This window comes from Ixodes scapularis, unplaced genomic scaffold (genome assembly GCF_016920785.2).
Source record: "Ixodes scapularis isolate PalLabHiFi unplaced genomic scaffold, ASM1692078v2 PGA_scaffold3__209_contigs__length_174095766, whole genome shotgun sequence".
Lineage (NCBI taxonomy): Eukaryota > Metazoa > Arthropoda > Arachnida > Ixodida > Ixodidae > Ixodes > Ixodes scapularis.
Genome location: NW_024609868.1, coordinates 7,813,456 through 8,101,813, shown reverse-complemented (window position 1 = coordinate 8,101,813; position 288,358 = coordinate 7,813,456). Strand labels below are relative to the sequence as shown.

General features: G+C 45.6%; 2 protein-coding genes and 1 pseudogene across 5 annotated transcripts; 1 reads left to right on the top strand and 2 right to left on the bottom strand.

Moving 5' to 3' along the window:
- Nucleotides 1-62,857: 62,857 nt before the first annotated feature.
- On the top strand, nucleotides 62,858-234,535 carry LOC8039276 (discoidin domain-containing receptor 2). Of its 4 annotated transcripts, none has more exons than XM_040500141.2 (15): nucleotides 62,858-63,285; nucleotides 125,568-125,758; nucleotides 185,708-185,813; nucleotides 197,068-197,299; nucleotides 207,223-207,370; nucleotides 213,323-213,502; nucleotides 215,364-215,705; nucleotides 219,991-220,044; nucleotides 221,317-221,507; nucleotides 222,206-222,293; nucleotides 222,926-223,089; nucleotides 224,889-225,041; nucleotides 226,875-227,185; nucleotides 229,031-229,265; nucleotides 231,638-234,535. In XM_040500141.2, the coding sequence occupies exons 2-15, from the start codon at nucleotides 125,668-125,670 to the stop codon at nucleotides 231,935-231,937; spliced, it is 2,595 nt and encodes an 864-aa protein (XP_040356075.1). In that variant the 5' UTR covers nucleotides 62,858-63,285; nucleotides 125,568-125,667; the 3' UTR covers nucleotides 231,938-234,535. The 4 variants fall into 4 exon arrangements, with proteins under 4 accessions (XP_040356075.1, XP_029838422.2, XP_040064212.1 ...); XM_029982562.4 differs by having other exon boundaries at nucleotides 62,917-63,285; nucleotides 222,140-222,293; nucleotides 222,923-223,089; XM_040208278.3 differs by having other exon boundaries at nucleotides 62,930-63,285; nucleotides 222,140-222,293.
- Nucleotides 119,354-120,056, bottom strand: LOC115322211 (annotated as a pseudogene).
- Nucleotides 234,536-245,160: 10,625 nt separating the features above from the next.
- Nucleotides 245,161-280,738, bottom strand: LOC8039275 (arylsulfatase B). The gene is given in 10 exon segments (XM_042292538.1): nucleotides 245,161-245,298; nucleotides 246,926-247,368; nucleotides 250,018-250,314; nucleotides 252,486-252,609; nucleotides 257,883-257,999; nucleotides 258,001-258,022; nucleotides 260,073-260,182; nucleotides 264,610-264,722; nucleotides 271,661-271,820; nucleotides 280,631-280,738. Coding segments are annotated over 10 exon segments (1,632 nt in total).
- Between the last annotated feature and the right edge of the window lie 7,620 nt (nucleotides 280,739-288,358).

Sequence of the window (288,358 nt, the reverse complement as noted above, 5' to 3'; positions counted from 1 at the left end):
ACCTCGCCTTGGTCTGGCATCTTGCTTGGCTCGCTTTCGCGAGCGAACCGAGGTTTCGCACTTTGGATCGCAGGTGCGTTTCTTTCAGAGGCCGGAATACCGGAGCGTCTGGGATTTCTTCTTTTTCTTTTTTCGGGTGTTTTCTTTTTTTTTTTTTTTGGATGCCAGGACTCAGCGGAGCGTACACCATTGGACACTCCCTACCTGGATTAGAGCATTTGTGGGCCGAGAGAGTACCTCTTCAAACCGTCCGTCGTCTTGTAATAACTCACCTAACCAAAAGGAGCGAGTCCAAACCACGAAAAATATATTTTCTCAAGTACTATAAGAGACGCCTATGTTACCTTCCATCAGATGTATCGTGTTTTCGGCAAGAGTTTGCATTGCAGCTGTGTCTGTTGCTTCTGCCATTCTTATTCTGTAAGTTCAGGGTCACTCGGTAGATTGCATGTAGGCTGAGTATAGTAGGACTGAATATAGATCACAGATACTGTTTTGTTATAGCATTTATGGCACCTCGACGCTATGGTAGTCATATTTAGAATGATCATAGATATATTTTTATACGATCAATTAAAAAAAATAACAAATTTAGCTCAATGTAAATGAACTATAGTAATATCAGCAACTTTGTGCATAGTAATGACTTGGGTTTTATGTTTGTTTTTATGCGGAATCTTATATCACCTTCAGTTTTATTGGCGAAACAAATGCGTTTTTAACATCGTCATTTTATCACGATTTATCTTTCAATACCTCCTGAAGATGTAGTATCATACATAGTCGTATTTTAATATACATCCGCCGTGCTTACAGTGGGTCTCACAATTTTTTTTTTCCAATTGTCTTTCCAACATGATGAGGGTTAAAACGTGAAGTACTCTAACGCCAACTTCCAAGCATACGATTGATTGGTGAACAGATGTCTAGGGTATTGCCGACTATGCGAAAGTGACTGTTATTCAAGCATTGTTATCCTAGAGCTTCCATAAGGCGTTGATGTGGGAGTGCTTCAAAGTGCAGGTACAAGACGCATCCTGTTCGCTTTTCCGAATTAGTACGCACACATGATATGCCAAAACATGAAAGTGAATATGTTCCATACTTAGTTTTTCACTTCATGAACATTCAAATGGAAATTTTGTAAAACAGAATTTTCGCTTTACAGCGGTTATTAAAATCGTCCGTGCGCCAAAGTGACAGCAAAATTTGCCAAGTGAGCTGTATATCATTTTTTTTTGTTTTCTATTGAATTGACATCTCCCCTTTTCACGCGTATCTAAACCGAAATAGGTCCCTTCGACTCACCATTTGCCAGTTTCTAGCCGAATAATCACAAATATCGTATTAGGTGTTATTAGCTGTCACAGATCGACGCCTAAAACCCAACCTCGTCATACCGTAAAGTTTACGGCATGACAAAGTTAGTCGTAACAATTCATCGCTAAACTGCGAAAAAAAACTAATAATATTTTTAAGCTTTGAGCAAACGCCAAGTAGTTTTTTCTTTCAGTTGATGCTATCAATTCACAAATTCCTGCGTAGCCATATGATAATGACCCACCCTCATTGATTTTGATAGAATACAACTTAAAAAAAAGCCCCCGAACATTTCAAAATCACGTTATTATTTGCCGTCGTCGGCGTAAATTATTTCAGAATGACGTCTATTATAAACGTTTATCGTATTTTCTCAGGCTTCCGAGGTCAATAACTTTTTGTTTTGTCCGTAAATGCAGTTTGCAAAAATTTTCTGCAGAATCAAAGACAATGGAATGCCGGAAAGTTTTATTTTATTCGGTTGGTTCCTACATTCCTGAGATAGAATTTTAGGCCTATACGTGCATGTTTCATGGGCATTTCAAAGGCACCTATAGCGAAGGACCTTATAAAATCGGCGAAAAAGAGCGTGACGTGGGTCATATGCAGAGTCTGGATTGCGAGCTCATTCGCCTAACTTATAAACACCCTTGCTCTAAATGCCTCACAGGCAGACAGCATTAATAAATGAAATGACCGCGAAACACATGTATTTATTTCTCGCGTACGAATTAAAGTCTCGTTTTATATTACTTAGTTATCTTTTGGAAAAGTATATTTATTACTCGAACATATAAGTACACGTATTTATGGCTACCGTAAGCGTTTGGCCGTTACCAGTTGTAACAAATACAATTTTAAAATCTTCCGTTGTACGAATTGAGTGAGACATCGCACGGAGTCTTTCGCACGTGCAGCTACCACTGTCTGTTCCCGAGCTAAATATGGCGTCCACTCCTCTGGGAACTCTAAACCCGGACCAGACAGCCACGGGCACGCATTGTAACGCGAGGCTTCCCGACCGCCGTGCTTGCGGCACCTTCTTCAAAATCCAAAAATTCAAAAAGCGACCACGTCGCCCCTACATGCGGCAGAAGCAGCAGCAGCAGCAGCAGGCAGCGCTCGTCAGAAACGGAACCGCACACAGCGCCGCGGCTGTCTGACTCTAATTGGTCACAGTCTATGACGATGGCTGTGCCTCGTAATTGCTCGCTTCATCCCGCGGCACAAAACTACCAAAACACAAAGTGGCCGCCGCCGGGGAAGACGCTCACTGCGCGGTCCCCAAAAATGAAACTGGCGAGCAGCTTCGTCTTCGCCCGCAAATGAAGCAATATAAACACCGCCGTGCGCTCTGCTCCGTGCAGCTCCGTCCTCTTTCATCGTCGGGAGTTCTGAAGACGACTGCCTCAAGAAGGGAGGGTGTGGGGGCGCAACTCCGTTTCGACGATTGGAGAAACGCAGTGCTGCACACACACTCGGAACTGACGGAAGGGAGATTTTAGAAACCGTGAACTTTTGAAGATTACTGCCTTGCGAAGACGGTGCCGTAAAAACAAACATAAAAAAGACTAAAAGAAATTACGAACGCAGCCATGGGAGCTTTTGCTCGAGCATCTGGGAAGCATTCGTTAGTCTTCAACCCGGCGCTTCCCGTCCTCAACCGTCGGTTTCACTCGCGGCTCGAGGCGCCGTCAGTTGTTTCTTTATATCAGGGGGGAGGCCTTTCGTAGCGCGAATTTGGCGGCCCGCGTTTATAAATACGCGGGGGCAACCGACGCACTCGGCTCTTCTGGGCGGGTTTGTTTATGCCGCTGCGGCGTCGGCGGTGTCGGCGGAGGCATCGGTGGGGGGGGGGGGGGGGGGGGGGGGGGGGGGGGCGGTGTTGGGGAAGGCGGGAGTGGGGGGCCAACAGGAGGTGATCCGGTCGCACGTGATATGATATGACGGTTGGGATTCGGGCTCGGGTATTTTTAGAGGGGGCAAATCCCGATCAGTTCCTTCTGCGGCTGTCACTTGTCTGGCGTGTGTTTGTTTGCGCCCGCGGTGAGATTTCAGGTATCTATGGCCGGCCCCTCCATCACGCTGACAAGGAAGGCAGGAATGATTGGTTTATCGTTGCGGCGCGAGACGGCGTGGAATTCGAACAGGGAGTCGTGCCGCTCCAAAGATACCTTTTTTAGTTTGTTTGTTTGTTTGTTTGTGAGCGTGTGTGCCTGGTAAATTGAAATGTCGGTTTGATACGTGGAGTGTTGAACGTATTATTCTCACTTAAAATCTCTCTTCTTTTTCTTCTTTGTTTTTTTTACTTTTTAAGTACATTTCGCAAAGTGTTGCTTACTAAATCCTTCCGATAGCGCTGAAAAGAAAAATTGAGAAAGGAAATAAGCGATGCGACTCAACATTTACGAATGTGAATTCAACTTTAAAAGAGTTTTTTCACTTAAAAAATTCAAAAGGAAGTCTGTAATGTTACTCTGGGAATGTCGAGAGAGTGTGAAACCTCGCGCCTACTGTATCACATAAGAGGCTTCGTTTTTATACGAGAGTGCATTTTCATGTCTTCTCATTTGCTCAGCTTACTCCCTTGATCGCAACAATTACATTAAACTTTTCCCAAAAGCTGACCTCGAAATGAAGTACGATGAGCTTTTATTGAACAATGTGCATGCTTAAAATATGTACTGTTAATTCAGAAACTTTATATATTTGATACCGTACGGCTCTTTATGTGCGTGTGATCACACTAACTTGCCCACTTAATAAAGTCCTTTTTTATGCTAAGTAAACCTTTTCAAGAAACCCTTATTCACATCATATGTTTTCAGCTTACCTCGATAGTTTTTTTTTTTATCTAAGAACTTGCCAGTAACACACATGATTTTCTTGAAGTTGTTAAGGTAAATTATTAAATGAACGCATTTTAATGACAGCCATCAAAACAGCATCGGCCAAGCAAGTAATTTTATTATGATTTATATTTACTTGCGGGTCTAATTCTTTATTGTTTTTAGGTCAGTTGATTTAATCTTGGTAAATTATCATCTAGGTATCATCAAAGCGATTGCCATTTGATATTGGGCATATTATGTAAACGTTCCATCTCTCTATACGTCGCACGTGCTTAAGAACTGTCTTTAAAATGACACAATGTTCACGCGTAGCGCTTTACCAAAAAAAAAAAAAATGTGACAACACTACAAATCGAAGTTAGCTCAACGACATGATTGAGTCTATTAATAAGCCTACTGCGATGAGGCAAGAATAGTGTCGCACAGAACACGAGGAAACCAAAACAGGTTTGGTAAATGTTTTGAAGAAATAGAGCGTATGAGAGAAAACAAACGCGGATAATATCATTTTTCTGTGTGGGCGTGTGCGTATGTCTCTGCGTGTATGCATGTGCTTGTGCCTGCGTTTGCGCACGTGTGTATACTATATGTGTGTATGTGTATGTATGTGTGTGTGAGAAAGAGGGAGAAGAATTTAAAGCAATAGTGCATTTATGATCGCGTTGGCTACAGATAACAAAAACAAAATTGTCTGCCCTTTTTCTTAGTCAACACAGATCCCCCAGAGGGATTGCATGCGCTGATGTCGATAGCTTCCCGCAAACATCCTGCTCCACTCCGTCGACGCTTCCCCGAACTGATAATGGCACGACCGGACTGGAAACCTAATGAAAACCCGGTAGAGTTCGGCGAAGCTCTGGGCACGACGTGCTTGTTTTCAATCCCTGGAACAAACCGTGCGTGCACAATGCGTTCATTAGAGAGAATTAGCGAGGCGGGACACGGAAAGCGTACTACAGGAACGCCAGTAAGAAGCAAAACAACGATTAAATATAAATTGGAAACCAGAATGCCAATGGAAGAGGCGATACTCCGTTTTTCAGGCTATCAATGAGACTCCGACTTTCTCTTTTCAAGGCCCCGTGGGTAGCAAGGAAGTGAACAAAATTGAGTTTACTAACTTGATGGTTTTTGTTCCCCCATTAAAGAAAAGTTATGTATTAGTTGCGATAATATGCAATTTAAAGGTAATTCGCCATTGCTGCCGTAAATTCAATCCTCGTTTAATGGGAAATTTTAAGGTGTAGAAGAAGTCATTGTGCTTACATTTTAACCGCTGGATGCCTCAGTTGCACAATGTGTCGCCCGAATATCATGAGCAACAAGGTGTCACTTATTTTTTTAAACATGCCTCAGATGTAAGTATATCGGTGCTGCATATGATAATATGCCCATGTTATTCTGCTGAGTAGTTTATCAATAAGTTTTTTTTTTTTTCAGCACAACAAAAATTTGAAACGAACGTAGTTCAAAGAACGTTCATACTAAAAAAGAAACAATGCTGAGAAAAAAAAAATTATGGTATAAACAGGCGTGTGAAATATAAACCGAAAATCGCTCTAGAATGTTTGAACATAAAACAAGTCTCAAACATTTTTTTTAATTAACCACGCGCGGACTTTAACATTGTACAACAATTACGAATATGCATTTAAGAAAACGATATTTCCGATGTAATGCGTGCAATAAATGCCTTCGGTGTTTGAGAAAAACGTGGAATACCTTTCTTTTTTTGTGTGTGTGTCTTTTGTGATTTCTGGCCAATTTTTATTTGGTTTTCTACACATGTGTTCTTTGTACCCAATTTCGGTACGTTTTTGTTGGTATTGTTCTGTAGCGGTCGTTAATGCGCTACGCGCGCTGTATTAGATTTGACATCTTGTCTCGGCCCCTCGAAACCAAATCTTCTGCGCGTCGTGCCGCGCCCTTGGTTCCGCGAACATTCCATTCCCCGACTGCAGGCCCCGTATCCAGGGTGCCCATTCAAGCGAAATGCACCTCAGTGCACGAGAGACGCCAGGTTAGCGAGAAAAGAAAACAACGTTATCGAGAGCAAACATCGTTCGATACATACGCGCTCACCTTTCTCTTCGGGCGGAGTCGCTCGCCGACGCGGATGCAAGCTTCGGCTCCTCGCTCTGCTGCGAACTTTGCGTTCAGGGGTCACGGATCGACGGCTGCATCGATCACGTGGTCTGACATCCAATTGGCCGACGTAGCGAAAGACTCCGGCCCACGGCCTCTCCGGGTCCCCGATGTCCAGGTTTCGTTTCGTGCGCCACGCCGGATCGAGCTGATGTCGATCGCGAGATGCCGATGGTCTTCTGGACCTTGAAGAGGAACCTTCTGGAAGCATCAGAGTGGTGTACGACCTCGACTTCCCGAAACGTCGGCTACCACCTAGAAGGTCTCGGAACATTTCTTTTCAAGTTCGTTCTATCAGCTTAGATTGTCGGCATTCTTCATGAGCTAGATCAGTAAATCAGGACGTTTGCAAGTACGACACCTGGGAACGCCGCTGTCTTGGTTCTGGCGTGCTTTTACTTAGCCCGTTCCAGTATTTAAACGACGTGTCGCGTCGTTCTAATGTGGTAGTGACCAATTAATATTAACTTAAGTCTTGTTTAAGGTTTCCACTGGTTAAACCACTGGATAAACCATCGGCCAGCCGGGGGGAAAGGGGAGGGGGGGGGGGGAGTGACACGCAAATTTTTGGCGTCTTCCTCATCCCACTGTGCAAACCCGGAATGGGTAAAAGCAGTTCCGTATATGTAGAGAGTTAGGCCATTCGTTGGGAAGTGTAGGAGACAAATGAGGAGGCGCTGTTGGCCGAAAGCGGGCTGGGCGTGTTCCAGGGCGTCTTCAGAAATTCGGATGTGGCCAACCAGACGGCGGAAACAATACCCTGGCGGTGGTCGCGAGAAACAATCCTGATAAGTGCATCGAAGTATTTCTCGGTAACTGAAAATATGGTACACGTGATGCTTCAATCACGCTCATCCAAAATGATGGTGGAAGAGTGCGACTAGCGGAACGATCGACATAATCCTTACGCCAAGCGCCGAGGGCCGGGAATCTGCCGTCCGAGCGGTCACACTCTGTCCGAGCAAAACAGAGTTGAGCGGCCGCATTCGCTTCTTATATCTTTCTGCATGATCATGATCGAAACATCACGTGCACCCGATTTTCAACCACAAAGAGCTACTACGCTTTACTCTTACGCGCTTATTAAAACCATATGCGAACATATACCTTCGATCAGAACTGTTTTTCGCCACCACCGCTAGGGGATTCTTTTCGGCTTCTGGTTGGTCAAGAGAGCATGCCAAGCCCTCTTTCCGAGTCAGCCGCACGCCCTGGCTCTGCCCCCGCCTCCCATTGACCAAACTGTCTCTATACACGGCTCCTGATAAAAGCAGTGGCAGTTTTAATTTTTCTGATTCTCTTTTCAAGTTCTCGGTTCCATCAATTGTACGGCAGGTCAGCAACAACGCCCGACATTTGGATGCAAGTAAAATACCCATCGAAAGTGTATCGAAAGTGCATTCGCTTACTCAGCCCCTCCGCGTCTTCGTAGAGTTGAAACGACCCTCGATATGCGGGTTCGGCCCTGGTACAAACACAAACATCGGGCAGCGAGCGGGCCAACAGATGGGAGTGTCGCGTGTGCTATGTCAATACCACGAAGCCTGTTACCCCAGAAAAGGAAAGAAAGAAAAGCAACCACGGACCGAAGAAGAAAGCCACGATAGCGGCATGGCGTTGCAACCGAAGGACAGACGACACGCCGCCAACTCGGCCGTGTAATATATTCGGGGCTTATATTCTTACGGGACTCGGCGGCAACTTAGAAAACCTGGGCCGCTGGAATCCATCTTCTTCGAACGGACAGGTCGGGTCGATTACGCCGTGGGGACAGGGTACGTGGCCCGCGTCTGGCGATGAGGCCCACGCTGCGCATGCGCGTGCAAGCCCCTGTAATACACCCGCCTTCTTCTTGCGTGCGTCTGTTCGTGATATGAGCTCGTGAAGTAACGAGAAGCTGCATCTCGTGAGTTCGTATCGCGGGGGTTCCCCAGCAGCAATTCTTCTCGCCGGCCGCCTCCCCGTACGAGCGCTCTGTCGGGTCGAATTAGCGCCGACTTCGGAGGCCCGGAGCCACCGCTTCCTGAAAGTCAGCGATCGGAAGACTTTCCGCGCCGTCGTTTTGGATGAGATCGTTGGCGCCGGTTTCCTTGTATAGTTCTTTTGCTTGCCCATCTTCAACAGAAAGACACGTCAGAGTCGTCATCTAATGCCGATGCCGAGAACTTCGCGATTAGTGTATGTTGAATAGATATACTGTTACAAAATAGGAAAAAAAAAATTTTGCTCACGAAAAAAAAACATAAACAAGAAAAATCACTTTTTTCATTGTTTGGAGGCGTGTTGGACACTATGGATTTTTGTTTTTGTAGGTGCTAATCGTGAAGAAATGGTGCTGGCGGGTGTTCGTTTCTTTAGGTGGTGTTAGGAAAACGATACGTTAGCACTAAGTGGCCTTGGATAAGTTACTTTCAAAGAATAATTCCTTTCAGTTACACAAAAAGTAATTTCTTGCAATTACTGTAACCCTTACCGTTAGAGTAACCGCAACGACAATGTAATTTTTTTTACAGTTACAGCTACTTTTAGAAAGTAACGCAGTTACTTCTAAGTTACATTTTTATAAAGAAAAAGGTAAAAAATCCCCCTCTCCCCACCCTCTTTCTTGACTTTAATACAAAAAACGCGGGTAAAGTTGGCGCACGGTCACACATGGTGAGCGTGACGCTCTAAGTATCGGAAAATATTATTTGAGATGTGCACTCGTTCACTGGTGTCTAAACTCTTAAAAAGGTAGGAAAAGCAACGCCACAAATAGCGTCGTTGCTCTCGTCCTTACATCAGAAAAAAAAAATAATAGAACTACAGTTACAAGTTACGTTTCGATAAGGTAGCGCGTTGCAGTTAAAAGTTACCGACAAGAGTAACGCGGTACCAGTTAAAATTGGGATTGGTGAGGTGACGTTCTTTCTAGGTAGAAAATAAAGGACGGAGCCTCACCTGGATGCGATTTTAACACTACAACGAACTCTTAATATTCTAATTTAAAAATCATCCTGTTTCGTGATTTTGTAGAGAAATCCGAGAAAGTTCTGAACGATCAGAAATCTCTAAGAAATAGTGGTGTATTGTGTTTTTAATCTCCGTTTCTCTGAAATGAGTGCAACAGTGAATTTCCCACATTCTGCGATACTAAACAGTATCTACTTAGAAACTCAGCACATATAGGTTAAAGCCCACGCGTGTCATTTATCCTGACCGAGCGCAGCAAACGCGACAGCACTCGCAAAATATTAAAGACACGGTTTTCCTGGAACCGCTCGGAGCTCCGTTAAGAGAAACTTATATTAGGTATACCTTTACTTCGCTCTCTACCCTTACTCACACTCAAGCGAAGCCGAAGCTAGGGTTCCGATTCAAAAAAACAAAAATCCCAACAAGTTTCGTGTCCGACGTGTAATTGGTTTTAGAAAGCATCCACCGCCCGTGTCCTCAGTATAACTACGCGTGAAATTACCGGTCCCCCGATATTTCTTCCCCGCAGCACCTCGTATAACCCTCCCTAATCCAGCATCTCCGAGGTACACATTCATTTCCCGACTAACACGCGCCTTTCCCTCGAAAACTTGAGAGTAGCTTCTTCCTCTCAAAATTAATCTCAAGTTTCGTTACTTTCCTGGGCACCTCAGGAACGGGACACACGGCTTTGGTGGACTTTGGTTCGGCCCATATTGAAAAGAAGCAGTCCCTCGATCAACTCGAACGACAGGAACCACCATCGTGCTTTGCACATAAATATAAAAAGATCTCATTCGTCGCAAACTTCAAACTTTTCTATCAAACTGCCGCACCGCCTCCCACTTCTTCTCTCTCTCTCTCTCTCTCTAAATCCTACACAACTTCTATTATATAAGGTCCTCCGCTATTCTACAAGTCTTAGTTTACTCCGTCTCACTTTAAGATGGACCGCATGGGACGCTACGGGCCCTCGCAACCAATCCACCGCCGGGAATGTATCACGTGACCGGGCATCCCGCGCGTCGCGGCGCTCCTCCCGAAGGGCACATGACATTCACGCACGCACTGGATTGACTCGTAGCGTCCGCTGCGTTTCATCGTAAGGGGAAAGAAGGATAATCCTGGATTCCCTTTCTCTTCCCCTTTTCGCTCTGAGGAAAGATGGAGAAAAAAAAATTGACAAGAAAAAGGGACTTTTCCCCCGAGACCCGGGGGCGTCTGAGGGAAGCCAGAGTCCCCACGTCTTCATTTTGTCCCCCCCCCCCCCTTCTCCATACAGTGACTCAGCAAGTTTGCTCGCTAGCCATCCCTCGTCGCGCGTTCTGTGTGCACGAAATGGGAGTAAAAACAAGAAGGTAAGAAAATTGGGGGAAGAACCAACCTTCTTTCCGCAATCACGGAGGAAAACTGCCAACCGCTGCGACAGGCTCCTTGCCTCCCTGGTCCTATGGACCTTCAGGGTTTTGGGGAAAAGGGGGGAGGGGGGGGAAGAGGGTTCCGGGGGAAGCCTGACTTTTCGGACCATGCTTCATAGGCGCGCGGCGAGGTACACAAACAACCTCCTCGCGTTCATTTTGCGCACCAGACCCCGCGGCCTGGAACAAATGAAATCTCTCCCCGGTTTGCTCTTGGCTTCCTGTGCTCCAAGAGCAGTCAAGATGGAGTCGGGGGAAAGTCGCCTGACATAAGGGAGGGGGATTTAATGAAGAAAATGGCAGGCGAACGCATGTTCGACCATCTATAGACCTTTTCCACAAGGGCGCCGCCATCTTGAATTTACGTCACTTCCAGTATGGGCGAAAACGTAACTTTGCCGTTGCCACGCCAATAGAAGACATTTAGGATATAAGCCTAACCGTCACACATTCTCGTTTTGGCTCCACTCTATTTTTTGACTGGTTACAGGTTGAAACGTTTTACTTTTTTTTCGTCGCCCATACTGGAAGTGACGACAATTCAAGATGGCGGCGCCCTTGTGGAAATGGTCTATAGGCATGGAAATCCTCGGGAAAGCTTGGCGATTCAAGAGGCTTCGTTTCATCCGAAGTCCGAATGTAGTCAAGGGCTAGGACAAACACAAACGCGAAAACGCACGCACTAAAAGCGCTAAGTTGTGCATTGTGTATGCGTGTTTGTACGCTTGATTCGTTTATCTGATGAGAGCACATCACATGTACGGAAATGTTACGAACGCCGGGATGTTGCGCTTTTGGAGCTACATAATTGGTTGTCTCAGTTCATAGAGTAGGCTGCGCTTGGGCCCAAGGTGATACTAGATATAAATTGGAAACATGGCGTAGGTCTGGTACTATATATGGTTTCTGGGGGTAGTCGAAAACAGAGACTAGAAGTTATAAAGCCAATATCGTGTTACCGGTTGGGTTTCGCAATATTAGCCCTGACGTGCGCCCTAATTTGTTTCGGGTCTCGATTTCTGGGGAGGTTATCCGTCAATGAAGTGCTATGTCGCCGGTTTTCTGTGAAAACTATATAGGCTTGCTTTGTTTTTAATTTTTTTGCGGGCTGTGTTTCGGAGTGGTACGGAAAGCTCCCGAGATGTTATAACGGTATAGCGGAGCCTAGGACTTAATTTTTTGTTGTTTGTGGCTACAATAATATCGATTCATGATCAATATGTTTAGTACTGGCTTTATGTGTTTTGTTCCGAATAAGATATATACAGCATTGCCAGGAAGGGGAGGGGTAAGCGCTTAGTGCGGGTTGTATACAAAACTAAAACATAAATCAAAGTAATATGTCGGTCAGAATTACCAGTTAGGAACACTGTTCACTGGAAGATTCAATCCAATAAAGTTATAACGTTACCCTGTAGCGTAGAGGAGCGAAACTTGTTTAGATGCAAATGTGCTACATTTGCGGAGTATATTTACACTTAAAGTAAGCAAAATCTGTGTTGTTTTTCTTTCAACGAGCTTCGAAATTACTTTTAGAATGAAAGAACGTGATATAAAAATTGATCGTATATTTCGGAAGTCGAGCTTGTAATCTAGTTTCTGTTCTGGTTCTAGCAAGGCATTTGACAACTCGGCATATTTATTTTTTCTGTCGGCTGAGGAAGTATAGATGGACGAAAAGGACTGCTGGTTTGTTAATCTTGCGGCAATCTCGATAAACCAAGATTCGCACGTCAGACGTGATTTAGAGTCCCTAACACTAAACTTATGCTGCTTTTTTCTGAGCGCTGAGGCTGCCAACTTTTATATAGCGATACATGCCACACGGATATTGACAAGTTCAACGACACGACGCTAACCATTCCGGTGAGCATCTTACAAAATTTTAATGTTGTAGATCTGCTCATCTTTGGAAGAAGACACTGAATAGCTTGAGGTTAATTTAATCCAAAATTTTAAACTTTAATTATTAGCAGTGAGTCACAATGTGTGTCGCGCGATGGGCTCATGTAAAACAGCAGCGCCATGTTCTGTAAGCACACTACACGACGATGGAAGAAGAGAAACCATACAAGAAGAGTAGTTAGGAAACATTATTTATAACCTAAACCCTGAGTGAGTTAATTTATTTTTCTTGTCTCGGGGTTTATAACACAGGTGAAGTTCACCGCTATTTATTTAATTTTACAACTGTTTCTGTTGTTTTATTTTAACAGCATTACCTCGTCAAGTCCCTTGAACACCATCAGCCGATACGTTGTATACGATATCGCCGGCAGATATCCATACGTTTGTCTGCAAGCTTTGCGGAAACAAAAACCTCGTTTATTTACCTGGCACCGGCTTACGCCGATGCATTAGGTTACATCATGCACTTCTCTTACATGTTGTAAGATAAGCTGCACCAGTTTTTAAGTATAATAAAACGGCGTCAATTCAGCTTTGACTGTTGCATGGGATATAACTATATTGAACCACCCTAAAATATGAGACGGATCTGCGAAACTGAATAGCGCACTAAACGTCACCGTGGTTCGCGGCAGATAAAACTCGCTAATTGAGAGCGGCTGGTGCCTACCCACAAATTCCAGGTGAGGCCTAAGTAGTGTTCCGGAGAGAATAAGCTTAGCAGGGTCGACTGTCACCGCAGTCGACTTTTCTCCTTCTGCTTTGACGCGGCGTCGGACTCCGCCCCAGTGGGCGGCTGTAATGCGGGAAAGCTAGTCTGCGAAGCGTCTGGTTTGAGCGATATTTGGGAGCGGAGCGGTACGATTTTCTTTTGGATACGTTCAAATCTTTACGTCTCGATAGTGTTCGTGACATTTAGTTGAGAAGTCTTTATATGAGATGTTGACTTTCATTCAACTATGGGTTCGATATAAACCCACCACATCAACGCTTCTATTTTACAGTTTTTGTTTTCGTGAAGCTGTAATTGAATTGGCGCAACTATTGGGATGTCATGTGGCGAAAACAAAGCCCGGCTTTTCCCTTTTATTTTGCAATCCCCGATTTTATTCGAGGCTATGATTAAAAACTCCAGTAGAGTAGAATGTGGGGCATCCACTAAAACCGTAACAGAAGAGTGGATGATGACAAGGCGAAAAAGCGCGAAAGTCGTGTTCGCGCTAAAGTCGTTTCCAATAAACTTCGACCTGAGCCTACACCCAACACCGGCGCGGCATGCAATTGTCTCCAATAGAAATCCAGAGTGCATGTAGGGGGCCATGGGCTTGTCAAGCTGTCTCGACACAGCTTTCTCCATGGTCTCCTCCATTGATGTATCGTCGATGGAAATAAAATGCCTTATTATTATTATTATGTTCAAAAGATGGCGGCATCGGCTAATAGGTGCCGCAGCTACTAGATATAAAGCGCGAAAGTTGTCTAATTTTCGTAACAGTCCTAACGATGTCGTAAACTGACCCTGGCGGACTTCTTGATTAGTAAAATATCCGCCAGGGTTGTGCCCTTTCGCAGCCCTTGAACATCAAAATGGTGGTAACGGTGACCCACGAGTATCGAAAAGAAATGCGGCTTCCTTCCCATACATGTTTTATCCTGCACCAAAAACTACCGCTGAGCCGTTCACATTCGAGCTCCGCGTTTTCTCCCCTTCTTTTAATAAGTAAGAGATGGGCGAAAAATGTTCGTCTTTCCTAGCAACTACGGTCTCGTCGAGGTTGGCCTTCCAGCACGCAGCACTTATTTCCAGGGCCCGTTTGAAATGCGCGTAGGGACTTTTAAGTACATACTCTAAATGCCCGCTCGTTGCCTTTGCAGCTGAGGGGGTCGTACGCGTAGGGGAGCTTGAATTTTAATGCCTCCTAAAATAAGAAACAAAAAATGAATAGGAAAATAAGAAACGTATTATGAAAGCTACGGACGGAACACTGCTGCGGTCCAATTAGGGAGGGATCAGTGAAAAAGCAGATCGTCATTTGCCCTTCGTCTTCGTGTCGGCGTTCCCCGAGTTGGTTTTCAAGCCACGTCGTAAGTGTGGTGTTCTTAAAGAAAATAAGAGTATTTTATTTATTTCTGAATCGTATCGTTTTGTTTTGTTTTCGAATACTATGATGATTGCAAATCAGATGCGACCAAGTTGGGGTTCTGAAAAAGACGAAACTCTGGAGGGAGTGAGGTCAACAGCACACACGTAATATTAGAATTACCGTAATGCATGCCCTATTTGACGCCTTATTCATTACAATGCCTATCGTAAAACACGTTTCTTTAGCGAGCATCATATATATCTGTTGTCTCACCTTTAAAACTGCGAAACGTACACCTCAAAGAAATAGTGTACGTGAAGGAGTTTGGGCTATGCTTTTGGAAACGCACTTAACCCCGATTCAGATGATGCAAATTGGCTTGCGAATTTGCGTTTGCGACGTCGGGCACCGTAGCTTCCCCCGGGATTTTTTTTTTTCTGCACGAGCGACGCCGCAATTGAGAAATGACAAATAAAACCGCACCATGTGATTCAGGCTTAACCGACAATATTAATGCGGAACCTGCATGCACCAACTAACATTGGAACTCCTTCAACGCTCGCTTTACGCCATCAATGTTAACATTCGCGTCCCATGTGGGATGTTCACAACTAACGTTATGATTTCCTAAATCTTGTTTATCAATTTGTCAGTTCCGCGTGAAGAAGCTCATCGTTCTTGAACAGAAATGCTAGTCGTATTTTATTGTGAGTAAAAGCACCAATACTAGCCTGGAGTCTTTAACGAGCATCACCCAGTAATGCTCAACGACGATACGATACTCATACTAATCGAAACTGGCCGAGGGGGAGATAAAGCCATGGATCCCCCGGATCTGCAAAGTTAGCCTCGGCTCCTCGTGCTCTAAGCTCCAATAACACTCGGCCACCGATCCCCCCCCCCCCCCCACCCACCCACCCACCCAAGACATATCGAGCTCTCTTTAGCCACTTCCGTACGTAGTACGTATATCCTCATCATAACATGTCATGGTTGTTGGAGCTGCTGCGTCTTGTGGGGCACAACATACACCACAACAATAACCAGAACTGAAAGGCGGCTTCGTTGAGAGCGTCTTTTGAGTGACGCCGGAATTTATGGCGACGTTTCGGGAACAGCGTTCACTCACGCGTCCACCACCTTCACCGCTAGCACATATTGTTTACAGTGCAGCGGCAACAGAAAAAAACAAAAACTGCTTTACACCGCCAGCTCGCGCAAACCTACACTTCAACAGCAACATCTCAACGGCAAACCGCCACCTTAAACTTGACAAAACACAACGCCACGAAAGTTTTTAAAAAAATGCTGCGCTTAGTGAAATCAAGTGTCGCGTGAGGAGCATTAATGCTCGAACGGTCGTACTTCAGAAAGCAAAGAAGACAAAATAAAAACGAGCGCGATTGAAACAATGTAATGACGACGAGCAGAGAAGTTCGTCTCTGCTGCTCGGCTTCGCCGGGGAGAGCCGACAACGGCGTCGACGGCGGACCGACGAAGAAACGTCGCCCTGCTGTCCGGACTCTGATAAGGCTAATGGATCCCTTCGCTCCCGCGGAAGAAGGGAGGAGGGAGAACGAAACGAACATATTCGCCGGCGCGATAAATGAGCCGCTTATGTCCGCTGCCCGTGCCCTGCGTCGCCGAAAAGCTGCTTCCGTAGTCGCGTCCTCGAAGCGCTTCTTCGTCCCACTCTTCGCGTCGAGGAGTAAAGGGAGACAAGCCGGACACGTCCCGAAATAGTGACATTTTGGTGTAGCTGCGGCGCGAAACGGTTCGAAAGCCCACGGATTTAGAGTGAAATAGATCGGTTGTGTCGTGGAGAGCGTCTTGCAGTTGGGAAACGTGGCAAAGTGGCAAGTGCAATCTCCCAGTATAGCTGCTTGTGTGCCTTTCATACAAAGGCAGGGGCCAAAAAAAAAAAAAAAAGCTGCGGCAACAACTTGACAGGCTCCCAGTAACTGACAAGAATAGCAGCGACGCGTAATTATAAAACCCACATTCCTTGAGCAAAAAAAAAAAAATGATACGTTATCCGGAAGAAAAACAGTAAATCCAAGGAGTAAATCATCAACTATAAGTAACTATCATTCAGTATACAAAAAATACAATCGCCTGTTTTGTTACGAATGTTGATATATCTATGTTCGATAAGTTGAAGCTTTCAGCTAACCTTAAAATAGTTATTTATACAATTTGAAAGTCGTATTTGGAACGAGAATTCAGTACTAACTAGGGTTCAGATTGACGGGTTGCATAAGACACCAAGAAAATAAAGCAGGCTTTTTTTAGTTCACATTCTATTTTGTATTTTAGGCAAGCGTGACTTGTGTTGGAGACTGGGCTGTACCTTCGACACAAAACGCCATTCAATAATTGCAGCAAGAAAAGGTTTATCCACTCCAGAATGAATTGTTTCGAGTGAATTTAGTCACCTCTGCCATTGGGTTTGATGTTTATTTACATTTTTATTTTTATTTCCCGAATGACGACATTTCTGGAATTTTAGAGCGCATCTGTAAGGCGGTTTCTAAATGGAGCTCCTGGCTAGAAACAAAAAGTTAAACGTATGGTGTACAATATGTGTAAAAATAACACGGGAGATACTATTCCTCAACAAAGCACGATATAACATGTAGGCTATTTGTGTAGGAGGAAGCGCAGGAAAGCTTCCCATCACTCGCGTTTCCCGCTTACATTCATCCGAAACGACGCCGAGATTTCCCGTTTCCCCAGAACAATAGCACCGACACGGCCCGACATTTATCCGAAATTCCCGGCCGGCGTAAAATTCGCTCCGGCTGCAAACATCTGCGCTGCAAGAAGACGCAGCCGAAGCTCCTAAAAGCGTTTCCGCATAATCCCGCGCAAACAGACGGCATCCTTTTTCGTTCCTCCAGCGTATCCGATTCGCACACTCGGTGCTCGAAACAGCATGCGGCGGCACCTTCGGGGGAAAACACAGTCGTTGCCGCCGAGCGCGCGCACCCCAAACTCCGAAACGCGCCAAAGCGTGGCGAATCTCGACAAAGCCGGGAGGCGACAGACGGAGCACACGCAAAAACGACGACGGCACAACACTCCCGAAACAGAAACAGCGTCGACCAGAAGCTCCTCGGCTCCCTCGGGGGTCAGGCAGGCAGACAGCCAGCCAGCCAACCAACCAGCCAAGCCAAGCCAGCGAGGCAGGCAGGCAGTCAGGCATCCTCTGATGAATGTCCTCGGCCGACGCTGACTCCACCTCAGACTCTCTTAATTGAGCTGGCTTCCCAAGAATGCTTTTTCTTCTTCTGCTCCCGGTCTTCTACGTGGTCCTCTGCCTCTTCCCACGGAGCCGTGCATCGCGAGAGAGCGGCTTCCTTCCTCGATCGTCCGAGGTCTCCGGCCCGATTTTTCTTCCGTCCTATACAACGGCTTCTCGACGCTCTCTTCGTCGCATCTTTCGATACCGAGAAGGCTATTTCCAGAGGAAGGGCGACTGACTTCTTGTGTTCTTTTGCGCACGATGGTCGTCCTTCTGTCGGCGGCGGCGGCGGCGGCGGACCGAAACATTTCTAAATTTGCGGTCATGCATCGAGCCTCTTAAAAGAAAAAGCGCAATCTACTTAGACCACTCCGTCAAAGGGTACACGCAAATGATTAACTTCAATGGTGATCTGTGCGTGCTATAATTAACTTGGGCACGCGTAGTTTGGACAGCACTCTGTCGTATAAGAGCCAACTATTAAAATGTTCGCTCGGTACAAGTTCCTGAGTAGTTAGCATACTAAATAATATAGAAACCCCATACGCCTAATATTTTAGCAAGAAGGCGAATTATATGCATTTTAGTAAATACTCTCAAGTGCATCACTATCTTAAGAAAACAACACAGGCAGCCTGTTTTTAGATGATTCGGGTACTCTCAGAACCCAAAGAAACTTGTGTATCGCAGAGAGTGCTAGCGCACCGAATCTCGGAGCAGGCGGGGCGAAAGCTCGAGCTGCAGAACCCAGGGATCATGGGTCCAATCCCTACCAACGCCCGTTCCGATCCGACTGAGAATCGTACCGGCGTGCGGTCGGAAGTGTATCACTACTGCATAATGCACGGTAAAAAGCCCAGACTAGCAGCGGTACTGCTCTGGCTAAATTTCTCATCTACAACGTAAACCAGTGCCGCCGTAAGGCACACCGATTTTACGCTTACCACGAACGCCATGCTTGATCTTCATATGCGCCAGGACGTGCAAAACATAAAACCTTCTAATATTTAAGACCGATGCCTCTGCATGGAATATCCGTGTTGGACTCCGTACCGTGGAAACGAGATTTTCTTGTTTTTTTTTTTTTTTAATCTATACTTTAATATAAAAGTTGCTATGCAAAGCTGTGCACTGCGTTACGTGCACACAGGCCTTGCCGTCTGGCTTCGCAGGATGCTTGTCCACCATCCTTGTTTAGCGAGGCACAAACAAGCACTACTCACGTACGCGAGCGCAGATGGCGTAGTTAAGGTTTCAAAAAAGAGGCTACGCGTCTGCGGTGCAAGCGGCAGCAGCAATAACAGGGCCCGAAATATTCGCGTTCTTACACCTTAAAAGTCTATGGCCAGGGCCCCTTCAGCTCCCTTTGGACCCCAGGAGAGCACTTGAGCGTTATTTAAGGAGTTCGCTAACGAGACAGTTCCCGGTAGCCATTTCCACGCTCGTCAGTAGGCCGAAGGGCAGCCACTGTCTGGAATAATAGGGTTTGCATCGCCACGCGGGGGCCCCATTCGACGGGAAAAAAATTTACGCATCCGGGGCACGTAGAAGCACTAAAACCGAAGCGCACCCACAGACGGCTATTTTCGAGTCTGCCCACTTGGATTCCCACCGTCGAGCGTTGGCAACGACTTTGTTTTCGAGCGGCGCCAAAGCCAGACACTCAAAGGGGGAAATTTGCGAAGCGTCAATCGAAGTGAGAAATTAATGTTTACAAAATTAATCTATCTAGGGAATGGCGTACCTCGTGAAGCCTGAGAGAGACCTTGCACAAGAAACGCTTCAAAGTCTAGTCATTCAGTAATTTGATCCTCGGGTTAAGAATATATTTGAGGAAGCACAGTCAGTAGCAAACAGTGGTGAAAAAAAAAGGAAAAGAAAAGACGTCAATAGTATAAAACCTTTTTCTTGTTCCATCCGAGATAGTGAGCGCGTTCCAAGAAATGTGATAAAGCACTTTCTACTCATAAAAGGTTGTGAATAACGTGCCTTTGTATGCCTATACCTTTCTGATTTGCTTTGTAAGTTGTGATTCATGTCAAGCAGAATTGCTTGAATATATATAGACATTGGTTATCTAACGCCAAAGCTTGAATACAATAACAGTGTTGTCATTCTCTTATCTTCGTTTTGACTGTAATACACAAAAAAAAACATTATCGACCTTCATATTCTACGGAATACTTTTGCCCACTTGGTAAATAGCAAGGTGACACGGTTTCTGCCGGTTGCTGAATTCTATTTGTAAACTTTGGCTCTACGACAGCTGGTCGTATCGATTTCATCAATGCTTTGTAGCTTAACTTGCAGAGTCAGATGATCTAAAAAACGTGTTTACTAAACTGTTCCACCACGACACAACTGAACAATTTACGGTATATGATACACAATGCAAAATATAGTAACTTCATTATTATTAATAAATTTAAAATAAAACAACGTATTTCGCACCCATCAATTTTACTTCCAAACTAATTTCCCCCCAGAGGTCAAGAAGGCTAAAAAAAAAAGCCCATGTTAAATTGCAAAATACCTTCAGGTGCCTATAGTATAAGGCACGCCTACGAGGCTGCATATTGTCGAAGTATATTTAGCTACTACAAAAACTCGGTATCCGGAGGATCGTAACTTTCATATTCAAGAAATTAATTCACTTTTTTTTTACAAACGAATTTTTTTTCATTTATTACGTACCCAGCGAGATACGCTTCCAAAAACGAAGTATGTCAGCCTCCGGTATTCTACGCCGGAGGCTTGTATGAAGTGTTCACTCCCACAAATCAAGAGGTGTCAAATGTGAAGCTTGGCCAAAGACTGCCCTGCAAGCCAAACATCGGTGGAGGGGAACTTCGCTTCTGAGAAGAGAAAGAAAAGAAGTAAACTTGACTAATCGAAGCGTAAGGGGCAGTGCTGTAGCCTAGCGAAGCCTACAGGATTCATCTAGTTTACTAGACCGAAGCGTGATGCTGGTGGCGATAATTTCGCCACCATTTTCCTTTCCTCCTCCGCGTTCACTCTCAACTGTTCAATCAAAACTCGCGAACCGCACCTAATCTTGACGTAGGCGATGTTATCAGTCTGGAAACTTCTTTTTCGTCTCGTAAAGAACTAAATCAAGCAACCTCCTCCGAAACGTCGCTCACGAAATTGGCGCTGATAAAAATAAAATAAGGAGCGCTCCAACACCACAACGGTCGAAAGGAGGGCAAGCACGATAACCTCCTAGTATTTTGTGGGAGACCCCAGTTGACCATGGTATAACGGAAGGCGGTTCATCAAGGAGCCATCAGTTGTCAGTCAAACGACCCTTCATGGAACTATTGGCAGCACCTGATGGCCTGCGCATTTAGAGTACGCCCCATCACGAATTGAGGAGCACATGGCCGACGTCTGAAATTGCCGCAGACCTTACGTAGACACCCGCCCCTAAAACTTAAGAGTCACGTCTGACAGGTATCCTTGAAAAAGGTCGGTCAAAGTCGATCCAAGGTCAACTAGGTGGTTCAGTAGGACGGGATCGCATCTAAGGGCGGGGGCATTTCAGTCTGGATGATGCTACGCATCGCTTTCAGTGTCGCCGTTACTTCGTGAAGTCGACAATTGTCTATTTGATGATTATTAAGCTGGTCCTAATGGATATGCTGGCGTTCGTGTCATGTCGAACTCAAAATATATAAAAGGCCTTCTTGAATCAGAGTAGGTCTCTGATGTTACTGGAAGAATTGGGCTGTGGCGAAAACTACACGGTCCGAGTTATACGAGAAGGTTGTTGACTATAAACATTCTTTTTAGAGGGAATTTGAAAAAAAAGTGGCACAGTTTAGCATCAATAATCAATACCAGTTTATCTTTCGAGTGAAACATTTCCCATAAGGAATGGATGAAGGCAAAAAAGTTAATTTCCTATCAACTTTCGTTCGCTCCTAAGCGTGGTAGGAGATGTGTAAAAAATTCTCCACTAAGGTACTGATAAGTAGCAGCACAAACTTCTACCACGAAGCTCCCCCTGCCCTCTTCTAGCCATAATGGACGGTTGCCTCCTCTCCACTGGCGCCTTCTCCCTTTGCTTCTCCAGTTTTCGATCTTGTAAAGTGGAAAGATCGGCGGACTTTATGGAAGGACCTTACCTTACTATTATTGGCCTGCAACAGACTATAGTAGATTACTATCAGTTCTACACATAAGCCCTTCTAAGACGTACACTGCAAGCAGTATGAAAGCTCACAATAATTATTTTTTTAAGATTACTACAGTTAAAAAAAAAAGGCCTTGTAAGTTGAAGGCGGGTCACGGCAGTTTAAGAGTAAACTACTAATGCACGTAGAAAAGCTAAGCAGATTCACGGAGAGTAAAGTGCTAGAAAAGACAAACAGGTAGTAGTTGTTTACGAGCGAACCAGACGAGTTCGTAAGATTGATTCATGTACACATCGCGACACTGTTAGCGCGAACACGACGTCCGCGCATTTTCGCCTTTTTCTTCTAAATAGTATTAGCCAGCACGAAATTTTATCGCTTACATTATAGAGCTAATTGAGCTCTTTCAGTAGCAATAATGACTTGGATGACATCCCTTAGTTTCAAAGAGAAAAACTGGAAAAACCGGCGATCGCTTGTTCGCGCTAACAGTGTCGCGCTCTGTACATTCTGTCAGACACAGACCAAACAGCAATCAGGTCTGTTTGTGTTCATCTAATTCCCTTGCAGTCTAGATGATACGATTGAGTAGAACACAAATATACAGAATAAAGCGTAAGCGCCACTTACCGTCTTCGACCGTGCTCCAAACAAGATTGGTCAAATAATTTGCCAGAAATAACTGGACCCTCCTAAAGAGAAGAGCGGTAAGAAAGCCGATCCTACGAGAGACAAGTTGTCATTAACGTCTTGGCGACGTCGCCATTTTTGTGCTATTTGAGAGACGCCGACAAAGCGTGCAATGAGAGCCGTCCCCACTTTGTGAACAGTGTCTTCTTTCTTCCATCTCTACACGTCACTTTGACCCTAGTAATCAGAGCATTAACTTGTTACTGGCTTCTACGAAGCGGTCACTTCCTGGAGCGAAAGTGGTCCGACCAAATGACTAACAAGCTTGACGATGACAGGAAACCGCGTGAGGTCATATTTCGAGACCTTCGTTTAGGATGCGTACGCCGGGGGGTGCACCGGTTTGTGCTCCAACCACATACAGCAGGATTCCTCGACGTACCTTCCAAACCTTCAGATACTTTCTATTTTGCTTTATTGTGTACGATTTCTTTTTTTACCTCCTATTTCTCCGCGAGAATCGCATATTCTTGCAAGGTCTGTCATTCTCCCCGGAACGTATACTCGAAAAGACGCAGCTGGTGATGCGAAATGAGTCATTCTCGTAAAGCGGCGCAACGCATTTTCATTTTCAAGGGAGGTGGGTCATTTGCGCGGCCTTCGCTACGCCGTTCAAATATTCAGGATCAAAATATGATCCCGAAGACGAAGCCGAGGATTCAAAAAGGGACAAGATGACAACCCACTGTTAAGTTTATTGCGTTTGTCTAAACAAACGGCTTCCCCACAACTCAAACAGGGAAAAAAAAAAAAAGTTGTTTCTGAATATGTAAGTCCTTCGGAAGCGGGCACGAATATCGAATCTACCAACCCCTCCCCGCAGCGTTGTGCAGTGTCGTGCCTCGAAATCCCCGAACGACCCAATAGGATTTACCCACCTATCTTACGAACATATACTATTTTTTCTTTATCCTTTCCGAGGTGTACGTTAAAGTTTTGAAGTACTGTAAGCGCAGTTATTCGTTTACCTAGTTTTTGTTTTCATTTTTTTAGTTTTTAAGTTTCTCTTTGCTTTGCTAACTTCACTCAAAAGTGGAAGCTTGTCTCTTTATTTTTTTTTTTTTTTTTGTTCCCAAGAGAATCTTGAACACAAATTGCGGCAAGGAGGGGGCGGCAAGAGAAGGATCACTTTAGACCGCTTCTTTTCGGTTCCTAATGAGATCACGCACCCACGAAGGATAAAATAATAAAAAGACTTGGGAGAGTTCGAGTGGACGAGACTTACCACGAAACGCGGCACGGCTAGAACACAAATTTTAGATTCCGGGCTTTTAAGATTTTTTTTTTGTTGTTATGTTTAGGTTTTAAGGTTCGCAAGAACTAACCGACTCACGTTCTCTCCTGATAAAATATTCACTGCGTCCACTTAGGTATACACATATAGTCATGGAGAGCAGATCAATGCACTCACGCCGTAGAAGAGCACCCACGTAGAATCCCGACAACACTCCACGTCCAACCGCGAAAGGTGCACCCTCCTTGAACGAATGTTGAGATAAAACAAATTCCACGCGCTACATCTCTTTTAATTCAAGACGTGTTTTTAGTGCGCATTTTTCTCACATCGTGCACATACTCGATGGCGGAAAAGGAAGAAACACCATTTGAGTAAAGGTATTTCTTATTCCACATTCCCACCAAAGCAGATTAACAAGATACAAATCGTATATTTTATCTCTCTCCCCCTTTCCTCAAACGCACACAATTATGGAGTGGCCTCTTCGTATAACCGTGAAGCCGAGTTCTATAGACCTTACCAGGAATCGCCCTCTGCGCGTCGCCATCTTTGTCTGCTGGGATGCGGAACGCCTTCTGAGCATGCGCTGTAGCTCTGTTGTGCGCTGTATATCAGACGCTGCGCGCGCGTGCAGGGCTCGGTGACTCAGCATTTTTTGCCCGGGTGATAAGCAATGCGGAGGTCTATAAATGTCGAGTCATATCTATGACGTCACGTCGAGGGGCGGCTCTACGTCATAACACCGAGCTCTGGTTGGGACGATTAGTGGGGAGAGGCAAAGCTAGCTGCCCTTGTCTCTACTTGCATCGCTTGCCACGTTTGGTGAACATTTGTACCGGTTACTTTGTCGTTGCTGGCGTGTCGGTTTCCTGCGAACGGAACCAACACAACTGTGTAAACTAGCCTTTACGATCTCATTGAAGATGATATTATTAATCCTATGTCCACACCATGTAGCATTAAAAAAAACACAACGATGACTTCTTTTTTTTTTTTTTTTTCTCCCCCGGTTAGTATATAGTACAAAAACTTCTGAAATGATGTATGCATAGTGTTGCAACTTGTTTGGGATGCTCACATCAGGGTCCGCTTAATACCGGCATACTGTTTCGAAAACAAAGAAATGTATCGATGTTCTTCTATAGTATAATATTTCAAAAGCATCAAATGAGATTCTGAGTTGTTTTCAAATAACCCTACAACGAGTCAACAGACAAGGTAAAATATAAACACCATACACTATCTGATTATTCCGTCTTTTAATTTACTGATGTGGTACCCACAACATTCTTTAAATGTACAGGAGAGCAGTGAGATGGAAACACATAAAATTGATCACTGAACATACATAATCGTCATTGGTTACATTTTCATAAATCATGGGGACAGGGGAGTCATTGCTCATAAACATATTATGCTCGATTAAGTCCTTATTCAACTGCCCACTTTGCGCTGAGTCCTTTCGGAGGCATAGGCTGAAGAGCTCCTAAAATATTCTTTAGGAAAGCACTCACGCAGGAAGAGCAGTCACCAAACCACGTGATCGTAAACGTGGCACTTGTGTATTTATTACCATGTACACCACTCTTGAGGCTGGCTATAGTAGCACTAGGCCGAACATTTTGTGTATCCTTCTACCTACCAAACACCAGTAGAGTTATTTGTTGGCAAATGGTAACAAGTTAAAGGCTACCTTGACCAACAACTTATATTATTACCGGTTGCTGACTGTGTAGCAAACTGGAGCTCGCCAATAGGGTGCTTGTGGGTGGGTGTGTTTGTGTGCGTGTGTGTGTGTGTGTATGTGTGCGTCAACAGGGTGGAGTTTTTGTCGGTTGCTCGAATCGAAAGGTTATATTGCTGGATGTGTTGCTCCGACCGCTCGATTCCATTAGAATTCTGGGAAGGAAGTAAGCATCCCAACCGCAAAACCCAGTATAACCGTTCAGTTTAGGGATTATAGAACTGGAAATCTAACTGAAATCGTGTGTGGAAACCCGAAATCCAGATTGCAGACAGAGGAATAATTTCTAAAATTCTGAAAGCCAGATTGAAGTCACATAGATTTCCACTTCAATAATACAGATAGCGAAAAGTTATGCTGGATTTTTCGGTAGGGATAGAGACGCGTATTTCTCAAAGAAATTAGATTCAACTTATGAAGTTTTGTTGACACATAAAAAACAAAAAGAACTAATACATTATTTCAATACATGAAACATAAAGAGGCAGCCGGTAACGCTCGTAACAGATCAGGGATAATACAACGAAACCAAGAAAAAAAAATTATGTGGCTGATAAATATTTTTTTTAATTTTTTTTTTCACTGGTTCTTAAGCCGCTTGCACTCCACGGAGTTTCTTTATATCATCTCCTGTAAACAATGCTAAAGAAATGCCCGTTCCTTTATATAGTTTGTTACTAAATTCCAATTGTATTTGTTGTTTTATTTGTCATGGACAAATAATGGACAGTGGGACAGTTGGGTCGGGAGAAATTTGCCCTGTTGTTAAGAACTGTATGCAGGATGAGGACGAAGAATTTGTTCAGAGTTTCGAATATACCCTTTTCGAAATTCAGTACCACATTGTGGCTCCAATACCAGTTTATCCTTTACCCTACAAATGGCGGTCATCGACCTCCAGTCTGGTATTTTGCCCGGCACCATCAATTTCGAAAATGTGCGTTTTTACCTTACAATTATTTCTGTATATCCCAGTTTGGATGGTGATAAACATACAACTGTAAAGGACGAAACACCGACCTACATTGACGCCGTGATAAACTTTTATACATCAGGGGGCTTTAGAGCCGATAATATCACGCCAACAGATTGGCTGGACCCGAGAGAGAAATGAACGCTTATACGCAGCTCTTGTATTCAATATCTTCGTCGCATTTTACTAACGTCTCAGATGTAAAGGCCTCGCATCATCCGCTTCGGAGCATCTTCAATTTCTTACAGCATCAGCAACCATAAGGCTACACAAGGCCGACATCCGTACGACGCATGTGCCATTTCTCATGAATGGATGGATGGATGGATGGCAATGGCTATACCCTTTGTAACGGGCGGCAGCTTGCGCCACCTAGCCTAACATTGCATCGTTCCTTTTTTTTTTAATTTGTATGAATTTTCGTTATAACAGACCCCCCCCCCCCTCTCTTTTAAATTGAATTTATTGCTTATTTTTATCTGTATTTTTTTTATCCTTCCCTAGGTCTCTTCCATCTTGATTACCGCAATTCTTTCCCTATCCATTCGTCCATCCATGTCCGGAAAACCCAGTGCCCCCTCAATGATGATATTGATCAAAGTGGCCAGACTGAATTTCGGAAAGGCTCCATTCGAAACTCTTCACAAATTCTTCGTCTTCATTCTAGTTCATAACAAAAGGGCAAATTCGCCCCGACCCAACTTGCGTACACACACACGGACATCCGAGCCCACACTCTCTGCGTTGAAAACAAATAACCCCCACCTCGTGCGCAAAAAAAAATTCCGAAAGTCTCCACTTCCAACGAGAGGAGAGTCACTCTTGGAGGAAGCGCTGAGTCGCTTGCTGCATCTTCCGCTGCAGTGTAAAGAGATTCCTTAAGCCGCTATTTTCTGCTTGACTTTTTTTTTGTTTTTGTTTCGAGCGCAGGAAATATTTTTTTTTTTGTTCGCCTCTTGCTGACCCCTTTCTTCCTTGAAGTGAGCGCGCTGCACAGAAGCGGACGCATCGATTTAATCTCGCTACTTAGATAATTAATTTCGTACGGGAAAGAAAAGGAAGGAACGCAGCTGAGGAGGGAGAAAGGCCACCGCGTTATCGAGTGAGCGGAGCTAGAGGGGAATTCGGGAAAATGGATTCCATTAGGGGCAGTTACCTTCTGCTAGCCTCGACCAGTATTTCCTTGCTTTTTATATTTTTTTATCTCTTTTGTCGTGGAAGAAAGGACATTTAGAGAGCTTGCCGCGTGTGGAACCTGGAGGCTTAACGTACCACTCGAGGGTCTTAGTGTCTCGGGAGATGCAGCCAGACGCTTATATAACTCCCTCTCTAATCAAGTTTCTTAATCGTCCTGCTCAAGGAACTTTTTGCAAGTTGATCTTACTTTCGTTGCGGCGATTTTTGAGACAAAAACGGCGCATATACTCGAGCTCGGAAGGGACTTACTATTATTCGTCTGGAATGCCAGTAGCATGCCAGATTTCTCCCATATCCGCGAAGAAGAGGATCTAATAATAATAATTGGCGTGTGCATATGTTTATACATCCTAGAACTTAGTTTGCCTCAACGGGTGACTGGTGTCTCAGCTGTAGATCAGAAATGTAGCCAGTGCAGTACAACTACTAGCCTGGGTTCTTTAACGTGCGCCACGCAGAAGAGGATCTGTTCTGTAGTATCCTGCGTGTGTGGTTCGGGCATGGTAATGTTCAGAAAAATTCGCTTCATGATTCAGCTGATGCTATACTAGCCACTGGTATCGCGTTAGAAAATAATCAATGAGTGGTTTCTATATTGTCTCAGTAGATCACGGTAAGTCGGTATTATTTTATGAATAGCAGTTGTATAGCTATACAAACAAATACAATTGTTGAAATAAGAAATTTTGACTAACGAAGCTTGAGATAAAGGTAGAGATATCATACTCTAAGAATTGGAGTAGAATGGAAGGATCCGCCAGGTACGCTAAGGGTGCCAGGCAGCGGGGCCATAAAAAATACGTGGGGTGCGCTATTAACAACTGAACGTTAATGCGACTCAAATTCAGTTGTACGTAACGCACTGTTCACCTTGTTTCCTGTCGTGTTTCTGAGTACTTTTAGCATCCTTATAGTATGAGACTTCACTTTCAAGATGCTGACACAACCTTGAAAAGGAACCTCACCGACCAACACGCATCCCCCAGAAAGAAACATTGCGAAACGAGATGCTCCACCCAACGGAGACAATCCCCGCAGATTACGAGCGCCACGCCAAACATCATCAAAAAGCTCGAGACTCCGAGCCGTCTCTCGGGGCACATGCGCCATGCGGACGTGAACGGTTCTCCCCTACTATCAACGTGGCGGAACTCTATAAATAGATAAGCGGGAACGATAAGGCGATCGATTTCACGGCCAATTAATGAGTCCAGCCGACTGCCAGCGAGCGCTGTTCCTCCTCTGGCAGGGCGGACGACGCCGGCGCGCGCGCTCTCCGACGTGAGGGCCTCTGCCGAGCCATTACGCCAAGAGATGGGTGGACCGCAATTACACCGCGCCGACCGAGAGACGCAACTACGTGTCACGATCTCGGCCAAATCTTCCGATGGGTCCCCCCCTCTCGCTCCCCTGGTTCCTCTCCGCTCGACTGTCTTCTGGTTGGCGCACACACGCACGCAACACGACCGTGTCTTGGCCAAAGAGGGACGCGACGACGGCCCAAGCGCCGTCGGAAGCTGCGTGCGGATGATGTCTGTTCCTTGCGGACGTGCGGGAGAAAAAAAGTGGTCCCCCGAAACGTGGCGCCGCCACTCCTCGCTTTTTTTCTTAAAGGTGGACCGAACGCGAGGCTAGAACCTGACCCTAGACCAGGCTGTGTCGTGAACGCTATGCTATACGCTTCGTGATTGGACCGGATGAAGTTAAAAGAGACGAAGACTTACCGTGACAGGACGACCTTCGAGACAACCGAACCAATTAGAAGTATAGCGAAGGAATTCGCAACGCTGCGTATTTGTAGTAAAAAAGGGGCGCGCGGGCGCTTGGTCCCGGTCCATCTTAGCGTGGGGCCGAGTTCAGCTCGCGATATAGCCTGTGATCTTCGAAGACGATGGAATGACAAAAAACAAGCTTGTTCGTTTACGAGCGCAGTGAACCTAGCTCCACGTTAATAGGGGCGGTCGGCGACACGGCGGATGCTGTGTATAAAAGAACCGCTTGATTTCGGCGGAAATCAGATCGCTGTAACCCTTTTGTTTTTCGGCTGGAAGATTTTGTAATTTTGGCTTTGGAAATGGCTGGCCTCTACCTGCTAACGACACTGTATTACAACGATCTAGAACGGACAATAAATTCGGAAAAACGCACTACGAAAGAAGGTCTAGAAACATTTCGGGATTTTGTATTTTGGTCCCGTTCGTCTACTCTAGACTGAGTTATCTTGGACTGCCACGCGCCTGCCTCGTAGAAGCTTAGTCTTATCAAGGTTAATCCGTGGAGCTGACCCCTTAAAACTCAAAGGTAAAAGATAATTTGATATCATCCAAACGTATCGCTCGTTTACTGCACCATTAGTAAACTCCGATGGATGTGTGGATTACCTGTTACCGTTTAATCCGGAGATATAGGGACTAGGACTTTAAAACGCCGATCAGGGTATACAGTCAGTGTGCCTTCAGTATGACAACCCACGGCACAACTTCCACCATAAAAAACCTCCCGGTACACTATAGTATACCCCATCGTCGCGCGATATGTTATAATCATTTGTACCCAGCCGGAGGATTATAAGCAAGAAGGGTGGTGTAACTAGACGGAACATCCTTAGGCATATTCACCAGTCGTGACTATAACTAGCGCTCTTTTAAAGTTAATATCACGTTTAAGTAGTCGCCAACAGCGAAAAATCGGCAGCTAAGGAGCGAGTTGTGCGGTATTCGCAAGCACGAAGCAAGCGGGTGACTTTCTAGTGGGAAGTAACGAGCGGAAGTGAGGTAAAGAGAGATGTCACGCCTTCGCGTACTTGGACGCCACTGCGTGAATGAGGAATTTATCACGTAAAAACTTATACTGTATTTAAATATCTATCAGCAAAAATTAAATGCTATATTGAGAGGCTAATTGACCACAACAAAGTTTCTAGAAGGGAATGAAAAAACAAATCAAGGGAGAAGACACTGTCTCCGCATTGCCAGCGACATTTGCAAATATGGAAGCGCCCCTAAATGCGGGCTCTCTCGTTGTCCAGTGCCCTGCTGAAATCGCTCTGTCACTACCTCTGACCTTTGGACATCTTTATTCCCGCAATATTTGCTGCTCGCATTCTTTCTGGATGTGTCTCCAAGGGTTCCAAGACAGTAAGTGCTTCGTTAGCACTGGCGGTCAGCGGTGACAGGAGTTGGCCATGGCGCCGAACCGAAAGCCACCCGCTAAACACCGGCTAGGCTAGCCGTACCCCCCGACTGAGATGTTTCAGTCGCCTTCTAAGTCGCTCGGGGCGACTAAGCCCTAAACATGGTTTGTGAATACCGAGTGTTTACTTAACTGTGATTACCGCCTGCCACGTGATCATGTTAATCGATGACATAGTCAGCGGATTAACAGGCACTAGTCACGCCTGGTGTATACGGCTACCTGTCTCTAAGTATGTGTCAGCTACTATGAAGAGATGCGCGTTATGGTCTACATTTTAAGGTTTATGTAGAACGCTGACGGGTTACATGATGTTGATATTGGGGACTTTTAGCAAACCGTTGCCGTGTTCTTCGTGCCGCACTACCGGGGCCTTTGAAGCATGCTTTTAAGCACGCTCCACGCGGTCACGGTATCACCTGGGCGGGCGCTTAAAAGCATGCTTCAAAGGTACGCGGAACACGCTAACGATTTGCTAAAAGTCCCTATTAACTTACTGCAGTTATCTAAGTTGATTTCTTTCTAAAACAGAGAGGTATGTAACTTTATAATCAATATTTAAATTATTACGCGCTTTTTTTTCTTGTTTTCTCTCTTTTAGCCAGAAAAGTGGGTTTGACAAACGAGTGTCAGAGCAACCTGTTGAAGAAGTCTAGAGAGTGGACCCGGTCATATTTGTTTTGTGCGGGCTTCTATAAAAACTGATAAACTAGTGAGTGCGCAGGCGAGCTGGTGGATGTTAACCGACTGTTGGATGTGGATGGTGGATGTTAACCTACTGTTCATTTTTCTTCTACTTTGAAACTCTCCTCTTTTCCTGCCTTAGTCTCGGGCTAAGAACAAAATGGTCTATAAAAACGTTTGATTTTTCCTGGGCCACATGTTAGCCGTAATTTCTCACTTGAGTAAGCGCATGTTAGATCGAGACGTTATCAAGAACTTGCCTTTCCTGGCTTCTTCAATAAAACGCGCTGATTGGCGCTCCTTTCGCGAAGGGCGTACACACGGAGAAATTGTCTCAAAAGTATTTACAATCTCTCGAAAAGCTCGCTTAACGACGTTACCTCATCTAGAATCCACCTACGTAAACACTTTTAAGAGAAACCTGGCGGAGATAATGAGTTTCCATTCGGAGTAGTACATTCCATCAAACCGTAACCGGGCCTCCCCTTTCAAAAAGGAAAAAAAAGAAAGAGAAAAGGTCACGTTTGATTGCCCCAAGCGAGTCACGCCGCGAGGCAGAGTGGCGATTTAATGGCCCTAATCCCGGGCTCTGTTTGGTTTTCCAAATTACTGCGTCGAGTCTGAGCTGCGGAGTCGGCGGCGCTGGAAATTGATATATCGAGGGCCGAGATTACAAGGGCGTCAAGACCCGCTTTTGTAGTCATAAAATCGCGTCGTGAGAGAGAAAGCGTTGCGCTTGCAGAAACTGCGTCTCGCTTAGAGGACGTCAGACACCTCATCGTTCATATTAGAAAACATATTAGTTTTTTTGCTGTTTTTTTTCGATCCGTTGATACACCCGCGTTATCCGGGCCGAAACTAAGCTGATTTATTATCGCGAGATTCGAGAGGCCGTAATGACCTCACGCTGTGGATATACGTGGTGCTGTGTAATGCTCGGGTGGGGCGGTCGGTACCTCGCAAGTTTTATCTGCGACTTCGCTTCTTTTCTTTGTATATATCGTCGAGGTATAAACGCAGGAAGCCATCTTTCGCATCATCAGTTTCATAACACATTGTGAAAGGCATACACATACGCGCGAGGATGGAGCTCGAAAAAAAAAAAAGATCTAAATGCACAACTGCGCGTGCAACAAAAGTGATTGTCACAGCTTGTCAAACAGTCGCGACAGCTCGTACGCTTGGAAAAAAAAGGTGAGTATGACACTGCAATCGTTCGACTGAAGCGGCATCAAAAGCCGCACGACAGCTTGACTTCGCATACTTAATAGAGCCTCTTCAAATGTTCATCGAGCAACATTGGTGATCGCCATTTCTTGGGCGTTCACCAATGTTTCTTGGGTAAAATTTATTCAAATTTTAAGAAAAAGAAGGGATGACGAAATGTTAGCCTAGGTGGCGCTAGCTGCCGCCCGTTACAAAGGGTTTAGCCATCACCATCCATCCATCCATGGGTACGAAGCGCGTGATTGGTTCCGAGTTCACGCCGAACGCTGACGTTACCTTTGCGTCCAATACTTGCTTTGAGCAGGTGATCAAGCAATGGCGGACTGGCGTTGGAGCAGGCTTTAGAAAAGGGTCTATTGTATCGCGCTCGTACTATATTAAGTTGTACTTGTAGTCTCTGAAGAGATGAGAATGGCAGGGAAGAGCTTCAGTTGTCCCGCCCCCAGCCCGAACTTTATGACTTCGATAACGCGTTGTACGTCTCGTATGCTCGAGTATGCGCGCGAGGCCGAAGCACGACTGAATTCAATGTGATCGTGCTGGAGGCCGGGCGTTCGAAAGGGTCGGCCTGCCGTTCTCACCTCATCAGCGACTACCTAACTGTATTATATTATTTTCTGTCGTTAGCAAGTAAAAGAGAATCAGGAAACGATGTTTCCTAGGCGTTAAAACTTTTCCCGATGAGGGGAAGGGTAACCAGAAGGAGAGAGGAGCTAGGGGGTCGGTAAAGAACGCGAGATGAAATCCATAAAGGGCTAGCAGTAAAAACTTCAGTCATATCTCGCGGATTTTTGAGAATCGGTAATCATTCCAAGGGTTCATTCGAGTGGACACGAACCGCTAGGGTGTTCTTGTTTATACGTCGAACTGATCACTCGTTTTTTGTACTAATGCTGCAAAATGGCACTCTAATATTCTCACACGGACCAGAATCTCTTCCGTTTTTGTTTTTTTTTTCACTTTGCTTTTGCATTAAATCTGCATGAGAGCGCAATGCATGAGATCAAACCACTTGCAGAATCCTTGGATTTTGGCTGTTTTCAAGTAATGTGATCGGTAAGCCAAGTGATTTCTTTCTTTGTGACGCCGCTCACAAATGAATAACACAACTTTGCGACGTTTTCTCTAGGCTATAAACTGGGAGCACTTACTTATTCTTTCGATATTAAATGAATCTATAAAGCCGGGTTTGCAGTGCTCACCCATTATACAAAAGACAGTCTGCAAACACCAGCCACCGCAATATATTTGGTTCGAATGCCGCGTGCCAAGCTTCCTCATTGAATTCAGTGCCATGCGGCATTTGAAGCACGGATCTCGCGGTGACTCGCATTCGAATCAGTTTGCAGACTGTCTTTTGTGTGATGTATAAGCAGTGTGACCTCGGCTTAAGGCGCTGCATAGTTCATTATATTTAACCAAACTTCTTTCATTTTCACTACGTATTTTGTTACTTTTTTCTTCTCCTATTGATTTTATATCCTACAAGGTGTGCCGCGATCACGAAGTTTCGCAGAACACTTTAACTCCATGTACCTGCGCGGCATGAAACTTTTTTTTTATAAAACTCTGCGTCTCGCACAAAAAAAAAAAAAAAAAAAAAGAAAAAAAAGGGGGGTACAAGCTGCTCCGACGCACGGAAACTTCAGAAAAACGCATCGAATGATCCATCTACGTAACCCCTCAGGTTCGTACCAGAAATGATAACAACAACACCCATGGTACAGGACTAACCGAACGTCTGGTCGTGTGATCGGTCATACTCGTATCCAGGGAAATCTCCCGCTATAAATTTAACTTTTTTTAAGGTGTTCGCTGGAAGCCGAAATAGCGTGCGTCGCAATTTAATATCAAAATACGTAACAAAAAGAAACCGTTCGCAATGTTTCTCTAAAAAAAAAAAAAAATGGCCCGAAACTTTTTTTAATTTTTTTTTTTTGCCGATTCACACAAGTTCTACGGCATGCAATCCATCACAGCACCCCAACATGTAACACATCGATACAAACACAGACAGGCAACATCGCGAGATAGGGCGATGCAACGCCGTCAGAACCCGGACATTACACTGTTCGGACGAGAGGAGTAGAAAATTGAACGTATTCGGACGTGTCACTTAAGGCACAGTGCTCGATCGCGTACTCCGGCAGTTGTGTACTTAGTGCTGAGGAAAGGAACATGGTGAACTCTTTCTCGCGACGTGCTGGCCGTTTGACTGAAACAGTGACCAGAAGAAAACAAGAACCAAGTACAGTCATGTCCTGTTAATATGAACACCTGCTTTCCCGCAGTTGTTCATATTGATGCGAGTTGTTCGTAATAACGAGAGAAAAGTGCCCGCATTTACTTAGTTCGTTCCTAAAGATTGTGTCTACACAACGGGCTACCCATAATAACGGGGACCATATAAAGGAGACATCACTGTAAGCAGTAGAGTACCTAGAGGTGATGGCGCCCATGGCAAGTATTTTTTTCGACCCCCTGATTAATATAATAATGATAATTATGTAAAACCAACTTTTCCACGAAAGTGGATCGGCTGCGTCAACAGATGTATTCCATTGCATGCAGATTGTACTGAACACACACGTAAGAAAGATACCAAACAAGATAAGCTCCTGTCAAATCACCTCGTATTTCTTGTCTGGCGTCCGTCCATATCTCCTAGCAAAAAAAGAGTATACTTTAAAAACTGGATTAGTTCCAAATAAGTTTAAATTACACAGAAGAAAAACAATGTGGGCATGTAAATAGCTTGATACATCGCGAAGACGTTTGGATAATGTTACTGGTGTAGCGTCAGCAGAGAAGTCTTCTTTTCGGTTTCCAAAATTTTATTTGCCACACTTAACAATTCAGGAACAAACATAAAATGTAAATTAATGCTTTATGGCACTGCATGAAAACTACGACAGAACTTTTCCTAATTCCGCTTAAGCAAATGGGTTTACAACGCCATCGCAGTCAGTTTGCTCAGTTTCTTCTCTTCTAGACTAAGTTGTGTGCGATCACAAGGTATCTACGTGTCCTTAGTCCGATACAGGGCTTCCGCCCCCTGCCCCCCTCTCATATGGCGCCCGGGGCACGTGCTCCCCGTCCCCCACCCTACAGGTACGCCGCTGACTGTAGTCCGTTCCGCCTCAGCTGTGTTCCAGCGAACTCCGAGCGTTAGAACGGGTTTCTTCTTGCCTGTTGCTACGTTTGCTTTTCTACCAAATCACTCAAAGTCAAAGAATTATTAAGCGTAGGCAAAATCTCGATAGAAGCAGCAGTACGTAAAGATGCGGGGTTTCGAGAGACTCAGAACTGGCCACTGATAAAGCGAAGGCTGCTACGCATACGAGCAGACAGCCGCGCCGTAATTACGTATTACGATCCTCCCCAAGAAAGACGCCAAACTTCGTGCGGCGTTCTGTAAATGTAAAAATGAAAACACGGGCTGCTCGTTTTATACCTTCCCAGGATTTATTACTCTTAAATGGACCCTTTTGCATCGTAACAAGACGGCCAAGATGCTTGTCTTGCTCGCTTCAACTCTGGCTTCAAATTGGGGGCCCTTCGAGAAGCCTCTCCGGTTATAAACCGAGTCGAGTGTTACGCCGCATCTTCCCAAGGTTTTAATGCTCCAAAACGAGGTTCCAGCCTATCCACGCACGCGTGCATGCCCATCACCCGATGCACGCTCGTCGCATCCGATCCCAGGACTCAGCGGGCCCTTAAATATTGAAAACCATATACTTTTGCTCCACGAAGGGGCGTGGCCCCATTCGTTTGAAAGTTCACTGGCGCCTATAGAGCTTTCTCCGCACACGCCTACTGCACCTTTTTTTCCTCTTTCTTAAGCCGTACCTTAAAGTCACGACAAAGAGGCCGAGTGGGAAAGCAAAATGAAGAGGAGGTAGCTGCCCTAATTTGAAGGAGCGGACAAGACTTCGTGCGGGCGGGTGTGTATTTGTGAGGGCGTGTGCTGCGCGGAACGCAAGTGTCGATTTACGCGTGGACACGCGCGGGTGTGGAAGCTTAAAAAAAACGTTCTGGGAAATTCGCATTCCGTTTCACTTTATTACGATGGACCGCAGCAGACGCTGAACGGGTCATCCCAGCCAATCAAGGCGCTGCGAGCCTGTCACGTGATGGCGAAGGTGACGGGACGCTCACCGGGCGTTAGATTGGCTTCGACAGCTCGTGGCTTCCTCTCCGGTCCATTGTATACGGGAAATCGGAGTATGGCAGCGAACCCGGGAGGGACTCTCTCCGCCTGCTCAGTGGGGAGTGCTTTGCCAGAGAATCTAGGCCAGGAGTCGCAACTTGACTGCCGATCCCTGACCGGTTAATATCAGGTTTGAGCTTGTTTACTACCTCCTGGATACGCGTGCGGACAGGTAACGTCCTTTTGCTGCGCGCACCCGAAGGTGTGTGTCCCCTTTTTATGCTTACCTCTAGTCGTTCGACCACTTACCCGCTTGGGAGCGTATGTTGGGTGGTTGCGGATGTGCGTGAATGTATGTTTCCTTTTTTTTTTTTTGCGTCTGAGAGGGAATGAGCGTGGGTGAGTGCAGTGTTGTACGTGTTTGATCAGACAAAGGGAGAGGAAAATAATGCACTAATAAGTGGGATTAAAAGCGTCTGAGTTTGTCATTATCAAAGTGTTGGCACGATCTGCATCTCAAATCTAACACACACGGCTGCCGAAAAAAAAAAAAAAAAAAAAAGCTGGTTTACAGAGACATCAATTGTCTGATTCCCATCAGCTGTGACTGTAATCTGTATAGAGAAGTATGCTTGTAACACTAACCTGTCATTGAAAGGTACATATTGCGTATGAAAAGTCATTCAGAAGGTAGGTATAACTTGGTCAGTTGTTTTTGTTTAATTCTTTAATTACTTATATTGCGCTCTGCATGGTGTGTATTCACGTTCAACACCCCATGATTAAACGCTAATGTATAGAGACTACCCTCGTTATACGATAACTAGTACAACCAAAGTCATTTAAAAAGTCCCACGCAGTGAACACTCAACAAACGCACGAGGCTTTACTTTCGCATCAAAAGATTCCCGCGTGGTCGATATGAATAACCTTTGTTAGTCTGGGCACCCCAAACCTTACTTTTTGTTTTTACCATGCCCGCTAAGCACACCTTTTGTTTTAATCTCATCAGCCCCTCCCCCCCCCCCTCCCCCCTCCCCACCCCTTTTTGCCACCCTTTTCTCACACGGGTACTCGGTTGCTGAACTTGCTAAATCCTAATCATTCACTGTGCTACGCAAGTGATATGTTGCTAGCAATGTGCAAAAAGCAACAGTGAACATCAGACGGAAAGTGCGGTTACTTTAACAAAAAATAAAAATCGCTCCAGGCTGCGTTAACCAGTTGCTCCGCACTGGGGAAGCGGACTGCAGAAGATAATAAAGAAAACAAAGAGAGAAAATATACAAACACATCAAATTAACATCTAGCTCTGTGTATGTTCCTGAAGACGAAGGGTACGTTGGGTTTTCCCTTAAAGTTGTAACAAGGTTTAATTGGCATATTTACGAACAGTGTTCGTCGAGAGTTCATACAAAAGGATAGACCGTCAGAGCGCAGCTGACTTTTCTATCTTGTGTGTCTTCAATGCTGGCTCCACTTCGCTCTAAGTTTACCATTTCTGGAACAGACAAGTCAAAGCGCGACTAAAAAAGCTGCTCATATGTGTTCCTCCTGTTTTCCAAAAAGCTCGTGTCCTAGAGTATATGGACATGAAACCTCCAAGGTCATAAAAACTAAATATTAATTTTAAATTAAATAATAACTGCAACGCAAATCCTGTCAGTTCTGTCGTCGCGACAAACAAACTCTATTTTCATCTCTTCCTAGTTTCATTAAAAAAAGATTTGGCAATTTATCATGCGTTGCAAATCTAGAGAAGCGCATATTTTAGCGTGGCTCGATGAACAGCTAAGTAATATCCCCGGTGCAACAGTTCGTCGACGACGAGAAGCCGGCAGATTTGCACATCATGTGCCTCCATGAACGGGATTGTTCTTTTCAAAAGTCCATGAAATAACCGAAAACCAAATCGGACGCGCGCGCAATATTTGACAACGTCAGCAACTCACACGCTTCAAGTCCCTGAGAATTTTCGGAGAAATGTTTGTATCTTTTCTTGTCGTTATTTTAACGCCCAACGCGAAAAGAGTTACGTCGTTTTTATTTACTTGAGAAGACGACGCTGACTCAAGTTATATTCGAAAGGGTAGGTTTCCTTATCTTTATCGTTTAAGCTACACTTTATCTTTTGCGTTTTTTTTTTTTTTTTTTTTCTTACACACAGTTGTGTTTAAATATATCCAGAGATTGATTCTTTTTGAGGGGCCTGTGGAACGAAAAAAGATACGGTTGAGTCCCAAATATTCTGAGCATTATTTTTCTTGGCAAATCTGTAGCAATTTGTTCGTGCATTCTCTAAAAAATTTCCCAGTGAATAGCAATATAAGTTGGTGCTATACTGCGCTCTACTGTTTCGTTCAAAACCGTCTGTCTATTAACAGGTACGTACTTGCTGGACGTCTACTTCTAATGCACTATTTGTAAACACGGAATATAATTCTTGCATGTCTTCCTTAGTTATTTCGATTTATTAAAGGGCAAATAAAATATACAATATCACCGTATCGCTTTTTTCCCCAGTGCGCATTTGGGTATTGGGTGATTCTGTGGTTTGATCGTTTTTCCTATTACGACAGTAGATGAAACAGGAAACAATAGATGATTATAATGACTCGGAATCAGTAAGATGACAAGAAGAGAGTCGAAAAACCTCGAGGATAATATAGAATCATTCATTACGACCCTTGGATACAGTTTCTTCATGACTAGTTCAGTTTTCATTCGCTCTAATTTTTAGAAGTGTCACATTAAATCTTTCCTGTGACTTCTCTTTTCTTCATGTATCAGTTCATATGTTGATTATTTTAGATGGAATAGCTAGAATATAATACAGCACACACTTCTGGATGCTATATCGCTAGATTCCTAATTGCAGTAGACGCACGGACAATCTGTAAACAAATAGCTGGAGTTCGGGAATGGGGCCCGTGCAGTGACCGATGGTTTGAAGCAAAGCTACTGTACCACCGCGAACATATCAGCTGAAACTCCCAATTCAGATATTTTTCTGCGGCTGCAGCCTACACAAGCTCTGTTACTTTTCATTTTGTCAAAACGTCCGAGGTATGGGACCCCAACTGCATATCTATTCCTAGTCCCCCCCCCCCCCCCCCCCCCATCATACTAGTTCGCTCCACAACTTTCTAAAAAACTGGCGGGTGCGCCATAGGAGCACAAGGGACTGTTTCAGCTTATGTAATTGTCCGCCATAGTACATGAACAGCGCTCACAGCCGTAAAGTTTATTTCTAACCTTTACAAGACCTTACGGGTAAAAAGAATTGATGGACATGAAAGGTGACAGATAGTGAGATAAATAATCGGAAATCACAGAACTTTCTCAGTGAAAACTTGTAAGCGGGGCGTTTTGGCCGCCGACACATTTCCGCCAATTAAGATAGCTTTAGCTAGTGGTTTTCTGCTAATAGTGAGCGACACTGTTAGCACGAACGTGTCGTGGCTAGTGCTTCGATTGAGTACTTCTCATCACACGTACAGTTCCGATGAGATCCTTTGTAGTATAGAAAAAAAATCTGAAAACAAAAAAAAAAGTTATTTCTTCTTCTTACAATATTCCGTTTACCCTTAAGGTCGGTTCACACAGGAACGCGTTCCCACGTTACGTTACGTTACGTTACGACCGCTTACGACCGCTAATGTCGCGAGTCAGAGGCTGCTTCAGAGGCTGATCCGTGCTTCGAATGAAGCATCGCAACCCGTTCAAGGAGCAGCTTTGTAAAAACGCGACTTACGAAACACGAAGGTCCCAGTGACTCCTCATGTAACGTAAGGAACCGTAAGCAAACGCCCCTGTGTGAACCTACCTTTAAAGGGACCATGAAATGACCTTTTTTACTTTTTCCAGATAACTTTTACATTAAACCGTCAATGTTCACTGAATGCCGAACAGGCATCCGTTTTCGTCTCGGTTTATTAACTTCTACCCAAAAAATTAATGAAATATCGACTTTTTCTTTCTCTCCAACTGACCGCAAAACAAGCCGTGACGTACGCTATTTCCGGAACGGGAGTTCTTTAGGCAGTAGGAGAATGCGAGCGTTAGCGGCGACGAGTTGCGGTGCGCCGGTAGGTTTTACTGCGCTGATGTCACCGACGTATTTCACCGACGCGGCCTCGGAGATGCAGGAGCGAGCCGACGTTAAAAAAGATACGTTTGAACTACGAGTGTCAGCAAGAGCCACGTAAATACCTGTTCACACCCGGAGCGGACGCGCGCGTTTGATGGAAGTGCTGTTGGTAAGCGCTGTTGGTAAGCGCTTCGGGACCGATCTTTTACGATTGCAACTCGATGCTGACGCCACACTCGGCAAAGAAAGGTTGGACCGGCATTGCACGTATACCTCCCACGAACTGTTATAGCTCGACAGTGACGTGCAGTCTGTCAGAATAAAAATGGCATACCAATAACAAAGTGTACATACCGGTTACGAAGGGAATCCATACGGCGTTTATTTCAGCTCTATATCACACAAAACAAGATAGAATCGATGAGAGTCCCTTTTCGACGAGTGTTCGTCAACACTGCCTCGGAAAACAAGGGGAAGAGATCGACCTCACCTCTTAATCTAAAATTGAGGTCAGCGATCAAACTATAATACGGGAAGGGTCCACAAGGGTAGCGCGGGCATATTCCATTCAGCACGCCAGCCGGTCGTAGGCAGGCGGTCTTGCGACGAAGCAACGCTGCGCCGAGTCGGAGTGTCTGCTAGGCCTATACTCTGAGCAGCTCGCTTCGTCGGAGTCGGTGGATTCGGGTGTTTGTGGATCCAGCGTTCTTGTTCGTCGTGGTCTGTTTTGAGTACTTTTTTTCTTGCTGCTTGAAGTCGGCACGCGCGAGAAGAACACGTAGAAAAATAAACGTTCAGTCAGTCAGAGTTTTGAAGGAAGGAAATCAAAGGAAATAAACGCAATAAACGTTCGTCGGCCATCGCGACCGAAGTAACTGCCCTACTGCGTTGGTTCGTTTACCACACGATAGATGGCGCTTGGCTCTCGGCATTATCAAATTTGGCAATTTTCGCCACACATCTTTAATTATGCTACAAAATGTGGATCTGAATATTATTTAACAAAACTTTTAGGAAACATTCGCCGGCTATTTATTGTTTATGATCGCGGTGCTGGTGAGGTTGGCTCTTACCCAATAGGCGACGTGGATTCGGCTGACGTGCTCCGCTTCCGCGGATGCATCGCAGTGAAAAGGCGAAGGAAAGAAGGCGCAAAAGAGTCCAGTTTTCTTTTAAAAGTTCTATAGCAAATAATTATTTTGGCCCCCTATTTTGCGGTTTCTGTGTTTCTTTTCACACCTTTTACGACGTGCGGTGGATGAAATTCGATTTTAAAATCATTTCATGGTCCCTTTAAGCTGACATTAGAAGCCCCGTCTGCAGCGCGAGCTCGCTGACTTCTGCAGTGCTTTGGTTGCACGTTCCTGCGCGTTCACACTTGCGTTAGCAAGGTCCGAAAGCTCGCGCTGAAGGCGGAGCTTCTGTATAGTCTCAGCTTAAGGGCGAATAGAATATAACAGCGTCGCGCACTGTACCTTCGCGAGCATACTACACATGCAAGACGGAACGTGATTTTACTTTAAGCACCGAGCCACTTGATTTGTACCGCCGACGAACGCACCTACGCAGTTCGTCGGGCCGACACAAGTCGGTCGGTTTGACGCCTCGGTGTCAGTGTCACACCTACGTCCCGCCGCAACCACACACCCGGAAAGCCGGCCCTCGCTCGCTCGCAATCTCCGCGCTGTGTGGCGTCGAGAAGAAAAAAAAAGAAGACGACGACGGCCACTGCAAGCCCACACACTTTCGTCCACGCGTACAGTAGCCAGGTCTATGTAACTCACGTAAATAAAGCGGGAGAGTGAGCAGAAGAAAGGGAGCGGAGCGGCCCAAAGCAGACAGAAATGGCCAGCGAACAGCGTCCATCGATAAAAAAGTGTGCTCCGTGGGCGCGGCCACCTCGCGACCGGTTTCTCGGACTGGATGGAAGCTGCATCCTCCTTTCGCGAACCTTGCTGCTGTTATACTTCGTTCAACCCCAAGCTGATAGTGCGGTGCTATAGCTGAACGCTTGCAGGACCAACCAACCGCATCCATATCATCACCTGACCCTGCCCTCAGCACGTGGCTAAGGGTAGAATAGTGATCATGTCGTGAAAGATGGACGTATGAGTGCTCCAAGGAGCACGTATACCTTCCACCAAGTTGTCAGCTTGGGGGTGAATGGAAAATACCCGCTGTCAGCTTTATCTCCGGCTTCATGTCAAGCACGTTGTTCGTTCAGATCGGTCTTTCTGCCTCGGACGTTTTTGTCTGTCTTCATTTTGCTCGTTGTGTCCTTGTTTTGTGGTCGCTTTTTTTGGGGTAATTTTAATCTGCTTTGTACGATGTTCTCGTGAACCGCAGACCTTGTTCTAGCTGTCCCCCAGCCATGTATCTTGTTGGGGGATAAGCTTAATCCTATGATTGGATTGCGACATCGGCATCCCGTGGCAGTGGATACAGACACGTTTTGTGGGTTGGTCGATTAAGCGGTTTTCTCCCTTTGAAACTTTAATAATAAAATTGTGAAGCAAAACCTAGCGTTTGGTAAAAAGGCCAAAGAATAGAATATTCCCTCGAACGTTTCTCCGAATAAAACGGTCCCAGCTCTATAAACAGCCGATTTAAACGCTGCAAACGTGACCATAAAGATTTGTAAGAAAATTATTTTGTCTTCGGTTCATCTGCCGTTTTCAAAAAAGTTTTTCTCGAAGTGCCCCGAACTTCACAAGTACTCTCTAAGTCTGTGCTTTATATAATTTTTTGCGGCCTGGTTCTCAAAAACGCTTTCTATATAAAAAAGATGTTGCGAGTGGTTTGCATTTTATTATCCCTCAGAAGCTATAAACCGATAAGAACGCAAAAAAAAAAAAAGAAACGAATCACGAAGCATTAAAGCTAAAATGATTTCAAGAAGTGCTGACCTAGGTGTATCTTTTTTTGTTCGTGTATCGCCTTCAGCTCGTAGGTCTCAAATAAAAATGTGAACCAATCCTGAAGCGCACACATCTAAGCCCGTTTAAAAGACCCAAAAGCCGACCGTCCATCATTCGATGGCCGACGCTACCGCCGCAATATCAACAGTCACATTTCGACATCGAACTCGATTCCAAGACGATGCACGAGCCGTCTCGGGAAGTAGAGCGGAGCGCGCTCTCTCGACAGCCCCCTTAGCAGTGGCTAACACGGCATCCGCTCATCAGACTGCACAGCAATCAGTGCCTGCCGGACTCACGACGCCTATCTGCAGCTCGCTCCGTACAATGAGTCGACACTGCTGTGGATGCTCCACCTGCTCGCTGGACCAGTCATACGGCTACCTTGCACCACGCGATCACGGCGCTTCCGCCCCACGTGCACAGAGAGGGGTCATGTGACGAAAGGAAGGCGGTTGGTTGGTCCGGCGAACGCGTAGCTCCTACCAGCGCACTTCTTTTAGCTAAGCGGTGAAGAGAGTAAATTCCCACCTGCCCGACGGCCAGTTGGGAACAGGGCGGCGTCGCCGGCGGCGGCGTCACCTTGATTAGCGAAGACTTGGCCGCGCACTCCGGAGGCGTAATGACGTTCTATTGTGCGGCCCATCAGGCGCATTGTTAGCGCCGTAAAACCCTTTCGTCGCCCCTGGCCACGTACGGGCGATTGCGCCAAGGGGCCGCCGAACATCGCACGCCCTTCGCCTCTCCGGCGGCCGAAATCCCGCGCGAGCGAGCGCCCATTTCCCCGAAATGCTTGGCCATCGAACCGTTTTAATTGGATGAAGCTCAGCAGTTCGTTGGATGCGTACGATGGGACTGTCGGGCGGGCTTTGTTTTGCGGACGCTGTCCCGTGTCTTGTTCTTGTGTGCTTGCTTCTGGTGATATTTGGGACTTGATGCGTAATGTACCGAACTGGAATATAGAAATGTAGAAGAGAACGCGGAAAGGCCCTAAGCCGATTGGCTTCTGTAGTAATGAATGGCGACGTAACTTAAACATTCAAATGTTGGCTATATTATGAGGTAGCCCCGCGGCATACGGGTGACCTTCCCCTTAGGTGACCTACTCTGGTGGCGTCCCGTGAAACTAGTGGTTGTATTTAAAAAGAAAATACCAGGGCTGGTAACCTGGAGGGTGATTGGGACCTGTGTTCTAAAAATTTGTTGGAGCGGGGGTTAGCCGATTTTATCTTCGTTTACTTTGTTTTGTGACCTGAGTTTACTAAAGTAGTAGGATTGGTTTTAAACCAATCAGCAGAATTAACGAGCACTGACCTAACTTTACGGGAAATACATTTTCCGAGGACCCACACAATTCCGGCCGTCGTTTCAGTAAGAGACTGATTTTTTTTTTAAAGCGGAAATTTGTCATTGTTTATGATTGATTATTGACAATTGCATGGTTTTTGTTATAGGACAGCTTTCAAACCTTTTGAATGTGCAGGTGAGTGAACTACATTAAATAAAGTATTCCAATGTAAAGCTTGACAAAAAAAGTGCCCAAAGTAGGACGCGATCCACTCGCTTCTTTGCTTTGAAGCTTTGGCTGGAAGTTATAAATTATGTTGGTTTAGTATTCTGCACATCTGAACCATTCTCTTCTGAAACCTGGTTATAAAATCGAGCAAAGCTACCATTATGATTATATAATGTATAAATACAGCGTTTATTTGTAATGTCCTAACCAAAAGGAGGGATCGGTGGCCGAGTTGGTTAGCGCACACCAGCTCGTAGCACGTGGGGCGGAAGCTCGCGCTGCACAACCGCCTCGGCTCAATCTTCACTCCTGCCCGTTTCGGTCTGTATGAGCATCGTACCGGCGTGCGGTCGTGTATCACTACTGCGTGGTGCACGTTAAAGACCCCAGGCTAGCGGTTGTACTGCACTGGCTAAATTTCTAATCAACAGCTGGGGGACAAGTGGCCCGTTGAGGCAGACTAAGTTCTAGGCTGTATAAACATACACACACCACAATTTTTGCTTGTCCTAACCAAGCTTGGCTTTTCTTTCTGTGTTTCTAGCATTTATTTTTCGTATTTTACTTAAAATTTTTACCAGACATTCTTTGGAAGGCAGCAAAGAATTCTGGCGACAAAACGTTTGGTATGTAGATTGCTTGTCCTGCTTTCATGGCTTGTTTATTGATATGCTTTTAATGAATTAGTTCTTGCCAGAGAAAGTCATATCTTCGTTTACCAGTTCACACTTAATGTGTTGAAAAAAAAAAATTTGCTACCCTGGCGTGCTTATGTCGCTCGCTGTCTTGTTCCGTAGAAGCTTTCTCCTGTCCTTCGATCGGAGCTTTAAGTGAGAGGTCTTTTGGGCACCGTTTTGGGGAGTCCCGATTATGATATTGCAAATTGAGTAGTCGTGTTTCTCGGGTCGAAAAGATCTAACGAAAAGAGAAAATAAAAGATAAGCAGAGTTACCGTCCATTCATTTATCTTGACTTGTTTGCCCTCCGGACTTACGCTTCCAGAGACAAGTTATCTGGCTACGCTGCCAGAAAGGAAACAGAAAATGAAAAAAAACAAAATGCCCACAGACGTGAAAACACGAAACACGCCCTTCGTATCGTCACCTGGCCAGAGAAAAGTAAAAAGCTTTATCTGTCATCGCCAACTCGCAGCCGTGTCTCGCACAAAACAAGAACACCCGCGAACACATGCTGCACTTTTTGTGTTATTTTGAAGTATTCGCTCAAGGCGACACTCGTGAACGCCGTATGCAGCGCACACACATGTTTAGGCATACGGACTGATACATCGAGTCGTTTAAATGTTACTGACTAATACGAATGAACTGTTGAGCGAAAGAGAAAAGAGAAGTCGTCGCGATCGCAGATAGCCACGATTAATTAAGGCGCTGCAACGGGAAGAAAACTGGGTCGACGTGGGTGCTCTCAACGTATCTCCCACACAAATCTCAGGGGGAAATGATCGGATCGCAGTTAAAGCTTTTTTTTCTGATTTTGCGAATAGATTTGTTTATTGCCCCGTGGTTTCCCCTTCCTGTGTTACGATATCGGCTGCGCGCGCAGCCAAAGGCGTCACTGTGGTCGGCCATCCGCGATTGGCTAAGCACACGCCATGACGTAAGCAGAAGGATTCATTCTGCTTTCGTTGACGGAGATAACCGTAATGCCACGTTCCCACCTTTGACGGTATTGGTTTAAAGGAGCCATGAAACGATGTTTCTGCTTTCGCTAAATACTCTTAGAATCACTCTTTAACGTTAGTAACTGAATAAACTTTCCTTCGATTTTTTTTTTTTTTGGCAATGGCAGTTGCCAAAAAAAGTTAAGGAATATGAGCATCGTTCATGCCCTCAACTCGGAGCCAGAACAAGTAAGGGGCCACGTGGCCTGGTGCCTACCCTATGCTGCCAACGTTAATCGTAGCCACGCGCTGGGGTCGGCAAAGTAGAAAACGCGTGCTGAGCTCCAGGCATTCTTAAGGCCGGTTCAGACACTTGCGTCTGACTGCGTTACGTCGAGAACCGAAAGCGAGTCACCGGCACATCACTGCTTCGTATGAAGCTTTGAATCTAATTCAAGGAATCATCTTGGCGCGCGATATAAGGAGCATGATGTCCTGGTTTCTCGCAGCCGCAACGCAGTCAGACGCAGTCAAGCGCAACTGTCTGAACCAGGCTTTAGGGTTCGGACATTCTCATCACCGCAGTGGTTGGACACGAGCCACTACTCGAGTGTCGCCGAGGCAGTGATCGCTACGAGCCGAAGTCGAGTGTTCAAGCAGTAGGGATATCAAGGGAAATAGAAGTGGCAGAGGAAAGGAGGAAAACGAACTTTCGACTAGATTCGGGAAATAATCTGTCGTAACTAACGGATTCCTTGTATTCGTTACTTTTTTAAGTAATTTTTAATTGACAGGGAACGTTTTTGCGGCAGTAATTTGTAATGTTATTTCGTTGCTAATTTTGATAACGGGTTACTTTAATTACTCGTTACCCTTTGAAAATAAGAACATAAGCATAATACCGCAACTGGAGAAATTTGAGCAAGCAATTCAGAAGCATTGAGATAGCAAGTTCGATCAGAAAATAACCAGAAAGGAAACACTACTTTATTTGACCGGTCAAGAGAACCACTAGGAAAACGTGCAACGCATATGCAAATTTGCAAAAAAACAAAGACCAAGAAGATAACGCCAGCCGATACATTTTTTAGCCCATGCATTTTTCAGTTCTACTTCCAACAATACTCCGTTCATGCAGAAGCTGACAGTGCGTCAAAGCTACAGGCACGAGACCGCAGCTCCGAGATGTTGCGCTAAACCTTGAAAGGCTCGTTTTAAAAGGGAACTTTCGTTGATTGGTTCCTCACCTTCGAATTTTAGTAGCGAAGGTAGACGCTGCTACTGAGCATGCGCACCGCTAGCTTTGTCTGCAGAATTCCAGAGATTATTTCGGGTCTCCGTAAGCTGGTGGAGGGTGTGGTTGCAGCTTTCGCTGCCTTGCCGGCTTCCACGTGAACGGATCGCACCTGCATTGTTTCTCTTAAATTCAATGTTTTATTTTTACTACGACTACCGTAATGCGGGCGTACGAGAATTGGATAGTGTTATAATAATAACTTTATTTTTCAAATGAATTGGAGGGACAGAAGGGAAAAACAGAACAGAAAAACAAAACAGAACAGTTTAAGTACATTTCTCAAAAACATTGAAATTGTATTGCTTTCTTGACAAATGTACGAGAAGAATAATATCAAAGTAATGTGTAACGTAACAACAATAATACGTTAGTTTTCAGCGAAAGTAATTTGTAACAGTGATCCATTACATGTGAGGCTCGGTAATTTTCTAAATCTAATCCATTACATTATTCAACTAACGGGCATACGTCAGCTAGGTTTTGACCAAACGGTCCTCTTCAGGCCTATACCTGAAAAAGACCGTTTGGTCAAACGTTGTCCCCTCCTTTCTTCTGGCACCTCTCTTTCTCTTCATAATCCTGCTAATATACTTACAGTGCCCGGCAGAACCTCACATCTTCATGTTGCACGCAGTTTTCGTGTCCAATTCATGAGCCGCGCTCGACTGTCGTCAGGCTGAAAGTTTCCATTCCACAATTACGTCATCAAGTTGTGCGAATGCGAGACTGAAAGAAATTGTCCACTTTTATCCTCGAAGTCTCACCTCGAAAAAGAAGCTTCTGAATCAGTGGCGGTTTGTGCGAGTGTGACTTGGGCCAGACTAGGACCAGTACGCCTCTGCAAAAGTTGTGAACATTCCAACCCGCTATCGTTTCATGACTCCTTTAAGAACGCGATGACTTCAATCTTTTTTTGTGCTTTTAACCCACTCGCACCATCAAACTTGTCGTTCACAGCTGATAATGCTGGTCGGTACGTCGCGGGTATGAAGCGTAAGAGGGCGCCACCGAAACATTCCACAGCCAATAGAACCCTGTTCAAGCGAATGTGACTTGGAAAGCACTCCGCCACATGTGTTGCCTGGATGTTTGGACGGCAGTAAAAACTGCCCTAAAACGGAGTCTGGTATCTCCGCTGTGGGGGTGTAATTTAATCAGCGCAGTAGTATAGTTAATCTTCGGTTTTTCGCGTGCATCAGACAGTAAGGATTACGCAACCGTACACTGGTACACCCTTACAAAAATATTTCAGGCAGTCTATACAAATCCTCTTTACATTTTAACGACTCTTTCAACTTCCTATCCAGTCACGTCGTATCGACAATTTTGAATAACTTTCTATAGACTTTCTTTCAACCGAAGTCTATAGAGTACAGACGATAGAAGTGCCATAGGATTTCTGTCACGACCTTTCAATATACTTTCTTTCACCATATTTCTATTGGATTTCTATAGTCTAGAATCGACAGACTAATAAGATGCAGTGCAGAGAAGCGACATCACACCCAGTTGAAGCATCTTTGCGGAGGATGCTTTTTTCGACTGTGTCAAAGATTATCGCCTCTTGCAATGCTTTATGGTTGGAAGTGCAGTTCATCAACCTCTTTATAAACCACATTTCGGGTAAATTATTTGTGAGAAAAAAATCAACATACTTGCAATGTTTTTATCTTCTGGGATGGTCGTCGTCCAAGTGATTGCCTTTCAAGTGTAGGGTATATTATATATATATAGCGGTGGAGCAGTCAACACTACTGAATTGCTATTGTTATGAGTGCTCGGTGGCCTGCGTAATTGTGATGTCCGCGTATCCATGAATGTGTCGTGTCAAACCTAAAATTAATAATCAGAGTTAAATGTCTTTTCGCGAAAAACGAACCTATTGTTGTTAGAAATGGGATAGAAACGTTAATAAAACCTCAATCTGTTTTCTATACAATTTCTGTTCAAGCTCTATACACTAACTTCTACGGAAAATCCACTGAAGAAAAGCGACTAAAAAGCAATAGGCAGTGGATAGAAAAGTGGATAATTTTCTTAGAATATCTATAGCCTTTGTGCACGAATTTCTATATAAATTCTGCAGAAAGTGGATAAACGTATTTGTAAGGGCGTACAGCGCCCCTTTCATAACAGAACCGGCAGGGGTGAAACTTAAACCCCAGTGCGTGCTTCAGCCGCAAGTGCTTTCCAGATGTGGATCTATCTTGCAGATATATGCATCGCTATAGCCGCATTCTCTTCCTTTCCTTTTGAGCCACTGAACTTTCAATGAGCTTATGATTTTGTAACGCCCGTTTGAACTAAGGAATCGAGCTATTCGAACTTACTTATTGTATCACATGGAGGGACCATGTTGACGCTGAGTAAACAAATAAATAAAAAGAAGCGAAAACATTTTTTTGCGTGATATCTCATTAATTATTGAATTATCTTCGGTCGTAAAGGTTTGTGCTAACGATATTTGTATCAAACTAAAGCGCAATCGAGTCCCCGACAAGAGAATGTGGGTCTGTTCGCCCGCTGCGAAGCGTGCTCTGCCAGCTCTGCCCACTCGGTGTTACTCGATTGCTCACGGCTTCGGTTTCAAAATCCTCAGCTGCGCCATCCTAACGCTATGTCGAGTGAAAACTTTGCAGTTAATCCATTCCGTGAATATTCAGTGATAGCTAATTAGCCATCTAGATCGGACATTGAAGCTAAACCATTTTTTTTCTGGCGCTCTTTCTATTTCTTTCCTCTTTCTTTTTCTTTCATAAAATCGAACAGAAATTGATAGGGGTTGAAAGCTGTGTTGTAGGTATAAAAGGGCCAGCACGTTGTTGCAAAGACCCAGAAAGGTGCATTTAGTTAACAAAACAAAAAACCTGGAAACTTAAGAGTACAACACGGAAGACTAGAAGCTGATGGTCCTTTAGTAAAAATTTTATTGAAAAAAGAAGTTTCTATAATCATCGGCATTCCGAAATGCAAGCGAAATTTCAGGCAAAGTCGTCAGAAAATATCAAGAGCGGTGCTGACAAGAAAACAAGAGGCAACGAATATTGCAGTGAAGCGAGGCAATTCAAACAGATAAAAAGAGAGAGAGAGAAGAAGGAAAAAAAAGCAACATGCACAATCAGCTTCCCTACGGCGAAACGTCGTATCGACGCAACATCAATTTGCAGCCCACGCGCGGGCACGAACGCACTGTCTGCGCCACGTTCGCTACGATTGCAATTTCGGCCGACGGGGGCCCCTCAGTAGAAGCGCGAGGGAGGAAGCCCCCCTTGCTCCTCAGCCCAATTTCGGATCTGTCCATTCATTTTCTTCAAAAGGGCCCGCCTTTTGGCAAACATGACCCCGGCTAAAATTTCTCAACAAAGGCACAACAGGGAGAAAAATAAAAGAGGTGCTAAAGAAAAAAAGAATGAAAGAAACACGTTTTCGCAATTCTGATGCTCAAAGCATTGCCGCGGACGTTACATGTCACGCCGTCAAAGCTCTTTTTTTTTTTTCTAATTTTTAATGCCGTTAATTTTCTCTCTTGACTACGCGGACCTGGAACACGTTATCTAATATAGAGGTTGGAAAACTTAACACCCGCAAAATCTGGAGCCACTCTTCTTTGTAGGTGCCTGAGCCCTGCAGAGTAATATTTCGCCTGAAGTTAGAAACTGGTCTGAGATTAAACGCTACTTTAGAGTACTGCTTCTTTAAGACGTACGCTTATTGGTAAGTCTGAATATAATGTGACGTGTCCTTCCTCACACTACGCTTTTCCGTAATTTTTAACTTTATTTATATATATATATAATTCTATGACAGAACAGAAAAGGAGCGTGCGATCACCTGGTGAAACAAGGAGAGCACCAATCGAGTACGGGGAACCGACTGTTATAAACAAGACGTCTGAAAGTAGTGGAAACGTATTAATAAAAAAAAAACTATTATTCTGGCAAGATAGCATTAACCCGGTGGTTATGAAGATTAGTTGTTTTTGTTTTTTTTTCTAAATCAGTTATAGTGAGCAGCTTAGCTTGTCCGCTCCCTCTATAGTAAACACTTACACCTTGAAACGTATTATCTATATCTCAGAAGCAACTACGCTGTGATTATAAACTGAATAGTGTCCTATTAATACACATGAGGTAGAACACACGTCAATATTCGCTCATTAACAGTGACACGCTGACTGACAGGATATTCTCCCAATGCCGCCTCCGGGTTCCATCCTTCTGTTCTGCGGACGAAGCGCGCTACACCTTGCTCGACATATAGTTGCTACCGCAACTCGTCGCAGACGGGCTTAATCTTATCGTCTCCGACAACTTCACAAACACAAGGTTTGGCAAGTCTCCAGCATCTGATTATCGCTTTCCAACCAATGCAATTACGACTTTACCTGATGTCGAAAGACGATTCATGAGGCAACAAGACGGCGTCGCTATTTGGCCAAGCAGACGTTGGCTTTACGAGATAAAAACAACGATCAATTTAGCGAATAATTAGGTGAGCACATCGATAGATGCTCATCCAATAGCGTGATCGCCATCGTAATGCAGTTTACTGGTTGGCCGCTTTCTTTTGTGTGTGTGTGTGTTTTACCGTGGAGCCGATCATTTCAAGCCCGCTTTCTTCACGGCCGTGGCCAACGAGGTGAAATTACGACCGATTTACAGACGGTAGACGCACGGCGTAAACACAACAGCCCGACAGCCATATATATCCAGGCCCAAGATATAGCAAAGATATAGCGGTGGTGGTCTACTTCTCACATGGGAGTCACGATCATATCCGCTTATGCGAAGGGTGCGTTTCTCTTCCATGCCCTCATTATGCATCGGGATATATAAACGTCGCTGCTTCTTCTCCACTGCTTGCGCTAGGCTACGCGTCTATAGTACGTCCTACCCTAAGCTGACAGTGGGGTGAAAGTTACCAGCTCGTTGAACCAGTCACAGGTCTTATCCTTGACCACGTGATCACGCTTCCGCCCTATATACCCCCGCGTAGGAAACGGGATGCACGCGATGCAGTGGAGGCGGTTCATTGGCCCGGTGACGGCGTAGCTCCCACCAAACTGTCAGCGTTCCGGTGGACGGAGTACATCGGGGGCTACGAATCCTCGGCGTTGCGCGGACAAATTACGAGGGGGGAGGCCCCCCCACGATGCGGCGATGCTATCTGCGCGATGAGACAACAGATACCGCGAACGGAGCAGGTCTGCGAGTTTTGTGCCTCGAGAGCCGTAAGGAACGGATAGGTCTCGCCAGGCATCCGGGCGCATGATACACGCATCGGCGGGGCTCGCGGACGGGCAAATGCAGCCTGCCCTTGAGGACGACAGGGGTCGACAACCAGGCCTGAGATATTACGGTAGCGCGCCGGCCTGTAACGTAATCTGCCGTGTTCGCGATTCGCGCCCGTCGTCGTCGTGGATCCGTTGGCCCAGCAGCTCCAAAAATAAGTCTGGCTTCGGTTGCGACTTTCGAATCACGTTATTCTTGCGGCGTCGGCATTTTTTTTTTTTTGTCTATTTGGGGAGGAGGGTTTTAGTTCTTATTTATTCAATGTCCCGGGTCGATTTGTCATGTTTCGTGTCAATCTGAGGGAAGGCAACGCAGCCAGCCAAACCACAACATCGGCGGAGTGAATAAAGAACAATCAGATTCGTCGCTCCCCTTGGAAACTTCGAGGTCCAAAAGTACATACCTGAAATTGGATACGAGAACGAAGTTTTACAGGAAGTTTTATGTCTATATTGTGTTCAGAACTTGAGTCAGAGCTGGTAAAATATTAAAACCGCACACTGGCTTGTTAGCTTGCTCCCAGGTAGTCGTCCTTCATGTATTTCCTTTAAAGTATTAATTATCACGATTATCTCGCTCATTGCCAGCCTCTGCTATTGCCGTTTTTGCGTTCAGCAAGCCACCACGGAGCGGGCTTATAAACCAGCGTCCAAACGACAAACAGGCGGTATATAGGATCTAAGAAATACACGGCCTCCGATTTTGCTTTTTTTTTTTTTTAATATCTTCCGGTTGAGCTTTAAAAGAAACATGCATAAAACTCCTGGCGAAACTACGTTCGCTATCTCCGGATTTAAAGTATGTACAGTCAGCACGGAATGAAACCCGAACGCCGGAACGCGTGGCCATCGATACAGGCTGCTCCACCTGGAGGGCCCCTGAGAACTAATGAAAATGCACCTGGGAGCGAGGGTACGGGTCCTGCTAAATTGTGCTCAACCCTCGCGGTGGGCGTCTGGGAGTTCCGCGTTACGCCGGTGGCGCGCTGTAAGCGCCGTCACTCGGGGTGCTTTTCTGTCGCCGCACTGTCGCCCGGTTGACACTGGGCGGCCGCTTAACCTGGCTATAGCGAGTGACAGTGCTTTTTGTATCGGATGTGACGGCGCTTACAGCGTGCCACCGGCGAAACGCGGAACTACCAGACGCGCCGCGCGAGGGTCGAGCTCATTTTAGTAGGACCCGCACCCTCGCGCCCCGGCGCATTTTCATTAGTTCTCAGGGGCTCTCCAGGTGGAGCAGCCTGTATCAACGGCCACGCGTTCCGGCGTTCGGGTTTCACTTCGTGCTGAGTGTACGTACGTTTGGCATTCGGATTTGTCGAGGCGCGCCAAATGTGTCGGTCCTGACGGCCGCACCAGGTACACCTCGCGGCCGCGTCGCCACCAGCGCTCCTTCCAGCGTCTCACAATAAGGGCGAGACTAGCAGCCGGCAACGCCGGACGCACGCGTCGTGCAATAGCCTCCTATATACTGACAAAGCCTGGCAGATGGCCACGTGAAGCAGCCGCCGAAACGGAAAAGGTGGAGAGGCAGACAACGGACGAGAGGAGAGCCACGTGACTGGCGCCCCGCTGTGGCAAGACGCCGAAACACACTTCTCCCGAGCGAGCAACTGTGTTTCGGGTGCTCGCCGCTGCAAAAGCTGTGCGCTGACGTCCAGGTTCCCCGAGAAATGACTCTTGGGTCCTCTGAGTCTCTGCTACCAGGTCCTCGTGCTCCAAATCTGCGACCGGGCACTCTATGGCTCCGTCGTCGAACTGCCAGGCTTTGTGAGTATAAAGGAGGCTATGGTCTGGCGCTTTGAAGCATATTCTCGGTCAGTTTCTGCGCCCCTTGGTGCGGATCGGGAGCCACAAACGATGATGCCATGAGCAGGCTTTGTCTCCTAGGTGGGCCTTGGGCGCGGTTATCGAAAGATGCATTCTCGAAAGCCACAACAGATTGCCAGATAAAAGTACAACCCACGCAATAAAGGTTACAAACTGGGAAATGCCGCCAAAATAAAGGTCGCATACAGCGTGCTGAAATCTTCCGAACGTGTTTTATGTTACACTTTTAAAAAAGCCCGTGCGTCTACCCTCGGAGAGCCAAACACCGCAACTTACGGAGACAGCTCGGCGAATGACGACGCCGTAACACATGCTGAGACCAAAAAACGCGGTCTGAGTTGTGATATTAAGCAATGCAAACCGTCACGCTTACATTGCTTAATGTCACAACTCAGACTGATTGGCTCTTCGAGTGTTACGCTGGAAAGTAGACGCACGAGCTTCTTTTAGTGTGCGAGAGATATACCTTTTCCTAAACTTTGTTCCACGTTAAACTCATTTAGCTTGCAACTTCCGGCTCTATGTTTATACAGCCGGAAGTTAGTCAGCCCCAATGGCAGTCTGGCGTCTCAGCAGTAGATGAGCATTTTAGCCAGTGCAGTACAACCGCTAGCCTGGGGCCTTTAACGTGCACCACGCAGTAGCGGTACACGACCGCGCTCCGGTACGATGCTCATCCAGATCGAAACGGGCAGGTCTGGGGTATTGAACCCAGGGTCCCCGGGTTCTGCAGGGCCAGCTTTCGCTCCACGTGCTCCAAGCCGGTGTGCGCTAAAGTGTCCCTAATGGCGGGCAGCCATCTCAAAGGCTCAGGCGTTGGAGCTCTTGCGCTAAAGCATCGCATACAAATGTAAGGCCCTTGCTGAACGCCGGGCAAAAACAATTGAATATATCTTAGCCGTAACATGACAATTAGACTAAAACTGCCTACTCGCAACACCAACCCGCTGCTCGCCCTCTCGCGAACGAACTAAGAACCAGAGGAGAAGGGACGGCCGGCGAAGACGGTGGCAGGAACTGCCTGCCTTGGTGCTTCTGCTATTATGTGTTTCTGTGTTGTTGTTTTTTTGTTTTTTTTGTGTGTTTTTTTAGCCAAAACGTTGGGTGCGTAAAAATGGGAGTTGTTTTGTTCCGCTTCGGATTTATAAAGACCAACGAGCTCATTTTCTTAACGCACGTCAACATTTCCACCAGTGATATGCTCCTGACCCGACCACTTTGTACTTGTAGCCAAATAAATTAATTTTAGCACACTGACCAGCATCAGCGAGCAGGCGCACGGGAAAACCTATAGAAACTCTATCCCCGTCGTTTCCGGCATTTTGGCACTACCGCCCCGCCATCTATAAGGCGTTGGACTTGCGAATACTGTTGAGCGATCGGGTGTTCTCTGTTATGTCGCTACATTTCTCTCGGTATTATCACAAATCTTTGATCTTCGATGCTCTTGACATTTTTCATCCGCGCTATTGCATTCAGAAATTATCGTGCATTTCTGTAACAAAAATATTTTTTTTTTCATTAGCGCTTTTTTTTTTTTACTGACTTAATAAGGCAAGGCTCGAGGTACAGCTAAGCACTTCTTATGAGTTGTGAATGCGAAAGTATGCACGCCGCTCTTCCTCTACCTTCTTTGGTCCGCGGCGTACTTCTGTCGATGGTCGAGCGCGCGCGCTGTCTTCGGCGCGCTGGCCTTAGGCGTGGAGCGGTGGAGTCGCTGGCTTGCGGACACGCGGAGCCATGGGGTGGCGGTCGTTTAAACTGACGCGCAGCGGCCAATCGGACGGAAGCCGAAATCCATCAGCTTTACTCCGCTCTTTTGGGATAGGGGAAACTAGGTGCTGTTTGGCTAGGCTTTTCGCGTGGTTTCATAGCTTGGAGCTGGATACACTTGCAGAAAGGATTTAAGGTACAATTTGGTGCGGCTTCAAAGCTGATGACGTCGACCCGCTGCATGGGGCAGTTAATGTTTTCGCATTAAAATGTAATTTTCGCAATATAGTACGTTGCGATGCAGATTTTAAGTTGCAGCGATAGAGTACCTTCGCGCGCATCATCTAATAACGTATCTCTATTTGAAGGCTAACAACACAGTGAAAAACAAATTGAAGTGAATTTCTGGGCCTCTCATTGGCTGGAGGGAGTCAGGAGGAAGCATGCGCTCACCGGCCCATTGCCAAGCATGACCCACCTTCGCCCTCCGCCCTCCACGCGCTACGAAAATACACGAAATCTAAAAGTGGAGAGGAGGATGGCCGTGTCAGCTATCAGCTTCATGCACAGCCCACCCGTAGGTGTTGGTGTTAGCTTCTTTTCTCTTGGGGGGGGGGGGGGGGGGGGGGGTGGAGTGGATGACGGAGACGGGGAGAGGGCTAGAGAAAAAGACGAGCGCCGAGTTTTCTTCTTTTTTTTTTTCCTAAAACAATGCCTCACTGGACACTTTCTAGGATAGTGAAAAACTGCAATTTCCAAGCCAAAAATATGAGTCTGGTACGAATAGGGGATTTTGAGTTCGAAGCGAATAGTACGGTTTTGGCCGAATATTTTCGATTCGAATATCGAATAGTTTTTCCGCGCCTTCCACTACCACTGAGGCAGCAGTTTGGGCCAGTCGGTTCATGATCACCTAAAAAAGCGCCAGAAAAACACAAGGACGAGGAAGTAGACAGAGCGCTCTTGTCTGTCTAACTCCTCGTCCTTGTGTTCTTGGGTGCTTTCATTACCACTGCATAATGCTTAGATGAAAACCGAGCGAAACCTTTGAAGGTTGTCTCACTTGTTCATTTATAAGCCAAGTTAAATCTATCTATATTTATGAACTGTCACCTTAGAATGTATGGTGTCTGGGGGTGGCAAGTAAACAACGGATTTGTCATAAAATGAATATTATAAAAATTGCCAACTATACCCAATTGAGTGAATTTACAAATATTACTCTGTAAAATATTGTTTCTTTCATCTCGAGTTAAAAAAAAAAAATAATCGCGCATTATGAACGCAGGTTGTAAGGGCATCGATGCCTAACATAGTGTACTTTTGCATAAAAGTTTAATTTTGAAACTTTTACTACATCGTAGATATACAGATTCACAAAGTTTCTATTTATTTTCAAATACAGTCGGCACGGGTGCACCATCCCGCTCTGAATTTATGCTTTTGTTTCAAGCACGCAATTCGATATTCACTTTTTCAAATGTGTATCCCGGCGGGTTACCCTGTTGAGTGCGCTTCTTACCGAGCACCGATGTAATGCAGAGAAGAAACCCACAGAGCTCGCTTTCGCAGGCATGGCTTCTCCGCAGCGCACCAGTGCTTGATAAGAAGCGCACTCAACGGGACTGACCCGGCGCAATCAACACTTCGAAAAACGCGAATAGTGCAGTTTTTCTTGAAGCGAATATCGAATAGTGTATCATTCGGAACTGCTATTCGAAATTTCGAATATTCGCACAACGCTAAAAAATATTTGTCTATTATGTACATACCGGACGTAAATTACAGCTTCAGAAGAAGCGCTCCCGCCTGAAAAATGTATCAGAACTTTGGAGATGCAGAACCGTTGGTGACGCTCGACCATGTGTAGCCGAAAACAGTCATTTGTTTTGCGAAATTTTTTACTCGTAAAAGAAAAAAAAAAACAAAAAAAAACGTTGTAGTAATTTTATTGGCTTGTGTGGGGTGCACCAAGAAGAAAACAACTATTTGGGTTGGTTGAGATGACACTGCGTGACGATTTAACTCTTTCCAATACAAAATGCGCTGTTCTGAGGCATTATCTATCGTTTCACAATACGACTTTAACCTTTACTTTCGAGTTGATCTTAGTGCCCGCGCTCACTTAGTCTTGTACACGCGTTTCAAAGTGGCGCGACACCACCCACCATTTCTTCCGAGAACATAAATCTCCAGCAACCTAAAATTAAGTTCTGGGTTTCCTTCCAGACAAGATGAACACCACCGCATAAATCTAAAACGAAAGGTTTCCGATGCTTTGAAACTTTATATCTGTGCCTTCCTCTTTCCGTTGTCTTTATCCGTTCGAAGACGGTAGCCGGTTGACCGACCCTTCTCGAACCATCGGTCATAGCGGCATGATGTGCCAGGGTTCCTCACACGCCCAACTATGAATAACTTTGCACGTTTGCCAAAGAGAGCTGAAGCAAATCCACCGATGCCGCCGACAAAACCAGCAGGACCTTCCTGCCTACGCACGGACTTCCCACCTTTCGCAGCGGGTGATGAGAAAAAAGAAAAAAAAAAGGAAGAAAGAAAAAACGCCGCTGCTGAGCGTCTGGCGTAGCTCTTCCTAGTTTTGACAGCACTAAACGGGAGTCTAACAAATTGCACGCACGAGCATACAAACGCGCTGGTACAAATTACGAAGGCGATATACGAGAGCCGGGAACACGTTCTTTCGAACGTCAGACGTTCAATCTCTCGGGGTCTAGAAATGGAACGCTTTTCGAAAAACGTGCGCTCTGAGAGTTGACGCGTTTTCCGAGCGAAATTCAACCTTGAAGAAGCCGTTGGAAATAGTGGACGATGGAATGGTGTTCGTTACATTTCGAGCGCGCTAAATTTGGGTTTAGGTTCCATCATTTTTTTCTATGGGTCTAATTTGGGTCTCACAGTCTGGGGTGAAGTTAAGGAGAAAAATGTTAATGTAACTTGACTTTGCTCGGATTTGGGTAGAAATGTTTGGCTCGCTTCTCTGGCATCCAACGACTTTTTTTCTCATCATAAGTACGCATTGGCATAATTTGAAGAAATCGCTACATTAAATGAGAAAGAAAATGTACTGAAAACGAATAACCCCGCATAAATTACTTCTTTAAAACTACAACCAATTGTCACAATTTTTTTTTTTTTAATTAGACAAGTGAACAACGTCCGTGGTCCTTCTAAACTACACGCCGATGATATATTCTATATTTACGCATGTTAATATGTGCTTACTTGCCATGGTATTAAATTTACATTTAATAGTAATATAAAAGCATATACTCAATAAAAAAAAAACAGAGGCATAAAGTTTATTTATACCTCTGAGCTCCCATCATCTTTCTTCTTGCTTTGAATCAAAATCGCACGCTGAAGTTTTATACCATATGTTCTACTATAATTCAGCTCAAGAATGTTTTCGGCTTCGAATCTTCTCGGAGCTACGATATTTCCTAACCGTGTTCTTTTTTTCTTTCGTTTACAGAAATACCCCCCAATGACCAATCACCGAACGTAAGTACGTGTCTTTCATTCCCTAAATCTATTCAAATAAAACTGTAGTTAGGAAAAACCGACGCACCAACTTGGAGTTCTGAAGTTCGCACTTCGATTTCTGTTCGCTGTTTACCCAACAACATTTGCTGTCACTGAACGTTTTAATGCTTTGCCACTTGCTTAGGTCTTTAGACAAACTCCGACATTTCGAGAAGTGGAAAAGACGCTTTGAACCTGAACGCCTTTTCTTCTTGCTCTCGTGTCCATGCCTGTGACAGGAGTTTAAACATTTCTTTCCTTCTATTTCGGTGGCATTGCGCCGGTTTCTGGCTGACTTCAAAATGAAAAGGCATTCAACGACACACAAGAAAAGCCATTTCCGCGCGGAACTGCCCTGACATTCGCACTTTTACGTATAGGCGTTTGTGTTTCTGTCCGATTTAAAGCTTTTTTTCCGCTCTTCCCAAACATGCGCGCATTCTATTGGAAGCGTTTAACGGAACTTATTTTGATTGTTTCTTCAAAAGTGTGCGCGGAGGTTTGTTTACTTAAATTCAGCTTCTTTCTCCAGGCAGCTTTTACGAGCCTGGAACAGACAACAAGCATAGTATTCGTGTAAATCGCAGTCGAACGGACAGGGTTTTTTTGGGTAGACGTCGTGTGACATTCGTTTCTTCTTTTCCAAGTTTAAGCACGATGTTTAATGCTTGCTTGTTTAATTTCTTCTTTTTTTATTTTTTTATTTTTTTTTTTTTATTTACACTTGCATCTCAGACACTGAACGTCGTTCGCCGCCCCGTCTATGAGGTTTACGGGCCTGAACTTCCGTGCTACACGTGTCGTGTTCTTTCTAAGAATCGAAAGATTTAGAACGAAGGCTACAGACGTCTCCAACTTATTCTCCGGTCTTGTCAAAGCGTTCTAAAGCTTTTAAGAACATATTAAGCCCAGACGTGAACTGACAGCAGGAAGGTTGGAACTGCGACGCACTTTTGTACTCTGCCATTTTTTACGTGTCTATACCTTAGTCAGACTCAATTGTAAACTATCGTATAGGCATTCAACGAAAGAGCATAAGTGCTCCGCTCAATTCTGTTAGGCAATGAGTTCTAAACGCTAATTAACAAACGATAATGAGCAAGTTACTGAAGGCTGTCTTTGCGTCGATACGCACGGCTGTTTTAATGAAGCCCATCACTTTATGGTTCGTTTCTTCATCCGCAGGGTGTGGGTGGAACGGACGAAATTTGTCCCGTGCTTGTTTTCTGATTATATCTGTCTTATCTAGTTATGAAACAGAGGGTTCGTAGTTTGTTCCGAATTACTGAACTAGGACATCGAAGCATGCTCACAATTAGAATTCGATTAGCTAATCAATTCACGTACAAGACTAACACAACAAAAGATTAGAAAAACGCAGATGCCGCTGTATAATGTAAAGTGTATTTTTTTAAAAATTAATATGCTTCAAAAGAGGCATTGTTTTCCCCATTAAATAGGAGGTGGAAATACTTATAACTCACGAGTCACAAATGACGCCTACGCTTCCACGTGTAAACGTCGTGCCTCTCCCTTCAACGAACCAGAGACAACAACAAAAGAAAATAAATAAAAAGTGGCACTCTTTCTTCTAATACAGTATATTCTGGCGCGGACAAAAGCGGTCGAGACTAGCATTCAACTAAAAAACACGCCCGGCGAACTAAAAGCCCGTAAACATCGCAAAGCCTAGGGAGAAGAACAGGAAGCCGAAAGCCCCCAAACCTCCAACCAAGGGGGGGGCCCAACTCTGAAATTAGGCGGAAGTTTAACCAAACCCCCGACAGGAGGCGGCAAAATCGACTTTTCCACCTCCTCTCCCTCCAATTTGCGCCCCTTCCCACTTCTCAAACAGGAAGAGAGAAGGAAGAGTTTGAGGGAAAGGAGGAAACGCGCTTCCCACCCCTCCGTCGGCTGGCTCGCGCGCGCTCCCGCAAGTCCGTTTCCCCTCCGACAGAACGGCGCAGCCAACTCGACGACGGACCGAGCATTTTAGATGGGGTGGCGCAGGGGTTCGAGCCAGTCGCTCTGACGTTTCCTTCGTGTCCCGGTGTCGAACGTCGAGCGTAATTGGCGCGGGTTTTTTTCGGAGACTGTTTCGAGCTGTGATCGGTTTTGTGAATGGGAAATCGGCCCGGCAAGAAGTGTGGCTGAGAAGCCGGGGGACGCCCGAGAGGCTCGTGTGTGTTTGAGAAGAGGGGCCGGTGTACCGCGTGGATATCTTCTGGTGCGGCGGGTGCGTGTGTGGTTCGACTTCGGCGTGGTCAAGGGCGCGCCCCGCTGCTCTGGTTCCTCTCGTTCTTCTCGACGGGTGAGTGCCATGGCCCTCCCTGCCTCTCTGACAGCGCACGATGATGTGGTGGTGTGCGATTGTGTGTTCCTTTTATAACATGAATCTAGAGTCGATCCTTTCTCGGGGCGAATCAATGACTCTGTTCGAAGGAGAATTTTTATGCGGGATTTTTAACTTTCTTCCGGAACCTCCCGAGTTTCTTACTTTTCTCGATGTCGAATTGGAAGTTTGTTGTCAGAAACCTTGGTATGGTACATTTCTGATGCTGTTATCTATAGCCTACGTTAGTTCGATATTTAATAGGAACATACTGGAAACACGCTGTTCACACGCGCTTCTGTTCACTACGACTCCACATCACACATGAGAGTATACAGAGCCTTTCAACTTGATCATTGAATCTAGCAAATCGTTGTCTTTCATCGATCTCGCCTGTTCTTTACATTTCGTGTTCGTTGAGTCATTCATTAGCTAGCCACGATTTCTACAATTGATTTCGATGGTATCCTCCGTCTAAAGTTAAGGAATTTACTAGTTTTATGCTGCATTAAAGGTATTTAGAAATGACAATCCTTAAAACAAAATATCGAAGAAAGCCTCGAGCAGTTCTTCAGGTTAGCGTGGAAGAAGCCTTTATACTACGTGCGGGAATTTTATCTACGCACAGTAAATAATGTGCCCTCTTTGACACTGCGTAAACAATCTTAGACTCAGTCGTGGACTATCGGTTGGTCCATCTTCTCAGGATAAGAAGCCTCTTTGACGGCTCTCGGGAACCGAGAGAATCAGGAACGCCTCTTTGGGGCGTACGAAATGGATCGCCGGCGCCGTTGCGTCACCCAATTACTCGTTTACGTGTCTCTTCTTTTCACCTTTTAAAAATAGTTTGATTCTCGCCGTTATTATACATCTCCAATCATCGTCAATCAGTTCCGGATGGCCATGTCATTTTTCTTAGAAACGTCAACGGCGTACCCCGTCAGGTTTGTTTACTGCTTGTGGCGGTCATACGCTCGATTAATTGAAGCGCGCCTGACAAGGGCAATGCCTCGGCGAACAACAAGGACTCTTCAGTGTTCGTAATTATAGCGGCGCCCTTCTTGGGGCGAGACCCGGAGTTGTCGATGTTCTCGTGTAACCACGCCTTTCATTTTACGCTTGAGCTGGCTTTTTTTGCAAAGTGTAACAAAACTTTAAAAAGAAAACGCTTACCGATTTTTCCGCCCTTTATGCGAAACATTTTGAAACGATGCACTGTTGTGAACACAATGAGCTCAAGCTGTCCTTTGTGCTTAGCTGCTGGCTTTTCAGAGAGCTGTGGTTAGAACGAGGAAGGGGAGGCGAAGTCGAGTTCCCATACTTTGAACTTATTGACAACTTGAGAGGTAAGAGAGCTGAAGGGAACTGCAGACGCAAAGAAAGGCTGAATAGAGAGTTTTAACTCATATCGTCCGCGGGGGTATCTCGTCTGCGCAGACGCAACTTATGTGCGATCCAGTGTTGGCGGTAACACGTTATTTTTTTTTTTGGTAACGTACTAACGTACTTGTTACTTTTCCAAAACTGTAACAGGTAACGTAGTTACGTTGCTCGTTACATTTTCCCAATACATGAAAAAAGTACACTTACATTTTTTTCATGTTTCTATACTTCGTTTTACCTTAACCCCAGTCGCGGCCGAAACTACGAGTGGATGGAACCAATCAAACAGCGTCAAAAGGGCACTCTCATGGTGTTCGTCATGTTTCTGTACTTGTTCTATCATAGCTGTACCAATCATAAACAGGGGAGGTCCAGTGACTTGCACTTTTTGAGCTGCTCAGGTGGTCCCATTAGCTCCAAGTCGTTCATTTTCGCACTCATTCTGCGCACCTTAAAAGTTTTGCCTGTCTTTTCCCCGCACAAAAAGTCCAACTTTAGAAAGAAAGAAGAAAAACAACGCCCACGCCTTTTGTCTTAATGTCAACAAAACGCTGTTACCGTTAATATATAAATAAAAAGTAACGCAAGAGAAACGTGCGTTACTTTTTATCAGTAAAGGTAACGCGTTCCTTTAATTTTACAAGTAACGAGTAACGTATTTCCTTAATTTTTATCGGTAACGCCTACAACACTGATGTGATCTCACACAATATGCGAATCATCTGTCTGCTTCATAGCGCAGGATTTGCGGGAAATACCTTGTGCGTTCATAGGAATTGTTCCATGCCTTTTCAACAGCGCAACTTTGATGATTTCCTATTTTCAATAAAAAGATGGATGTATCCGTATATCAACTTAAAAATTGGGTATTTACTGACACAGTAAATTATGAATGGCAGGCCTTATGTGGGCTTCTGTATCGTGTATACCAATCCCGATGCGAATCATTTTTATCAGTCTTCAATAAGTTTCCATTGTATGTATACGTTTTGTGATTTCTTCGTTCATCGTTCCTTATTTTTTTTTTTTCGTGTGTGTATACGAACTTATTTAAACATTTTACATAAAAGAGCCAATGTTGTAACACAACGCGCATACGATTTGCGACAATGAGAGCCAGTTTTTTGGCAGGCCGTTGGATGCACCCTGAAGATTGCAGCAAGTCTCTTTTTAGTATAATATACAAGTATCTATTCCATAGTGGCAATTCTTTACATGCATACATTTTGAAAGTCCTAAACAGGCCCCTTCACCTAGATAACAATAAGTTCGATTTTCTTGCCCTCAAAATATGGATCTCATAAAAAGTTATATCGTAACTAAATCACATGTTTGACTAATATCACCTTCTTCAGCGTGTGTTTTCTTTGCTGACTAGCGTCTACGCACTACACTTTTCTATCGATACAGAGTATCGTGTGCGCAAACATATGCCGGTGCTCTTTTCACAAACACGAGAACATCACACCCGGGAACCTTTCTCTAGCCACATTCCCCTGCGTGGCCCTCGACGAACCGGCGAGGTCAGGTCAAGTCATCTTTCATCCCCGAGTTGGCGAGAAATGTTTCGCTCGCTCGCCCACTTTGTCGCCGCCACAAGAGGAGGAGCTCCTCGGATCTTTCATCTCCTCTCTGTTTGGCAGCGAGCGCGAACGGAAAAGAAGCCGGTTGAGTGAAGCCACGTGAACGGACTTTTCGAGGGCCGTACATGTTTACACACGGCTGAGAACAACAGTTGGGACCCTCTGGCTTTCTCTTCTTTCTTTTTTTACTTTTTCATTTTCTCTCGCGGTTTGTTGTGCAGTGTCAGCATAATCTTATCGGCTTCCCCGAAGCGCGACGGCAGCTCTTTTTCCTCTCCCCCACTTCATGGTTGCCTTCCCTATCGTTCGTGCCTCGACGAACAGTAATTCTCGCGGGCGCAGGAATTGTCGTTTGTCAGCTGCCGGGGAGGGCGCTGCAGATACCGCATCCATCCACTTTCTGACTCGCGGATAGGTTATCGTCGGCGGCTGCTTGTTGGCGTTAAACACGCCTGTAGAACTTTATTACACCGATAGTAGGAGTAGTTACCCCGAAATTGAGTAGTGCAAAAACAATACTGAGGGACAGCTCTTAGGGCACGAGAATCAACAATTCTTCACTCACATTTTCAACACATTACATCACGTCATGTTATGCTACTTCCTCAATGTTATGCCATGGTAAGCTTAGCACATTATCTGCTTTCGATGTTTTGGTTAGGCCCCTGTAGTAAAAAAATATATGTAGGAACGACTCGCGATGGTTCATAAGACGCGTGTATAGTATAGTCTTTTTTCCCCCAAAATCAAAGCTGTTCATACTGAAGGTTGTACTCAACCCTGTTTTTTTCTTTATTGGAGCCGTGCAATTAAATCGCTTTACCATATCTCTTTATGTTTTGTTCCCTTGAGCAGACAAAAGCTGTTGTCCCGTATAGTGCGTTGTCGAAGGTAGGAAGCCCACGATGGAAGCGAGGCAGTGAAGGCTCCTCCTGTCATTCGCACCTTGTCACTGACTGAAACACTTTAAGCGGTATCACCTGAGTCGGCAAACACGAGGCAACTTTGTTCATTCTGAATGTTGCTGATATCTAAGCCCTTGACGTGGATCACCTTAAAGGAGCTGTGCAACGATATTCAATTGGAATGTTTTTCACTCTACACGAGCTTACTGGCACACCTGGGACTCAAGGATACTCACACGCAACGCCATTGGCCAATAAACTCCTTTGTTGCGGTGTAATTTCAAGGACAAAAGCGATCATTTTCATTCAATCTCTCCTTTGCAAAATTTGATGACGTTACTCGGGGATCGCGGTACACCCAAGTGACGATATTTGAATGCGGTTCATAGATTGGACCCGAGCATTGCATGGGCACTCGACTTGGGCTCGTGACAATTGCTAGCTCGAGAAGCATTCGGGTTGTGACCCGCGTCCAATCGCTGCAACGACGACAACAGCCGAGCCATAACAATGTCTGGAACTCAGCACGTGTCCTGCGCTTTGCCAACCCCAGCGCGTGGCTATGATCAACACTGGCGACATATAATCGGCTCCAGATCACGTGGCCGCTTGTTCTGGCTGCGAGTTGAGGGGGTGACCGCTGCTCGTTTTTCTTTAATTTTTTTCTGGGACTTCTATTGCGTGGGGTGAAGAACGAACGCGTGTTTCATAGGTCAATAACGTTAGGGATCCGTTTTAAGCGGTATTTGCGCAAAGTACAAAAATTGTTGCATCGCTCCTTTAAGACATAAACGTTCAGCTTGATGTTTAAAGAAGTATGAATACAATATTGAATTCGGCGTTTGGCACTTAAAACAATGGACGAAATGAGCGGCAGACCGTGTTGGCGGCTGCAAGGGTAAAAAGAAAGGCTCCCCTGTTTCTGTATTCTTTATTCTTGCCAAGGCTTACACGAACAAAAGTCGGTTCACGTTTGGCGGTGGAGAACAAGCTGTAAAATCGTATGTGCCCTAAGCGGGCGTTGAGAATGATCGTGTACATCCTCGCACTGAACTTAATAGCTGTACTCTAAAAGTGACCGGTCCTACCATCTGGTGCCTTATGTAAATTCAGCGGATTCGCAGAACCTCATCCACTTCCCTCTGGGAGATGATAATCAAGAGGGCATGTAAAAGATTCCCATCAGCTTGTCGGCAGTGTAAAATAAAATAAGCATAGAAATAATAAAAAAACAATTCGGGAGTGGTGCAATTTACTTCTTGTGTAAATGCTTCTTGGAAAGGCGGGGAGGTGGAGTTAGAGTCGCTCACATGCTGATGATTTTTCTACCTAAGATGGTACTTAAATATACATATATCATTGTAGATAAGACTGCGTTCACCTCTTTATTATATGTGGTATAAAGCGGGTTTACTAGTCCAGATATTGTGTTTAAGCACGTCGTATTTACTGGCATCCTTCTAATGTTGTTTTTGTTTTCTAAGCCGCTAATATGCATTTAATAATACCCAGTCCCAGTAAAGCACTTACTAGGAAACTGACGAGTCATTTTCTTTAATTTCTAAGATACTGCCATATTCCTGCCTAGGTTTTAACATTCTTCGTCATATAACGCTACACTCAATTTTGGTGTTTTTTTATATTAAAAAAAAGAGCAGATACTTAAGAAGAAACATTTAGTATTACTTTCAGTACAAAGAATTTCCGAAAGTTGCCGAGCAAACACGTCTGCATCGAATTTGTTTGTTCGCAAAGTTTCCCGCTCCCACTAGTCCCTTCCGTCGTACGTGCATGCTATCATGTTTCGTTTCTTTGAGTTGAGTAAACAGATGTTTAGCGTTCTTAAAATAAAACAAAAATAAAAAGTACTTTACCGTGAAGACACCGGGTTGTTTTAGAAGCCTGCCCAAGAAGACATATTACAAGAGCTCAGGAGGGGGACGACGCACTCAGTGTCAGCTTGTTTTTCTAAATAAAACGAGAGTTGTATTTAGAACGCGTACGCAAACAACATCACTGTTTTGAGGAACGCATCATAAAATATTTGAAAATGAACTCAAACTTGGTGAGATCATTCATTGGGTACACAAATGTTGTGTAAAAACAAAAAATTGTTGCTATACTGAAGTGCCTTTATCAGCCTTCCTGGAGAATAGAATAGCGTGGGCGCAATTTGATCTGAGCAGATCTTACACATTATTGTCGGTAGCTTGTCTGTGCATTGCGATCTGTTAGGAACGAAAACTCTTAACTTTGGCCTATATGGACAGCAAAATTAACAATCACAAAAAAACACGTTCCTTGCTTATACCTCGCCTGCAAGCATTGCAAGTGTCTATCGTAAGAACTCGACATATCCGAAGCGAAAACAGGTGTGAGATGAGAAGAGTGGCAAGATGGGTTAACAAAGGATTCGACCTTTTGAACTTTCTAGTGACAGCTGCAGCTCAGCTAACCTTTTTGGCGTGAGTATAGCGAGGTGAACATAGGAATACACGCAGACGAGTCCATCATGAAAGGGCAGAAACATCACAATCCCAGGATACATGACATATTCTATATATCCAGATGGGGAGTATCTCTCGTCGCTGCCTCAACTTTTTTTTTTTTCTTCTAACCTTTGCCAACGCGCAACTTAGTGTTTGAAAAGTAGCATCCATGCCAGGGTTTTCGATGTCATTAGCTTACTTTTGTATCTCAACTAGATTATTACAATAAAGATGTTGAACATAAACAAGGAGCGATGACAACTGGAAATCGGCAACCTCAGCTGAACCAGTATTTGTGTAAACATCTACAGTTAAAATAACGTTATATCACCATTACTCTCTCGGAAGACAAAACTAGAAGTTAATCCTTGTCAATGCGCGACTAACTGTTTCCAAAGCAACCGCTGTACTCGTGTTATTGAGGTTATTGATATTATTTTATGCTTTAATTATACTGATTCAACACAGATATTGAATGAAAGCAGGAGACGATGGCAACTGTTTATCGGAAAGCCTCCACCCTTCGTTGTGTAAACAATTAAACTTGACATTACACCATATTCATCGCAATTACTATATTCTTTCAGAAGACGAACTTGGGAGTGTCGTAATTTTACTCTTCTGAATCATCGCGAGAGCTTTTCAGGATATGAGCCTTCTCTTAGCCGCCCACACACGCTCAAACACGAGAGAAAGGCCATTAGTTCCTTGATGTTGCACGTCCATCGGCTCGGCGGTCTATAGCCCGCAATTGGCGGCAGTCCTCGCCGAGGTGCGCTAACCTGGCGCCCAACGTAGGGTGGGGCTCACTTGCACGGCGTCGGCGTGCACGCACGCTGGGAAAGGAATGACATCACCGCCGGCAGTGCGGGCATTCGCCACCGCCGCAGTTGCTGCCGCGGCCACTCCCGCGGTGAGAGCGAGCCCCGCTCGTCTGGGTTGGACGGCAGCGCTAAACCTGCTTCTGAGGCAGCTCGCCACTCCGCATGTCATCGGCGCAGAGCCGAGAAGCTGAAATATGAAATCGGTTTCCAGGTCACTACCTGGGCTGCCCCGTTTGCTCTGTTCTCGGCGCTCGCTCCCGTGGAGACGAAGAGTGCGTTGGCTCCCCCGGTTCGCGTCGGTCAGATGTTCGTCACACGCCATTAGACGCCGCTTCAAACGGTCCGCCCGCTGCTTTCCGCGGTGACAGATGTGATTGGAATGAGTCGGATGGGATTTGTTCGGGCACATTGGGTCAAGCTTGACTAATATTTTTCGAGTTGAATCCCAGCGTAGCCGATGCAAATGAATTTCTGGGAGGCAGTGAACACGTTGACTTTTAAGCACATGGTAAGGGGGAAAACTAGATGAGGTCGCTGTTCTAAGAACTTCGATCTGTCTTTGGAACCAGAATTGATAATTAATCTTTTTCGCTGCTTTCTTGTTTTCGAGGGAGATACTAAACGTTGCATTTACAGAGACTGGCTATCGTAGAAAAGATTACATCTACTTTGATTTTTGTCACCTAGGTCACTAATATTTAACTACGGGTGATTAAACTAGCTATCGGCGTTTATCGGTATTCGTTATATTTGTCATGTTAAGTGAATTCATGTAAGCTCCAAGGACGGCTTTATATTTTTTTGTTTAAAAACAATCGGAACAATTCTGAACGAGTCGATGATTTTAGCGATGTTGGAATCGCTCACTGCTGAACGACATCTCCTCTCTTATTTCCGAACTCATTCCTGGAAGGTCATGAAGAAACACAGAGACGGCACCCAATAGTGCGATAATATGGAAATGAAGTGTGTACATCGGCTGAGAGTGTAATCCAGATTTCAGAAACGGGAAAGAATAAGCTTGGAGCATAAGCTTGTGGCACTGAAGTTTACTCTTTCTTATGCATGTGCACGATCATCTCAAACCTGTTTTGCATACCGACTGCATAAGATAATATGGCCAAGAAAAAACAGATAATCGTAGCTTTACCTGCTGCATAATCGCGCCCCTTATAATCATGGAAGTAGAATTACCGGAAAAAAGTGACCAGAAACAGGATATATGAATTACGTCGTCTTTGAGAAACGTTCGTCCCGCTGTATAAACTCGAGAAAAGTAATATATACTTGGCATTTCACATGATGCATCGCAGAAAGAGGGCATCGCAGACTTAAAACACAATGAAGAAAGAAAAAAATATAAGAATATGTTGGGCCGACGAGTGCGGAGGGAACATGTGTTTCAGGAGGTTGTCACGGACAAGATTAAGTTGCTCGCTGGGAGTTCGTCTCATGCCTGTGGACTCGCTGAACGAAAGATGGTTGCTGCGTGTCAGCGCCAGCCTTCTCATTTTAACAGCTTTTTCTTTTTTGTTTCCTGTGAGTCTTTTAGTCAAAATCAGTCAGGTCCGCGCGAGTTTCTCCCCCGCGCGCTGGAAGTCGCACATTTCTTTCTTTCGACATGAGCACTTGCGTCGTTCGTCTTGTTGCTTAAAAAAATGTGGTACCATCTAATCGTTTTCTACTTGTTTTTGTAAATGTTGTTTTAGACCTTAAGGTTAAACTTACGCTCATCGAGTATTTCCGCGACCATGGTGAAATCGCCTTCTCGCTACCATGTGCCGCTTGTATCGTCAGCCAGGTGTCTTGTCATGTTGACAGTTTTATTGCTTTTCTATAGTCGTACAAACACCTACACAATGAACCGATTATGTCATTATGCTTTCTTTTTCTTCATCATGGTGCTATCCTCGTTCAGAGATGTGCAGTATTTCAAATACAGGTATTTGACATTCGTATTTAAAATACTTTGAGTATTTTGTATTTCGTATTTAATCACATAGGGGGAATGTATTCATCAACTGCATCAAAATAGTGAAATTGAGTATTTCAAACACATGCATCTCTCCAATACAGCACCAGGTGCAATTCTGGGCACTGTTTTCTGCAATAAAATGTGGTAGTGGGCACTCCTCACGAAGGAAGAAAGGGCAAGAAACTTACTGCGCTTTGAACATAATAAATATTGAAGGAAAAAAGGGAAATAATACCAAGGAATTATTGAAATGGGTTCAATTATTACCTTTTTGTTTTGCGAGTTAATTTTGTAAACACGTCGAATTAATGGCATGTTGTTTGAAAAAACTGATGCATCAATTTAACCTTTTTAAGTACTATTACACTGAATACAGCGTTTATGCTTTTGTTGTATCCGCCTACAAAGTTATGACAAACAAAATTTATCTTTAGAGCTGAAAAATTATTTCTAAGCAATTGATTATTATATATAAAGTCCACTCTTTATTTGAGCATGGTCTTTCTTACTTGGGCTAAATGTAAGTCTTAAGGTGTCAGTCGCTGTGAAAAAAATGTAGTCAAAAACGTATTTTAAGATGATCAAATGCGCTCGTATAGTATTCGTATCTTCTATTTAAATAGTCTTGAAATTGCAATTTGTATTTAATTATAAATATTTTTGTCGAAATATTTTGAGTTCGTATTAAAATACATAGTTGGAAGTATTTTGTCCATACCTGTCCTCGCTGTAGATTCAAGCAGCAAAAAGGAAAGAAAAAAAATGAATCGCGTAAACTTTAGTAACCTTCTGCTATACCCAGTATCTGAACAAATCAAAACGAAATATGTAGGGTGAACGTATATATTTTTATATGGCTTCCCAATGAGGAAGTAGCCGCGGAGTGTCTAAGTTTTTTTGTCATTCGCAAAAAGTAGACACCCCACCCTAGATTCCCTGCTCCAGAACTTTTCTTCCAGCTGCGCTGACGCATAAAACACACGCACAAAAAATTAAATAATCTCTCACACGCAAAAAAAAAAAAAAGAAAAAGTGTAGTCAATTTGGCCTCTTTCGAAATCAAGTTCATTTGTGGGGAAAAGGCAATATCGTGTTTCGAGCGAAAACGAGTAATAAAGCCATCCCAAAGTGCTTTACTTCGAACACTCTAAAATGTAATATACTTTCGGTTAAAGTGACACTTCGTAGTCGCCGTACCCATGCTTCTACCTTACGATGGACCTCAACGAACGTCAAGAGCCACGGGAGCCAATCCAGGGCCGAGAGAGTGTCACGTGACCCTCCGGTAGCGGCACCGCGACGCTCCGGGCACGTAGTCACGTGACAGGTTCGCAGTGCTGGATTGACTTGGATGGCTGATGGATTGTGTCCGCTGTGATCCATCGCATAGACGAACGGGAGCATTGGCGGGCTTATCCTTACAACGTTTATCCAGCGTAAAAAGCCACCAGGTGGCGTCAGGCCTCCGTTGAAACCTTTCCTTCTTTATTTTTTGGAGCGACAGCGTGTCTCAAATGACCGGTGAAAGCTGTCAATCCTGACAGAGGTGGCTTTTTTTTATTTTTTTTTTTTTTTATGTCGAATTTTAGACGATGAAACTCCAGGGGATGTTGATGCCGTCTGAGTGGCAGGTTGAAAGAGATGAGTCTGCTCTCCTAACCAGTTTCTCGACTTTGGCGACGCCGTCTGGCAATTGCGCTGCACTGTTTTTTTTTTTTCTTACATTTTTATTTAAAACATTTGTATGCACGCGATGCCAGCTGCGATGCGGTCTAGATGCACATATTCGTGGTCATTCACGAAAAATGTGTTATCTCTAAAGTGGTGAGTGTGTTTTATCTTCTTGCTTTCTGGCGAATCCTACTAACACTTCAAATTCAAAGTTAGAAGCTAATTTCCAACAGATCGGAATGCTGTAATCTCCCTCACTCTTTGCTAAAAAAAAAATGCTACCGTAGATTTTTTGTCTTGTTTTAGTCTAGTAAAATAAACTGCTAGTTTTGGAATTCCGGAATATAACTGTTCATTTAGTAAAGCGAAAGGGTCAGCTTCCTCGTATTATCAAGTCAGTGGGGTACAAAAATTCCGATAACTTATACGGGAAACACAAAACAAATTGATCTGCTACGTGTTTCTCCTATTAATCTTTACTTTGCACTCAGCGATTGTTTCGCACATTAAAGCAAAACGATCGAAGCCGAGCTGTCCATGGAGGACTTGAGAGGTCATTCCCAACCACTGGTCGGGTTTGGGGTTTTAGGGCGGAATGGTGGAAGGCGGCAAGACGTCTACTGAGCGGTGCGTTGTCTATCCTCTAAGCAACCATCACACTGCGCACGCGTCACACAAAAGACACGGTCTGCAGACACGATGAAAGAGTTATTCTCCACTCTAGCGACCTATAGGTGACGCCACTATCGGGCAAAAACGGCGTTCTAAAACAGGACGTGCCGTGCCATGCATGTGCCAGCCCAACGCTGGGGACATCAGCAAGCATGCAAGCCTTAAACTTACAATGGTTTGCACCAATTTTCATCCTCCGCGTTTCGAACCAGCAGCTACGCGTTGTCGTAAAGAAGCGATCTTCCAGAGGCTCGACTTTCTTCGAGGCAGCGATTAAAGGGCTGCCTATGCGGAACGCAAGTTCGTCTGCATCTTTTGCAGGGGTTGTGGTGACGTCAGAACGCCGAGCTCTGATTGGTTCTGAATGAAGGATAGTGGGTAGACCTCAAGGCAGCTTGCTTTAAAGTCTACCCACTATCCTTCAGTCAAAACCAATCAGACCTCGGCGTTTTTCTGACGTCACTGCAACTCGTGCGCAAGAAGCAGACGACCTTGCTCTTCGCATACTGTTCTTCCTCGGTGCCGATGAACGTTGATAAACGCGAAATGCCCGGTTCACGCGGTTACGGCTATGAGTTGCGTTCGGAGCAACCTGGATAACAAGCTTATACTACGTGCACTTACGACAGAGGCACCCGGACTGTGCGGAGTGCAAGTTTGTCTGCTTCCTTTTGAGGGGTTGTAATGACGTCAAAAGGACGAGTTCTGATTGGCTCTGATTGAAGGATAGTGGGTAGACCTCAAAGCAAGCAGCCTTGAGGTCTACCCACTATGCTTTTATCAGAGCCAATCACAGCTGGGCGTTCTGACGTCACCACAACCCCTGCAAAAAGAAGCAGACGAACTGGCGCTCCGCATGCTGTTCTATCGCGGAAACCACAGACATATATGGAATCGCGGAACCCGGAGGAGACGAGCAGAAGTTGTAGAAAGGAAGGGCTTCGAAATGCTTCGAGTATATTCGAAGCACGTTTGATTCGTACATATGTATGCTTCGAAGATTTCTGCTGACGGATGGATGGATGGATGTCAGGGGAAGTCACCTGATGTGACTTCACCTGACATGGCGCAGTGCCACGTGACATCGTGACGTCACATGAAGTCATGTGCCGCCAAGTGAACTTTCATGTACCCTAAACAATTTCATGCAATCCCTCCTTAAACACTGCTTTCCGTGCTCTATAGGACTTGGAGATAAACGTCGCTGTCAATATTTTTCCAAACGCTTTTTATCAGCCGCGATAAATGACCGACACTTCCTGATGAATGCCGCGTTGCCGAATGTGTCTATACTAAGTAAACAACGAACACGCCAAGGAAAGTGAAAACTCAATCATTGCTAGGGTCGAAGGAAAAAAGCAAACAATTGGCTCAGCTGTCAACGCTTGTTTTCAGAAGCGAGACATACCATTGTGACACACGCGAATCCCAGACTGTATAGACAATGAGTTTCTTTTTTTTTTTTTTTCGTCTTGTTTGTTTAGACATCTTTGGGAAACATGCACACGCGCGCGCACGAATAAGGTGCGAGCGATGCGCCGCTCAGAAATGGCACATCGAAATCTCTCGCGGAGCACGGAGAAATCGAATGCGGGATGTGATGTTTCCCAAACCGTCTGCACCGCGCTATACCTGCACCAGAAAGACAAACAAAAACACTTTTTCCTATTGCTTTTAAAATCCCCATATACGCCAACGGCGGCATGGTAAATGCGCGAACGCAGCACCAGCAAAGAAATGAATGCATGCAAGCTCAGTTCTGCCCTGTTTTCATACATATTTTTTTTTCTTTGGCACGTGCACGGCTTTCGTTTATTTATGCATCTCCGATTCACATTTTGTTTTTCTGTTGCTCGTTTTGCGCGTATACGGTTCCCCTTTTGTCGGATGCCCTGATTACGAAAGAATGAAATAGCTAGAAACACGAAGCAAAAGAGGAACCTTATTGTTTCGCACCTTAAGCTTTTTGGAACGGCGAGGATTTGCGAGGATTTTTCACGCTGCACAACCCCCGCGGTGATTGCTTGGTTCGGGTTGGCGTTACGCAGGGCGCGAACGGGCGCACACGCGTTTGCCGCTTCCAAAGCCGGAGGCAATTTTGCGCAAACTAGTTTTTTATCCTAATTTTCTTTTATTTCTCGCAGTGATGCGCTAGGAAGGGGCTTCTAGGTATTTTTGTTTTCATCGTGTATTCATTATCACTTTACACTTTCACAAACATGCGTCAGAGACGGCGCCTTGGTGAACTCTGGGGTGTGAGAATTACAAAATAAGGCTTAAAATAATAATATAGCCGCGGAGTGGGCTCCCGCAAAGCTGAAAAAAACAACTATGCTCCATTTCATACATAATGAACAAGGCTGTCAAGGTTACTGGCCGGAGCACGTGACTTAATCTAGCGTGATCACAATGAATAATGTATGTTCACAGGCACAGGTAAAGATATTGTCGGTTTCATCTCGGGATCTTAATTATACATTTTTTTAATATTTTAAGCTCGTGTAAAAAATAAAAGCTTTAAAAAAGTGACCTAATTTTTAGAGCGCATCTTGCAATTCGAAAATGAAATCGACACCGCACAGCGCTACGTGCCGTAAAGTCAATAATTGTTTGCAGAAAAAAAAAAAGAAATGAAACAACAACAACAACACACTGTAGGTTCTTATAACTTCTGGTCCATGTACGTGCTCTCAACCAGAACATCATTGAAGGAAACTCAACGTTTGGCACGTTATAAACGTCTCGAACAAACTGGTTCACGTATATCTGTCCTACTCATACGAAACAAAACGTTCGAGCACCATATGCCTGCAGCTTTCGGCTGCGCATTTCGTCCAGAAACACCGCTGGACACTTCGACAACACCGACAAAGAACGACGAAGCAAAAATCGGAACAACACGCGGCCCGCCAGGCGGGAACGCCACCTCCCCTCATCGGTGCCTCCCCCCAAGGGGAGGCAAACGACAACGATGGACGACGATCCCCGCGAACTACCGGCGACCCCCTTGACGCGAGATAGAACCGGGCTATCGATGTGATTCAGAGCTGTCAGCGAGGGTCTGGAGGGAGGGCGAGGTCTTCCACCGCCTCCGACGAAGAGCAATGGAGACGCATGACCCGCGCAAACACGCGGCGGCAACCGGACGGGTTAGACGAAGAGCGGCCCAGGCCTCGCCCCCGAGGTACACACACAAACGCGCGGTCCGCCATCACGCCCTTCGCAATTTTCTGGCTGCTGCGATGGCCGCTCGAACCGCTTACTCATCATCATCCCGTTGCGGTGGAGAGAAGAGCAAGGCTCACCTCCGAGGGCAGCAGGCGTTGCCAGGCTCGCCGAGAGCTCCCGACGACCGATCCGTTCTTTGGTTTATAAATGAAGGGGGGGGCCGTGCGTTTCTTCAAACAGTGACGAATTATCCTAGCTCGCGTTGTTGCTACTCCGCTTGTTAACCTCGGCCCGATTTAGGTCTGCAAGACGCGCTTAGCTCATGTCTGGAAGCGCTCTTCATATTCGGTGTTGTTGTTGGGATGAGGCAGGCTACGCGGTGCTCCTGGTTGTCTGGTCATGGGCGTGGCCTGGGTATGGAAATGAAGAGCGGGAAAATGATGAGGAGCCCAAGCCCACTCTGCTTAGAATGCCTCCGAATGTTTTGTTGTTGTTGTTGTTGTTTCTAGGGTTGTTCATGTTTGTGTGGCTGTCGCAGTCGAACGGGGGGTAAGGTCCGATGCAGTTTTTGATGTGGTTTGCCAATCCCCTATCAACAACAAGAGTCAACCGTTTAGAGTTTCACTTTTCCGTTCTTTTGTCGCGGAAACTACATAGGGTCCAACCGGAGGTCGAGACAACCTAAAATATTTACATTTATTGTCCGTTTTTCGGGGCACTTATTTCAGTTTTAGTGTCCAGTTTAGGAGCTTCTATTGGCGTATATTTTCTTCGTGACGCGAAATGTGTTCAGATCAAGAGGCTGATCACTATTTGTACGTCACGAATTATTTACATATTACAAAATATCGTTCATATTTTCTTTTAGTTTGTTTCTAACTATGACATTCCTTGCTAAATTTTAGTTATTGATTTAGGCTAAATGTTCTTTTAAATCAAATTAGGCTGCCGTTAACACTGTCAATACCGTCTTGCAGCACCTCTGGTAAACATACCATAAATTTAACGATTTGTAGAGGCGTTAGCTGACCACCTTTGCTAACGCGCCGGTCTAATCATTTTCTAACAAAATTGCTTACCTTGTTTGTATTCAAATTGTGCTAATCTTTCCAACTTTAATTTGTACGCCCTCCCTCTCTGTAATGCTGTATGAGCCCTGATGATGTTGAAATAAATATATAAATAAATCCAATTACATAGTTTTCGTAACTGAACTAGTCGTGCAATCTGTCTGTGTTTCATTCAGCTTGGCTTTTCAGCCCTATCAATACGATCTGGGTGAGAGAATAAGGCGATTAACATTTTTTTTATTAACAAAAACGGGTTGTGTGGCTTAATTCTTTGGAATAAGTATAGAAGAGAGTTCAAACTTGAAGTTCCGGGGTAATTACAAGAAGGCTTTTTGTTAGAAACACTGACCGCACAATATCTGTCTACAAAGGGCAGGAAATAATATTCTCGCTTTGCATAATTATAAATGATGTAACAGGCGTTTGAAGACAGGAATCCCATAATGATTAAACACATAGTAATTTCCATTGCACTATATGCTATTGTTGTATACAAGTCTAATTACAATGGCAATGAAGCAATAAAAAAGTTTTCCTTTCACGTCCGGCAGGTGTTGCGCTACCATGAAGGTTTTCTAAAAGCCCTTGACATTCTCTTGCTGACAAACGCGAGTTCATGAACCGTTTCTGGGGCTTTGGTTGCGTCATTCTAATTTTTTGCCCCAGTATTGCCACACATGCAGTGATGTGATTGCTGCGCCAATTGCGCCAAACTGCGCCAAGGGGCTAACCCTGCTACATCCTGCTACATTTTGCCAAAATATTAGTAATCTGCGCCAAGACTGCGCCAAAGGACCAATTTTGGTCGCCTTTCAAAACCGAAATTAAACTGAGTACCGTAAATGAGCACGCATGAGCTACGTGGCGCAAGCGGCCGCCCGACACAAAGTACCCTGCATCAATCGTTCATCCGGTCTTGCGTGGTTATTCCCGCCGTCTCTCGTTTGGCGTTCTCGTTGTCTCGCGTCTTTTTTGAAAAAATTCAGCGATAGACGTGTTCGTGTGCAGACGCCCCGAGGCTAGCGTGCCGGGTACCAGCCATGCCGTCATACTTTGAAACGAAATTATGTTTTTGTGCGGCGGGAGTTGCTTTGTGAGCTGAAGCACTCGCTCCTGAAAGCAACAGCCGTGGGAAAACTATATTTGGTCCCTGCCTGCCAGTCACCGTGGTCGCGCGACGTCGGGTGTTGCCGTCCGCACGTGGCTGCATATATGGAGCTTTTTTAAAATAAAACTAAGTACCGCCACAAGTTCATCAACATTCCTGTTCTTGTTTAAATCACGCGTTACTACAAAAATCTACCTTTAAAGACTGATGTGTCGAAGTATTGATTGCCTAGGTTTCTCTCGGTGAGCCTTCTTTTGGGATGGACCCTAGTACGTGAAAAATCTGCCGCGAAAGAAATTTGGTGAAGAGAAGTGAGCTAAAGCAAAGCAGGCAATGTCTGCACTCTGAACCCGCACAGCGCACTTGTTTGCCTTGAGTTCAGAAGAATGTTCTGATCCTGGCTCGCGATGTCTTGCATCAATGTGCTCAGGTCCTATTTTTTTTTTCTCTTTCTCTGTGTTGAGCTTGTATTTCGCCTGATGGCCTGGCAAGCGCTGAACTGTTTTTTGTCGTATGCTGGACAATTACATTTTGCAAACAATTTTGGGAACCAGTTGGCGACGGAGCAGAGTGGCATGGTTTCGATCGAACAGCCCTCTCCGCTCGCGCGACAATTTTGCATTGCATTGCAGTAGGTACGGGTTTAATCAGTTGGAGACTTCTTCCATTTATTATATAACTAGTCTACCTAATACTGTGCTATTTACTACTAAGCTGGTCGTTTTGAAATAAATTTTAATATGTGCAGTTTGGTTCTTATTTAACTATAGTGCGTACATATATGTGTATAATTTAACTGAAGCATTGCAAAATGTGTCATGTCAAAGGCATTTCAGTTACATGTTGAAAGACTCCCAGGGGGTCTAACTTGACTATAATTTGTTGATTGCGGCGAGCAAAGTGTTTTTCGTCTGTCCAACACTTAAAGCGATCATTTTTATTTTTTCTAAGAATGTCTGCTCCAAAAGCCACTTTTGCTGCTCCAAAACACTGTTTTGGCTGCTCCAAAGGCCACTTTTGCTGCTCCAAAACACTGTTTTGGCTGCTCCGAAAGGTGCTCCAAAACGGCTTAGGCCAATCACATCACTGCACATGTCCCAGTTTGTTGTCACGTATAAAACGTATAAAAATAATGCTTGCTTAGCACTCTGTTCGTGGCAATTTTCTCTCCAGTCTGAGATTGACAAATATGGGCGCATACACAATATTATGAGAATAAATTAGGAGGGCTAAAAACCATAAACTGGAAAATACCAATGCTGCTGAGATGTGTTGAGTGAGCAGTGCCATAGAGCAGCTGCAGCAAGAAACGCCAAGGATTCCCACGTACGAGCATCCTCTGCAATTTGCTGTGTTAAAGCCTTCTGTGAAGCGCTTCAGCCTTAAACCTCGTACTGGAGTTCAACGTTCACTAGGTCCTCTGGGAAAACGAGGGCTCTGGGAGGAAGTAGTCGAACAAAATCTTTAAAGCGCTTCCGCCTCCGATTTAGTATCACTCCTGTGGTTCTATATTTACTTGCTGTGCGGTCAGCGTGCTTAGAACTGACCGTACAGCAGCAAATAAAAAAAGAGCCCTCGGCGTGTCGGAGTTAGGACAACGCACTTATATAAAAATTATAAATGATGTAGGTGTTGTTTGAGTTGCTGATATTATAGAGAAAGACAATGCTGACCTTGTGCGGTTGGGATTTTGTATGTAAGGTTTTTGAGAAAATAATTCATTCACCGCAATGCTGATTTCGAGTGGAAAGGACAAGGCGGCTTTGCTCCGTACGTGCTATATAAGAAGGCAGGGGAAAAGGGAAAGGCTGGGATTGAAGCGTCTTCCAATTAACAGAACCGATTCGCCGTAGTTGCCAAAAGAAAATGGTGTTTTTTTTTTGTTTTTTTTATGAAGTGCATTTATAAGGAGATAGCCGAAATGAGAGGAAACATACATTAAGTTCAATTTATCTAAGACTGTCAGATTGATGTTTGCTGGACACCATGTGGCCAATGTAGGTTGGATTCTGCCATAACGTTTAATAGCAGGTTGCTGTCTAATTTATTTGCTGGGTGGTATTTGTCATCATTAGCGCGACATCAAAATTTTAGGGGACAGATTTTTTATTTTTTTTAAGATGCATTATTGATAACGGGATGTTCGAGTCATTACTATGAAGTGAGATTGCAGGCGCACATTTGCAGCCGTGCATCGGGTTACAAGAACAATCCACTGAACCTCTGTAAAATATTTTTTTTGTAACAAACTTTTCGAGTGATATTGAACCACACACCAATATTCTAAAGAGCCTTGCTGTTAACATGGAAACTAGAGCTGCGATTCATTTTGATAATGTATGAACAGGCATTATGCGAACCTTTCTCTTACTACAAAGTCGTTCATATAATGGTCTGTACATATTAGGTACGAATTCACAAAGAATCAAACTCCCCGCCTTAAATTTCCATTACTCACTTAGCCGATGTAATTATGTTTGTTCGTGTGGATACGAAGTCGATTTTGTACAATTAGAACCCGCATGAAGAGAAAAAAAAAAGAAAAAAGGCCTATATCTTTATTGTATACAATTTAAGAAACGCTTCATATCCGAGTTATACATGATGGGGAAAACAGCTCATAAAACACTGACTACGAAGAGGAACGTACATGAAAGAACAATGCTGTACTCGCAACTGAAGAATTTTAATAAAGGGAAGAAAGACAGAAAAACACACACACAGTATCTTAAAAGATTGCTCGCAAGGAAAGGACCTCTTTCGCCGATCGTGAAGCGTGTCAATAGATCACCCATTCTATATGTGACTCATTTCTTTAGTAATCAACTCTTTAGTAATCGTATTGACGATCTTAGCCGTAGGAGTCACGACGTATTTAGGAAATTTAAAGAAAGGTGCTCGTTACTTCTTTTTTTTACCTTCTTGATATGTGTCCTTGTCTTTCTCTCTACGAAGAACAAAGTAAGCAGAACAACAAGGGCATTTCTGGACACAATACTGAGTGATGAACATTGTGCGCATTCTTAAGTTTAGCAACGGCGATAACCAAGCTGGTTCCCGTTTTGCAAACTCCACGGGGCAACAGCGGCGATAGGTGGCGAAACATACCCACAGTTTCACGCCGCGGAAAACGCAAGGCGACGCCGAACAAGACCAGCTTTCTAAATTACCGCAGTTTGAGATTTCCGGAGTATCTGTCGGGACAACTCCGTCCCGATTCGGGGAGGGGGGGGGGGGGGGGGGCGGGCGGGGGTGGAATTCGGTTCTCACGGGCTCGAACGTGGAAACAAACGACCACGAGGCTTTCCAGTTTTACAGTCGGAAGAAACGAGGAAGTCGAGGAACGACCTCGGCCGTTTTCCGTTCACGCTTCAGCTGACAGCGCGGTGGGAGCGACGCACTCGCCGAACAAATAAGCCGCTTCTCTTTGATCACGTGATTCCGCTTTCTGCGCGTGGACATGGGCAAGTGCGTGATCAAGGGGGGCAGAACCGACGTGCGATTGGTTCAACGTGCCCGTAGCTTCCACCGTCGCAACTGTCAGCTTAGGGGTGAACGGAGTCTGGTGGCGTGAACCGAGACACGCTCTTCGGCGGAAGCCATGGCGACGTCCTCCTTCTCTACGGCGAACCCCGGACCCAAGAATGCAGCGAGAGAGTCGAAGAGGGACGAGGCGACGGCGACGTAATGGCGGCTGTCACTCAGGTCCGACTTTTGTTAGAGGGACTTGGAGTTGCTTTTCTCGCTTTTCTGTTTCGAGCCTACAGCACATGCGCTGCTCTTTTCTCTCGGTCGAATTGGCACGGCCACATCTCCTTTTTGAGTGACCGTTTTTTTCTTTTCTGCTTCGTTTCTTTCTGGAGGCGCGCAGCGGCGCGACTCTGGAGGAAGGTGTCGCCGAGAGACAAGTCGAGGCTTATTCCCGATGCGGTTCGGGCGATTGGGACGTTGAGGAGGCTTAGCAGCGCACCCCGCTGCCACCGCAGCTTTCTTTAAAGCTTTGACGAGCTCACGTTGAAGACCGGAAATTTCAGACTCTTTTATTCGAAGGTTAATGGTCTCCAGGTTCTCTTCAAAAAAAGTAAAAGCACTTTTCTGACACTCGTTGTCCCGTTGCAAACGCTTTGAATGGAGAGCTGCAGTTTCCTGGAGACTATTTTAGCGAAGCGTTCCGCCGAGGGGTGCAAACAAGCAGAGGAAGAAAAACTTGGAGGGCTCTGAAGCTTCGCCTTTAAGAGTGCAACGCGATAGCGAAACAGATGAACATACAAGGTCCCGCTCGTTCCCAAGCCGAGCAAGCGTGCCTTGCGTGACCTGGTCAGTATAGCAGGTGTGGCTCGCTACCGAAGCGTCGTGGGTTCGAATCCCGCCTAAGATTCTTCAAACTTTCTTTATGACAAATGAATTACTTTATAAAGGGTAATCATTTGAGACATTCGGCGACCTTTAATACGAATTACGTGTCATGTTTTTTAATCACTTTCATTCCACGTGTGACTTCACGTGGGCGTTGTGGGTTGTTTTGGAAATCCCCGCGCGAGGTCATCTGGCTGCAACGTCATGACCCTACCGGCCAATTTTGGATTTTAGCGCACGCCACCGTCGCCGGCTTTTCTGCGACACGAGCTCCTTAACGCTCTCGCGTTAAAAGTGTTCACTTGTGGATCGGTTGTGTTAAGAGCCACACGGTAATAATCGAAGTATTGGCCAAATGAAGGCCTCTAGGCTCGGTCCCATTGCTGATAGATCTTACAAAGGACAGCAGCTTCGTTCGGTAGCAGGTAGCAGTAGCTTCCGATGTCGTCCAAAGCGGTCACCGGCACGCCGCCTGACGTAGCACCTAGCAACCGAGGTGCAGCGGGGGACAGCGGGGGTATGGCGAGCTTGGGCCACCGGCGGGGCGCCGCGAGGTGGCTTGTGGGGGCGGCCCAAGGTGGGTTAATATCTTGTAACAATCCATCCGCAGACTGTTGCCGCGAAGCGTCGTGAGCGGGAGGGATCGGGTGGCTGGACATGCGCCCCAGTGATACACCCGTCGTCCCCCTCTTCACCGGCGATCTTCAGTTGTTAGGGCTATGGCGCCATCCCGTGGCAACGTTGCGAACTCTATTAACGCTCCAACCACGTCTAAGGTCAGCCTATGTACCAGAGAAGTGATGCTAACGTATTAAAATGTTATCTGGTTTAGAGACACGCCAGCAACGGCACTTCGAATAATTAAAAAGCCAGAAGACAATGCTCCCAAAATATTGGCCGCTGTCTCTCTTCGCACTGTTAATATTTCTGATATTGAGGCGTCGGATCGCTCGGTATAGCACCTTACTATACAGGATGCTATGGACGTTCCATTGCACCGCCGAGAGAAGTTATTGTGCCTATGAACGAGATAAACAGACCGGAACCCATAACATCAGCCTTATCTAGGAGCTGTCTAATTATATCACGAACGCGAAAGTGAACCTCCAAGTACGCCGGACGCTTTCCCCGTATCTCCTGCGCCCCGATAGCGACACCACCAACAACGTACAACGCCCCGCGTAAAATAAAGCTTCGGTAAGCATGGCTGCCCTATGTGTGTATGCTCACACACAAAGCGGACCAAACTCCCCGAAAGCCTCACGCAGCGGCACGGGGGACCTTTCGGTCGCTCCGATCACTTTTCTGTCCTCTGTTTGCACCCATTGTGTCCTCTCTTCCCGGCCCGTTTTCATCGCACAAAGTTTCCCATATCGGGGGGCGATGTATCCGCGAGCATGCCCACATAAAGAAATGACCTCCGCGCTCTCGCTCATACTTACAGACACACGCACACACTCTGGGCCTTTTGGTTCTTCTTTTGATGCAGAGATTTTTTGCGCCGGCATAATTTTTTGTCTTTATGTGTGTGAGCAGCCAGGGGCCGGGCCGTAAAGATAGACACATATGAAGAAGAAAGAAAAAAAAAATGTAAGGAGGCGGCTGCAGCGGCGACGGCACACACAGACACACGAAGGCTGTATATAGGTTCGCACCTGTCCTTTGTGTCGTTGGCCCTTCCTCCCCGTGTCGCAAGATCCGTATGGCGTGTAGTACCTCACAACACGGGACAAACGTGGGGAGCCTCGACGCGGCTGGCGAGCACCTCGGTTCGCTGATAAGGTATATGCTCTGTCGGATGTGTGTTCCTGTGCGTGTGTGTGTGTGCGTGTGCGTGTGTGTGTTTGTGTGTGTGTGTGTGTGTGTGTGTGTGTGTCGGCGTGAAAACGTGAAAATGAACTAAAATAAAAATATTCGAGAATGTTCGTTTCCTGGAAGCGAGGCGCAAAAGTGTCGCGTTTAGCTGGTCGTAAAGCGGCTCTAACTTTTGTTGACGGGCGTCCCGCCCGGTCGTTGGAGCTGGGAAACGTGGGCGTAAAGTCTGCCCGCCGGCGTTGTGGTATACGCGCGTCAGAGAGCACTGACCGTTGGTGGGATATTATGTTGCATTTTCTGCCGCTATAAGTATAGTAAGCCGAGGTCGCACGGTTCGAAACATAGCATACACGACGAGAAAGAAACGCGTTTAAAAATTAGAGTGCGCGTTTCGTTTTGCCTTGTCGGACATGAGGCGTCCACTTCCCGTCATATCGTCGTGAAAATTAAGGAGACATCCACTTTCAGGGTGCAACACGATTGGTTCATATTGACCGAGAAAACGTAATCTGTCAAAAGCCCAGTAGACCTTTCCGAAAAATCCCGGGAGAGCTTGCAGCGAGGGGAATTGTGGGGCTGTTCAGATGTGTATACACTCATGCGGACTCCAACGCTTCCAGGATGCTAAAAAAATAAAGCGAACAAAAAAGGAAGTCATCACTCGATCTGTTTTGCTTTCCTTCTGCCGTCTCTGCGTTTTGAGGTCACAAAATGCTAAATCAACGCTACTTTCAAGGCCCATAGGAGTCGCAATAGTTTCTATCAGAATGGTTGTCGTGTGGATGATCGTCGTATAGAACAGCAGTACGAGGTTGGATCTGCGCAGCGTAAGTAATTCTAATTTTGTGAAATACGAGCGCTATAAGCCTGGTACTTTCACGTCAGGAAGGTGTAAGCAAGTACCTTCATTCTGAAACCGGTCACCCTGGTGCTATAGAGAGCGCGAATCAGCAACTTTCACCATCAGTGAAAGCTGCTAATTATATTTTCGCACTGCTTGCAGAACGAGAGTATATATCAATCTCCGTATCACTTTAAAGGGGCGATGCCATCGTTTTTCTGATTTAAAAAAATGCGCTTTAATTAAGAGTACTCCTTGACGTTTATGACATATGAAATAGAGGTCGCTTTTCTTTCAACGAAAGGCATTTTTGCTAAGGCGAGGCTTTTAAAAAAAGATTGAAAAATAAAAATGCCTCAATCGGTACCGCCTCGTGGGCACACCCGATTTAAAGCCAATTCAGATAAAAATGAATTAGATCGTATTATCAAGTGGGAATTTTCAGGAAAAGCCAATTGGAGTTAAGTGGGGATAAATGAAACCAACTATTGTAACAGCCTATTTGTATTTGCAGAACAAATACGAGAAAAACGATCACCGCTTACATCCTCAATCTGCAACCAGAAAAATTACATGAGGACGCTTAAGCTTCGCCTTTGAGAGTGGAACGCGATAGCTAAACATCGAAAGCGTCTTCCCAAGTCGAGGAAGCGTGTCTGGATCTCAAACGAAGGTTCGCGCGTACAATTCCGCTCCGCCAAAAATTCTTCGAATTTTTTTCTTGAAGGCAAATGAATTACTTATCGTTTTCCTTAAGGCAAGTAAATTACCAATCAGGAATTTCCGCTCCCGCCGACACCGATGTCGACACCGACGCCGGCTCTTCTCCGCGCCCATGATCTGGAGCCGAATATATGTCGCCAATGTTTTTAACATAGCCACGCGTTGGGGTTGGCAGCGCACAGGGCGCGCGCTGAGCTCCAAGCATTGTTGAGGTTTTGGCCATTCCCGTCATTTCACCGATTAGGCACAAGCCACTACTCGAATGCACGTCGAGGCATTGATTGTCACGAGCGAAAATCCAATGCCTACGCAGTGTTCGCGTCCCCTGTATGACCAGCATTCAAATATCGTCACAGCGGGGACCGTGAAGATTCATGACGCACTTCTGGGGATCGCCTTGCTGGCATTGTCCATACAGTTCCATCATCAGCTTTTGCAAAGGAGAGACTGAAAAAAAAAAATTTCGCTTTCATCCCTGGACTTTCACCACGGCGAAGATGCTTCCTGATCATTGGCATTGCGTTCGAGCATTCTTGGGTCCCATTTGTGCTAGTAAGCTCGTGTAAAGTGACAGACGCTTCTATCCAATGTCGCTGCACAGCCCCTTTAATGCGAGCAAGGCCGAAGCTACAGACTCAAGCATGTGGCCTCAAGAAATTGCTTGCACTGCACGAGCCCACGTGCTTAACATGAACGCTGAAAGCCGGAGCTCGCGCGCTCTTAAAGTGAAACGGAGTATAAAATAATCTTTAGAAAACTCCTATTTTCTCTTTGACTCTTTCACATGCAAACGAAACATGTGAAAGCAAACATCCCATAGGTTATACGCGACACTTTTTAACGATGACAACGGTCAAGGACGTCAAGTCCTCTAGATCCTTAGCAATTGGAATAAAATATTACTTTAAAATATCTGCAGTTCTTCCAAGGATTATTTGCCCAAGTTTATCCACTAGGTGTTTTCGATATACAGATCGATAACACCACCATACGAAGGAGTTGAGCTTCTTCGTATCTACGACTGCATTTCTGGAAATGATATGGAAATTGAAACACATTTGTATTCTCGTGCCGAACAGGACAATCGAACGCCATGGAAACGATTGATTACCTCGTCTTAGAGGGACGCCTTTATTGATTGCGGCGTAGTCGTACGCTCTTTATACCTGTGAAGCATATACAAGCTTATTCATGATACATCTCCCATTGACGGGTTTGTAGGGATGAGAAAAGTGGTTAAATAATACAGCCTAATGATGCCAAGGACAAGATAAATAGCAAGTGGCAGTAGTAAGAGCAGGTTCGTTTTCTTCTTTTTGTTTCCATATTAAGCTAAATGTCGGCACACGCGTACATTTTGAGGACACCCTTCTGTAAGTCACACTACCGGCGTCAAGAATACAAGCATAGCAATTTACACAAATAAATCCGCCAAACGCTCAAGGAGAAATTTATTAAATATTAACTAGGAAGTCAACCTGAAAATACCGCATTTTTGGTTATTTTATTAGCGATATAATTACAGCGTGTGTGTCACTATTCATTGCCACGTCTAATGTTGGCACCGGTAACTGCTGTTAGGGCGTTTTCTTTTTTTTTTACTTTTTTTTATTGGCAGTGTAAAAGGCAATAAACCAGGAGACAAGCCATGCAGCCACCTCAGCGCGGTTCTGGGTATTGCCTCCATGTATTTGAGTATGAACATGTGCTCTACACTATCCAATGGTACACGTAACGTACAGTTTTCTTCTTAATAAATGTTTTTGGACGCGACATGCATTGAAATGTTCGCGAAATTATGGCGCTTTGTGTCACGTCAAAACCTTGTCTGTCCCAATAAAAAAACAAAACAAAAAATAACTTAGCCTTTTCTTGTGTAGGCGATACTTGCGAGATGATACTTGTGAGCGCTTTAAGACAAATTAAATAAAAAAAAAACAAATGGCTAGTAACTGTCCATGCCGAACTTCAACAACCTTCCGCGAGCTTCCCAGGCTATAGCACGAAAGAAACTGGCGGTCCTGGGCTTCTGAAGTGGACATTAGAGGAACGCCATCTTTCCCGCTTACTAACTTCAGTCGCCGTTGAGCGAATCTCAAGTTCAAAGCGTAGGCATTAACTGAGCGGCGGAACTTTATCGTGCTCTCTCATAACCGCTCTTAACTCTCGTGCGTTGGGCCAAGTGCGGTGCTCACTGGGCCGGCGCTCGCCGGCAGACGAAGCCCTCATCAAAGAGCGCCCAAGTACCTCGTTCCCAGTGCTCTTATAAGACGTAATCCGTCTCAATCTCATTAGGGAGATTTAGCTCTTACACATAAAAGAATAAAGGCAAAGAAGGTTCAATGTGAACACCAGTAAAAGTTTGGAAAGATATCGGGTGAACTTGGCCGGCAGCGAAACATCTTCAGCTTATCGATGACTTCATTAAAAGAACTTCCAATCAATAATGAGGGTGGGAGACTGTGAGCTCATTTTGTTTTATTATAGTGATGACCACTGTTTGGTTGTGTTTGTACTATAACGTTTATCGGCCGCTTTCTTCTTGCAAACGTTGACACGTGGAGTGGACTACTATTATTTTACGGCAGGTCGCAGCAGATTTGCCGTTCGTTAGATATTAAATGCAGGAAACATGAGACAGAATACGTCGTCAACTCTCGCGTTAAGTTAAACAAAAAAAACGAGCTTAACGTTTACCTGTGGTTATAACGCAATATCAGATTCCTATCGCTATTACTAAGTCTGAGTAAGGACACCTTTATGCTTCTTCTCATAAACTCGACTGTAATCAAAATAAGTGTCCTTCTTGCTGTTATCTCCCTACAATTGCAACGGCCACTTTTTTCTATTATTAGAGCGCAGCTCGGCGCCCGTTTCCGGCTTGAACGGCGTCGGCGTCGACAGCGGCGTTACCACGCGGTGCAATATGGGATGGTGCCGAAACGTCACCGCGACGAAACGTACCGTGAGGACGCGCGTTTCGCGCGTGAAAGCAGGAGAATGGGAGGAGGAGGTGGTACGGATAAGGAGGAGCTAGGAGCTAACCCTCCCCTCCTCCTCTTCAAGAGCTGTGCTCTATATTGGCTTCACAGAAAGTTGTAAGCGTGTTTAATTTTTTTAGTGCCTTTTATCGTGCATTTTATACGTTAAAATAAATTTATATTAGGCAGAAGAAATATTATAAATAAAAATACTACCGAAGATAGAAAAAAAAAAAAAAGGAACAGCTAAAGTCGACTGGAATGGGCAAGCCTTGAGCATACTTAAAATATGTGTGCTTCAACTGTGACTTATTTTAATTATGAATGATGAAATGATCATCTTCACTGCTGAATCTACGACCGTGAAAACGAGAGCAATACAAAGCATAACAAAAAATCCATTGCTGGAAGAAAACAAGTGATCAAAATCGCGTGCCAAGGAGCGCAATGATCAACTTCCTTCTTTCTGTATTCTTTTTTTAGGCTGAGCAAAACCAATTCTTACCAAACCAAGATATGTAAAGTTGATAATCAGACCACGTTCTAACAAACCACCCTAGATTAAACGAAAACAAAACAATAACCCGCTCAGATTTCACTTCCAGAAAAGTTTCCGTGCATATATCAAGTTTGGGCAAACTACCCCACAGTAAACAACCAGAAAAAGACCAACCCGCTCATATTTCACTTCATCAGCTCACTGGCGTCAGGCGCAGCTTCTGGCTAGAGAAAGAAGTAAACTAAATGGAGCATTAAAAGAAGAAATAAAAAAAAAGAAAGCCCACAGGAAATAAACGGAGAAGAGCCTAATCAAGTTGCACGTGAGAAGCCTACGAAGTCATGGAAGCGTATCGAGGCAATGTTGGCAGCTGAGGAGCGAAACTTTCGATGATGGGGCTTCGTGGACAGCGACGCGTCAACGTGTGTCACACGCAGGCCCCAGAAACCCGATGATGCGACCGAGCCGGCCCAGCTCGCGGGCTCCATCACAGCACCACCAACGCAGACCCCCGCTACAGTCGCCCGGGAAAGTTACGTTACGAAGTTACGAGGAACCCATCGTGAAAGCGCGTAGGGAAGAAAGCATAGAATCAATAATGTCTGTCTAGGCTTGTTTCCTGCATTGAATGTTAAATTTTTTTTTAACGGTTTTGAATCTTCAATGTGGCGCCAGGAAAGGCGGGAAGAAGAAACCCCCCGGCGTGTAGCCACCGTAAAAAAAAACAAAAAACACGCACACTCTTCACTAAAATGAGCACGCACATGTTGCCCGAGGTCGTAATGTTAAGGCCATAGGGGTCCTTTTTTCAAAAGAAGACATCGTTTCTTCGGAGTGTTTTGGGGGAGTTTCGGTTTCCCCAGTACACGAGCTCTTCTCTAGTTTCTTCAGTCGTCGGACTGCGTCTTCCTAACACACTGATAACACAGAAGCCGTTTCTTCCGCCGACTTCGTTTCTTCTTCCCTCCCCTCCTAGTAAATACAGAATTCCGCGAATACACGGCGGGAGAGAGCCCTTACGTCTCCTGCGTGCTCCCTCCTTGACCACTCCCAGCTCTCCTTGCGGCGGCGCCCGGGCACAACTCGCCACCGCGCGGAGACGACCACCTGCTCCACCCCGAAGCTCGTTTCAAAGCCCAGTTGCCGCCGCCGGATAAGCCTGTCTGGAGCAGCAGGTGATTTACTCGCACTTCCTTTCGGCGAGGTTCATATCCGAACAAGCAACCGCGTGCACGCACAAAGCCAGGCTCTCTTGGACCTCTTTTCCAACAACGGACCGCCTGCTGACAAGCTTCGACTGAACCGGACCGTCCCGTCCCGTGCCGCGCCACGCATCCCACTCCTCCCGCTTCTTCTGTTCCCTTTTTGATGGGTTTAAATTTTTGTTCGTGTTTTTCTTAAAGTTCTCCGCCCGGCAGAACCTCGAGGGCGGAAACGCAGCGGAGGTGGGGGGGAAGACCCCAAAGAGTCGAGAGCTTATCTGTCTGCGCGGCGACAAAGGCGAGCTGCTTTCGGGTGTTAAACGGTTCCCTGGAACGGAATGAACAGAGAGGGCCAAGTTCGGACTTTCCCCTCCCTGCGGACAGCACCAGCGTGGCAGTGGCGTGAGTGTGTGTGTGGTGCCTGCGCTTGCCGCGCTCTTCTTCTTTTATTTTTTATATATATAACTGACCGTATTTATATAGTTTCTTTCTTCTCGCGTTCTTGCTTTCGAGAGCGGAAGGATCTCTCCTGGGACAAGTGGGTGGAGCTGGTGCCTCATTAGGGATAATAAGGGCTGAGCGGGGCGTACGAGACTAGACCAGCATGCCCCGTGTGCGCCTTGGCGGCGCGCAGGACAGTACCCAGTTTCGACTAAGGGAAGGAAGAAAAAAATGTAAAACAAACAAACGAGAAAAGCGAAGCCGAGCGTGAAAGTCGAAAACCACGAATGATTCTCTGCTGTCTTTCTCTGGTTTTATTTTGGCGCTACTAATTATATAAAATAGCATTAGTGATGACTGTGGACGGGGATATGTTTGGCGATTTATTGTTCTGTTCGCTATGAAGCTCTTCGATAATCTGCTACTTTTGGGGCGATTTGTGTTCGAGACCTAATAATGGAAGTTGGCACCCGTATAACAGACGCATTATGGGCAGGTGGGTACTGGGTGCGCGTATTGGTAAGTTTCTGCGAGGTTTACCTTTCGGTGAGGCTCCGCAACCCAGATAGCACGAACACAACGTGAGTGCTTTTTCTGTCTAGCTCTGATTCCAATATTACCGAATAACGTTGTGATTCGGCGAAGCCCCTTTTGACACATCAGTAGTTTTGAAGACAGCCATTCATTTCGGAGAGATAAAAGGAACAAGAGCCGGGGATTTCTTATTCCTGCTACCTTTGGCACGCTGTGTGAATCGCTAGCAAGAGAACAGCAATCAAAAGCTAGTGCCTCCAATGACGGAGAGCCATCTGGTGCTACTGCAAAGGCACGCAAGACTACCAGGGGAAGAACTTAGAAGTAGCATTCTGACATGCACGGAAAAATGTGCATGCAAATGAGATGCGATGAGTTCAGATTCATAACAGGAAATTTACATGTGATTACAAATAGTAAGAGAATTTCTCACGCCCTAAACAGTAAAAACAAGACATATATTTGAAGCGGAAAAGCAAGCAGGGCAAAGTGAAGACGCCATTTTATAAGCCCAAAGAACGCTGAGATTCCCGTGCAGTTATGAATCTGATCAAATCACTGAAGTCACTGATAATTCTAACGGTTTCTAGCGTTTGATAAACATCAATAATACTATTGTCGTTTGAAATGCCCCAACACAACGTGCATATTTTTTTTCCCCTTATACAGGTACCAAACCAATTCCTCTCTCATTCCAATCGCTTTTTCCAGTCTGAAGGAACTGACTGCGTCATATGCTTCATGTGTGGAATCATGTCTTCTGGTTTGGTAAAATTGAACTGCAATTAAAGTTGCGCTTAGTCAACTTCTGCAGTCCACCCTCTACCACGCAAAAGTCGGGCTGAGATCATGGATTCATGGTGTGCTTTCGTTCCCCGGTTTGCCATCAGAGGCCCTCAGTCGACCCTAACTCTATCGAATAATAATGATACAAGGCCCATAAATTTTGACAAATCTGACGTTTTCTTCGAGTTTATTAGTGTCCTCAATCACTACCCGGTCGTCCAAAAATAGTTGCCCCGCCCTTACTAAGGTGCGGCCACGTTTCTAAAGCGAAATCAGGCTGCACTTTGCCGCCACAGCTGTCCCCCCCTCCCGGAACACTAGGTGGTTGGCCTTCTTCATTTCCAGCCCGATGTGGTGTCGTCGTGCCCAACGCGCCGACGCCTGTCCCGCTCTGCGACCGTCCCCACCTCCACCAGAGCGGGGGAGGAATTCTTCCCCTATCGCCACGGTCTCGCATCCACGTGGTCAACACATGGCCCTCCTCGAGTTCCACACGCACCGCCGAAACCGATGGCCCGCGAAAAAAACCGACGGGAGGGAGGGAGGGATGGTGTTTCCTCTTGTCCCTCGGCGGTCCCGCTCCAGTGACTACTTCTTCTCCCCGCTAGGTTTGCGCCGCGACGGCCACCACCGCCGCCTGTGCTGCGTGCTCGCTCTAGAGACCCTAGATATAAGAGAGCGAGTAACTTTTAAAAACATGAACGTTAGCAATTTGATGGCGGACGCGTCTTACGTTGATTGGTGGGACGTGCGCGTGCATTACGTTATCACGTGGGGAAGAGGAACTCGGGTGGAGAGTCGGAGGCGATTGCAGACGTTCAAGACTCTCGTCACCTCCTTGCAGCTTGTATAAGAAACGCGGTCCATAAGCCACGTGACCCCGGTCGAGCAGTTGGAAACACTCTGTAGTCCAGGCACACCAGCTCGCGCCGCTATCTCGCGATTAGTCGAGCGACTCTAGTGCCGGCCTCTTCGCGCGTATTCGAGTACAAGCTTCGCAGGGTTGTGGGGCGTTCGTCATTTGATGCCTGGCTCTCCGTCGGCGCAGGCAGCGATGCGGAGACGCTTACTCATTCGCGAGATGGTGGTCCCTAAAGAGCGGGATGAAAACTGGCGCGGCGAAGGGGGTCGGGTGGCGACGGCGACGTCCCGTGGAGGCGAGAAACGAACTTCCTCCCCCCCCCCCCCCTCCCCTCTCGCTCCTCCTCCTCTTCGGCCTCCTTGTAGACTAACGCTCACATTTGGTGCAAGTGTACTTTTGAGCAGAACAGTTCGCTCACTGCTTGTATATGTGCCTCGCTGGAATAAACTGAGCTTTCGTTGGAAGGGCAAGCAGTTCGTGCTTGCTTGTCGGTGTCTTTCTTTCGTGGGTTATATCTGGCGGTGGGAAGCTTAGGAGCGACAGGCACACGGAATAGTTATAAAATCGGTTGCACGATCAGTCCTTGAAAAGCTTTTATTTAACAAATAAAACACACCAATGATGCCGGATTTAAAGAAATAAAAAAGATATTGGGTTTATTGACGATAATACTTACTAGAGAATGGGAACAAGGGGAACAAAGGACAAAGGCAAATCTCCAAACACAACTTGGTGACTGGTGCGCGACCGAAAAAACAAACAAAAGATCCGCCTGTTCCTGGTATCGAACCAGAGACCTCTCCATTTCCAGTGGAGCTCTCTGAGTCTGAGCTAACCAGGAGTTAGACGTAAATACCATTATTCTTGTCTAGCTCGCTTGCCACCTTTGCATTCACTGGATAAGAATCATCATTGGCTCTTTTACGACAACAAACACTGTAGAATAGTATAAAGTTTCAGGAATTGGTGATGCATCCAAAATAAAAAAAACTGCACCAAAAGACGAGGTACAAGTTGTTTTTTCCTTTAACTGTCCATCGTCTTTTTTGTGTTGTTTTAATTACGTCAAACAACGGACAGATTTGCGAGCTGATATTATATTTTGTTGCCCCCCTTTTTGTTGAACGTTCGCGTTCACATTATTGCCGTAAATAAATTAAGTATTCTAAAAAAATATATGGTGTGCTTTTGCTAAGAGAAGAAAGAGAGTAAAGTATTGAAAGATGTGCTCTTGCATTTACATGTTTGCCGCTAAAGTATCGAGGAAATAAGAGGTTCAAGAACATCGCGCCCTGCATTTCTGAAGCTTTCAATGAACTATAGCGTCGCCGAGTGGGACGACACCTTTAGATCGTGACATTGCAAATTAAAGATCGGGTTGTTGCGTATATTTTTTTTTTAACTTTTATTTCTAGCGTAAACGTTTTTTGTTTGCGTGTCAATTCAATTTTCCGTCCCAAGTCCCGAGACTCGCTCACGCAGACAAGAAAACAAAGCATCCGAAGCAACACGACACGGAACGAGCATAGAAATCAAGAACTGAAAAATCGCTGTCGCTGCGGTACCTCGGAGCTGGATGCAACGCTGCTGCAGGTGAAAGATAGAAACGACCGCAGCAACACGCGTTCGTGGCGGCTCTTCCCCCCCAAGTTTCAAAAGTCGTGGGGGATCGCGCACACTTTCTCCTGGAACGCGGAAACGCTTGCCTCGTCACGTTCGTCGGCGCTAATGAAAGGCCTCGTTAAGCGAAGACGCATCTCTGGGCGCGCTATTGACACGCCATCGATTCAGCGGGCGCAGAAACAAGAATCATTCGCTCCCCGGGGCCCGCGGGGCAAGAGCACCGTGTGCGCGCGCGTGCTCGAGAAACCTTTCAAATGTGAAGTGTGGCGAAATGGAGAGGACTCAGATGCTGCAATCGATGAAAGGTTTTTTTTTTCTTCTTCGTTTTCTATGTGTCTACAGTTGCATTTTTCTGTGTGTGTTTGCGGTTCTCTTAGAGAGACGGTGGAGTCGTCTCCTATAATCGTCACTTCAGTTATTACGACTAGCTTGCTGTCGGTAACCGATTCATTTCCTCGGCGTGACGCTGGTTCTAGGTGTTCGTGCTGCGTTATTATAGGTTGAATCGGTGCGGTGGCAGTGAACGGCGTGCACTGTATGCGCTCTACAAATAAATATATGTTTTCGCGTGTCGCGAAGGAGGAAGCTTTTTAAATGGAAGTGTTGAATGCTGCACAGGCAATGATGTTCGTAGTAACAGAGTCGGGGAAAAAAAGAGGAGAATTAAATGTGTGGTGGCGGTGTCATCAAAATGGGTTTTTATAAATTGAAAAGAATATGTTCATTCTGTTTTTTTTTTTATTTTTTACATTATAACTAAAAAAAAAAAACTCGCTACATCGTTGTCGTTTTTTTTCATGTTTTTGGTGTCATCTTGTTTACTATCGTGCCGCTGAAAATATGTTCGAGGTTTAAAAAAATAACGACTGTGTTGGTCTTTCGAACTCAGCTTGCTGAATGCTGTGTTCGTCGTGTATCTTCGTTTTTTTTTTTTTTTTTACATTGACGGCCAGTTCAATTGACTTTTGCTTTAATATCGCATCCCTTCTCATTCTATCCTCCTCTTCCTCCCTCTATATTTTTTATTTGTATTTGTCTCGCCCTCTCTCTTTCTCTCTCTGTTTCTCTATCTTTATTTCGCTCTCTCTTACTTTCGCTTTCTCTAAAGAAAACTCAAAACGCAACATATAGCCATGCGCTTCTCTCGTCGCGACTTTTTCCGCCTGAATTTTCGTTGTTGGAAACATAACTCAAAGATATGGGAAGCGAGAAAACCGTAGGGAGTTTATTTGCTTTCGCTCTTCACAATGGTAGCCAGTCAAGACGTGAGAACATAAATGTAAAAGGACGCCCAAAACCAGACGATGGAAGCGAAACCTCGCGGTTCAGCCTCCGCGTTCCCCTCCTAATGAGTTGTCGCGGAGGGCACAAAAGAAGCGTCGCGAGTGTCGTCACGGTGTCGATACGCCTATGCCTCCCCCCCCCCCCCCCCCCCCACACACACACACTCACACATACACTCACACACACACACACGCACGCGCGCACGTCGTTTCTCTTGATCTCCACATTTTGAAAAAGCCGTGTCAATCTACCGAGAGTGGAATCGAAACCATATTTCAAAAACGGTTAGATGAGCTCGGACCACGCCTAGACGACGTGCCCGACCTGACTGTTTGACGAACCTCTTGATGAGTCCTTTTTGCGTATATGCATACTGCAGCGCAAAATATACTTGTTTGCGCACTCGATCGAAACAGTTCGCTGCTACAGTTCGTGCTTTGTCACCAGATGTAACGTTTTTGCCTGTCCATATCTCGAAAATGTCTTTTACATGCGATGAGTACTGCGAACCTACACGATTAGCTCTGAGCAGGTGACACCTTTCATGATAACTATATATACATACATACATATATATATATATATATATATATATATATATATATATATATATATATATATATATATATATATATTTTAATACCTTTTTTAATTTTTTATTTGTTCATATCTGCTCGTATAAAAACCCCTGCTTCTATTCTATGATTCGTTACAAAAGCTAACGTACAAGTCACCGGGAAATCTGTTCTTCATATGAAGCGCGGCTACGAGTTCAGGGAGAAAACCTGGTTCGCGACATTCAAGATGCGAACGAATGGTTCGGTGACTTATACTTAACGTAAGAAAACGTAGGGGAATAGTGAAGCGTAAACCAGCCAAATGAACGTGCCTTTACACGCAAATACGCCCGAGAATGACGCAACCATTGTAAGCGACTTTCTATAGAATAACTTAAGTTATAAGTCACTTTCGTTTAAACAAAAACCCCCAAAAACGACCTAAACAAAAGTACGTTTTTTGTCATGCAAGAATCCTCCACTGCAGTTACTGCATCACAGTGAAATATCCGCACGTATAAGAACATCTCACAATTTCGGAAGCAACTTTTGCATCCTTCCAAACTTTCCGGCGAACAATTCCATATCGACACCTCGGAGTTTCTCAGATAATACAAAGTTACTTTTGTCCAAGACCAAAATAGAAACAAATCTGAACATTATATAAATTCTGCTTCTCGTTCGCTACAGATCCCTCGAGGAATCCCTCGAAACATCCTCCCAGGTCGTCGCATTCACGCTCATCCTCTTTCTTCTACGGGGCGGAAACCCCCGTCGCGCTCGTGCAGCCAAAGCGCGTATAGATCCAGGCACGCCAATCTCGCGTCCGTGAGCGGCCTCCGCGAGAAGATGGAGGACGCATCGTCGCGTATACAAGAAGCGCGATGACACGAATTTCAAGCAGAGCCGACGGCTTTCACACGAAATTCAGAGCTCGTCCCTGTATAGAAGAGTCCCAAGTCCTCCCCCTCGTGTAGTATGTATACACACACAGATGGGTGTTAGGTTTACCACTCCGTCTTGTCGGCGACCCTTCCTCAAAGCCTGTTCCCACCGCACACACCTACATATGTACCCTTCTTGTCACCATACGACGACGGACCGCTGAGCACCCTACAAGCCATTTAAACCAATCCAGTGTCATGCGAGTACCACGTGACCGTCCCGAGAGGGCGCAGCAATGCGCGGGACGCCAAGTCACGTGGTATAGTTCGTGACTCTGGATTGGCTGGGACGGCTTCTATCATCCGCTGCGGTTAGTCGTACGGTGAAACGGAGTACGGTATAAACAATCCAACGGCTGTAAACAACAACAACAAAAAAATATATATACATTTTTTTTCTTTTAGTGCTATACGCATTGCTGCTATTGAATAAAAGGGCCAGAGAGCCGATTTGCTCATCGTTGTATTTTACAGCAGTGCTGGGTTCCTCTTCCGTGTTTAGACCGTGTCCGTGAGTCGTAGTACGTTGTTGCCTCCGTTTGAATTTTAATGGCGCTCGTGGTTTGGGGTCGGATGCTTTCGTGCTCGGGGATTTTCCGGGATTAATGGGAGCCTGGTGGCGCGAGGCGCGTTGGGATTAACCGAGGCTGCCGGACGATAAATATACTTCACCGGGTACCCCGCTGTGACGGAACTGTAAATTTGGAGCGGAGAGGCGACTTGGGACATGTTTTCCTGCTCTATGTGTTCCTGAACTCCTAACTCTTCTTTTCTGTCTGTGTGTATGTGTGTTTGTGTGAATGTATGTGCGTTTTTTAACGCGTATGGTACCGGATATTTTTTTTTGTAGAAATAGATTTGCTGAAACAAATAAAGCCGCGTGCATAAAGTTAAAGTCGGGGCCAGGACACGTCGTGAATATTAATTTTAGGCGCACTTATTTTTATTATGCTTTCATTTCGTTAACTAAAGCTCTTGTGCGTTCAGAGCCTTCTTCAGAAAAGTTGTCTCTTGCAGGAGGTTAGTTTCTTCACATTAAACACCCGCTTTGGTGTGAAGCCCACCCTGTGTAATACAGCAACTATATCTTTCCTTCCATTCACGATTAAGCACCTCTACTGACGATCTAAGACAGGAAAACAAACTATCGTCGAGGCGTGCCGGACTTTTGACCTTGATCAAACTTTCGGGGGTCTCACCTCATTCAGCTGTTCTCATGTTTAGATTTCGCGTGCCACTTAATCTTCGCTTTATTTCTGCATCTCTTTAAATTCAACCTTTCTTTTAAATCACCGTGCAGCGTTACCCCCTCCCCTATCATAAAAAAAAAGTTCTGATTTATGCATGTACGATGTAGATAAAAAGCCACCACCCAAATCGCAAAATAGAAATCACAACCGCCTTTCTAAAATGACAAAAAAAAAAAAATCGCGAGCTGTGATAGCTGCGTAAGCGCGCCTGCTTGCTCTCTTCTCTCTCTTTTTATATCAAAAGGAAAGAATTTCTCCACCGCGCCCAAAAATGCCCGTCGGATCGGCGCAGCCCGGCGCCTTTCCCGAAGCGTCCATCTCTTTCCCAGCTCTTTATTATTCCCTCGGAGACGGTCCGGACCGCGTTTACGACATCGGCGGCCATCTATAGAGATGTTGGCCGGACAAGTAATGCACTCACCCTTGACCGCGTCGCCGAATGCCTCCTCCCGTGTCAGCGGCAGAACCATAAAGTAGTCCTCGCAGCCCGCTCTTCGGAGGAAAAGCTCCGCCTCCGCGAGACCTCGACAACCTCAATCGCAGTCCATCTAGATCACGTCGGGGAGAAGATTGAGGCTATGCCCTTGTATGCCGCGACAACCTGTGTACACTGATTCGCGAGCACTTTTGGGTGGTGTTGGTATGTGTAGCTACCGAGAAGAGCGTGCGTTCAAAACGGGAGATGGAGGACACGGGAAGCGGCAGCTGTTGGTGCTGGGAAGCCGTCATGGCATTCCAAGGACGAACGGCCGGCACGAGGTGTCCCTATATCTTTCAAAGAGGTGCCCTTTTCTGCGGTGTTTTCGGTATTCCTGTTTGATCGGGAACCCCGTCGGTGAGATCCAGCCGTGCGATGCTGTGGTAGTTATTTTGTTGTTTCTCTTCTTGTTCGGCGTAATATATATATATAGTTTTTTTTTTTTTACTTTTAAGTTGAGTGGAAGATGCATATCTCCCGTCGTGGTACGGAAAGTTACTTCTATTTGCAGGGAAATTAGTCGGATTCGGATAAAGGGTTTATGGCGACCGGTTCCCCTTTTTTATCAACGTAATGAATCGATGTCAGATTGAAATGAATGTCGTCGCTTGGTCAGCGTATGTGCTCTCTGGAAACGTGCAGCATTAGTCACGGGTTCGACTGCGGCATATCTTGACTATCAAGAATGATGCGAGTCAACTTACCACAAACCTCTCTCGGAGATACATGGCTTCCTTAGACTTTCCCCTTCATTTTCATAGTTGACAAGTGAGGTAAAAAAAGAAAAGGTGCGTTCAGATTAAGGCGAGCCAGGAATATAGGTAGTCTATAGATTGTCACGAAATATCTTAATCTTAGGACGTAACTTTGTCGCGTTGCTTATTGGATGAATGTATTTAAACAAACGCGGCGTTCTATTTGTCCGACAAGTACGACGCAAAAATAAGACCAAACGATTCGCATTGCGTGAGAACCAGAAAAAGGCAAATTCTTCCTGCCATGTGGCACTCTACGGAAAATTTTAGGGTCTTGTGTCCCCTACGAAATAAATATCGGTGAAGCAGTTTAACAGAGCATGTTTTCATTGTACGATATTGGTTGTAGAAGATCTCAGTGCGCTTCGAAGCGCAGTGCGGTAGTGTTGTGAACAGCAGAGGCACCCGGGAGCTCACCTGTTAGGTGAGCTTTGTTCCTTTGGAAGCGGATACAAGAAAAGCGAACTCTAAAGCTGCGTGCTCGGGTCCGCAGCTGCGACTGGTGTTCCCAAAGCACGAGTGCTCGTACAGCTGAGACGCGATGAAATACAAGAGGCTCGGGCTTGTGACCTTGGGAGTTATAGTCACTGACAGAAATTGAACGGCAGGGATGTTTTTTGGTGTTCCCGCCTCCATCGCAAGCTTGGGCGCGCCTCGTGAGAGTTGAAAGTGCGCGCGCTGCCGATGCACTACGGAAGGCAGCAAGTGCGTGGAGTTCGCGCGTTTGTGAGAGACGCCGTTCTTATCCTGTCAGTATTGGCGACGAGCGCGACCGAAAGCGTCGCTGTGGTCGGCCTTCCACGATTGGCCGAACGCTGACTTATGACGTCGGAAAGGGTATATCATCGACGGAAATAATGAAAGACCTTTAATTTTGACGGTGTTGGCGGTGTTCCTTTGAGAGCGCAATGATTTCAAGCTTCCACCATGCTATTTACAAACACCATCGAACTTGTTGTTTGCAAGGTAATGACGTCACAAGGGGGAACCGTAGGAGGGCGCCACCATAACTTCTCGCCGCTAATAGTTCCAGGGCATTGAACAGTGGGCGGCACAGACAGCTATTTGTCAGCACCGGTGGTGGCCGAAAGGGGTACCTTTGGGTAGGCCACGGCAATGTTCTACAGGTTAAAATTCACGCTTACAACTACCGCCAAACATTGTTATGGAAACCACGTGCCACGAGCGGGTGCTCCGCCGCCATTCGCTTCCAAGGGCCGCTCATTTTAGTGCTGCGCCGCCATTTGCTTTGAAGGGCCGCTCGGGACACTTGGTCTCGTGCATTGACGCGTTTCACGCTTCTTGCAAGACAAACGCAAACACATCGAGGGGCTTTTGGCCACGGCACTGAGCAATTGGGCACGTGCGCCACGTCACAATTCGGCGGTGCACTCAAGCGTTCGAGCTCAAGATCGGGTCTGATAAACCGATTTCCACAGCCTGCTTTGCTACGCTGCTTCAATGCATCGAAGAAACATTAGTCCGCATAAGAATGCGCTACCTGTCGAACTAAACTCCAATGCCCAATCGGTGTATTTCACGTTAGGATGAGACCAAGTATAAATCCTTTCAAACGCCCGGCGGCACGTAGTACAGCTTTAAAAAAGCGAGTCTATTAGCACGATCCCTCGTGCTGGTCGGGAAGGACTCGGATCGAATGGAGGCCGGCGGCGCTGTCTTGAAACGGGAAGCGACGAGCGGTCGTGGGCCCCAATTGGCCCAAGGCCCGTCCTTCCGTGCCGCACGATATCAGGGGGAAGCGGTGCGCCCGTGTTTGGCGTGATTTACGCGGATTCCGGCTGTCCCGGAGGTGCACGACCGCGTCCTGACGGCTTAATTGCAGTCACGCCCTGCCCGGGCCGCGACGTCCTCCCCGCCGCGGAAGGCCCGGGCTTTACACGGTATTTCACTCGCCGTGATTACACGGACGAAAAAAATGAAATACATTACTGGTCATTCTCCCCAATGGTACCACAGAAAGTATTATTTTGTGAATCGTGTCGGTGTTGAACTCAATTGTTTGAATAAAGGTATCTTCAAAATCTACTTCTAGGTATCATCGCAGTTTACCGTGCCATATGGAACGCAAAAACTGAATTAAGGAACAAAATGCTTAGTGAGATGAGATTTCCCTGCCAAACTACGAAACGGTTCCATTCGCCCAAATTCCGGGTGTATTGAAACATCCGAATCCTTAACGCGGTTCGTCAATTGCTTATGATCACGAACTTGTTCGGCTTCGGAAACCACAAACTTTAACCGATCTTTTTTTTTTATCTTTTGAACGACATTGGGAAATGCTAGAGGCTACGAACGATACGTTAGGGAAGAGAAAAGGCACCTGGAAATTTTCTTCCGTTTGCTATGGTCAGCGACCGGTTTTGGCTGCGCCGAAGAAGGGAGATGAAAATTGGGGAGCTTCAGGCTTTTAGATAGGACGATATTGATATTAATTTCGAGACCTCAGTAGCCAAATATCACCGATGGGAGAGCCAATCAACCATCAAATCTAGTCATTTAAGAAACAAGGTTCGTTGGGCGCCGCACGTTTCACTCTCACTCTCGGTTGTGTGTCATGAGAGACGTTCCCGAGTTTCCGCTGTGCAGCTGCTGAATCATTGGTGTTTCTAGCTCATGAACAGCATTACGTTTGAGAAGGTACTGCACATCACGCGCCCAAAGACAAAATGAAAACAATGTAAATCCAAAATGAGAGGCAGAATTTGTTTGAGGCTATTACTCCGTCCTAATGAGCTCTCGATCGCTTCTTGCCCGAGATTACAACACTTAAAACGAACAAAAAAAAGACTAGTCTACAACTTGGCATTTTGGGGTGACTCTCGTTTTCCTCTCACGAGTAAAAGTGAGACATCAAACGGGACTAAAAAAAAAACATTCGCTTACAAGTTGTGAGAACTCGGTGAGAAAGTCATATACCTGCTTTACTGCCCCCATTCTTGACCGTCTAAAAGCGAAAACGTAAGAAAAAAAAATAAAGACGTAAGCGCCCGCAGTGGGGACTTTTGCCCGCTATCAACCTCTTCCGATCTGCCAAACTGTCCGAAAAGAGTGAGCGCTGATGGACCCCAGGCTAGAGCGACGGTCGTTCGCCGGTCGCGTCTTTATCAGCCATTCGACTCGGACATCCATCCTGCCGGACAGTCTGCGGTTATAAAGATGGAAAGCCCCCCACGAAAGCGGTTGCCACGCAGTCACCCCGAAAAGGACACGACTAGGCGCACAATGAAGCAGCGGGGCACGAGTTTAGGACCCACCCGAAGAAGTAAAAATCGCCGCAGGGGTCTGCGAGTCCGGCAGAAAACGAAGCATTTGTAAGAAAAACGGGTGGCGGCGGTGGACTCATTGTATTTTGTCGTGTGGATGGGTGGCACATGTACCTGTGAAAGTGTCTTTTTTTTTTCTGCGTGATGTCGTGTTTTTTTTTGGAGGGACCTGCGTGTTGGGTTGCACAGGTGATAAATGCAGAAAAGTATTTGGGGAAATAGGACTTTACAAAACAAAAACAAAACAAAAAACAAAAAAAAATGCTACTATTGACCCCGAAGATTTGGGGCGAACTTCGTGTACCTGGTGAAGAGTGAAACCACGGGAATAATAGACTGGAGGGGTTTTGCTTGCTGTACGACGCCGTCCTTTTCAGTGTATTGCGTAAAATTTCTTCCTCCAAAAAACAGAGTCAAGATGGACGGCTGAATCTAAAATACGCTGCCCGCCTTGAGAGTGGAATAGAAAGTGGAAACAGGAGATAACCATATTCTTTCCCTGATCTCGTAGCTGTGAAATTATTGAAGGGGTTCGTTTAATTTAATATACTGTGTTAAGAAGAAATCACATATTTATGCGTGCTTAGGACTTCCGCTTGCATTGCTCAGAAAGCTGCGCAAAGACTTCCGCTTGCATTGCTCAGAAATCTTTAACCTAACGCGCACTGGGGCTGCTTTTAGAGGTTCTTAAATATTCCACTTCCCTTTAACAAATATAGCTATTTTTAGGGAGTGTCATTCGATTCAAAATTACGAAACCATAAATACCAAGACGTTTTAATATATACATAACTTCAGAGATGGCGGCTGCATCAAAGAAGACGAGCCCTACGGCCCAACATGTATGCGATACGAAGAAACTAACATTCCAGAACTGACGACGGAATAAGTTGATCACGATAACCGCTGCAACGTGGAGTTGATGCTCAAGCCGTGCACTCCGGAAGAGAGCTGGAGGCACCGCACGCGAACTATAAGACCTCATTGCCATCGCAAATTACGCTAAGAAATAATATTGTGTCGGGCGCTCCATCACCGCCGAAACGTTAATGCTGATCGCACATAGGAGTGCATTTTAATATACACAAATAATAAACCATAGTTACGTGTGGAAGATAAACATCTAAGTAGTCACTTCAGCTGCACATCCATCAAAAATGTGCGTGATAGCACATGCTTCTCCCTGGTCCGAAAATACATAGTTTCTTCCCCCCTCTAAGCTTAATAACCAACACGCTCCATCGATGTTGCCTCATCAAGCAGGCGATGCACTCGAGTCAAGAACGCTGCAGCATAAAATGAAATTTGCTTTTCTTTGTGATGAATGCCGCGTAGAAGATGGAAAGGGGCCTGCGCCCGCCCACCCGCGGCCCGTCACATGCACTACAGGTGATCGACTCGCAATCAGAGTTGCCCTGGCACGAGCACAAGCGGGTCTGACGCAGTGTGTCGCGTCGAATTAGGCGCCCGCTCTCCCCAACACGTCTATTGGATTACCGATGCGAGCGAGATTAACGCCTCCACGGGGCAGATCCCCCGCGCAGATATCGTGGCCGGCAATCCTCGCCGAACAACGCCCGGGGAAGCCTACGTCGGGTCCGACAAAACCCCCGGCGCGCTCTTCGGCCTCACCTGCTCAATTCGTTATTTATCGCGAGCGAGAGAAATGTGGTCTTTGAGAAAAAGATCGGAGGTGGGCGTACGTGCTGCTTGCCACGAACGCGGGCATGGCGGAGCCAATCGGCGATTGCCGTTTTAGTTTATGCGACTCTAACGTATCGGGTGAGCGTGGCACCGTAATGTTTTATTTATTTACTTATAAATACGACTAACCTCCTTTGGGAGGACGTGGCAGGATAGGTTTGCGTACGTGTACGTCACAGAACGTTGTACAAAAGTAATTGTAATGAAATCTTGTAAATATTCAATAATAATACAGCAACTCATCAAGAACAATAATACAATAAAAAATTATGGTCAACTTTTCACAGATAACCTCCTGTGCTTTCAAGAATAGATCGACTGAAGACGGAATTGACAAGCACTTCACAAACACTGCTCCCATTCCTTAACCGTCCGTTTGAATGTGTGCATGTGTGACGTAGAGTTGAATAAATATATGTTAATATTGTGAATACACTAATTAGAACATTGGACACTAACGACTTGTTTCTTTGACCTAAATATTGCAGTTATTTTATGAAAGAGAGCATTTCGCGGTAAGCGCTTATTTGGTTTGTCTGCAAATTCGACGTCAGAGGTGGGAGATACAAAATGTTTTGTACAAACTCTATTTCCCTTGTTCAATTCACCGTCTTATATTTGAACTTGCGTCTCTGACAATTTAAAACAAAAAGAAACGTTTTTTTTTCTTTCACGAGACTTCATTTTTTTTATTATTATGTCAATAACTTATAAATCCCGCACAACCTAGTCATCGTCATTCCTAACACTGTAACTCTAACATGTTTCCTAATATTTCTTTCTTCTTATCCTTGGCATCTGGCCCGCAACGCAAATACACAAAATAAAATCGACTCCACGGAACCCCCTCTACTGACTAGTGATATTTCACAAAGCCGAACTAAATTGCGACAGGTCACCCTTGCTAAAAATGAAAAAATAAATAAAAAAGTTGTTACTGCATACTTTACTAATCGTTCTCCGGTTACATAGTTAACAAATACACAGAAGCCTTTTCGCTAATACTAAAACCAAACAAATTGGGGTCCAGCAATATTTTGTGCTCTGCAAGAAACATTAGGTACCTAGCGATATGCTGTAACTTCGAGGTTAGCGATATTCTATCATTTGATATATTTTTGTTGTGTATACCACGAAACTATTGACGTAGCTCTTGACAGGCCGTGATTAATCGCTCGTCCTTTGTCTCCCAGATTTTTCTTTCAAGGTTGTCTCTTTTTCCGCTGCTACGCGCGGCTTTTCCCTAATTATGCTCGATAGGGCAGTTATAACCTGGAAATTTCGGAGGACAAAAAAAGATATTTAGGCGATCGATTTGCGTAACTTTAATACAAGTCAAAACTTAGTAGAGATTACTTTTTTCTGAATTCCTCACGCCGGTGTTATGGGAAACTCGAGTTCACCAAATGACCCATATTGTGTTGGTATTACTTTCTCTAGACAATTTTCACAGTTGGCTACAATGTTCCATAACGCAATCTGATAGAGTAACTAGCTGATGCCTATGACTGCGCGTCACATTAAGTAGAGTTACTGGTTTTCGGCGTTGATTTGTTACACGGAGCCGACTGCAAAATATGCGTAATGATTGTAACCGATTATCAAGTGTTAGCAATCTGTATTTCACGCAACAAGAACTGCAACCCGTTTTTTTAACATCTTTTTTTATGCAAGCAGCGGTGCACAAAAGCGAGTAAATGTGATATGACGTGAACATTAACAATGTGTTTTGTTAGTTTGCTTTACCCTTTTTTATCTTATAACTTTGCGAAAACGGAGTTACCAGGAGCGGTGGCAACATTCCGATAAGCTCTGCTGCAGTGCTGAAGAAGATATCAGGAATAAATATATGACATACACCGGCATATCCTTATTTTGTTCCCCTGACGCGTCAAAACATGTTTAGCCGCGCAATTATTGGTATCTTATTTTTGTAGATGATGTCGCAAATTAGAAACCCTAGCTCCTCTATGCTTGCGTATCACGCAGATGGCGGACAAAGTTTATGATATGTTCCTCGGTGGGGCCTGTTCACACCTACCGCAGCGCTGCTTGCTGCCGTCTTGGATAGAAACATACACCCATTTTATACGGAAAATCCGTGACGTCTCGGCTCTCGAATAGAATATATCTGCGGACAGGTCCTTCGTGTCAGAATACATCTAGCCATCTTTAACATATCCAACCTAAAAAACATGTCGCATAATTCATAATTAAGTATAAAAACGCAGATGCTCACAGGGACAAATAGGCAACACATTCAAGATCACCACTTAACGTTGATTTGCGTGATGCGATTTGCCTTGCGAATTTGCAGTTGCGACGTCGCTCGTACGTGCGGCAAGAAATGCGTAGTGGAGGCCGCGGTGCTCCCTGCCGCCGCTGCAAAATCGTTAGCGAAATTGCACCACGTGTATCAGGCCTTCTCGCTCCACCTAGATTCACGCAATCGTCATAAACAACGCACGTTACTTTGTTATCATATACGGCGAAAGGAGCCGCCGTAATACAGATGGCGAAATCTATTAGACAAATCCAGTCAGGCCACGGTTAACCTCGAACCAAGATTGAAGAGAACATATCACGAGGCACGTGCGTCCCTCGCCATCTGCGCTCCGAATATAAAATCAGAAGCCGAAAAAGACAAAAACGCGGCGGCTCAGTCGAACGTAAAATGAGACCAGACGGTAAAGAATGCCCTCGACAGAAGTCTGCCCGGGGAGAGCACCAGACTCCGTATAGCCCAGGCTAGCGACGGGGTGGGGCTCTACACACGCTCGCAGGACCAGCCGACCACCTCCCCTCTAATCATCTGACCCTGCTCTCTCCGCGTGAGCATGGATTTGAGCGTGATCCTGTAGCGAACGATAGGCCTACGATTGGTCCAACGAGCACTTAGCTTCTATCACACTGTCGGCTTAGCGGGTAGAACGAAGCGTACAGTCTACCACGAAGATTCGGGTTGGGTTTCCGAGCAGACGGAAATGCAGAGTCTCGAAACCTCGTCGTGCGACGAGGGTGGTCCGCCGGCGGTCGGCAGAAGGCCAGGCGATCGACCGTGGCGGCCGAGAGGGCTGCGCGAGGCGCGGGTCGCTCCGTTTAGGACCCATTTCCATACGGACGCTCCACTTTAAGGCGACCATGTTTGCTTTCACATTGTGATGGACCGCAGCCGATGCTACGAGCCGTCCCAGCCAATGCGGCGCTGAGGACGCATCACGTGACAACGCTCGCGTCGCTGTTCCCATCCCAAAAAGGTCACGTGACACACACATACGCACGTCATTGGAGTGGCTCCGATTTCTGGTGGCGTACTCTCCGGGTTATCATAAAGTGAAACGAAGTACAACTCGGCGGGGCGAGAGGACCACGTCGCACACGGGGAACTCGAAACCGATTCGGGATGTTGCTGTGTGTATGTGTGTATGAGTGTGTGCGTGATCTTCCCCGCCTGCGTATGTATGTACGTGTGTGTGTGTGTATTCGTTGTGTGAGTCCTGCGTTCGTGTGTGCGCGTATGTGTGGGAAGCGTGCGGGCCGCGTTTGGGGACGACAGATGGCTGGGTCAGATTACGATGTCTACGAGCCCGTAGCATGAGACGCAAGGAGTTATATTTGAGTCAACCCGTTACCTGAACGGTTGCAATTGTTTCGGGTGATTCGTGTGTTTTTCTTTTTCGTTTCCTTTTAGAATGAAAACAAAGAAAGATCTCGTTTTAACTGCGTTTGATTTGTCTGCACGCACGCGGTAGTGTTGGAATGGTAATATGATGGAGGGATACCTACAATCGCATTAACTGACGTTGAACGTGCTCAATACGCCGTCTAACAGGCAAGGTTTTAAAAGTCTTTTCGAACATACACCCGCCGTCAATAACTCCTCATCGCCTCGCGCAGGAATGCACTGGAAAAGTCTCCTTGACAACATAAGCCTTCTTTTCTGACCCTGCTGCATTTCGAGCTACTATCTTAAATTTCTCGAGTGCTCCATATTTGAAATTGCTCTTGATGTTCTTACATAAATGGTGTTTTATAGTTTACATAATACCTGGATTTTCGTCGCCGGTGGCGCTGTTCTCTCAAGTGTATTATAATGTATGAATTCCGTTATGTTTGTGCTAAAATTGTTTGTAGCTGGAAGAACGAGAGGCCCTCCGTTCTTTGTGTGTGCTTTTACGAGTGTATATACTGTACCATGAATAAATTCCCCTCTTGTAATACACAGAAATGTACATGTTAGGTGTTTTCAATGATTAAATAAATACATTTTGAGTACGTCAAACCGATATACAGCTTGCGGCGAATATTGAGTTGTTTTACGGCTTCTTGTAACGAATTGGATATTTCCCGTTAGGTAAAGTAAGTATGAGCTCAGGAATTAAAAATGCCAGTCCATTTGTTTCACGCCAATCACCTAGCAGCGTGAGCAACGAACGAAGGGTCCATGTTGGCGAGGCAGCTAAAAACGTACAGTTCCTCGTTGGGATGTAAAGGAAACAACAACAAAAAAGTGACTAAGTTTGACAGGTAAGCAAAGCAAACCCATGAGATTCGCAAGTGTCAGACCCAATTTTACGCTACATTTTGAGCGGCTATATTGTCGATTTGGACTTTCACTGGCCTTTGTCTCTTTTTGAAGCATAGCCGGAAGCATGAAAATCTATCATTGAAACGAAACATCTTCTAAGCGCCTGCCCTATCGGAACATTTAATGTTTACGCAGAACGACCAGGAAAATGTAATTCTTGCAATCGTCCACCCTTTCTTTGTCTCGGCTGCGAATAATTTCAAGACTTACGCCTCATGCTATGCCGCTCCTACCTTAGCTGTATTTAAAGCTTTTTCTTTTTCTTTTTTAAAGCCAAAGCGCGGGAGTTGAGTTCTTCAGACTGTTTCGTTTGCGCGAGCGCTCGCAAAAAAAAAATATTTCCTAAAGCCATGTGTTCGTATGTCCGTCCCTGCCTGAAGGCTACACAAAACCTTTAGGATGAGCTGAAATCACGGAAACTCTCGCAAGTTTATTTGGCTAAGTAAAATTCAAGTACGTTATGGCTTTGACCTCATTGCCAACTCCTGTCCTGACGTTCGCCGGCGTATCTCGGGCCTCTGGCAACAAATAGGCATGTTATTGACGTTCGGGCGGCATAATTAGGTGTTCCGTCAATACGCTCGATCGTTTTACTACAACACTGAAATCGACCCTACTCGGAAACACTGTTCAGAAAACTTCGTGCACATCCACCTTGTCCTCATCGATCTCGGCTTTGACATGAGCTTAATTAGTACGCGCACTTCCCCTAAGCTATAGATTTGTTCCGAAAGTCAGAGCTGTTCATCGTGTTCCAGCGAAACTCCTCTGCCACGGTTTGTAACTCCAGGAATAATTTTTATGCCATTTTGGATACTCTGTTTGCTCTGTAGAAGAAGAAAAAAAACGCGTTACTGCTTCGTTAGTTTTGTTGTGGGGGAAGAGCTGTCATGATAAATTATGCGTAGCAGAACGAAGCCTCTGGAATGCGAACGTGCTTTTAACGAAACCGGATTATGAAGGCCAAGGTCCGAGTATTATAACATCTGCACTTTCAGATACTTTTTTGAATATACACTCTAAAAAAAGTCTGTGCGGTTTGCATTGCTTGTTTTGCATTGTTTGAATTGAGTTGTGACAACTCAGACTCCGTTTTTTGGGATAAACATATGTTTCGGCATCGTCATTCCTCCGTGAGTTGCCGTGATTGGCTCTCCGAGCGCTGTGCGTCAAAGTATACGCACAGACTTTTTTTAGAGTGGTACCTTTCAAATATTGTGCTATTTTTATATATTTCTACTTTTCCCTTTCATTGTTTTTTTTATATATACATTTGTTCTGCGACATTTACATTCCACGTTTCTTCACCTGTTTTTCTTTGATTGTCGCCTTCCCCACTATCAATCCATTAATTGTTCAGGAAGGTCCACCTTATTGTCTAATGGTCATTCACTGTATGAAAACCACATAAAATAATTGGAAGCTATTGTGTATCCAAGTGCTCCACAGTTTGGAGAAAAAACAAATGCTCAAGGCACCTGCGAAACGGCTTTTTGCGGAACGCAAGTTCGTCTGCTTCTTGCACAGGAATTGCTATGATGTCAAAACGCCGAGCTCTTATTGGTTGATCGAAAAAAGTGAAAGCCGTTTACAACTTCCTGTAACGCCGAATTGGAGCGCAGCTCTTGAGGAGGAGGAGTGGAGGGTATATTCCTCCTCCTCCCTCGTGATCATGCCTGCTAGTCCTCCTCCCCTCCTGCTCCCCCTCCCTCTCATTTACCACCTTTACCGGGCGGGGGAGGAGGGGGGAGGAGGAGGAGCGGAGGGGGAGGAGGAGGAGGGGGAGGGCCGACGCCAACGCCGCACAGGCTGGAAACGGGTCATGTGACCCCCTCCCCCCGAGGTCACGTGACCCGCCCGGACCATACTACACAATGAGGGGAGGAGGAGGAGAAGGAGGGGGGGAGGATGAGGGGGAGGAGGATGGGGAGGAGGAGGGGGAGGAGGAGGAGGAGAGGGAGGGGCGTGGTTACGCCGACGCCGACGGCGACGCCAACGGCGATGCCGACGCCGCTCAGGCTGGAAACGGGCCCCTAAGAGCTGCGCTCTAAAAAAAATAGTGGGTAGACCTCAAGGCATCTAGCGTTGAGGTCTACCCACTATCCTTTTAATCAAACCCAATCAGAGCTCGGCGTTGTTCTGACGTCACGACAACCCCTATGCAAGAAGCAGACGACTTGCAAACTCTTCAAGAGACACTGGAAACCTACAACCGTTGGGTCAAAATAACACAAGGCAGCATTTCGAGGTGCGAAAAAAAGAAAATCCTCATCGTCTCCAGCTGGGACCTCGTATATCTCCCACGAACAGGGACCCACCGTCATGTCTGGAATTCAAACGCACAGAGTCTGCGCGAGCCACGTTGTTACTCCCCCACCAACCACATCATACTGCCGACGGGGGATTTCTGTCCCTCCGAGTAAGCAAGTTTGGAAAAGCGAAAGCGTGGTGGTGATAGACTAATGTTTTCTTTTTTTTTTCGTTTCTTCCTACATTGAAAGAGGAGACTCTGGGTGAGGCGAAAGAGACGATCTATGGGGGAGCCGAGGGCCGTCCTGCTAGCAGCGTCCCCTTCGCTGACCTCTTGTGTCGCTCCGGAGGGAGTGGGGTCTTTGTTGATCGTGAAGCATGCGGGGTCGCGGTGTCAGGGGGGCCAATTTTTGGGGTGGGAAACAGCTTATTCCGCAGTGTTGGCGAAAAAACGTGAAAGAGCTTGTTTTCTGTTTTTTTTATGTTAGTATGCGACGTCAATAGAGTTGTTTGCTCGATGTAGTTCCAAGCATCTTATTCTCTCTCTGCAGCCAATCAGATCGCTTTATTTAAGAATGCCGAAGAACAAATCGTAAAGCTCGAAGACAATGAGGCACTCCACGTGTTTGCCTGTCAGTGACTGGACACGATGACGATACATCTCCTAGCAAATAACACGTAAGAATAATGGCGTCAAGGCAGCACGTAGCCAGGAAGGGGGGGGGGGGGGATGGGGCCCGGCGCCCCCCCCTTCCCCTCCTCCCCCCGAAATCTTCCATTTTTCTGGGACCTCCTCTCCCCCCTCCCCCTTATACAGCATTCTGTCATAGGTGCCCCCCCCCCCTCCCCCCCCCCCCCCCCCCCCCGAAACACAATCCTGGCTACGTGCCTGCGTCAAGCAATAATGAAAAAGATGTCTCTGTGATGTTTTCTATTCCTACCCTTTCGATATGAGGGTTGCTTCATTTTCTCGCTAATTTCTTCCCGAGTAACACAGCCGGACGCCACTCGCGATCCATCCGATCGCCGGCTCTTCGAGAATCCCTGCCGTGAAGCACGAAACATGAAATGGAAAACGCGCGTACACCGCCTCCAACGAAGCAAAAACCGTCGCCTTGTTTAAGCAAAAAAAAAAAAAAAAAAAAAAAAGACCGGCATACAACTGTCGTATATTTTGACACTGCCCATGCCGACGCGTTCCTATCTCGAGCGGCTTTCACTTGTTACTCCCAACGTCTCCAAACATTTTTATTGCCGCTCTGCGAGTCTCCGCCGCCGCACCTCGTACAGAACCCCGAAAACAGCGGACGATTTCTGACGTGCAATTTTTTTTTTCTTCCTTTTTTGTTTGGTTTTGCTTTTAAGAAGAACCCGACGAGCGATGCCATATTTCAACAAGCCGGTTCTGCAGCCGCTATCAAATGTCGCTGCGAATAAAAAATAACACGCACGAGCTTTCACTGTGCTTCTCTCTCTCTCTCTCATCCTCCCTCTCCGCTCTTCCTTTTGAATGAGTGGCACTGTAACTGAATACGGGGCAAGCATCGCTGCTAGTATCCCTTTCTTCAGCCCCTTCGAGCTGCACCCTCCGCCGCGCACACGCAGCATTCCCAGGCACAGACTTTCTTTGATCTTTTCGACTTGGTCAGAAAGCCATCGGACGTGCACCGGCATTGATTTCGCCATACAAAAGAGCGCTCGTACTTGACCGTATACGGTCAAGTACGAGCGCTGGTTTGTATGTCGTCGCTTCGATGGGAACGAGTTCCTTCTTGTGACCGGTACGTTGCTTGCGCCACAAGGACGACACCGCGAATAGGAAAAGAAGGACGCTATGTGTATCGAGTGAATAGCGAAACTATAGTCGTAACAATGGCTGTCCTTGGTTTCAAGCGCCCGCGGCAGCGAGCGTCCGGTATGATTCCCATCGGAATTGCTGAAGCGTAAGTCCGACTCACGCAGCGAGCAGAGCTCAGAAACGAGAAGAAAGACGTGCGTGCGTGCATTTTATAATATGTTATGTGCACCGATAGAGAATTTTGATTATTTTTTTTTTTTTTGACTCTGATAGAAAATTGTTTTCCACAATCGCTAATTCAATGCTCCGCAACGGGGGTTTTACTAATAAAAATAATAAAAATAATAGTAATATCGATCAATACTTACACTCCTTGTAACGCAACACCATCCTGCGGATGACAAGTGCATAAAAAAATCAAGATTGTTTTTTTTTTTGTTTTTTTTTTTTGCACAGCTTATTATAATTATGGTGTTCGAACTCTCCTTTTGGATGCTCTCAAGTCTAGCTCTACTATCTTAGTATTCCTTCCTTTCAAATGTATACTTCTTTCTTGTTCTTTATATTTTCAACGCGTTGGTATTCGCGGCCTCTTGCAACGTGTCCTTTGACTCAACTTGAATATGAGCCTCCTAAAAACATCGAAAGTATCAGCCGGTGTTTCGCTAAAATGCCCAGCTCTTCTGAACTGTCGCTTAGCGAAACGTCAGCTGGCGCCAAGGTAGAGGCCTTTATGAGGATTTTTTTAAGTGCTTCCTACCAGTTATGACGACTTTCTGGTTTTGTCCGGACATCTTTACGCTGGTGGCACTTAACAGACCTGCATGGCTGGTGGTTTCCGCGACGGCCAGTTTCCTCGTGATATTGTTATTCTAAATGAACTTCCATACACTCGTAGCTCCTATAGTAAGCGTTCCGGCTGTGCTTGGACGGAAGAAAGGTTGCCACGCGTGAGTGATGACCTCCGTCCGTAATGACCAGGGAAGTGGACGGGGCCTGGTCGAGCGGATGCAACTTTTTCTTCTGTCCCCAGCACGCCTTTCAGTAAAAACATTAATAATAAAAAAACAGCTACACTTTTATCTTACACCAGGCCGCTTTCGTGTTAGTCGAGACGACCTCTGAGATAATCAACAATCCATGGAATATTTGATGTCCATCATTCGTTTCATTACCTCGTTAGATGGGTTGATGTTCGTGTGTACTGGCTTGTATGCACCGACGCGACACTCGTTATGGCGAGGACGAGTCAAAATGCTCGTTATGCTGCAGACGAGACACACACATACAGACACACACAAGAAAAGGACACGTAGGTTAGTTCAATGAAAAACCTGCTAGATATGCGCGGCAATAGATGTTTTGCGTCTGTCCGAAGGAAGTATTTCGAGAAGCATATGAAATCTCGTTCTCGAGTGATTCCACACATTTGAACACAAATTCCTGGGGAACACCAAAGCATAATTTTTAGGGAATGCCTTCGCACTCTGTACGAAGCTGTTTTTTTTTTGTTTTGTTTTTTTAAAGAATTTTAGTTTTAATGTGTCGAACCAATAGAGCGAAATGTAGGATCTGCTTTTCGAAATATTTCATTCCGGCAGGCAATATCAAAGCAAGACATCGATTTCCGTGCATATGGAGCAGGCTTCTTATTCAACTAGCCTACGTGTACACTTTTTTTCTCCCGAATAGTACGCCACAACCAAATCACATACCATTTCTAAAATGGTCCCAGCGAAGGTTATAGACCCTGGAAACGTTTTGAACTAACTGAGCGAAATGGCTGAGTATTTCTTTCACGTGCCAACTATCCCTGCGCAGTGAAAATGATTGGCTTCGACGTGGTTCAGGAACTACACGAGCGGGTGTTGTTATAAAATTAAAATATCATAATACCGTCAATGATTTCCAGTGTACTGGCAGCAAAATGTGTGGTGTATTTGAGGGTGGTAGGGCCAAGCATCTTGTCTCTCTGTCCTCACGCATATTTGTGCGATAGAATTTAGAATATAAACGGACGTGCACTTTGCTACCCAGCTCACGAACACAACGTTTGCGCCTTTTTTGTCGTTTGATTAGTAAATGTAAGTCTTCAGCACCAAAGTTTACCACCTATGCCCGTGCTCTATACCTATACGCACATATACTTACGCTAGCAAATTCGATGACAACTCCCCGGCTGATTAAAAAAATAATAACAAACACCACCAATCTTTCATTTGCGCTCGATAACCGTGTTGAGCTTTGCATTTATTTATTTATTCAAATTCCCTTAAGGAGCCTCGTTTGAGGGCATTACACAAGGGGGGTACAATACACGAGAACATATAAAACAGTAACAACATCAGAAATGAATGCATGAGGTGTTGGAGGACAACGCGGCCAACGCCACGGGCAGAAGGTAAATATTCAAATTAGCTTGGGTACACAACCAGTAAGCACGAGGCAAGTGAAACACCACAATAAGAATTAACAGAGGTGAGAGCAAAGAGCGGTGCGAAAGGCGGTTGAATCCGCCTCGGTTACATTATGTAAGGGAGGTCGTTGCAGTCTATTATAGTAGGGGGGAAGAAGGAGGAGTTGCAGTAGGTTGTGCTGACTGAGATGGGGCGGGAAACGGGACACGGGAGATGTAGCCGCGAAGAGGATCGCCTGAGGGGAAGGTGGAGAGAGTCCCGAAACGCAGAAAGGTAGTGGGAAATCTTGTGAAAGAAGCCAAGGCGTGCTTTCTTGCTTCGGACGTTTAGTAAAGAAGGTTCATTTCGTTCTTGAGGGCGGATACATTAACTGACCGACCGTATGTCTTTAAACTAAACCTGGCAGCGCGTTTCTGAACTTCCTCGAGATGGTTTCATAAGGAAATTCGGTGAGGGCTCCAAATGGCCGCAGCATGTTCCCATTTGCGTCGAATGTACGTCTCATATGCCATTTTATGTACAAACCCGGAGGAAAGGGGGGGGGGGGGGGGGATTTAGGTTACGTCTTCAGTAGCCGAGACGACGAGACGCCTCAGCAGAGATAAGCTTGATATGAGCGTTCATGGTAAGATCGTTTGTTAGGGTCACACCGAGGTATCTATAAGATGGGGCGTCCTGTACGAAGTTATTTTCTAATTCGTACGCCTTGATATAGTGGAAAATGGCGGGGGGTGATGTCGTGAGGTCCTCCAGAAGATGCCAGTTTCAAGTTATCAATGAACTTGGCTATTCAACCACTTGAGATATCAACATAATCCTTTGACTGGCACAAGGATGATGGTAATAAAGAGACGTCGGCGTCTTTTTCTGTGAACATAAACGAAAAAGAGTTGTTTAACACTGTGGCACAGCTTGTTTCAGATATTGGGAATCCATCTTCATTCGTTAGTTGGATAGAGGAGAGATATTTAGGAGAGATTATCTTTCAGAATTTTTTACTATTGTTACGCAGGATACTTGAAAGGTCCTCGAAAAATAACTTATGTTTAGTCAGACGAAGGTTTGGAGTGTAGGCGTTAAGACACGAAAAGTAGTCGTGCCGGACAGCATCGCTGTTTAGACGCCTTGCACTTATACAATCGGTTCTTTTTGTTGTTGAGATACCTTAATACTTTGTTGTACCATGTGTTGCAGCCGTCGCCTTGTATATGGACCTGTGGGTACAAATAGGTCTACGAAGTTATTTAACTCGTTTTTGTAAAGTAACCAATTTTGTTCCACAGTCTTAGAGTACAAGCTAGTAGTATATAAGGGTAGATATGCAGAAAGATCGCTGTTTATTGCGTCGAAGTTGGCTTTGGAGTAGTCCTTAATAGTTTTGAGGTAGGATTTCTATTAAGGAAGGGTAAGGATAACTCCATAGTCAGCAAATTATGGTCGCTAAAACCATTCGTTTTACTGATGGATGTCACCAGATGGGGAGACGTCGTAAGAACACGATCAAGGAGGTTGTCTTCATGTGTAGGTTCCTGAACGACCTTGGTAAGATTATAATTTATGCATAGATCGAGAAAATCCCTGGCTTCATTGGACTCACGAGCTGTTCAACTACGCCAATCTATGTAAGGGAGGTTAAAGTCTCCAAGGACTAAGACATTTGATCTAGGGTACCGTTCGTTGATCTCAAGCAGGAAAAAATGAAGCTCGTTACAAAATATGGCGCTATTACCCGGGGGTCGGTAGCAGATCCCGAGAATTCTTTTTGTGCAGGACGATGTAATACAAACAAATGTTGCCTCAATATTGGAGCTGGTAGTAATATGAAATGACGAAATGCACTTGAGTCACGGGCGTGTCAATTCCGGAACCATGCGAGCACCATCTGCAGATTGCCTCCGATGAAACACGTCGATGGCTGCCATACGGTCATGCGGACGGATTCAATGAACCTTCTCGCCTCCTACGGCCGCGGGGCGGAGCGCGGCCGGGCTGTCGCCTAATTGTTAGGCTGCTGCTGCTGCTGCTGCGGAGGCGGCGGCAGCGGCAACCGCGCCAACGGCGATCGTGCTTTATAGCCGACTCCGCTCACGTCAAAGCTCGGCCAGTCCAGGGATTCGTGTCAGCGACCCTGTCGTCCCGCTCCGGCGACGGCGGAGGATTGAGACGACCGTCACGTTCCGCTCTCTGCCGGCCTGTCCGATCCAGTTAGAGGGACGGACGTCGCTCGGTGCCGGACCATCGGTGCCCTGAACGACGTTTTCAGAACTGGATGATTTATTTTTTTTTTGTCTTTTTCTCTCGATGTGTCGTACTTCCAGTTTAATTTTTTGGTTCATTTGTTGGGATGGCTAGATTGTTCTTATTGAATCACTCGCGTCACCACTTGTCTAATTAATTTTGAAAAAAGAAAAATATCACACGTGAGGTTGCAGTTTGATTCGGCAATCGATGAACTTTGCGGTCGACAATTTGAGTAACGTTAAAAAGTTTAAAAGTGAATGGTTCGAAGTATATTATTTTCCTGCGGTTTCTGTGTACCTTTCACGTTTGTGTACTTAATTTTGAAGTATTTTCTCGCCACGTGTTAAAAGGACGCTGACAGGGTATTTACGGTCGCCGAGGTTTTCATTTGAACATGACGTAAAAGAGCCCAACTATACCCCGAACAGAATTTAAGGCTCGAAATTCGTTTTCTTTCCGCCCGAATACAGCCGGTCGAGAATTGACCGGTTTCAGTTGCGCTCACTCTCTTTTTCCGAGGTCACATACTGTTCAGACTATGTCTACCAAATACATACCAAGTAGTAGGCCACCTAAGGCACGCACTTAATATTAAAATAAAAATGAACACGAATTCCATTTTTGTAGCCTCCGAAAAGCTGAAAATACATTGATAAAAAAGAAATGTTTTACAGATCACAGAAAGTACGTATACGCGTTATTCTCAATATGGCGACGTACCGCAGGATGGACGACACAATGGCGGTTCACGACGGATCCACGTTGTAACGGACGTAGCGCCGCTACTTTGGAATTGTCGTTCCTGGTATCGGCTAATCGATCTTCAAGCATACAGAACATCGAGCGGAAGGGATAGAAGTGCAAATCAATCACACGACAAAACGGTACACGGGAATTCGTCCTTTTCGTCATCTGCTTCACGCGCCGGAGAAGCGGAGAAAAACAAAAAAACATAACGCTGTCGGATGGAGAGTTCTGCCCACGACCTTCCGTGCTCGTGTTTCGGTTTCGGCTTCGAGCATTTGAAGTTTTTTTAGCTTTATTAAAAATATACTTGACTGTAGCCAAATATTGGATGGATAGTCTCCTGGCACCATTATAAATCGCATGAAAAAAATTTAAAAAAAGTTTGTTGATTTGAAAGAAGGGGGAGGGGGCAGTGTTTCTTTCAGAAAGAACGGCCGACAACCGTTTACAAAAAAAAAAAAATATAGAAGACGTTTTTTGGACAGCTACATTTAGCTTGTTGGACATGGCGGCTACGAAGTATGTAAAACCGTACTGAAATCTTCGGTGTGCTAGTTAGCTACGCATCCTGGTGAAATTAGCGCAAAAACAAGGAATAAAGAACTTAGACAGGATATAGCGCTATGTAAAACCCTTTATTTTTGCTGCCCCAAATTTTTACGAATTCGGCAGCGGGGTCATGTTTGCGACAATTAAATATTAAGTTCGCAAATTCTTAAAGCAGGAATTCACCTCTCTAGACAATAGAAATATTCGCCCCCTTCCCTCCGCTAAATTTCGCCAATTTTATAGGTCGTGAACATCGAGCAAATCAGGGGCTCATGAACATTAGGAGTCTTACAGTATAGTGAAGCTATCGCAGACGGACCTGCTCTCTAGTATCCATCCGTTACGTTAGCTTTTTCATAGCTCTCTAACTCGGAAACTCTCGCTCAACTAACATGTTCAACTTCGAACCATGAAACGCATGAGATCAGTGCTCACTTACCTACAAGTCCGACTACAGGACCTGCTAACAATGACGTCGCACGCAAAAGGTTTCACTTCGTAATTACAAAATTACATTGTTGTTGTTGTTGTTTTTCTTCTTTTTTCGCTACCGTAATTTGTCCTTGAAGCGTGTCCCTCGAGGGTTGGACGAAAGCGATAGCTTTATATTAGCTTCTAATCTGGCGTTCGCTCTTCCGTGAGTTTTACGGTGCTGTGAAGGATTCTTGAGAGAGAGTACATGGTCTTTCTTCGTACCTCATCGAGACTTGCGTACCAGCATGTGTCTACATTAACATCCAGTTCCACTGGCTGTTTATTACCCCGCGAGTGTGGAGCTCACGCGGACATATTTGAGGTTGCGCATATACTAATTTCATCACGTAATTTACAGCTTTTTTTCCTTAGTAGGCTCGTTTTACTGCACTCTAAAGTATATAGGTCCCTACCGATCACTCAGCTAGTCTAGGAAGAAACGCTAACGTGATATGATTTTTTTTCTTAACATGTCGTATTCCCTTTTCTTCGAATTTTTTGTTGTCTATCGACATCATTTCTTCAATGTCTCTTGCATCATGTGCGGTAGCTAACTCTCATGCTATGAACGCTTTTTTTTGGTTTCATTTTTTAGTGCCCGCCCTACTATACTACAGAGCCCCCTCACCTTTGCAAAAACTAAAGAAAGCTCAGCAACGAAGGCACTCCAGTGTACCGTATCTGCAGTCGCTGAGATTGATGCATTGTTCGCTGATTCTGATACAGAAAGAAACTAGGTCAGGGAGGAACTTTCATTTGTTCTGCCTTTATCGTAGACCTTTTACGACATTAAAACATTAGAAAAAGACCAGGAAGCTGTATGCACAAAACAACACACTAAAAAAAACAAGATCTGGAAATTCTTTTTTTTTTTAATTTTTATTCTGTGAGTGAGCATGATCTGATATACTTACACTTAACTATACGCTAGAAACAAACCGTAGAGCATAATTTCTCACTTCAGAGGAGAGGTATTTCTGAATTTGTAGATTTCGTTACATGGGAGGGCAGACTTTGATCATTGAATTGACTTATTTTAGTTATGTTTCGCCATATTTTTAGAAAAAAATGGGAATTCATTTCTTTATTGGTAGATTTCTTTACAGACGGCAGATTTCGATATTTGTGTTCACCAATTCAAGTTATATAAGTGATGCATTTTTTTAACATCGTGTTCGATTGACAAGAAAACGAAACACACCAATTTACTTTTAATCCTAGTCCTTCCGATCGTTCGCAACTCCGCGTGGGAGCACTCCGACAACGCGCAAGAAGCCAACCAGGGGCACAAGCAGATACATCAAGCGCACTCCTCATCCTTCATGCTCACACGATCGCCTCCTTCCCTCCCTCCGAAGCGGAGAACCCCTGGAGTCAACCCGGGTCAAGTCTCGACGACCGTCGCCGGCAGGCGGCGATGCTATTTTCATAAGGTCCCGCATATCGACACTCGTCGGGACGGATATGCGGCTCCCGGAATGTTTATACGCTCGACATGCCGCCGTCGGCTAGCCATTCCCCGTCGCGGCCGCGCCAGCGCTTCACTCTTCGACGCAGCGGCTCTATATTTGGAAGCCCGCCGCCTCCAATCCCTTTTCTAACCCCCCTCGTGATAGGGCGCAGTCGTTGCGACTCTCGTTTTCTTATTGTTATTGCTTCTTTTGGGGGACATTCGAGGTGGGGACAAAGTTTCCCGAGGATCTGCGGTGCTCGCCGCTTACGTTCAGGGTAGAGAAGCTCGATTAAAGAGAAAAAGCAACTCAAAGAATCAGAATTCAGTGGCGGATACCTTTTGCGAAAATTGGTTGCTCATGCCCACGCGTTTGCTTCCGCGTGTCCAAGTGGATAGCGGACGTAGGGGCTGAGGCAAGCCTTTAGAAGCTTCTTGTAGCTAGTTTTGCAGCTTGTAAACGCGGCCCATGAATCACGTGAGACCCTAATCCGGGCGGTTGCAAACACTCTGAAATCTAGGGGCACAAGTTCAGCGCGGTTTGCGGTCGCGAGTTCGCGCTCGGAGACGGGCGCGCGTCGAGTTTCGTTTTGTCTTCTTACATCAAGTTATGACGTGCCGTAAAACGATCCCTTGTTTTATGGCGTGTGCAGAAGGGGGTTTGGAATTTAGCAGTCGGTCGCCGCCCGCACTTTCCGGGTGGGTCGAATAACGTGTTTTATTTGTCACCCGCAATGTGTTTTAGAGTGTGAAAGAAAGGCGAGTGCGAGCAACTTGTTGTGCCGGTCGTTATCGCTGGACGGATGTTTGCGGCTTTCAGTGTAGGGGAAAAGCGGCTGATGGGAAAGTGATCCGAATCATCCAACTATATACTTCCGCGATTGGCTTCTTAGAGCCGCGAAGTAACACGCTTAAACTGAAAAAAAAAAAAAGGGGGGGGGGGGAAGATAGAAGATAAGTTTAAATTGTAATGGTTGCGTGCCAAATAGAGTTGTTTTACTCAACCAATCAATTTACAAGGTAACGTTTTCGAGCACAAATCGTACGATGCCCGTGGTTTATTGCAACGTTAAAAGAGGCAAGCTACACCAGTTTTACAGACATAGCAAGTGCTAGAGACGCGACACAAAACACGAGTTGTCGGACACTCGCGGTCCATTGTAACGCCATAGTTAAAGAAAAGAAAGCCAGAGCGGCAAGTGCGTCGATTGGACCGGTGTAATGCTGCGCACACACACACAAAAGACATAATTGTATTGCAGACGCCTAAAAATATGATTCCTCAGCTTGTCCACACTTGGCGCTTTACTCCTTCGTATGTTCGTGATAAGAATTACAAAAATTGGTATCCCTGAATGGCAACGCGTTAAACTGACATTTAGAGAAGGGTCAGATTGTGTTGTCCGACATGAGATTGCTGATTATTATCGAGCAAACTTTCCTTTCGAATGTGGTGGTTCTTTCGTAGCCTACTCGCATTCTCAAACCTCCGCAGTGGCTGCACACAATACGACCCTTTATTTACTCAACCTTGTTTAGGACTTACGGTTTGCCGAACGGAAGCACCCTTATATCTGTGTCATTGACCCACACTCGAAAAAATCTGGAGCCTTTTTTCTTTCCCGCATAGCAGTCGGGAGAGCAAGTCACTGTAATCTCCGGAGAAAATATGTTACAACCAAAAACGAAAAACAATCTCCGGTGTGACAGTGAGTATGACGTAATAACGTGCTTACACCAAACTCCGTCACAGCGCTTATACGTCTTTCTTAGGTCTAAACATAATTTCCTGCTCGTCATTTCGCCGAGGTCACTTCTCCGTCGACTCCATGGATTAGCTCTCCTAAGTGCTTTGCTAGAAAATAGACGCACCTAATTAATTGAAGTGCATAACGCACAAAAAAAAATTAATTACTCTACGTTGACAGGGGAATTTCTCGGCGTTACTAAATGTCTTTTCTTCGTTTTTCCTATCTGCAGGTGACGTTTCTAGAATGGACGTCGACAGCACCTGGCCCAGCGTTCGATGAGCCGAGGAAGGCGGAGTGACGGCTGACTCGGCCAGCATCAGGCATCGGCCATGGCGTCGTTACCGGAGAGGACTTTAGTGCTCGTCTCTGCCGCCTGGATTGTGCTCCTCCAGATACAGCGGGTGTGCGCCTTCGACTGGGGTGAGTGTCGCTTCCGCTCGCGGATTTTCTTCTCCGCGTCAGGCGCATGGCGCGGTCGCTACGAAGGGGAACACGTGGACACCCGCGACCGCTCGCTCCCTATATAGTAAGTAGTCTGTGGACATGAAACGAGAGATCGAACAACGATTTGTGCCCCTTGTTGCGTTATAATATAGTATGTCCATCCTTTTTTTCTATATATATATATATATAAAAAAAGCTGTTCTGGTTGGGTGGTATTATAATCGCTGTTTTTAAGAGATTCGTGACTCTAGTCGGCTCGATCTCCGAGGACGCGAGCGGCAAAGATGTCTCTTAATTGTCCTGCCTCAAACGCGAACATATTCTACAAGTTTTGAAATGGCCTCGGCGTCTGGTCAACTTCGAGCGTGCGCGCCCCGCCAAAGCACGCAGGGAGGCCCAGGTTTTATAACACGAGCCCTGCGGCTCTCAACCTGTCAGTCAATGCACGAAGCAAAAATTTGTTTCCCCATTTATTTCGGGGAGAAGAAAATTAAACGACATAAATTTATTTCCTTTTTTCTTTCTTTCTTTTTTTTTTTTTTGGGGGGGGGGGGGGGCAGTGGAGAGGGAGTGATTTATACTTGCTGCCTTACTCAAAAAAAAAAAAGAGAAACGACGCTGAAAACCTCGCTTTAAACCCTGCCTACGACAATGGCCAGGCACGCTTTAACCGGCAGTCACGAGGTACTAAAAACAAAACAAAACAAAAAAAAAAAAAAAAACGTTAAAAACGTGATGAAACAAACGGCGAGGCAAATAAACACCGACGCCAGCAATACGCGAACTGCCACCTCCTTTTCCGGAGAAGGAGGGGCATCGGTCCAAGAGCGGAGTTCGAATCGTGTAAACGGGGCTTGAACTCGGATTCCCGGTTCGGAGGGTCGGTTGTCAAACATCCGTGCGACATGCAAGGAGAGGGGGCGAAGTCTTCCCTGGTGAGGGCGACTGAGACCACGGAAGAAGGCGAAGAAAGAGGAAGGTTGGGTTTGCTCTTGGCTCAGTTTGTGATTTCTGGGCTCGTCAAGACCCTTTCTGCAAATAAGCTGTCTTTGATAGGTGGTATTTTGCTGCAAAAAGAAAACAAAGTTGGTAAAACAGCCTTCGTCTTCACAAACACACTTTGGCTGATTATTATGTTGTTTCATTTTGATTGTTCTGCCTAAGCATTCTTTATACACTTTCGAATTTTTGCTGCTGTATACTGTAGAGAGGATAATCGCGGTGCTTTCAAGATATCGACCTAACGCAAAAAAATCGTAACCTGCCGAGCTCGAGGTGTCCAATTCGGTCAATGAACGGACCTCTTTGATTGCGTGAGGATGTCGTTAGAATCAACAGAGGAACGTTTTCGAAGGGTGTGCATTTACAGAAAACCAAGAAACAAACTATAGGGTCAGGCATTGCGATCTCATCTTCGCTAGCAGCTGACAAGCTTCGCTGGATTCTCCGATACGAACAATTAAAACCAATCTGGAAGCGCCATATGACTTCCTAACTAGGAACGCATTCTCAATTTATACTGTAGCTCCCGAAATCAACACGTTTGTTTTTTTATATTTACAGCAACTTTATATTTCTTTCTTATTCCTCTCTACTCTACAGTCCTACGTACAAACTGAATGTGAAAACCGCAGATGAACTTAGAAAGATCCCTAAGGGATTCACTTGCGCTTGTAGGATGTATTGTTTACTAGCTGGCGCTTGCCTTACTCGCACTTGGTGTAAAGGAACAAAGAGCGTTACGATCCAGTTAACTTAATGGAAAAAAAAATAAAGTATGCCGAATGTCCCTTGACATTTATCATAGCATTTGGTGGCATGCAATTCCTGCCACAATGACACTTGAAAGAGTGACGTAGTCATTTCGGTTATGTCGTCACTTGTTTCATAGCATTTTTAAATCGGTCGTCGAAAATACGCAAAAACTGACTGATTATTCCTTTAAAAAGAAAATTTCTTAAATAAGTCTGGCCTTTAATAGTATTTGCAATCAATACTGCAATTCTAATATGCCTCTTAAAATCCATAACTAAAATGTTAAGTAGAAGATTTTAGTTGATTAGTCCACTTAGTGTGACGATTATCCCGCCATCTATTGTCCGTCGAGTCTGGTAGATAGATGGCGAAGACAGAAACCCTCAAACTCTCACCCTCTACTTTAAAAAAAAAATGTTCGAGCACTTTTACAGTTTTTACGTGAACCACAGCGTAAACTGGAGCTATGACTTGAGGCTACATAGACATAGCTTTATTAATTTGCAGACGCATTTACTATATTAGTCGTCCCGGGCTTGCAGCTTTGTTGTGGTTCATGTTCAATAGAAATGAGGTATATATGATGCACAGCCGCGGAAAACATGAAAAAGCTCAGGCGAGTCCGTGGCTTTTAAGGCCGGCCGCGCTATCAGGAGAAAGCTCAACCATTATCGAGGCTGCGGTGCCTGTTCAATTCTTGTCGTCTATCCAAACTTGAAACGCAGTTGCTGAATTAATGCAGATTTCGTTGAATATCGGAGCGTCCCACAACGAAATGAAAAATGAATCGTGGTTGAATACACCAGGTCGGCAGGTTGAGCGGTCAGTTTTTGCGGGTGCTCGATACTAATTTCGCGGGATCAAAGACGGTAAGCGGTTTTTATTTTATTTCGACGAGTACTTCTACTATCGGTGTTGACTCAGCAATTTGCCGACCAAGTGGGAGTGAAGACCAAAATCGAACAGCTTCTACCATGCCGCTGGTTCACACGATATAGCACCGGTGATAACTCAGTTTTCTTCCGTTCAGATAGCACTGGAGGTCTTCGTAGGCCTGGGCTTTTTCATGATGTCCACGACTGTACTACACCTGGTGCCTTAAACTCGTCAAACACAAAGTTGGAACAGGAAGTTCGCTTAGCGTGCCGACTTAACGTCGGTGAAAAAAGCGCGAAGATAGGCCAATCGGTGCGCTCCGTCAACTTTGGCCCCAACTTCGTGTTTGACGAGCTTAGAGACCCTGCAGATGCTTAAGATATCAAGTAATGCGATTGATGCGAGTGACGGAGCCAGGGTAAATAATCTTTTCACGGTAAGAGGAAGCCAATGGGAAAAATAAGTGTCTCTCAAAAGCTGCGAGGGAAATCTTATAATTCCCCCGTGCCGACCCAGTGGACAACCATCAAACTGACCCGTATAGCAGATTCTCCTGTCGCATAAAGTGCACGTAGTAGAAATCGATACCGTTGCTTCGAGCTCGGGGTTAGCAAAAAGATATATCGCAAAACACATAGGTGAACCCAAATATCCAACGCTGTTTGTTCCAGCCTATAACGCTCGCTTGCAGCAAAAAGTGCACATTTCTATGCCGTCTCCGGTTCCTGAAAAGAGCCAGAGTGCGTTTGCGTGCTCTGTGTTTGCCTTTGAACTTAATGGTGCTCTCGTGTACCTCGTCTTTTTATACGTACACATATATATATAAAAAAAAAACAAAAAAACAGACCAACGACAGAGACTCGCTCCGTTGTTGTTCCGCCGATGTCGAAACGGCAACACCGTAACGCATCCTGCAAAAGGGGCCCTAGCAGCGGGAGGGGAGTGGCGGCCGATGTTGATGTTATTCTCATCTCCCTATCAGCGTCTGTCATCGCGCGTTGAAATCGTAGACAGCGTTTAGGAACAAGACATGTCTTAAGAGAGCACAAACTAATGACGTCGCCTCTCCCCACTTTTTCCCGGGCGGCGCTTGGCAGCCGCAGGCAGCCGCATGCAGGAGCGCCCCCTGCGGGGCTTCTTTCCTAGAAGATGATCTTTATCGGATTGAAGGCGGTGCGGAGGTTTGTGTGGGTTCGGGACCAGCGTTTCTCGACTCCACGCGGAGCTGTTGAAACCCGCGGGATGACTTGCTCGCTTAGCTTTCCCCCCGTAGAAAACAACACGTGACTTGTGCGGAACCGAGCGGCACTCATTTATCCTGAAGTCCGCATTACTCACTCACTTTCTTTTCTTTTTTTGTTATCATTATATTTTTTTGCTTATCGCAGTGACGCGGTTCTTTCCCACGAGTTGAACAACCACTAGCCGCACAGAGATTTTACACGAGGATTAGAGTAAAAAAATCTATCCTAAAAAAAAAAAAAATGACAAGGACAAGGTTTGAGAAGCAAGCTGTTTTGCAAGTTGCGGTAGCATTCGCGATTTTTTTAAGGTTCTAAACAAATTAAATAAGAAAAAGATTATTTATTATATCAGAGTTATTTCACACTGTCAAGGCCTCACCAACATAAACGAAACAAAGCTTGCTTGAAGGCAGAAACTTTTTTTTTGTTTTAGTCAGATGATACGTTATATGCTGCGCTTTCATTCTTAAGCATGAGAACCACGCCGCGAAATTCGCTCTTTACAGCCAGCAACAAAAAAAAAAAAAAAAAAAAAAGGAAAGACTGTTTCAGATTGGCAGAAGGCGCCGATCGAGAGCAGCAGCCGTCAGATTCGGCCCTCTCACCGCCGCCCCCGCAGTCAAATCATTTCCCCCCGCCGCGGGCAGCTTGATCTGCATACCGCTCCAGTAAACCTCGATCAAGTCGGCCATTAACCCTCCTCGAGGCCGCAGCCGTCGTCGCTCCGTCGATCCTCGCCCTCCCGAGCAGCCACAAACGCGCCTCTGGCTCAATCAGACGTCAGGATATGAGTAAGCGCGTCCAAACAGAAGATGGGCCGAAACCACCGCCGCCGACGCCTCAAGAAGGGCCCGACTGTATACTCCCCGGTCACCCCTAAGCTGACAGAGAGGTGGAAGTTACGGGCTCGCCGGCCCAATCAGCGGCCTCCATTTCATCACCTGACCCCACGCTCCTCGCGTGCGTATGGGAGGGAGCATGATCACGTGGCCAAAAGGAGACGCGCGGCTGGACCGACGTGCTCGTCGCTTCCACCGCACTTTCGGTGTAGGGGTGGACTGAGTGCAGGGCTCGACTGGAGCGAGAGGAAAGGCGGGCTGGGCGGCGGAGCGCGATGAAGCGAGCGCCGACGCAAGCAGCGGAAGCGGCCGTCCCTCCGGATGTTCGTGATCAGCGTTCTTCTCGTATCGCCCACCGCGGAAGACACGCCATCGGCCAAAGGCGAGGAACAAAGAGTTGTACTAGTAGCAGCATGTACGCGCGCGCACGCACGACGGGAAGAAAAGAACGACGCGGGAGAATCGGTCCGATCGGTCGCGGCGTCGGGGATCAGCGGTGCGGACAGCGCGTACCTATACAAATGCCAGCGGTCCGCGGAAGAAAGAGATCGAACGACGGCTTAAATTGGAGGACGGGAAATGTTCTCATGAAGAGGGTGCGCCGACACACGTCCTATCTGTTGCAATGGTGCCAGGTTAGCAGCGGTTCGCGGAAGGCCAGTGGATTCGTTGCGGCGGCGGTGGCGGCATGTATACACGTTTGTAGGCGGTGAGTGTAGCAGGCCGGGAAACTTTTCAGGTTTTGGGAATCGAAAACACGCCGGTTGGTTTCTTTAGGTGAGCCGCGACTGGCGCGACGAGAGTCGGTTATTAGAAGACGCTATACAACGCGTTAAGGCATCAAATAATGGTGTGCTTTATCACGTTATAGAACGAAACCCAAATGAATCGAATGTCGTCGGTCACAGAACGAGAGTAGCAACCGTGAACACTTTCTTTCAATGTATGTTCACCTTAATTCACGAGAAAAGCACGAGAATTCGTCCCCTTGTAATGTGACAAAACGTCTCGCGAGCCTACTTCTCTGGCGCCGAAGGCCTGGAAAGTTAATCACTACAATCAGCTCAAACAGTCAAGCGAATGATCGGTACAAGACAAATTTCCTCCTTAGTCAACAAGTTCACTGAGCCAAGGGCCAGTGCCAGACAACAGGGATCTAGAAAAACACAAATTCCGAGCCGAAAAACTGGCATAAGCTACGACCTTCTTTTTATTTATTTATTTATTTTTTTAGTGGGGGGGGGGGGGGGGGGGGGGCAGGTTCGACGGTCGATTATACCCTTCCGAAAATTTCCTGCGGACGGACACGTGAGCGATTCTAGCGAAGCCATTAGATCACGCAATGTGTTCTCGCGAATGGTTGTTACAACGAAAAGGTGTGTTGCCACCTCCTCTTTGTTTGAATTCACAGAAACGAATGGGGAAATCGATACGAGCTTAGGGGAAATTCCCGTAGAGTATCAAAGGTCTCTCCAAACGTTTGGGCTAAGGGACCTATTGCGGATTGGGGGACATATTGCGTCCTCGAGAGCCGAAAAAGAGTTTAGACAATCTAAATAAGGATGTATTAAATAAATACACCGAAATATTAATTTAAATACAAAAACTAAAACTATAACAAAAATTATAAAAAAAAATGTTGATGAATACATATTTTTTTTATTTTTAAGCGTAATATTTCGCCAATTATGATGTTGCAAAGGAATTGTAATCCAGAGAACTCGTCAGGCATAGATCAAAGCCGCGTAGGAACTGGATCATATTTCTCACAGGACACAAGACCCATGAGAATGGTAGACCCGATGATGACAATATGCAAGAGATATGGCATATGACCCTAAGCGCAATATAGTATATGAGAACGCAAATAGTTTCATCACAGAAAACAAAGAATAGTTAGGCTGCATAGTGACGGAAAGGTACAATATATAATATGACGAGATTCCGTAAATACCGTCTTAACTTTTTTTGTGTGCATGATTATTTTTGCATTTGTGACAGCGGGCCGCGGGCCGGATGACACTGGAAAGACCGCGGCCATCCGCGGACGCGTCTGAAATGCGTCCGTGGGCCGGATCTCACCTGCGGGTCAGGGTTTGGAAACCCCTGGTCTTGACATCTTTTGTCGTGTGCGCTTCGACATAATATTATAGTAGGAACTTCATGTTTTGTGCTACCTTCGCTCTGGACAGCAGGGTATCAAGCCCGCAACTTGAGACGCAGCCGTTGTCGCGCATGAGTGTTAATCCAGCGTAGTTATTTTCGTACCTGCGTGCTTTCGTTCTACCGGTTAAAGCGTTGCGAGACGGAGAAAAAGCTCTGTCGAGGCGGAATGCGATGATAGTCTAATCACCCGTATTTTGCCACAGCTAGCTTTGCGCAGTGCTGCACGTGCGGTGACTATGGTGCGCCCCCGAGTTTCCCACGAGCTTCAGGTCGTTCTCGAATTGATTGATATATAGTGCTTTTCAGTTATGCTCAGCATGTTCCTAATTGAAACCATATGATTATGTTTATTAATTAAAACGTTAATTAAGAAAGTTTAGTGAATTATCCGACTGTTCGCAAAGATTAGCCACCCACATAATGTACCCCGGGCCGTATAATATATATATATATATATATATATATATATATGTACATCAATATAGATATATTTTTTTTTCCCATCTATGTAGTGTTTGGAAGCCGTGGCATCGCGCAAAATTGTAATATACAAAGGTACGAGAAGAGCACAGAAATTCGCGGTCACGGTACGTTTCTTACAAAAATGCTCATAATATGGAGCACATCTACGTGGCCTAATTACAAGCCATTAGCCACGATGCAGTTATTTCACCAAGTATACGACAGTACGTATGTTGTTTCGGGGATGCGTTTCGACTTTACAGGGGGTTAAGGGAACTTAGTTTCAGAACGGACGTTTATTAAAATTCTCTGACTGTTGCGCTTTGGTAAGAACGAGAACAAGGGCACCTTCATGAGCCTGGAACGATGAATGGATCCGAAGCTGAAAGAGGCAATGTTGCCTTAAAGTTTTACTGCATGGATTTTAATATATACACGGACTTGAACGAAGAAGAAAACAATCATTTGACGACTTGGTGTTACACCAATCAATCAATCAATCAATCAATCAGTCAATCTATAAATTAATGAAAGAGCTTTATTGTGTTTTCCGAAGAGCTTTAGGGGCCTTCTTTTAGGGTTACACTTGACATAATATTTCTCAAATGTTTAAGGACTCTCCAATATATTCGCTAATCATTACGTTTCCAACCTATCGGTGACATTAACTTGGTAGGGTTGCTTAAATGCAATGTACAGGCACGTAGCTAGGGGGGGCGGCCCATGGGGCATGCCCCCCCCCCCCCCGAAATCTTCCATTTTGCTGTGACCTCCTCTCCCCCACCCTCTCAAACAGCATTTTGTAATGCCCCCCCCCCCCCTCCAAAAAGAAAAAAAAAAAAAAATCCTGGCTACGTGCCTGGCATTATATGATCTATAATTCCTTAACTGGAGAAAGAGAAATGTTGGAAAAATGTTCGTTTACGCCACGGTTTAAAGACCAGCTTCAGCGAGACGGCGTTCGAACTCTGAAACAAAAAGTTTACTTCTGTTCCGCCACCGACGGCCACAGGGGTGGCGGAGCAAAGGCTCTGAATCCCTGGAAGCGACAAGGGGAGGCCCACGCTTTCGACGAACACATTTCAAGCAACGCGACAGACAAAATCTTCGCCCTTCTCACCGCTGTCACCCCTCACTTTCTTCTTATTGTTTGTCCTCTCCACTACTGCTTCTACCCGGAGAACCTTTATCACTACGCAACACGCGTGATTCACCCTCCGAAATATCGAAAGCATCGCGTCTGGCGCCCGTTGCGTGCAGTCCTCTTCACGCTCGACTCATAACGGACGTCCAATTAGACGCGCTTCCCATAAGCTCTATTTCGAGACTTTCGAGCGGCAGTCCTTCGGGGCTTCGTAGAAGGGACCCTTCTGGAAGAGCGCTCTGGGCAGAACATCGAATGAACTAAAGAGAACAAGCTGGTGCGGCATCGTCGCCAGACCACGAAACGGGGTTGACGATATCGGTGACCGAGACGTGAACGGGAGGCAGACGGAGTCGTCACGGCCCACGTACCGGAAGCACGGCGATCTCTGCTCCTCGCTCATCGGCGGTCCTTTTGGACCCCGGCTATTTTGAGCCCTGAGACAACGAGCTATTGGAACGCGTCCTTTTGTTCGGCGAAACACTGAAGAGGTGCTTGGCTGCTTGTCATAGAGGGGGCTAGTGGTCGGGTGACTCTCAGTGTCGTTCAGCTGCAGAAAGTTGATGCTCGGTTCGTATCAGGATGTTTGGTGCAGTCTAAACTTCAAACTCTGTTAGGGTTTGGATGGAAATTGAATGTGTGAATTGCTTCTTACACGGAGTATTTGTTACATTGCTCTTACTTCATGGAGACCCTAGCGTATCACTTTCTTCCGAGCCCTTCCAAAAATAGTCGCGGGATTCAGTTGCACATACTCGAGCAAGAGGTATTCAATGTTGAGCGAGCGCAAGTACCAGCCAGCATGTCGATTTTATTTATCTATTCTCGCGGAGCTTGATTCTGAGATAGTAATGTCTGCTTTTCTGAACTGTGGGGAATATCCCAAGAAATAAATTTTTTTATTATTATTAATATATGCTTTACAGATAACTAAAATATCTGAACTAAAATCAACACATGTAAACTGAGCTTAGACGAAGGAGGACAACCTTCTTTCTTTAAAAAACTGTGTAAGTATAGGGTAGAGATACATTGAGCTTGCTTCATTGGTGTCAATCAGCCATTATTGAAAACACAAAGTGGAAGAAGCATCCAAGCTCTTACGACAATACACCACACTCGCAAAACTGTCGCAGCCATGTCACTTCTAATATAGTTCCCTCAAACATCCTTTTAATAGCCTTCCAACGCGTTAGTGAAATAGCGCTCTCTAACAGCCAATTGCGACTTCGTTGTATCCAGGTCGGCGCAATTTTCCCCCAAAGTCGCACGCACGACACTTACGAAAGATATCTGCAGACTCGACCCGAACTCAACTCCGAACTCGCAGATGCACGCATGCCAGCCGACGCATGCGCGCTGGACTTCCAATATTCGTGACTCCCCCGGTCCGCAATAAGGACACGCCCAAGCCGTCAAAAATTGCGCGGGAGGAGAGAGAGAGAAGAATAGGAAAGGGTGCACGTAATGCATTTGGCGCATCTGTCGATTCCAGCGAGCCCCCGACAATTAGGCAGTCGTTGGAGGCAACGAAGGCAGCGGGCGCCGTGATCCGTTAATTCCCAGACGCGGGCATAGGCGTCGCCGGCAGCAGCGGGTCTCGGTGTTGCCACCGCAAGTTTCCATTAGGATCGCAGCACACATCGGCGGCCGACGCCGGGGGTGCCGCTAAACTGAGAACCGGCGGGAGGGGAGAGTTTGCACTCGGGTCGGTCGGTTCACATGGCCGGGGCAATTCCTGCCAAGGCTAGGTCGCAATTTCGACGATCGATGCAGCCTCGGAGTCACCCCGCGTATTAACTATACTCCGTTCAGGCTAAGCTGACTGCGCGGGGGAAGCATACGTGCCGTTTGGACCAGTCATGCGTAAGTATCTTTTGCCACGTGATCACTTTCCTCCTGCCCATACCCAGGCACAGAGAGTTGGGGTCACGTGATCAAGGGAAAGTGGTTGATTGGCCCTGCGTGTGCGTAGCTTCCACCGCACTATCAGCTTAGGGGTGAACGGAGTATCGACGGCGCCCTTCGTAATGGCTGCACGCTGGGAAAGACACTTCTTCCTGAACTGCGATACTTTCTTTTTTTATTTCGATTCATTGCTTCGAACTGCCTCCCCCATTTTTGCGTCCCTCCCCCTCCTCAATCTTGTCGTTGTACTTGAAGGAGTAGCCATTGTTCTGAGGTCCCATCGTTTTACTTATCTCGACGACGGAGAGGTTCACACTTTAGAGTTGACAAGCGGTTTCTGCTCAAACGAAAGAATAAAATACATTGAGGTCGAAGGCGGACATTGGTCCATGACGTTTGTGCGTTTGAAGCTTTCATCTTACTTGTTTTACTTGCTCGAGTAACCAAGCATTTAGACTTCATTTTTTTCTTTTTTGTCCTCTTTGCTGTCGCTTGCCAAGTGTCGAGCTCAGAGTCCTAGATCTCTTCATGTTATCAACTGTAAAAGAAAATATATTAGAAAAATGTATGCAACAATCAGCCAATGTCTTGGCAGATATCTTCTTCGCCATCAGTAAATGAAAAAAATTTTTTTTTAATGTCTGACGAGCAAGCCAAGTAATATATAATTTTAAATACAATTACTTTAAAGTCAAGTAGACGTAAAACAAAAACACTACCACAGCTCTGCAGAAATACTCCTTACTAGCTTTTTGACAATTTCTCTAAACCGTGTCATTTCACTGTGCATTCATAAAATCGTTAAACACGAAACAGTGATTTTTATTTCGCGGTGAAGAAATGGCGTCTTCACATTTCGGTTGTCAATACAGTTTAATGACACCAACTCCTCATAGTTCGTTTTAACAACCACTAAAAAACTACCGAGCGCCATACAACACACTCAGCCATCACATGACAAACAAAAAGGTAAAAAATAACGTATCCAAATTCGCTCCGTAGCTTGAGAAGCCCTGTGTGCATCCAAACGCGCGTCGTGTACCCACAAAAAAACCAAACTTGCCCTCCTATCCCCGGACGGGCGCAGCGAGGGTCCCACATTCCCGCCTCCCCACCCCGATCCGGGACGAAGAAGCGACGACGTCTACGACGACGGTGACGACGCCATCAGGAGGAGGCCTCCCTTCCTTTCAATTCATCTCTCGATTTCTATTCCTCCCCGTCCGCCGAACCCCGAGCTCTATAATAGACCGCCAGCGCCACACATAAGAACGGGACAACGCCGGCTCATCCCAAGACCCTAAAAAACAAAACAAAAAGAAACCTTTAATATCAGAGATGAAGCATGCAGCGCCGGAGGAACCCAAAAGCTATAGTAGTGGCAGATACTCCTCTCCTCTCCCCACGCCGCCTGTCTTAGGACATCTTCTTGGTAATATCTTTCGCGGCGTCGGCTGCGGTAACCATTGTCTGCAGTGGAACCCAGGGTTGGTTGGTTGGTTGGTTGTCTAGGGAACCCATAGTGTAACTTTTATTTTCATCTTCTTTTTTTTTTTCTTCCGGTGGTATGGTCGGAGTCGTTTCATCCCCCCTCCGCGAACGCGGTTGGATGGATTGACCGAGCGGCTTTTCGCTTCGTTGACGATGGGACAAGTTTCTCCTTCTGCCCCCCGGATCTCGTCGATTCTGGCACGTCGAAGAAGGAAGCGACGATAAGCCAGGCGGCCGGGGCTCCCTGTGTTGCCCGCTACGTATACTATATAAGGCAGCGAGATGAAGATGCGGTTGGGGAACACCCGTAGTACCGAGGAACCTCGGTGCTGGAGTGCGCGTCGAAAGCAAATGACCGTGAGATTTGGCAGGGTGGGTCGGGCTGGGCGGGCGGGGGAGATAGTTATGAACGAGGAGAGTAACCTCGGTTTCCCCCCTAACAATGCTCGAGCATTGTGAGAGGAGGAATAGCGGCCCTCGAGATCATAACTCCCGTTTGGTGACGGTGACGCCTTGATCCGAGCAAGAAGCAGAAATGCTGCGCTGCCAGGCATTGGTATCCTCTTTCAAAATCACTCGTTCGCCACTTGTTCCAAGTCTCGTACGTATAGTCCGAAGTTGTTGTGTGGCGCAGCGGAGGGACTCGCCGACTTTGCCTTCGTATGGATACGTGTATATATGACTGTATCACGTCTGGTTCCGTGATTAAAAACGAACTTTCAGAGAAGAAGTGCAACGGTTGTGAAACGGTTATTTTTGGCCTTTCTTGGACCTTTTTATTGTAGATGTTATTTATTTCTATACAAGATGCTTAAAATACTATTAACGCGACTTGCATAACGTAAGTCATCTGTATGCAGAAATGTGCATCCGAGTCGTACCTGGGGCTTGTAGCAGTGACAGTAACTTTTGGACGCCTCTCCTTCACCAGACTTTTGATTTTGACTTAGTAGGCGTGTACGCTACGTAGTTTACTTATTTCCAAGTTGAAAAAAAGTAATATTGAGGAAACAATTAAGAACGTACCATGTTGTATATGGGAAAAATCAATAAATATGTAGGACGCATTATTCACCCAACTCTATCAAGGACACACATTCTTACTTCTTCGAGCAAACGCTTTAACAGAAGGGGACAATACGCCACCAGCATCATACAAGAGCAACCTTTCCTCAAAGCTCCCTTTCCTACGGCTAAGATGGGTCTCCCCCTACACGCTCCACGAAACTGTAACGTACGAGGGGTCCATCGCTACTCTCCACCTGCAGTCTACATTCCTCCCTTTTCAATTAGGAGCTACTCAGCGCAAAAAACCTCGCACGTCGGCGGATAGGCGCGCATACATAAAAAAAGAAAAAGTATAAGCGAGAGTTATGCCTTACTTTTTGACGCACAATGGGAAGAGAGGAGCAGCCTCCCCACCAAAAAGGGAAGCAGAGCTGCTGCCGCGGCTCAGCGGGTGACGAAAGTAGGTGGGCGTGTGCTGGTCCTTCTCTCCACGCGGACACCGAAGCACAACAACATGCCCCATGCTGCGCAAATAGGAAACAGCAGGACCCCGACGGGAACTCCAGTCTATCCCCAGCGGGACTTCGGCGGCGGGATTTCGGAGGGGATCAGGGCAACAAGGCCGGGTCCTCTCGTCTCCGCCCTCCCTGAGGAGCAGCCTTAAAATGCTCCTCGTGTGTCCGTCTGCTTCACTGTTGGGCTGTCGGTAGCGGCGGCGGCACCTTCTATTTTGGACGGTACTTCGCGCGTTCCCGGAATGCTGTCCTCCGGCTTTTATGACGGATTGAAACTGATGCGTCTTTCGGCGTGAGTGGTGGCTCGTTTCGGGAGATAAGCGCCCAGAGTGAGTGCGCACTCGTTCCTAGACTGTTGCCATCCTTGGGGTTGGGCAGGAATGTTGTTGAAAGTCGAGGCACTCAAACCGAATGTCGGGAGAGCTGTGTTTCGGGTTCCAGGTGAGATACGAGCTCTGTGTCGGGATGTTGGTGTTTTTCTAAAATAGAGCGAAACGAAATTAGCGGTGGTTCCGCTTTTCCAGAGCTTGGCAGTTATGGAAGAGCTGAAAGAGGTGCACAGTGAATTCGCGGGGTAAGGCAGCGATGACAGAATTAGATTGATTCTAGGATGTGCGACGAAATTGAAACACGTCGCGAGGTAAGGTCAGAAGGATCGTCGAAGCATATGCTTAATATACGTTGTCAACCCCTTAGGCGGATGGTCAGAGCAAGTACGATTCACAAAAGATACACAAATAACAAAAGCCAGCCCACAAGATAAAAGTCGAGGCAATAAAGATCATACAAAAAAAAAATAAGAGAATATTTCACGTTATCCTATAATAAGGCCCCTGTAAAACTGCTACATTAACTTTTCTTTGAGGCGTTCTTTTTTTTTAACGAACCTATCATTTGTTTTAATGAAAACCTAACTTAACCTAAATAAAACGCGACCTGTGAAATCATTCACATTTTACCCCTAAACGGGAACCGTATTCAGCGATGAAACCTAAGCTAATTTAGTTCAGTCGTCGTTGTGTGTCACAAGAAAAAAATGTAGGTCGCCGGTTTGATGTGAGATGGCTAAACCAATATCACCAATAGAATACTTTTTTTTTTAATTCTGAAAGTGTCGTGGCATTATGTTAGTGCTGTCCACGTCGAAACTTACTTTCGTATACTAGATTGTTTTATGGAAATTAATGACGGGCTTTCCAAGTTCGTCTTTGAAAACGACTCGTGCTGTGGTTAAATCCGGTTAAATAAACGGCACGTGCTGTTGCCAAGTGCCAAGATTCCAGAGCTCCAAACATTCCGGAACCTTGCATTTGTCGCATGGTCACGTCGTGGGACGTCTTGAACAATCAAAGCCCTCTTTCTCTCCGCCCCATCGTGGATCGAACGGATGTTTCTCGGGAATATACACGTTCATTTTTTTTTGTTTTAATCGGCCAGGCTTTGAATGTTAATATCACGGTCATGTTTGGGAAACGCTTCGTTGTAGCACCCGTCCAGTATCTGTGGATACGCCTTGACGAGGCTTAACTATCAGACGATCGGCACATAGTAACCGCAAGGTGCCTGCCCATGGAGGCCGTACTTTCAAACCGGTATAGAGGCATGAAACGTTATCATTCTGCATACATCGAGTCTCCAGGAAGCTTCTCGAGAAATACAAACCGGGACACACAGCGCATATTTTGACAGCATTCTTTCTTGGAAATGCCGCAGAATCCACGAACCAAAAGAATGAAATATAAATTTTCGCAGTCAGCTTCCACCCCAGCCCGCAGACGCGAGTCCAACAGCCCAGAACGGAAGTCTCTCTTTCCACCCCGGCGATGGTCCAGCCCAGATTGGGACCCGAGGCGCGTGGGCGCGCGCAACAAGCGCCCGGAGGCCTCTCCCGAGGAGCACGGCAGCCGTCCCGCGGGCACCGGGGTGGGTCCCTAATTCCTGGTCGCTAATCTGCTTATTTTGGGTCGGTGGTGGTGACGAAATTTTCGGCCGTTTATTTGGGGATTACTTTCTCATTTTTATTTTTTCTTGCTCATGTATCAATGCTTCGTTTCTATTATAATGCTCTTTCTATGTTTTATCCAGGCGCGTTTAGAGCTGAGCTGCCAGTCCTCAGGCAAACCCCATTGAATCTGCCGCCCGTGCGCCCGGCGGGCACCGCCGTAATCAGCGACGCACCCGTTCGGTGCGCGATGCTGGCACGCGCCCTCGAGGCCCCCTCCACGGATGGCAGCAGCAGTGGCATGCGCGAGGAAGCCCCGTCAAGACGCGTGCACCTCCGGCACCGAACAGCAGCAGAAGCCTGCACGCTCTTCCATCGGGAGATAGCGCCCGCGTCTGGAGGCGAACAGGCTGGATGGAAGGCGAGCAAATTTAGCGCCCGGTATTAGTCGGAAAGGATGATAAGAAAGCGCGCGCGCACCGCAAAGAAAGAAGCCCCCCTTCCCGGTTCAGGAAGGGAATCCTCCTTTCCCTCCGGTCCACTGTCTATATCCCCCTCAGCGAGCATTGAAAAGGCGCCAGGAAGAAGAGAACGCGTGCACTTCCTTTGGCACCACCAGTTTTTCCCTCCTTTCTCGGCTCTGCGGCGCCCGTTATGGCCGAACTCTCCATTTTGCTGCTTCTTTCTTACTCTTCCGACTATCGTTTCTTGCTTTTTCTTTTTTACTCTTTTCTTTTTTTATGCATATTTTTTGATCAACGAATTCCCTTTGCCCGCGCCATAAAGGCCTCCCCGAGATAGCGGGAGACCGGAGTCCTAACCGCGTACTCCGAACCTTCCTCCTTCCCTGCTCGCGAACGACGGTTATGAGCGAGCAGGCCATAAAACTCGGCCTGGGACGCCCACTCGCGGCGTTATACCGTCCCGCGCGCGCGCGCGCGGCGTGCAATGGGCACCGAGCTTGCGTTTGGACGTCTTCGAACGTGCGGGATTGTGTATTCAGGATGTTGCGCTTCTACCCAGCGCGTAGGGTCGCCAACGACTCACGCTGAAGATAAATCGTAGCGATGTGTCCGCGAAACCGCTGTTCAGATTCTGCTACTTCGCTCGTTGAATCTAGGTACAAATCCTTACACCGAACAAGTCGCTGAACGGTATATACTGCAAAGAAGCAGCTACTGGTTCCACACCCTTTTTTCCTAAATCCTGCACGGAGTTTATTTTGTTTTTCTTTTTCGTTTTGCACTGTCGACGATAAACTATCGGTAGCTTTGCTTGACTTGTGCTTAGTTTCTTCAGATATCAGATATAATTATATTATATTTTTATGGGAGCTAAAAATAGCACGAGGGAACATACCCGTGCCTCGCAACAAGTTAAAATAAATCCCTAACAAAGTAAACATTTTTTCGATAAAAATAATATACTTATTTACTGGCAAACGTACGGGTTGCTATACTCTCTTCATATTTTGAAGGCAAATTATTCTTAACTGGTCATGATTAGACGACCCGCTTAACGAAGCGTTTTGATTGGCCATCGACGTGGCTCGCTGAGGCGGTATAAAGCTATTTCTCGGTATTGCCGGGCAGGGTCCGTCAGGCCGATAAGGAAGAGGCCGAGTGCTGACGATCGGCTCTCTCCTAAGCGGAACCGTCTTGACGTCTCTGTTTGCCTCTCGGATTGGTGTTCTGGTGACAGGATGTCTCCGCGCACGACCCTGGACTACGCCCGCGCTAGATTGAGGCTCTCGAATCAGCGCTGGAAGCCGACGACGGACCGCTGTTGTCGTGAACGGGGCTATATCAGCTCGGCGCCGATGTGGCGAGAGGACCAAGACTGGAGAAAACAGAACCTTGTTAGAGTTCCCTAGTCGTGTTTCTGTATTGAGCTCAGTATAAATAAGAATACTAGTAAAAACGGGAGACCACGAGCAACGAGTTATTTTTATGTATCGGGTTTATTAGGGAGTTACGTTCATCCGCTTTCAAGTGTTTTTTTGTTTATCATTAAATACCATGTGTTTTTTTTTACCAATAAAAGTATTGAAATCAGTGAAAAACGCCATGATTTATCTTATAACTTATCAGTACGTTTGCCTTAAATTTCAAATTCTCCAATAAAAACTAGGCTCCGCAGAAGGCTGAGTGCAGGGACATCGATAACATATGCCTATAATGCACCCGCGTACAACTAACCGGTCTTTTATTAGCTTTCTGTGGGTGCCAAGTGAAAGCGTGTTGAAAACATGCAGAAATCTTTATACACAATTAGCGACCATCTATATTCCATCCAACAAGTTGTGTGCTATTGCGGGCCTTCGATCGTAAGTAGTGACTCGATCGCCTCCCAAGTGCAACTCTGCCAAACGTTTTCTTTCGCGCGAACGCTCCCGCGTAAACGGCATGTGCTCAGGTGCGGTCAAATTATATGCTCACACAGGCAGCAAACCTGTTGCAATCCCGTTAACGATTATGATCAAAGATAAAATGATTTTCCTAGAGATATCCCAAGAGAATCGTTACTCGTGGCATAGAACAGTCCGCTAACGTCGGTGAGGTACCAAAAAGGGAACTTGATGTAATATACACACCTTTTTGCGAAACGTGTAGATTGCACCGAGTTGGAAATTATCTCACGAACAATGATAGATAGGCTAGATGTATCACTTGGAGACATCCGTAATAGAAAGACGCAAAGTGATTCGATGATGTTGAGATCTCTCTATATGGTTACTTTCCGCGCTCGCTTTGATAGAACGAAAGAGGCGACTTACGGCTCGTCTCTTCTCCCCTATCTTTACGGCGTTCCCCCGAGCTAATAGGAAATAAAATGGGCAATATAAAGACACCCGTATACCCTGTTTGTATCTATTGATCGTCTGGGAAAGGCGCCAACCGAATGCGATTGTTCTTTTACTGTGTATTCGCACGAAATTCCCAAGAACAGTAGGCGGAACGGCACGACTCTTTTGGTGGACGATCAACGAAGGCTTATTTAAAGCCACACGTACCTTGAGGGTTAAGGGTTGCGAAGATGCCGACGACAATAGCTTCTGCCTTCCCAGCGAGGCGCTAAAAGTTCACGTTGACGAACAGGTCAGTTCATCGAGCAAAGAGTTGAGATGTCCAACCTTTTGTTCCGCTTGTTTGTCGTTCTTCTAAATGGTTGGAAGGTGCGTATTTGGTGTCAAACAGAAACACACAAAAAAAAAAAAGGGTAGATGTTCAAGTATATTGATTTAAACGTTACTTAACAACCTCAGAAATTCCATTGCAGTTTTCTTCTTGAAGCAATAAGACATTTTATCTAAGTTACTTTAGGATCCCGCAATAATTTATGCACCAAGGGCTTGTTCTGCCGAGACGGCCTGCTGAGAAATAGAGGACAATATGCCATGCTTATGCCCAGATTTTCTTGCGGCAAGAGTTTCCATGGCTGAAATACCTGGGCAGTTGAGTGCGATGACGTACGTGAACGTCTTCGGAATTCTATTTTTGACCTCAATATTTTACTCTGACAACAAGATAAGTAGAATATGTTCAAAGATCAGAGCAGTGTCGCTCAAAGTTTAAGAATATTTTCAATATCTTGCCTTTTCTTTGCATACCTCATTTCTTTTTCCTCCTACATTTGTGCTTTAGAAAACAATGCGCAAACTGGGAAAAAAAAAAAAAAAAAAGACCGAGGAGAGGGATCTATCGCGCAAATCCAATTTGCGACGTAAACACTCCGCTTTATGTAAAACAACGTGATTCAGAAAAAAAAAAAAAAAAAAAAAAACACGGCGGAATTACGGAGTCAGTGGAGAAACAAACAGGCCGCCTGCCCCACCGTAAACGAAAAAAAGCTCCCTGAGCCACCACCTCGTTGCTTGCTCCGGCTCACAGACCACGGCCAGATGCCGCCAGGGTTCGCACCTTGGGTTCGCCAAGCAACACAAACACAGACGGACGGAGAAAGGCGAACTCGGGCCCATAACTGCCTCGCCTCCGCGTCGATCTGGGAGCTGGAATCGTCCCAGAACCGGGGAGGAAGCGGGGAGGAAGGCCGCGAGAAAATGGGATATCGCCACGCCGACCTTTCGTATCTTCACACCGTTTTTCTGCTCTTTTGGCCCTTCGGCAGTTTGGGTCATTGTTTTCGAACGGGAGATGCTTTCGTTCTCGAGCGGGCGCACTGCGCGTTCTCTCGGTTATTCGCAGATTTTTGAAGTCTCATTTCGCTGTTCCATCGCGACGCTGTTCAGCGTAGAGATGGAAGAGCTTCGAGGCAGTACGTTTAGAGAAGAGGCTGTCCATCTTCGCTGCGCGTTGAACGGAACACGCTGCTGACGTTCAATCGGGAATTTTGTTTTCTTACGAATTCATGGAAGCCTAACATTCAATTCTATTTTTTATATATATATATATATAAGCATAAAACAAAACTATAAGGCATGGGACGCTATTAAATCGCGCTTCCGGGAATGTTACTTCTTCGGAGGCACATGGGAAGGATGGGGCTGGAAAGCATATGTGCTTCAATATCAAATTTCGAACTGCGAATCAAACATGATTTTTTTTTAATGCGAGCATTTTATACCTTTTTGTGAATGAAGCGCAGATGCCCTAATAAATCGCGGTTGGAAATGTTAATAGAAATCACGTCTATAATGGAAAGAGTTCTATTGCACGAAAAACATTACACACCCCTCCATGAAGAAACGAAAAGCCCTGAAAGACTAGTCTCGTAAACATAATGTAACGTACACGCAATGCAATTACTACCTCATTAATTTGAATACAGTCCGATGATTTCTTTTCCGGTACTTTTACCGAAAATTAGACGTTAAACTCTGTATAATCATCACCAAAGAGGACTGAATAAGAATAGTAACCCATATTTCCTGGCCCAGTCAGCTAATCAAGATGCTCTGACTCGTCAGGAGTTTCGCCGAGCACAGCGACGCAAAGCAGATGAAGCCTGCCACGCGCGCACTGGTGCAAAGCAGTGAAGCTTGACGCAGGAGCGCAGGAAGGTACTGTGAAGCCTGACGGGGATAATCTAGGGATTCTGAAGGCATTCTTCGTAATTTTGGAAGATTAAAAAAAATTATATGGAATAGGTCGAACAGTAAAGGTGTGCTGCGAAATTAATCAAATAGCTAACGCTATTCGGAAATTATTTGAAATTTCGATCACCCTCCTCTAGTGAAAACAGGTGGACAGTCCGTTCTGACTAAAGGATTATACCTGGTTTTTGGTGAGGCGAGAGGATGGAATATAAGTAACAGGTAAAGAAGAAGCAAAATGAGGGAGACATGTTTAATATAGTTAGAATGAAGGGGACCAGATGTTCGTTGCAATTACAATGATGTTCTCCCCGATTCTTTGTCCTAAGTTTAAGGAGATCGGTCAGAAGTGTTTTACTTTGGTCAGATAATTCTTTATGGGAGGACAAAGTATGATTTCGTCAGAACGTGAACAGCATCGACTGTCGCGGCTGATATTTTACACAATAAGCAGTTTATGTATGCTTTTCAGCTACGGACGCGCATCTGAAGTGAGGATCGATGTCGCGTGGAGCTCTTTGTCAGGCATACAGGGAGTTGTAACCTAGACGCTCGAATTTTGTGTTCCCCGTAAATTCCGGTGCGGCGCCTCGAAGCCTACTAGATTTTAGATTAAAAAATCAAGGCTGAGAGCATTTTAAGCGAGCTTGGCGGCTTTAAAATGACCAGCAGCGACTCTCGTCAAGTAAAATATACGTGTGAAGATAGTAAAACAATTTGTTTTGATTCGCGTCTGCCCATTGTCATTCATGGGATCCTAGTTTAGGGATTACTTTGTTTTGTTCTTCTATGTGTTATATACAGACTAGTCGGTTGGCCGCGCATTGTGTATAGTGATAGCAACGAACCAGAGATTTTCAAGGCGTGAAGGAGCGTCCAGTGCAAACATGCGGCGCCGCGTGCAGACCATTATTTACAACGCTCGTCGGGCGCGCGCCGACTCGCTCGCGACGTCAACGGCGGACAACTCAGCGTCTTTTGACTGTCGCCGTGCCGCCCTTCCTCCCGCTTCCTCTTATTCTCCTCCCCCTCTAATTCACGGTGTTGCAAATGAGCCGCCCCCGAGGGGCGCAATAAAAGATCCCCGCCGCCGGCCGCGGCCCGTCGGTCGACGGCCGCTATCATAACGGGCTCCTGTCTCGGCAAGCCCATTTCATTTTCCAAGAATAAGCCGAGGGATGCCATCTGTCCCCGAGTTCATAAGAAAGCGCGAACGGCAAGCGACACCGCGACCTCCCGAAGCAAAGGCAGCAAAAAAAAAAACAAAGCTGTCCACACGAACGCAAAGTATTTTACGGCCCTTGCCGCGCTGCATCTCTTTGTCGGCCTCATCAAATGTGGCGTAAGCACCCCCCCTCCCCCCTCCGTTCTTCGCAGCACGCGGGGCGTTTCCCGTCCGCGCCTCAAAACAAAGAAGCAGCTACCAACAGTCTTCAGTGAAGCGTTTGGACGCGCCTGCGTCAAGCGCGCTCGTCGGTGCTTATACAGCCGAGGCTCAGGCGCACGCACGCACACTGTGATGCTTCGACTGTCGACATTCAATACGACGGCGCAGTCCCAAAGCGGGGTATCCTCTCTTCCTCCGGGACCACTTGTCCACTTCCGGACGGTTATCCCCTCGTTCCGTTTCTGCCTTCTCGACTTGGCCGAGATGCGGCGCTGCTGGTGCGCGAGCCGCTCTGGCACCAGCGGTTTCTGGGACGGAGGGGCGCAGGCATCCTTCTCATGTTCCCTGCCTAAGTTCCGTCTGGTCGTCGCGTAATACGAACCACCGAAGAAGAACAAGAGTAATAAGAAAAAAAAAAAGAGTCTTCTGCCGATCCGCCGCTTTCCGTTTGCGTCTATTTCGCTCGGCTGGGGATGCCGGCGCGGTTTCCTTCCGTCTCTTATGTTACTCTCATGACCGGCTGTCGTCCTTCCCTTTTGCGGGCATCTTCGTTTTGATGTTCCCTTTCCTTTTTTTTTTTTTGGGGGGGGGGGGGGGAGGGGGGGAGGGAGTCTTTGGAGGATGAAGAGGGAATCGGGGCCCCTTTATAATTTTTGTTTCTGTGGGGGTGTGGCTGGGTGCTCTTGGGGTGTTGGGTGGGTGGCGTTGGTGCGTCTTGTGGGTTCGTTAGTGCGTGCCGGGGGCTCCTGGCCTATATGAGGCCCCCGCTGAGAAAATATCTAGCGTGCTTTTTAACGGGCCATTAGTCATCGATAACTTCATATACAGCAGACTGACAATCGCAGAAATATCTTAGTTGCTCCGTATTTATTAGATGGCTTGATTTTGATAAGAGTGGTAGGAGCACGCGATGAAGGCTGATGGCTCGGTTGGTATAATAATAATGAAGGCATGGCAATATTCATAGATCTGGAGCCGCCCCTGTGGCCTGTACCTTGCCAACGTCCATAACATCCTTATTCCTAAACCACGTAATCCTTCAGGTAGTTGGGGCGCGCCAACCTCATTGAGGGCGGCTCTATGGATATTAATATGGAAGACTTCTAGGTGCCATTGTACCAACACAGGCGCTGGTACAATGGCACCTAGAAGACAAGGCTCATTAGCTTTTACTGTGAATGAGAACACCGTTTGCGACCCGGATGATTACGGTGAACCATAGCAAGGGTATCAATATCGGGTTTGTCTGCTCGCAATCGGATATATTGTAGACACCCCACTCCCGACTCCGGGTAAAGTGCGCAAGTAGCCTGCGCAGACGAGAAGCGCCGATATGCAGACGTTGTACGACGCAGAGCCGGTGCTCTCCAACACGATCCCAGGTAGACACTTGGGGTTTGTTAGATAACAGTGGACGAAGACGGTTTCCCGCGGCTTCAAACCACGTGCATCTTTACTCTCCCGCTGCGCAAGCCTTTCTCGGTTATCCACCATCTCCGTCTGAAGAGGGGAAATTGATCGAGCACCGTACGAAGTCTTCTACCCCTCGACGTTTCTGCGGGACTCCTGCTTGTTTTGGACTGTGGATAACGTGCTGGATAAAAAGAAAACATGCCAATTTCTCGGTCATGTTTCCACCACTCATGCGTCTGAGGATTTGTTTTGTGTCTTCGACATAGCACTCGACCTCGCCAATTTGATGAATGATGATAATTGGTGAAAAAACGGTTAAAGTACAGGCGAGCTGGTGGATATTTACCATGATGGAACTTAACCCGAGACTGGGGTAGAAACAGAAACTTAAAAGTAGAAGGGACAGAGACAAGTGAAGAAGAGAAGAGAATTGGTGCCATTTTGGCATGCCAGCTCTGGTAGTTCTGCATAAATTCTTCAAACTCTTGCGTGACAAATGCTGTTTGGGTTTCCGAGATTAGTGCCTGGAACTCTGTACACTGGAAACAGTACTGACAGGTTCTGAGAGAGAGTTGCTAAAACAAAATAGAAGCTAGCTGGACAGCTTCCAGCCCCTACGAGTGCCCATCCACGACGAATTCACAGAAAAAAAATTCACGGGAACCATGGGATTGATGTTGGACGTCATCCTGATGTTCCAATTTGAAGACTCCTATTGATGACGCATATTTCAGGAAATTAGTTCGGCCTGTTCGCTTTTATCTGACGACTGAGCTGCTATCTGTCTGAGTTGAACTGTAGCTTCTCTACTCATCCATAGAGCCACACTGCGACCGTAGAGCTCGTAAATTGTAGCGACTCGCTACCTCTACCTTACCCTCATTTGAGGATGAAATAATTGCTGGAGCTACAGACAGTTAACAAAGCTACGAGGCAGCTAACAGTTGACTATGTTCACACACGGAAGCGCCTGAGATCTACAGGTCTCCAGTTGGACGGTTGGAAGATTCAAGTCCCGGCTGCGGTATCCCGTTAAATGAATCCCAGGTGGTCGTCATTAATCCTCAATTTTTCACTGAGGCGCACTAATTGCCCTTTGTTGGTTTCGCGCCAAAATTCCCCCCAAAACTTCACTCCTTTTGCTCTAGTGTCTCGCGCGTGACGTTGGCACCGATGGCAACAAGTCTCCGCGTCTGTCTCCCCGGTCGCCTACATGCCCGAATCGCCGAGAGGGGGCAGAGGTGGCGGCGGCGGCTCTGATGAACGACGTCGCCGGTTCCGCCCGATACGTCTTGCCGCCGGCATGCCGAGAGCGTCGGAGTTCTCTCCTTACGATCCTGGGACCGCCACATGTCGGTGGAGACCGCTTGTGTGACTCCCTCGCTGGGGCACCAGCGTTCTGCGCAATCGGACCTACATGAGCCGACGTGAATCTCGACATTCGTCTTCCGCTTTCCGAAAAAGAAACGAGATGCGGGGTGTGACCCCGAGACGAAGGAATGCGGGCTTCCCGTCTATGCATGCGGCCCGATTAAGCAGAAAAAAGTAGCGCTTCTCTTCTTTATGTTTTTTTTTTCTTTCCGGTGAACTGAAGGGGAAAGTTGGGGGGTTTCATGTATCGCATAAGTGGGAATGCGCCCCTTATTCAACTAGTCCGCTTGGTGACGACATGCTGCGGTGGTGCGCGGCTGTGCAGGTCCGTATATTGGGCACACGTCGGCGCCGCGTCTTTAAATTCGGGACAGCGAGCGCATATACCACGAACAGCGCTTATGCTTACAAGTGTTCATCCAGTTCGTCTTATATGCCGGAGGGCCTCGTTTTAGCAAAACCCGTAGTAGGTATCAGCGTACATGTTTTCGTTCGAATATTTTATTCCCGTTGTTCTTAAATGAAACAACGTCCTCATGAAAAGGGGAAAATAAAATTTTCGGCTGTAAAAAACGTGAATCGGGAACTTCTTGAATGATTAGAAGTTCATTTTTAAAAACAATACAATTTCTTCTCGTCGCGTTTGGGCTACAAAAGGTCCTAATTAATTGAATGTGCTTTACGCAACGGAAATCAGTTTTGAGATATGCATTTCTAGCAACAGTGTTGGGTTACGATGGACTCCCGTGGGGTTTAATATTATGCTGCATAGCAAAATTTCCTTTAAAAATGTATGGTTAGATTGCCAAGATAATTAATGTACGTTTTGTGCTTCCTGCTCATTTGGAGCAAGGGGGAGATTTGTCAAGTATTATTTTCAAGATAAATATTCCGTCGACCTTTTCTTTATTACTGTAAAAAAATGTATTTTCTACAAAGTTGATACTTTTTTTTTCTAATTGCTTAAAAATCAAATACGCTCTCCTCTGATAAATGCCTGAAACCGAGGCTGATAAGTATAAGCATTAGAAACACTGACATATAATACTTCAGCACTTGTTGCTGCTGAGACTTTATATACACATAGATGCTCAATTACTGAAATGTCGCACTTAAATATGGGAAAGTATCTCGTATTTCTTTATGCCGTTTGGTCGTTGCTTGTGTATTTTGAAGAAGGCTCGCATAAAACTTGGATGTTTTAAAAGAAGACAGAAAGCAGACACAGGTTCGACTTAATTGAATAGATTCTTGCTCGCTTCTTTCTTTTTCGCTGCTGCTGATTCTTTCTCTGTTCAGGGTTGTTTACTCAAATTAGAGCAGACGTATTGAAAAAAAAAAAAAAACTGTGGTAGACAGCGGTTTTTGCTGGTTAGTTATACAGAAAGAGAACATAAAATAGGGTGCTAATTGTCCCGATACTTCAAACAATTAACGGAAATTTAGTTAGGGAAAGAAAACATATGGCTCTAATTATGCACTTGCTCAGAGTCATTTAAAACCTCGAAATCTGTCAATTTTAGGAAGATTTGAAGCACGCGGTAAGCCTAGGGGTGCGCTAAGGCTTCCAATCGTGCAACAGGCGCAACCGCTGGCAATTCTAAAACGCGGGCTGCCAGCGTTGCGCCTCTTGCGTGTGTCGAAACTTTAGCGCACTCCCGAGCCTACCACGTGCATGCGTCAAATCTTTCTAAATGTGACCGATTTGAAGGTTTCATATGAGTCTCAGCAAGTGCATAATTAGAGCCATATGTTTATTCTCAATCATTAAAAATGTACTTAACAATATTTAGTTCATTGTTCAACTCGCCGTGACGATTAGCCCCATACATTTGTCCCCCTAGCCATATAGCTCGCCTGTGTAGATAGCATTAATGTACACTTCAATTTTTTAAAACAAATTTCAGTGATGGAATTTCTGCGCCATTGGCGCCAAATCGTGCCATGGACGAAAGTCTGGTGCATCTTCCGGCAACCTGCCATTTTAGCTAAGAATTGCGCTACATCTGCGCCGAGGTGGGCTTAAAGCAAAAATATGAACGTTTTAATATTGGTCGACCTTAATATTCGGAGAAGTAGAAAGAAAACAAAATTATACGAATATTAATTTCACAGTGTCTCTACTCATCGTATAGTTTGTTTCGTCTTAGATCATATCGCAGTCGAAAGCTCGAACACATACAACCACAAACACGCATGCTAAAAGGGCGAGTCAGGGGACATGCGCTGCACTTGATTGGTTTAGCCGATGAAAGAGCAATGAGATGAGGAATGCCTCGATGTCACGCTTTGATGCCGCAAATCATCCGGCCAGAGCGGTTAATGCTGGGCATCAACCGCTCTGGCCGGTTGATGCGCTGGCTGGTTGAGCGCTGACATCATCTAAATTTCCAGACGACGTCGGCGATGTCAGGAACTAAGGGTCCTGAGAAAATTTTGCAAAATAGTAGGACGGCTGATTGCAGTTACTGTGACAAAACAGAACCAGGGTCTTTTACTCCTGATAAGCTCGCTTCATTCTCATGTATTCCACATGCCTTCGTTGCCTGGTTGCAGAGTACCGTGGCACTTGCGCGCCGCTCCCGTCAACCTGCACGGCCCCTCACCAGCGTGCGCACGTGGAGCTTCACCGCTTTGCACTGGAGTGCTAGGAGAAGCGACTGACCAGGGGGAGCAACTGGCTTAGCGCGATAGGCACGCAAATTATGCTCAGGATTATTATGGGTCGAACTTCTTTGTCCTAATTGTGACATTATCTCCAAACAAATAAAACTGCAGAGAAAGAGAGAGAAGAACACAACGGTCTATATATACTTACATAAATACGGCAGTCACTGCACTTCCCGTGCAGCTGTCGATCGAAAGAGCAGCGAAGTTTGGCGTATCTCTGGTGTTTACGCCGCCAAAGGGCAGTGTCACCGTTAAATCGTGAGTGTAGGCTTTAATAATATTTTTCGGTGGCTGTTTTTGTAGCTTATGATATTAGACTCTTGAGTTTGGGAGGTTCATTCAACTTATGGGACGTATTTTTATTGGTAGACGTGTTTTGGATATGTTGGCTCTTGTTGGGCATTTTACAGAAATGGTATTTGCAGGCTAAACAAACTACCGGATGTAAAAGGGGTAGAGATAATTAGAAAGCAAACAGCGCAAAGACGAGGACAAAGTAAAAGGTAACCGACAGGACAGAGCGCTCACTCTGAACTGAAGGTTTATATATCTTATCATCCAGTATAGATAGACTACCTGCCACACCAAATAAAATAAAAATAAAACAATGCGTATCATGTTCTCAATACAACACCGTCACTGGTTTGCTCACCTCGCTCCAACTAGTGCCGCTCTTCATCTGAAAGCACGAGCGACGGTGCGCTAACACAGTCTGGTCCCAGTCTCGCGATGTGACGAGCTGCAATAATTTCACGCGTGACTGTCTTTATTTAAAAAAGAAAAAAAAACACCTGGAATTTGTCAAAGACTGGAATGCAACCACAATCTCTGCAGTGTACCCAGAGGTGACCCCCGACACAACTTTAAAAAAAGTTATATCGGTGTTCTCTGAGCCGATCGTTGACGCACCTTCCTGTTCGATCGACGTAACGACGGCCGTAAGATAGTAAAATGTAGTAGACCGCTCTCTGCATACAAGCCACGAACCACCGGCTCAGACAACACCGATATAATGTTTTTTTTGAAGTTGTGTAGGGTCACCTCAATGCAGAGATTGCAGTTGCATCCCAGTCTTCAAAAAACGCCAAGTGGTTTTCATAAATAAATACAGAGTCACGCGTGACATTATAGAAGCTCGAAACATCGCGAGACTGGGACCCCACTGTGTTAGCGTCCCGTCGCACATGCTTTCAGGTAAAGAGCGGAAGTATTTGAAGCGAGGAGGGCAAACCAATGACTCTGTTGTATTGAACACGCGATATGCATTTCTGTGTTTTTCCTTTATTTATTTGGTGTGGCATGTAGGCTATCTGCAATGGGTGCTAAGATAAACAAATCTTCAGATGAGAGTCAGTGCTGTGTCCAGCCGGATACCATTTATTTTGTCGTCGTATTTTGCGCTCTTTTGTTTTTAATTATGTCTGCGTAACAACTAGCCCAAACTTCTACGTTAATCAGGGGGGAGAGGAGTTTTTCAAATGAAATGTTGGGCTCTGGTTTACTTTTCAGCCATTTTCGATACCCATTGTAAATGAGTATTGTGACTCCTCTGACTTAAAAAAGGCTGCGTTCTTTTTATGTCATATATTTTTATCACAAACTGTTATAAGTAATGTGTTCGAGTATCAAAAGGAACCTTTGATCACTATTATAAATGAACTCATTGAGAGGCAATCACTTTTTCATGATCAAGTGATGTGCTAGCGGATGTTGGCATCTGCTCCAAAAGCGTCATTGGCTGCTGCAAACCAATATTTTGGCGGCTACAGAACCTTCTACGAGACGTAAAATGCCGCTCCCATCTCTAAAAGTTGTTTCGAAAAAAAAAACACAAAAAAACAGACTCCCTGTATATTTATTTACTTACTGCGCTGGATGCCACCATTTAGGCTATCTCGACTGCTCAGGGAAAACGGGGCGCATAAATGCACACTCCGCGCGCTGACCTTCAAGGTGCGTTACTCGGAGTGGCTCTTCGAGGCAACGAAACATGATTTTCTATTGCGGCGTACCGTGGCCTTCGGCGCTACCGTGAAGCAAATTGCGCCTCCGGAAGAAGGTAACCGGGTCCATTAACTCCCCGAACCTTTAGGTCAAGGACATCCGTAATTTCGAAGGTTTATCGATACCAAAAAAAGATCGCCAATGCGGGTTCCTTTTTTTTTTTTTTTTTTTTATTGCGCGAGTCTATAGCTATTAATTCGCCACGAAAGTAAAGGACTAAAGATAAGCTCCAATGAAAGAGAGTAGGAGGACCTCTCTTAGCAGAAAGACATTTCACTCGCCGCACGTTCCAAGGTCATTTGGCCCCTAACAGCTCTGTCGGAGGTAACTGCGACTGCGAGTATTTTGGAGCACTAATTGGGTCTGGAGAAATGCGACGCCGTATCTTCAAAACCTCTCAAACTATATCTCATCCATACTTCGTTTCACCTTCCAATGGACCCCAGAGGACGCTACGAGCCGTCGTGGCCAATCCGGTGCCACGTGAGTGTCACGTGACCCGTAAGGCGCGCAGTCACGTGATCATTCACGGTGCTGGATTGACTGGGATAGTTCGTAGCATCCGCTGCGGTCCCTCGTAAAATGAAACGGAGCATAAACGTTGTCGTCTGCTTCGCGCCTATCAGATGACCAAGTGGTTATTCGATCACAAACTGGAAGAACAATTTACCTCCGAGAGGGTACCACAAAGTCTGATTTCTTTCGAAGAGCCACGTGACGCAGGGAGTGAGGAGCGACCACCACTCGCGTGTTGTAGGCAGCTGCGTCCAACTTCCCGCAAAACTTCGAAAACTCGCGTAAAAAATAAATGAGGCGTCCCATCTCAGGCTAGGTTTCCGCGCAAGAAATGTTCGAGCACGTGGGGTGCTCAGCAGGGCGGGCAGACTGCCAGCCTCCGTCCCACCACAAACCAGCAGCTCAGTTTTCCGTGCTGCTCGTTACCCGAGGAGTTATACATAGAAGTCCCGTAATACATCACGCGGCATTCTTTAAGCGCAGTGGACACAGCGCTCGGGTCACAAAGGTCCTGACCCGTCACTTGCCCCTCTCCAACGCGGCCTCCGGATGCGAGCGCCAGATTTTTATGCCGATGTCACACCCGCGAGCGTCCCCGCGTCTCAGAGTAGAGTTCTGAAAAGATCTCTTTGTTCTCGTGTTTGAGGAAGGACTTTTCTTTTTTTCACGTTTGAAGCGCGAAGGGGGGCCCGTAGGTTTTTTAATCCTCAAAGAGCCTCAGTGTTGCCAGATATGCATGCGTGCGTCCTGTTTCTTAAACAGGCTCCCTTTTTTTTCTGTTCCGAACCGCCCGTGAACTTTCTGAGCTTCTGTTACTGTTCGGAGGCGTTCAGGCCTGGCGCGACTCTTCAACGTTGGTACCTACACGTCCTCCCTGCAGCATCTGGCAAGGGAGGAACTTTTCTTTGAAAAATGCCGCCGAGTTTCGAGTATGAAATTCGACTCTCACACTATCGGATAACTCGGGACCCAAGGAGGCTGCGATGATGAGTGTTAATGAGCGCTCCTGGCTTTCTTTTTCGTGGCATGTTCTCGGAACAGAAATATGCGGCGCATCTTGGAGCTACATCTGGGAAGCGTTGCGCGAGCGATTCTAGCAAAATTTGTATACGTGCCTGTGACATTTTGCCGTAGACCGAGTCGTAAATCTTACAACTTTCCTGAATCCATAACGTTAAGGTTTAAAAGCCTCTTTCTTCAAGGCTGTGGCGAATTGACCGTACACATTACGATATAAGGGTATGATTAAAATAGCGCAAACTTGACAAGGACAACAAAGAAAGCACACGTACAACAGGACTGGCGCAAAGCGCCAGTCCTGATGTACGTGTGCCTTCTTTGTTGTTTTCCGCTGTTTTAATCATGTCTAGTAAGAACCAACTAGCCCAAACAAAAGTCATTTTACAACGATATAAGGGTGTCTGAGTTGACGCCCTTCAGTGGCTTCTGTTCTTTGCAGTAAGTGGTAATGACATAGAAGTAGTCTCCAGTGAAAATATTCATGAACTGTTCATTACGAGTTATGTAATGATCCAATGCGATACATTTATGGGCTCGAAATACTATATCATTCTGACTTCTTTCTTTAGCGCTATAACTTTTTTTAACAATTATGTGAGATAACTAACAACGTGAAGTCTGTTAATTAGCTTGATATAGTAGTCACGGTGGCCCCCTTATGTTTATATAATCGAAGCATGAGAAGACAGATTCGTTCTCATACATGTCCCACAGTTATTTTATCAGTAGCACCAGACGGGGAGAAAATCTATAATTTCAAACGTGTCATTCGTGTTTTTGTTCTTGTAGTGCTAGTACTTAATTAAACGTAAGCGTCTGATTTATTTAGAAGGCCCCCCACCGTTGGTGGAACCACGACTGGTTCAATGAAAGCAGACGCATTGCCAAGCAACATTTATGAACCGTTCTCGCGAGACCTCCTTTTTCAGTGTGTTGTGTCGTGTTTCAAATATGTGTGCTGCTCTTTTCACTGGAAGATTCCCAGTTTTAGCATCATACATTGGAAAAGAAAGCAAGACTTAATGCATGTTCTTTTATTTGTGCCCCCTTTCGCACTCTTCCACAATCTGCGCAATAACTACCCGAACAGAGGCTGGCGACAGCAAAAAACATCAATTAGAAAATTTAGTGAATTTGTTTCACAGTCCTTATATTTACATCACCATCTTGCGCCTCCAAGCTGTAGAATGTCTCCAGGTGCTGCTCACAATTTTCCGGACACCTGTCCCGCAAAAACAACGCCAAGCTGACGAGCGAGATTAAATAAATGCGACAGCTTGAGAACCCGGACTTCTTCACACGCTCTTTTTTGTCAGAAAACAGTTAAAAAGACGTGCTACTGTTTTTTTCCCCCTTGTTTAGGAGGAGGGGGGGGGGGGGTACTTCATGCGATAGCTTTTTTGATACCAACTTCCTCTCTTTGTTTAGCTTGTTCCGGTTTCGGTCGTCTATGAACGACCGTTTCAGACGTGGAACCACGAGCGAACATATCAGTGCTTTCCCCACCTCAATCATGGGTGGCTTTTCGAATCTGCCCGACAACGAGGATTCCAAAACCCAACGGGGGTGGCGGCTTCGACGTCCGCGCTTCGCTGAAAATTCAAGAAACAAGCAGCTCGAAGGGCTTCTTGCCAGAGAGCGACGCACTCGCGCCAGCCCCATCAACAAGGCACGTCCTTGTCCAGGCGCGATAAACGGCCTCCTCACCTAGCCCCGGGTCCCAACCCCGCGTCGGAGGGGGGACCTTATCGCGCGCGAATTCCGAGGCTGCCGTTCCGGGGATACGGTTTCGCGTCCCCCCTCTTGGTCGCCATGTAGCAGCGGGGACCTTCCTTCCCCCGGATGCTTCGGCATGCCCGCCGCCCTTTTTGTTTCCCCCGTCGGAGCAAAAGTCCCCGCTTCGTTACGGTGCAACTCCGGCGGAGTGGCGTCGTGGCCCAGCCGCTGCCGCTTGCTGCAGTCGCGCAGATCGCGTATCAGGAGTGCTTTGTCTCGGCCGAAAGCTCCGTTTTCAGCAGTTTTCCCCTCCGGCTCTCTCTCGGTTGCGTCGCGATTTGGGGCTGGCGGTCCCTTTTTTGGGCCGTCTCAGCCGCCGTGTCTCACTTGTCTCCCTTTCGTTGCTGAACCTCGGCTGAGTTCATCTCGGTCGGGGGGTCATCGTCTTAATTCCCGCTTTCCGTTACCGAAAAAAAGAAGAATTCAAACATGCGCCAAGGTTTTAGTTCCTCCCACCCACGTACCACTGTAGTGCAAATTGTGTGACTGTGGAGCTAGTTTGGGGACAACGGGACAAATGTACCACTGAACTCAGTATTATCATGCATCATTGCTGTTTGCATGGGACAGGCATGAACTGCAACGCGTCGTGCACTCGTTGAACTTTTCTACATCGAATATTCCCCTCGTGTCTTCTTTCATCAACTCAGATTTTCTATTCGTCATGTGCAGACCTTTTCGGTGCGCCTGAAGTATAAGGACCTCCGTCTTTCGATATACCGTACTCTTTCCAGAAATCTCTCGAGTAATTGCTTTCTCGTAAAAGTGATCGTACACTGTAGAGTTCGAGGAAAAAGGAGTGCTACATTCGAAAGAAGCGCCCTCATGTCTGGCTACATTTTGACTCACAGCGGAGGTCATTCCACATAAAATCCTAATTTACTAACTATATTAATATCTCTTTTCGCATTCGTTTACAATTACATTTATCGTAATTAATAAACGCAGGCCACAAAGATGACTGGGATTCCATAGATTTAATATTGTACGCGATTCTTTCGAGTCAACGTGCGGATACAGCATCTGTTATTCACCGCGTACACGCGCGCACATACACACTCAATCATCTAACGCACCAACACCTACGTGCACGCATGACCCCGCGTTTGTACGCACATTTTCTACATCTATATATATAAAAAAAATAAAACATTAACATCACGCTTTATGCTTTTGGTTCATTGACCTAACATACACGCGATAGGGCTTTCTTTTCCAGCACAGCCTTTTTCAGGCGATCCAAGGCGCTTATCGCGAAGAAAAGTAGAGTGCTTGAAGGGCGTTTCCCGTCCCAGGTGCTTTCCTCACTTCCGATCAGTATGGGAAAAAAGTTTCCTTCTATCTCATGACTCGACGTTTTCAATCAAGACTCCTGGCTACCGCGCTCCCCATCGCTTGTTTTGATAATGTTTCTTTGCTCCCTCCCTTATACAGTTCCCAGATAACTATAGCACGCCGAATTTTTCAATTTACTTGGCCGTTGCGTCATCAATTTTCACGCACTTCTGGCCCGAAATCTGATCAAGTTAAATGAGTTTTCCGGGATTCGCTTCCTTTTTCATCTTTCTGGTTTTCAGAACGCTCGATATTGCGTTCTAATCAGGCATGTCTGGCTTATCGTCATCGTTCCGAAATGTGCGGAATAATCTCGGCGGATAACATATGATCGCACATTTTTCAGTATGCTACGTTAAGGAAAAGGCGACATTAAAGGAATCACTCGCACACAAAAGAAAAAGAAAACACACCACCTATCTTCACACTGGATATAGTCTGCTTTGTTTCCCTTATAATTCACTACGAGATTGTATTTTTCTGTTAAAATTGTGAACTTTGTTTAGATTGCGAACTACATTAAAAGTTTTAGAACCTTTATTGTTTGTGGTTAGGCACTCGGTTAGTAATATTTTTCTTCTGTTTTTATCTATTTAATTACGTCGAATAAGAATACTTTCGAGGTAGCCTGCAACTTGAAGGGATGGGTGCCAGAAACTGCTACGTACCTTATACCAAATTATTTTGGAGCTTCAATATTTAGGTTTAGGCTCTTGTTTAAACTTTTCACCTGCCCGGTTTGCTTTCATTGTCTTGCTTTTGGGAAAATTGTTATCTTTTGGTTAAAAAAAAAGACTTATTTGATCTGAATAAAGAAAAATTTCAGCCTTTCCATTCTGGTAAAGAAGAAAGAGCAGCGAAGCTGTAGCTTCTGTTCTCGACGGTGGCTTTCCACGCAAGCGATCTGCTCTTCTTTCGCAAGGGAATCTGAAGCGCTCGACGCAGTGGAACTTTAGGCGATAGCGGGATCGCGGCGGTTGCGGGACCATTCGCGCTGCTGCGCACATAACCGCTCGTTCCGCTCCTGTTCTTCTTCCTGATGAAGGTGATGGTTTGCGGCTCTTCCTTTTTGAATCGGGCGGTCCCGCAGAGTTTGGAACCTAGCCAGTGGGGATTCCTCCGAAGAAAGGCTGCTGCCATCTTTGAGCGACAATGGCAACCATTTGTCTGATTGCCACCGTCGCTTATAGATGGCGGTAGCTCTCTAGAGTTCGGTGTCATAATGTTTTTGCTAGTGGACCCGATCCCGGGGAACCTAGCCCTTAACAGCTCCGCTGTAAAAAAAGCAGACACTTAAGGTCGGATATGTAATAACATTCCAGCAAACTGTTTGATGTAATGGTGCACCCGCTCCCACTGCTTATCACCTAGACAAATTATGTACAATCACTGGGCTAACGTATGCGCAACGTCTAATATTTAAAAAAAAGAGAGTTAATGCGCATGTACAGAACGCGTCCCACAACTCAGTGGCCAAAGTAGATTTTTTTTTTTCGAATGGCTTATGAAGCAAGGCAGTTCATAACTGAGTATGCACTTTTCCGTCGCTTATCACTCGGGCAGAAACTGCCCAGCCTCTGGGGCACACATCCGTCGCGTCTCAAAATATTTCGAAGGGAGCCACATCGCACGCGTTCCACAAACCAGTAGAGAAAGCTGGCAGCGCGCCAAAGGCGATTGTTGGAAGGGTCTATAGACCTTTCTCAAAGAAGGGCTCCTGGCCGGTCCCATTTTCGGTGCTCGTGTGTATGGCGCGTGATTTGCTCGCTTTCCAAAGCGACGAACATGCACGTGCTGGGCTGAGGACTCGTAAATATTGGAATGCAGAACCCAGGAATCTTGGATTCGATCCCCACACCCTGCCCGTTTTGATCTGGATGAACATAGAGTACCGGCGTGCGGTCGTGTAATCACTAATACGTGATGCACATTCAAGACCCCAGGCTAGCGGTTGTACTGCACTGGCTAAATGTCTCATCTACGGCTGAAACAACACGTAGCGTGTTGAGGCAGACTAAGTTCACGCTGTATAAACATTCACACACACCCCAGTTTTTTTTTATTATTTGAATGGTGTTTGTTTAATCTCCGTTTCACACTAAGTCTGACCACTGCCAACGCTTTTATTCAGATCGAGCTAATCAAGCAGCGGCAAAAGTGTCTTGCCATGGCGCTCGTCTTCTTGGTAGCAAACGCAGAAAGATGACGACCGCCGTGATTATGCACTTTTGCTGATGCCTGATTGGCTCCATTGGATCCTTGGCTGTGGTTGGGCTTCATCTGAAACGGGATGTAATAACTCCGTCTAATAGCCTAGCTACACGAGCGCTCTTAACTGGCATTAAGCCAACGACAGTTGAGTCAATCGCGATCGGCCGGGGTTACACGGCGGAGCCATATGTCATTGAGCCGCTAACGATCATCGACTTCAACTGAACTTGCCTCAGTTGGACGTAAAGTCTCCGGCAATATGAAAGACCCACTGGGAGCGCGTGGCCGAGGCGGTGGCTGGCGGAGGCGCTGCGAGCGCTCCGGGCAATTCCATTCTGCTTCGAGGAGAGGACGCTCACTCGGGCTCAGCTAAAGCGAAACGCGCTTATCAGATTGTGCTGAGCCCCGAGTGAGCGTCCTCCCCTCGAAGCAGAATGAAATTGCCCGGAGCGCTCGCAGCGCCCCCGCCAGCCACCGCCTCGGCCACGCTCTCCCAGTGGGTCTTTCATATTGCCGGAGACTGTATATCTTGTTAACTGATGGGGGTTCACCCCAATGGAGCTAAAGATGGCGGCGTGCGCCGCATCGCCACCCGCGGCCAGCGCCAGCGAAGCACTTACTACTGCGGAAGGTTAGGGGAGGTATCTATACGAAGAAAGTATCGTGGCGGCAAATATTGTCGGAAAGAATATGAATCGGGGCCAGACCTGTCAAAGCTCGACGAGGGGGGTCATTGTGATATCGGTGCCGATAGTTATGTCTCTCTTGCTTGAATTCCACTAAAACGTTCCGATTACGTTTTCTTTACTCTAAAAAAAAGAAGTTAATTTTATTTTGTTTTATACGTTTCTACCGAATGAGAAGTGCGCATAGAATTAATTCGCATCACTTATAAAAGAAAAACAAAAACCATAATGAGACATCAGTTTTGGTTTCGTCTCGGTTTCAACTGTCTCCCGCGACGCGCATCTAAACTGCGGTTGTTAAGCTTATGTACCGTGTAACACCGGACAACTTAGTCGAGCTCAGTGACAGTTGGGGAGATTCCAACGACCGTTGACTCAATGACAGTTGATAGCACTCGCGTAACTAGGCCATTAGACATCGCGACGATATAAGCACGTTAGAACACTACCTTCCACAAGTCTGTATATTCTTAAAACTTCCATTAGCTCTATTTTCGATCAGAGATCGCTTGGACGACGGTGGTTCCGTCCGTACACCGTACGCGAAAGCATTATTAGCCCCCTGTTTATTAGAACTCGCTGCCACTCGAGGTACCGGCCGGGCAGTAAATGTGTATATCCGTGCGGCGGACGGTATGGAGACAGCGGCGGCCAGAACCTGACTGCTCTTGGGTTCGTCGCCGCGCGCTGAATAATAGAGAACCGGGCTTCTCGACGCTTCCGCAACTTAATCTTTTAAAGCGCTCCCCCGGACCGACAGACGTCCCCCATATATAGGCTAGTATAACGCATTCGTACACGCACCTACGACACACATCAGAGTGGGAAAGAGCTCAACCGTAAGAGTACGACACCGAAGCACTTTTTCGACACAAGAACATCCACATCGCATTTATGATCGTATACACTTTCTTCCCGGGGCGAGAAGTGGCAATGAATGGAGCGTATAGTACCTTCCTCGATTATTGAGGCGTTGTCTCGACAGACGTATATCTTGTTACGTTCGCTATTTGTGTTCGTTTGTGCGCTGGCGTTGGCCGAGTCGTGCGGTCTCGTAAATGTTGATTAGAGCGAACAAACGGGCGCAGACGTAAACGCGCGCCTCACGATAACGACACGGGGGCGGCCATTTTGCGGGACGGCGTATACCTGTACGGCTGTGCGCGCTAGCGGCCTTATTTATTCGCGCCTGCACATGGTCGCAGGACGAGATGAGCAAGACTGTAGTACTTACTATATCCCACGGCAGGTGTTCAGAACGAGTTGGAGGAAAAGGGGAAAGGGGGGGGGGGAGGGGGAGGGGGCTCATAACCGGATCATTAACGACTATGAGCGCCTAAGTAGAAAAAACAGCAAGACGAAGACTCGAGCGATCACGAGAAAACAACAAGGTAGATAGTATATCCCAGATTTCCCGTCACTCTTTTATTATCTTTTTTCTCGTTTTTCGAAGGTAGTGTTGGTGTTGGAGATGTTTCTTGCTTTCTTTTTGTTGTTATTTTAGCGAATATTTGGTTTCAGGGCCTCGGCGTAGGGTAGAACATTTTTACGTTGTGGCGAAGAGCTAATGGCGCGTACATTTTGCGAAAGCTCGCGCGGTAGGTGTTCACGAAGGTGCACTGAGAAGCGGCCCCTGACGCTAAAGCTGCGGTATATAGGAGCAAGAGCTCGGCACACACACACACGCTTCGTCCGACGGCGTCTTTTCCCCGACGGTAGTCGCTGCTTGCTCTCTTCGTTTTAATTAATCCTCATAAATCTTCTTTCTTTTTCGCTCTGGCTTCTAGCACTCCCTTGCGTTCATGCGTATACGCCGCGTGAAGGTCCACACGATGATGCCACCCTGAAAAGCAATATATCCAAAAATCGTGCCCTTTAATAATCTTTTTTTTATGTTAGGGATGGATACTTTCCCGCGGTGGAATTAAGGACACCCGTAGCGCGGCGGTCTGTTCAAACGACGCGACACCCCGCGGAGGATTTTAAATGCACCGCTATGCTAGGTTTACCCAGAAGCTGACAGTGCGGTGGGAGCCACGCGCTTCCCGGACCAATAAACTGCCTTCCTTTCATCACCTGGTAGTACTGCTTTCTTCGTGCGGGTATGGTCACGTGATCACGTGGCCAAAGATAAACGATTTACTCGCGCAACAAGCAGGGATAGCTTCCAATTCACTGTCTGTTTAGAGATATGGTCCGGTAAGTCGGTTCGACCCAGCCCTCGGCATTAGAAATTTTGTCTAATGGCGTTTTTGTGCTATCGTTTCGTACGCGTGTCGATTCTTAGTTATTTTTTTTGCGCATAGCGGAAGATTAAACGTTTTATTTGGTTCCGCCTTCACGGGGACTATCTTTCGAGGTGTGTAAGCCTGTGACTACAGCGACATATGTGGGCGCGCCCGTACAACACACACCCAGACGCGCGGGCGCTCCAAGCACTAGAGGGCTGAACCTGCATCGAATTGCCTTGGCGCTGGATCGCTAGGAGGCTTTATTGAGCGTCTTTTTTAAACTTAGGTATAAGAACCTCGTAGCGCAGCAATTGCACCAATGTGTTCTGATACACGGCTATGAAATATTCGGCGGTTATGAGGGTTCTCAATTCGCAGGATAGTGACGGCGTGGTTAACCGCACTCTCACGCCCCAGCGGTCCTCGGCTTTACGGGTATATTTGAGTGCTTTGTGGACAAATAAAACCGGTGATAACACAGGTTCATAAGCTATTGCTGTATTTATGAGCTCACGCGCTTCACTTTGCGAAAGCTACGTTTTATAGGAAAGGCAATCTCTTGACGTCTAGAAGCAATTTCAACATGAGGATTTATTTTGTATGTTGACGTAATAAATAGAAGCACTCGGTTACTGAATTATACTACTTTAATTTGGATATATTTGCTCAACAGCCTTACCTAAAAAAAAAAAGAACGGAATATACAGGTTTAGTGGTGGAACTGCTGCGTCATTTGCGCCAAACTGCGCCAGAACGAAAACCCTTCTACATGCTGTTTCAAAGGTTATATTTGTGCACAATTTGCGCCATATTGCACCAAGAGAGAACTGTTCTCAAAAATGAAAGTGAAAGTGTATTCCACTTGGCATCCTTTGCGATGCCACTGAAAATTAAGAAAGTACAATTGATTGCCGTTTTTACGGATGCCTAACTGCTCTGTGTGAAGAGTAGGGCTGCGCGAATATTCTAATTATCAAACACTAGTTTCAAACTACACGGTATCTGATATTTGCTTTAAAAGTAACTGCAATGTTCGTACTTTTCGACGTGTTGACCGCGGCGGATGAGCCCCCTTGAGTGCGCTTTTCCACAAGCCGTGTGCAATGCGGAGAAGCACTACCCACGGAGCCGACCCCGCGATCTCGCGACTCGCTTCGCCGCAGCGCAGCCGCGCACTTAGGCAAAAACACACACTTTCAAAGTGTTAAAACGCGCGCACGCGTCTGGTGTAATAAGAAAGAAAACGTTGTGATCGTTGATATTTATATTGCAGTAAAATCTTCAAGACTTTAAATGTGGCTTTAATGCAAGGCTGTATGTTAGACACCGATGTTTTAACAAGCAGTGTTCACTAGGTGTACTTCCTTTGTTTTAACTCAGAATTTAAGAACATCAAGATTTTTAAATCCCCTCAATTAGGTATGGCGGGGCTTCCTTATAGGTTATTTTATGTCACATCTGTCATTTACTTGTCGTCCCAATGTAGGCATTACACTGTCTGAGGCCACAGTCTATAAATATAGCTAAATTAAAATTTAACGGAGCTCATAAGTGGGCAAGTAGAAGCTTGGCAACAACTTTTGAGAGTTCAGCTGAATTTTTGTTTAAGCAATGTGTAACAGTAGTGAAAGGTATGGAGAAAGGCGCAGCAACTATATTCAATATTTTATTAAAAAATGTTCGGCCTATACCACTATTCACTTTGAATTTACTTTGAATCCAAAATCTATAATCTGCACATTCCTAACCAAGAGTTATCGGTTTCCGTGCGAACGGTGCTCACATCGATTGCACGAGTAGGTAGTGCTACTCTTGACCAGATAGAGTAGCCATATGCTCCGCTTAGCTGCTCTAAGAACAGTAGCCGGTTGAATATGAGCGAAAGTAGCGTTAGACACATTTAGCACAAAAGTGTCAGTTTGATGTCGAACTCGCGACAATTAGCTCACCGTGATAAAAACTGTACAAAGTAGCCCAAAACATATTTTTTTACATCAACCACAAACCGAAGACAACATCGGCTCCCCTAATAGGTTAATTGAGGCATCTAGAAAATTACCAGCGTATGGTAGTTCATTAAATAAATAATCTGTAGTGGCCAGGTTCCCGGTATGTATGATACCTTAAATAGACTCATAACACTCCAAAAACTGAAGACTTTCCACAGGCTAACTTTCAAAAAAGATTGTATAAATTGTTTTGGCATGAAAGCTCAAGACTATCTGCACCAAAAGTGGGAATTTCTGCTCCAACGCCCGTTGTTTTCTGCTACAAGAGCCCCTCCAATTCACCATCTGTCCGTTCCACCACTGTTTATTCGTGCTGCTAGAACTTCGTACTGCTAGAACCTCACGCAGGTAAATCGTCTAAAACGAGGAGGGTACCCCGATCGCTTCTTGGTGGAAGTAGCGGATAACCTTGTTTCCAAGATGAAAAGAAAACATGACGATCATATTCCTTCCAGACAACTAACAAGACCGGCGGTGATTCCTTATATTCATAACCTTTCGCACAATCTAAAAAAAGTGGCGGCTCATTTTGAAGTGCCAGTGGTGTTTTCAGCGCCGCATAAGCTGTCTCACTTGTGTTCAAAAATAAACAACAAAAAGGGAGAGGGTAAGGTTTGTAAAAAGAAACACGCTAATCAATACGTGGAGTGTGCAACGTCAGTGGTGTATAACATACCATTGAGTTGCGGGAAATCGTATGTCGGCCAAACGGGGCGTTGCATAAATGAAAGGGCCAGAGAACATGCCTGGTCAGTCAAACAGTCCCCGTCGGGCAATCTTGCGGTGCATTGTGATAGGTGCCCATGTAGCCCGGAATTGGAAAAAACAACAGTTCTGGGCAGATACGAAAACAAAACAGCGCGAGAAATACACGAGGCATTCCGCATAAGAGAGCAAGGGGTGAGTCTGTGTATTAGTGCGCCGTCACTGCACTTAACTGATAAAGAGTTTTTCTTTTTGAGCCAACACCCTGATAGACGGTATTAATAGTCAATGTTGTTTTCAATAAACCTTCAGTGGTGAGTGCGCTTCGTCTCTGTCCCCTTCTTGGTCCTTGTTTATTCGGCGCTTTCCATTCAAAGAACTTCGCACTATTTTCCCCCCCGAGCACTAAGCCGGTATTGCACTACTTATACATCATACGAAAGGCAGTCTGCCTGACATCAGTCACCGCGATATCCGTGGTCGAAATGCCGAGTGCCAAGTCCAAGTTTCTCCTTGAACTCGTTACCATGTGGCATTCGAAGCACGGACCTCATGGTGACTTGCGTTCGAGTCTGTCTGCAGACTGTTTTTTTTTTATAATGTATATGCAGTGTGACTCCGGCTTTACGCTCTTTAGTGTCATTTTTTTTTTGGGGTACTTAGGTTATCTGCACTTGTTTTCCCAGACTCTGGTCGTGTTCCTAAGTGTCCTATACCAGTGCTGCGCCACGTTTAAAACTCAATATGCAGTTTATTATTATTACTTTTTTGGCTGGACTCATAACAAGTACTGCGTTGTACACTGTACACTTTGTACACTTCACTGGCCTAGCTGATCTCACGTTCAGCAAGGGGCGGCAGTCAATATCCCACAGTCAATATCTCAATATCAATATCCCACAAGAAGCGAAACATCTTGTGTCATCCTACGTCCTCCGAAACAATGCGATGACCCCACAGAACACGGCGCACCCTGCCATCGCTTTCCAAGACTCGTCGTTTGTTTCCTTTTGCGTGTTTGTATGTAGGACACGGTCCCACGGCTACAAACATCTGCTTTCCCATCAAAACAAACAACACGAGATACGAAACAGTTTGCCCTAAGTGCCGTGGCCAATACTGTCCGAAATAAAAACCTGACGACCACTACTGCTGCAGACGAAACAATTGTACACGTAGGGCATCTCTGCTAGCTCGCTGTCATCGCAGCGGGCTCTCTGATATTTTTGTTTCTCTAGTTACACTCGTTTGCCCTCGGTCTTTGTTTGTTTTCGTTTTATTTGGAGGCCTACATTGTTCCGTTTCCGTTGAATGATGATGCTATGTTCCTATCCACGTATGGGCCCCATCACCGTTCTTTTTTTCCTTTTTTTAGTTTGTAAGATCGATGTTTCCGCCATTAGGGTATTCCCGGTTGCGGGTTCGCTGACCACAGAACGTACGACGCATAGTGCTGTCTCCGTCCTAAAATTGTCGGACCTTCGAGATCAATTTAGAGGGATACACTAGAGCGGGCAAACAAATGGTTGCCGGCAGAACATGCGAGTGTTCCTGCCGCCAGCACGAGTCGGCATCGTGTCGGTGAGTCGATAGTCTGGCGAAAGCGAATAAAAGGAACCAAATACGATTGATAGTTTATCAACCTGGACGATGATGGTGAGTCGTTGACGGCCTATCGGTCTCGCTTCGAACACACCATCTACTCAAGAGGAAAACAAAAATGTGGTCCGTTCGCATTTTACGCCCGTGCGCGCGGTAGTCTTTAATAGACTATACTCATGGGCCTTGCACTTTCCAGTTTTATTTTGCTTGTAGATACATACGTTACTTTGCTTATGTGCATATTTATGTTGTATAGTCAATAGATTGCATGCGCAATCCGATTTTTTCCGCTCTCCGGTTGAAGAGTGCCACCCTTGAATAAGCTGCAAGGTGTGCTGTTTAATCTCACTCCCCATCTCGACAGTTCACGGAATCTTCAGCGGCCTGGAGTTGGAACGCTGCGACGACAGCGACACTTGCCCTCTGTAGCCTCTTTTGCCGGAACTTCCATCACCAAATGCCAGAATCGCAACATCCGACAGCATGACACGGCGAATCCTGTGACATCAGTTGTTGCTACTTCGGGATCATTGTTAACACGTGGGCAGTGTAGCACGTTAAACACACCAGGCAAAGACGTGTTCCGGGCACCCTAAGTAATATAGTGTCTTCAACGACGCAATATATATATATATATATATATATATATATATATATATATATATATATATATATATATATATATATATATATATTATTTTCTTCTTTCGTAGGGCTAGTTACATGACAAGTGCGAGTTCTCTGAATTTTCTCCCCACCGCAAATCGTTTTATTTTAAGATTAAAGGTCGCGCCCACCGCCTTAAACCACCCTACTGAAAGGAACGTCCATTCGAGTGTACCAGGCATTTAGTTGCTGGACATGACTCAATTAGACTGATAACCTAGGTCACGAACCACAGCTTTCAGACACAAAAGAAAAAAAAAAAAATATATATATATATATATATGGGAATCCTTTAAACTTTTGTTGAGAGATGATCTCGGCCTCTGAAAATAATATAAGAACACCGGGCATAAAACATCATCCGTGACCCACGAATCGTATCCAGAGGCAGAAGTATGTTTCCTCGACCTTCAGGCCTTCCCCGTCGGTCTATTCACGAAAGGAGAACAGCGTGTGGGAATGCAGAGGAGGAATGAAAAGCAAATAGAGGAACGCCTCCTTCCCAGGGCTGAGGACAATGCGGCGTCAAATACCAATATCTTGTCGATTCTAAAGAGGGTCATAAACTGTCAGCGCTAAATACGCCTCGTAAATAAGAGGCTCCACTACGAAATAGTTTTTTGCAGCTTCGATGTCGCTGCAGTGTGTGATAGGACCCTCGGACCTCCGCTTTACTTTCATTTTCTAATATGGAAAGCATAGAATAGGTAAGGCTTGGTATAAGGTGAGGAATAGAAGTGAGTTTTACGAAGATGGTTATAGTCTCCACAGCAAAAAACGCGAAACAATCTGTGAAAAGGGGGGGGGGGGGGGGGGGGGGAGTTTCTTGAATATTTAGATGGCTGCATCTTGCGACCTATCGCGTCTGATACTTGCTAATATATTTCTTATTTATTTTCTTATCTAGTTGGTTGCTTCTTTATGCGAACAAAGAAGGCGAATCATGCGCGCAAGAATATAGGAGTATAATGCATCAGGTCTTTCGCACCTGGCCTTTGGATAACGCAACTTTCTTTATGTTTCATTGGCTCAGCTCCTGCAGAAGGTGGCTTCTAGTGGGCTAGCTTTTTTTCTCATTTCGCTCTTTGCTTTATGTGTAGTTTACATATAGCAGAATTAAAATAAAGCAAGTTAGTATACATTTGTTTCTTCGATTCTACAAATGAACGTTTCCTTCGTTCTATAATCATTTAGTCTTTCAAGACGGCAAGAGGGGGTTATTTGTAACTACATACCTATTTTTTTTAAGGACTTTTAGATCTGAACTATTTGATTTCTTTTTAAAACACTTTCTTTGAAACAGAAGTAATATTTAATATTTAAATAAGCTCTACTATTTAAAGAACCTCTAGCTGCACGTCAAGGGGCCTAGGTTTCAAATATGTAGTCCTCAATTCACAGTTAAAATGGAAAACCTGCGAGCCAAGCAGTCTCCAACTTGCAGGGAGTCTCCGTGTTGCTTAACTAATAGATCCTTCGGAAATTAAAAACAGCGCGGAAAGACGAGGACCAGACAAAGAAGTGACACGGACGTAGCGCTGACAGCCTGTCAGCGCTACGTCCGTGTCACTTCTTTGTCTGGTCCTCGTCTTTCCGCGCTGTTTTTAATTTCCGAAGTATGTACCAACTCGCCCAAGCCTCAACTTTAGCATCATTCATTAATAGATCCCTATTAGTTCTCTTATAGTCATGGGAAGATAGGCTCCCTATGACTATAAGACGTTCATAAACGTAATGAAAATATTCGCAGATCGTGAGGTTTGTAGTTGGCTTTCCCGTCGGTTTCAATTATATATTTAAAAACAATGGATTGAAATCGGTGCTGCCGCCACGCTGATTCTCGAAGAAATGCGCCAGCATTTCACGCAGCGGTCGTATATATAGCAAAGCGTGGTGAATGCAACATCTCAGACCCTTTTCCGCGGAGTGAACATACCCGGAACCGGGCCCTCTTCTCCCTGGTGCGAGCAGATCAGGTCACCTATCGCGTGCATGAGGGACGGCGGCCGCACAAGATTCACCGGTTATATGGCGCGTAAATTTGTCTGCTCCTTGCACAGGGGTTGCGATGATGCCACAACGCCGAGTTCTTATTGGTTGATTGAAAAAAATAGTGGGTGGACCTCGAGGCATCTCGCATTCAGGTCTACCCACAATCTTTTCAATCAAAGCCAATCTGAGCTCGGAGTCGCTCATACGTCAACGCAACTCTTGGGCAAGAAGCAGAAAACTTGCACTCCTCATAGAGAGAGGCTGGCGGCGTGGCGTAACCACCGAGGTGCAGTGGGGGTCCGGGACAGCGGGGCTAGGGCGTTCTTGGGCCGCCGGCAGAGCGCTGCGAGGCCGCGTGCACCGGTGGCCCAAGGTGGTTAATGTTTTGTAATAAGCTATCTGCACACTCTCGCCACGAAGTGGCGTGAACGAGGAGGTGGGAGGGGGGGGGGGGGGGGTTAACACGTGCCATAGTGATAGAACCGCCGTCCCGCCAGCGCGCGACGCCGAAATTGGCGAACGGGGATGTCGCCGGCGATCTTCGGTTGCTAGGTGTTAACTCATGGCGTCGTTCCTTCTTGGCGGCGAGATGTTTTGGTGGCGCCCCTCCTACGGTTCCCTCTCCTGACGTCCGTACCTTGCGAACAAGAAGTTCGATGGTTTTTGTATCGAGCGTGCTGAAAGCTTGCAATCATTGCGCTCAGAAAGCAACACTGCCAACACCGTCAAAATTGAAGTTGTTACATTGCTTTTATTTCCGTCGATGAGAAATACTTTGTTGACGTCAAAGTCAGCATTCGGCCAATCGTGGCAGACCAACCACCGCGACGCTTTCGAACGCTCGCGTTGCCAAATGCGTGCGTCCTATCAGTGGGGCTGTGGCGCCATCCCGTGGCGACGTTGCGATTTTCATACACGTGTGCTCCAAACCTGTCCAAGGTCAACGCATCTACTAGGGAGGTAAGGCTAACGTATTAACAAACAATAGCTACACTCTAAAAAAAGTCTGTGCGTCTACTTTCACGCACAACAATCGGAGAACCAATCAGCGCAACTTACGGAGGCAGCTCGGCGAATGACGCTGCCGAGACATCTGTTTAGACCAAAAAAGACAGACTGAATTGTGACATTAAGCACTGCAAGCGTGACGTTTTGCATTGCTTGATGTCACAACTCAGACTGCGTTTTTTGGTCTAAACATATGTTTCGGCATTGTCATTCGCTGAGCTGCCTCCGTACGTTGCGGTGATTGACTCTCCGAGTTTTGTGCGTGAAAGTAGACGCACAGACCTTTTTTAGAGTGTAACGCGTATCTATTATTCTTAAATTGAACAGCCGCATTTAATTAATTCTTCTTTTTTTCTGTTTCACGTTCCTACCGCGAGGCCGCGCCAGTTCTCGCTCTACACATCGATAGACTTCTCCTCTTTTTATCTTTTTCACGCCTTTTCCGCCGGGTGGCGCCGCCTCCTGTGGAGTTGCAAAGAGCCCGACGTGGAATTACAACCTGCAAATCCTGTTAAAACGCCGTTTCATGGCCTATTTACTTCGTCGCCTCTTACGTACAGTACATCGTTTAACATATTGGCGGATTAACTATGTCGGAAAATAAGGTGGCGGACGTATTGCACAGTCAAACCAAAATAAATCCGTCCGCGTTGGTGGTATCGGTGCCATAGCAGTTTACACATTTCTTTGAATTATTCGAAGCGTTCCAAATGGCGGCAGCACTCGGCGGATGGGCGGTTTTGACTAGGGCGTGACGAGGGCAGACCCACTTCGACAGTTTTCTGATTTAAGTGCAAACATCGTTCGACCTACATTGCCAGGAAGGGAGGGACACCCCGTGCCGCTTCCCCTCCTTCGACCCCCTAGCTTCCTCCGAATACCGCGAAGTCTTCTCGGGAGGATGTTTGTTCATCGGAAATGCGGACTCCGACACGCTTCCCTCTCCCATCCCAGAGCAGCGAAATGTGACACTTCCTTCGGCGTCCACTGAAGAGGCTTCGTTTGCAAGTCGTCCTTCGACATTAACGTCCGCGCATCCACACGCACACACGCAAACGCGGTCAGAAATAGCACGAGTCGTTGAATAAAGATGTTTCCGCTCTCAAGATCGTTGAAAACGAACTTTTCGCGGAACGTTAAGTGTCGTCGACGAAGCATATCGCCGCTGCGGTGTGCGGACCCTTTTTCTATTTAGTTTTGCCGGACAGAAACGCGAAACAACTATAGACGCTTTACACACGCGCCAAATTACAGCCGCCATTGCTGACCTTCTCTCATCTTTTCCAAATGCCGAGCCACTAACATGGCGTTGACGAGCCTCCAGAAGGGCCAATGCTGTGGAGAAGGACACAATAGAATCAAATGTGGCAATAACCTGGCCTGCTATAGTAATGATGAAGTGAAGTAAACGGAATAAGAGGAAACAAAAACTGAAGGTCGGTTATGGCGTCTTCCATGCACAGCTGCTGCAAAGCGTCTATAGTACGGAACGTCCTGAGAACCTTTGTTGAGAGACCCCTTCTGCAAATCTTTCGAAATTAACAAGCTCGCAACTTGTTCGTGCTCTCTCACAGATGCCATTCCGAGGTGCACAGCTGCACTCCCGAGGTACGTGCACGATGTGTGTTTGAATGAAATTAGTAGCGAGGTACAGTTCGTGTTTTTAATAGCTTATTTTGTTGAAAGTTAAAAAAAAAGCAACAACAACAACATAACGGGATATGTTTCGCCAACCTTCCACCACTTCACTTCCCCCCTTCAATTGAAAGTAGAGACCGAAATACAGGGGAAATGTAGAGCGCCACCTTTAAATTTCGATATGGCAATCTTTTAATTGCAAATAATAATAATTATAATAATAATAAATATATTTATTGCGTCTCCGTATAGCACAAAGCAAGGTTGCGTAACGGGCGCATCAAAGCCAGCATGAGACTTGTGCGATACTACCCTAAAATAACAGGTGTACGTAGCGACTTGGAACTCGAATGCGAACTGGAGCTCAATTATATGCAGATGTCATTAGGATGTCAGGGGTATCTTGCGATACAGTTTGACATACAAACACTAACACATACACACATACACAAAACCGCATGCAAATGCATCGTCAAACTTGAAAATAGTCACTGTAAAAAAAGAACAAGAATGAAAGCCTTGTTGACAGTGCAAAATTATGCATTAACTATAAAAGGAAAAGGCGACTATACTAAGCACAAATACACAACATCGAGTCCAAAGGTGAAGTGTCGTAAGCCCTAGGCTGCATAATAGTAAATAGTAAATAGTAAATAGTAAATTTATTTACGCTGTGTTAGTTCAAAACAGCAGAAGGCAGGTTCGTCTAAGCCAACAAGGGCTTGTGGGACTGAACCTAAAGGTTATCGTGATTCACAGGAAAGTTTCAGAAAGTAATAGAAAAAAAGACAATAATAATAATAATATTCAAAATAATAATTATCGTAATAATAAAAAATTCCGAGGACAACTAGCACTTCTCATGAATTGTGAATACGAAAGCATTAATGTCCAATTTAACGCCGCCAGAAGCGGCCGCAGAGTTGGCAGGGAGAGCGGCGGTGCGCCGCACAGACCACCCGGGCTCGCTGGTGACTGCTGCGCCGCTAAGTGGAGCAGCGGCTGGAGTGCGAAGCTCGGTGCGGCGCACCGTTCCGGCGGTGACATCACGCTCCCCACTGCACGGGCACGGCACCCCCGTCGCCTCCACGGCTTCCGTGACGATGCATCTGCCTTGCTGTGCTTTTCTTTGTGTTTTCCTTAACCCTGAGCACCCCTCTCACTTCCGTGAAGAAGCATCTGCGTTGCTGTGCTTTTGGCCATTGGGACTTTGGGCGCGGCTTCGCGCCCAAAGTCCCAATGGAAATTTAGCTGCCGTTTTGCTCTGCCAATGGGAATTAAGCTGCTGTTTTCCGCTGCTACAGACGGAATTTAGGGGCCGTTTTTGCCGGTCACAGACAACGCCGGCATCGCTCCATGGGAGAGCTAATGCTCGCCTTAATAATAATAATTATTACGAATCCTTAACTCAATACATATACATGTATATCGCAGAAATATTGATTTTAAGAAGAAAAGTTGGTTTCGAATGCGGCCTGTTTCTGGCTGGTCTAAAACTCGCCTGCTTCAACAACGATGCATTAAGACTCTGTATATATCTCCACCAGCAATACAGTCATCATCATCATCATCATCATCATCATCTCTTTATTCTGTGCGCTTATGAACAACTAATTGCGTAGATATTTGTTGTCACTTAATGAATTCGGGTTGAAGTAGGTTTGGTTCATTCAAAAATGGCGGGTTTTCATTTAGGCACGGACCTCAATGCGTGCGAGCCGGGTAAAACCGTATCAGAAGCTTTGCGTACACTTTAACTTGATGTTCAGGTACATGTTTATACTGCAAATATTTCTTGTGTTTTTTTTTTTTTATCAAATGCGTGAACATATAAAGCTCTTCCCAAGCCAGTAGTTCGGAAAAGCAGCGACCGTTTTATAAGACCACTTATGAGACCATGACTAAGGAATGTTTTCAGAAAAAAAAAACATTTTCAGAAAAAAAAAAAGACAAAACAAAACATAACTAAATAAATAAGAATTTAATAGACATTGTCGGTAGCCAGAGTTCGACGGAGCGCGTTTTCGTCTTCCGAAATAAGGTCGGGATGAAGCACGTCCATTAGCGACCCCTACGCGCAACACCACCCAGTATAACGAAACTTTAAGACACATACAATAAAAAACACCAAGTTTGGAAACTGAGCGAGGCTCATTTATATTGTTTCTCTCTATCTCAGGGAAAAAAAGCCCCTCTCCAAGACAGCGCTCGAGCCATATATCTCTTGCGCAACGCCAGAAGGAAATTCCACGACGGAGCGGCGGCCTAAAAAAAAAGAAAAGTAATAATAATAAAAAGTTGGGGAGGACCTCTACGGTGAATTACCGTAGGAGCGGACCTTGAAACAAAAGCGTAACAAGAAAGGCAAATAGAAAGGAAGGTAGGGTGGTGCAATGAAAGTGAGAGCGGAATCTCCCAAGGGGATCGTTTTTCAATCCAATGCACCTTAAGGAAGAAGCCGGTCTACGAAGAAAGGCGAGGCGCGAGAAGGCGACTCTGAGGAGCTGCTGCTCGTCGGCCTGTTTTCGAGGCCCAGCCCCGTGCCCGCCCTCATAAATCCCTTCGCTCGCGAGGTGTAAACCTCTTTGGCCTCGGAAGCAGATGCGGAAGGCCCGATTGACTCCCCGTATACATACACTCGGCAACGCGGGGCCCGCGACTCCCTGCACTACTGTACAGACTGTAGCGCGCAAGGCAGTTCATTGGGGGTCTTAGCATTCACGTGGAGAAAACAACGTTTACTTTTGGATTTATGTGCCCGAGTGGTGCCCACGGGAGGAATTTGGAAGACATCTTTTATTTTTTTTTATTTTCTCTTCTATTACCGCTTTTCGTTTTCTCGACATTTCTTTAACTTCCTCCCCCCCCCCCCCCCTTTTTTTTATTGCTTTTCTTTGTACGGAGAACCTCCGGAGAAGCCGCTACGGGGAAGCCTCTATTGCCATAACAGTGTGTCGGAAAGAAACAGCGCAAACTATAATGTCTGGCTGCGTAGAAAAACGAGCAAAAAAGAATCAGAGCCAGGCGAAGAAGCTTCTTTTCAGGTTGCCCCTTTGGGCGTGACGGAGTTCGTTAGGAAGGCTTGGATGGAAATTCTTCGAGAAACTCTTTTTTTTTGGTGGAGATTCATCTGAAAGGAAGAAGTCTTGTGATTCGAAACTCTGTTAGAGCAAGGAGGGAGCTTAATGGGGAGTGGTGGTGAATGCGAGCGAGAAGCCCGCTTGCATCGAGCCGAGTATACACTGTCCCGCTCTCAATGGTGTTGACTTTCATGAACTGCTCTGAGGCGCTGTGTGTCGAGCACCTTCGCTATCGAAACCTCGTTACTTACGGTCCCCCGATTACCGGTTTAGCGTCCCTATCGCTCCGAACACCGATTCGCCGGCGTCGTCGTTGCGAAAGCTGCAGGTCTTAATTATTTCGAAGCCACTGTAGTTCCTTTTTATTCTCAGTTAGATTCTCTTTTTTAATGCGTAAAGCCGACATATATATATAACAATTATTCTTTACCTAAAAAAGAAACATAGCTATGCCCTTTTGATAACTAGGGTAACTGTCCGCACCTATATATTCGGCAAAAGGTTAAAACCTCGATCCATGCTCCGCCTCCAGCACGTGATTCGTGTCTTCCACCGTGCTTCGGCTGCGCGTGCGACGAAGTATTATCGAAGGCAGAAAGCTCGTGCTCAAGGCGGAGCATCTACCGGGTTCTTAACAGGAGGGGGGATAATACAAGTCAAGACGATTTAAATTGTGATTCAAGTCCAAATTTAAATCGCTACTTAAACCGAAAATATTTCGTGTATACAGTTTGTCTTTCATTTGACGCTTTCTATGTGCCTTTTTTTTGTAATTAAATTAAATTTCCTAAAAAAATATTAGGAAAGCAGAATTTATACAAAAATTACCTCCCCCCCCCAAAAAAAAAAAAAAAAAAAAAAAAAAAAAAAGCTTTTCTGAGTGAATTGGCGCGCTGACCTCAATTTCTACCTTCGTCTTCGTTTGTCAGCTACGTAACGTCCGATTTCAACGAGATCCAAGCGCAAAGGAAATATGCCAAAAATAGAAACAGATATTCTATTAAATCAATTCAAAACTCGATAAAAAAATCACCAAAGACTTGTTTTTTGTTTTCATAATTAAAAAAAATACGTAAGCTGTTATTGCTCTAGTTTGCCGAAAATTACAACAATAAAATGTCGCTAATTAAACTCTTGTTCTTATATAAAGTAATTAGTCCTTCCGCACATTTATCAGGAACTAAATGAATCGAATCCATCGTTTTTCGACGTTGCAAAATGCATCTAGTGGTAAATAATCACAATTTTTCAGTTACGGTGATATAAATGAAATTAGCCTGATTTAAATCAAATACAGTCGTGAGGCATAATTGTACGCTTAGCTTCAATGCGCAGAACCAGGGCCAACGGTGAAACTGAAGTTTCGCTATTCTAATTATTTTTCAAAAACGTATCTTCTGGCTTCATTCGTTTTTGAATTATCAGTATATCTGGTCCCAAAATGGGACTATTTGATTACCTTCCCACCTTCGGTTCTCGAGTATGTCAAGTTATACTTGCCTCCACACGTTGTGTGCGGAGACACCCTTCAACGCTCAACCAAAATGAACAATCGCATCACCAAAAAAAAAAAATGTTTTCTTAATTGTTTTATGCACAATCACGTAAATACGCCTCTCTTGCTATAACTGTCGGTTAAAGGCTGGTATATGAGAAGAAAAACCAAACATGGCGTCCGGAATGCTTGTTACTGAGTGCAAATACCTTTTCGCTTCGGAAATGCTTCGTCATTCGTTAGGATTATTTTTACGGTCATGAACAAAGCATAATTATAGGACACGCGACTGCACCTCGTCGCTCATATGAGTGCAAATTTTAGTGTTCACGAAGCGCATAATGCAGCTCTAATAAAGATTGAAGGTTACCATGTCGTCACGAAGTTGTAGTTTTTCTTCTTTTTTTTTTCCGCGACTGTTCACCACATAGAACACTGCTCTGTCCTATTCGCAGGGCTTAATATTTCTGGTCGTTTCTTAATTATAAATACTGGTCAACATGCATGTACATTCGCGAAACACGTATTCCACCATGCACATCGATGGCCAATGATTGGCACTGCTTGACGTATGCAGGGAAACACTTTCATTTGCTAAAAGCGCGAAAAAAAGGAGCAAAAGCCGAATGTTTCAGGAGCCAGCTCTTACAGACCACGCACTCAGTGCCGAGCCATTTGGTTTTAATGGGTCTCCCATAAAACAGAACACGCCGGCGGCAGAGGCGACCTGACCCAATCCATGAGAGGCGACGCTCAGTTGCTGTACCTCTGGAGTAACACAAGAACAGAAACCAAATACGGCACATAGTATATATTAAATGGGCAGATGCCATCTGGACGTCTGTCCTGGGCGGAAACATAAACTAGAAGAGAAAAAAAATACGAACTGGGGAAAGATAAACGTATCATCCTTGAAAACAACGAGCAGAGTCGCGCAGGAATAAACGCGTCGAAATTGCCCTCTTTATCGCGCGGTTTTATACTCCGACTGTAAACAGGGCAAGAGCAAAGCGAAATTTCTCGACAGACAGATCAGATTCTTTAGCTTTATGTACGTTTTGTTTCGCAACTCACTCTAGCAAACGGCACTAGCTGAAAGGCTTTGTAATCAACGGGTCGGCACAAAGCTCTGCAAACATCGACAGTTTCATTAGAAACCGCAGCTCTCAAAGTTTGAAATTACGTTGCGAAGAACACTGTGTGTTAAAAAGAAATAGATTGAAGACAACTTCAAGCTCACCACTGTCTGATGTTTCGAAGAAGTATGCTATGAATTTTTTTTTTTTTTTCTTATTCTAAAATTGAAACCAAAACTAAAACTTTGCCTCTTCAACCCAACATCGGCAAGATCACGATCGACAGATCAGTGTTGAACTTAGAGTTGGTGAAGTCACCGACGGCTGAGAATCTTATGATTGTTCCGCAGCCCTTCAGGCTGCGTCATTCACAGATTAGAATATCTAAAAATAAACCACCAAGCAAGAAGCGTGACCAAATCAATTTCTGACAGCAAGACTTGGGAACTGATCTTCGTGCTCCGCGCGGCCGGCCACATGTACACAAGATTCACCAAGGCCTTGTAACCAGACGGCGTGCCCCATTTTCTCTCCACCTCTCAGCACACATTGTACGTAGTGCCTTGTATAAACGGGCCTTGTGTACCGGCGTGCGGTCGCGTCATCGTTTCTGCACGATGCAAGTTAAGGTCCCTATCGCAGCAGTCGCTCTGCACTCGCCAACTTTCACAAATACAGCGGAGACACCGGACGTCATTTTATATGAGTGGAATCGACTCATATAGCTTTAGGTACACTTCCACGACTTTCAATGACTGCAGCGTCTCCACCGGTTCACTTCTTGTTCGGCCTGCCGTGCCATTTCCAAATGCCGCGAATCTTTCCTCAAGCGGCACAATAATTGCCACGAGTTTTTGAGATGTGAACCTAAGTTATTTACGCAAAAAGAGGCGTTTGAGTCTGATCTCTTGTCAAATATTGACAAATTTTTCATTTACAAGGGCCACGCGTTATTTGAAGAATGAACTGCGTCCCTTTCCGGCGACCACAGAGAGAACTCCACGTTTCAACAATGTCCATTCATACTTCTACCGAAAACTCCCTTCCATGATTCACCCACCGGCAAGCAAAGACCAATATCTCCTTCAATATCTCCCGTACACACCGATTTTCGAGCAGCGGATTTCACCGCCGCAGGAGAGCGGAATGTGAGTGCCCAATTGAAAAGACTAATCTCTCGCGAGGAAAAAGCATGAGCGTCTTTCCAACTCGCCCACGCAGCGGCCTTATACTGAGGAAGGTTGCACGAGATCGAACGAGATTGAGCACGAACGCGAAAAAAAATAAAGGGGGGGGGGGGGGGAGGGGAGGGGGGGAAGCAGGCAGGGATCGACGAAGCAGCGCGCATCGAAACGCAGAAATGCATCACAAAATCCAAGCGGGCGACCGTCTGCCGCGGTTCTCACGACATGATTTATGTACTACATCACTGCTCGGCACATACGTACACAGACACGCTCGCACAGAACTTACCGCGGAAATCAGCAGAAATAGATAGATGGGAAAGGGCATGCGATTCCCCAATTACCATCGAGGTTTTTTCCTGTTTCTTTTTTTTTCCGCTATCGTCCCGCTTTCCTCTCGTTCACGCCAGAAGCGAGCTTTTCCCAACGTCTTCGGTCTTTGTCTCTGGTTGCCCTCCCGATCGTCCCTCTTCTATACCCCATCGGCACGGGGTCTCTCCCCACGGAGGCAACCGTTCACTCCTAAGCTGACAGCGCGATGGAAGTGGTCGTTGGACCAGCCAAACGTCAATCTGTTGCCACGTGATCACGCGCGCACTCACCTGCATGGAGAAAGTGGGGTCGGGTGATGAAAGTGAGGCGGCTCATTGGTTCTCCGAGCGCGTAGCCCCCACCGCACTTTCAGCTCAGGGGTCATCGAAGTATGGTCTGTGTACGCCCGACGGGGATGGGAAGGGCTACCCTCCCGTTGCTGCTGCCGTACAGCATCGCGAACGGGGCTGCACCATATGGCGATGTCCCACAGATAACGTAGCGAAGCTCTGCTTTCCAGCCGAGTTTTATTCTTCTTCTTCCCCACTCACATCACGCGCATGTCTAGATGAGGACCAATGGCCGATCGCTGCAGGAATAAGCGCAGTTCCCTGGGAGACAAATGGGAATGAACTGCAGGAATCACGGGTGTACATCAACGCTACCTGAATCTCCCTTTCCCAGTGTGCACAAATCTGTCTGGGGTCTGCGGAAGCCGAACAACCGGAACAACGCAATGCCCATCCTTTTTTTTTTTTTTTTTGCTTTTTTATGTTGTACGAGCTCTTTGGTAAGGTGTACGCGGTGAAGAGAGATTCGTGGTACATCAGTCGGGTCCGAGACCAATTATGGGATCTGGAGTTCGTTCTAGATACAACAGAAGGGTGATCCGTCTCTGATGGGCCATTGTTCGGCAGCAGACGCCGATTTGTTTTCGGGCCTCTCTTTAGGAAAAACCAATCAAAACTTTGGCCGAGGAATTTCTTTCTTTCATTCTTGTTTTCCAAAAGCGCACGCTGAAAAAAAAAATGTTGTCGATTCTTCGTTCGGGTATCGCTCCGTCCAAACCGATTACCTTTGAGAGATGAGCCACTTTACTTCTCGTCATTATAGAGAGTAAGTTGGGAAATTGGCTTCTTTTGCATGTATACTTTGCTTCGTTGCAAGTCCAACTTCAGTCCAAACTACAGGCCGATTCCGGTGATCAACCTGCCGAACGTTCCCGATGTAGGCTTCTTCTTTTCACGCATGTGGCTCCGTTCTCAGCTGGCTCATCTGAACAAAGCGATTGAAAACGTGTTTTTTTTTTCCTGTTTATGTTTGTAGAGGCGAACACGTCCGCCACAAGGAAAATCAGTATCAACCTAATATTGGACGGAAATAGGAACTTACGGAAGTCGTTGCGTATTATTTCCTAGAAATGAGGTACACGCCAGAATTTACTCCACGAAAGTAGGAATATGTTGTTTTTTTTTCATTGCTTCTATATTTTAATGCGAAAGCGGGAATTGTTTTATGGAGCGGAGCTGGCTGGGCGTCTGCAACCGCCAAAGAACGCGAAAGAAATGCCCGTTCTCCCATTGGCTGAGCGCAACGGCTCCTAGATAGCCATTGGCTGCCGCTTCACGGGGGGGGGGGGGGGGGGCGGGGGGAGGAGGTGGGAGGGGGCTGCTGTTGTTTTTGCTTTTCTCGGCGTCGAGAAACATGGCGGCACCTGAGGCATTATGTCGTCGGTGGTTGCAACCTTGGCAGCAGCGAAACGTGGCAGTCCGCGCCGGTACATCGCAGACGGTCTAAAAGAGCGGAAGAACGACATTCATGCTTTTGCATTCACAACTCATAAGAAGAGTTTAGGTTTCTTCTTTTTATTTTCTTGAGAAATCATGTTTGGTTGTTATGGTTCATCTCTGAAAAAATATCTGCAATAGTTTTTTTTCGGGCTTTCACATCTGCTCGTACCCGAGTTTTGCTTTGCTCTTTCGTCCTTGTGTTCCAGCCTGAATCACCCCCAAGTCTTCATTCTGCAGCATTGATTGAAGCAAAATACTAGCTGTCGGTTGTTGGTGCACCCTAAGTTGCCATAAGGTTTCCGGTTTAAAAAAAAATACATAGCAAATTAAGTTTTGAAAAAAGCGAAGATTCCTAAAGTGAAAGAAAAAACGAATATTAGTATTAACAACACTTGACCTTTTTTAACTGCGAGTTACTAAACTACGGAACATATTTAATTTGACAACAAGGTTTCATTTTATGCATTGCTTTTCTTGAAATGACCTTTCATTCTAATTGATTGCTTGAAACAACCAACATTAGCCCAATATCTAAGTGTCTTCTATATCTTTTAATTCGCTTTTTTTTTATTTATTAATTTTTTGAAAGGACAATTTTCGGTTTTATCCATCCACTGGCATCGTCTCTCAACCTCCAAAATCTTTTTTTTTTTAGAGCAGGAAAGTCGCTCTGCGCATCACACCTAGTCGTTTCGGAACTCGGCAGCGAACGAAGCAGAGGCGGGACCCCAAGACGCGAAGACGACAGAGCAAGTACGGGAGAAAAAGAACAAAACCAGGAATTCCCCAGACTCCCGTGTTCCCGAAATGTTTTGGCCGCATTCTGCGGCTGGACGTCGGGAACGCGGGGAATGTTTTCTCGTCCCGTTTTCGTTCGGTTGTTGCAGTGGTCCCGGATGTTCTTCTCAAAACCGCGGACAGCGAGCGTACCTCACGACGGCCGGCTGCGGCGTAGTTACGCTGCGGAATGTGGCGCTGCGGACGGACAAGTCCGCCCGAAATGTCAGGGTTCTACGAATCAAGCTCGCTTTTGTATTGCTTCCTTATACTTTGTCCGGAACTTCATCTCGCGCTGGGTTCGTGCGTGTATCTGCCGTGCGACGAGAAGGCGTGGAAGTAAATAAAGGCCAGCTTCGAGGGTCGCGATGCCGAAAATTCTTTGCTTGGACTTTGCGTGCGCCGTCTCCACCCTCGTTTGCGAATGCATTTTGTGTGGCGTTGATGAAGTGCTGTTCGGGTCACGCGAGAGTGGTACAGGTTTGAATGAATGAACCAGATTAACGGAACCAAAAAGATTACAGTTTCGATAAGCCGATACATTCATTAGTACGGTCATGTTGTTTCTTTATGCTTTAACTCTAAAAGGAAAGCTGAAGAGGTCCTTGAATTTGAAAGAAGCAGTAAAAGTTGTCTTGATTTTGTCTTAATTTTTATTCTTATTTTTTTAGTAGGGGCATCATAATAGCCAATAAAATATTTCGACGTAGACCCACCCGCTGCGGCACGTCGAAGGTAGGAAAGTGCGAGAGCTTAGAGGAAAGATAGCAAAAGGGACGATATCAGCGGGGTCAGATGACCCTTGCTTGCCGCTAAGCTTGCTCGGGGACGCTTTCAATGGCGTCACGACTTTCTGGACATATAACAGGTGCCAGAAAGGATCACCGCATGCCCGGCGGCAATCGCTGCACGTATTTTTTGAAATATGTGCTGCTTACGTTTACTTTTGCCCAAGATAAGTTCGATGCGGTGAGTGCTGTTTCTGACCTAAAGTCAAATTGTGCGTCGAATTGACGAACTCCCTGTTATGATTAATAACATAGCCGCAGTCTCGTCGCGTCTTAACGTGCGAACACACTGCTAACAGGGTGGTATCGTCGTTGTACGGTGTAGCTTTGATCATGCTGCTACATTTGACATGTTTCACGCACTATGTTGCGCGAACCTTGTGAACTTGAGTTATAAGATAATACGCTCCCAAAGCTCTAGTTTCACTGCACTGGTTGCCGGCGTGCTGCGTAAATTTCTCAACCACTCTAACCTTGCCTAGCACTGACGAAAGACGGCTCCAGTGTGCAACAAACTGTTTGCGCTGCCTGATGTCTCCAGCCGTAAAATTTGATAACACCGGTGGCGCCATAGGGTGGCGAACACTTGTATTAGCAAATCATGGCAAAATATGAAGGAAGTGGTGGTGTCATGCATGCAAGCAGTGACAGCGCCGTCTGGTTAATGTTAGTGGCCTAAGGACGTGTAAAAAGATGAAGTGCGCAATATTGATTGTTGCAGCGATGTGCCTGTTAGAGCAATAGGACGGTACGCTCATGCCTACCTTATTTTGGATGCAGGTGCCTGCAATCAGACGTTGGGTATGACCAGCGGGGAGATCAAGGACGAAGATATCACTGCCAGTTCAACACACAATGCGGCGAGCGTCGGCCCACAGTTTGCGAGGTGAGTTGCTTCAGTTTGCCATAAATGCATGGCACGGCAGTGGTGTAAGAGCAATCAGTTTGCTACTGGCCTTGCTCAGAGCAAGGCCAGTAGCAAACTTTGCTCTGCGCGATTAGAGTCAGGGAGAGTAAATAAAAAATAAAAAAAAATTAAAGCCGTTTACAACTCCCTGTAACGCCGAATTAGAGCGCAGCTCTTGAGGGGGAGGAGGAAGGGGATATGCCCCTCCTCCTCTCCTGCTCGCCCCCCTTTAGGAGAAAATTTCCCCGTTAAATTTAGCGAAACGAATTCCGCGCTAAATTTTGCGGGGAATTTTTTCGCTAGATTTAGTTGGGAATTTTTTTCCACTAAATTTAGCGGGAAAATTTTTCCGCTAAATTTAGCGGGGAAAATTTACCGCTAGATTTAGCAGGGATTTTTTTCCGCTAGATTTAGCGGGGAAATGTTTTCGTTAGATTCAGCGGGGAACTTTTTCCGCTAAATTTAGCGGGGAAATTTTTTCCGCTAAATTTAGCGGGGAAGCTTTTCCGCTAAATTTAGCGGGGAAATTTACCCATCATTCACCGCGCGGTTCCGCCGACGCCGACGCCGCTCAAGCCGGAAACGGGCGCCTAAGAGCTGCGCTCTTAAACGAAAGACGTTTACAACACCCTGTAACGCCGAATTAGAGCGCAGCTTTGAGGAGGAGGAGGGAAGGGCACTAAGGGGAGGGTATACCCCTCCTCCCTCTCCTCATCCTCCCTGCTACTCCTCCTCCCCTCCTCCCTCCACCTCCTTCTAACCACCTCCTCGCCCTACACCTCCTTCTCCTTCCCTCATCCTTCAAGCTTTTCCCTCATGCTCCTCCCTCCTCCCCCTCCCTCCTCTCCTTCTCTTCATCCCTCCTCCTCCCTCCTTCACTTCTCCTCTTCCCCCTCTTGCTCCCTTCTCCTCTTCCTTCCCCTCCCCTCCTCCTCCCGCCTCCTACTCGCCTCCCTCTCGTCCTCCTCCTCCCCGCGCGGTGCATTACGGGACATTTCCCGTGAGACACCGCGCGGTTACGCCGACGCCAACGCCGCTCAAGCCGGAAACGGGCTTCTAAGCGCTACGCTCTAATAGTGGAAATACGATTGTTAAAATAGAAAATAGGTACTAAACAGAAGACAAAACAAGTTTCAATCATGAGCGGAGTACTAGCTCCACTAGTTTTCACTTCAAAAAAACGAAATAAAAAAAAAGTTTGTTCGTCGCATAATATTTTCACTATTCATCTGTGTGTGAGGAAGAAAGATACAAATATGGGTGCACGTTTAAGATCAGGTATTTGTTATTTATAATAACTCATACGTATAAATTAGAATATTAGTTTTTGTTGTTGTTGTGATAAATAAATCTTGTAAGAACTACTTCGCACTACGTATGAACACCGCGTAAAGCTAGCATTCTCTTGAGATGACAGCGAGTTTGTACTTACTAACGATATTACTAACGGCCCGTCGCTTGGTGGCACGGGAGAAAACTTTAGGGCAAGAGGGTAGGGAGCCAGAAAAACAAATTTCGCTTTCAAAAATTGAAAATAAAAGCGGTCTATTTTTTTTATCTCCTGCGTTCTGCTGCCTTTTTACAGCGTGATTTATCCGCGGTGTTCAACCACGTCAGCTGAGCGCAGTGTACGAATTTCTATTTGAGCACACGCTGAGTCATGCTTCAGACTGCGCCAATCCGTCCGCCAATATTCGGGTTCGATTTTTGAAACCGAGCAGATTTTGCAATCTCGTAGTGTAGCACGTGGTATGAACATTGCTAGGCCAGGCACGTGGATGCGGTGAACATTGTCAGTATAGATACCGGCAAAGAACGTCTGACAGCCTGTTTTCTCCAAGAGTCAGAAGTGCGGGCACAGAAACGCTTCTGGGGCACGGTATGTGGCGACATGGAGAACCACTTGTTTCACTTGCGGGTTAAAGCGTTTAAACAAACAAGGATTCTTGCTCCGGGCTCTATGGTGTTCCACTTCGCAAAATATGTTGGGGTCTCTATATAGAGCAAAAATTGGTACAATCGTTTCATCGTCATTCTAACATCCATAACGTCCTTCTCAAGTGTTCTTTTAATCGCTTTTTTGTGCCTGGTAATCGAAGAATATCCGGTCATATCACCTTTTCATCCTTCGGCCAGAACAAGCAGTCACTTGACACCAAGTGCCGGCTCATGCTGTTAGGCTCACATCCTATTCCAAATCCGTACTGTTAGAGCTCGGCTGTTTGCTAACTGCAGCCATTGGACACAAATCCCAATATTCATCTTTGGCAATTCGATCGCTGACGCAATGCACGTTTTCAGTTCATGGGTCGCATTTGTTTGTCGTCGTCAACCGCGTTTGTCACCGTAGAGCCGAATCGTCAGCAAGCTTTCCGGAGAAGAAAACTTTAAAAGAAATAGCCTGTTTCAACTCCTGAAATGTTGTTGCAAAATCAAGCTTCTTGTTCGTTAGGGCTACATGCTAGCGCAAATGTACCCCCCCCCCCCCCCCCTTTTTTTTTCCTGTGCTACAGTTCGTAAGTTCAAATTCAAACATCAAATCAAAGTTTATTTATTTCCTTCCATTTGAGAATGGGGAACGGGTAAGAGAGCTACTATACTAACTTGACAAGGTTTCTGGTATCTTGCACTTGAATTTACAGCATTTGACATTCCAACCCAGGCGCAGAATTCATACAGCGATATACCGTGTAGAATAAATACAGCACAATCGTAATGAAAGAACAAGACGAAGAAGGCATGCAGCAACGCGTCATGCAGTCAAAGAGTACAACACGAGAGTCTACCAGGATCATAATTTGGATCACATTCAGCGATGCACTGTGCAATAATGAAGTGCAACACAAAATGTTGCATAAATTGAGGCGGAGTGTCGATAACTCGTTGAATTGAGATATCAGAAATGCAATCTAGATGCGTTAGCTAGTAATGTCCAAAAGGGGCATTAGATGTAAATAAGGGTGATTGCGCAGGCGAGCTGGTGAACGGTCGTTACTGAAAAACCATGGAGACGACGGCACACAAGAAAAGGGGGAAGTATCGTGTCCCCTTTTTCATGTCCCCTCGTCTCCGGGCTTTTTCAAGGGGTATTAGATAACCTGGAAAGGCAATATCGAAGCCCTTAAAAAGCATAGTTAATCATAGGACAGGGCACTTCCCATGTCTTCGTGTGCCAAGCAGCTAGAGTACAAGGGTAGTTTTGGAACGAGCTTTAATGAAACTGAAGGTAATATTAATATTATGTACAATTATTTCAGATTTTTTGAGAAGCGTTATAGTTATATTACTCATTATTAGGACGGGGACGAGCAATTCACTTCCACCAGATAATACTCCCAAAAATTATTATATTGAAAAGATGTTGCGCTATATACTAAGCCTTCTACCGAACGTTGAATCATTGACATCGGTCGTCGCTTAGGCTTTAATCTTCGTCCTGCTTTTCACTTTCCAAATTAAATCCCGTTATGTACAAACGGGATTAACTGCGGCATTTTTCAACCTCGCTTTCCCGTAGCTTTAACGAAGAAGACCCTATTTCCTACGTTAGATGGCGCCGTAGATACACCGAACATTCCTCGGAGAGCTCACAGAAGTAGCCCATTAACTTCGAGAACGCGAGGTCCGCGCGCGTGGGGCACCTCATTCCGCATGTCCTCACCTTCAAACTAACACGCATCTCGACCCTTTAAAAAAAAAAAAAAAAAAAAAAAAAGAAAATAAGAATGTAAAATACCATTTAAACCTCCGAACTTTCCCGAACTTTAACAGCCGTCCAAAGTAATGTGATGGGAGCTCCATCGCCTATGGCCTCCTCGTGGCTCGGCCACTCGTTTCAAGAGCTCTTCCGTTATAACGACAGGTTTACAGCTCTACAACTCATTAGTTGTAGAGTTAAGAGCCTAGATTTAAAAGAGGGAGCAACTCAAAACGTACAGAGCGTTTGCAGCTTGATGGCGAACGCTTCCTGCGCAGATGGGGTCCTCATGTGCATGCGTGAGTTGCCGCATGGGGAAGGAGAGATGGGGCGGAGAGCTTGTGCTGCGAACTATAGGCTCATAGATCACGTGACCTTATCGACCAGTTCGAAACACTCCGAAATCTGGACGCATTACTGTTAGACCGAGAGAAGAGTGAGGTGTAGAGGGAGAAAGGGTGGAAGGGGGGGGGGGGGGGGCGCACTGTGTGAATAGGTTTGCAGCGCGCAGTTTGTTTGTTTATAATGGGCGAATTTTAAGCGTTCTCGAGAGTTACCGCGTTGACCCCGAGTTTCATTTCGGCGTAAATGTGGCGCAATCGTCTCGCGAAACGGGGTTCCCATGCCATTCTGGAGAATATGTAGCGCGAAGCGATGGTCAGAGGCACAGAGGGGTCGAGCAATGATCATTCCAGTTACTTTCTGTGGAAAAAAAAAGAATAAACGACAGCCGAGTGGAACTTATGCGAGGAATAGAGGTGTAGGCGAACGACCGACAGGTCATTGGAGAAAAGGGTGGAGATGCTTAACTGGCGCTGGCTCATTATTACTTGGTAATGGAGAGAGATAAAATCGAAAAGTGTTAAAAAGTGATAAAATCGAAATCGAAATGTGTTATTAAGGTCAAGAATACCTTTTTTTAGACGACACATGAGTCCCCTAGTTTTCTATTAATATAAATGTTTAGTAAATTAACAGTTATAATATTAGTGTACGAAACAAAATTCACGTCTGGCGTTAACATGGAGTTTTAGCTGTGCATGTTTCTTTTAGGCGCTGGGCCCGTGCAATAAAATTTCTAGCGGATATGATAAAACTGCGTATGAAAAAGTATCAGCGTCTTAATATTTGAAAAGCGCAAATAGACGCTAGCTGGCCCAACTTTCCACTCTTACCCATGTCTTTCCAGTAAATTTAGAGAACAAACACCCTTCGAATCTTTTTTCTTAGTGAATGTAAAACTTTCCTGTCATGTATGTACAGACGAACCTTACTGTATCGCATAAAAACGTCTACGCGAAGCAATCCTCTTGCACGCGTAACAAAAGGGGAGAGGGGAAAATCCACAAGCTTTAAAACTCACAGAAAACTGCCTCTAAAGTACAAAGCACCGTACCTGCACTTTTAATAAGAAAAAAAATAATAATAAGAATGACATACAACCAAAGTTTTTAGGTGGTTCAAGCCATATTATGTTTCCTCTCTATGTCTGACCGACTCTGAGGTACCGCGTAGCGCCCGGTATATCCTCGGGGTGCCGACGGCGATCCTTCTAGACGTGCCCACTGAGTTCAGTCCCAAATCTACGAGGTTCAAGAGAGCGTGCGTGCATTGTTCCTTGGCTCTGACAGGCACGCCATGGATCGTGCTCTAGTGCTTGAAAACTCCGGCAGGCGGGCGGCCGCGTCGAGTTTCAAGTTGCCTCTCTTCGGAGCACTCTCCGCTCTCCCGGTGCTTCAACGGTAGGGTCCTCGACGTGCATGACAAACCCCCCATGCGGATGGTTTGTGGGTTGCCGTGTCAAGAAGCTGCAGCTCTCTGCCTCTTGTTGGACGCTTGCCTTGAATCGCGTATCAGACGACGACGACAATGGTACTTTGATGCTCGGCGACATCGAATCGATCATGTACTTGAAAGGATGTCGAAATTCGTTAGTTCGCGGTTCCGTGAATTGCCCTTTCCAGGTCTTCTTTTATTTTATTTTTTTCATCGTTGTAGCGTTTTCTTTTTGCTTATTTTGTGAACGGCCTGGTGCTTACAGGGGACAATAGTGCCATGTATGCAGAGGCTGTTTTTTTTTTGTTTTTTTTTTACAGTGTGTGTGTTTACTTTCAGTTGCTCTTTATTGCACTTGAAATCGGACAGTTTTTTTCTAGAAGTTCTTTGCTACTTAAAAACTTCAAAACAAAATTAGAAGACAAATTTTGACAATTTTGTGTAGCTATAATTCTTGGCAATTACAAAGAAAAAGAAAAAAAAAAAAAACAGCGCGAGTGAATTACGGTTGATTTAAAACGTTACGTTATATTACGAACAAGATTAAAAAAACAAAAAGGTAAACGCTACGAAAACTACCTCGGGTGCCTAAGTGCGCTAAAAAACGCTGTTGTAAAAAAAAAAAAAAAAAAAAAAAAAGTTGCGATAAAATAAGAAGTGAACTTGTTTTAAGTCGTAACTTGCATGCAGAAGTCCTCACGTTCTTCTGACTCGTTATCTAGACAGTTTTATTTTCGTTTTCCGAGTAACTGCTAGTGACGACTACATCAAAAAGTAGTATGAATTACTTCCAGTTTCGTGTATGCACCTGATAACTTTACCACTGGAAGAAGTTCGAAGCGTATTTGTGACTTAATGTATTTGTTTCTTTGCACTGTGCTCATTTGCCATCAGCACCACTTTCTGCTAGATATATACTTCCTTCTACGGAGACCATCTTTTGAACTATACGGAAGAGGGAAATAATCAAAATTCCGCCGCAATGTACCTACGGAACAGTCGATGATTCGCTGAACTTCAAAGTATAGTCCTGCTCACGCCTCGTTGGGCCACCGCCTACTACCTTCTCACGCCACTCACACTCTTTATCCGCCATTAACATAAGCAACTCTTCGATTTACCGCGATTGGTATCCACTTAGTTGGCTCCTCTGGCGCCCGGCCTCGTCCATCAACCCTCTTCCCCCTTCTCGGCAATCTGTCAAGGCGCTATACCTATTGCATTCTAATGAGTCCGGACAGCGATACACGTCAGATACGAATCACAAATGAAGCTCCCACGTCTGACACGCCAATAGACCTCGGGGTTTCACTTCCCCATCCCCGCGCGAGTCCCTCCTTTGTTTGCTTTTCTTTTAGTTTCCTGTCTCTTCGGTTAGCGTAGAATCTACTCGAGCGATCGACCGGCGGCAACACTGTCACGCGGCGCGTGCACATAACCCGACACGCTAACACAAACACGCACATACAATCTAACTTTTCTGAGCGACACGGGCCACAAACGCGTAAACACGCCTGCCAAAAAAAAAAACTAGCGGTACAAAGATAGTGGACGAATCCGCGGCACGAAGAACAAACGGAACGACGGTGTGTGTGCGGCGTGCGGATGTGCGCGGAAGATGTGCAAACAGAAAGGAAAACGGTATGGATGAAAAAAAAAAAAAAAGAACGCATGAGACAGACGCACGTATTCACGCACGCACGCTCGCATGTAGGCGGAGGGCGATATATACTCTGTTTCACTACTTTACGGTGGATCGCAGTGGACGCTACAGGCCATTCCAGCCAACCCAGCACTCTGAACCTATCACGTGACCGTGCGCACCTCGCGTCGCTGCGCCCCCCTTCGTCAGAGTCACGCGACTCTCGCGCGGCGCTCTATCGGTAGCTCGTACACCTTCCTCTACGGTCCATCCCGAGGTGAAACGGAGTAAAGGAAAGAGTGCAAAAACGTTTCCTACGTCCGCGCACGCGCAACTCCGTCCGCACGTACGCGCACACGCACATAATAAAGCGAGCTCGTGCGCTGCACACGCACGGAGTGACTGAGGCCCGGTCTCTATTGATCTGACCGCCTTCCCTTTTGCGCTCGAGCGCGAGCCGTGGCGCGTCTGTGCGTGTGCTCTGGCTGTCTCACTCTCACTCGCCCTTTTTCTCTCCCTCGTTTTTCTCGGGCTTTATATATGCCACGGCCGAGTTACATCTGTCGCGGTGATTCATATATCTGCCTGCTCGCGTTATTGCCGCGGTGCCGGGTCGGTCCGCGCGATCAGCGCCTGCTCTCTGTGTTTCCAACTTCGTGATCATAATATATCTGTGTGTGAGGGCTTTCTTTCGCTGGGCAGCTTCTTCGTCGTCTTGTCTAAACGGGGATACCGAAAAAAAATAGAAGGAGAGGGTTTAAATGCGTAGCGACGAATGCCTCATAAAGGAGCCCGCATTAAAGACTAAACGAGGCAGTGAGGCCGGCTTTCATGAGGCAAGTTTGGTCGTTGGGTTTTTGGGGGATGAATGAAGCCGACTGCTATTGGTGGATGCCGCCCGCTAAAGTGTTAGGGGAGCTCGAATGGGGATGTATGCTAAATATTCATTTGCGGTAGAAAACAAGTAACGTTTGTCTCGCTTGTCTTTTATAAAACAAGAAGGGTCAAACGTTACGGCGGATGTGCGTTGGCTGACATTAATGTCTGGCTCTCAATAGCCCACGGCTTCGAAACGTTGGCTGAGAGTGGAGGGAATAAAGGTGGTCTATTGAAAAGGGAGCTCTGCAGGAAAATGGATATACTGAATATCAAATACATCATGCTTGGAAACGATTTCAATTAAATCGTCCGTGAAAGCATCTTTACTTGGCCAGCCTCTAATTTCTCGTATATCAAAGAACTAAGCCATTCAGTTGTGTACTTTTACATTCTATGTGTTTTTCCAGATAACTGTTCTCCCCCCCCCCCCCCCCCCAAAAAAAAAAAAAATGAATGGATTTAGTTCTTACCGGTAAACTCGCGATTAATATTGCGTGTATTGACACAAATTTTAAAATAAAGTGAACTATTTGCTCGCTTCAAGCCAAAAGGTTCAGCTAACGTATATGCCTGGCTGAATTGGTGGGATATAATCTAAATATTCAAAGACGAGTTCATCTAAGCATGCACCAAATCCCTTGGACACCCGTCCTTGGAAGTTCCTTTCATATTCGTTTCCTTGGAAAATTAAGAGAGAAACAATTCTTCCATTAGAATAAAACGACATTAAAAAGAAATATAAGAAAACGCACACAAAAACAACACAGATAATTTTTCTTATGCGAACTTTACTAATACTTTCAAAATTCTTTACGCTCCAGTGCCTTTCTAGAAATATAAATACGATACAAGCTTCCCACTTAATCGTTAAGAAAATTGATGCAAAACAAAAAGAACAATGTATGTCTAAAGGTCTCCACGTTTCATATAAAGCATCAGAAAGAACAAACACAGGGAGAGACAAGACGCGACGAAAGATGTCTCGCCTTGTCCGCCCGCTTGTTTATTTTTTCTGGCGCTTTCATCGTTACTAACGCGCTCACTGCAACTTTGGTTTCATATGAAGCATATATGTCTTCCAGATATATGGTTCTCGACTATTCAAAACTGTGCTACTTTTGGTATTTGATTTTGAATCACCTCACAAGAAACCGCGGGAATTCGAACGCGCTCCATTTACATAGAGAAGCCTGTCGGGCGACGGGATAACTCGCGGAGACAGCGCAGCATACGCTGCGCAGACTACGTTAACCCCGGCTCCCTTCTCCCCCATCCCCCCCACCGAGAGCTTAGTCCGTTTCAACCAGTGGGCATAATTCCGCGCCTCGATTCGGCGGATTGTAATGAATCTAATTCAACCGCGCTATGCGGTTTAATTAAACCCGATTGTCGGAAAGCGCGCGTGCGGGTGGGCGCCTTGCGTTCTCTCCAAAGCCGAGCGAGGAAACCCCAGACTTGGGCGGGCGAGAGCAGCCTAATGGGTTTCCAGGGAGGCGTGGAATCTGCGAATAAGCACCTTGCTCGCCTCCGGGCGACGGGGGACGCACACGGGTGACGGCGAAGATGCCGCCGCGATAAGGGTTCTGGAGTCTCCCGAGTCCGTCACCGCGGATCGGGGGCCGCGGCAGGAGATCTGCGGCACCTGCGTCGACGCGATAGCAACTTTCGGACGGGGGTATGACCGTATGAGACGGCAGACAGAGCTCGCCGCGCGCTAGAGGAGGCACGTGCAGACGCCCGTGCATCCATACGCTGCTCCCGAAAGTCGAAACAGATCCGGTACGGACGAAAGCGAGGGTTAAACTTGACGAAGAAAACGAGAAGGGACGGACAAACACAAACTTTCCACTGGCAACAACATTTAATGACACCAAGAGTTTGCTTATATATGAAAACGAAGGATTTTTGCTGGGACACGGCCCCGTCTGTCTCGTGTCTTTTCGTGTGTTTGTACTTTAAACTGCCCTTTCAAGAGGTAGTTTATCTGCTATAGAACATTCCAAAGATAACGTTGTATGCGTTTTTCTTGTGATTATCATACAGGTGACAAATTCCGAATCACTAAACTCGAAACGCAATCGTAGCGCCTGTTTTTTTTTTTTGCAAGCGAGACACTATACGCATGTTCAGAACTCATTCCAAAGTCAAAGAAACAAAGATGGCAGCCTGCCGAAAGCGATTACTAATAGTCTGTAGCAAATACATTTGGGCTAGTTTCACTGCTGTTGCACAAGACAAGTAAGATGTGGCTCCTGCCACATATCCTTGGAACCAGGATTAAAAAAAAAAACACCCTGGCAGCAAAAAAAAAAAAGAAGGAAAAGAAAGGAAAACACTGATGCCCCAAATAGAAGATATGAAATGACCGCAATAGAGACGCTCTGTAGACAGAAGTTCATGAAGCACCTTCATCCAGCCTCGCGAAATTATTTTATTTTTGATTTTCTTAATAGTGTTCTGCATAGCTCTCTTTGAAGCACGGGTGGCACTGAGCTTCGAAGAAAATTCAATAAGAAGGACTTGGATATTAGAGAGGAATCTCAATAATACCTAAATGCATGTTACTCATTTTTTTTTTTGTTAGACTTACCGTGGACATTGTTTTTCCCCAGCCCCTTCAATATACTCTCAACAGCTAGTTTTCTGGCCGATGATTAGTAGAAAAATAACTGCTGAAGTATTTTATCCAATTTGCGTTTTTCTTTCTTTTTTTTTTTGGCGGCTGAGTGACAATTTTAAAATATGAACGAACCAAATGGCGTTTGAACGTCCGGAGAAGTTTGAAGCTGTAGGATCTACGGTCACAAGGAAGAAGAGGACGCAGGGATGCGCGAGAGGCACGCAAAAAATATAGATAGCACGAGAGTGAGCCAGTGTTCGGCCTTACCTACGGACGAACAACCTTCACGTTGATTTCCTTTCTTTTTTTGTAAATATGTAAAATATAATATATTGTGGCGCTCGCGACTCCTCGCCTTCATAAGAACCCACAAAGCAATGCAATGATAGAGGAGAAATGGGCCTGGAACCTCATACTCTCGGCTTACCGCGTTGGCTCATCGATTGCCGCCAAATGTCATTTCGGTAAGTGGCCCTCGAGTTCCCTGCGTGACACGGCTGCAGCATTGTTTTATCCCGAACGCGTTCACTCTGGAGCTGTATCGCACCATTTGGCGAGTTGACGAGGCTGTATCCGCGTACGTGACGTAATTTTACACGTTTTAAATCTCTTTCGTCAGGTTGCTGCGGGAACTGAACGGCGGAGCCTGGTGCCCGGCGCCTCAGATTTCGCCCAAGACGCACGAGTACGTGGAGGTGAACCTGCGCACGGCGCACGTGGTCAGCTCCCTGGCCACCCAGGGCCGGTTCGGCAACGGCCAGGGCAGGGAGTTCGCCGAGGAGTTCATGGTCGAGTACTGGAGGCCCGGCCTGCACAAGTGGTTGCGCTACCGGAACAGGACCAACCACGAGGTGGGCTACCTCCTCGTTCTTAGAAGTCGCGGGTAGATCCCGGATATATATATATATATATATATATATAAACGAATATGTGCAGATGAATGAACCGTACTTAATCCAATGAATCAAAGAATTGAAGTTATCAGGAACCCGCCGAAAGCCAAAAAACGGCGGAGCCAGGATTTTAACTCTGGGCCTCCCAATGTCCGATCGGGTGTGCTAACCTCTACACCACTCCACCTTGGCTTTCTGGCGTTTCCTAGCTGTCTTTTTAATGTACAAGAAAATTAATGTATCTAGTTGGAGGTGTTCTGGGCACACGCCGCCGCGTGTGTCCAGTTCACAAACACTGCAATAAAACTATAGTGCTTTCTGCTTCACATGTGGTGAAAACGATGATGAAATATCATTATCTGCCTGATATATATATATATATATATATCAGGCAGATAATGATATTTCATCATCGTTTTCACCACATGGGAAGTAGAAAGCACTATAGTTTTATTGCAGTATTTGTGAACTAGTTATGCGACAGTAGTGCCTGCGTGACTAATGACTTTCAAAACAAGCGAGCATCAGCTCGAATATGGTATGAAAAGGAGCGCTCACCGTGCAAAGCTTCGAAAAAGGGTGAACAAGCGGGCATAAAAGTATGAAACACATTGCGTTACCACACGATTAACCCTCGACTGGAACGTAAGAAACGTTGCCATATTGTTTGTGGCTTCTTAGAGTTTCTCCTTCGGTGTACTGTAGTAATCCGCTGCAGAAAGCTATCTTGAGAATTCCTGTCGAGGACGCACCTCTTTCTTCCCCAAAATTAATCCTAATTGGAAACACGCGGCATTCCACACACGTATAGCTTCACAAATGGACGGCAGCTGCGACACGGTGACCCAGAACGCGACGAGCAACATCGAACCACGAAATTTATGTCAAAAGACGACCAAATTTCACATCCCACAGACGCAGTCCTATGAACGAACTCCCTTCTTTCGCTGTTGTGACCAGCAAATCAACCGACAAAGCCCCCTTGTGTAATTTCTTGCAACATTCCACATACGTTTTACAACGCGCGCATTCTGACATTTCCCACGTCGCAAACACAGAAAAAAGAACAAAAGAAAACATCGGGTTTTATGTAGTAACGTTTTACCTCACGATGAACCACGGCAGACGATACGATGCTGTCTCAGCCAACCGGCGCCGCCAACGTATCAGTTGACCACGCGACCTGCGAGTCGCTGCGACACTCGCGCATGTCACGTGACGCTAACACTTGCGTTGCACTAGCTCCAATGACTCGTAGCCTTCTCCTCGGTCCACCGCAAGCTGAAACGGAGCAAATATCAGTCGCAGCGACTTAGGCCTAACCCGCGAGAACGCGGCGGCGCTTGGGATGGCAAAATGCCACCGCTAAGACCAAACTTCCAGGAGCCTACCGCGGTACACAGAGGCGACCCATTGTGGCGATCGAGAGGAAAAGGCTCGGCGCTCCGTGTAATTGGAGCCTTTCCCGGTGCGACACACCAGACCCGAGAATGCGCCCCAAATATTTCGCTCAGTTCCGATCTCGAGACCGTCGCCACAACGCGTCCTTCCTCTGGTCCCGTCTTATCTGGTCCGAAGCATCTCGGTGGCCCGAAATATTTCGCTGCCCCTAAAAATGAACCGGTGTCGCGACCATGCGACCACGGGGGCTCGGGAAGGCTCATTAAGATGGCGTCTTATCTGCCATGTTCCGTCCGTTGCTATAGCACGTGAGGAGAGCGGAGAAGATATGTATCCCGCATATTTATTTCGGTATTGCTCCGGCTGGGGTGCGGTTCTGAGTATTATTAATACGACGCGTTCCTCAGCTGTGTATTCTCGGTGGCGGGGAGTCTGGTGCTGCTGTTCAGGCGCTCATGCGAGAAGCGAATGGGAGCTATCTCTCGCGCCGCCGTGGCGTAATGTTCCGGTGACGAAAGTGCCAACATGTGCTTCAATGGATGCTCCTGTTTCTCACTTCCTCATCCAGATAATTTACCTCAACGTCTTCTCTTTTTTTTTTTTTTGCGAGGGTGATGTGCACACTAATTTTCAGCTGCGAGGATGACGCTCTATTTAGTGAGGGGTTGAATAAATCGTTGCATGCACCTACTTCAACGTTATTCGACTTGCTATAAAAACAACCGTTTCGGTGTACTCATTGACTCGAATAAGAAGTGACAACGTTCAATTCTAGCCTTGTTTTTCGAGTTCGAATATCCTGCACATCTCGTAAATTCCGGAGTTTCGAAGTTGGTGCGTTAGCGTGTACTAACGCACTATATAGAATATATATAGAAACAAATATTGCAACGTGCAATGATGATAATATTACGGGTATTTAGATAGGGCACCTAATTAAGTCGTTATGCTCTTAAAACATTGCCCGACAACTCGATTGGCCAGCACTCATCTTCGCATACTTTGCATAGATGAAGACGCGCTGCTTTTGAAACCAATTTAAACTAAAACTTGCTGCTTTTGAAACCAATTTAAACTAAAACTAAGACTCGTGTTCAGAAAGAAATTTTATTAACTTTTTTGCAGTTTTAATGAAATAGACATCAACTGTCTCGAAAGATGCTGTTATAAATACCTGTGAAGTAGCGTGGCTTAAAAATGGGTCTCTATAAATGCTGCAGTAGTAATTACCGAGCGATTGGAACGCACCTTTGGTGGATAGCACATTCAAGTGCTAAGTTTGCTCGTAATTTTAATACGCTTAGATACGATAATGCACTACCGAATGTAAACAATAATACACAAAACAAAAAATGTCAGACGAAGAAATTTATTTTCTAGCTAAATGTGCGCCCTCGAACGTTCTTTTCGTGGTTTCTAATTAGAAATTTTAAAATAGCATTTTACATTCCCTTGAATTGCCGCTCTGAGAAGCCTGCCCTCGATAGATCTGCTACACGAAATCGTGTAATGAACCGTCATGCCCCCACTTCCAAAATATATTTGTGACAGAAGCGCGCAATTTGCGACAATCAACGCTACCCGAAGGGTGCTTTCCTGCAAGATGACGGTGAGCGAGGTGAAGCCTAACCTCCGATCTCCTCCGGCTGCTCGAACCACATAACTGGCGGGAGACAATCGGTCCCCGCCAAGATAAACACGGGGCGCCCTTCTCTCCCCAGCAAGCGCTCCAGTCACTCCAGGCGTCGAATGCCCCAAACCTCGCAAGTTTACGGCTGTCAGCTCAAGCAAAAGCATCGCTCAGCACGGAGTCCACGTGCAACCAACGTGCGACGGACCTGCACACATGCAGCCGACGAGTCGGGCCTTCCCAGCGATGTCCTTATACGAAGCGTAATGTGCCCAGAACCAGGAAAGCAAAAGCGAGCTTCGTCCCAACGCCCGGTCTGCAAAGAACGGGGGGAGAAGCTCGTTGTCTGACTTTCTCGCCAGGTGGCCGGAGGCGGTCGTATTCGCTTTGCTGGGCAAATAAACAGTAACGTCGCCGTTCCTTCGGGGCGTCCTCCTTTCCGTGACATCGCTGAAATCGTAAAAGACGCTTGCCGGCACAAACGTCCTGTGCCTATGTTGCTTTCTTTTATAATGCTTACATTTGTTTGGTTTCTTTCTTTAGCGTGATGGCCTGCTGCCTTATTGCTGTTTGGTTGCGCCCTCGCCGCTGGTTTTGGCTCGCGTTTGTACTTTCGAGTTTTTTCGTCTCGTTGTGGAACCTAGGTTATTTTTTTTCCCCCGCAGAGAACGGATGCTTTGTTCTGTAGTTGGCGGGGAGGTCGGGCACAACGACGGTAAAATGTTATGCGATCGTAAACTGGCATATTTGGGTACATGAGCTGAGAGATGCGTTAAACATGGCTCGTGCGTGTGACGTGCGCCCCTTGTTACAGCGCACATGCGCAAAGTAGAGTGCACGCACTCACGCGCGTGCACATAATGCCATCGTGGATAAATTAATTGCTTAAGTATGGAGCGGAACGAGCTGATAAATGTAGACTTGGAAATGCGCACGGATGTATAGACGAGCTCCTGGCTGCTCGTCTTTAGAAAAGTATTGAATTTGAAGAACATTAGAAAGAGGTGCACCTACAAAACAGGGTACACATTTTTATACAAACTCTCTTGCTAAACCTCATGCCTACTCACGCACATGCACGCGCACATGCAGACTTGTACCTAACCCGTTACATGTAACGAAATTACTAGTGATCCCTTAGTAATCGTAAAGTAATTTCCTCCCATATTTACGTAACGGCTTTCTTGTAAATCCTTATATTTGAATCAACGAACCGCACCCCTCCTCCGAAAGAGAACAAAATGTGTTCATTTTGGTAAAGTCGACCGCAGTCACATTGCCACACGCATTGAGAAGCGAAAAAAAAAAGGGGGTTCTAAAATCCACTTTTTTTTGTAGTTCAACCTTTAAGGCGGTCCCTTTTAAATGTGAATTCCTGTCAGGTTATCTGCATCTCAGTAACCCTTCTTCGGCGTCAGCTTTTTGCGGGCACTTGGAAAACTCAATGTTTTCTTTCCCCTGCTTTTACCCCCAGCAGGAACCATCTTACTTGCAACACAGATTTTTACAAAAAAAAAATAAAGTGCATGTATATGTAGCAGCTCACGTAGGCTAGAGATACCGGGCTTGAGGAGGTAGTGAAAGTCGTGAGTGGGGCTTAGTTTTCTGCCCTTCACTGCCGGTGGCTTCGGCGGACGTCTATATAGAAAATACTGGAGTCAGGCAGGCAGCCAAGAGGGGGGGGGAGGGGGGGGGGGCATGGGGCCCGGCCCCCCCTCCCCCCTCAAAATCTTTCATTTTGCTGGAACCTCCTCTTCCCCCATGCCCTTTATACAGCATTTTGTCATGGGCGCCTCCCCCCCCCCCCCCCCCCCCCCCCCCCCGAAACAAAATCCTGGCTACGTGCCTGACTGGAGTATACTACTTTTGGCCCGTGCTCTTTGCGCTTTTCAACGCCATCAAGAAAGGTACGCGTAGAGAAATGTGCGCTTATATTATCCTCTTTTAACCGACGATCTGAATAACTATTTTGGCGAGTGGACATGGTACATTTATTTCCTTATAACTTATATTTATATCGTGAAACAGTTTATTCCCTTGTTCACCAACGCCTCAAGCGTAGTTCTTTCTACCTGTTCACAGCCAAAGGAAGAATATAAATCGAAACCTTAACCATTATTTAATTTTCACGTGTAACTACCCTCTCTTACTAACTTTGTTCTGTATCATTTGGATTGTGTGCCTGTATAGTTAGATGTAAATAAATAAATTTATATTCCAGCTTTGGTCAGTTGTCTGACAATTTCTACAGCTTCGCGATTCCGATAATATCAAGCACCGTTGCCACAACGAAGCGTTGCTTTTTCTTCGGGGTAAAGAACACTTCCATCTTTTCACGTGGTGAAGCACAATTCAGTGCATCAAGCATTCGTGAGGAACAGTATGGTACTCCCATCGAGTGCCTCATTTGAATGGGTGTTCCGCGTAGCAGTCGACATCTTGACGAAGAAATGAGGCAAGATGTCTGACGAGACTTACGAGATCGAGCTGATGCTCAAAATACTCACGGTCAATCATTGGGACTGGTGGCAACACTAAACATCTGAATATCCTTCTTAGCTTTGGTTTTTCCTTGAGGACAGTAATGTTGCAGGCAACGCCACAAAAGTAACGGATTACTTTGTGGAGTAATGGTTACTTACCTTCATAACGGGTAATTGTAAGTAATTGCAACTTAGTTTCGAGTAATTGTAAATGTAATTCGTTACTTTTTTTTTTTAGTAACATGTACAAATCTCCTCAGAAGGCGGGCTCATTGGTCACACAAAAAGAAAACTACACGCTCAGATTTGGCGTAGTTTAGGTGCTTAAGATATTGAGCGTCTTTGAACACATGTGACGCGTTGCTTGATGCAGTATCAGCGTGGAAGATTTTTGCCATAGTCGATAAGGTCTTCGAATAAGCAGTTAAATGTTTAATCGTCCTTATGACGGTCCAGGTTCTTTCCGTGGAAGAGTCCCAGTGTCTTCTCGGTGCTAAAGATTTCTGGAGCACCTGCGAGACTTCTCTAATAGGCTGTACGCTTCCACGTTAAGGGGCACCGTTGTAGAGGCCAATTTGTTTACCGAACAACTGAAAGCTATGTGAAAGACCATTGCACGAGCGTACCTCGTGAAATATCTCGCCCCATACCGTCCAAGCAACTTCTGTAGAGGTTGATAAATACTCAAGAACAAACCACAACTCCCATTAAAAGAGTGCCATTCTTCCACGGGAACGTTATGCATAAGTTTTTCAAAACAAGAAAACAACAATAAAATAAAACGACCTCATTTATCAAACGTACACTGATATGAAGAAATTTAAGAAAAAGATTAAACTGCATCGCGTTGCACCAGATTGAGATAACGTCCAAATAACAATCAATAAAATCAAAAAAGAACAAAACCGTTCTCAAAGAACCCTCATCCACCACACACCGAACGCGGAATCAACAACAAGAAACAAAAACCCGAGACACTTTGTTTCGAGCGTGATTTATAACGATACTACGTCTCCATTTGACCGCGGTTGGGAAGAAAACGAAAAAAAGACATCGAAGAAAAGAAATGTTACAAAAAGAAACATTTCACGAAACCACTTGAAACTTCCCCCAAACGTATATTATATGTACGGCGGTTTTTCTTTCCACCTTCCTCCTCTTCCCTATGCTTTCTCTCCCCCTCCTACACGACTCGGTTCGCGACGGCTAGCAAGCGTAGCTGTTTATGGCGGAGGCGCCAAAGCATCTCTGTAATGGCCCTCCAGGAAAGATCCATCTGCGGCTCCCCGCTCCCGCGTTCGATTAATCCTAAATCCCGGGCTATCCCGTGTTTCCCCCTCCCCTATTTGCAGCATCCCCCACTCCCCATTTCTTCCTCCTTCGGCGTTCCCTAATTCCTTCCTTCCTCCTCCGTTCTCAGCACGCCCTCGGGTTGCCAACCCTACAACGAAGGTTTTCTTGGGCCGCGCTGTCGCGTATGCCCCAGAGACCCAAACCCAACGTGTGGTAAGGTTAGCGTTCCTCGCTGACCCTGCTGCAATTGACGTACGGGTTCAGGGAGGATCCTAGCGTAGTGAGGTAGCAAAGAAGAGAGAGGGGATCGGAGAGGGTAAAAACCTTCCTTCTAATTGAAGCCGCGGGAATTGGGAAGGTCTCCAGGTTGCCAGCTGAACCCTCTTAGAATGTGTCTAGGACTCCGTCCACAACCGACACGAGTAGTAGTAGCCTTATACAGAATGCCGCGGTGTATGCGATCTCATTTTCTCGGAGATGTGCTGTGCCTGTGCTCGTCTCATGTGTGTTTTCGGGGAAAATTATGTGCGCGGGAGGAAGCAGTTGGGTGAGATTGGGGTGAATGCGATGAAACGGGAGCTGGCATGGGCCGGCCCGAAGCAGGCTTAAATTTTGCGGGTCTTTCGGGCCGCTATTCCGGGTGGAAAGTCCGTTGAACTGTCCCTCAAACGAGCCGTGAAATTGGGCAACCCCTTGAGTGCTTCAAACGCCCGTTGGTTTGCGCGTGTCGATTGGTCCGAACGCAAGGCTTGACCAAATGGAAAGGTCGCCTCTAGTTACCGCCATTATTGACTGTAGCCTTTTTACATATCAATTGTTTCTTTTTTTTTTCTATGCTGTATATTATTTCCTTGTAGTTTTTTACAAGATTTGATTATCCCTTTGATTACGACAGCGAACCAATGAGCACACCATTTTCAGTTCCAGTTAAAACAGCCAAAAGCAAGAAACTAAATTTCGTAAGAAGCATAATCAATGAGGTTAGTACCAACTTGCCACAACGAAGAACTGCCTTTGAAAAAATTAAAATGTGCCATAGGTTCAAGACGTTTTAAAGATTCCTTACATTTCTCGATTCTTGACTTGTACGTAAACATATATGGATATTTGTCCCCTCATAAACTAAACACTTGGTACACATCTCAGCTGCGCGGAGATAGCAAGTCGGTAAAGTCTTATTAGCCTCGGACGACTGATTAAAACTACATACTAAGTTCGAAAGGAACGTTTAGTTTGGTGAAATACCTAAGCGCTCTGTAAGAGCTCTGGCAAGAGTAAATGCATGACACCTTTCTTCGGTATGCAGGTTGACTTGACTCGTATACAGATTAGTAGACTTACAAATGTCCCTCTACGTAATGGTGATTCAATATTCACGTAAGCAGAACTTTTTTTATGCGTCTCTATATTACGCGTGTGTCGGGGTCACAAATGTACGAGTGTTGTCACCATTTCATTCTAACAAAAGACTAAGGACAAGACCAAAACCAACGTCATTCCACCCACGTTCCCTTGACGGTGGTTTCCACGAACTTATAATTGCGTAGGGACAGTTTTCCATTACTTACACAGCAGCTGCCTCCGATCAATGTCTAGAGAAAGAAAAGAAAAGAAAATAGGCGGTGAAGGGGTTGCCCTGTTGTCTTTGTGTCTGCTTTGCCCCCGTTTCGTTCGGGCTTTTTAAACCCTCTAAGAAAATTTAAAACAATTCTCGGTTTGTTAGTGTTCGCCTTTTGTCTTGTATAGCAATCGGTACCTTGTACTGACAGGCTCTCACATACCTTTAACTTTCTCTTGGCTAGGCCTAAAAAAACGCATTAGCTGTTAACTCGAACTTGTATTTCTAGAACCATGTGTGGTGTGTTTGCTTTTATATTCGAATAAGGATTTGTTTGTCAACTTCTTTACATTTCTTTCGGACTACCCAAGAATATTTGAGCTGCTGCTACCCTTAGGATCTTTTTTTTGCTCGTTGTTTTTAGGTTAATTGAGTACAAGCATCTCTGAAGCGCATCGGGTCTTGCACACAAATACATACGCCCACGCACGCACACACGCACACACACACACACACACACACACACCGTGCATCACCTTGGGATGAGCGCTTTGAATGCTTGACTGGGAAGAGTAATGTGGAAAAGGAGGGCCCGGCAGTCTTAACGGGATGTGAAATTCTGGTTCGCTTCTCAAGTGGCCAGGTGGCGGGGCACGCGCTTATGAAGAAATGCGCCGAGAAAGTGAGGGAGAAGGGAAGACGGGAGGGGGCGTCAGAACACCGAGCTCTGGTCGGAACGTTAGTGGGTAGATGTAAAGCTAGCAGCCTTTGTCTCCAGTGCACTCGTCGAACGCGTTAAAACACAAAGGCTGCTAGCTTTACGTCTAACCCACTAATCGTTCCAACCAGAGGTCGCCGTTCTGAAGTCCGCTCTCGTCTCCTCCTCTTTCTCAGTTTCTCGGCGCATTGTCGGCGACAGGTTTTGAGTTCAGGGAAAGCTTCTCTCCCCTCTTTTCCACTTCAGCTGTGCGACCGCTGGTGAGCGGGTCGCCACCTTTCCAGCGTTCGCTCTGCTAATGCAGAAAGAGGTGGGAGGAACTTCCCCTAAACTAAAAACTTGTCACCGACTGTAGTAAAGCTCCGATTAATGACACTACCGACGCTTCGTCGCAAGTAACGTTGTCGCCTATCATAAAAAAACCAGATGCAAAAAACAAGGGTATCGTACTAAACACAATCTCAGACTGCATCCTCAAGTTGTCTCACTTACTTCTCTTCTGTTTTTTGTGTTTTTTTTTTTTATGACAGCTAATTTTTAAGTTGCTTAGGGTGCATGAATGGCGCGCGCATCTTTTTCAGCCGTTTATTTGTGATTTCATTTTATTTCTTAATAACGGCACGATGCAGTGCTTGCATAGTCACATACGACGCTGACGTCTGCACTGCTCATGCGCACACCTGGCGGGGGAATACTTGGAGTTGTTTGTGAACAGCCCATCGTCGTACAAAAGTGTGTACCCCGCGGCTCATCTGTTTTTTCTTTCTTTTTTTTTTTTTCTCTTTGTTTTGGCGATAGGTGTTCGAGGGCAACACCAACACGTACACGGAGGTGCGTCGGAGCCTGGATCCTCCCGTGATCGCCTCCAAGGTGCGCGTGGTGCCCTACAGCAGCATCCTCAGGACCGTCTGCATGAGGATCGAACTGTACGGCTGTCCCTGGACGCGTGAGTGTGATCCTTGTTTCCTGTTTCTAAGCCCTAATTCTTCGAGACCATATCATCCCGTTTCTTGGTCCCTATCCCAGAGGCGTGTTTTTGTCTGCCCATGTCCTTGATTTTTATTTTGCACGCAACTATAACTAAGATGTCTTTCAGGACACACAGCGCGCTCTTAGGCACCCGCAAACGGGCGCCTAAGAGCTGCGCTGTAAAAGCCATGAAAGCTACACTTATACAGTTTGTGCGAATGAGTTATACGCCAGGGGGACATTATGTGGGTGGCTAATCTTTGCCATAAGGCGGCTAATTATTTAAAATTCACTAATTAACTTTTAAGTAGTGAAAATGGACATATGGTTCAAATTAGAAATTTTCTGAGCGTCGTCCAAAACCCCTAAATCAGTCATTTTTAGAAAGACTTTGAGCGCGTAATTAACGCAATAGTGCGCTAAAGTTTCCACTCGTGGAGCAAGTACAAGGCATGGGGCTACACTCTTAAAAAAAAAGTCAGTGCGTCTACTTTCACGCACAACACTTGGAGAGCCAATCAGCGCAACTTACGGAGGCAGCTCAGCGAATGACGATGCCGAAACATATGTTTAGACCAATAAACGCAGTCTGAGTTGTGACATTAAGCAATGCAAAACGTCACGCTTGCATTGCTTAATGTCACAACTCAGACTGCGTTTTTGGGTCTAAACATACGTTTCGGCATCGTCATTCGCTGAGCTGCCTCCGTAAGTTGCGGTGATTGGTTCTCCAAGTGTTGTGCGTGAAAGTAGACGCACGGGCTTTTTTAGAGTGAGATAGAAGACGGAAAAATTGCGCGGGCGCCTTACTGAAACCGCAAGCCTTGTAGCTGCTTCATGAGTGGGAAGTTTAAAGCACTACTATACGCTTCTCGCGTGCTAAAGTCTTTCTGAAACTGACTGATTTAGCAATTTTCAATAACGCTCAGCAAGTTTCTAATTGGAACCATATGTCTATTTTCACTAATTAAAAGTTAATTAGTGAATTCTACTAAATTAGCCGACTTATCACAAAGATTAGCCACCCATATAATGTCCTCCTGGGCGTATAACTCACTCGCACAAACCACATAAGTGTAGCTTTCATGGATTTTTTTAAGCAAATCTGTAAGATTATGTATATATATAGTCTGGATCAAGGCAGGCTGACGGAATCTCGACCGGTGATCCGTTATTCTCTTTGAAATATGTTGCTTGGCAGCGCGCTGCATTTAGTGAGCTGTCCTTCACTTCTAATATGCGACGAAGACATAATAACGTGAGTCGGAACAGTAGCGACAATGCCTCTGCAGGGCCGTGATATTATTTTGGAGCTTCGCGCACAAGACACCATCGCCCATCGTTTGTGTCACTGCGGGACTGTCCGCTTCAAGGCCGAACTTTTTATAGATAGGTGACCTGCGCATGTACTATAGACACGTTCCTCGGAATTTATCTGTAAAAGACTAATCTGTATGGCGGTGGTCAGCACTTTTCTTGAGTTGTGGTGCATTTACAGGAAGGACCGTATCTCCAATTTAAGAGTGCGCTTCTATAACTCTAGTGACTAACAACAGCTTAAGACGAAAAGACGTGCATTCAAACAGGTCCCCAATATGCTATATTAGTCCCACATTCAGGCGCAACGTAGAGTCGAATTCTCGGAAACGGGCAACGGACCGATTGAATTTTATTCTATGTGAGTCAAAGACTTAACCTATGGCAGTCTCTTTGCTCTTTTTTTTGTGTCTATACAGAAACAAGCAAAATAAAAAAAACAAATGGGGCATTTAGACCCCGAGGCACGCTTTTTCGCGTCGCAATGCTTCATTTTCGTAAAGAGCGTTTTACCGCAGTATAGGAAGTGGTACTTAACTCGTTAATTACTCGTGCGGCGTTCATTCGAAACTCTCGCGCAGAACTCACCCCCTGCCTGGCTTTCTTCTCCTTCTCTTCTGTGTCAGAGGAAGCTGACGAAAGGCCTCTTTGGCGAGTGCCCGCGCACGCGTGCACGCCCGACCAGTCAGCGAACAGTTTCGCCAGCAGAGCGCGCGCTCCGAGTAGAGTTTTGTTTTGAGGTGGTAGGCGTCGTGCGACGTAGGCCTCGCCTTAAGGGCACGTAATGGCTCGATAAGAATGTTTCTGGCCGTAATTAAGACGCCCTGATAGAATGCCGCCAGCAGCGTCCTTATTAGTCGTAACTTCAAAGGGCTTCCCGAAACTCGGTCCTTGCTTAAGCCGCTTCCTTGGCCCCTTTCACTTTTTTTTGTTTTTGTTTTGTTTCCTTTTTTGTTGCTTTCTTTTTCGTCTAGAACGCTCTCATCGATTGATATGATTTTCGCGAAAATGCTTCTGGCGTATTTCTTACTGGCGAAAAACAAATTATGATCCCTCTCAAAATTGTCCGCCCGTCTGTTTTCCCGCTAGAGCGGGAAAGTAGCGGAAACAAATGTCGAAAATTGACCCTATAAAAAAGTGAAAAGAAGAAAACTCGATGTTAACTATTTCGCGGTGCATTGCCAAGGGCGTAATGTCCACAGCGCTGCAGCCCCGCGCTGCTGGCAGAGTACTTGGAGGCTTTATTTGCGTTTCATTCGCACGCGCTGGCGCAACTCAATTTGACAGTTAGATTACTGCGGACTTAGTGACGTAGCACAAAATAGTTGACGCCGAGAATAGATCCGAAAATAAAATGTTCAAATGTTTGTTATTGGAAAGGCGGGCTTTTTTTATTTTTTTTTATTTTATCGCCGAGAGCGGTGTCGAGGCCGATAACACCCCCTTCGGCGTATTGTGCTTTGACAGAGTTAGAGCGCTGCGCATGCTGGGCTACTAAGCTAGCCTTGGAATATAGCGCGATGTAATTGACGCCGCATATAGCTTGCAATCAACGAACGCCGGTGTGGCTTTCCTTGGACTGGAAGCGCCGTGGGGTGGTGGGATGGTTACCGCCCCAAGTGTGCAGAAATGTGGCGGAAGACGGCGCTGGTTGTGTAAAGGGAGGCGGTGTCACGTGGTTATCGCTGGACGCCCATGTCTACGATCTATAGGGAGTATTCACAAGCGGCCATTGTTTTGCGCGCGATTGCTGAGCGCCTGCTGGTGGCGAGCTTCCACAGTTAGTTTTCAGCGTGCATTCCGCACCATCAAGAGTGACGAAATGAATCCCTGGAGAAGGGGAACAAGAGGGACAAAGGACAAACTTAAATCTCCAAACACAGCTAGGTGACTGGTGAGCGACCGAAAAATCTGCCTGGTCCGGTCGCTCACCAGTCACCTAGCTGTGTTTGGAGATTTATGTTCGTCCTTTGTCCCTCTTGTTCTCCTTCTCCAGGGATTCATTTCGTCATTCTTGTCCAGCTCGCTTGCACCTTTGCATTTAATTGCATTATAATTTCATCAAGTGTGCCGGTTTTAGCAGCCTATTGATGTGAGCTCGTTCTGAGCATGCGCTCTAAACAGCACCCACAAATATGGCGTCCAGTGAATACTCCCTATAGAGGCATCCCGGCGAATCAGGAGGGCGAAAATACTACGAATGAAGACCGCAGTCTGGCAGTATATGCAGAACGTTTCACGTGCTTACCTCGTGCTCAGTGTCACAACGCGAGCTTTAGTTTTGGGTCTAAAACTTCAATACATAATTTCGGCTTTGTCATCCGCCCAGCTGTCCTCGTAGATCGTAGTGATTGGCTCTCCGAGTGTTCTGTGGGGGAAGCAGACGCACGAACATTTAGAAAAGTGGTAGTCTGTAGTCATTACCTTTGAAAAAGAAGAAAAAAACGGAAAGATGAGTAGGTTTATTGGAAACCTGTGTTCCCCTTTTAAACTTTGTTTTCCTGCATTTCTGTGAGGAATCAAAGGGTGAGTATCTCCTGCAAGAGTTCATTTAACAGAATCGTAAATGTCAACCAAGAATAAATAGACTTAAAAATAAGGTGCCGTAGCTACCGAAATGAATGCAATCAAGAGCACACATTATCACACTGCGGAATGTGCTGCACCTTGGAAACCAAAACTATTGAGAGAAAAAAAAAAAAAAAAAGATACCGTGCAACATGTTGTAGAACCAGGCGGATTGCTAGGGGACCCTTAAGTGGCCGGCGAGCAAGCCCCATGCCGTTGCTCTCGAAATGCTTTTACTGCGGAGTCGAGGACTCGTCGGCGACGACGTCGTCGTCGCGGTGTCTCGCAGAACGAGAGGCCCAAAACGCGCCTGCCGCCGCCGCTTCCGGGGTTTGTGTTTGTTCACCAAAGCCTCGATAGATCCCGCCATATATCTCGCGTCGTGAGAACCTCTCGGATATTTTGGCTTCTTTGTTCTCTGCTTCCTTTTCTCGCGCGCCTTCTGCAGCTCCTCGCAGCTCGTTGATGAAGCTTCGCTATGGCTCAAAATAGACGAGAGAGCGCCACTTATACGCTCGAGTGTAAACAAAAAGTCCGGCGCTTCGCCTGTATGAGAGCTCGGGGACTTCCGGAGCGGTTGACAGTGGAGCCGCGATGGCTGAAGGGTTGAGACACCGGCCGGCTGGCCGCCCGAAATGGCAAGTCAAAGCACCCCCGCCTTGTATCAGGCATAACTGCCTGGTTGGTGGCGTGCAATGAACCGGCGACAATGAAACGCCGGCGAAACAAAAATTTCGGGGGTTTGTGTGCTAGCCTCGCGAAGGGCGTCTCGTACGCCTCATAAAGGTCTGGATAACAACTTTCTTAGTCTACAGTACTTTTAGATACTCATTGTTGAAACTGAGAACTTTCTGACTTGCATGTCAGCTTGCTGAACCTGTATAACAGCATGGGGTGAAATTGAATTTGTTTTTACTCTTTAAAACCTTCGCAGTTTGATTAGATTTCCTAGCTCGTCATCAGAAGTATGCCTTATAGATTCACGTGTGCCTACATGGCTTCGATCATCTTAAAAAAATTCCGCGATTGGCTTGTTATGTTGAGACTTCTTCCTTCGTGATTTGTTTGGCGGTGTTCTATCTGCTAATGCCGAAATGTCGTTAGCCGTAGAGCGATGATCAGATGGTTGCGATCCTGCGTTTTGTCAGCTGTCAAGAATGACGGCCATCGTAACAGGAATTATTTGGACCAGTTAACCTCTTCATTTCTCTAATAAACCACTTCCTCTCCAGGCATCTCAAAAAGTAAAATCAAACTCGGCATCAGACACCATCTACACCACTGTAGTCTCCAGTCAGATTACGTATAACCTTAACAGACATTTGGACTCTGACTAAATATCTGTAAGCCGCTTGAACCCACAGTAAAAACGAGGACAGTGTGCGTGACCCTTTTTAACTTAGAAATTTTCGAAAGAGCAGCAACTGACGACCAAGAAATAAGCTGGGGAATCTGTGGACAGATTGATCAGATAGCCCTGTTTCTGATGGTGAACGCGTGCTTTCTGAAGTTTCAATGTGCTCAGCCAGTTTAGTGATGTGCATCGATAAAATAATGAGTTACAGCACTGTCAGATCTATAGTGCAAGGCGTCATTATTGTTTTGTACGAATAGGAACTAGTACAAATTTTATTCGCGTCCGATGCAGATATTAGCTACGCATTAACTGCGTCTGAGTCTTTCAGCATTCTGATGATTGTTTGAAATTCACTCACTTGCCGTTCCCTGTGACGCGAGCCTCTCACAAAATGTAAGGTGTGTCGACGCAGCAATGCGAAGGCGCGATAAAAGCACAAAAATAACGCTCAGGTACAACTCCAAAGAAAGATGTAGCGCTAAAACACTGAAAAACACAGGTAAAGAAAAACCTAAATTTTTAGAAAACGTTTGCCTCCCCTTAATCTTTTCATCGAATACACGAGCACGATTCCTTTTGATAAGAGATGCCTCATTATCGTTTCTTTTTTTTTTTTCAAGTTCCCGCACGAATAAGTTATGCTATGCAATCAGATCGCTCCAAAGGTTTCACCCGTTCCTCTCGCAGAGGGCATCCTGTCGTACTCGATCCCGCAAGGCGAGCGCAGGGGCACGGACGTGGACTTATCGGACGTTACCTACGACGGCATGAAAGACGACAGCTACCTGCACGGCGGCCTGGGTCAACTCACGGACGGTACGGCTGGCAGCGACAACTTCAAGCTCGACGTGTCCGGATACGGAAAAGGTGGGCGTCTCCTTCCCCCTCATTGCTGTCCGCCATTATGCGAAGAGCGAGTCGTCTGCCTCTTGCGTGGGAGTGGCGGTGACGTCAGAACGATGCCGAGCTTTTATTGGCTGATCAAAAAAAAAAAACAAATAGTGGGTAGATCTTAATGCTAGGTGCTTTGAGGTCTACCCACTATTTTTTTTTTTCAATCAACCAATCACAGCTCGGCGTCGTTCTGACGTCACCGCAGCTCCGGCGCAAGAAACAGACCACTTGCTCTGCGCATACCCCGTTACGCACTACGTCCAAGCGCAGCCTCTCGATCCGGTGGAGCCAATCGGGCAGCGTCAAAAGTGCAACGTCATGACGCTCGCCGTCTTTTTTCTTTTTTTTTTGCGTTTCCAATCCCCGGCTAGACCAATCACGGCTTCCCTCCTTCTTAAGTACTACTTCCTTTGTTCCTCACCTCTGATGCGCCTATGCACAAAACGTGGGTCTATAAATACCAAAGCAGGGATTCTCGCTGCTCCCCCGGTTCTAAACTCCTAGATGAACAAAAAAAAAATAATTATCGGCGCTCTTTGCTTTGCTTTTTTTTTTTTAATAAAGAAGGGTGGAGAGGGCTTTCTCTCATTTTTCTAGAAAGCCAATTTGGTAAGCCTAATGCGATTGCTTTCGAGGAGGTCTTCAGTCACAGTTAGTTATAAGCACCGCGTTATAACGACTGTCGAGAACAAAACCGGTAATTAAGGGGTCTTTCAACCATATAACACCCGGGCTGTCATATCGTGAGCTTATTTACTGAGACAGCAATGTGTCGCGCATCGTTGAGCTTCTGGTTTTCCTCTTGGTGTAAGATGAGAGGGATTAAAATTCGTAGCATCATCCCGGCAAAGAAAAAAAAATGGGTGCCATTTTACTTTTTGAGGGTGTAAGACCAGCAAAGCTGTTTAGCACGCGACACAAACGTGACAGAAACTTTCGAACAAAGGTACGAACACATTTATTGTCTTGATCGGTGATCGTCGTGACGAAAGGTGCGCACACACATGTACCGCCCGCCGCCGCCGCCGCTGACATTCTCGTTGACGTTCCCGCCGTTGCTTTTCGTAGCCGCGTTGCTCTTCGGGAGTCTGAACTGTACGCGGCCTCCTCATTACGACAAGAGAAGTGCAATTGAAAATGGAGAACGGTAACCCTAGCTTCAAGGAGAATATAGAGAATGGTGTTCCACGCGCCGCACGCGCACGCCTTCCCCGTATAAAAGATTCGAAGTAAATAACCAAAATAAAGAGTTGACGAACACGCGTGCAAGATGCCATCTGTTTTAGGCTTTTGCTTTAGAGCAGTTACTGCTGCAGACGCCGGCACGTGCGGCGTGTGGGTGCGCTGCGAGCGTAGAGGTTTTGGTCACGCTCGCGAAAAATCCACGGAACCCTATAGCCATAAACAGCTTCGTTGTAAAAAACAAAACAAAAAAAAAACGCAAGGTTTTAGTTTATAAGTGCGCAGACGGCAGTGAGGATCGCCGATAGAATGCACAAAAAGTAAAATATCCTCATCGTGGTTCCACATTTGATGATGCGGTAAGCACACTAGTCGAAGACGCGTTCCGAATCAGCACCTAGGCTTTACACCATCGGATAACAAGAGTCGAAACATACCATCTGGACGTTTCCTGCATCTATATTTCCCACAAGCTCCCTTTGAAATTGTCAAAGCGTTCAAAGACGAGGACCCAAACTTCGAGTTCTAAGACAAGTTTGAATAAAAACTTCTTTAAAAACTCTCAGGAAAGCTGAAGTAGTGTAAAGGGCTGTTTCAGCTTGGATTGTCCGCGGTGGTACCTAACGCACGCCTGACTTTGCATACTTCGCAGGATACGAATGGGTGGGCTGGCGCAACGACTCGCTCCACTCCCAGCCACTGGAGCTGGTGTTCGAGTTCGACACGGTGCGCAACTTCTCGGCCGCCTTCCTGCACTGCAACAACATGCACAGCCGCGACGTGCAGTTGTTCCGCGTGGCGCGGCTGTCATTCAGCGTGGGCGGCAAGTACTACCTGGGCGAGCCGCAGCACTTCAACCTGATGCCCAGCCTGTTCAACGAGAAGGCCCGCAACGTCACCATCCGCCTGCACCACCACGTCGGCAGGTTCGTCAAGATACAGCTCGAGTTTGCCGCCAAGTGGCTGCTCGTCAGCGAAGTCTCCTTCACCTCAGGTGAGGATTCGCAGCGCCGACCGAAACCGTTCTCCGGGACCGTAACATTACAACTACAATGTTTTATCGGGGTTCGTCAGTGTGGCCGAGATGTTTAGATGGCACAGCTCAAACGTGCTGAATCACCAGGTTCTCAAGCGGGCGAATACACGCAATGAACTTTTAAAAATCAGGCATGACAAGTGTGGTGGTCCTTCTCCTTGGCCATTAGCGGCAGAGACGGGTGAAACAAAAATTTTGTAACCCATTCGCAATATATGTACCTGCCGATATTTAGATCTGGTTGCGGTTGATATTGTGCTAGGCGTGAGTGGAAGTTTGTATCGACATTTTTCTGGTGGTACTGTGACTACTGTCTTCAACGAAAGCTGCTTTTGACGTATGTATATTCTTTTTTTTTTGTCACCACTTAATTGAAGACGATATTTTGTGGCGCAAACAACATAACCCAAAAAGCGTATATTCTATAAGATTAATAAATGAGCTTGAGGTGCGAAGTCTATTTTCCGAGTCAAACTTCTGAACAAACCAAAATAATAAAGAAAAAAAAAACTTCAGACGAGATGCCACTTATGCAGGCAATAATAAATCTCCTTCATTTGGCGCCTACAATTACGAACCAAAATGACGCTTAGTTTGCGCGAATGTACTACATTTGGTTGGTTGGTACCTATTTCTGGCTAGAGCAATAAACAACCAAACTCAGTTTTGAATTAGAGCGTCTTTCAGGGCCTTAGACATGACCAGAAACGTCTTATAATATAGAAACTGGCTACACCACATATTTTCCTACTATTATTGAGGTCCCGATGGCAGCAGCAATATTTTTTTTAATTATAAATCATGGAAGTTATTGTTTCTGCTACAGTCCCGGCCAATTTACTCTGGCATGTGGGAACTGATACACTTATATGTCGCGTAGAATAACTGGCGCCAGCTTTTCCTATAATTCGTCTGTCGCTGATATGAGCCCCGCCTCGCGAGAATTGATTTCTGATACTGGTGCTTTAAAACTAATATTTCATTTCATAAGATGCTAGCTCAATCTATGATCAAACTAACAACTGCGCATAACTTCTCTCTCTGCGTCTGCAAACTGTTGTGGTCATCATTTTCCCATGGAAACCTTTAACTGATTTTGAAAACGAGCATTTCCATGAAAACGCAGCAATTATAGTGCCCACAAGCATTTTGTTAAAATCAAAAGTGAATCTACTTTTTTTGCGTGCTTAATTTCACGTTTGCTTACCACAGAAAGGGGGTAGCCCTCTAAGAAGCTCATCGTTAAATTGTTGAACGCAATCTAAAAATTCCCAACCGTTAGTCGAAACATTTCACTTAGTGGTTCTTTATAAAAGTACAGATAAATGTTTTAAGTGGTAATTACAAATATGCGAGCTATCTTTTTCTTTTAAAAGAAGCACCGTTTTGTTCCATCAGCCGTATGCATTTGTCAGAAAATATCTATGTTGTTTCTAATGGTTTTTATTACATCAGACGCATTTATTATTAATATTAAATTCTAACGAGAAGTGCATTGACTAGATAAAATAAACAAATTTATAATCCGCAAAAAAAAAAAAGAGAGAGAGCAAACTCTGAAATCATTTACCTCACAGCCGGGCACTTCGACAAATCAAATCTCAATTTGCGTTTTATCAATTCGTCCTATCAGCTTTCCGCTCGTGTGTAAGAAGCTATACTCGTATATAACATTCCATTCCAAATTGCCTTTCATAAAATCGAAACATAAAAAAATTCAAAACAAACTAAGTCCAAGCGCTGCAAATATGAAGAGAAAAACAACAACAACCAAACATATATGCCTCAATATTATTCTTACTTCTGCGTCGTTGCTTTTCGTTCTTATATATCATTTTGTACGTATAAAAAAATCGAAAACAAGATTCTTCACGAACGATTTTAATCAAAGTTTCGAAATGCTTGGAATCGAGCGATTTTGCACGGAGAGACGCGCGCGCTAGAGCCGGTGCCGATGTGGATTCGCGCTAGTGAGCCGACAACAGACGCGTCGAGAGTAATCGAGCGTTACCGTCATCGTCGCGCGAGCGTAGCACCTTCCATACTTAGTGCGCGGAAGGCCACGGCTGTACTCACAAAAAAAAAAAAAAAAAAACTTGGTGGTAAACATTGTCGCAAAAGTTTTGCCAAGTGAAGCGCATCGAGATTCTCTCGATGTCTGCTCTTCTTCTAAAAGTTCGAACAGACGCATCAGGCTGTGCGGAGAAACCAAATTCTGAAACAAGAAAAAACAGAGAAAGAAAACATACAGAGGAGAAGGACAAATTTGTTTACTACGTGATGTAGGAAACTGGGCTTGTTACACGTACAATGTGTGTCTTCTTTTTTTTTTCTTTTTTTTGTTAGGGATGATAACATTTTTAAAGAAATAAAGGGGCTTTTCCGATAAATAATTATTTTTGTTCGGAACAATGGTTAAGGACGCCGCGGACATCAGGACATATTGTAATCTACTAAATTTGTAACATTGCATATTACATATTGTAGAAATTGTATCTCCCGCAGCAATATGGCCGTGTGTAATGGCGCAAAAAAAGTCCTCGAGACGTGCGCGTGTGCGCGTCCTGAGGCGTCGGCGCGTCGGCTGCACGCCCGCTCTAGAACTTTCTCCTCGGGATGTGCCGAGACCAGCGGAGGGCGACGAACCTCGGCGACGTACACGCGTAATATACGTCGCGAGGACGAATCGATGCGTCGTCTCGCGCCGTGCCGCTGAGCTTTATGGAAGGGCAAGGGGGCGGAACAGTTCAGGTAAACCAGTATGCGCGCCCTATCTGGCTCCCGACAGGCGCCACGGGGATCGATGAAGAAGTGGTGCCCCTGTAGTAACACCCGACGAGGATCTCCGGCCAGCGGTGGCAGAACATGGGATGCGGTCGCCGACGAGCAACGTCGTGAAAAGGGCACTTCGTTATTGGTGTAAATATTTCGCTACAAGTGGCAGTGGTACCAACTTGATTTTTGTTTTCGGTGTACGCTGCATCAACCTGTATTCGCATCTGATTCGTAGTTACACGTGTGGAAGGATTATTAAATGGCATAGCGACACTGTCCTTCGAGCCTTGAATGTATCTTTTTGCTCATTTATTTCGAATGAAAATACGCATCAAAATAAAAAAAAAAAAAAAAAAATTCGCATATAAGAAAAAAAAAAAAGCAACAGAAAATGAAAAGGAATAGCTCTACGAAGCGCTATATTCAATAGAATTTGAAAGTAGCACTTTCAGGTTTCCAGCACAAGATTTTGAATTCCTCATCTGAAAGATCTACCGATTAGTCTCTTGTATAACTGTTGGCACAATGTACTTTTACGTTGAAGGCTTGCTTCAAGTTATTTTACAAATTCTGTGGTTGATGAACATTACCATTTAGACCAGCCTACAAGTCCCGTGCTCTCACATCATGACCGCGAGACAGGAGTGCTAGGTGTGTTCGAGGAGACACCAAGGCTGCGTTCGCATTCGTTTGCATTCGGCTGGGGTTCGGGTTTAATCAGTGAATCCGGTGCATGTTCGGCACCCAATCGCTGAGTCGACGCCCTCTTCGTGTAACACTTCATGAAGAGGAAGCAGTGAGCAGGCTTTGATTATATCTAGATGATAGTGGCATACGCATCTATCATAATTAATAGAAAAGTGACCAGAAAGAATACGACTGTTCCACTGATAAGGACCTGCACTATCAATAACACATCATCCTTTCTTTAGCGTACACACTGGCGCAGGTCATTGGAAATCTCGGATATTACAAAAGCTGTCCTTGTAACGAAGATTTTATTCACGTCAAGAACAGATAAGGAACCGCATGTTATTGAGAATCCTAGGCGTTACATGTTTATAGTCAAAGGTTTTTGTTTTATAAACTCGACTTTAATAAGTTTAGCATTTCCAATTGGAAGTTACTGATAAAAATAAATGGTTTCAGTTAGGTACAAAAATGTTGTCTTTATTTTGCCTGGCATCTGATTATGCACAAAAAGCAATTTCTAAACAACTATATTTTTGTCACTGGCATGAAAATATGAGATTGCAGTGAGATATCTATACGGCGAAAATCTATCACAACTGGCGGTTTCTGGCAAGCAGTAAAAAAAAGAAAGCTGCTTAAAGTGTGCATCGAATCAAGATTAGCGCTGTTTTCTTAAAGATGTTTGGCCACCTCCGCTGAAGAAAGGTCCAATACAGTTAATTTTTTTTATGAATACTAATAGTCCTTTACTCTTTCATCTGTTTTCTGCTTGCAGTACCCGCAGCTGGAAACTTTTCAGAAGAAGAACCACCTGTGGCTCCACCAATTGGTGAGTACACATTCAGTCACTGTGTTCGAAAGAGCATATATTTATCCTAAGGGTTTGAAAGAAAATGAGTAATATAACTAAAAAGGATGAATCGAATAAAATTGAATTTTTATTCGGAACTAAAAAATGAAAGCCGTTTACAACTAACTCCCTGTAACGCCGAATTGGAGCGCAGCTCTTGAGGAGGAGGAGGGAAGGGTACTGAGGGGAGGGTATATTCCTCCTCCCTCCTCCTCCCTCGTAATCCTGCCTGCTACTCCTGGACGAAAGGGACAAGAGATAAGTCTTTTAAACTAATTTTTCGGAGTAAGGAAAATTCGGATTTGTCCCCCCTGCTCATCCTCACTGCTCCCCTCCTTTCTCCTCCTCCCCTCACGGGGGTCACGTGATCTTGGGGGGAGGCGGAAGGGCGTCACGTGACCGGGGGTTCGCGTGACCCGGGGGTGGGGGTCCGTGACCTGGGGGGATCACGTGACCTGGGTTGGGTGACGTGACCTGGGTGGGGTGACGTGACCTCACGGTTACGCCGTCGACGCCGACGCCGCTCAAGCCAGAAACGGCCGCCTAAGAGCTGCGCTCTAGAAAATGAAAGCCGTTTACAACTCCCTGTAACACCGGATTCGAGCGCAGGTCTTGAGGAGGAGGAGGCAAAGGTACTGAGGGGAGGGTATACCCCTCCTCCCTCATCTTCAGCTCGTGATCCGGCCTGCTACTCCTCCTCCTCCTCAAGGGGGTTCACGTGATCTCGGGGGGGGGGGGGGGTGTCACGTGACCTCTGGGGGCCAAGGTCACGTCACTGCCCCCCCCCCCCCCCGAGTTCACGTGACCCCCTCAGGTCACGTAATCCCCTCCTCGAGGTCACGTGACCCCCCTGAGGTCACGTGACTTGGGGGGTCACGTGACCTCACGGTTACGCTGACGCCGCTCAAGCCGAAAACGGCGCCTATGAGCTGCGTTCTAAAAGTACAGCTCAATAAGCCATAATATAAGCAATATATTGCCAGTGCATGATGTGCTTCCAATAACTCTGTAAATAGATTGTACATTTTATTTCGATATCTTTCAATATTGTGACAGTGAGTTACCGACCCATAAATTCCTATTTCCACGAATTAATTCTCTTTATACATCACAGAAATGCATAAACTGCCCACTATCATTAAACAAAAACGACAACAGCATTATGACTCTGATGGCAATAAATAATTTTCATATTATTTTAATGTGAGGCTAAGTTATCTTCAAGATGCGTCCTGTTTCATTGCTTTGCAGTGAGCACCGCCATGAGCGAAGATCCGATGTCAAAGCAGTACGTGGGATTGGTCATTGGGGTACTGGCAGCAGTCATCCTTCTGCTCATCCTCATCATCTTCGTGATAGTCGCGCGAAACAAGCGGAGAAAGCACACGACGCCCCATGCCATCCTAAAGCCCATGGACAGCAGGGTCACCATTAACATGAAGGTGAGCTTCGCCTGGTTCTTCACGGACTGCGACTGCCAGTTGAACTAGCTGTCTTTGTCAATCATCTCCTGCACCGATTCAGTACAAGCGTTTTAAGACCTATCCCGAGTTTGTTTGAATGGAAAGCGTACAGCCCTGGTTATATTCCTCTACTTAATCCCCAGAAAGGTGAAAGGTTTTTCTCTCTAGTAAGTAGATAAACCAGTATATTGTTTTTAGGTGTTAGATAGCACTACTTAGTTCCCTGGGACATTGATGCTGCTCTCCGTCTTACAGTAAGGCTTCCTGTTTTCGCAAACGTGACAGTTGTTTAACAGGTCACCTGCTTGGCTTGGCGACAGGTCTGAAAAAAAATAATTCAACTGCAGAAAGAGAATTAGATCGTGTTATTTTCCTTAACTACAATGTTTTATCCCTGTGAGTGAAAAAAAAAACGGTCTTGCTTTTACCGTTTGTACATTGCTGACGTTAGGAAGCAATCATATCTAGAATGACATCCTTTATTACAGCATTCTGGTAAGCTAATTAATACATAGGTATTTTTACGTTCCTATAAGCTTAAACGTTCGAACATGGGACGGCAAAGCTAATTCACGTTGCTAACGCGACTACGTGGCTTCCGTTCTTTGCAGGACCTTGCGTTAGCCTATTCCCCCCAGTACGTGGCACGGGAAGCTAATGGGAATCTTTATGGCCAGGTTGCCCTTGAAGACCCTGACCCCGACAAGCTTCTCTACCACGAACCCCAAGATTTTAAGCCCATCTACCCCGGCACCTACAGCAACGGTAAGGTTTTGTTGTATCGGCTCTGTAGCTGATGGAACTTCGTCGTCTGACCTAAAACCAATTTTTAACGTCTTTATCAATAATTGCTTTATCATTAAGCCCTAGCTTTGAGTATCACGAGTACCTGGTTTGGAATTGACAAGGCAACTAATATTAGAATTAGCACCATAGTTGCATTGATTTGCTAGCCAATCTGTCAACCAAATATCACGAAGCCAAAGATATCTCAAAACTTTCTTGGGAGTCCTACTTTACACAAGTACAAAGTGTAATGTAAATTAATAACTTACTTTATAGTCCATTATGGTCCTGATTGAGGCTATCCATGCAACAAATGCTAAGGATCACTAATTACTCGTGCTTCATCAAAGTTATGATCTCGCTCCATTTAAAAACAAAGAATAGCTGACTATCTACATTTTCTTGATAAAACAGGTTAAAGCAAGATTTAACTGTTCCGATTGTCCATGTGTTATGCTGCTGTAGAGGTGAAAAAAAAATTAAAAGGGGTGAAGGCACCTTGAAAGTGATTAAATGTCTGTGTCCTAATTCTTTTCCTAATTCCTGAACAGGTCCAAGCAGGTTCTTAAGAACTTAAGTAGACCTCTTGTTGGGCTCTTTTCTTTCAGCAGGATCCACAACGTCCCGCGAGTACGCGGTCCCGGACGTGAGCAAGAGTCCCATTCTCAACTCGCACAAGTCTTCGCCATTTCCCCAGACCAAGCCGCCTCCACCTCCGCTGGCCGAGCAATACTACGCGGCAACGGACGTGGTGGTGAGCTTGCCCAATATACAGGTAAGATATACCGCGCTTCGTGTGAGCAGTAAGTACCGCCATAATAGCTTTATAAATTAGCCAATGGGAGCTTTATCTATTCAGTATTCTTTTTTACGCATAAGCTTGTGGAAATAGGCAGTGTCTGGAATATCTCTGTTTTTTCATATGGATACCGCATGACACCCTTTCATACGTGCGCACACATCGCCCTGGCATGCTCAAATGCTTCAGGGCCAAGTACCGTTTCACTTGTTTCAAGAACACCCTCGAGTAGACTTGCCTAAGCAAATATCTGTCGCACTCGGAGCGCAGTCGTTCAACTAAAATATTAAAAAAGAAGATATACGCAACTTTTACTAGCCCATGAACTCAGTGAACTCAGTGAAAGCGAAGTTTAATTAAAAAGTTTTGTTTCGTTCCTCGGGTATATATTGCACTAAAATAAAACAAGACACTTAATAGCTTAAATTTGAGTTGGAAAGTTTCAGAGAATAAAAAGCACAATCTTTCATGCAAACTGTGTTTGCCCTAGTAAGTCTACAGCTCCTGTTTTCTAGTGTTTATCACAATGTTTCTTTGTTTTGTTTTTCAAGGGTTATCTGGTCTGAACATTTTTAACCTGTATCAATTCGTTTATTTCGTGTTGAAGAAAATTGTTTTTTTTTATATATAGTTTAATTTATTGATACTCTCTGGACGTCGAGGGCTGTTACTGGGGTTGGAAAACAAACACCAATAGCTAAAACGCACAACTCAAATAAGGAAAAAATCATCGTCATATCCATGTATAGCAAAACTGTTTTTCATCGGCCGATGCCTGGGTGATGTTGCTTTACAGATTCCTGCAATGTTCTGTCATTTGATGACTGGCCGCTGTCTTTTGGTCAGGAAATAATCAAGTAAATGCTGCATAGTTCTTGTTTGGTGATTAACATACAAATGACACTCACTTGCCAATGGTCAAACTAAATGCAAGGCCCCGGATGCCTGGCATTTTCCGACCTTGATTTTTGCTCGTTGTCTAGGGACTTAATGGGCCGAGCTCTCCCAGTATCTGTTTAGGAACAGCCAATGAAGTGACCAACTTCTGTGCTATATAGGAAGTCTCTAACACCAGCTAAAAGCTAAGCAGTTGGTTACCGAAAAGCACTTCATAATTTCATCAATAAGCAAATCGTTCGACGGTATTAATTAAAAATGTTGTCCAAAAAGCGATAATGCACTTGCAACGTCATGGTGCATAAAAAAAATGAGGTTGCGGTCTTTTGATTGTGCAAGGCCTTAAAATGTTCAGTATTGCTTCGGATCAAATGAGGCCAAAATGTATCAGCACTACTTGTTCACGGCCATGGTATACTCTGGCAGACGCAACAAGGCAATAGGACCAAACTATCGTGGCTAGAAAAATACTAAATAAATGTCGCTGTTACCGGGGAAGCGATGGAACACAGATATACCAAACAACAGACACCGGCCTGGCTACTTTTTTAAATGAACGTTTAATAAAAAAATATAATGCAGCGGTAATATATTGTGAACATTTGTATAAAAAGAAACATCTTTGCCTTCAGAACCAGACAGAGACCTGTTGCTAACGTGTCCAGCTTGGGTTTGTTCCTGTGGGTTATGTAGGTTATCCCAGGGACTGAACAAGTCAAATTGAAATCTCTTACAAGCTCGATAGTAGACTCCACGAGAGCGTTGGAAGAAAAAGTAAAAACGACTGTCACCGAAAGGCGCGTTTGTGTGCATTTGTGGTTGCTTTTTGTGGAGATGTCTTTTGTGTAACCATTGCCATGTCCCAACGTGATGCGCAGGGTGTGAGCGGAAACACGGTGTACTCCGTGCCCAGCCTGGACGTGTCATCGGGAGAGGAAGGCTCCGGAGGTGTCACACTGCCTCCTGTACGGGAAGTACCCCGCCACAGGATCAGGTTCATTGAGAAACTTGGTGAGGGGCAGTTTGGGGAGGTAGGTGCACTTTGTTTTATGCTCCTAGACATTTTGTTTTAGGAGTCGTTTAGTGTTCTAAGATTAACTCGTTTCTAGAAACGATTTGTAATTTATTCGTATTACAGTCGAGATAACTTTTGTTTTAAGCACCCAACATAAAAAAGTAAATATTATTGTAAAAAAAAATAAAACATTGGCGGATACACTTGAAGCTTTTTAAGTGTGGGAATGCGAAAGCATGACGCACGCACCAGACCCAGTTTTAGTTAGCCGGACCCATGGAGCCGCCGCGGCGTCGGGCAAGCGTGCTCCTCTCGCACCCCAAAGGCCCGGGTTCGATTCCCACCTAGATCGAAATGTACGAAATTTTCTTTCCAAAGCTTACTTTGTTTACAGGAACCTCCCTGGTAAAGTTTCGAAGCCACTGGGAATTTAGGTGCCGCTTAGCTGCTACAGGCAACGCCCAGCCAATGGGAATTTAGTTGCCGTTTTTGCCGGCTTTGCTCCATAAGACAGTTAATGTTGTAGTGTTAAGAATGCTAATAAAACAGCACTGTTAATGCAAAATCATTAACACTGCTGTTTTATCTTGTAAACAAAGGTATTGTATTTTCATGATGTAGAATGTAGCCGTTGAATGACTAACTTAATTACTTATGTGTATGACAGTTACAGTGGTGTCTATTTTTATTTCTCAAACTCAATACAAACGCTGTACAAAGAACGATTATGCCATATCCGAACTTTTTTTAGAAGGCCATATACACTATACGTCTTCTCTGTTCCTGTGTTTAGTCTCTCTTAGCTTTAGTATGTAGAACTAAAATGAAGAATCCAATCTTCTCTTACTTTCGATTTGTTTTACGATATTCTAGAAAACCTAGCAGAGAACATTGCAAGTTATCCAATCTTTGTTTAAAAAAAAAACATTAAAATTTAGAAAAAATAAAGCTTAGAAAGGAATTTATTAAAAATCAAGACTACGCTTGTTTTTTCAGTAAATATGCCAAATTATGCTACATTTTAAATAATAAGCAACGATTTTGACCTACGTAAAAAATATACCTCGTTTGAAAATAAAAGCTAGGTACCATAACAATCAACATTTGTATTGCAAATAATTATTATTTTACGTCCTCTTGTATTCTGGGACTGCTACCTTTTTTCACACATATTAAAATATGTCTATGGTCTGTAATAATTAACAGTCGACTTGTGCAGAAAACTGACGACACTTTCTCTTATTGATATCTCTCTCTTTGTTTCTCAAGTTGTGAGTGTACATCGGGTTTTCTGAGTTTGCTATTCCGGTAAACCTGTCCCAACGTAGCTTTCATTCACTGCCAAGGAAACTATTGATGCTCTTTCTTTATTTCAAGTTCGAAGCATTATTGATTATCCCGAGTATTTCTGAGGTTCCCGGCAACAAAAGCTAGCAATGGCAAGCAGACCTTTTAGGGCCGTACATTGAGGTGCATGGAAAGACATGCTCATATTCGTATAGTAATGAGGTAAAGCACGCACAATATAAAGATATCAAAAGCAAAAAAGCCCTTACGACTATAAAAGGCATCATGATGTGTCAGCATCCAGGGAAACAAAATATTTGGCAAATATACACTCTGGCGCCTCTATTTTACAGCAGTAGCACACGATTATGTGAAGGAAACCTCTTGAGCGTGTTATTTAGCTCGCCTGCTAGCCTTGACAATAGATGTAATGTGAAAAATGTAATAAAAAATGTTTGTTTTAAGAAGGTGGTCCCTGGCCACATCAAACGAAATATGATATTCACTATTTAGCTTTGCGTCTGCTTAATGAACTATCGCTATGCTTTGTTCAACCCACCAGGTTCACCTGTGCGAGGCGGAGGGAATCCCTGAACTCGTAGACGTTCCCGTTAGCTACGGCACCAAGAAGCTTGTGGCCGTGAAGACGCTTCGCAAGAACGCCACAGAGCATGCGCGTGCTGACTTCCTCAAGGAAGTGAAGATACTGTCGCGGCTGCGGGACCCGAACATTGTTCACGTGCTCGGCGTCTGCACACGGGACGAACCTCTCACCATGATTGTCGAGTACATGGAGAACGGCGACCTGCACCAGTTCCTGCAGCACCACTTGCCTGACACGTTTGCACCTCCCATCGCCAACAACGTCCTCAGGTAAGAACGTCGTGATGCCCCTACTGCTAGTGGTAGCTTAAGACACGGAGGGCGTTCCGAGTCACGAGCCCCTTATTCTCGCTTCGCTACCAACGGGATAGTGGCATGAGCCGACATTTCAATTCAATTCAACTCGTTTTATTTACTCCGATATTGAAAATGGGCGAGGGAGGCAGGGAAGAGAGCTCCATAAGTGCAGCTCTACGACAAATCGGCCAACAGGAAAAATACCAAGTTATAATACCGCCGAAGTACAGATCATCCAGCAAAAAGTGTATAGATTAGAAGTGACGTACTGCGTTTTTTAAGGCAGGATGTAGGGACTAACAAAAACTTTAGTTTAGGGAAGATCCTGATAAATATTGGAGTAGATCATGTAGGTAATGCATGTATGGTGGAACAACCAAAATATTATGGTAACTTCTCAATTATTGTTTTTACAGAACAAGTCTGTCTTTAACTTCGTAGAAACCCTGCAGAGTTAAATAAATATGATAGAAGGCTCGTTAGACTTGGACAGCATTCCCAAATATTTGCTACACAACGTGACATTCTGGCATTTTAGAGTTTCTTACATAATCATCTTCAATTCGCATTTTTACCTCGTTCGTGCGGACACAAATGACATGCGGGTGAATTACCACGTTATAAATTAAGAAGTAACCTGACAAAGTTAGAGTCTCACGTAAAGGAGTGAAACTCGGAGAGTGTAAGCAAATGAATGGAAAAAAAAATAGTTCATATAATTGCGAAGATAGAAGCTCCATGAGCGAAACAGAATAAAAAATACCGCTTCGAGAGATGGGCTTCAAAGTAGTATTTCACTTCCTGAGCTAGTGCAATGTATTATTTATTTCACTTATAAATAGTATTTTCTAAAATTAATTGTAGATCGCAAAGAAGAGGCCTTTGATGTAAAATACTAAACTTTAAACTTTCTAAAAATCACGATGTTATTTTTTTTTTACATTTTCTACAATTCTAGTTCCACAACTCGCCTTAGTCAGCCAGGGACTATAATAGATTCCGGAGATCGCAGTGTCAATATAGAAAGGGCCGTACTTTTACTACTACTTGGAGCACTGGAAAGGCCAGTCACTGCGTTCTACAGAAAGCGCCAAAAATGTGCCCTAGGTATGGGTGCGCGAATAGTGGCTGCATCATTCGATATTCTTGACACTGCAAGCGAAAGCCACAATGACCGGTTTTTTAACAACAAACAAGCTAGGAATTACTCAGTGTTTTTCAATTTAAACCAGTCTTCCCACATCTTTAGTTTTTGGTTGAAAATATAGTATGCGATGTTACACTCAGCATAACCTGGACATGTAAGATGCCATGCTGAGTGTCACATCCCCCACTTTATTTTTAGGTCTCAAGTGTTTACGCGTTGTCGTTCATTAACCTCTTTTCGTAGATTTCAGTGATTGGCTTTCCATGTTCTCTGAGGGAACACCTGGTGCAAAGGCAGTTTTCAAGTGTAATATTGCACAACGGCGAAAGCGTTGTTATTAGTCCGAATTCAAAGGCTGCTTTTTCATTTGTTTGTATTGGCCTAGCAGGATTTTGTTTTCACGACTTATTGCACCAACAAGAACATCAAAGAAACGTAGAGGTTGACGTTCATATAGAACCTTCAAAAGACGAATGGTACCAAGCAAGCTCGTTTCCTATCTGTGTCTCTCGATTATGCTCACATTTAAGCCATGGTCAACTATCCTTTTTTTAAACTCTTCTGGAACACTGCTGATTCGATGTAAACCTTCCGGTAGCCACCAGGGTATTCTTTTAACCCATGTTGCCTCCTTTCCCCCTGTTTGATATCTTGTCTCCCATTTGTTCCAGTTACGGGAGCCTAATCTTCATGGCCACCCAAATCGCGTCGGGCATGAAGTACCTGGAGTCGCTCAACTTCGTGCACCGGGACCTGGCAACCCGAAACTGTCTCGTGGGCAACGCATACACCATCAAGATCGCCGACTTTGGCATGAGCCGGCAGTTGTACGCTTGCGACTACTACCGCATTGAGGGGCGTGCTATGCTGCCAATACGCTGGATGGCTTGGGAGAGCATATTAATGGTATGTGGGAACTGCTGTTATCTTTTCCACACCGTTAAAAAGAAGTAGAAGGCATTATATTTTGCTTGCCAAAATGGTCATTGTCACCTTGGGTACACTCTTGAAAGAATCAGTGAGTTCAGTCTCCTACTCGAAAACATACAATCACAACAAAAAATGATCTCAGCGCAGACAAAAAATATGTTGTACGGTGGGACAATAGGCATGACGTTTCAATTGCTCATTGATACTATGCACATTAGAGTTTTCGGGCCTAATCACATTCTGAGCTTCGTCATTCTCCGTGATCCCTCTATTTTTCGCGGTAATTAACTGTAAACGTGTTCTGCAGGAAAGTGAGCCTTTTTGAGTGAATCCTGTGGGCATCGGTCAAGTAACATAATGTGTCTAAAAGTAATGACATTCTGTGGGCATACGTCTTGTATACAACAATGCATGCACTGTATCGATAGGGTCTTCTAACACAGCCGCTAGTGGGTGGGTGCATGCCACTTTTTAAAGGTTCTCATTCCACATTCTCTTCTCTTTGTTATCGTATGTAGTGCTGAATCCTCGACAGGACACCGAAACTATTTTTTTTCTACATTGTTTTAGAGAAGCTTACTTTGGAACCGATATTAGTACCCCGGTCGCGAGGAAGGTCATAATATAAGGGTGCTCTAATTATGTTTTTAAACCACAGGCAATGCGCAATTTCCCAGAACCCATGAAATTTATTTTTGACTTGAAAGCCCATTCGTCACGCTTAATAATCCTGCGAACATGCTGACCAGAACACGAAAATGTGATGTTGTTCAGATTTTTTTTTTTTTGTCTCTAAACAAATAATGCATCATGAAAGCTTAGATGATCGGAAGAATGACAATAAGCCAATGACGTTGAGGGGATTCTTTAAGTGAAGAGGCTTCTCTAGTCGGCACTTTGCTGAGTAAGCTTAAGATAAACAGTAATTAAAAGCTGTTTTAACTTTTAACCCCTTCCCCTTTCCTCATAAATTCACAAACGGCAATCACGCGCCTTTTTTTTTTTTTATTAAATTTGTTCCGAGTTTTTTAACACACTAAAGCACCTGTTTTTAACCTACCATCCTGTGACACCGCCTGGTGTACGAGAAGAAAAATATTGAATATGGGCTTGTCATTCTGTCTCTACTAGATGGCGCTCAGGCATGCTAGTTTCGATCTCTTATTATTCCATTGCTTCTTATTTAAAGAGTGCTACAGCTACCTATCCACAGTATTTCCTGTGTAACAGCTGTGGCTGTGAGCCCACGCACTGGTGAGCGAGCTCAGGAAATGTACCGGTCGTTATGATCTGCCCTTAGATCTTTGTAGCTTCGGCAGCTGCAAGCCATGGAGAGTATTGCAAATCCTAGGAAACAAAATTTGTATTTTAGAGCGACAAAATATTTTTTTGTCGGAAAGCGACTTTCGTCAGAATTAAATTTAAGATAAATTACAAGCGATTTTCATAAGTAAAGTGGTGTGGTAATAAAAGGTAACAAACCCCATATATTAACTTTCTTCATCTTGTGACTATATGTCATATGTCCATTCATCAGGTGACGGAGGACAGATGCACATTTATAAGCTACTAGCTAGTATGTGCAACAATTTTCACCATACAGTTACTGCTCCTAGCTCGAACTGATCCTAAGTAAACAGGTAGATACGTAAATGTTGGTCTTTCGCATGATGTTGCTGATTTGTTTTATTACAAGTAGGTGGAAACAATTTTTTTCTTAATGCTGCTGGGTGACATTGTAATTCAATATTTTCATTGTAATTTTTTTATTATAAATACAGTTTCTAGTTGTTTAATTTCCTTGCTATAGTTATGATACAGCTTGAAGTTTCTTTTGGGGTTCTATGTGCGAGAACAACGAAGGGCATCTGGCACGCCCCAGCGGAGGACTAAGGAATAATTTCGACCACGTGGGGACCTTTTGACGTGCAACCGAAATCTAGGTTACACGGAGCTTTCTTCGTTATAAGCTTCCATCCGACTGCGGCACCTTGGCCGGGATTCGAACTAGCCACTTGAGGGTACGCAGGCTGGAACTTTGCCTCAAAGTCACCGAAGCGGCTGACATGGGAGGAAATTAAATGTTTCTTTTAATGCATGTAATAAGACGTTAATTACTATTTTTGTTTCTAAGTCTTAAGATAATTTATTGTTCCATGCGATGCAGGTCTTAACTTCTAATTAAACTAAAAACGCATCATACCCCACTGTGTTCTGTGGGTCAAGCAGGCTTTCCTTTTGTACATAGATGAGTCAGTCGACTTTCGTTTTAAAGATAAACCAGCGTTATCTTTGAATGAAGGTATTCTTCAATGTCTCGTTCTCTTTTTTTTTTTATTTCCCAACAGGGCACGTTCACCACAAAAAGCGACGTGTGGGCCTTTGCCGTCACTCTCTGGGAGATCCTGACGTTCGCTCGGCAACAGCCATTCGCGTCCCTAAGTGACGAACAAGTCATCGAGAACGTGGGACACTTCTACCACAACGACGCGCTGCAATCCACTCTGCCACAGCCACCCAACTGTCCTCGAGAAATCTACGACCTGATGCGCGAGTGCTGGCAGCGCAACGACAGCGAGAGGCCCAACTTTAGAGAGATCCACCTGTTCCTCCAGCGGAAGAACCTGGGATACTCTCCAGAGTCTTGAGCCGAGATCTCATAAGATCGCCTTGTCGGGCGTTGCGAGCACACGGCGAGATGGTCGGCGAGGTGATCAACGAGACGCTGAAGGCGTGGCAAAGATATGGTGAGAGAACGTTTGATGTCGCCCGAATCCAAGCCCTAGAATCTGCGTTGTGCTCGTCTCCATTGGGGGTGCCTCTTGGTCCTCACCTCGACGAGGGAGTGGTTTCATCAGTGTGTGTGATCCCTCAAACGAACCTGAATGTCCGGCGCTGGAGTACTACGGGGTCATAAGCCGAGGCTTTACCCCGGAAAGCAGAGCATGCTCTCTGGCTTCGCAAGCCAATGCTTTGAAGACACGAGGCATGTGACCACCGTCAGCCGTGTAGAAGCAGCTCTTGGAATTCTCGATCAACTAACAGAAACTTGGTCTTTAAGCTTTCTTGGGGGCTTCTGGGCGAGATACCAAATGAGACAAGTCCGGGGCAAACCTGGACGCTTCGACTCACCCTTAGAATCCGATAATGCGACGCCTCGGGTGACACTACTCTGCTGGAGTACAACTGTGCACCTCGCGAAGAAAAAACTGTCCTTTCCCCATTTGTGTATTGAATCCAAAGAGATCTCGGCTCCCACCTGAGTCTGGTCTGAAAAACGGGGCTCGCCTCCACGCGTTCGATCCGGAGAGTGTTTCGGTCAGCGTGTCCATTGTGCCATTACGACTTTCCCGGCATCGGGAAGTGCGACTTCCTAAGTGTGAATGCAGTGAACTGCTTATCTCTCCCTTGTAAATACGACCAGCCAAAGTATAACGAGATAATGCACCGGGCGTGAAAACACACGGCCCTATAAATACACTGCACAGAATGTAGTTTTTATCTGGACTGTCAATGTTCTTGGACATGCTATGCCTTTGTGTTTTTGTATACAGAGTTGGAGTGTGTGTCGTTCCTTCTAGTTTCTTAATTTATTTATAATTCCTCATCTGAGTGTATTTCATACTGTTATCACAACCCATTGCACGGTGCATAGAACAAACATTAAGTCAACCCGAACAAGCGTCCAAGGCCGTCTCCGTCTTTGCCCCCTTGTCATAAGACTTCATAGAGAAACACCCCCACAGCTCTCACATTTCGAACTCGAAATGAAAACATATTTTTTCCTTCACTGTTAATGCTCCTCTTAAGTTCTTTCCTGCCCTTCATTGTTCACATGTGATAATACGCTCAACCACTGTACAAAAAGTCTCCCAATATTATGGCAATATTTCCACACTGGCAGTATCTTTTTTTTTATAACTTCAGGTATATTCGCCTAAAAACAGTAATCTTAACTTACTGCATTCTGCTAAATAGACAGTCTACCTCCACCCTGCGTGGTGCACAAAATCGAGTAGATGCTGCACGTCAAAGTCCCCCGTTGTAACAATAAATATAAATCGTTGGCCCATTCATTAAAAAATAAGCCCTTAATAAACCCACGAACTTTCCAGTGATGGTGTTCATGGACTCTTGCAGGCAAAATTGTAATAATGAAGTAAAGCAACCCTTAGTTCGCTGACTGCTGGTTCAAAAATGTTGTACTTTCTTTGACTTAAGTTCTCGTGCGTAGGTCTATGCACATTCACACCAATAAAGCCCCAATACAAACGACTTACTCATCCCGCATAATGGCTTCCACAGCAGTTTGGTGCAAACTTCACTTTTTCTTTAAATTAGTTTGTTTGCGAAACACAGAAGAGATATGTGTTTAGCTGCTAATATCTCGTGACTCACTCATTGGAGTGTTCAGGACTTAATGACGTCTGCTATGCAGGCTGTGTAATAAGTGTTATAAAGTGTCGGTTCTAAGCTATCGAGACGTGTTCAATGCAATATCACACTACCCACACATTTGGTTTTTTCGTTCATTTGAGTTCTTAGGCGAGTTGCAGTCTCATATTCAGAATGTAGTGCTTCTGGCAGTGGTGCTGTGCTCCGTGTAACTCGCCGCCTGTTTGTAAATAATACGCGCAGCACACCTGAGTATGAAAAATAAAAGGAGTGAATGCAAGAGAATGTCGGAGGACAAACAATTCAGGGACCATGGTAAAAAATTGGCTATCTGAGACACAAAAATATAAATACGCTAGAGGCCTTTCCGTCTATTCGAAAAAATCGTGCACTTCTTTGTTTAACCTTCATTTAAACTTTATCGCTTGCGATGCAGGAGAGTCGTATGAAAGCGTTCTGTGATAATATTTCCCCTTCTTCAAACGCTTTCTTGCTAGCTTAATTTTTAACAGAGATTTTGACAGTTTCTTGTTTGATTAAATAAAAGTATAAGCGGAAAATTGAACAGTTAAATCAGGTACGTAGAAAAAGTTAGTATGTACATGTGTAGATCTGATAGCAAGTGTCGGCAAGTCAAAATTACGCCGGTCAGGTTTTGAGTCGCTGATCAAGTTAAAATCGTTTGCTAAAGAAATCATGCATTACGTGAGAGATGGCACAGGAAAAATTAAGTTGTTCGTCACCGTTCACGAGTGATTTAGTCTCCCACACAAGTTCACAAGCTAAGAAAAACTACAGGGTGATACAAGGAGACGGCAGGCTCTTTAAATTGACCGGAAAATTAGGTTTCTTAACCTATCGCGCTACGACTTGGTGCAGCGTTGCCCACAGATGGTGCATTTTTTTTGTAACATTTGCAAAGAGCCAATTTACCTGAGGAAAAAGTAAAGAAAGAAAAAGGCTTAGCTCCTATGGAAACGCAGCGACGCCACCGGTCTTCGAACAGCACGGTGCCGTTTCGCACAGGACACAAGAGATGACGCAACGAACGCCGCCAACGAACGAGCATATGGCGCCAAGAGCCAGCGTCTTTAGCAAACATTCTTTTCGACTCAAAAGCACCGCGCGCTCCGCAGGCGGCGACAATCGCAGAAACAAAAACAGGCGCGGTAACAACAAGGAACTGCAGTTCCTTGTCTGCTAAAGACGCCGGCTCTCGGCGTCGTCTGCTCGTTCGTTGGTGGCAGTTGGCGTCGCGACCGCTTGCGCCATCTCTTGTCTCCCTTGCGAAACGGCGCCGTGTTGTTTGAAGACCGGTGGCGTCGCTGCGTTTCCATAGGAGCTAAGCATTTTTCTTTCTTTACTTTTTCCTCAGATAAATTCGCTCTCTGCAAATTTTACAAAAATAATGCACCATCTGTGGGCAACGCTGCGCAAAGTCGTAGCGCGATAGGTTAAGAAACCGAATTTTCCGGTCAATTTAAAGAGCCTGGCGTCTCCTTGTATCACCCTGTAGTAGTAGCGTACAATTACAGGAGTAGCGGCTACAACTACTGATGTTTCTTGAAAAAGTGTCAATAGGGCAGTGTCGTTTTGTCGATTTGGCAACATCAACCCTCCTCAAGTAGTTCCGTTTGTTACCAAGATAAACATCATATGGTGCGTGTGTGCGTGTACGTGCGTTTGTGTGAGTGTGTGCGCGCGAGTGGGTGTTGATGCAAGCATGTAAGTCAAGTGTAAACAGTTTGTCTGCCGACATCAGTGCACCACAGTTCCTTTTGTGCACAACTCTTTCAGTGAAGCTTCTAGAGGAGTACGGACAATCGACTGCCAATAAAGCACACACGCGAGAAAATACAAAGCACAGATATTTGCTTCTTGTCTGTTTTCCTTCTTTCTTGCTCTACACAAATTGACCTCTGTCTTAAGGCGCAGTTTCCCCAAAGTGTTACCATATGTACGGACCTGGTCGTGACTAAGCATCATTTGATTAACTGAGGAACACTTATGATCGACATTAAAATAATATGTATAAATATTCAACCGACGCTATTTTCTCGCGGGGACATCGATCTGTCGCTGTGTACCGTCTATAAGTTAATGTCTTTTATGTAAAAATATTTTGAGAATTAGATTATATCTTGGTTTCTAGTAAACTCCATTTTACTTAAACTCCGCCTTGCTGCGCTTTTTAAATTGATTTCTAGCGTTATTGTATTTACAAAGCGACCCTGTAAAGAAAACCACAGAGTAGCTTCTAATTACAATATAAACGTGTCAAACGTGAGGCACGTGCTCTTGCTTCTTCTAAATATTATTTTTACCGCAGCAAAAATGTGACTATTGTGTATATGGGGCAAGGTTTACTTTTTTCTCTACCTGCGTAAGCTGATAGGCTTTGTGAAGTGGACAGCAATCAACAAGTGTCCACAACGTGTGAAGAATTGCTCATCCCTCCTTTTTTACGTGGCACCAATGGCTCCTAAGAAATCGCACCATTGGTGGGGTAATACAAATTATTCACGTTCCAGATGAAGTGCTGAACCTTGATAATCTGAAGCAGCAGCTTCTCGAGAACTGAATTGAGTTTCATTAAAATATGACTCACAATCTGAGTGCTTGCTTACTTTAATGTTGATAATCAATCGCGAAAAGACAAAAAACGTATAAAATGTTATTCGTAGCATCCGTTACAACACTGTCACCAACGTTTCTGATGACACCCGATTTGATTTTGCTAGTTTCTTCGTGAATATTGTTGCTGACATCAGTCCCTCTAACGTTCCTTTTTGTCACTTGTCTTTGTATCGCTGCTGCCAGGGAGAGGGACAAACTTCTAATAGCAGGTTGTCCCTCAACGAGAGATGTCTTTCACCGAGGTTGGTCGGTGCCGGTCGTTGATATTTGTCCTTTTGGCTCGTGGAAGCATGATTCTTCCACATTCCGGTTCGCATGGCGCGTCGCACACCCATATCAATAAGTGATGTAGTTAGTTAAGCACAAACTGGGCAATATAGAACCAACGGGTTAAAGGGATGGTGAACCGTAATTTGGATTTTAAAAAAGCAATGCTGGAGATGTAGGCGGGACGCTGCAAACCCTCAACCCTACTAGTAAGGCGATATCTCAAATGGACGGCCGTATTTTTGGAAAAAGAAGTCGAGATTGAACCAGGCCGGCGAGGCGCGTGACCGTCAAGATACCTAGTTTCTTCCTCTCTTCGCTTTGCTCCCTCAAGGCCGCGAGGCGGAGAAGACGCGAGGCCGTTCCCTCTCCTTCTCGGAGAAATATGACGTCAACATTCCTGCCAACTGCGCCTCTTTTTTTGAAAAATACGGTCATCCGCGCGAGATATCGCTGTATGAGTGATGCTTTGGTGTTTGTAGCATCCCGTTGCACGCTTTTGCCGCGTGTTTTGGGGAATCCAGATTTCGGTTCAGCATCCCTTTAACACGAAAAGTTCAAGAGCCTACCAGATTATGCGCCGGAATAGTTCCCTCTTCGAAAGCAGAAAGACCATGTCCGAGTTTACCGAGACTTAAACCAGCTGAAGCAGAATGCCCTAAGATATCGGTACATGGGCTAAATAACGTAGCCATCACATTAAATTTCCCTTTAGTGGTGCAGCAGTCTTTCTGAAGTTAGAGGCATTATCCCGGTTCTACCATATGTAACTGTCAAAAGCCAGTCAGCTTCTAAACGCGTTCCTAACTCCGTAAAGTTAACGCTGCTTCGAACGATTTTTCTTCCAAATTGTCTCGTCGCCCAATATTTTCAAAAAATAAGGCTTGAACTTTAATGAGGTGCACGTAAGGTATCGTGTTCCTATTGGACAGTGTCTTGGGTTATGGTAACACACCATCCAAGCTGGACGAGTCTTTTCACAGAGAGTCTTACCATTCGCGAAGGTGGGACGCGTGTGGCAAAAAAGATATAAACAGCGCAAAAGCGAAGGACCGGATCAAGGAAGACACGGACAGAGGGCTGCCCGCTTCATTCCCTTGGGTTTAGCGCGCGCCCTCTGTAGGGCTTTTTAGGGACGGCACTTTGTTTTTTGTGCAGCGCTCTGTCCATGTTCCTTCTGAATCCGGTCCTTTGTTTTTTGCGTTGTTTTCATCTTTTTAGCTATGTAGTACCAACTTGCCCAAACTTCAAATTTAGCAACGCCTGAGGAACCTAAACGCAGTTTTTTTTGGGGTACCATCGTTAATTAGCTTTATTTCTTAATTCCTCGCGTATTAAAATTAAAACGTTCTCTGTTCCGGTAGCTTCTGCTAAAATATTGTTATGTTTAGTATGGATGAACAGTGCAGGATTGTGTATTGTCACGGGTGGTGACCAAAAACAATAAATAAACAAGAAGAAATAAACGTTTAATGTGGCGAACTTGTGCCAAAAATAAAAGGGTACAAAAGGTAATAACAGAGCGTCGCGGGCGTCGAAGTCGGCGTGACAGCAGAGTCGAACGCTGGGGCGAGACTGACTGCAGATCGCCACGCGGAGCCCCTTATGTACACCTGTGGGCTTCTGGAATGATCGGCGTAGAAGGTTCGGCGTGTAGAGTATTCCGACGTCGAACAAGCAACATGGTTCTCGAATTTACCAGAACATTACTTTACAGAGTCAACAAAAATGTGCCTCCGCGGCCAGGAATCGAACCCTGGGTTTCAGCATGGAAAGCAAGCGCGATAACCGTTAGGCCACGCGCGCGCTGCCTACTTGGCCAGCTGCGCGCGCGGCAGTATATAATAATGCTTTATAATAATCCTGCTTTATTTGCATCATGTCCCCAAACAATCAATAGCTTATAGTGTGGCGACACATAAAAGGTAGTACAAGAATTTAACACAATATCTGCCATTGGCAAAAGACATGTAAATCTGGAACTAAAAATATATTAATTCAGCTCTGTTTTAAATTTTAAATTATGTTAAAAGATGTCAACATGAGAGGACAGTACATTACTACAAATGTGCACCATACCAATGGCGACAATTTCAATTCAATGGAGATATAAATACACTAGTCTTAGTCCACGAACAAGACGAACTGGTATATAAAATTTTAACGATGATACTAGTTCACTACCTATACGACCGTGTACAACCTTATGTTAAAATAGAACGTCACGAGCTATTTTTCTATGAAGAAGTTCTGCTAAAGAAGAAGAGAAATAGAACGCTGACGAAATAGAGCTGAGCGTATTAAACGTGTTTGACCTGTCATTCACCATCGCGTATTATTTGTTGAAGGGGCTAAGACCCCTGCTACAGGCCCTCCGCATCGCCACGATACTTCAACCAGGCCACCAACTGCAGCTTTTCCCACATCGCCTTGGAACAATGATGGCCAGCCATTAACATCCGCCAGCGGGACCCACTCTTGTTCCCTGGCACCATGAACCAAAATGCCATCGACCGCCTCCCCGACTGCGACAGCGGGATAAGACTCCTAAACCCGCAAGCGTAAACCTTTAGCTCAGACCTGCCAACCCTACAATGCTGAAAATACTACAGGGATACCAAAAACACTGCAATTAGGTGAAAAAATACGAAAGCTGTTTTATTCTTCAAAAACTTGGTTTAGGTAAGAAAAATGTTTCAACTAGGGCACAAACACATCATACATTCCACGAAATGTCTTATTCTTTAGAAGTAGAAGGTTGGGCGAACACTGAGGAAGTTGCAGCTTTTGCTTTTCTTAGGAAGTTCCCGTCGAACACTTGTTCATGGCACTTTCCAGACTGGCTGCATCTCACAACTAACAACTGTTCAAGAGGCTTTTTCGACATGGAGGAGAGGAACTGCGTGTGTGCCTTCTTCACTTGGCTGAAAACTCTTTCGCCTGTGCTTGTTTAACGGAGACATTAAAGAGCGAAGTTCTTACTCTTCAACGTCTCTACAACAACCGCCGTGAACGGCACGTTGTGTTCAATCGAAAATGCCGTAAAAAGGCATTCTGCTCAGGTAGTGTCGTAATCCGTTGATTGACTAAAGTACCCTCAAAGCTCCTCGTTGGTTTCAACTAATTTTGCAGAGTCCTTGTGCTTTTTTGTATTCAGATGACACAGAATGGTCCCGGGCGACCGTCGTGCGAAATGTTGACATCGCAGCGGCACAGACTACAAGATGCGTACCTTTCGCCCTTGCGCGAAGTCTTCATAAATGGAAAGTCGGTTGAATAGCTGGGAATAAGATGGTTTCACGGGATCATGAGTAAACGTTCCAGTAACACAACGCACAACGTTCGCCACAACCAACGTCTCCACAACAAAGGAGATTTCCTAAACAGTTCTGGATTAAGATGGATGGATGGATTTTAGCGGCTATACCACCCCTTACAACACTGGAGCGGTAGCTTGCGCCCCCTGGCATGCAAATCGATGTATCAGTGTTGCCAACCCCAACTTGTAAACAGGCAAGATGCAGCTTAAACAAAAACTTTTTTTTTGTACATGGGGTGCTGAAAATTGTACAGATATTGTTGTTAATACGATAACTGTAAGAAAGCGCTGGAAAGCGGACATTTTACAATAAAGTCGTAAAACTTGGCAGGTATGCTTTAGCTCAAAGACACCGCAATGACTTGGTATAATAACAACGAAGATGCCTTCGCCTCTTGGGATCACTTTTAGCAAAAATGTCTTGAGGTGTTTGCAATTTGGTGTTTGGAAATTGGTGTTTGGAAAACAAACAACCACACTCTAAGAGATACCTGCTCATCTACTTACCCGAGAAACACTCAAAGAGCCAATCTCTGTGATCTACTAACTCAGCTCAGCGAATAGTGAGGCGGAAGATCTAGCTGTTTAGACATCAAAATTAAGCCTGCGCTGTGGGATTATGCAATGCCAGCATGACGGTTTGGAATGCGTAATGCCACTGCGATGGCTTCATTTTAGGTCTAAACACCATTCGCTGAGCTGATTAACTATATCCCAGAGATTGGCTCTTTGAGTGTTTTGCGGGTAAGTAGGCGCGCACGCCTTTCTCAAAGCGTATCCGAAGGTCGCCTCGCGTATACCGAGGGCAAGGTCCCGAAGAAAACCACATCACCTACAGTTAGGGTGTGCCGGAGCTCGCAAATTGGCCAATGCCACAGTGGCGAAGTACAAGTTCGGGCGTATATTAAAGGACATATCAGAAGACAGGTTTAAATGTCTAATGGTCTGGAACGCTACGACAGTCAGTAGTATAACATGCAATCCGTCGCTTTAACGGGGCCAAACGCGCCCGCATTTCAACGACAGCAGCGATTCCAACGTCCGCTGTTCTGAGGGCACCTTCATTGCTGTTTCCCATCACTGCGGCTCTCCTGGGCAAAAATAAAACGCCGAAACCCTCATCAGAGACCCCCCCCCCCCCCCCCCCCATCGTTTGCTAAGATCTACGTCTTTTGTTTCCTAAGAATTCTCCTGCTCTTAAATGGATAGTGAACCGGAATTTGGATTTCAGAAATCAATGCAGAAACTGCAGGCGAACCGCTACTATCCTACAACACTACACGTAAGGCGGTATCTCAAATGGACTACCTATTTTAGGAAAAAAAAAAAAAAAGGTCGAGATTGAACGAGGCCGACGAGGCGCGTGACGTCAAGATATCTTGCTTCCTCCTCTCTTCAATCCCCTCCCCCCCCCCCCCCCCCTCAAGGCGGGGAGGCGGAGAAGACGCGAGGCCGTTACCTCTCCTTCTCGACGCTTCTCGGAGAAACAAGACGTAAACATAGCTGTCGAATGCGCGTCCTTTTTTTTGAAAAATACGGTCATCCGTTCGATATGTCGTTGTATGAGTGATGTTCTGATATTCGTAGCATCCCGTTGCGCGCTTTTGCCGCCGTGCTATGTGGAATCCAGATTTCGGTTCAGCATCCTTTTAAAGGGATGGTGAACTGAAATTTGGGTTTCAGAAAACAATGCAAGAGCTGTAGGCGGGACACTACAATCCCTACAGCACTATTCGTAAGGCGATATCTCAAATGGACGGCCGTATTTTTGGAAAAAGTGTTCGAGATTGCACGAGGCCGACGAGGCGCGTGACGTGAACATATCTCGTTTCCTCTTCTCTTCGCTTCGTCCTCTGAAGGCGGCGGGGCGGAGAAGCTGCCGAGGCCGTTCTCTCTCCTTCTCGACTCTACAAGACGTCGGAATATCTCTTAAATTAGCTTTCTTTTTTTAGGAAATACGGCCATCCGTTCGAGATATCGTTGTATGAGCGATGTTTTGGTGTTCGTACGAGCATCCCGTCGCACGCTTTCGCCGTTGTGTTTCGTAGAACACATATTTTGGTTCAGCATCCTTTTTAAGGGATTAGAGCACGAAAACAACATAAACAAATAGATTATTCTTGAAATGGAATGCTCATAGGCTATTTGGTATGTACACCAAGTTACAAGATTTTTAAAGCTCTGGTAATTGCAATAATACATTTACGAATTTTTATTATTTTCATTAGCAACCAGGCAACACTGCCCAAGTTAGTCACACCATGGTGTCCATAAACTACGTGATCATGAACGCTCTTTCATTTTAGGCGCCCGCATGATCGCCCAAGCTCTCCTCGCCGCGGTACGATCAAAACCGCTCACTCAACTCGGTAACCCCAACGCTATACTCGCTCTCGCCCCCAGCCCGTTGACCTTCCACCTTGCATGCGCCTGCGAGATATTCCCGTAGGACGGTGACCACGGCGAGTTCGTCCGTAACTCACCGTTGCTGGAGCTGGTCGCCAGCGGGTCTCAGACAGCTTCCAACATCTCTTGATAGCTACCACGCTCATCGCTGCTGCGATCAATGTCGAACACTTTGACAAGGCGAGCGATGCAGTAGATGTTATTTTCACGGTCCGCACTCTCGAAACCCGGAAGGTAAACGAGGAAGCTGAAGCTTGAGACGCCAAGGGAGCCAAGTCTATGAGTGCGTGCAAGGCGACGCCGCGCGAGAGGCTGACTACGTCACCAGCCTCCTGCTCCGCCCGGATCAGCCCCGCCGAGAGTCCCGCATATAAACTGATTTATCCACGAAAATATCACGCCATTTTCAATACAAATTTATCAGGATGTTAGCAACATGCATTGGGTCCTAGCAGTATTGTTATCTCATAATTTATTTTTAGCGTGTTCTTTCTCTTCAACCTCTTCAACGATCCCACCGGCAATCCTTGTGCGACGTAAATACGAGAGGAGATTTCAGCAGCCACTCCGAATATCTCTTCGATTGCCATAACCTCTTTTTCACGGGTTAATACGATCTTGCAACCACCATCACCACCACGCATCTCTTACCAGCCTCCCCTTTCAAGCCCACCGTATCAGAGCTCTCAGAGACCAACTCCCGTTGCCGATCAGTAATCTCCAGTCATTCGACGTCGCCCCACCTGCTTCCACCGTGGCATTCACGATCAAAGTGAGAAACAAGCGAACCGGGAGTACCTCTACGCATCTCCGTTTGATTACAACCCCAGGACAACGTGCACTTCAAGACCCTATGAGGATAGGTACACCAATCAGAGTCTTCCTGTTCGCCCTCGCTCCCCTTCTCACAATCCGTTCCCAAGCAGGCCAAACCCATCGCCCTATCCACGCTCGTCCACATCGTTCAGGCCTTCGTACGAACCTTCCACGTCCTACCCTAACATGGAAAACTAGACGCCGCGGTTTTAGTAGGTCAAACCGCTTCGTCTTATTTCTGTGGGCCTCCGTCACCATCTCCCAAAATATTGTTTTCATCACAGTCCGTCAAAAATCTTCCTCCGCTTTAATCGACACAGGGGCCGCAGTCTGAGTTATGAAGGAGTCCGTTAGGCGCGAACTTCCTTTTGTTGGCACTATTCCCGGCGGAAGACTATTGCGAAGTAGAAACCGTGTTCTTTTCTCGCAATGCTGCTTGTGCACAACTCGAATTCAATTAAGCGAAGTTCATACCGTTTCGTTTATTGTTGTTAAAGAATGAAGTCGCGATTTTATATTAGTTCGGGTTTTCTTATCGCCACGCAGAGCCCTCATTGACTGTGGGACTGCTGTGCTTAACATTCCCACACATGCAAACTGTTCTTGTAAATCGCACAGATTGCCGCCCGTCACAAAATTATAGCCTGCTTACGACTATGTGATTCCAACACCAACGTCCGTTTTTATAACATCGAATCCCGCTAGCCATTCCCACTGATATCGTCCAAGTAGACAAGATGAAGGCATACACATCTAGATCCACCCCAAGCTTATTAGCGAGTTTTAGAATAGGGGGCCCCAGAGCTTTGGGTGCCCCAAACTGCTTGGGGCATCCAACTGCGCATGCCCAGAAGTTCTGCGCATCCGCAGTTGGACGCCCCAAGCTGTTTGGGGCACCCAACGCTCTGGGGCCCCCTATTCTAAAACTCGCTAATATCGTAATCACGCAATTCGCTCTTCGGGAAGAGGGATAGGTTGTACATTTAGTTTGTTGGACATTGAAGGATTATGTATGTATAAGAGTAGAAATAGAAAGTTGTAACGAAATAGAGCACAGCGTATGTGAGGTCTTCGATTTGTCTTTCATCATCGCCTTTTAGTACTGCCAGCTAACCTGGTGCCCAGCCCAGGAAATTTTCCTAGATAGTATAACAACGCCGTTATGGTTAAACCATTACATGGCCAAGCAAAACCCTTCTACAAGCAACAATACTTTCCCCTGACGCACCAAGATTCGTCGTAGATGGAGTCAAGTTTAATAAAACACCAAAGAGAGCCATCAAGGAACACTCAGCCCTAGTTCTAGAAGAGTTGTATTCTGCGCAAATGAACAAAGGTATCCTTATCTTGAACTTTTGTTTTGAACGTACCTGCACTCCCAATCACATATGATACGGATATATTACACGGTGTCTGCAAATAAGGGCGCGAAGGAATTTTTTTCTTTATTTACCCCAAAGGGCCATGACGGGCATTACATAGGGGGGAAGCCATGGTACAAAGTGTGATACAATTGGGTCAATTGAACAAAAAATAAAAAGACACGTTTACATAGTTGGCATAAACAATGTTAAACAAGAAATCTACAATATAAATAACAGGAACACTGGATGAAAACATAACACAAAGCTCATAAAGCTAAGTTCATACATATTACTCAAAGAAGTAATGACCATATCAGGTGAAGTGATTAACGCGATTTCTCTAGGCAAGCTGTTTCATTCGAATCCCGGACAAAAGCTCACCGGACAAAACTCACAAAGTTTTTCACAGACCCGGAAAAAAGCACACCAAGAGAAAATTTTCTGTTGGTCTTACGTTTTACGTTGCGTTACGTTTTATGTTAGACACACTGCAAGTAAGGGGGAAGTTGCGGGTCACAAATTTTGCAGCTTTATCTTGAAGTGCCTCAATCAATCACTCTATCAATTAATGTTTATTTTTCCCTTTTGCTAACCAAAACAGTAGTTTTACAGTCATATTTGTTCATAAAGAGAAATACAAAACAGGAAACTACGGTTGATGCCTGCATCATAAATAAAGGTCACCCCACGAAACCCACACGTTGTCATGCAATGCAGGGTTAGATCGCATATCGAGGGGAACATTGGCAGGAGGAATAGACGACGCGTTGTAGGTGGCCAGCTTTGCTAGGAGTCGCTCCACAACCTGAAAAGAATTAGTAATTATAGGTTAGCCATACAACATTAATCACATAATTATTGTGCGTAATAAATGACATTAATTTTGCAGAATGACAATTCTGACGAAGTTACCAAATAGCTGGTTCAAGTTACATATATTTAAACTCGAGACTTATTGTGGCGTTACCCTTTTTGTTCTTCTCTTATTACCGGTTTAAAATATGTGCTTCTAATTGCCTTCTGAGAATATGTAAAATAATAGTTCCTCGACGAAAGGGTAAAAAAACAGGCGAGCTGGTGAAGAACTTCAATAGTAACCGGAGACACGGAACGATAAAAAAAAAACGGACAAAACAGCAAGTCTCAAACACAGGTTATTGTTTATTTGAATGACGAACGCTCTTATATATACGGCAACACCTTCTCCGCCAATGAAGAAACAGCTCCTCACCACTAGGTCACCAAAAGCCGGACACTAAAACAGATCCAAGCTGATTCATGATGGCCCCCTTCTTACACACCAATCAGCCACCCTGACGGCCTCGTTTGAAGGCTGAGCAGCCACAAGACATAACAGGCAACACTAGCAGATTGCTATTCTTTAAAAATAAAACCTGAACACCTTAGAGACACACAAAAAAAAAAACGCTTCATATCACTGTCCAATGCCAAGGACGGTGTGCTTACAGACTTGCCAGAGGTCAAAATACGCATAATTTCCCTCAGAACCCTCCTACCCAGGTTTCGCACAAAGGGAAAGAAAATGGTAGAAGAGTTCTGAGGCAGACCAGGTGTATTTTAACCTCTGGCAATTGTGTAAGCACACCGTGCTTGGTATTGGACGGCGATAGGAAGTGTTTTTTATGTCTCTAAGGTTGTTGTTGTTTTTGTTGTTGCTGTCTTTTTTTTTTTTGGGGGGGGGGGGGGGGAGGGGGTTAAGAATAGTAAGGGTTGTGCTATAGTGTTGCCTGTTATCGCTTGTGGCTGGTCAGCCTTGAAGAGAGGTCATCAGGGTAGCTGGTTAATGTGTAAGGAATCCCCGTGAATCATTTTGGATCTGTCTGAGTCTCCGGCTTTCGATGACCTAGTGCAAAGGAGCTGTTTTTCTTGTTTTTTTGGTGGAGAGGGTCTTGCGGCAAACTGTAAACGAATTCCTTTTCGCGAATTTCGCGATTCGCCTACAATTCGCGAAAAATAGATCCCGCGAACAATTCCAGTAAAATGTAAACACATTTGAATCTACATTGAGTTCCCACCGCGTCGCAAAAATTAGAGCCCGCTAATTATTTAAAACCTTTCGCGTTGACCTATATCGCCAAATATTCAGCACGCAAAAAATAACTCGTTGGCAGTATGCAAGAGTGTTCGTTGTTCAAATAAACTAGAAGTTGGGTTTGACACTTGTTGTTTTGTCCTTTGGAAGAATAGTTCCTCTCTGATGAAATGAGTAAACGACTTCTTCAGCATTGCACGCTCTGCCGCAACGATCCAAAAAAAAAAACTACTAAAATAGGTGCGTCATGGCTGACCAATTTTAGGAGGTAGAAAGAAAACAAGTTTGATTAGAATGTTCTTGAATTTCCCTAAACAACATCTTAATGGGAGGAAGACTGAGGTCAGTGCAGTTCTAATCATGTTGCAAAGAATGTTACCTCTGGATGTTGGTCAGCAACGTTGTTGTACTCGCAGGGGTCCTTAGACAGGTTAAACAAGCAAAGCGACTTTGTCGGCACGCACTCTCTGCTAGGGTCTCGAGCTCCACATTGGACAGGCGTTGCGTAGGCACCAGTCCTGGACCCACAAACAGGTCTTACACCGTGATGCTCCAGAACTCGTGCGACCACTGATTTTTCGCATTCTTGTCGGGGCTTGTCCGACTCCCAGTCAACGTGTCCCAAAAGTGGATACCAATTCTCGTACAGGCCTTGCTCGGCGACACCGAGCACGAGTTTGAAGTTTCCTTCGATGATGGCGGAACAATTTTCCTCCGGGTCGATGTTGATAAGGACTTCCTTTCTCGGAGCAGTTGTCTGTCTGGTCAGAGCACCCAGCTGACTCACGCCGTCGATGGCACCCAAGGAGGAAGGACTGCCTCCTGCGGTTACAATTCAGCGCAGCACGTTGTCGGAAAGTCCTCCGAAAGTTCATTTTTTGGTGTCATTATTACGAATGTGTTTTTTACAACGAACGTATGAGGATCTAGCAGACGCTCGGAGCGTAAGATGATTTTTTTTTCTTAAACCCGTTGTTGGTAAGCGCTTGCGACAATTTTGATTAACATATCTGGCGGCACCATTCACCCCGCATTGCGCGACCGCGCTACAGCTATTGCTTTCGGTTCTTCGCACATTGCGTGCGAAAAGTACGGCTTTCTTTCTTCGAAGCTCAGCGTATGCCGTGGCATTGTCAGGCTTTTCAAAGCAAACCCGTAAAGCCCGCGCCTGAGTGCTTTGTCGGTAGGGTATGTTCCGGGACCAGACGATTTGAGGCAGCCGTAAAGGTTCGTTGACAGTCTTGCGACCTCTTAGAACCTGGTGCCATGGAACCTCTTAATATATTTTACAACGAGAGGACACACTGGCTGGCGCCATCTATTGGGCAGCAGTGTTAACTTGGCAGTCTGGCATAATTTCTATTTCTCTCGCGCATTATGCGTCCAAGTTATTGCACTGAAACAAATAAGCGAACGAGACGCACTTTAAACATAAAAACAAAATTCACTGGGTAGTTAACGTATAATACAAGCAAAATGGAATGTTAAAAAAATATATTCACCTTACCACACATGTTTGAAACTTTTAATCAAAGCCGTTATTCAAGAATGAATGAAGGAATATTGCCCATTGTGCGAGATACACATGACTTCCTCATAGGTTATAACTAAAAAAAGATTCCATAGACTATCTAGCTCCTTATTTACTGAAATAAAGCCAAAATATTATTTTTCAGAAACAAATTAAAATTAAAATTTTATCCAAACATAACAAAATGTGATAGGTACGACGGCGAGAATATGGCAAATTCACTGCATGACTAGATGTCTGCGTTTGGACTGCCCAACAGCATTCAACTTATCGCTAGCTTCATCGCCTATATGGGTCGCGCACAATTACTTTAAAATGCTTCCTATTTCATGAGCGGTATTTTAAATACACCATTCATTTTTAAGTAAAATATAGCTAGACAAAAACTGAAATTTTCAGGCAGATGAAAACAAATGTAAGGAAAGCAATCGTCTTATCACGGTACCACCGTCTTTTGGAAACAGCGAGTTCACATAGAATGGAGCGTCCTTCCAGCACCCTTCAACGAAACCTTCGCGATTTGATAAGCTCTTTACGGCGATGACCAGAAGACTCTCTTGTCAATATGTTCTACATGTTAATCACATAACCACCTTCCATACACGCAGCTCTGTGGGTATCTAGCTCAACAACTGCTGGCTTCCTGCAGTGCCGTTGTTCTCCTTGACGAATAATGAATACGATTTCAACTTCACAATCACTATAACTTCCATAGTGAGATCCGGGCCCTTACAAGTTATCGGACTGTTACAGACTACGAGGAATAATTTTCTCTGAGGTGGTGAGTCCTATGTTGACTGGCGCTACCCCACCGAACCCCGGCCCAAGGGACCTCGACGGTTATCCCATATTTGCAAAATATTTAATGATTCCACTCATTATAAACATCTAGAACCGATTTAACGTGCTATTCAATTGCAGCACAAACCGCGATTAACCGAATCGGCGTAGTCACCTCAATGCATTTTACACTATGCGAAAATGCTCCTGCAGGATAAGCCTCGAGGTTCATTTGTTACTCACGCTAATGGCGCCATCGCTAGACGCATGAAACGCTGCAGCGCTTTATGCTACGATCAACATGTCCTGAGGCCGTGTGACTCTTTTGAGCTCAAATAAGTACGAGAGTTACTATGACCATTTCAGCACCAAATTAAAGAAACGCGGCCACAACGCCATACTCCACAGAAACTGAGGCCATAGGAAACTTGCTAAGAAAAAAACCTCTTTATATCAGTTTTGTCATATATTAATACCAATATCCACCCAGAAAAGAAATTAATGGTTATTTAAACATATCAAAACATATATTTTACACAAAGCATACAATCATATAAATCCCAGTTCCACAAAATCAAGATTTAGGTTTTTTTGTTTTTTTGTTTTTTCGGATGTGTTTTTTTTCCCCAACATTTGGTTTGTTTTTATTTTCACCGCTTTAATTATATCCTATTGCAAGAGTTAGCTGCTTACCCGATGTGTTTTCGAGCTCTAGTATAGTTAAACATAAAATACTAATTTGTTTTGGCGGCTCGTCTTGATCTTGTGAGCTTGCATTGTGTTTCTGTTCTATGACGAAAACATGGAACTTTTTTTACGTTATGGTTAAACTGCTTAGGGCAATTACCGATTGATAACGTTTTGCTCGGTTGTATCTAAAATAAACAGACTGTAAAACTCGCCTAATCAATAATAGCTCACCACACAGTCTCTGCTAAGGGTAGCTTTGGCTAGATAAAGGTAGCTGTAAGGTCATTGGGCTACCCGCGTGACACAGGTATAAGCGCATCGTTACAAGCATCTGCAAACCATTTCCCGGGCTCTCAAGATAAATCTCAAACCCGATTGCGCGAATATGTGTGAAGTCCCCTTATTCTCCTATTTACGCTGTATGAGACTGCTACTCCGCGACTAAACCTCGCGCAAAGTTTGTCGCTTACCCGCGAGCTCGTAGAATGTGGGCAGCCAGTCGGTGATGTGGAAGAGGCCGTCAAAGATGGAGCCCTCGGCTGCGGACAGAAGAGGACTCCAGAGAAGCGCCGGTGCTCGGACCCCTCCTTCCGAGAGTGACATCTTCTGTCCCCTGAGAGGCCATGGGGATCCACTGTTGTAAGTTTCCTCATCCGGGGCGCCGCCATTGTCCGAGCTGAAGACCACTATGCTGTTGCTCAGCATTCCTCGTTTGTCGAGAGCTTCGAATACGGCGCCTACGGACTCGTCGAGCGCAGACACCATGCCTGTAAAACGCAGGGCATGTACCAAGAAGAGAAAAAACACCATAAGCATTTTGATCGCACCTACCAAATCATATACTGTAGTATGCACAATATTAAGGAATGAAAGATCGCCATTTTCATTTTACATGCGGGGAAATATACAAATTTTCAAGATAAATATTTTTAGAGTGGATGCGTTCTAGGTGACTCAGGAATGGTTTCGGGCAGTGTTATATTTTAGCAAGCATATTACAGTTTAAAATCAAGTAGTGCACACTGTGCAGGCAATGATCATAGGCAGATTCCCTGCTGGACCAGATTATGGGTATTTCGAGAAAGTTTGGGAGTCTTCGCTCACACGGTCGCACGGGACTACTAATTGTACACCGAGTATCCTAGCTGCTGCTAAATAGAATGTTCAATGCGCGCCGTAAAACCGCATTTTCTATCACATGCACAGCATTTATACATTCCCTAACCACATGCCGTCTTGCGCAACAGTCGTGATTTTAACATTCAAAACGCGACTAAGTTCCCTTTGTTTTCTTCGTTGCATTACAATGATTACTTAACATTTTGATACGCTTCCAGAGGCAGAACATGTACGTCACCACAGGGTAAATAACTTTTGTCACAGTACCCCGTGATGCATGTTGGGAATATTATAAAAAAAACTTTCACCCTTTCCGCTCTGGTAAGGAATGAAGACCAGCGTAGCTGTACTAGGGTGAGAATGAAGTAATGGCCGGCCGCAAGTCGGCAAGCCAGAGTGGAAAGGCTGGAGAGGTGGCCGCCATCTGTGAGCGACGGGGGCAACCAGACGACCGGCAAGCCGGTTGTCTGTTTGCCGCTGTCACTCATAGATGGCGGTAGCTGTTCAGAGTTATGTGTCATAATTTGTTTGTGACGGACACGATGGAAACCAGCCCTTAAGAGCTTTGCCGTAAAACCAATGTATCTTAATGTTCCGAAATGTATGTTCGCTCGCGGTACATAGAACGTTCATGAATTATTCGGGAAGATGAGCGCGTCAGCACGAATGTCCATGATTGCACAAACACGGCAAACGGGGACATAAATAAGCGATATACTCCGTTTCATGTTACGACAGCAGCCAACGCCACGATCCGACGGAGCCAATCAGGGAGCGCAAAAAGGTGCATCGTCAAGCCGCTCGTCATTTTTGTGTCGTTATTATCACGGGCCAAACAAATCACTCGGCGCAGAAACAAGCCCAAGATCACGGCACAATCACGATGTGTGATTGTCCTACACGCGATGGAGCCTTTGCTGCTATGGGTTAAACTCAACGTTTTATCAACGTTTCTGCTACGTTATTTTTTATTTTAAACAAGGTATGGTAAATTGCTGGGCACTTATGTAGCATTCGTTAAACGTTTTACCATCACAATCGTTTAGCGATACTCCGAGTTTCCAAACGCCAGACGTCTACGTTCACGGCGCTCTTCCTCAGCTACACTCTAAAAAAGGCCTGTGCATCCGCTTTCCCTCACAATACTCGGAGAGCCAATCACGGCAATTTACGAAGGCAGCTTGGTGAATGACGATGCCGCAACATATGTTTAAACAAAAAAACTTAGTCTGAGTTGTGACATTAGGCAATGCAAGCGTGACGTTTTGCATTGCTTAATGTCACAACTCAGACTGCGTTTTTTGGTCTAAGCATATGGTTCGGCATCGTTATTCGCCGAGGTGCCTTCGTAGGTTGCCATGATTGGCTCTCCGAGTGTTGTGAGGGAAAGCGGATACACAGGTTTTTTTTTTAGAGTGTAGTTTAACTCGTACCACGTGTACACTTGATAAGTGTTCCTAGAATAAAGCGACACTATCACTAATCCGACTGATAATCCAGGCGATCTTCCAGAACCTTCCATACTCTCGAGCTCCTCTCCCTCGGTGCGCACAGGTGGTCGAGATCCTCCTCGCCTACCCCTCAGGTCGCATGACCTCCCCGTTAACCAATCGAGCATCGAGCCTCGCAGCCACGCTTTTATCCAGCCATCAGGAAATGCCGAGCATCTAGCCATAGGACGTTTCACGTTAATATTTTGAGGATATTTTCAAGATAGACTGTCAGTCCCAAAGACGCATTTTGCATTCTGTCATAAATTAAATTAAGAGCAATGGCGGGTACGAGAAGGCCATCATAATCTTTGTCGGGGGCGACATACCAGCATACAAAGTCCTATTTTTAGAGCCGATGTCCCGGTACTGCTCGGTGTAGGTTTCAGGCACTTCGAGTCTGACGAAGTTGCCCGAGTGAGGAGCTTGATGGGCCAGATACAGGAACAGTGGCTGCCGGTCGTCATGCGAAAAACATACAAGACAAACGGGATGGAGACATAAGGCACGAGAAGGGCGAACTTCTCTATGGGCGTGTTCACACTTGTGGATCCGCAGGTGAATCGGCGGGGAAATTGACGCCAGGAGAGGGGGGCACCTCGCCGGCGACAGAATATTCGATCGCGGCAGCGATCGGTCCGGGACCGATATTTCCCGCCCAAACCAAAATGTTTTCACGCCGCCGCAGCGAATGGGAACGCAGGGGGGAAACGCACAGAGGACGCACGGCGCTGGACGGCGTCACACCCTGGCCGAATCGCCCGAGTTGTTTTTGGTTGCCGCCGGAGTTGTCGGAGTTCCCAAGCCTCGGCAGTAGCGAAATCTGGGCGTCCACGCCAATACAGCGCAGACGAACTAAGGGAGTGGAAGAACGGCATTCATGCTTTCGCATTCACAACTCATAAGAAGTGCTTTAATGTCCTCGGAATTTTTTGTTTCGGAGTGCACGAAAGCGCGTCTCCCGGCAAGGGCTCGTGACATTGACAGTGCTAAAACGGCATCTTCTTATTGCTTACTCTTATTTTTTCAGACAACATGTGCAGTGGGCATCAGGTGCACAAAACTCCTGTGTTTAAAGCGGCTCGTTAACTCTTTGGCGTGGCTCAGTGGTGATGCCTCTGCTTTACACGCGACGGACGAAGGTTCGATTCCCGCGGGTGGAGGGCAATCTTTTTCAACAATTTGACAACGTCGACGACGGACGGCCTACATCGTCAGTTAAAACTACTAAATCAAAGAATACTCGTACTAGTACTATGCTCCATTCACCCTTAAGCTGAGACTAGAAGCACCGGGTTCAGCGCGAGCCGCTGGGTTCCGCAGAGCTTTGGTTGCGCGCGCCTGCGCGTTCCCACTTGCGTTAGCAAGGGCAGAGGTAGGCAGTTACAACATCAACCACATATGTCATTTCCAGTGGAGAGAAGAGCCTATAAAAGTTATTGCTATAAAACGGTGTTTTTCTTGTTTATTTTTAAAGCTGTGCATCGCGATTTGATATTACATTTTTAATATGAAAAAAAGCCGCGCATTAATGGCATTCTCAAATTTTCTGGGATACTTAGAGGAGTACGGAAAGTGAGTTATCGCCCTGACATGACGAACTGCAGAACGTTTTCAGATCTTCCTTAAATTTCGACACAAGAACGCTGTCACTGCCCATTCTCGTGTCTAAAGTCGGTGCAGTTTCAAAGCATGTGTGCGACACCAGTACGTACGTTTTCTTGGCAGTTTTGATTGTTTCATTATGTATTCCTTACCGCATCTCTCTCTACAGCATGCCAGCCCAAGAAGTGAAAAAAACATTATGGGTATATGTAACATATAATGAGACAAAAAGTTTTGTGACTTGTCGCTTGCCGATCGTTTTATGTAATGACGGAGCGAGGAAAACTCCTATTTCCCAGGGTTGCACGCAAGCCCGAGAAACTGCTATGTCCCAAGGTAAGAACCCATCAAAACGCAGAGACTACATCAAGATCCTAATAGATACCAGACTGGATGGCGAGTGAAGCAAATGTGTAAGCGCATTGTGTGACGTGCGAAAAATTTGTTGTCTCCCCGATCTTACACATTTTCACCATAATTATTTTAAGCTGAGGCTGGGGCAGAACGAGGACTTTGTTTTACTGTTGAAGAGAAAGTAACAGGGAGAGACAGCTACTTCTTTGTCTGTCTCTCTAACTTTCTATTCAATTCCAAATAAATTGTGTCCTTCTGCCCCAGTCTTGGGTTAATATAATCATGTTAAACTTCCACCAGTTCGCCCGCGCACTGGCCGTAATGTCGTTTTATTAGTTTGTGTTTAATTTAATTTATTAAATGTAGCCCCCCTCCAAAAAGAAAAGAAAGTAATCACCTAAGTCAACGCAAAGTTTCCAAAGAGCTCAAACTGCTTCATACGCCTGGTCAGGATAATTTTCAGTATAACGTGTTCTCCTAAAAAAAAAAAATGCATACTGCCTTTCTTTTTCACCTTAAAAATAAACTACACATCGCCGAACGTGCATTCTCCTCCCAAACGTAAAACTAGCTATCCGAACCAGGTGCCAAAGTTACAAAACTAACCGTTGCCTCAATAAGTAATTTTCTTAAGATTGTCAGGTGAATAATGGTGCCAATATTTCGCCCGTTTTCGGTAACTGGCTCCATAGAGGTCCAAGTATTCGAGACCTCTGTCCGCCGCCATTTTCCCATTGCATGTTTCGAGTAAACACGTATAACGTTTGACTAAGATTACGGTTAGCTCTGAAACTTTGGCAGCTCGTTCGAACCACTTGCACTACACTTGGGTGGAGAATGAGCGTTCGCCGATGCGTAGTTTATTTTTGCGGTGAGAAAAACACTGTAAATTGCTATTTGGGGCACCCTCTACATTGCGGCTCCTGATATATGGCTATCGCAGCCATACAACTTGTATGTTGCGGGTTGGCTTTGACTTCACTTGGTAAAACAGTAACAAAAGCAAAAACAGGAACACGTGACGTAGTTTAGTATTGTCATCCAAGTAACCAGCTACAGTGCTCCGGTGCTTTTTGTCTTAAAAAAGTGAGCGATTTCACAGTTAGTTAGTTTTTTATTGTTGTTTTTTGCATTAACTTGTGCGTTGAATATACGCCAGATGTGGAAACGGAAAAGGAACGCACATACTGAGGCATCATACCCTCTTTATTGCTGAACACGTAGACCGACTAAATTGTGGCGAATGGTTTCCCGCTGCAAACCTTCAGCAGACAAACACTTACCGAAGTGTATGTTCGGTTGGCATTTTGTTTTCTTCCCGCCTTTTACACTGTTCTTTCTTCAACTATAATATACAAAACACGGGTATCTGCCTGAAAGACTGCCTACGTCGTATTATGCTGCAGTCTGGCAGCTCATACGGCTGTTACTGTTTAGTTTTAGACTCCCAGAATTGACGCGATGACCGATGCTTATTTCGGCGATGACAAACAAAAAAGATGGCTTTTTGCTTTATTTTTTTTTCTGTGTGTTTACACTTAGTTTTTGTTTCTCAGCAAATTATCTACAGTCGTCGGTGTAAGATACGAAAAATATAAACATCGCATTCTGTCGCGCTCTCCACCGCCGTTTTAAGAATGATAACAGGACTGCAGTCATAATAAAGCACTGAGACATCTGGGCCTCTAAACTCGTCAAACACAAAGTTGGGGCCGAAGTTGACGGAGCGCACCAATTGGCCTATCCCGACGATGACTTCGCGCTTTTTTCGCCAACGTCCAACCGGCGCGTTCCGCAAACTTTCGGCTCAAACTTTGTGTTTCACGAGTTTAGGGCCCCTGGCAAAAGAATTGAAGGTGACCTAGCTTTAATTTCTGCTGCAACATCGCTATCATTAACTTTTATTGTTAGGCGGCAGCTTTCGCCCACCACCTAATTGTTGTATTTAACAGTTGAGCGCACTGTACTTTTTTTTTTTAGAGCGCAGCTGATAGGCGCCGGTTTCCGGCTTGAACGGCGTCGGAGTCGCCGTCGACGTCGGCGTAACCGCGCGTTGCATTATGGGACGTTTTGCATAATGACGTCACACGTGACGTCACGTGTGACGTCACGAGTCAACGTTACTAAAACACTCAGTTGGGAAACTCCCACAGAGACAGCTTTGAAAAAGTGGCCCCAATCTGTCTCCGAGCACCGAGCTAATGACGAACACAACACCACCATTTCTCCCGCAGCGGTCACTCGAGGAACTGCACGTGACTATTTTGGCTTTAAGAACAGATACAGCGGTAGAGATACAGCGGTAGAGGAAGACGCGCCGCGTTTAGCTACCGAAGTTAAAATGCACCTAGGGCGGGACGCGCCAGCTGAAAGGCCCGCTGAGGCATGGTTGTATAAAAACAATATTAATTGTGCCGCAAAACCCTGCAAACTAAAGATTTTAAAAACATAACGCGCCCCTCTTTTTTACTAAACTCCAATAAATTTCATACAAAAAGAGTCTTTTTTTGTTTGTTTTTACGCAAAAACAGGCTTTCAAAAAGCTCAAGGTGACCACAGTACAGACAAATGATAAAGAGTGGCGCTGTTGTCGCATTTAGCTCGGTCTCGGTGGACGCCAGCGACCCAGGTTTCGACGGCGAGTTTCCCAACTGAGTGTTTTAGTAACGTTGTCACGACTTAAGTCACCAGTGACGTCACCGCGCGTTGCGTTATGGGTAAATTTCCCTGCTAAACTTTGCCGAAACAATTCCCCGCTATATTTAGCTGAAAAATTTCCCCGCTAAATATAGCTGAAAAATTTCCCCTCAAAAATTAGCGGGAAAGTTTCCCCACTATATATTGTGGAAGAATTCCCCGCTAAATTCAGCGCAAAAGTTTTTCTCTAAATTTAGCCGAAAATTTTCCAGCTAAATTTAGCGGGAATATTTGTTCGCTGAATTCAGCGGAAACATTTTCCCGCTGCATTTAGCGAAACAATTTCCCCGCTGAATTTTTCGAAAAACATTTCCCCGCTAAATTTAGCGGAAAAATCTAACCGCTAAATTTAGTGAAAATATTCCTCCCTAAATTTAGCAAATAAAATTACCCGGTCGAAAACTAATTTCCCCGCTGTTTAGCGAGGAAATTAGTGGAACATTTCCCGGATAAATTTAGTGGGGAATTTTTTCCGCAAAATTTAGGGGAAATTTAGCGAAAATTTTCCGCCAAATGGGAGGGAAGCAGGAGAGGAGGAGGGAAGGGTACGGATGAGGAGGAGGGGCATACCCTTCTTTCCGTACCTTCCCCTCCTCCTCCTCGAGAGCTGCGCTCTAATTCGGCGTTACAGGGGATTGTAAACGTCTTTTATTCTTTTTTTGTTGCGGCTTAACTTCAAATTTGTGAGATAATTCTGCAGTTTATTTGGATTTCCATGTTTGTTACCTGTACCCCTAGAACGCAGTGAAGGGAAAATTAAACTATATATAAAAAAACCAAGTAAACTCTCAACTTAACTTTACTTGACCGACGTCACGCAGCTTATATATTAAACGAATTGTTTATTGTTTGCTTTTTCTGCGTGTTCTTCTTCAAACATAACACTGCGTTAAAAAAAAAGCGCGAGCGCGCATTTTTGAAAAGCGCTTTTCTAGAGCACGTTTTCGTGCCACCAGATAATTTTGCAAAGTCGAGCTAGTGCTTCGATACGCTGCGTGTAATCTGTCGTATGCAGCGAAGCAGTGAAATGTACATATCATCAGCATCGTGCTTCATTTCTTCTTTCTCACCTTTTCGTCCGGGTGGTTCATGATGAGTTTTGTGGCTTCGTCGGTCAGCAAGTGTGTCAGATACTTTCCGGAATCGAAGTGGGAGGCACGAAAATCGCGCCGGAAGTCCAGTCCTGAAGGGATGCGTGGCAGGTCCACTCCTGATGTGCGTAACATTTCTACGAAAAAATCCTTCGAAGAAAAGCAAAAAAAAAAAAAAAAAGTCTCAACCTTTGTTTGCAGAAACCGAAAACGAAGGCAAGAGCAAGTGCAACGACATCGGTAACGACAGTTTCTCTATCTTTCAAGCTGCCTCTGTGCTGGTATTCACCTCGGGAACCGCAGCGGCTCCTCTCGGAACGTTCGCCATTTTTTTCCTTCGTCTCGTTATATTGAGTCATACACTCTAAAAAAGGCCTGCGCGTCCACTTACCCGAAAAAAACTCAAAATATCTCACATGCGATAGCCGATGCAGCACCTGACACCAAACTTACCGATGCGAATGACGAAGATGACAAACCTACCACTGTATGGGTTAAAGTACCAACAACCTTAAAAATGATGAGCCCTATGCGGTCTTTGATAGAGTTACACGTTAAACATTAACGAGGAACATGTTATATAATTTTACAAACAAATTGGAACATCCAAAGTATTATAGTTTAATGTTTTCTGGCGCAAGACAAATGAAATCATTTTTTTTTTTTGTTTATATATATATAGAACCTGGTTATGCTACTATAATTTCCCTGTAGTTAGAAGGTGCAGCGAATCCTGACAATGTAATTAGACAACCGCAGACAATCAGATTTGGCCGTTAGCCGCTAGGAAGACCAAGGAACGGATCACGAAGTAACAAGCCTGAAAGTAGTAAGTGGCTTACTATGCTCGACTTTCTTACTTTTTTTCCTATTTCTTTACTACGTTCTCTTAAGCTGCCAGTCACTATAGTGACCAAATTATTTCGGGCTGTTGCAGAGTAGGGTGCTTAATACGACGGAAGGTTGGCTTTTATAAATAATAGTTTAACGATTTACTAACACACAGAAATCCCCACCTAATAAAGCGTAGTAATTTAGCGGCTCACTCCGAAATTGAATGCTAGTTTATAAAGGGCGAGCTCTGACACCCAGATTATCCCACGTTCTGCTGAATATTGGTGGACCTCGTGTGAGCTTATAACACCTGTGCCAAATGGTGAAGCGCAGTGACTAAGAAATGGCGGTTTTGACGAGGTCCTCTCATCGCACCGCAGCCAATGGGGTTGCTCTATTAGCCGGTACAAAATGCCGAAAAATGAATCACGACGCACGAAGCGCGTAGATAATAAGCCTTCTTAAGCCATGACTGACTATTGGAAGCGTGCGATGGAACAGTGGCGCCACAATGCGGCTCCTTGCAGAACCAGTTCGTGTAGAACACGGCCGCGGACAAGCATGGACATCCTGCAGTAGCAGATAATCTTCGGTTGTAATGAATGTTAGCTTATCCGAGCGCTGCGGTGTACAAAACGTTCGGGGCCACATTCGGCGCTAACTTCTTTTATACGAGTCCCGGAAATTGAGAGCACAGGTCCCCCACATGTCCCGGAGAAAATCGTCGCGATCATCTCAATCCCAGCACGTCTACTAGATCATCCCGCGAGCGAAGACCAATACGAAAAATACTTCTCACGCAGATTGTATCAATTCCCGGCAGCGATAAGTGTCGTCTCGTAGTGATTTCGGAACCGTCAAACACACAAACGCTTCGTATAGAGTTTCTTCCGGCGCAGATAAACGAAAAACGTGGCGGTACACTGGAGTTGTTGCCGTTCACGTTGCAACTGCGGGACACACGTAGGGGTCGAATGGCGAAAAACCCGCCCAGAGCCACGCTGGACCGGGGTAGGTTTCGAATGTCAAGGTGCCAAACCTTTACTTCAAACTTTCAAAGCAAGATCGGGAAATACGGCCGCGGGAAAACAGCGACGGGGGCGAAAATGCTGCATTAGAAAAAGCCGGATCACGTCAGAGCCGTAAGCGCTTCTCTATGCGGCGTGTACCGTTGAACCTGTATTTGGCGGCGCTGCCACCAATCTGTCGAGGCTTGGCGCCGCACCCCCCTTAATGTGTCGCACGCTACACGCTCTCAATAGGAACACCGTATGCTAAGTATACCATCCAATGCCAAGGACTGTCCAGGGCGTATAGCTAAGCTCAGTTACCTGCATTGTCTTTTCGTGAGAGTAGTAGTCGACGAAGCAGCCCCAACTCCCGACGTGAGTTCGGAAACCACGCATTGTGGGCGTGTACTCTTTCTTGTAGAATCCCAGGTGCCACTGAAAGTACAGAGGATACCTGTAAGGTGCCTGGTGTCTTAATGCCTTGAAGCCAAGTTTTGCTGTCTCGTTTTAAACGTTCATCCCTAAAAGAGGAAATTTCACGCTACAAAGAGAGGGGGAGTTAGACACACCGCAAAACGTTCAATAGTCACCCAGATTTTTTTTTTAATGACCCCCTTATCTCATTGTGTGTCTAGAAAAACTACTCTTCCGAGACGAAAACATAAATTGAGCTAGATATTGGGCTTGCTTAATTCTTCTCGTGGCTCTTCTGAGCGCGCGTCCAGTCTAGGAGTTCACAGCGGAAGTCCACGTGCGACACCTAAAGGAAGCGCTTCGATCCAACTGATGTTCCAGCCAGTGGCGCCTCACCGCGGGGCCACTGTCTCGTCGCACGCTTAGAATTATCACTCCGCAGCCAATCCGATGGCAGCCTTACTCATTATGAACGCCAAACAACGAATCAAGCAGTGAGAAGTATAAGCATAATGAGCCAGTCCGTTCTCACTGACAAAGCAAGAACGGCGTGGCTTATCATGTTCCTGCTTCTCCCTGCGTAATTCGTTCTTCGGCGTTCATAATAAGTAAGGTGCGACTTGACTGGTTGCGGAGTGAGAATGGTAAGCGCGCGACAACACAGTGGCTACGCGGTGCGGCTCCCAGCAGTGCCATTTGGCGCAGACATCACTTGGGTTGGTGGTCACCCTTTAGGTGTCGCATGCCCTCTATTCAAGTCTACACCCCCAGCCCCCCCCCCCCCCCCCCCCCGGGCATTCCGCCGATACTACACGTAGGTTTCACGTGACGTCACTTTCCTATTCCCACCCGCCGGCCGCCATTACCAGGTACTGAGAAGCAAACACGGACGCCGCCACCGCTGGTGCGCTGCTCGATTGCGACATCGCTACGGCGTGTGCCATCCTGCTGTCTCAAAAAGGCCTGCACGTCTACTTAACCGAAAAACGCTCGAAGAGCCAATTTCTGCGATCTACGAAATCAGCTCAGCGAATGATGAGGTCTAGAAATCAAAATTAAATCTGCGCTGTGACTCTACGCAATGCAAGCATGACACTTTGCATTGCGCAATGCCACAGCGCAGAATTGGTTTTTAGGTCTAAACGGATGTTCCGCCTCATCATTCGCTGAGATAGTTTCGTGGATCGAAGAAATTGCCTGAGTGTTTTGCGGGTAAATGGACGCGCAGGCATTTTTTTAGAGTGTGCGTATGACCTTTCTATATCCATTTATATGCATGACTACAACATAAAGTTCCCATTCGAAATGCAGGGTCACGGAAGTGAACATTTTAATTCAAAAGATATATACAATGTATTATGCAAACCGGCAATCTCTTAAAGGGCGGAGGTTGTTCAGCACGTTCTTGCCAGCCGCTGGGTGGGCACCCAGTCGGGGTTCGCATCGTGCATGAGAGTCGAATGTTTGCCCGTACATTAAAAGGCGTGCCTGTACTTGAGGTATTAAACGTCGCAGCGTCTGAGCTGCACTAACTCGCGCCGTCGCCGAAACACTATAAACATAAGTGGGCTACGTTCACCACATAGATAAGGAAGCTCGATGACAAAGAGAGCAGCGGCGGGTGTCCGTAATCTGGTAGGAGGCCCGTCAGTTCCTGCAGCGTGACACACCCAGACACTGTAAAGCTGCCTTAACCGTGGTGACAAAGCGCACATAGGTTTCAGCAATCCATGTATTGCGGATGACACATACGTATACTCCTTAACGAGAATGAAGCAACGACCACAGGCGTGGTCGTCGTCGAGGTTCTTCAAAGCCTTCCCGTGTAGGCGAGCAAGAGCTCCGGTTTTCTTCGGACATCGATTTTGTGCGCTGAAACTATCGGTGTATCACTTTCGGCAAACATTGCAGCCTTCTATATATTTGGCATTGTGTTACTCTCCCTTGCGGAAAACTTGCGTCTGCTGCGACAACTGAGCTTCGCACATATCGGCATTACTGCACTCCCGTGACTGCAAGAGCACATAACGCGAAACGTGAAAGAAACGCGCCCACCGAAAACGATGCAGCAGCGGCCAGCGCTGCCGGCGGCGGCCTGAAACTGAAACTACGTCAGTACCTGGTGACGGCGGCAACATATCCCATAAGCCCCGGCAGTGACGTCCGTGAAAACTATGTAATGAGGACGGGATGTTTCGGCGGTGAACGTTTAGGCCACGCTCACGCTGCTAATATATCGTTCAAGAACAGTCTGCATACACTGTCTGAGGCGTGTTTTTAGAGCGCAGTTCTTAGACGACCATTCCCTTATTTACCGGCATCGGCGTAACCGCTAAATGCGGGACCTTGCGCCTAAGAGTCCCATATTGCAACACTGCGCACGTTGCATTATGGGGTCCCCACCGTACCCCGATATAGTCCTCCATGTGTTACCGTCAAACAAAAACTACAAAAATAATCAATATATATACATATATATATATATATATATAAAACTGAGAAGAAAAAAACCCTTAGTGAAAAACAGCAACAACGGACGATTTAATCTTCGACGTTTCGGCCGGAGTCCGGCCTTCGTCAGGAAGGCCGGACTCCGGCCGAAACGTCGAAGGTTAAATCGTCCGTTGTTGCTGTTTTTCACTAAGGGTTTTTTTCTTCTCAGTTTTATACATACGCCTTCGGCCTCGCGCCACCATGCCCGTTATATATATATATATATATATATATATATATTGCCGCGTCCGAATAGCTGAGAAAGCGGCGTGCTATAGACTCCCACGCCGCTCGCTACTGGGCTTTAATCCCCGCCAGCGGTCGCCCTTTTATCTTTCTTTTGTTTGCATGACTGGAATGTTCTGGATGACTCGAGAATATTCTTGTTTGTTCGAGCTGGGAAACTTCTAGATACCCACCCGCTTACAAAAGGGGCTTCGCATAGCTGCCTCAGTCAGTCGTCCTTCCCTCGCCGTCATAGAATGTCTAGTGGTTGTTACTTTATGTTTGTCGGCTCAAGTTCGTCGCATTAAACATTCATTTTAAGTTTTTGTAATGAAGTTCATGTTCTTATTTCTGACAATATATTACTTCCAAATTATTTACGATGGTATATCGCAAAAGCATAATACCTCAAGAGCTCCGCTCTAATTTCGCATTACAGAGAAGGGTAGCACTATTTTGTTACATTGGTCATACACTAACTTTGTGCAGACGTCTGTGAAGCGTACGTGTGGAACGAACATGCTTCGAAAACTCTTGCGGCCGTCTGTATTCAGCGAATATCGTGTTTTTTATTTGATGTATATGAACAGCGGGACAGCGGCTTAATATGGTTCCTACTCGTGACAGCGTGACTGTAGGATTTTCGAATGGGAACGATAAGCCCAGTGGTGTGTGCAATATCACGGTGGAGGCTCAAAGCCATCGTGTTAATAAAACCACCACAGTCAAAGTTGGCAGTCTGCGTTACTCTTATTTCCGTCGATAAAATCGCCATATTACGACGAAATGACTCCGATCCTTCTAACATATGGCACCCGCTTGGCCAACCAACTTGGCAGTTAGCCGTTAGGTCAGGCACAATGTTGGTGGCCATGGCAGCCGCCAGAAAACGGGCAAAATGATTTAATTAGACAGCTAATTAAGTTAAGTTCCTAAAAGCGCCCGTTTCAATCTTCTAAAGCCATAGCTCTGTAGGCGAACTCTCCACGGACATTTCATGCTCTTTTTGGTCTCTTCGCGTGACTTCATACTGTCACGTGACACTAAATTCGGAAAGAAGGCTTTTAATGCATTTGCCGAACGTATAAGCCAGATGATTGTTTTATTTTAAATGAAAATATCACCACATGGCCAGACCACCTGTGGTCGAGTGTCAATTCACTGATGACGGACTGCCTTTGAAACTTTTAAACGTTAACTCAAGTTTTTGGTTCATTACATCACTAATGAACCTTTCTCACCTATCCTAGTGGCCACCAAGGCCGCCAACATGGCCCCAGGGATAAAGAATACCCTAAATCAGGTTATTTCCGCTTTAATTCTAGAGCAAGCGAAAAACAAAACACCCTGTATATTGGGCCGGGCAGTCTGCACCATTGGACCAGTGAATCCTTCACAATGCGAATTACGTGCCTGCCGGGCCAATCAGCCGCCTCCCTTTTATCACCCGACCCGGCTCTTTGAGCGAGGATAGGGGCGGCAGCGTGATGATGCGGCGAAAGTATGACTTGACCGACGAGGACCTAGCTTCCAGCGCAGTCTCAGTTTAGGGGTGAATACTCCGTTCACCCCTAAGGGACGCCACGCCTTTCATAGAAAAAAAGTCGCGTCACGTTCGTTTCGCTTTCTTTCTTTTCTTTTTCTCTCTTTTGGGGTGGTGGGGTACGACGATGGTTGAAGTATAAATTCCAAATTGAAGTGACGCGTTGAGAATAAATTAACGTCAATACTTTTCCTATGATGTGGGCGTCATATCCAAGATCACCCAACCACTGAGGAAGAAGCTTTAGATTGAGTGGAAGACCCCGTGGCTCTTCCTGGAAAAGGACCGAGTGCTGCATTCCTGGGCATAGAAAAATAAGTTTGTGCATGAAACGCAAATAACAAATGTTGGGAATAATTAAGGTAGGCTTATCAATTTAGTAGACAGCCTGTCAGTCGTTTATACATTTGACATAAGATGTGTTAATAATCTGGCTTTACTTGTTCGTTTCCACTTCTATTTGTCTTACAATCGCCGGCAGGTCTAAAACAACGAAACCTATTGTTAATAGTTCAAGAACCATACTCTATAATGGGAAGATTCAAATTTAGCGAAGTGAAACTCTCTAAGCAATTCTACGTTCCCTACTTCCGCAACCAAATCCGGTCATATGCACTCGCAACATATGCTCGTATTTAATTATAGTCACTGACCGCTTTTAAGCAGCACGGGGTGGGCTTTATTATCTTTGGCGTTAAGCGCTCGAAAATCACAACGTACTGCGTTTTTTATCAACTGCTAGCAGTGTTGGAAAGTAAGTTAAGTGCATTATACTTAAAGCACTAACCCAAGTAGGTTTTAAAAACTTTTACTTTACTTGAAGCACATTTTCTGAGCATGTACTTCTACTTCATTTAAAGTATGCTTTTATACTTTCCGAGGAACGTACAACTCCCGACTTCAAAGTACATTCTCCGAAATTTGGTATCGTTAATTTTGTATCACAAATGATGCTTTGTCAACTCTTTGCAGCCAAGTTGTCGCCATTAGCTAACCTCTCGTGAACCCTTTTCAGAAACCTTGTCGCTGCTTCCGTGGCCGTCCTAAAATCACCCAACATTGGGAGTGAGTCCACTGTTCTTACCATCTGTGGTGACGGTCAGCGGCGGTTTCGTCAAGTGAAAGATCAAGTAAAACACTTATTATCAAGTAAGCCTCATCAACGCCAGCTGCTACGCCCACCATCTATCAGCTGGCGCTGCCGTCATGTAGCCGCCTCGGTGGCTCCGAGGCGAGAGCGCCGGCCTCCGGATTCCCATGTGGCGGGTTCAAATCCCGGCCGAGGTGCCCGCAATCTGACGGAGGCTTATTGTGGAGAAGGCGCCGTGTAACCGAGCTTTCGGTTGCCCGTCAAAAAATCCCCTGATGGTCAGAATTAATCCCCAGTCCTCCGCTGGGGCGTGTCAGATGCCCGTCGTAGGTTTGGCACATAAAACCTCCAAATTCGACTTCTTCTGCCGTCATCTACTCAACCCAAATACAAAAAGGATCGTCGCTCCCCAACAGCGCCAAACCTGTCGTGAACCCTTTTCTGGTATGTTTACGCTATATATGTCACTGTGATATTAAGTGTATTTTGTTTTTATTCCTTGATGTAAATTCCCCGGAGTCTGTGCATTATGGGTGTCGATGTATCAATGTACCGGGCAGGCATCGGCAGCTTCGTGAATAGATCAAAACAAAGGTTACACCACGCAGAGCCATATCGTCCGAGCCTTGCCTGTTTCGGCGCTTTCAGTTTTTTTTCAAGCCGTTTACTGTCGCAACTCTTCTGTTGGTGTTGTTTTGAACATCTGTGGAAGTAGAGACAAACCCTGGCCCAACGACAACCGAGCAAATATTATATAAGCTTCAAGAAGCTATCCAGGTATTAACAACGAGCACCGCTCTTTTCCAGCTGGAGAACTCGAAGAAACTGGAGGCGATCAATTCCGGAATTACTGGTCTGGGGATACGTGTCCCTAACTTAGAAGCAAAGATTATTAAAATCGCTAACGTCAAGGAAACTTTGGACACTCTAGGCGCAACTATAGCTGATGTGCAGCGCAAGTCTGTGGGTGTGTATGACCACTTGAGAGCTTGACCACTTGACTGTACTCTCTGAAAGCCTTGGAGACATAAACAACGAATGCGAAGAAATAACCTAATAATAAAAGGCATGCCGGAAGGAGAAAATGAGAATTGGAATGACACAGAAAAATTGCTTTCATACTTCATAAAAGAAAACATCACCCAACTTGGTGAAATTGAAAGAAGTCATTATCTTAGTCAGAAGAGGGTAGTATCAACCAGGCCAATCATTATCAAATTGTTGAGCACTAAGAGCAAAGACAAGGTCATGAAAAATGCTTCAAGCTTAAAAATTTGCCTTTACCGAAAGTCTGGGTCTCCTAGGTTTTTTCATCAAAGGTGTTGTTCGCCCGGCCAAAATTGTGGTAGTTTGTGTCCTTCCGAGCTCAGAGCATTATATATAAGCTGTCATATAACAAACTGCGCGTTGGTAACAAAACGTGTGTACGAAAATGAATGCACTGCCGTCATCCAGTTGTAACCTTCCTAACGTGAGGGCCAACGTCCCACCCACTGACTTACTGAAAACATTGAACTATCTCGTCCACTCCGCCAGAGAAACGTGCCAACGTTATCCTTTTTCGTGGCTAACTTCCGCAGCTTTGTTTCCAAACAAGATTAAATCTAGTGTATCACTTCTTCTTGCGAGCCAGATATTATTCTCAGTACGGGAGCGTGGGTCACGTGTAAGATACAGAACGCCGAATTAGTATTAAGAAAAACGATAAACTCTTCCGAATGGATCGAGTTTCTTCGAGGGGAGGAGGCGTGGGTATTACCGTCAAAGATGACATCCCCTGTTCCTTCATGAAGTGTGATTCCTCTCCTAAATTGCTCTGGATTCGTCTGGAATTGGACTTCCGCCAAGTTTTGAATAGTGTTTGTTACCGCCTTCCAAGTTCAAACCCTGATTTCTTTAACGATGACTTCTACACATTTCTTAGTACCATAAGAAGTGCTTACTCAAACGAGGTTCTCACACTCGCTGGAGAATTTAATTGCTCTGAAATAAACTGGGAAACAATACAACCCTATCCAAGTTCTTTGTATGCCGGTCGCTCAAGCGAGTTTCTTTGTCTGTTGGAAATGTTTCAACTAACACAGATCGTAAACGTTCCTACACGGGGCAATGCAACACTGGATTTGTTTTTGGTTTCTAATCCTGAACATGTGAATTCAACTAACGTTATCAACCTCATTACTGATCCCGCCATTGTTCATGTTAAAACATAGTTTACCTTAAAACGACCGAGAACCTACCACAAGCTCATTCATAATCACGCTCACACTCATATTAACGCCTTAAAGGCGGAAGTTGCCTTTTTTTCCGATCAATATACCATGACTTGCATGCGTCGTTAGGCGAAAGATAACTTAATTGAAATGAAAACTGCATTACAGTGCCTTATTTCGGCATATCTCCCCATAATCAGAATAAAGTCAAATGCCCTTTTACCTTGGTTTACGACAAACTTAAAACGCCTACTGAATGAAAAGAAACGGATATCTGCGAAAGCCAAAAAGAGTGGTGACGACAATGACTGTTCCTCTTATTTCGTATTCTCGAGACAGACTAATAAAGCAGCAAAAATAGTTAAGAAGAATATTTACTGATGTATATTATTACATCTACTTCGTACTGACTCTAGTAAGTTTTGGAAGGCCATCAATCCGAATCATGCTCGGAATGACCATTGGTTTCTAGGAATTGATAGTCGCCAAATGAACGAGAATGAAGCATCAGATTTTCTTTACTTGTATTTCTTTCTTTTTTTTTTTTTTTGGGGGGGGGGTATGTTTATAGAGGAAGACTTCCCTCTCCCTCCGTATCTCAACTTCCCTGTTATTACTCTACACCCCCCCCCCCCCCCCCAACCCAATCCAATGGCGACGGTACCAAAAAATTAATAGAAACGCTTCCTTCCAGCAGCGCTCCGGGAGAGGATCTCTTCTCAGGGACGTTTCTGAAGTTATTAAAGTGTTTTGTGTCGCCCATCTTTTCTAAACTATTCGGGAAGTGTTCCACTCAACTGGAGTTCCGCCACTGTTAAACCCACCTTTAAAATGGTGACCCATCAAACCCGTCTAATTATCGCCCCATCTTTCTCATCCGTGCACCCTGCGGATTGATGGAACATATCATTTTTACTAACACCACGTTACACTTGGATCAGACAAGCTAATTTTTCGAATCAACACGGTTTTAGAAAAAGCTAGTCTTGCAATATCCAGCTCTCCAAATTTGTCCATGATTTGCATATTAATACGCATGCAGGAGGACAGCCGAGTGTTATGTTTATTGATTTCGCCAAGGCGTTTGGCACTGTACCTCATTAACGATTGATTTTAAAACTTTTCCACCTCCAAATTGACCCATCCATGATAAATTAGATTTCAGCCTTCCTCACCGACGGAACTCACTCCGTAATTACTAACAGCGCAGTCTCCTCCCAGATACCGGTGATTTCTGGAGTAACCCCAGGCGAGCGTGCTCGCGGACCACTACTCTTTTTGTATTAATGACCTGCCACCAAATATTCCACAAAAAATTGAACTCTTTGCTGACGATTCGGCGCTTTACCCGAAAATATTATGCCCAACAGATTATGTAATTTTTCAAAACTGTCCTAATGATATCAGCGAAGGAGGTGTTCTTGGCAAATGAAATTTAGATCAAACAAATGCCCCGTTTAACCGCTACAAATAAGTAAAAAAAAAAAACATCACTAATCCTCTACTCCCCTTTAGACTAAGTAATTGAATGTGGAACATTATATAAGTACTTATGAGTTAGCTTTACCAACAATTTGGCCTAGAATGCGCATATAGATTGTATAGTAAAAAATGCACCCCACAAACTAAGATTTAAAAAAAAAAAAAACATTCTATCTGTTACCGAAGAAACGAAACTTCTTGTTTATAAGCCAATTATACTTCCGAAATTCAAATATGCCAGCATGATATGGAATCCTCACCAAAATTATTTAACCTTAGTATTGGAAGCTTTACAAAACAAGGCCACGAGTACGCTCCCCTAACAAGTGTATCAGAGCTGAAGAAAAACCTGGAACAAACCTTTAAGCAAATGGACGGAAGATTACTCGTTTATGCTTTTTCCATCGATTTTACTGCAGCGAATCACTTTTCAGGACATCTTTCTGAATACCTGTATGGTTCATATCTCCCAGGCTTGATGACACATGCAAAGTTGAACCAATTAAATCACGTACTAACTTGTTTATGTTCTGTTCGTGTTCTCGCCACTATTATGATATATAAAAGATTGGAACAGTCCCTCAAAGACGCGTACTGACTCAACCCGATCATATAGGCTATTTAAGTAAAGCTGCGCAGATTTGTTTACTTTATTTCTTTTTATCCTAACATCAGTCACAGCTTGGCCATTCAATTTCCAGTCTATCATTGCGCTCATCGTTCTATTGCCTAATCAATGGAATCTCTCTATATTCATTTTGAAGTTTTTGGTTTTAGTAGTATGTCGTTCGTGAATTTTTATATGAACTGTTCGCTCCTTGTTTTTTTCTTTGACATTTGTTAATGTTGCTATACTCTCTATATATTCCTCTCTTTTTGCTGTCCGCGATTCATGGAATGCATCATCAGATACCTTTGAGGTAAATAACTGAAATGAAATGAAATGAAATTAAGAAATACAGAAAGGGATATTATTAGGTATTCTACCCTCACCAGAAATGTGAGCGGAGTACGCATCGCTCCGTTTTTACGAAGGGGCGGGTTTCCAGCAGCCATTTCTAACTCTCGCTACTTCTCCTTCGGTCAGCGAAAACGAGGGAGATACTCATATTAGAAGAGAACACTCTCCACGAGAGGATTGCTTGTGGACGCTACGTGGCTGACGTCATCTTAGTACGTTCAATCTGCGCGCAGGCCAGTGCAAGCGGCGTCAAAATCAGAAGTGGGAGGGACTCCTGAATTAGGCACCATTTCCGAAAATGACTACTTTCTGAGCGCTCGATTTTATTAAATATTAGCCGCCACTTCCGAAAATAACTTGTGCACCCCCGATTTCCCTTGGCGTAATGTATACCAGTTAAAATACCCACTGTATAGCCAATAAGAAAATCAAAGGCCATCATCAACAATTGTGTCAAAAAGTACTCGTACTTTACTTTGAAAGTACATTGTATTTATAATACTTTACTCCAAGTACATTGTGTCGGGTGTACTTGCTATTTTACTTAAAGTACAAACATAACTTTTTATTTACTTTGTATTTTACTTGAAGTACTTTATCAACACTGGCTGTTAGTGACTGTAGTTTACCTCACAACCCCAGGATAGAAATAAAAGCTGTTGTTTTTTCTTCTTTTTTTTTTTTTTGCTGTATTGAATACCCGTATGTCGACATAATGAACCCGGGTTACTACAAAATATTCTGAACAGTTATTTGATGACATGCACGAAACGGCCCTGAAACTAGCAAACCAAAATACGACTTTCCTTCGACTCTTGAGGTTGCTTCACACACTTGCTACCGGTTACAACCGTGTGTATTAAAACATTAAAAAAAATCTCTTACAACGAAAGAACACAATGGTGTCATCCATCGGGAAGCCGTGGAACACTTATTTTCTGTAAATTTCTTTTTTTCTTTCCCAAATCATTATTTTTTTTGTGGCACGAAAAAAACAATAAAACATTTTGACAATGTTATAAACGACATTTTTTTTTCAGAGACAGTCCGTACATTTGATCGATGAACCTTCCCTCTGGTGAAATGCACTTCCAGGTTCCAGGACCGCGTCATAGATGGCGCCAGCGTGCCAGTTTGTTCCCTAGAGAGCCTAGATAGTTGAGGGGGTCCAACTCCAACATTGGGGAGCGTTCGCAATTTGGTGGCGGAAGCCTGCAACGGAGATTGATCGCTGGTGCACATGGGCTGCGCTGTCGCGTGGCGAGGAGGAAAGGCGGGGGCGTTTGCAGACGATCAACACTTTCGTCTCCTCCTAGCAGCCCGTATTCCAAACGCTGCCCCTCAACCACGTGACCCCAATCAAGCGGTTGGACACCCTCTGTAATACATGCCCCTAAAGTCTTCTCGTCGCAAAAGGTCAATAGAGCTCGGCCCCAACCCAAGCAAACGCAAGTCTGCGAACGGGTGTTGAATCAAGAGGGCGAGAGTCAACCTGTGTGGATCGGGTACATTCCAGTGAGCAGCGCAGCCCTGGAAGGAGTGCAGAGGGCCTGGGTGTAGTAGCGGCTCAGGCGGACCCCGTTCCACGCGAGGGCGTCGATGTTGGGAGTCCGGATCTGGGGACAGCCATGGTAGCTCACGTCGTTCCATCCCTGCCATTGGAAGGCAGAACGCCACAGTGGCGCGTTAGATCACACAGGCAAGAGCCTATGGCAGAGTTTCCCAAACATCGCACCGTCGCAGCACCCCTGACAAGTCATTTCTGAATCCGCTCTGAAAAAAATTTAAAATCGCATCAACATGCGAAAAAAAAAATATTGTCGCCGAGATTGCCCGCGCCGTTTGTCGTTGAAGTGCGATAGCAGTTTGTACCGCCTTGTACTCTGTAAACATTTCATTACTAAACAACTTAGGAAATGCTGTGGAAATTCTAGCAATAATTTTCTTCAGAGATCACGGATTCTGTTAATCACATTCACAATCAAATCACATAATGTTTTTGATGGGGCTATCTACTTTTCGCAGTTGGGCCTCTCGCAACGAAACAACGTCTTTCGCTATGGTATCACTGCAATTCAAAATTTTCTCTCTCGCTGCATCCATATACATCCATATAGACAGAAGGAAACCCTTGGTAACTGCGTTTACCGCTTAAAAACTAGTATATCATATTACATTGGATGGGTGCGCTACCACTGTATGCATAATTGAAGTAAGTCTCCATCAGATGCTCGCCCCACTTGCTTTTTTGGTTACAAACCAATATACGGATGCAAAAGTGCGTAGGGCTCGCTCAAAAATGCTGTCGCATTTTTAAGCGAGCCCTACGCATTTTTGCATAGCGCAGCCAGCCTCTGCTCCGTTGCGCGACAACAGCGCAGCAGAGGTTGGTTGCACTATTTCTCCACGGGGCGCGGTGCCGTCGGGGCCGACATGTGCTCCGATAGCAAACCGAAACTTTAAAACCCGTCGAATTTGTGCGGTTTTCAGAAAGCCATAAAATGCTTCGCGTGCCTTCTATTGTTCTGCGATTTGTTGATTTAGTGTCTTTCGATGATGGTAAGCAATTTTCTAATTGAAACCATGTCCTTAAACACAATGTTAAAAAAGTTAATTTCACAAAAATAATGAACAATTTAATTATCCCCGACTTTAATAATTTTCCTAAATAGGCCCCTGGCCTAAGACCAAAACGACACAAGCCTTTTTTGTTGCGAGGCGAAGTTTGAGCAATATCGAATTTGTCCACTTTTCGTGAAATACCCTGTATATATCAAAGCATGGTGAATGCAGCCTCTTATCACTTTTCCGCTGGGCGAACATCCCCGAAACTGATCTTCGTCCTGGTGCTTGAAAATCAGGTCACTTAACGTGTGCACGAAGGACGTGTGCGCGATGCACGGAAAACGACAGAGCCATTTCGTTGTTGTGGGTACATGTTTTACTTACAGGGGCGACGACACCGTGCGATTCCTGCCCGGTGACGTGGTACGACGACTGCGCGTCAGGAACGGCGTGGCAGGCCGAAGAACGAACCCGCAGCCCGTGTGCGGCCAAAGGTCTCCAAAGCCGACAGCTGGACCTTGCGAGGGCCTCCAAAGCGCACACTCGCACCCCGGCCGCTGACGCTATAGGCAATAGGACGCATAGCAAGGGTGGCCCTCCCGGATTGGCTGGTAATAGAGAGGGACGGCATGAGGTAAGACCCAGCAACCGAGGTGCAGTCATGCAGTGAGGGAGAGTGTTCTTGTGTAGGGAGGCTCTAGTGAGGGTGGGCGCAACTCAAAACCTGTAAGAGCGTTTGCAATTTAATGGCGGCGTCTGAGGGAGATGATTCGAGAAAGGATATGCGCCGATGTTGCCTGCACGAGAGCAGACGCCCGCTCTGTTGCAACTCTGTTGTTCCATGCGCCTTTCCTCCTCTCGCCTCCCATTGCAAGCAACGAAAGCCTTGGCGCAGCCTCTCTCGCTTCCTTCTCGCTCTGAGAATTTCAAACGTCGAGAGGAGTAAACTGGGTTGCCAGACAAGCAGCAACGTCCAAGATGGAGGAATTTACCATTTTTCGCGTTAAAAAAAAACTTAACCTATCGCAACAAAACTGGTGGCTATGAAAAAGTAACCATTTATACCTTGTGTAAATTATTCAAGACCCTTAATGGGCTCTTAGACCTGAGTTAGGAAAGAAAACGACCCTTTGCGCCATAGACTCCCAGCAAAATTTAGCAATTAAATGGCGTCCATGTCCCGTGATCCCCGATCTAGCAGTTGCACCCACCCTCACTTGAGCCTCCCTATTCTTGTGTCGCCGGAGAAGCGCCACGAGACGACGTCTGCGGGTGGCCCAAAGTGAGCTCATATTTTGCAATGATCCATCCGCAGACTGTCGCAGCAAAGCGGCGTCAACGAGAAGGGCGGGGGGGGGAGGGACCTAGGTTGATTAGCAGTTAACACACGTCCCAGTGATACACCCACCGTCCTCCGCTGCGCGGCGTGGAAATTGGCAGGGGGAACGTCGCCGGTGATCTTCGGTTGCTAGGTGGTGCGTCACGGCGTCGCTCACTATAGCCAGCCAATCCAGTGCGGCCTCCGTTGCTATGCGTCCTATCGCCAATCCTCTCAAAATATGCTCCCCGCCGCCATCTCTCGGCGCTTGCAAAAGGTGTTTCCTAGCCAGTTCCCATAGCCAGTGGGGTTGTGGCGCCATCCCGTGGTGATGTTGCGAACTTTAGACACATGTGGTCCAAAGTAGTCCAAGGTCAGCGCATGTACCACGGCACTATAGCTAATGCATTGAAAAGAGTCTGCGTTGACACTGAGCCTGATGACACCATACTGACTGCCAAAGCGTAAATGTTTTTTTTTTTTAAGTTTAATTTAGGCGGTGGGCGAATGGTTGTTCGAATCAAATAGCGCGATGTCATTCCCAGTTTTAATTATTTAAAAAGGAAAACAAACTGCTGTCATGACTTTGCTTTGCGCAGCGAAGGTTACGATTCACAGAGTTCTATCTAATTCGAACCAATATTCGCGCACCCCTATAGACTAAACATATTTTCGCTTGTCATTCACCGAGTCTTCTCCGTTGATTACAGTGATTGGCTCTCCCTAGAACTTTGCAGAAGAGCACTCACACTAGCTTTTTAGAGATAACTTGAAACGTACTCGCAGCAAGAAAACGACGAGAGGCTCCCGGGAGGGTTCTAAGAGCAAATATGTGTTGTCAGCTACAATCTTTTTCACTGCGTTACGTGTCCCCGGTGGAGCGATTCACGAACCAATCTGGACCTGTCGTCCCTAACCGTCCGCCGATCACAGTTTCGGAACCGCTATAGTCGGTAACCGGTTAAGACTTCACGGCGAGGGAAAGGCAAAGGCTGTGGACGAGGAAACAGATGGATTGCTGGAGCAGAGGAGAGAAGGAAACATCCCCCTCTCTCCACCATTCCGCCTGCTCGCTCCTCCCAGCCTTTCCTTTCCTCGCCCTGAAATCAAAACCCGACTCTCTGACGTCACTGCACTCCGGTGGCGCTGCTGTCGGCACTGCGCATGCGCAGATGCCTTGCCTCCGACGAATCTGGTTTTTGCGGGCGCGCAGTGCCCCCACCTGGTGTGGGCAAACGCGGCCTTGTTTGTAAACAGTGTGTTCGTCGATAGCATTAATCAGTTCGAACTCGGCGCTTTTATGTCAACGGTCGCCCATGTGAACGGTCTCGCGCTTGACACTAAAGTATACAAATATTTGGCGAGCGCTGTTTTTTTGTTTTTTTTATTTCTCATATTTGGAGAGGTGCGAAGTATAAGCAGGCTTACTCATGTCTAGTCGCATAGTAATAAACTATTTTCACCTTCAAGTTATAATATTAAGTAATGTGTCTGAGTGGCACGCAAAATAATTAAATTCCTCGGGCTTGTTGAAAAATAAAATATTTATACGACCATGGAAACATGTCCTAATGGGTTGATATTAACTTCAAACAGTCAATATTTTGCCACTTTAAGCATTACGTGTTCATCTAGTTTATCTATTAGCGTTCGCAGCGCGTTCAAGCTGCGAGGCCCTTCCTGCATGTTTACATAAATGGGACGTTTCAAAAGCCACCAATTGGATGCGCGGTTTTTATATGGACACAAAACTCCCCAAGCTCACCTTTTTCTTCAATAATATTTTTGTCAATAATTAGAACTCGTGTTTAATAAATAAATTGACCATTCTAAGCTTGAACCAGTGTCGCAAAACCTCAAAAGTAGACCAAGAGCTGTTAAAACATTGAACACCTATTTCGGGTTTTCCCTTTAGAAAGAAATAATATTACCTACCAGGCAGGATCATATAAACCATTTTATGTGCGCCAAAGCGCCTCATTCAGGCTTAAAATAGAAGAAACCTCAAACTAGGTACGCATTCCAGCTAACATTAGAAACCTGTAATTAATTAGCTTTACAAGTAATTTTGTTGCAGCTTCCTTTACTATAAACGAATTGCTATAAACGTTATAAACAAGTCAAGGAGGGTCAATCAGTTTCCGCAGACACAGTGGCGGATCCAAGGGGGGGGGGGGGGCGGTGGGGGCGATCGCCCCCCCCCCCCCAACGCCTCGCCAGGCAACCCCCCTTCCCCCCCCCCCCCGGGGTTCTTCGTCAGCTCGAAGGAGAAACGTAAGCAATCGACGCGAGGGACAAAAGATTAAAACAGCGGTGGGTGGATGCGCCTGCTGGGCGCTTCCAAAGTGGGGTTTATCTCCATCAAGGTCACGGTACGTCTTCCCGACAGGGACGGCGCCAGGAGTTTCGAAGTGGAGAGACAGTGGGGAAGCGCACCAAATATCAGGGTCCTCGACTGCAGGCACACTTCCAAACAAGGCCAGCACGTCGAGCACGGGGGGGAAATACCTTCAACATATCTAGTCCCCTTTCTCTCTCTCTCTCTCTCTCTGTCTCCCGCTCTCTCTTTGGAGGTTGTCTGCGAAAAACTTGTGCCCTGAAAGCTCCCAAACGCAGACGCCAAGCAGCCTTCCCCGAGGGTACGATACTATACACGGCGGATTATCCTTCCTCCCTAGCGGCCGCCTTTTCATCACTTTTCGTTTGATGGTTTCTTCGTGGTTCTGGGCTTGTCTTTTGGCATGTCTTTTTTGGCTTGCTTCGAGATGCTGTCGCCCACGGGCTCACTTATTGGCACGGTGTGCTCATTGCCAAGGGAAGTGCGGAGGGGACGTACCAGGAGGAGACGTTCCAGGGGGGGGGGGGGGGGGGGGGGCAGCTTGTACAACGAGCCTCCAGGTGACCAATTGGTTTTCTTCTCAACTGAGAGAGGAAGCAAATGCTCTGGGTACAGTGTAGTCTGGGTCTGAGCTTCTCCTGAAGACGCTCCGGACTTTCCCACGATCTTGGCTTAAACATAAGCCCGCTTTCGTCCTCGCCTCCATCCCTCACTGAGGATCAGCGCCGCAGCGCGGAATACAGAAAGAAGCCGACATTCCAAATATACGGCGAACAGCCGACGAACTTGCCTGGCAGCGTTCGTTTCGCTCGCTGCGTCAACAGTGTTTTGACGCCGCGAGCAGCGTCAAAGCCGCAGGGCCATTTTTGTCGCTTGTTTGGAACGTACTCGCTCCATTGAAGCAACCGGCGACAATGAAAAGTATGTTTTAAAACCACGTTCTGCATTTTGGCACTGAATATAAAGTTCTAACTTCTATGCCAAGCTTAATCTCAAAGAACAGCCGAGTTTTAGATTAAAACGTTTTTCGCATTGTCATTAGCTGCATGACCTTCCTCCGTACAGTTGGTAAAGGTTGGCTCTCCGTACATGGTCTGCGGGTGTAACGAGAATATATAAATATTCAAGCAAAAGTAGCCCAAAAGTTGTAGCCCGCCGGGGATATCTGAGTCATCAAGTTACACTGTCTGCAATTGTCACAGCCGCTATAGCACCAAACATTCATCCCCAGTAGTTAAACTTCTTTTTCTATTTCTAGCGCGCTGCCACGCGAATGAAGTAATCCCGTTCCTTGCGTTACGGTGTTCAGAAACGATAGTGCCACCACAATTTTCTGAATAGCTACCTCTAGCGTGGTCACCGGAAAGGTTTTAATTCAAAGAGTTCACCCCCGACAGGTGAACCGATACAAAAGGTCTCAAGATCTATATTATGTTATCAAAGTTTAGTGAAAACGATAACTCCACAAAAAATATAAACACTCCCCCCCCCCCCCCCCGCCGTTTTACACCGAGGAACCACCCCCCCCCCCCCCCCCTAAAATGGAGGTCTAGATCCGCCCCTGCGCAGACAGGCCTTTTGCGACGAAGCAAGTGTTTTGTTGTAGCCTCACTGCAATTCAAATGTTTTTCTTTATTTCTTTCTCTATCGATATAAACACGATGTGTATATTGACATAAAGAGACGCTTGAGAACTGTGTTTACCGTTCAGAAACGATCTCCTTTTTTCCCCGTGCATGACAAAGATGGAACGCTTTTCCGTATACCTCTAGAATATTCGTTTTTACTCTTACCCTGAGGGTAACAAACAAGGAGCCCAACATGACCTTGCCGAGTAAGTCTCCCAAGTGTTCGGCACTCGAACATTCCAGACTGAATGTTCGAGATCCCGAGTGAGTAAGTGAGTAGATAAGGCGCTCAACGCAGCTTTGCCGACTCACTCCCTCACCCTCACGCTAGCCAGCTGTCACTGCCCCTATAGCTGTCACGCCGACACCTCCACGCTCGCTGCTGCCGCCTTCGACGCTCGCTGCGGCTCTCTTAGCGCTCGTTTTTTTCTTTTGTAAACAAGTTCGCCAATTAAATCTTTATTTTTTTGTTTTACGCTCGTCAATCTTCTTCCATCCGCGACAATACTACATTTGATGGGCGGATTACCCCCTGCATTCATAATTGAAATAGGTATGTAACAGCTAATGCCGCACTCTTATTAGCGTGACACCGAAACTTTTTGAACCTCAGTTCAACAACTTTCGGTATCGCGTAATAAACAACTTTAATAAAACGACATTTGAACACAACTAAAAAAAATGTCATCCACGGCCTCATCTGCAGCTTGTAACAAGTATCAACCGCGAACGTGCGTTTATTCCTTCCGGCGGTTGCATCATGCACATGAGCGGTCTGTTCAGCGTAAAGTACGCCACATATGCCGCCGTTTGAATGTCATGTACATGAAGACTGGAGATCAAATCTATAGTGCTGCCGTTGCGCGACGTGGCCTCGTTAGTTCGTTTGTGTCCATGCACAGAGTCTTTCTGTACTGAGACTGCATGTGCCCTAGCCACTGGCCGTGTCCTCTAACGTTAACGTTGAAATGAAACACCCCGCCCGCCATCTGTCGGCGCTTGCAGAATGTGTTTAATGGCCAGTTTCTACAGATGCTCCGGCTGTGGCGCCATCCCGTGGCGACGTTGCAAACTTCCGTTAGTCTAAACCAGCGCATGAACCAGGGCACTAACGCTAACGCCTTAAAGCGGTATCCCCGAGTTTCGTTTCTTTAGGGCGAAAACAAAAGGCCTCCATTAGACGAAGCAACCACATAATGCCATCGTTTAAATTACGAACTAGAACTGGTGCGGCAGTGACGTCCGAAGTCAACGGAGACACCTGTGCGGGACGGGAATTGAGTGTTTTCCTTGGCGACAGCAAAAGAAAATTGTTGATAACAATTGCAGGTTGATTAAATAATTACTAAATTATTTTTAGGCAAATGATGAAAATAATTTACGTTAACATACAAAATAAATGCGGCATATTTATTTATTGTTTACGCAGAATTAGAGGTTGTATGTTTGTACCGTCTAATGTAATTTCGACTGCACTGTGTTTGTTTAAACCAGTATTCGGGGCATATTAAGAATGTACGAGGGCTATTTGCTGTTTCCCTTTTAACCTCAGATGAGGGGACCAGAAAAAGAAGGGTGATAAAAATAAAATCGTAGACACATCTTTAGACACACATTGCGGCTATTTCTTCGGGTAAAAGGTGCGAGAATTCGGGCACATATCGTGACGTGGTGCAAGCCTTTTAATGCTGTCCTTAGAAAACGTTACCGCCGGGGTTCTCAGTCATCTCATCACACCGTCAACAAGAAAGTCTGGTGCCACAGCCGTTCTCCCCCGATTCCTATCAACATGGCCTGCCGGTTAATCCTCCCCAAAACTTCATGCAGCCTCCTCTCCACGCATTACACGTCTGCGGTGACCGAGGGTCTTGTCGACGCTCAATGAAATGACTGCAATCCTAAGCTGCAACCTTCTTTGAAGAGGGCATTCACAAGCTCGTTCCGCACCATGCAAAGTGCCCAAATTGGCGCAGTGACTTACACGGAGAAGTAGCTATGCGACAAGAAACCAAGGGAGAGAAGGAGACGAGAGCTTGTGGGTACATCAGAACGCCGAGCTCTAGTTGGAATGATTAGAGGGTAGACGGAACGCTAGCTTCATTTGTCTATGCTCACAGCTCGAACGCGGTCAATTGCCAAACGCCGGCGTCCAGCGTTCCGCGTACGCGTTCAAAGGGTCACTAGAGACAGGGGCATCGAGCTTTACGTCTTCTGCCCACTGATCACTTCGGCCACAGCTCGGCGTTCTCACGTCCCCGAGCGTCCTCGTCTCTTTCTCAGTCTCAGCTTCCCGGGGGACACCCCTGGACAACGTTCTGTGTGGCATTTCGGTAGGAGCGAGGAGTGCACGTGCACAGCTCGAATCGGCACTGAAGGTGCGCAAGCAACTGGCTGCCCATAGCTTTGCCCTCATAGCCGCAGAACGTTGTCCCCGCGAGTAAGAGTATGTACCTAGATTTCGTGTACACTAAACCAGTTTTAATTACGTTTGTTTATTTTACCCAGCTCATTGAAGGCCCCCCCCCCCCCCCCCCGAAAAAAAGAGCCATCCTTTTTATTTTGTGGCCGAAATAAATCCCTAAAAAAGAAGAAAGTCAAGTGACGTCCTCTTACCAGGTCATCGGCCAGGATGAACACAATGTGAGGTTGCTTTGGGGTTCTCCGGAATCGCCAAAATGACAGAGCGAGGGCCACTGCAACGAGAGCCCAGCGTAGCTGCATCCTGTGCGTCCTCTTTATGTGTTTCGGGCGGAATGAGCCGCATCATGCGCACCTTCATTATTCGTCTGGCTTCGTTCATGAAGAGAAGCCGGAAACCTTGGCAGAACATGTGGATCCAGGCTGTCATAGCACCTGTCATTGCCGCTCAGCCCTGTACCGTTTGGCGCGGAACACGCTTCTGCTTGACTCTCTTTTTGTTTCTTTTTTTTTTTTAATGCATGGGAGGATGCGGCATTCTCGTCTGCAATTTAATAGACCATAAGCTAAATGCACAGCGCCATCTAGTGGGGCGCCGAAGAACATGCTCCGTCTCACCGCGGCCGGACTGGATACGCGCTCGCTGTCTTACGGGCTCTCAAGTGAGGCATGGTAACACTTATGTTTCCAAAGCGGCGCTCGAACATAGTTAAACGCTGACGACCAGGCCCGAGAGTCTGCAAGGCAGAAGATCCTGCTCACCATGGGAGAGGAGGAAACAAGCAACGGTGGGCAGAGTAGAGGGGGAAGAGGAGGAAGAGGGGAAAAGTGGAAGCGAACTGGTCGCCAGTCTTTAAAGCCCCTTCATGTACTAAGCGCTACTGGGCGGCGGGGGGCTGCGCCACACCACGGCCGTAGGATGTGTTACTGCTAAACTCGGGGACAACTTTCTGCAGTTATGCATGCAATCAAAGGCATACAAGATCGCGCTCTTGAGTGCTGATCAAAACTGTGCACGCGTGCTCTCTTCTCCGCTTTGGAAATGCCAAAGAAAGTTAAGCAAGCTGAAAAGTGGACAAACAAGCGAACGCGTAAATCGATTGGAAACTCTCGCGGAACCTGCTATGCCCAATTCCTTAGGTTGTGCTGGAAATGCGACATGCGCGTAAGGTGTTGCTAGACTCTTGGTGACTGGCGGTGAACGTTAATTCTGAGTTTGAATTCCGAGAATCACTAGAAAAAAGCATAATTACAGCGCTGGTCGAATTCCAGAATGCTGACTTCCCCCAGATAATACCACAACACAAAAATCGCAAGGTATGGGCATTTTCTCGTTTATCCACTTCATAGCCATCAAAGCAATTCTCTGCTAAAAGTCTACACTAAGGAAATAGACGCCTTTCAAGATTCGCATGCCAATTAATAAAAGGTCAGAACCACTGCATAATGGCGGAACGTCTGACATCGTGGAACGTGCAAGTCATTTCATAAAATAGCGAACTTTGGAAAGCGGCCAACGCTGGGAGCCTACGAGTTAATCAAAGAGAGTCGAAAGTGCAGCGTCACTGCGCTCATCAGTTTTTCTGTGGTGTGTTTTTCTTCTGCTCCAACCAAACGAAGAGCATATATTGTGCCGTGGCGTTCCGTTTTTAGACCGCCATTTTAGAGGGGTTCCACAGCTGCAACAGAGCGCAGTATTTCGAAACAGGTTTATGAGGACCTTGCGCATACACCGTAGATGGGTAGTTGTTGACAACAAGGTTCTTTCTTGATATCTGATTTTTTCACGCGGTGCTTATGAATTCATCGCTGAGGAGCTGGTAGAAAAACAAGCCAGAAGTCTTCCCAATGCTGACGTGCGATTCGGGACACGGCAATACATCATTGGGCCACGGAAGCAGACCCCTTTCAGCAGCAGGGTTAGCAGGGTGGAACAGCGAAAATTGTAGGGTAGAAAATTACAGATCTCTAATCCTCGGACGCCTCGGATCTCGGGGAGGGGCACGCCAATCAGAGAGCGACTTGAAATGCGGCGCGCCGTGATTTGTCGAAGGTCAAGGACACAAAGGCACGTGCACGCATTTGGCGTGTAAACAAACGCAAGAGGTACGCAAAGAGCAGACGAACTGGAAGGCTGCATCAGCCGTTGGCAGAGAATAAAAAGAAATATGTTCTGAGCATCCGCTGCGAAGAACGACGAGCTCCAATACGGCGTCCCAGTGAATACCCCTTACATACATACTTTCAAAATTTGATATATTGTTTCATATACTCTTACTGCAGTCTATGTTTTCACGGTGCGCTGCCTCGCACCTAAGCTTTGCGCATTTAAAATCCGTTTAAATATAGGAGTCTAAGACACCTCATATATATGCTTTACAAAGTATGTTTCTTTAGAATACTAAGTTAGTATATTTTAGCATATTGCTTTTGACCGAGGGAGGGTATAAGTTAGTGAGCACGTAAACACCATGTCCACTCAACCTGCTCCTACTGCTGTTTTGGGTCCACGCGCCAGCTGCGGATTCCAGTTCACCGCTCCTTTTCCATGAATCACAGGGATTGACTTCCGCTTGCAAAATGAAAATGAAAGGAGCGGGAATATTTTTGGAAGCTGTTTTTCTGATTAGCGGAAGCGAGTACCTCTCTCCAGTTTAGGAGAACACGAACTCCCGCCAAAAAATACCTCATAATCCCATAAAAGCGGCCAAACTTTAAAAAAAAACCGAAACGCAAGAGAACAAGATAATTTTTTTTTTTTTTTACTTTTTGTAAAGACTGGTACGCATGTCTGAAAAGGAAAACAGCAAATTGAACATAATTCTGAACATGTGAAAATAGTTGGACTTTGTTGCTAAATATACGAACCACGCATGTGTATTGGCCGTACAAAAATCTTAGTGCAATTTCAATGAGTGAGATACCACGTGTAGCTTGTTTATAAAACAAAACAAAAAAACAAAAAAAAACCCTAGCATTTAACAATTTTTGCATTTTCGAATTTTCGTTCATTCCTTGGTCTTGTTTTCGGGTAAACACGTTACACTGTTTTAGCATGGTCAATTCCAATCGTTATAAAGACAGCTCAAAAATAAAAATCACCTAGGGGAACCATTAAGGGAAAAGACTGCGATAGACATGCACACCTTTTCATGCGAAAGCATTATCTGTCCCATAGAGCGGAGCCGGCGGCGTCCGTAACCGCGAAAGAACGCGAAAGAAATGCCTGTTCTCCCATTGGCTGAGCGAAACGGCTCCTAAATAGCCATTGGCGGCCGCTTCACGAGAGCGCGTGCTCGGACGCCGCTCTCGTGTCAGCCGTTGCCGGAGGGAGGGGGGTGGTTAGGGGGCTGCGGCCGCTTCTGCTTCTCTCGGCGCCGAGGAACATGGCGGTGCCTAAGGCATCTATATCGTCGGCGGCCGCAACCTCGGCAGGAGCGAAACGTGGTCGATCACGCCGGTACACCGCAGACGCACTACGGGAGTGGAAGAACGACATTCATGCTTTTGTATTTACAACTTTAAAAAAAATTGCTTAGGTGTCCTCGGAATTTTTTTTTTTACCTTTTATATTTTAAAAGCTTTTATATTTTATTTTCATTAAACATTTTTAAGCATCAAACAAGCGCACAAGCCTACACTCTAAAGAAATCCGTTAGTAAAAGAACTTTCAGGGGTTCTCAGGCTTGTCCATATGTTGCACCTTAAAACGTTACTTCAAGCACCCCCTAAAAGGGTTCTTAGTAAAAAAAAAGCCTATAGTCCGTTGCAACCTAAGAACGAAGGGCGAGGGTGAGACAGGCCGGGGAGGAGGAAGCAGACGGAACGCTGGAGAAGAGAGGGGGAACCTCCTCCTCTCTTTAGCGTTCCGCCTGCTTCCTCCTCCCAGGCCCGTCTTACCCTCGCACTTCGTTCTTAGGTTGCAACGGACTATAGAAGGGGTACTTTTCTGCTCCTTTTTTATGCAAAATAGTTCTTCACCACCCAGTTGCTCATGTATTGTGTCAGGGGACGATGGTATTTGAGACGAAACCGTTCTTCACGAGTTGAAAGAGTTCTTGGGGCGTCGAAAAACCTTTCAAGAACGGATTATTTTTATAGTGTGGGGTTTTAAAGGACCACTTAAAATAAATGCCTGCCAAAGCTGTCATATCAAAATAATTATTAAAATCAGGAAACTTGGTCAAACGTGCAACATTCAAGTCACTGCGAAAACGCCTAAACGCAAATATCAGGCATGCAAAAGTTAACAACTAATATAAACGCATTTACTTTCGGCGTCTAAAACGTTCTGGCCTGCCTTAAAAAAAAAAAAAAAAAAAAAAAAAAAACTAGTGTTTTTGTGTGCGCCATGCATTTACACTATCAGAGGGTTTTAATTGGTATTTTGTATTCGTTGGGGCTTGTACTTAACGTAGCGGTTCTATCACAAACAGGCCCAGAGGTTGTAAGACTATAATTTTACCCAAATGATGACTGTAAAGCCTTTTTCAACGATAACCGATTTTCTCTACAGTTACAGTTGCAATGCAGATATCGTAAACATTAAACAAGGGAAACTGACTTTATATTGCCTTGTTTAACAATATGTACAACCTTGTGCTACGTCAGCCGTGTTTTCCAAAGGCATGTAAATAGTAAAGAAAACGCTCATTTGATAGAAATGGCATGAAAAATCATCACCCTCTTTTCATTTTACTGATTTATTATACTTAAAGGGGTCATGAACCTATATCGTGTTGGAATGTTCATAACCAGGCTTACTCCTCCTAGTTTGACCCAAGCATACTCGCACAGACCTCCACCGCATCCGAAGCTTCTTGCTCGCGTTGAAATTGCGAGGATAAATGGGGACTCTTTCTTTCAATCTCGCCTTCGCAAAGTTTGACGACGGAATTGTGGGATCGTAGCTACCCACGTGACGACAGTCGAGCGCAGCTCATGAACTAGACACAAGAACTGCGTGAGCTCAAGACCTCGGCTCGTAAGGATCAATGCCTCGGCGGACACTCGGATATAGTGGCTCATGTCCAACCACTGCGGTGCTGAGAATACCCAAACTTTAGCAATGCATGAAGCTCAACACCCGTTTTCTGCTTAGCCAGCCCCACCGCGTGGGTATGATAAACGTTGGCGGCATCGGATAGGCCCCCGTCAACGTGGCCACTTGTTCTGGCTCCGAGTTGAGGGAATGAACGATTAGCGAAAGTAGGAGTTCTGGCTCTTTTAAAGGGCCACTCAAGTGCTTCCTGTGGAAGCTTGTTTTTAACGGCATATTGTTTGTTGGGCTCTAGTCAATAAAAATGACGAGTTCTAAATCCCAGGACGTCTTAGTAGACCCACAGCAATAGAAATTAACTCGCACTGTTTTCCCATGGCGGGCTATCCTCGCGTTCCCACCACCTCCATAAAATGTGAGCAATAAAAATAGTTATTTGCACGAAGATTCCGGAGGTTATTATTATTGCTCTTTTGAGGCGCGCAGTACATTATATGTTTGACAAAAAACGTCAAATCTTTGTGAGTCGAAGACGTAATACAGCAATTATTCTTTGAAAACGCCGTCCTACGGAGCCCCTTGGTGTCGGCGCCAGTGCGCAGAAAGAGGCGCATATCACGATGTTTAATTAATTAATTAATTAAAATACCGTCAGGGCGATTGGCATTACAAAGGAGAATGGGGGTTAGTACGCCCTGATAATCAGTCGGAACACACTCTAAAAAAGGTCTGTGCGTCTACTTTCCCGCACAACTCTCGGAGAGCAAATCAGCGCAACTTACGGAGGCAGCTCAGCGAATGACGATGCCGAAACATGTTTAGACCAAAAAACGCAGTCGGAGTTGTGACATTAAGCAATGCAAAACGTCACGCTTGCATTGCTTAATGTCACAACTCAGTGTGCGGTTTTTGGTCTAAACAGATGTTTCGGCATCGTCATTCGCTGAGCTGCCTCCGTAAGTTGCGCTCATCAGTTCTCCCAGTGCTATGCGGGAAAGTAGACGCACAACTTTTTTTTAGAGTGCAGTATAGATTAGTGACGGCAGTTTTAGATGGATTTTCTCGGACAGCTGTGGCTATTGGTGCTGGGAGGTAGTTGCAGTCCACACAAGTTTTCGGAATGAACCACTCTTGGAATGTATCAGTCTTGCATTTTGGAATGCTACCTCATACATATATGTATCTTGCGTAATGAAATATAAAACGGATGATTCAGCCGTCGATCGTAAAGTAATGAATTAGTATGGTATATCCTATTAAAGAGATGCAATCGGGCTATTTTTCGACGTAAAGCAAGGTCAAGCAATGATAGTGTGACCTTCATACAAGTTACCCTGGCCGTTTGTTGACAGTTGTTAAGTATAAAACGAGCAGAGCGCTTCATTACTGATTCTAGAGAATTGCTCGGTTTAGAATCACCGGGGTCCCAGATAGAAGTAGTGTATTGTAATTTTAATTTTAATAGGGAAGTCGAACGCCCATAAGCGTAATTTCGTTGTAGTTGTTCTTTTTCTTTTTTTTAGAGCGCAGCTCTTAGGGGCCCGTTTCCAGCCTGAGCGGCGTCGGCGTCGGCGTCGGCGTCGGCGTCGGCGTAACCGGGGGGAGGGGGGGTCACGTGACCCCCCAAGGTCACGTGACCCCCCGAGGTCATGTGACCCCACCGAGGTCACGTGACCCCCCTCAGGTCACGTGACTACCCGCAGGTGACGTGACCCCCCTTAGTACCCTTCCCTACTCCTCCTCAAAAGCTGCGCTCTAATTCAGCGTTACAGAGATTTGTAAACGGCTTTCATTTTTTTTTTAGGATGCTTATAGCCCGTAGGTTAGGGTTATCACCAAAAATAGACAATTTTTAAATCAACTTGAGTGCCTCTTTAAAGGAGGTTATGCACTCGAAAAGTACCGATTGTTCAAATAAGCGTAATGTTTATTAGACGGTGATATGGATCTCAAAGGTCTAGGTTCAACCGAGTCAGCACTATGGCACTAAACACAAATTTACACTTGGCAAGTGTGGAATAAATTAAACTATTGGTATCTTTCTCGTCTTCCGCAAAGTGATTGACTTTCTCGACGATGTTGTCTTTTTTTTTAAATAAAACATGTTTATATGGTTTTTGAAGTGTTTCGTTTTCCCTCTTAAGAGTCTATTTTCAAAACCGTCGCTAATATGCTTCACTAAATAACCATAGAAATGGGGAACTTCTGCATTTAGGAATAAACACTTGAGTTGCGTTCATTTCGCCTTTTAATAACAAATATCTCAATAATGTTTCAATGCGACGCGCCGAAAAGCCGTAAGAGCGATTTCGGAATAAGGCTGAAGCCCCGCCTCCCTAGCCATGGGCAGCCAAAAGATCCTTCGATGACGTCACGTACAGCGACTCTCTTTCGCGTTTTCTCACGTTTAACAATACTTGCGCAGCAAAGGGTGCCGGTATTGGGGTTCACGGGGCAAAAATGCACTAGAATTCACTTCTAAGTTCTAACTCATTTGTTTCAAGAACCTCCGTAGCTTCCCGCTAACCCCTTTGTCTTTTTTTCTTTTCTTTTTGTGATATTTTTTTATTTTCAATTGTTTTTTTTTTTGTTTTGTTTTTTTACCTTCGAACAACGCTTCAGTACATGTGCTGCCACGATGCGCGGGTTCGCCAAGAAAGCATTTTTGCTTCACTGGTAAACAGTGTATATTATTTACCAGGGAAGCGAAGACCCTGGTGAAGAATGTATATTTAGGCAGACGATACGAGTATGATAGTTATAATGGACAACAAGACACTAATGCCCTTTCAAAAAAATGATTTGGTGTAAAATAAGATCGCTAGCGAAAACAAGGCTGTAATACTGAAACTCCATAAAAGAACTTGAATAACTCGAATACACTTATTTCGTTCACCTGAAATAAGGTCCTGATATTATTTACT

Coding starts and splice junctions, on each gene's coding strand:
- LOC8039276 (XM_029982562.4), top strand. CDS start 125,668: ATGGCGTCGTTACCGGAGAGGACTTTAGTGCTCGTCTCTGCCGCCTGG. Junction 125,759..185,707: donor GGTGTGCGCCTTCGACTGGG/GTGAGTGTCGCT, acceptor TTTTGGATGCAG/GTGCCTGCAATCAGACGTTG. Junction 215,706..219,990: donor CGAAGTCTCCTTCACCTCAG/GTGAGGATTCGC, acceptor TTCTGCTTGCAG/TACCCGCAGCTGGAAACTTT.